The sequence below is a fragment of the Carcharodon carcharias genome, chromosome 10 (assembly GCF_017639515.1).
Source record: "Carcharodon carcharias isolate sCarCar2 chromosome 10, sCarCar2.pri, whole genome shotgun sequence".
Lineage (NCBI taxonomy): Eukaryota > Metazoa > Chordata > Chondrichthyes > Lamniformes > Lamnidae > Carcharodon > Carcharodon carcharias.
This window is the reverse complement of record NC_054476.1, coordinates 57,048,085-57,336,442: the sequence shown is the minus strand read 5'-3', so window position 1 is coordinate 57,336,442 and position 288,358 is coordinate 57,048,085. Positions and strand designations below refer to the sequence as shown.

At 43.5% G+C, this 288,358-nt stretch overlaps 1 protein-coding gene across 1 annotated transcript; it reads right to left on the bottom strand.

The window, feature by feature from the left end:
* Positions 1–160,335: 160,335 nt before the first annotated feature.
* On the bottom strand, positions 160,336–287,995 carry ppp1r32 (protein phosphatase 1, regulatory subunit 32). Its single transcript, XM_041196646.1, has 12 exons — positions 287,739–287,995; positions 274,398–274,519; positions 267,763–267,880; positions 259,842–259,995; positions 249,190–249,318; positions 237,095–237,158; positions 232,688–232,800; positions 206,159–206,344; positions 185,304–185,398; positions 183,091–183,255; positions 179,346–179,378; positions 160,336–160,398 (listed from the first exon to the last, which is right to left on the bottom strand). The coding sequence occupies exons 1-11, from the start codon at positions 287,993–287,995 to the stop codon at positions 179,351–179,353; spliced, it is 1,431 nt and encodes a 476-aa protein (XP_041052580.1). The 3' UTR covers positions 160,336–160,398; positions 179,346–179,350.
* Between the last annotated feature and the right edge of the window lie 363 nt (positions 287,996–288,358).

Sequence of the window (288,358 nt, the reverse complement as noted above, 5' to 3'; positions counted from 1 at the left end):
TGTTTTTTTTCTCTCCACAGATGCTGTTAGACCTGCTGAGTTTTTCCAGCATTTTCTGTTTTTGCTGCAAATCATATTGTAGCTCTTTCTGCATTCATAAATATGGAACTTGAGTTGATTTCTGGTTTCTTGTGCAATCTCGATTTCTTTTGCTCTTCTATTGGAAACTGTCCCTTCAGTTGTCCGTTCCCAAAACTCTGGAATTCCCTTAAACTTCTCTGTCTTTTTTGCCTTTAAATTGCTCCTTAAAACCTACGACTTTGAACAAGCTTCTAGCCAGCTGCCCTCACACCCCCTTATTTGTCAAATTTTAGCTGGTAACACTCCTTTGATGTGTTTTGAGTTGTACACCTACATTAATGGTGCTAAATAAATGCAAATTGTTTTTCTAGTTGGCTCAGTAATACTTCCCTTAGCTGCAAGCTATTGATCCAGACCAAAAAATTCTTAAGCCAGAGCTACTGGAGTAGAAACCTATCCTTATCTCCAGGTGCTCCTGGTCTGCCAGGAACAGGAACATTTGCCATCCCATTAAAATGAACCTTGTTAGGATCAAGACCGGGAAATATTTTAAACTTGAGAAATGCAAACTAACTAACAGCATTTATTTTAATTTTCTTGTCCATGGAACTGTGTTTCAAGCATTTTAAGCACTCATTTAATCAATTGTAGTTTATTTTTGTTTGCACAAAAGTCCCAATCATTTCTTATTATACAGAGCTGTTGTGTTTTCCTGACTCTGTTTTCAAGTTGTTTAGCTTGGTGAGTGATCAGAGGATTAGATATTACATTTGATCATCCACGGTTAGTTTGTATTTCTCATTTTTAAAGCATTTCCTGTCCTTGATCTTAACATTGTTCATTTTAATGGGATGGCATTCTTCCAGACATAGTAAACCGTTTTAACTGTTTTAGCGTTTTCCAAAATATTTTTCTGTAATTACTAAATCCAGGGCTCACTAATTTGAAATGAAGAACTTTAATCCCTTTGCCAGTTTCCTGCCAAATTGCTGGGTCAATCTTTCGTGAACCAGTGAATTCCCAGACAGAAGTCTATGTAACTTTGACGATTTGTACATATGCAGATAGTCCTATTCATGCACATTTTCAGTATCTGTGCAAAAACATTTTGGGATATTCTGAGACAGCCAGAATGGATTTGTGAAAAACAGGCTGTCTCTGACAAATTGATTAAAAGTTCTTTGAGAAAATAATGGATTGTATGGAGTAAAAAATACATATGTGTCTATGGATTTTCAAAGGCATGTAAGATGTCACATAAAAGGCTGGTTAATAAGATTAAGGTACGCAACATTGACAAGAGTGTGGAAACAGGAACTGGAAAGTGGTTAATATACAGAAAACAGATAATTTTTGGACTCAAGGGATAGAGATAGTGTGTTCCCCCAGAGTCAGTGTTTGGCGCCATTGTTCTTCTCTGAATATATAAATGATTTTAAACACAGGAAGCACAATATTACATTTACAAGTGGCACACAGATAAGAAGCATGGTTAACTTGAAGATGGCTGTAAATGGCATGACTTGGAAGAAGCACTGAGGGTAGCAAGGGCACAGAATGTGCTTTGGGTGGGTGAGTTCAATGTATATCACTAAAAGTGGCTCAGTAGCACCACTACTAACCAAGCTGGCGAGTCCTGAAGGATATATCTACCAGGCTGGGCTTTCGGTATGTCGTGAGAGAATCAAAAAGTGGGAAGAACCTTCTTGACCTCGCACTCACTCCTGAAAGTTTCCCTCCAAGCCACACACCATACTGACTTGGAACTACTTCATCATTTCCTCACTGTCGCTGGGTCAAAATCCTGGAACTCCATTCCTTAGAGCATAGTGGACATACCTACACCTCATGGACTAGAGTGGTTCAAGAAGGCAGCTCACCACCATCTTCCCAAAATCAGTTAGGGATGGGGAGTAAATGCTGGTCTTGTTAGTGATGCTCTCATCTCATGAATGAATTTCAAACAGAACAAATGCAGGTTAGTAGATTGAGCAGGTAAATGTCAGGTGAAATTTAATGCAAAGGAATGTAAGGTGATTCTTCTTGTGAAAGTAATAAAGACAAGAACTTTGCATTAAATGGCAAAACTAAAAGAGGTAGAGGAACAGAGAAACTTAGAGGATTGGATATATGAATATTTAAAAGTACAGGAAGAATCTGATAAAATTGCTGGCAAAAAATGTATGGGGGATTCTAGACCAACCAAATAGGCACACAGATCTAAAAGCAAGATGGTTATGCCAAACCTTTATAAATGGGTTAGGCAGCTGTTAGAGTCCTGGGGCAGATAGTCTACTGGCAACTCAGCACCAATGAATTTATGCTGGAGCACTCCATCTGTGGAGTTCAATAAACCCTGAAAACAGGCATGGGGATTGTGATTATGAGGTGCCTGCAAAGAAACATGCATTCAGTCAATGACACCCTGTACTATGTTGAAGCCTGCAGTCCTAGGAAAGCTGTGAGTGCACCCTGCCTACTTCTCTGATGAGAGACAATGAAATACATTTAATTCTCTTTGCACACAGAGCCTCAGTGACCTCCCTTACACAACAGTGGACAGCAAACTGGGAGGTATTGCAAATATCGTGTGCTTCAGCCTGGAAGGAGCCTGACTCATAAGGGCTTATGGCCAAGGTCACTTGTACAATCATGAGTGATGCTGTCCTTGCTCTGCTTTGAGGCTGCAGTTCTGACTGCAAAGTTGAGCAGATTTGATGGTAGTCTCTTAGTAGTAAAGAACTCGATTATTGCTGAAGAAAGTGAAATGTCAAAGCTTTTCAAAAGGACAGATGCAAAAATGCCCATTTTCAAAGGGAAAATCAATTTATACTGCATGAGAAAAGGGGTGCTGACTGGTTCGCAAGTTGAATTTAGTTGGTTGAGACATTGCTATGGCAAATGCACCAGAAAACTATTGTCCCCTATGCTTTTGTTTATTTAAAAAGGTGCAATGTCTGGACATATTCCTTTTGCCTACAGACGGCAGGTACCTGCATATGAATATATGTAGCTCCTAGCAAGCGTAAGTGAGCTATATTGCAAGCCTGACTGATAATCTCAAATTGGTTGCTAACTAATTCTTATCACACTCAGGATTGGACAGCATTTGCTGAATGAATGGAGAATTGTGTTGCTCAGTTCTCTGATTCTGTGGGGTACAAGTTATTCATTTGCTCATGCTCAGTGTGAACTTTGTAAATGTCCTTGTTTGATGGCCAGAAGTCAAAAATACCTTAGCATTCTCCTGTACAGTCATCGTTTATGACTTCCACATGTTTGTTGGATTCTGGTGACTTTTCACTGAAACTTGTTGACATATGAAGCAACCTGAATTTAGGAAAATAGCTGAAAATGATGTTAGATCCTGTGTAAAGAGCTTTTTAAACATATAAAAATAAAACAGGGAAGACTCTGGGATCACAAGCAAAGTACTACAGATGCTGGAAATCTGAAACAAAAACAGAAAATTCCGAAAAACCTCATTAGGTCTGACAGCATCGGTGGAGAGGGAAAAACAAAGTTAATGTTTCGAGTCTGTATGACTCTTCTTCAGAACTGAAGAGAAGTGGAAATGTGATGAAATTTATACTGTTTAAGGGGGATGGGGCAGGTGGATTTGGATAGAAGGTCAGTAATAGGTGGGGACAAAGGAGGGATTGACAAAGCTATCATGAGCTAAAGGACAAAGGGATTGTTAACGATGGTGGCTAGTGCTAAAAAAGGTGCTAATAGTGGCGCAAAGGTAAGAAAGTAGAATGTGATTATAGCAGAACAAGGGAAGCATTGTGTGAAAGAACAACATGGCACAAGTGACAGATGGCCCTGTAAGGGATGGGGTGGTGGGGGTGGGGTGGGGGTTGGAGGGGGGGAGAAGGCAGTGGCGGAGAGAAAAAAGGACAGAAAATGGGATAAAAAGGGGATAAAACTACAGATAAATGAATTAAAATAATAAAAATAAAACAAACAGGTTAAAACATTAAAATGAATGTTGAAGAAAGGGGATGAAAAAAAGGGGGTGATGATGGAGTAGAGTGTTCATAGTCTAAAGTTGTTGAACTCCATGTTAAGTCCAGAAGGCTGCAATGTGCCTAATTAACCATATTATTGCTTTCTGGTGCGATGACATCATCCTAACATCATCACGACGTCTATTATGTTGACGTGGGCGCGGGACAGTACCGTTTTCGAGATGTAATATTTAGCCGCTGGTCCCCATTCTGCCCTCAGCAGGCCCCTACTCCTCATGCACTTTCTGTACCTCCTGCCCTTGACCATCTGGCCTCTGGGATCTCTGGATTTCCAAAGAACTGAACTACCCTTGTATTGCCATTTCAAATGTTTGCTCCTAATTTCCTCTCTGTTGGGGTATATTATTGATGGCCTATAGTAGCCGTCTCAAGAGGCTATTCTTCCTGTGGGAAGCACAGGTCAAGCCTGCCCTACCCAACATTCACACATACACATTTTCCAGTGGAGAATGAGGACCAGATGCTGAATATTATGTCTCGAAAACGGTACTGCCCCGCGCCTGCATCGACGTAATAGCCAGTGTAATGACGTTAGGACGTGTTCCTGATGTCATCACACCAGAAGGCAATAATATGGTTGGGCAGCCCAAGGAATTGGGACTCCACCCACCATATTCAAGCTGTCAATTAATGGGTAGTTGAACTATTAGCAATCCGGTAAACCTCAATAATACATGCTGAATGCAATGTTATGGTCAGAGTGTACGAAAAACACCAGGTGGGTAACTAATTTTTTTTCCATGGTTGCTTGTCAGGGTGGTTTTAAAGGCTGCAGTTGGGCTCAGTGTTTGACTTTAGCAACCCAGCATGCTGCAAGTTGTAGGTGTCATTATTCTTGGAAGATGGGTATTCAATATCATCTATAGGTGTTTCAATCCCTGACACTTGCCTGCAGACTTGTGCTCCTAATGCCTCATCTACACTACAGCCTTTATGCTGTGATCCATGCTTTGTGACATCTTCCAGTGAGGGGGAGAAGGAGGCGGAGAAGATTGAAAAGAAGGAGAAAGTCAGATGGCCAGGGGCAGGAGGTACAGAAAGTGCATAAGGGTGCCCAACCTGCACAGGAGCAAGGGGCTGCTGAGGGCAGGATGCTGCAACCATGGAGGCTTGGAAGGAGGCCTTATACTCACAGCCTTTTATGTCTTGGGCAAATGAATTTGTTGGTCAACCGAACTCTAACTGCATGTCTTCCTATGTTCTCATCAACTGCTATTTGCAATCAATAATGGGGAGAGACTGATGTTAGAACAAACAGTGATGGTTTATTGAGATATAGGGCAGATCATCCGTGGTCACTCGGAAACCTCCAGAACTAAACTTATTGTTCCCAGTTGCTCGCACTGTACAGTGATTTGTAAATGCTGTCATATGATCAGTACTTATATTCTCTTAAAGGGACAGGGTACCACACTTTACCATTTCCCCTCCCTTTACTTAAAAGTATAGCTAACAAGCTTAAAACACAAAAACTTTTTACAGCTCAAGTCTCTCAGGAGGCTTCCTTGGAAGTGTTGAGTGTCTCAGTTCAACAACCTCAGTGGTTTTTCCGAGACCTCCTTTTCAGAGGACAGTTGTCCACTAGGTTCCTCAGTGGAAATTGGCAGGTTTGTCTCCCCGACACCCTCGGGTCCCATAGGCCCCATCGGCGCTTCCTAATCATGCGACCTGTCCTCTACATGTGGCACAAACTCAACTGTAGATGAAGGCTGCATTTCTTCTTGTGGGACTGGTGTTCTTTTGTGGAGATGATCCACGTGTTGTCTAATCATTTGATGGTTTACCAATACATTATAGGTGAGGGGTCCAGTTACTGCACTCACCTCGCCTAACAGCCATTTGGGCCCATCTCCAAAGTTCTTCGCGAGGATTGCATCTCCCACCGTGCAAGTTCTTTCACAACCATGACTATCGTGCCCGGTCTTCTGCACCTCTTGGCTTTTCACCACCCTTCCCACTAAATTCAGCTAGATAACGGTCAGGCATGTGCGGAGATGTCTCTTCATTAGTAGCTCTGCAGGGGCAATGCCAGTCTTCTTGTGTGGCATGGTCTGAAGTGCGAACAAGAACCGGGACAATCTCATGCCGATGGAATACCCTTCCATCTTCTTCATCCTGGATTTAAAGGTTTGGACTGCCGCTCAGCCATGCCGTTCAATGCTGGGTGGAAGCGTGAGAGTTTGATATACGAACATATGAATTAGGGGCAGGAGTAGGCCATTCAGCCCCCCAAGCCTGCTCCACTATCCATTTGATAAGGTCATGGCTATTCTGATTGTGGCTTCTGCTTTCCTGTCTACCCCCTGTACCCTTTTGACTCCCTTTTCAGTGAAGAATGTATCTAACTCAACCTTAAAAATATTCAATGATCCTGCCACCATGGTTTCTGGGGAAGAGAATCTCACAGACCAACAACCCTCAGAGAAAGATTTCTCATCTCCATCTTAAATGGAAGATCCCTTATTTTTAATGTGTCCCCTAGTTCTAGTCTCTCTTGTATTCACCATGTCAAGTCCCTTCAGGATCTTATATGTTTCAATAAGACCTCCTTTTATTCCTCTAAGCTCCAATGGATAGTGGCCCAACCTGTCCAACATTTCCTCATAAGACTACTCTTTCATCCCAGGAATCATTCGCAGCTTGTACATCACATAGTACATGCTGCTACCACTGTGCATTGGTGGTAGAGAGAGTAAGTGTTTAAGTAGGTGGATAGGGTGCTGATCAAAATGGGCTGCTTTGTCCAAGATGGAGTTGAGCTTTCTGAGTCTTGTTGGACCCACATTCATTCAGGCAAATGGAGATTATTCCACCACACTCCTGACTTGTGCCTTGTAGATGATGACAGGCTTTGGCAGTCAGAAGGTGAGTTACTTGCCTCAGAATTCCCAGCCTCTGATCTGTCCTTGTAACCACAGTATATATATATATGGCAGGTCCAGTTCAATTTTAGGCCAATGGTAACACTCCCAGTAAGGGATGCAGTGATGGCAATGCCATTGATTATCAAGGGGAGATGATTAAATTCTCTCAACTTAGGGATGGTCATTGCCCGGGCACTTGTGCAGCATGAATATAACTTGCCACTTATCAGCCCAAGCCTGAATGTTGTCCAAACCTTGCTGCATATGGACATGGACTGCTACAGTATCTGAGGAGTTAAAGTGTACTGCAAATTGTGCAATCATCAGCGAACATCCCCACTTCTGATCTTATGATGGAAGGAAGGTCATCTATTGAAGCAGCTGAAGATGGTTGGGCCTCAGACACTACCCTGAGGAACACCTGCAGTGATGTCCTGGAGCTGAGATGAATGGCCTCTAACAACCACAACAATCTTCCTTTGTGCTAGGTATGACTCCAACCAGCGGAGAGTTTTCCCCCTGATTCCCATTGACTTTAATTTTGCCACTGCTCCTTGATGCTATTCTTGGTCAATGCTGCTATGATGTTAAGGACAGTCACTTTCACCTCCCCTCGAGTCCAGCTCTTTCATCCAAGTTTGGAGCAAGGCTGCAATGAGGTCTGGAGCCGAGTGGCCCAGGCACAATGAATGCCAATATTATTTCACAGCAAAGAAATTTAAAAGAATAAAGTCAGTTTCCAACCAAAGTTCTGTAACCCCAGCAAGATAGTGGCTCATGCATTAGTGTCTTAGTCAAAACTCCAAAATAACATCTCCATGTTTAGAAAATTTAAAATGTTTTGTTATTTCAAGTGTGGAAAAGAAAGCCATACAAACATAGACTGGGTAATGCCATTAAGGGTCGTGAACCTGTCGAATTTCCTGCTGGTAAAAGCGGTCCTGTTGTCAGACACGAGAACCTCCGGGAACCCATACACTGCAAAACTCTGCCGCAAACGGACTATGGTGGCAGCTGATGTGGGCGACCGGACTGCATAGACATCCATCCATTTGGAATGGGAGTCGATCAGTAAAAGGAATATTGTGCACTAGAAGGGTCCCATGTAATCAACATGGAGGCGCACCTATGGATGCCCTGGCCATTCCCATAAGTGCAATAGAGCTGAGGGATGGAGCTTTTGCACCTGCTGGCATTGAGGCTTCTATATCCAAGTCCATGCCTGGCCATCACAAATAGCTATGTGCAAGCATCTTCATTCTACTAATGCCTGGGTGAGATCTATGTAGCTCAGCTAATAACGGCCTTCGCCCCCTCGGGGGCATGATAAACCTTGCTCCCCAGAGTAATATGCCACCCTGGCAGGAGAGTTCATATTTGTGACCAGAATAGGGCTTCATCTCCTCAGATTTAGATCCACCTGACCAACCATTCAAGACTTGCTCCCAGATGTTAGACAATAGTGGGTTCCGGCTTGTCCACTCACAGATTTGTCTGGTCTGAACAGTGGAGGAATCCAGAAAATTAAGCACTAAGACCAGTTCCTGGGGAATCGGAGCATCCCCGTTATTAGCTGGCAGGGGAAGGCAGTTTAGTGCATCGGCATGTGTGATTTGAGTCCCTGAACGATGAACAAAAGTGTATTCATGGGCGGCTAATATTAATGCCCATCTCTGGATGCGAGACGATGCGATAGGTGGTATCGCTTTATCTTCTCCAAATAATCCCAGTAGGGATATGTGGTTGGTTATATTATGGGAATGTTGGCCGTGGAGATATTGATGAAACTTCTAGACACCAAACACACAAATAAGCTCTCTTTTTCAATCTGGGAATATCATTGTTCTGTGAAACTGAGTGTGCAAGGTGTATAACCAATGGGTTGTTTGGAGCCATCCTCCATAAGGGGATGCATCACATGTTAAAATTAATTTCTTCTTGGGGTCAAAGTGGGCCAACTAGGCCGACGATCTTAACAATTGTTTCACTTTCAGGAAGGCATCCTGGTGCGGGGCTTGCCAACTCCATTTCTGGTTCTTCTTAAGCAGCTGTACAATGGGGCCAGCACAGTCGAGTGGATTGGGAGGAATCTGCCGTAGTAGTTTACCATGCCTAAGAGGGCATTAAGCTCTGTGTTATTCCTTGGGGCAGGTGCCTTGCGAATGGTCTGGACTTTTTCTTCCACAGGATGCAGGCCCTGTACATCAAACTTGTGGCCCAAGTAAACTATCTCCTTAGCTTGGAACAGACACTACTCTCATTTTAAACATATCCCCACTTGTACGAAGCAATTGAACACCTCTTCTAGATTTGCTAAGTGTTCATTGTTGGTCAGTCCCGTGACCAATACGTCATCCAAGTAAACAATAACATGGGGCAATCCTTGGAGCAAGTTTTTCCTCATTCTTTGGAAAATAGCACATGCCGAGAAGACCCCAAAGGGTAGACGTGTGTATTGATACAATCATCGGTGTGTATTAATGGTGACGAGTTCCCTAGAGACCTTTTCCAACTCTACCTGTGGGTAGGCATGGCTCATGTCTAATTTTGAATATGTGGTGTCCCCTGCAACTTTGAATATAATTCCTCAATCTTGGGTATCGGGTGTCCATCAGGTTTAGCCACCAATTGACAGTTAGCTTATAGTCACGACATAAACGCTTTGGTCCAGCTTCAGTACAGGTACAAAGGGTGCCGCCCACTCAAAAAATTGCAATGGTTGTAGGATGCCCAATTTTTTCAGTTTGCCCAGTTTGGTTTTAACCTTAAGATAAAAGCAAAAAACTGCGGATGCTGGAAATCCAAACCAAAAATAAAAATACCTGGAAAAACTCAACTTGTCTAGCAGCATCTGTGGAGAGGAACACAGTTAACGTTTTGAGTCTGTATGTCTCTTTAATAGAACGAAGAAAAAATAGAAAAGAGGTGAAATATAAGCTGGTTTGAGGTGGAGGGGGGGGGGGTAGTAGAGGGCCAGTGATAGGTGGAGATAACCAAAAGATGTCACAGACAAAAAGGACAAAGAGGTGTTGAAGGTGGTGATATTATCTAAGGAATGTGCTAATTAGGGGTAGAAAGCAGGACAAGCAAGGTACAGATAGCCTTAGTGGGGGTAGGGTGGGGTGAAGGGAAGGGATCGAATAGGCTAAAAGGTAGAGATAAAACAATGGATGGAAAAACATTTAAAAATATTGGAAATAGGTAGGAAAAGAAAAATCTATATAAATTATTGGAAAAAAAGGGGGGGATCGGAAAGGGGATGGGGATGGAGGAGAGAGTTCATGATCTAAAATTGTTGAACTCAATATTCAGTCCGGAAGGCTGTAAAGTGCCTAGTCAGAAGATGAGGTGCTGTTCCTCCAGTTTGCGTTGAGCTTCACTGGAACAATGCAGCAAAACAAGGATGTGGGCATGAGAGCAGGGTGGAGTGTTGAAATGGCAAGTGTCCGCAAGCATGACCCAGACCTCCCTGCTGCTTGCCATTTCAACACTCCACCCTGCTCTCATGCCTTGGCCTGCTGCAACACCCCTTTGTCCTTTTGTCTATGACATCTTTTGGCTATCTCCACGTATCATTGGCCCTCTATCCAGCTCTACCTCCACACCCCCCCCCCCCCCAATTAAACCAGCTTATATTTCACCTCTTTTCTATTTTTCCTTAGTTCTGTTGAAGAGTCATATGGACTCGAAACGTTAACTGTATTCCTCTTCGCAGATGCTGCAGACCTGCTGAGTTTTTCCAGGTACTTTTATTTTTATTTTGATTTTAACCTTGTCCCATAGAGCATAAGGGACTGGTCTAGCTCTTATAAACCTGGGGATTGTGTTTGGGTCTACTTGGATCTTGGCCTGTAGCCCTCGAATCCTTCTTAACTCATCGTTGAAAATGGAAGTATACTTTTGCAACAATTCCTGTAAGCTTTTTGTTGTAATTTGAAAAATTTTGGCCCATTTCAATTTAATCTTTTCGAGCCTGTTGCCTATTAAGCTGGGGCCCTGTCCAGCTACCACTAACAAAGCCAAGCTTTCAGATTGATCTCCTACATCACCAAGACTTGACATAACCCTTTCAGTCTTATTTCTTCACCTGTGTATGTCCTCAGCTTTGTGTCCTAAACTTCTAACTTCAAAGGATGGGTTCCTTTACTCACATATCTAAATATATGCTCTCCAATGATGGACATCGACGCTCCCGTATCAACTTCCATCTTAATGGGTTGTCCGTTAACCGTAATGACTAATTGGATTGGCTCAGTCCTACCCACTTTGAGGTTATATAACGAATGGATGCCTGATTCTATTTTTTCTGGCTCTTCCATGGGGTAAATTTCACGATTTTTCCTTCTGCCTTTATAGTGTTGTTTTTGCCCTTCTTGAAGCGCTACCTTATGTGGCCATAGTGGTGGTAGAAAAAGCGCTCAACTTGTTTGAGTTGCCGTTCACTCACTGGAGGCCTGGATGTATTTCTCTTATTCGTTTTGTGGGTTTTTACTGCAGTACCGTTGTTTTTCAATGGTCTGGAGCAAGAGAGTGTTTCCCACCTTTCCATGGTGTCCGAAGTTTTCGTGCCTTTTGTTGCCGGAGTGTCCCACTCAACCAGATGGACGGTACCATTTTGTGTATCTTTTATATCTTCGGAAGTTTTTGCAGCACTCTCCTTCGCGGTAGCTAATTTTAATGCCTTATTGAAGTCTAGACTAGGTTCAGCTAGCAAACGCCTTTGGATCATGTCATCTCCAATCCAGCATATCAGCAGGTCTCTCAACATATCAGTGGTGGAGGTTCCGAATTTGCAATGCTCAGCTATTGCCTTTAAAATGGCCACATAGTCAGCTATTGTCTCCTCCGGAAGCCTGTTCCTTAAATTGAACTTGAAGCATTGCATAGTGATTGAGGGCTTTGGTCTCAATTTTTATTAACTCATTGAAAATCTTTGAGTCTGGGACACTAGGTGACGTAAGGCTGTGGATCAGCCCGTACATTTTGCTCCCGCATGAGGACAAAAGAATCACCTCTTCTTCTCCTCCCTCGCGATGTTGTTAGCAGTATAAAGGAACACTAAGCAGTCGACATACTGAGACCAGTCATCTGAAATGGGATTGAATGGATTAACGTGCCCGAACTGCAGCATCGTGAACAACTGCAAGGGGTCTGCACTTCCAATACGCTTTCCAGGTAATGATGAATTTTGGTGTTTGGCGTACCGCGGAATCGCCCTCTCTCTGGGGTCTCATAATTTTCTGTCCATAGCCATTTTTCATGTATTTACCAGTTTAAATGTATTGCCGCTTTAAGAGCAGTCTCCTTTTTTTTTAACTCTGTCTCTGCAGCTGTCGGCTTTTCCCTGCTGTGTTTTGTGCTCTTCTTGAGTTCTGGCGTCTGTGTGATTGCGATTCTACAGGATTTTAAAAAAAATTTTAAACTGCAGCACTGCTTTCTGCTCCAATTGCCAGCTGCGCCTATTTTACAAGGAGAGTACAGGTGCTCTTTCCAATGCTTTGTTCACCCATCTTGAAATGTATTTGCTTTTGTTCTTTATTCCTGTCACCACTTTTATGTCTTGGGTAAATGAGTTCATTGGTCAACTGAACTCTAACTGCACACCTTCCTATGTTCTCCTCAATTGCTGCTTGCAATTAATAACAGGGAAAGACTGATGTAAGAATAAATAGGGTTTATTGAGATATACAGCAGAGCATCAGATCATACATGCTCACTTGGAAACCTCCAGAACTAATTGCCTATATTGTACAGTGATTCGTCAGTGCTGTCACATGATCAGTACACTTGTATTCTCTTAAAGGGACAGGGTACCTCACTTCACCACACAGTTAATTATACAGGCTGAGAATGAGTTACGTTCAAATGACTGAAACACAGTGCCAGACAAGACTCAGACTGTCAGGAGCCATAGTAACCTCTCTATGTGGGGAGATTGCTTCCAGCAATGTCGGAGCTCATTCAATGCCAGTTGCCTAGAGGCCATTGTAGCACTTTTTTTTCTGCAACTGATCATTGCGTGTGGAGACCTCAGTGGAATAATGCAGCCTGCTGCCCACTACTGCATAAAGGTCTTCACCAATGCAATGTCCCAAAGGAAAGGTCAACACATAGCATTCACCATAGACTGCCACAGTCAATTTGAATGAGTCAGAGGTTCCACAGTAATGGCAGGTTTCTCCAGGGTTCAGGGAGTGATAGACTGCATACATGTTGCCAGAAAGGCTCCCTGCACATTTATAAACAGAAAGGGCTAACACTCTCTGAATGTATTATTAATATGTGACAGCCATCAGAAAAACTTGTGGGCCTGTGCTAGGTACCTTGGCAGTAGCATGACTCTTACATTCTCAGGAACTTTCAGGTGCCAGTCATGGTTACTGAACCTGATGCGTTGGGTGGATGGCTGCTGGATGACAAGGGCTACCCTCTGAAGAAATGGCTTTTGATGCCAATGAGGGTTTCTAGGGCAGGTGTAGAGAGGAGGTGCAATGACAGCTGTGGCACAATCAGGGCCATCATAGAGCAGAAAATTGGTCTCCCAAAGATGAGGTTCAGATGCCTGGATGGATCAAGTGGAACACTGCAGTACACTCCAAGAGTGCCACTGATGACTGCTGTGTGCTGCACTCTGCACAACTAAGTGATTCAGAGAGGGGATGCCTTGGAGAAAGAAGAGCCACAAGAAATCAGTCAATCCTCAGATGGTGAGAATGATGAGGTGAACCGCTCAATGGGAACGTGCAAGGGCTTGCACAGGAGCACATGGATGGCCGTGACACAGGTGAGGCTTTAATAATGCAGAGGTTCCAGTAGCTCATACATTCGAAGCCTCTGCACTGCCAATATTCCGGTCACATTCCTTTCATCCCACCTCCACAGAAAACTCATTCCAAAAGTCATTTCAAAACAATCACTGTAGCCATGTACCATCCATCCACCCTGGTTGCAACCTTACACACCTTCACATCATATTCTGTGAGGACCACATCTGCTGTCATTTTCTCAAAAACTGCACCTCTGCATGACGGCTATCAAACACATAGTTTATTTACATACGACCATTGGGCCCTTGTCAAGGAACAAAATCTGAACACACCCATCTGCACCAAAATGTGACTACTGTGGAGTGTTTCTCATTGTCTCCCATGTGTTGCGGTGTGGTGCTCTCCCTCACATTCAACTGTAGCGGAGAGAGGTGCTGATCCGTTTTCCCCTTGGATGACTTTGGCAGGTGTCTTCTTGTGAGTGAGACCTCACTACGGTAGAAGTCTCCTGCAGAGTGGCAACAGGCCCTTCAACTGTGTCAATGGCAGAAGGGCCGAGAAATGGCTGCCCCCAAGAGAAGCACCCTGAGAGGCACTTCCAGCTGGCGGCAGCTGCTGCTCAACCTCCGCCATGAGGACTGATTGGAGTGCCCTGCCTTCCTGAGAGGGAGCAGGAGCTGGCTGAGTGTCCAGGCTCCAAGTTCTCCTGAGTCCAGAGCCAGGGCATAGAGTGCAGGTCAGTGCACATCCCCATAATTCCTTCTGCAATCTGCTGGATCTGCCCCTCCAAGGCAGTCACCAGTCTGTCCATAGAGGAAGCATAGTGCACTGAAGACTGGGTCATCACAGTGCACTTGGCCTGGATGGACACCTCCTGAGCCCATGCCAGAATATGTACCCCTTTGGTATCGCCCCCAAATCTCTACGCACCTTGCGCTAGACATCCAGTATCTGCCGCCTTACAGAAATTCCAGAAGCTCAAAATCTGGCTGGGACTCAGTCTCTGGATCATCTTAAATACTCCTCCGACTGGCAAGGGCCTGCTCCATCACACACTCCAGCAGCACGTGCGATTGTGAAGTGCCCTCACCAGATTCTGCTTCCCCTTTCTCCATGAAACCCCACCCCCCCCCCCCCACCCCGCCCCCCCCACTGAGGTGACAATATCTGCACTGGTGCTTGTACAGAGAGAGGATGTGCTACTGCACCCTCTGAGGCTTCCTCCTCCTCTTCAGAGGTAAGTGTTGGACTCTCAAGGCTTGTGGCAGCAGCAGTCAATGGTTCACCTGTGTAGGAGACAATAAAAAGGGAGAGTTATGGCCATCCTCTACCTTCCTGATGTGTGCAAAGACAAAACCATCCACTGCAGTGGCACTACATGTACAGTGAGACATTGCTACTTATTAGCATTTAACAACTTCCAGAATGCAGACACTGTTTCCTCCTCAATCCATCAGAGCCTTTGAAAGCAGAAACATCGATCAATCGTTCATAACAGCATATCATGCACCCTCCCCTTAGCCCTCTTCACATGTCTCTCTTTCAACTGTAGATAATGCCCCTTTGCGATCTCACCACCCCATAGCCTTCCTCCAATCTTGCCTCTGCCAATGGAACAGTTTCATTCATTTGCTGTGAGCTCCAAAGCCCCCTCCTCCATGGGTGTGAGGTCAGGTCAGCCATGCTGCCTCCTGTCCTGCTCCTCTCCCTGGCATTGTGGGCCCTCTTCTCCTGCAATAAAGTGTGACAGTGTGATGATTTGGATTCTCAGCTACACTCATTCCTTCACACTTATGCTCTGTGAGAACTCCAGAGCCTACATAATGATTAGAAGCCAACAGCCTGTGTCTTTCCAGACCACACGTCCCAGCCCCCCAACTCCCAACACCACCCCTACATAGGTGTCAGGCCCACGTTCAGTGGCATTTGTGCATCATGTTACCTCACACTTCTGAGCAGTACATAAGTCATTACCAAGATAGAGCCTTCCCTTGACCATCCATGTGCACTCATTTCCACAATGGAGACTTTTTCACCCTTCCAGGTCTTACAAGATCATTGAGCCTCTTTCAATTCTGAGTCCAGGTTCTCCGGATGACCCCAACACAACTGACCTCTGCTGCAACCTCTATCATGTTGGGAGGTCATCTCTTTCCATCGGCTGGCATGAGTACCTCCTGCCCGTTACTACCAGCCTGGTGGGAGGCTCGCAGGGTGTCGCTGTTGAACCTCGGGGCAGTCCTGGTCCTTCTTCTCTCCCCATCACCTGGCTCCCTTCTCGCGGCCGTCAATGGAAAGAGAAAGATAGTTAACAGTCAGCTGTTCCGTATGTCCCTCTTTTCATTGTGGTTATGCTTAGAATGCATGCCATGGCTGGGACTTTCCTGCCAAAGGTCCTTAAATCTGCCTGTCTGTGAAACTAGTCAAAACAGATTTAAAAATTCACACTCTCCAGTGTCAATACTTGCAAATATTCATACACAAAGCACCAAAATCTTCTTCCTTCCGGAAAATTCCTACCCCCGGTGCACCTGACACAGTGCCATGCCAAGTGTCCCTTTAAATTAAATGGCCTCCTACCACGTCACAGCCTGCCAGTTCAGTGCCCAGATGTCCCGCCCTCTAAGCCTCATTGGGCAGACAGGCCACCTTCCAGAACTGTCATGGGTCAACAACCCACCCGGCTTCCTGGAACAATGTGGGCAAGAGTCAGTGAGCCACCGCTACGTATTTGTTTCACTGAAGCAGTGGGGTGCCTTTCCATGTCTGGTTCTGAGGCTGTACCCTGCTAGGGGGGATGGAGGGAAACTTGGTATTGTCACTCACTTGCAACCAAAAAGTGGTCATCTGGCAATGTGCCAGAGGGATGCTAGGAACCGTACTGCAGCAAGAGACAAACATTTCAGGCAAGAGAAGAGAAAAGAACTTGGGAAAAAAATGTTAATATCAATGCATGAAGAAAATTAGAAACAACAGCGGGGTTGTAAGGAGGAAATAAAGAAAAGCAGGAGTGACAGAGGTTTCTAGAAATATAGCAAAATAAGTTAGAAAAAATTAATATTATTGGCTGCAAAGCACTTTGAAAGTCATGAAAAATGCAATACAAATGCAAGTCTTTTTTTCTTCTTGTTTGGAATTACTCACATCTATTTGTCAATGTGGAATGGCATAGCTCTGTTTTAATGTCATTGAATTTTTTAACCTGATAAAATCTGACCTTAAACAGACTGTGCTTTTAACATCAGATGAGGTCAATTATATGTAAATTAATTGCAAATAGTTTGATATTTTAAAATTCATCTATAATAGATCATGATGTAACAATTTTTGATAATAAGCAAGATTATGACATAATGCAGTATGAAAATGAATGATCATGTCATCATGTACCATAACAATGGATTGCAATGTAAACAAACCATTACGACTGTCCAATGTAGATACTATATCATAGCCCTACTATATTTATAAAACAACATGACTCATTGCAACATTTTCTGAAATGAGGAACAGCCCAATGTTTGCTAGAGGGGGAGGGCCTCTCACAGCAAAACATTCATGGGGCACATCCTGTTCTTAATGAAAAACATTTAGCCTCAGATCAGAACTGCAGAAATGTCAGATGGTAACTGTCCCCATTAACTGCTAGATAGGCAAAGAGAATGAGCCCATTCAACTGGCAGAAAGGACCCTAACCTTCCTAACCCACTGGACCCAGGAATAAAGGACAAATTGCCTTAATACATAAAACTGCATTACTATCAGCTTATGCATATAACAATGCCAACATGATTAAATGCATCAATGTACTCCACCCACAAGCACTGTAAATTCAAATTGTGCAACAACTTCAGAAATTATAGATGCCTGAATAGAAACTCTTGCAAATACAATAAAAGACAGTTGTGGTTTGTGATAAGTGACTCCTCAGTGTGACACACCACATCCCCGCCATAATATTCCTTCCTCTATAGAAATATTCTATTATAGATATTTCTCTATAACATATCATTCATTATAGCACACCTTACTATATAATGAAATTATATCTGTAACATATCCCTTTCTTTACCCACTATTCTCTACAATACAAATCTCCCTGTTATAATATCCCCTCCCTATATTACCTGCCTCTATAACAAATCCTTTTCTATAACCCACCATTTGCTATAACACGCCCTTCTGTATCCCACACAATCATTTTTGCAACATTCTTTTTACTATGATAAAACACTCTGCATAATATACCCATTTCTAAAACATAATCCCCAAGAGAGGTGATAGATAAACCTGCATACCATCAGGGTACATATAGAAGTCATTCCTGCACCTACGAATGATGGCACCAAGAGCAATATATAAATGAGGAAGAAGCAAGGGTCGAGGATAGATTTTTGCACCAACTAGCAGTGGGCACAAGCTTAGAAGCTCTGCTGATCAGTGTGAATCTGTGGTAGCTGTCCTTAATACTTATTCCTGCTGCTTTTGCCACAGATAACTCCTGGACTGCAACACCCTCCAGGTATTCTACACTGAAGAACAAATCTCCTGCAATGTGTTGTGGAAGCAGATTCATACTGACTAGTGCTGAATGTTTCATCCAGTGAATATCCTTCTCACTGACTACCTCCCCCAGGCTTATATTGGAGCGCAAAGATGCCCTGATGGAGTTGGGCAGGAGTGTACAGGAGTTATGCAATGCCTGGCTATTGCTCTGAAGGTTCTCATCCTCCACTGTCTCAATAGGTGCACTGAGTGTTAGCCTTAACATTTCCAGAGGACTTCTAAGGCTTAATTGGGAGTCTTCAATCTGTTCGCACCAAACAGTATGTTAAAAAAAAACACAGAAGCTTCCTGAGCTGTGTAAACAATCATATGTCCCTTTGAAGAAATTATGGCTGATTCATTGCCATTTAAAGACCTTGTTCTTCCACATGAAACTGAAACTAACTGTACTCTCCCTTGCCGTGTCTTTGACAACCTGTGCTTGGCGCTTAGCCACCTACTTTCTCATCTCCCAGAGCCTCTCCTGTGTATTTCCAATAATTTGCAAAGCTTACATCTCATGCAGACTTAAACCACAGAAAGGGTATATCTTCTTCATTAGTTCTTTATTGTTGATGATTATATAAAATCTTATTCTTTACAATGATACAACACCATGATGAAAAAATCTGTATGGCAATTACATTTTTTCCTAAGCCAGGTCTCAGCATCCATCCCATGATTACTAAACTTACAGCTGCAGGTTCATGTACTTAAACACCTCTTGAAAATTCTGACAATATTGTGGGATAGTTGCCAACACCAGAGGCAAAATGGAACAGTAAAAAAAAATCCCTCAGTGCTTCAATAGTAGGGGGCAGTAAGAAGAGAGATGGAAATAACCAAAGATGCATGATGGAAACAGATATAGCCTAGGCAAAATTAATGATTTTAACAGGAAGACAGGCTAAAAAGGCTCAAAACAAATAAATCCCAAGGGACAAGTAGTAATCATTTCAGAATGCTAAGTGAGACTGGTGATGAGATTTGTGAGACATTGACAACCGTTATCAGGGAGTCACTGGACACTGGCGAGATACCAGTACATTCATTAGCCTTACATCAATTCTGAATAAAATAACAAAACTGAGTATCAGGAGTAAACTTGAAGATTTCCTGTATGAGAATAATCTGGTAAACAGCAGCCAATATAGATTCAGAGGGGGAAAGATTCTGCCTGACCAATCTCTTCAATTTCTTTGAGAAAGTGACAACCCAAATTTACTTAGAAGTACATCTGAGTAGACTACAGGGATCAAGGTAAATCTACACAGTCAAAAGAAACTTGATGAATGGTATAAAACAGTCAGTGTTTGTTAGACGAATTAAGTTCATTGCGGGGTGGGAACACTGTGGTTGGGGAGAGAGATGTTCTGGGTAGGGTGACCTCATGATCGATGTTGTTAAACTTGTTAAATTAGATTGATGGCTTAGGTTCAGAAAATCACTGCAAATTGGTAAAATATGTAGATGATATCAAAGGAAGAGTGGCAGTGAAATAAGAGAAGGCAGCTCAACAATTACTGATGGGTCGGGAAAAGTAATGCATGTGGCAGATAGCAGGTGAAAATTGCAGACATGTACAAAGCTTAGGAAGGAACATAGTTGATGGATGTACTCGATGAATGGGATTGAAAGAAAGTAGGAAGAGAATGAGTAAGGTTTTGGCATGTCTTATTCACATAAGGCCATATATATATATACAGGCAGAATGTGTAGAATTTCCAAGAGCAAGCGAGGAATTCACTATTTATATCTCCTTTGACATAGAGAAAGGAACTGGAAGGCCCACACATGCTCACCCAATGGAATTTAAGGGGCCTGAAATGGGGTGTAATTCCAGCAGAACCATAATCCACCAATATTTCTCTCCCCAATCAAGAGAAAATCTTATTTTCTGCCCTCCCAAAAGTCTTGCATGCCTGCCTGACTTCAATAAGAAAATCAGCTGTCAGGATGGCATTAAGTGGTCTATGCAAACGGCTTTAAACTTTGGCTCATGAGCTTTATATACCATTCTGCCATCCTAAGTAAATGTGAAACAACCAAGCACAGAAATCTAGGTCATTTATCATTGAGCTGTTGAAGCTATGCCATAATCATTTGGCTCTTGCTTGTAGTATAACACACTCTTCAAATTGACGATCCTCAAAAAGTATCCACCTGACATTCCAGAAGCATAGTTCTATGTCCTTGCTATGAAAGATGAAGAATTCTAGTTTCTAGTGCCAGGAAATAATAATCTGGCTAGCCTCATGTTAGCATACTTCAATTAAAGGAATCACTCTTGTTAATGAGAATTCAAACATGCTACTTCACATTTTCAGGCAAATGTGCACCATTTCCGAACAGATGGTGACTTGTACTTATACAGAACATCTATACTCGGCATTTAGACCTGTCTCCATGAGAACAATGAACAATTAACTTAAATAAGAGGTAATTAATCTCATTCCTTTTAGTCAACATGTTTGACCAACCTTTTGTTATTTTGTAATAACAAGTGAAAACTCTACATCAATTTATGTGTAAGATATTTACAAAAGTGGAATGTGTGTCACTTTTTTTTTATATTGTGATTTTACTCTGTGTTGCTCACTAGTTGTTTGTATTTTTCAATCAACATTTTAATAGTTCCAATGGGGTAAATCCATATCTGGCTGAGCCTTTTGAATACTGGGGGGAAAGGAAGTTGAATAGTAGGTCTATGTTGTAAGATACCCTATTCTTATAAACATATATAAGATTAGGAATTGGTTTAATCACAACAATAACTTACATTTATATAATACTTTTAATATAGTAAAATGTCTCAAGGTGCCTCACAGGAACACTCTCATCAACATTTAGCAATGAGTCAATAAGGAGATAATAAGGCTGATGACCAAATGTTTGGTCACAGAAATAGGTTTAAAGGGAGGGTCATAAAGGTGGAAAGAGAAATAGAGAGATTTAGGGAGACAGTTCCAGAGCTTAGGGTTTTGGCAACTAAAGGCACAGTGACTGATCGTGGAACAATTAAAACTGAGGATACTTGAAAAGCCTAATTAAAGGAGAGTTGTGGGGCTGGAGGGTATTACAGAGATAGGGAAGGGTAGGGCTATGAAGTTCTTAGGAAAATACAACAAGGTTCAGCAAGGTTCAGTAAGAAAAGAGAGACATGTTACTGAAGTTTTTCCACTTTGCACTCATCAGGACAAATGCAAGAATACCAAATTTCAAACAATCACAATTTATATGATAGGAGAAAAGGGTGCTGATTGGCTGGCAAGTCAATTCTGATTGGCTGAAGGGTTGCTGTGGATGAAGGATACAGGGAACCAGAGGCTCTTCAATCTCCCAGATAGTTCAAAAAAGGCACAAGATTTGAACGTATTCCTTTTGCTTGCAGAGAACGGGTCTCTGCGTATGAATTTATGAGATTTGTAGTGAGCGTTAATGAGCCACGTTACCAGCTTGACAGATTATCTTAAATTGGTTGATAGCATAACTATTAGCAAACTCAGAATTGTTCAGCAAGTGCTGCCCAATCATGGAATCACAGTAGTCTCCACACAGTTGAGCAACAACAAATATGAATTTCAGTGCTGGTGCGATGCAGGGTATGTAGGCCATACATCCCAGTGATTGGCTGATCACATCAAAAGCATGTCCTTTCAGTTTTTTGTAAAGGGCAGAGTACAGACCATAGTCAAGAAGCTAGCACTTGCAAAAACCAAAATAAAACGTCTACTGTTAGATATGATACAGCAATTAGGTAGCAACATGGAAAATTGTCCAAGTAAGTCCTGTCCACAAAAAGTAGGACAAATCTAATCCAACCAATTACTGCCTCACAGTCTATTCTCAATCAGCAGCAAAGTGACAGAAGGGGTCATCAACAGTGCTAGCAAGCAGCAATTACTCAACAATATCCTACTCACTGATACTCATTTTGGGTTTCTTCAGGGCCAATTGGCTCCAGACCTCATGACGGCCTTGGTAAAAACATGAACAAAACATTTGAATTCCAGGGGTGAGGTGAGAGTGACTGCCCTTGACATCAAGGCAGCATTTGACTTTGTGTGGCAGCAAAGAGCCCTTGCAAAATTAAACTCAATGAGAGTCAGGTGATTCATACACAGTATGAAGGAGCCCTCCACATACCTAGTATGTGGAGTCATACCTAGCACAAAGGAAAATGGGTATGATTGTTAGAGGCCAATTATCTCAGCCTCAAGATGTCATTGCAGGAGATCATCAGGGTGGTGTCTCAAATCCAATCATCTTCAGCTGCATCATCAATGACCTCCACTCTGTCATGAAGTCAGAATGGGGATATTCTCTGATGATTGCACAAAGGCTAGAATTTTCCACTCCCAACAGTGCCAGGGTTCTTGGCAGGCAGGGGCATGGTGGCAGGAAATGATGGCAGGAACTTGCAGTCATAGCAGGATAATGGCGGGTCACAGAGGCCTCTTCCCCAGCCATCCTCTGAGTGCCAGGGACCTTAGCTGTCCCTACCTCCACCTGATGCAGGCACATATCTGTGAGGTGACCACCAGAGTGTGAGGCTCTGCCTAAACTAGATCTATGACCCACTGAGGTGCACGCCTCTGGGCTGGTGGAGGGTGCAGGTGACTGCTGTGATGGCTCTGCAGGTGAGAATTCATCATCATCCTCCTCGGTCCTCTGCAGGCTGGGGGTGAGGGTGGATTCAGAATCGGAGTCTGGCCTCACCCTCTTCCTGCTGGCATCTGTAATGGAAAGAGGAGAGAATGAGTAACTGCATAGGCTGCCCCTCACATTGCAGAGACTTGCCTTAAAGTTTCTATGTGAAGAGATTTAGCTTATTCAATGGATACTTGGGGGAGGCCAACCTCACCGTTGGCACATGAACAGGTTCTCCCCTGCCAGCTCAGCAGCCCACTCTTCATACTGTGCTAGGGGGTGGACATTGGACATGCCCTCACCTGTCTTCTCCCTCTTGAGCCTGTTGTGCATTGTCTTCTCCTGTGTGAAGATAGAAAATGGTTTGTAAGCACTTCTGATCGCATGCTGTCAATTTTCACTACTGATCCATTGGTAATTGTATGCCGTATGAAAGATGCACTGCTGCTAGTTTCCAAGGGTACTTTGGCAGCACCCTCCAGATTCTGCCTCTCTTAACCCATCCATTTTCTCTGATTTGTCATATTGCCTGTCCAACATCCCATATTTGATGAGCAGAAATTTCCTCCAACTAAATTTTGGGAAGACTGAAATCATTGACTTTGGACCCCACCACAATCTCCATTCCCTGAATTCTTTTTCCAGTCCCCTACCTGACAACTGTCTGAGGTTATGTTTGTAACCTTGATATTGTGTTTAACCCCAAGATATGTTTCCGGCTAGATAACCACACCAAGACCTCTTACTTCCATCTCCATAACACTTCACAACTCCAACCTTGCCGCAGCGTATCTGCTGCTGAAACTTAATGCCTTTATCACTTCGAGACTTGTGTATTCCAAAGCCCATCCATCCAGCCTCCCATCTTCCACTCTACATAAACTTGCATTCATTGAAATCTTGGCTTAACTTATGCCATATTTTCTTCCCATTACCCCTGTGCTTACTGACCTACATGAGGTCTTGGTCCTACATCATCTTAATGTTAAAATCCTCAACCTTGTTTTCAAATCCCTCCATGGCCTCACGTGTCCCAATCTCTGCAAACTCCTTCAACCTACAAGACTTCGAGATCTCTATGCTCCTCTAGTTCTATCATTTTGTACATGCCGATTTTAATCGCTCCAAAATTGGCAGTTGTGCCTCTCTAACTCTCTCTCCTCCTTAAGAATGCTCATATGAACCAAGCTGTTATCACTTGCTGTGATATCGCCTTCTGTGACTCAATTTTTATTGATAGCACTCCTGTTAGATGGCTTGGGATGTTTTGCTATGTCAAAGTGTGCTATATAAATGCAAGCTGTTGTTGTCATTGCCTTGGTCTACCACACTAAACTTTATGGGCGGAATTTTACGGCAGCGGGATTTTACGTTCCAGCTGAAGTCAATGGAGCTAAGAATGGCTCGTCACATTTTACAGTCCCAGCCCCGCCCCGACAGGGACGTAAAATTCTGGCCCATGGAATCTTCCTGCAAATTCTCTTCAATTCTCTTGTTTCACAAACATCAACAGTTAAATTTATATTGCACATTTAAAATAGGAAAATGTCCCAAGCTGCTTCACAAATGTATATCCAGACGAAATAGATGATCATCATTAGGTGAGAAAATTTCCATATCTAAGTTCAACATGTAAAAAGCTAACATCAAAAAACTCATATAATGTACTGGATTCACAAAATGCTGCTCCTCAAGTTCATGCCGTTCTAAACTCAGAAACTAAAAATCTCTGCAAATCACAATTGTGGGCCCACTGCCAAAACCCACAAGGAGAAAAGTAAGTAGTTTGTGGCTCCTGAACAAGCTGTGAACAATTGCTTTAGCTAACACCAAAATCACTGATCCTGTTTGCATGGAGATCTGGTCAAAGACCATCCCAATCCATGACGCACAGTCAGCAGGTAAATTGTGGATTTAATGAGTCATTGAATGGAACAGGATTTAGGAAATGGCATCTTATCATTTATTATTTGGCATAATGATAAATTAGATCATATATAGACCAGATGAAAGACAGCATTAGATTATGTTGCAAATTAAATTAGAAGAGGTACACTTTGGCCGGAATTTTCCAGTCCCTCACGCCTTCAGGATCTTCCAGTCCCTTCGATGTGAACGGAAATTTCAATGGCTCGCTAACCTGCCATGGAGGCTGGAAAATTCCGGCCTTTGTGTTTAACAGAGAGATACACTCCAGCATACTTCTTTGTTCATAAAAAAACTTCCTTAATGGCCTTTTGGATGACAGCACAACCCAGTGTAGCATAAGCCAAACAGACCAGCAAATCCTTGTTGTAATTCTAGACTGATTTAGCTGTGGTAATTTAATTGGCTTCAACTTTCCTGTGTTAAGGCACATATATTCCAACTGTTAATGTTTTAAGGTGACACTCAGTATTTCAATTGATGAGTCAGCTTGTCCATTTTTTACATGAAAAATTGACTTTTTAAAAATAAGTTTTAAAAAGATTGGGAGTTGCTAATAAGAAGACTGAGAGACCAGGGTAGGAAGCTCTTAGAAGCAACAAGTCAAGCATATCTTTCTCCCACTGATGTAGCATACCAGCTTATCACACAAGTTGATGGTTTCTGAGAATCACTGCTATGTGTATTTAATATTTGGTCCTTAAGGAGTTATGTAGAATAAATAAGCTGCTAAAATGAAGTTTTTAAAAAGTTTTTATTTTGCTTGAGATGTTTATCTTCTTTATGGGTGCGCACAGATAGATTTATCATTAGTATAAATGTATCAGCTGGTTCTATTTGAAAATTCCATTCACAGTACTTTCAGAATTACGAAGATTTAGAATTAAATTAGTTAATAGAGTTGGAATGATAATCAGTTTTATTTACTTTTAAAAATGAATGACACTGAAATTCCTTTATTTAGGTTTTCACTAATGCAGGCTACTGTACTGCATGGCACTGGATGTAATTTTGTAAGCAGTTTTCCATTTGTTTACATGCTTGTCTTGGCGGCCTTTTGTTACATACATCAACTGCTGAGAGAGCCAGCACCATCCATATTACAACACTCAATATCCAAGGAAAATATGAGAAGTGACATTAATAATTAATAAGAATATAATAGATTGCAAAAGCCAGACTGGCAATATTCAAACGCACATGGAATTACAAAATTGAATCCCCTGTAGCAGTATCTGAAGTGCATGGCTTTTATTTTGAGAATGGAAATCAACCCTGAGCAGGTGAAATTGATATTTATGGTGGGCAAACAAGAAAAGCAAATTGTGACATTGCAAGATGTTTGGGGACGAAAGGAGTTCCAGTAAGGCTTTGAGCTTTTGTTCTCAGCCATGGAAATGCTGGTAGAGTATGTTTGTGAGAGAAGGGAGGTCTTCTTGGTGGTGGATGACATAGTGAGATGAAGAGCAGGCATGGAGAAAGCTAGTACAGCAGGTGAAGTGAGCAGCTTTTATCAAAAAGTTTGGCTGCAGAGCAGAAGAGAATTACATGATTTTACCAGGAACAGCAAGGAAAGGCTCCACATCACACCTCTCATTTGTTCTGCACAGCCTCTCCAGACCTTATTTTCACCTCTGCATATTCAAGTAGAATTTAGGAAATATGATTAAGCATAGGCCATTCAGCACCTCAAGTCTGTTGCACCATTCAATTAGATCATAGCTGATCTCTATCTCAACATCATCTAGCCTCCTTAGTGCCATAACCTTCAATCTATTTGTCTAACAAAATTCTGTCAATCATTTCCTTCCTTGTTTCTCTTTGCTGTCCTAAAATCAGTGAATTAGACTTCACTGCATCTCCTTTGTGCTCACACTAACCCTCACAAGTTGCTATTGACTTCACAAGTACTTCTTCCTCTTTCTCACTCATAAGTTGCTTCTTTTTGTCATAATTAACACTAGAAGGTAGGAAAAAGGAACATGCGTTTATATAGCACCTCTCAGGATGCTCAGGATGTCACAAAGCAGTTCACAGCCAATGAATTACTTTTGAAGTACAAGCAAATATTGCAGCCAATTTTCACCAAGCAGAATCATGCAAATGTCAATGAGACAGATTACCAGATAATGGGCAGAATTTTACAGGGTGACAGGGTTTCCGACCCCCTCCACCCAAAGAGTCAGTGGGTAATGCTTCCCTGCCAATGCAGCTGCCCTACATTTAATGTTTTGAAGAGCATTAATTAGCTGGAGGCAGGATTTCCATCTCTCACTTGGGAGGAAGTCATGCTTCAAAGAGCTGTTGGCCAATCTGATTGACGGGCAAATATGTAGGCCCAGCAGCGCCACCAGGAGTGGTGCGCATGGCTGAGACAACAAGCAGTTCCACGAGGCTAAGTCCTGGAGTCAGGATGTAGGTAAGTGTTGGTCTCTCTCGTGAAGGGGATGGTAGGGGAGGCGCAGGATCAAGAGAGAAGGGTTGGGCATCTTGATGGCAAGGCCAGGTGGGGAGATAGTACTCCGGGAGGGCTGGGGCACAGACCTTAGGCCAGGCACGTGATCTAGAAAGGGGGCCAAAGAGGGAGGGTGACCTGCCGGGCATCCTCCTGTACCCGATCTCCTGCTACCAGCCTCAAAATTATGTTAAAGGCCTCAATTGGGGCAAGGGTGAGTGGCTGCGCTAGGCTTTACCTACCCAACCCCCAACCCCCTCATCCCCCCTTAAAAATGCAGACAATTCAGGGACATAAAAGCCACCCCGGAAATATTAGGGACCACCCCGCCTACAAACATGCTGACAGGAGAACCTTAAAATTCTGCCCAATGAGTTTTCGGTGGCATTAGTTCAGGGATCTTCAAACAATAAATAACACTGAATCTTTTGTGCTCACCCTAGCAAGCATATGTTACCTCAGTTTAAAAGCTTGTGCAAATGGTAGCACCTCCAACAGTGCAGCACCTCCTCAGTACTTCAATGAAGTGTCAGTCTAGATTGTATGAACAAGACCCTGGAGTGGGGTTTGAGCCCATAACCTTTTGACACATATTTGCTTGTCTCCTCTTTTCCTGAAGAAGATTGTACAATGTTCAGTACCATTCAAAACTCTTCAGTACTGAAGTAGTCCATGTCCTTTTGCAGCAAAGCCTGGACAACATTCAGGTTTGGGGTGACAGTGTCAAGTAACATTCCTAGCACACAAGTGCCAGGCAATGACCATTGTCAATGAGATAGAATCTAATCATGGCCCCTCGACATTGAATGCCATTACCATCACGGAATCCCCACTCTCTACACGCCAGGAGTTATCATTGACCAGAAACTGAACTGGACCAGACATGTAAGTTCTGTGGCTACAAGAGCAGGTCAGAGGCTGTGAGCTCTGCAGTGAGTAACTCACCTCCTGATTCCCCAAAGCCTGTTCACAACGCGCAACTCAGAAGTGTGCTGGAATGCTCTCTACTTGCCTGGATGAGTGCAACTCGAACAGCATTCAAGAAACTCAACACCATCTAGGACAAAGCAGCCCTGCTTGATTGGCACCCCAACTACCACCTAAAACATTCACTCCTTCCACCTCATGCACAGTGGCAGAAGTGTGTTAAATATCCACCATGCACTGCAAGAACTGACCAAGCCTCCTTCAACAGCACCTGTTTGGTCAAAATCCTGGAACTCTGTTCCTAACATCAGTGTTTCCTTTTTTATTCATGGGTTGTGGGTATCACTGGCTTAGTCAGCATTTATTACCCATCCTAATTGCCCTTGAAAAGGTGGTGGTAAGCCGCCTTCTTGAACCGCTGCAGTCCATGTGGTGTAGGTACACCCACAGTGCTGTTGCAGAGGGAGTTCCAGGATTTTGACCCAGCAGCAGTGAAGGAACAATTATATATTTCCAAGTCAGGATGGTGTGTGGCTCGGAGTGGAACTTCCAGCTGGAGGTCTTCCCATGCATCTGCTGCCCATATCTTTCTAGAGTGTAGTGGTTGTGGGTTTGGAAATCACTGTCTAAGGAGCCTAGATGAGTACCTGCTGTGCATCTTGTAGATAGCACATTCTGCTGCCACTCTGCATTAGTGGTGGAGGGAGTGAACGTTTATGGATGGGGTGCCAATAATGTCGGCTGCTTTGTCCTGGGTGATGTCAAGCTTCTTGAGTGTTGTTGGAGCTGCACTCATCCAGGCAAGTAGAGAATATTCCATCACACTCCTGACTCGTGCCTTGTAGATGGTGGACAGGCTTTGGGGAGTCAAGAGGTGAGTTACTTGCCACAGGATAATTAGCCTCTGCTCTTGTAGCCATAGTGTTTATATGGCTAGTCCAGTTCAGTTTCTGGTCAATGGTAACCCCCAGGATGTTGATAATGGGGGATTCAGCAATGGTATTGAATGTCAAGCAGCAATGCTTAGATTCTCTTTTGTTGGAAATGTTCATTGCCTGGCATTTGTGAGGCATAAATGTTAATTGCCGGTTGTCAGCCCAAGCCTGGATATTGTCCAGATATTTCTGTATTTGGACATGAACTGCTTTAATATCTGTGGAGTCGCAAATGGTGCTGAACATCGTGCAATCATCAGCAAACATCCTCGCTTCTGAACTTAAGATGGAAGGAAGGTCATTGATTAAGCAGCTGAAGATGGTTAGGCCGAGGACACGACCTTAAGGAACTCCTGCAGTGATGTCCTGGAGCTGAGATGATTGACCTCCAACAACCACGACCAAATACCTTTGCACTCTGTATGACTCCAACCAGTGGAGAGTTTTCCCTCTGATTCCCATTGACTCAAGTTTTGCTTGGGCTCCTTGATGCCACACTTGGTCAAATGCTGCCTTAATGTCAAGGGCAGTCACTCTCACCTCAGCTCCTGAATTCAGCTCTTCTGTCCATGTTTGAACTAATGCTGTAATAAGATCAGGACCTGAGTGATCCTGGCAGAACCCAAATGGAGCATCAGTGAGCAGGTTATTGCTAAGCAAGTTCTGCTCGATAGCACTGTTGATGACCCCTTCCATCACTTTACTAATGGTCGAGAGTAGACTGGGTGGTAATTGGCCGTGTTGGATTTGTCCTGTTTTTTGGCAATTTTCCACTTGGCCAGGTAAATGCCAGTGATGTAGCTGAACTGGAACAGCTTGGCTATGGGCGTGGCAGGTTGTGGAGCACAAGTCTTCAGTACTATTGTTAGAATATTGTAAGGGCTCATAGTCTTTGAGGACTTCCAGAGGAGGCCGAGATGGATCATCCAACTGATACTTCTGGCTGAAGATTGTTGCAAAAGTTTCAAGCCTTGTCTTTTACGCTGATGTACCGGGCTCCCCCATCATTGAGGATGAGGATATTTGTGGAGCCTCTTCCTCCAGTGAGTTGTTTATTGTCTACCACCATTCACGACTGGGTACCAGGACTGCAGACTTTAGATTCAATCCACTGGTAGTGGAACTGCTTAGCTCTGCTTGGCAAGCAAGTAGCCTTGTACCGTGGCTTCACCAGGTTGACACATTTTTAGGCATACCTGGTGCTGCTCCTGGTATGCCCTCCTGCAATTTTGATTGAACCAGGGTCAATCCCTGGGCTTGGTGATGATGGTAGAGGGATATGCCGGACCATGAGATTATAGATTATGGTTGAGTACAATTCTGCTACTGCTCATGGCCCACAGCACCAGTCTGGAGTTGCTAGACCTGTTCGAAATCTATCACATTTTACATGGTGGTAGTGTCTCACAACACAATGGAGGGTATCCTTAATGTGAAGATGGGACCTTGTCTTCAAAAGGACTGTGCAGTGGTCACTCCTACCAATACTGTCAGCCAGATGCATCTGCGGCAGGTTGGTGAGGATGAGGTCAAGTATGTTTGTCCCTTTTGTTTGTTCCCTCACTACCTGCCGCAGACCCATCTAGCAGCTATGTCATTTAGGACTTGGTCAGCTTGATCAGTAGTGGTGCTACCGAGCATTTTTGGTGATGGACATTGAAGTCCCCCACCCAGAGTACATTCTGCACCCTTGTCATTCTCAGTGCTTCCTCCAAGTGGTGTTCAACATGGAGGAGCATTGATTCATCAGCTGAGGGCGGGCAGTACCTGGTAATCAGCAGGAGATTTCCTTGCCCATATTTGACTTGATGCCATGAGACTTCACTAGTTCCAGAGTCAATGTTAAAGACTCCCAGGGCAACTTCCTCCTGACTGTATACCACTGTGCCACCACCTCTGCTGGATCTCTCCTGATGGTGAGAGAGGACAATGCAGGGATGGTGATGGTAGCATCTGGGACATTGTATGTAAGGTATGATTCTGTGAATATGACTGTGTTGCTTGACTAATCTGTGAGGCAGCTCTCCCAATTTTGACACTAGCCCCCAGACGTTAGTAACAAGGAATTTGCAGAGTCAACAGGGCTGAGTTTGCCGTTGTGATTTCTGGTGCCTAAGCCAATGCCAGATGGTCCATCCTTAGAGTCATAGAGTCATAGAGGTCTACAGCACAGAAAAAGGCCCTTCAGCCCATCGAGTCTGCACCGGCCAAACAAGTACCTAGCTATTCTAATCCCATTTTCCAGCACCAGGCCCATAGCCTTTATGCCATGGCATCGCAAGTGCACATCCAAATACTTCTTAAATGTTATGAGGGTTTCTGCCTCTAACACCCTCTCAGGCAGTGAGTTCCAGATTCCCATCACCCTCTGGATGAAAAATTCTTCCTCACATCCCCTCTAAACTTCCTGTCCATTACCTTAATTCTACGCCCCCTGGGTATTGATCCCTCCACCAAGGGGAAAAGTTCCTTCCTGCCTACTCTATCTATGCCCCTCATAATTTTATACACCTCAGTCATGATCCCCCTCAATAACTGCAGTCTATCCAATCTCTCCTCCTAACTAAAACTCTCCAGCCCAGGCAACATCCTGGTAAATCCCCTCTGCAGTCTCTCTAGTGCAATCACGTCCTTCCTATAATGCGGATTCCAGAACTGCACGCAATACTCTAGCCTTGACCTAACCAACGTTTTATAGAGTTCCAGCATAACCTCCTTGCTCCTTTATTCTATGCCTTGTCTAATAAAGGCAAGTATCCCATATGCCTTCTTAACCACCCTATCCAACTGTTCCACCACCAAGGTCCCTCTGATCCTCAGTACTTCCCAGAGTCCTACCATTTATCGTGTATTCCCATGCCTTGTTTGTCCTGCCCAAGTGCGTCACCTCACACTTATCCGGATTAAATTCTATTTGCCACTGATCAGCCCATCTGACCAGCCCATTTATATCCTCCTGTAACCTAAGGCTATCCTCCTCACTATTTACCGCCCCACCAATTTTCGTGTCATCCGCGAACTTACTGATCAAGCCTCCTACATTCAAGTCTAAATCATTTACATATACCACAAACAGCAAGGGACCCAACACCGATCCCTGTGGAACCCCACTGGTCATAGGCATCCAGTCACAAAAACACCCCTTGAACATCACCATCTACTTCCTGCCACTCGGCCAATTATGGATACAATTTGTGAAATTGCCTTGGATCCCATGGGCTCTTACCTTCATTATCAGTCTTCCATGTGGGACCTTATCAAAAGCCTTGCTGAAGTCCAAGTAGACAACGTCAAATGCATTGCCCACATCTACACACCTGGTCACCTCATCGCAAAATTCAATCAAATTGGTCAGACATGACCTCCCCTTAACAAAACCATGCTGTCTTGATTAACCCCTGCCCCTCCAAATGTAGATTAATTCTGTCCCTCAGAATTGCTTCCAATAGTTTCCCCACGACTGCGGTTAGACTGACTGGCCTGTAGTTCCCTGTTTTATCCCTTCCTCCCTTCTTGAATAATGGTACCACATTGATTGTCCTCCAGACCTCTGGCCCCTCTCCTGTGGCCAGAGAGGTATTGAAAATTATTGCCAGCGCCCCTGCTATCTCCTGCCTTGTCTCACTCAACAGCCTGGGATACATTTCATCCGGGCCTGGAGGTTTATCTACTTTTAAGCCTGCCAGAACCTCCTCTCTTTCTATGCTAATTTCTTTAATTACGTCACAGTCCTTCTGCTTGATTTCCATACCCACGTCGTCCCTCTCACTTGTGAACACTGACACAAAGTATTCATTTAGAACCCTACCTACGTCTTCTGGTTCCACACACAAATTACCACTGTGGTCCTTAATGAGCCCTACTCTTTCCATAGTTATCCTCTTACTTTTAATGTACTTATAAAATAACTTTTCATTTTCCTTTATTTTACCTGCCAATGTTTTTTCATGCCCCCTTTTTGCTCTCCTAATTTCCATTTTAAGCTGCCACTATACATTCTATACTCCTCCAGGGCTTCCCCTGTTTTGAGCCCTCGGTAATTGCCATAAGCCTCCCTTTTTCTCTTTATCCAATCCTGTTTATCCCTCAACATCCAGGGTTCCCTGGGTTTGTTGGTCCCACCCTTTGTCTTTACTGGAATGTGTTGGCCCTGTACTCTCCCTATTTCGTTCTTGAATGAGTCCCACTGCTCTGACGCAGATTTACCTAAAAGTAGCTGCTCCCAGTCCACACTGGCCAAATCATATCTGATCTTATTAAAATCGGCCTTCCCTCAATTTAGAACTCTGATTTCTGGCCCATCCTTGTGCTTTTCCATAACAGCCTTGAATCTAATGGAGTTTTATTCCTTATCGGCTTTCTGGCAGTTTGATACCACTGAATGGCTTGCCAGGCCATTTCAAAGTTAACCACATTGCTGTGGGTCTGGAGTCACATGTAGGCAAAACTAGGTAAGGATGGCAGATTTCCTTCCCTAAAGGGCAATAGTGAACCAAATGGGTTTTTAGAACAATGATTTCATTAGACTCTTAATTTTTATTGGTTGAATTAAATTACACCATCTGCCATGATGGGATTCAAACCTGGGATCCCAGAGCATTATCCTGGATTTCTAGATTACTCATCCTGTGACGATACCACTACTCCACCACCTCTCCACAAGCGTGTACCTATATCACATCAGCTGCAGTGGTTCATGAAGGCAGCTCACCACCACCTTCTCAAGAGCAATTAAAGATGGGCAACAAATGCTGGCTTCGCCAGTGACATCCACATCAAATGAACAAATAAAAAAATAAAAAAACTTTCATACAACCAGAGGAAAACAAACATCCAGAGAGAGCTTCTCAACATTAATGCCTTTGGGAGAGGTTGCTATTGTGATAAGGGAAAGAATCATACCAGTTGGCATTGGAGATGGCAAAGCTGGAAACTTGGTCTCCCAGCAGGGTTAATGGGCATCCACTTTACCTCTTTTTCTTTCATTTAACCCTTTCAGTCAAGCACTCATTCACCTCCTGAACATGACAAATGGCTGGGACCCAGCACTGATAGGAATCTGAAATATGCTTTTTCTTGAAACACAAACTAATCCTTGTCCCTCTCCCTTTTCTTTAGATCCATCAGATTGCATCAATACCGTTGCCAGGCAGAGTGAAGTTACAAGTCTTGATAATGATACATCTCTACTTGCACAAGCCATGCCAAGATTCAGAATCCTATGTTAATTAGATTGTGACTTTGAAAGAAAGAAACGTTTGTATTTATATAATGCCTTTCACAACCTAAGGATGGCCCAAAAGCTTTACAACGAATGAAGTACTTTTGCAGTCATTGTTGTAATGTAGGAAAAACAGCACTCAATTTACTAACAGCAAGCTCTTACAAACAGAAACATAATAATGGCCAGATGATCTGTTTTAGTGATTGAGGGATAAATATTGGGCAAGACATTGGGGATAAATCCTCTGCTTTTCTTCAAAATATTATATGATATATTAATATATAATTATAATAATTATAATACAACAAATACATATCAATACATAAAGATAGAGTAATATATCTTTTATATTCATCTGAAAGACCAGATGGATCTGCGGTTTAATGATTCATCCAAAAAACTGATAACAGTGGTACACTGCATGATTAACCAAGCACAAATTAGCAGGAGAGCTGAAGGTAGCAAGGAAGGCAACAGTTGAGCTGAATGGAGGGACAGCTTATGCCCTGGCACTGCTGAAGAGATAGAGATGTTGACTTCAAGGCTGATTTCTGTGCACCAACAATTGCTGCAGATATTTGGCTTCCTGCGAGGGAATGGCAAAGCCATGTCAGCTGACATGGTGCAATCCAGTAGGGTTCTCCTGCTAGACATTGAAACTCTGCCATCCATGGAGTGTATTTCACTGCCTGACCCTTTCACACCATTCCCCACCCCCATTCCATCATCAGAGTCTTCCAGCCAAAACATCCCACTGCCTCCCTTCCTGACCCGTGTCTGTGATACTATTACGAGCTACTCTCTAGGTTGTTATATCGAAGCCCAACAAGCCTTGGGCTCAACCATCTCCCTCTTTCTGGGAGACCAATTCCATTGAAGACTCACTCAGCTAAATACTTGCTTCAAGTCAGATCTCCCACTGCATCCTAGAATCTGGGGGCAATCTTCCAAAAAGCTGCTAGGCTCCTAGACGTCTACAGCACAGAAGGAGTCCATTCAGCCCATTGTGCCTGCACTGGTCAACAAAGATCTGACTATACTAATCCCATTTTCCAGCACTTGGCGCATAGCCCTGGAGGGTATGGCAATGCAAGTGAATATCTAAATTCTTCCTAAATGTTACAAGAGTTTCTGATTCAACCACCCTTTTAGGCAGTGAATTCCAGACTCTGGGTGAAAAAATTTCTCCTCAACTCCTCTCTTAGCCTTCTACCTCTTACCTTAAATCTATGCCCCATGGTTAGTGATCCCTCTACTAATGGAAAAAGTGCCTTCCTATCCGCCCTATCTATGCCCCTGAAAATGTTAAACACCTCTAACAGGTCCCCAGTCTATCCAATCTTTCCTCATAGCTCAGACCGTCCAGCCAGGCAGCATCCTGGTAAATCTTCTCTGCACCCTCTCCAGTGCAATCATATCCTTCCTATAATGTGGTGACCAGAACTGCATGCAGTGCTCCAGTTGCGGCCTAACCAGCATTTTATACCATTCCAGCATAACTTCCCTGCTCTTGTATTCTACACTTCGGCTAATAAAGGCAAGTCTCCCATATGCTTTCTTAACCACCCTATATACCAGCCCTGCTACCTTTAGGGATCTGTTGATATGTAGACCAATTTCCCTCTGAACTTCAATACTTTCCAGGGTCCTACCATTCATAGGGTAATCCCTTGCCTTGTTAGCCCTCCTCAAGTGCATTACCTCATACTTTTCCATGTTGAATTCCATTTGCCACTGCTCTGCCCACCTGACCAGTCCATTGATATCCTCCTGCAGTTTATGGCTATTGTCATCACTAATTAACAGCCAACGAATTTTCATGTCATTCGCAAACTTCTTGATCATACCCCCTACATTTAAGTGCAAATCATTTATGTACATCACAAACAGCAAGGTCCCCAGCCTTGTGGAACCCCACTGGAAACAGACTTCCAGTCACAGAGAAGTCCCTTTAACATCACCCTCTGCTTCCTGCCTTTCAGCCAATTTTGGATCTTTGCCTTGGATCCCATGGGCTCTTACTTTCTTGACCAGTCTGCCATGAGGGACCTTATCAAAAATCTTGCTAAAGTCCATGTAGACCACATCAAATGCATTACCCTCATCAACACTCCTGGTTACCTCCTCAAAAAATTCAATCAAATTGTCAAACACGACTTTCCCTTAACAAATCCATGTTGACTATCCCTGGTTAATCCATGTTTCTCCAAGTGCAGATATATTCTGTTCCTCAGAATTCTTTCTAGTAACTTCTCCACTATCGAGGTTAGACTGACTGGCCTGTAATTCCCTGATCTATCCCTTCCTCCCTTTTTAATAATGGGACAACATTAGCGGTCCTCCAGTCTTCTGGCACCTCACCTGTGGCCAGAGAGGATTTGAAAATTACTGCCAAGGCCCCTGATATCTCTTCCTTTGTCTCCCTCAACAGCCTGGGATACATCTCATCCAGATGTGGATTTATCTACTTGTAAGGCCGCTAAACCCACTAGTACCTCCTCTCTATGTTAATTTCCTCTAATATTTCACAGTCATCCATCCTAATGTCTATACCTGCATTGTGCTTTTCCATTGTGAAGACCAATGCAAAGTATATCATTGATGACTGCAACCATGATTTCCAGGTCCACACACAGATTACCTCAATGGTCTCTAATTGGCCTCACTCTTTCGCTAATTATTCTCATGCTCTTTATATGTTTATAAAACCCCTTTGGGTTTTCCATTATTCTGTGTGTAATGCACCAGCCAAGCACTAATAATCTCCACCTTCTCTCCACGGAACATATGGCACATTGCTCTGAGGCAACCTTGACTCCAACTCCAGTGCCAACAGCACCTCAGATGAGAATGCTGAGGGCAGCACCTTTGAACACGTCATGGCGCTCAATCACACCCTGCGCCAGTGCAGTGACCCACAACTCAGTGGGACCAAGATGTAGAGCAGCATTGGGATCACAATCTGTTGCACAGTAGGCAGGGGCAGGAATTTCCAAGGTCGCTGGCATTAGGAGGACTGCCGGAGACAAGGAATCTGCTAAGTACGAGTCAGAGGATGAGTCTCTGGACTTAGTTCTCAATCAGTTGTTGGAGCTGCAAAGATATCACTTAAACATCAGGAAGGGATGTCTGGCGCACTCCTCAGATTGCAAGGGACAATGAAGGAGCCTGACTGCCTTCAGTTTAAGGTGATAGCACCAACATGCAAATGCACCAAGGTCAACACTGGCAGGATGGCAGCCGCCAAGGAGACCTTGGTTCAGGACATCGGTCTTGCGCTGCTGCGTGGGCTGAACTCCATCGCTAATGCCATAGTAGGCCTCCAACAGAGTCAACGTGACAGGGGTGCAGGACAGCTCAATCTCACCCCAGCTACCCCTTCTGCTCAAGGAGTCAGCCAGCGGCCATCAGGCACCCATAGGGAGGAGGACCAGCAGCTCAACATCCTGGGACCATCCGCCCAGGTGACTCCAGGAATGTCCGGCTGATCTAAGTCTCCTCTTGTGGCCCCATCATCTGCAGCTCCACAGGCCAAGGAGGGTGCACCTGGCCCACGGCAGGATACCCAAAGCAGGCCAGGGTCCTCCAGGTCTCGGCACTTTAGAGGACACTCACCAAAGTCATCACAGACAACAGGGCATAGCAGTCAGCAGGCTGCCTCCACCTCCACTGTGGATGTCGGGGGAGCACCATGACATAGCGGCAGGGTTAGGAAGTTTAAGAAGATGTGATTGTACTGCATGGGCACAGACATTAATCACTTGTACATAATGTTCACTATTGTAAATAAATTCCTAAGAATGTCTCCTTGCCTATGGCTGCTTGTTATGATGAACAGTGTTCATGTCATTCAGATGTGAAACATTGGTTCCTGCACAAGGTAAAAGCAGGTGTCTCTGTTCAAGGCTTCTTCCCTGTGCAGTGTGTACCCTTCAGAGCAAAGTGATGGTCCAACTTCAGACTCACAGGATACACCTTAATGGTGCTTGTCATTGCTGCCACCATGTCGTGGGCAGGATCACAGAGTTCCATCATTCTTTCTGTGTGCTCTCAGCACCTTTGAGGTGGGGCTGGTCCCCCATCTCTTCAGCATCTGTGTTCGGTGACAGTGTGGCTCTGAAGGGATCAGGTGAAGGCTGCCAATGGATCAGGTGCACGTAAAGTTTCATGGCTGTGTCTCCGTGATATGATTCTGATAACAGAGCACAAGGGAGCTGCCCTCGGCCAGACAGGAGTCAGATGTTCACAGAGCATGTTGTCATCATGCTCCTGTGACAATGCGGGCCTCCGCTGCATCTCCATTGACATGAGCCTGAACACTGAGGATATGTCTGCTGCCATCAGCCACACAGGAGTCAAACATTCACAGATCCAAGGTGAGGATGTCAGGACTGTCCTCAATGCATCTCATCATCATCATCCTCCATGAATCATGTGTTTATTAAGGTCTCACAAGCACGCCAGCCTTGTCTGGCCAGTGCAATGACCTTATCGCCAGCATCCTCAACTTCACGGACCTCATCACCCTCATCTCCTTCAATGTCTCCCTCATCAGAGGAGACATGCAGCTCTTCCATCTCCTCCGCAGCCAGTTCCTCTCCCTGTTTTAGCACCAGGTTGTGAAATGTGCGGCAAACTACAATGATGCGCGACACCCTCTGGGGACTGTTTTGCAGTGCTCCAGCAGATCTATCAAGGTACCAGAACCTAATTTTCAAACTGCCTATTGTTTTCTCTACCAAAGTCCGGGTTGTGGCTTGAGCCTCGTTGTACTGTCACTCTGCTGCAGTCTGAGGCCTCCGCACGGGCATCGTCAGCCATGTCCTCTATGGGTAGCCCTTGTCCCTGAGGAGCCAACCTTGCAACCTTTGTGGGCCCTGGAAGATGTCCAGGATCTGGGACTTGCTAAGGATGCAAAAGTCGTGGACGCTCCCTAGGAATCGTGCACAGACCTATAGGATGCATTTGTGGTGGTCACACACCAGTTGAACATTCAGCAAGTGGAAGCCCTTGCAATTAATGGAGTTGACTGCTTGTTGCCAAGGTGATCTGAGTGCAGTGGATGGCACCTTGCACCTGCAAAGACCTGAGATCTGTGCAAATCCCAGCGCTCTTGCTTCCCAGCTTGCTTGATTCCAGTCAAAATGCACAAAATTCTGTGCAGTTGCATAGATGGCGTCCATGATCTCCTGGGTACACTTGTGCATTGAGGCTTGCGAGATCCCGCACAGGTCACCTGCGAAGCCCTGGAAGGAGCCACTGGTGTAAAAACTGTGCCATGGTCACTTTCATCACCATTGCCAGTGGTTACCGTCCATGTCCCTGTTGCGCCAAATCCTGCAGCAGATGGCATATGTGACCGACCAGTTCCCCAGACATGCACAGTCTTCAATGACACTGTTTTACAGTCATCTGCAGGAATTACAAGTGCCATCTATAGACACTGGGTCTAGTAAGGCGCCTAGAAGTGACAGCTCGCAATGGATCTTCAGCTGTGTATGCAGCAGGTCCTGCCACACCTTCATCTTAAGGGAAGTGTTTCTCCCTTTCCCGAGCCAGGTACCTCCACCACTCTCTTCTTCTTCTTCTCTGCTCCCTGTAAGCCATGAGGCAGACTCCTCAATCATCAGGCTCCATGAAACTGATGTTCTCCTCCTGCAGGATCAAAGAGAGAGATGTTTGGGTTAGCATATGTGTCCTAAGAACCTTTCTTGGCTAAGCCTGAAGGCTCCTTCACACAGGCACGGGAGTGCTGGCCATCACTTAGATGGCCAGTGTGTAATCAACTTCATGGCTTTTTGAAACCCCACCCACCTCTGCCACACTCCATGTGACCAATTGGTGGCAGCTTTGCCCACTGGACTGCATGCTTTGCTCTCAACTCAGGCGCAGGCATTCTCCTAACCTGCACTGCAAGGCTGCACTGTTAGCTTGAACCATGAGAGATACTGGTCCAAACCTTAATAAAAACATTGTGTAGGCCTGAGGCCTGAGGCCTGCAGGCTGGCAGCAACTAAATTTTGAATATTGTATTTTTGCATTTTATTTCTGCTTTACTCTTGATTTTATGACTATAGTGAATATTTAAAATTACTTTGCATTAAATCTTATATTGATCTTAACTGAGCTATGGTTGTACTTTGATTAATTAATCAGTAATAATCAGTGGTGACCTGTTTAGCATACTGGCCACACACAGCTGGTATTTAACTACGGGCAGAATTTTGCCCTTGATGGGCAGGCAGGCCCAACCTGCTCGGCAGCCGGCGGGCAGCTGATTGCCGCTGCTGAAGTGGGTCCCGCCGCCATTTTGAGTAGGTGGGCCAATTAATGCCCACCCATTGGGCTGCCTGACGGGAAGCACTATGGGGGGAGGGATTCCCCAACTATCCCCAACTGTCAAAGTTAGGTCTTTCGCAAATGCACACGAAAGAGCGCACATCTCCCTTAGACTAACTGCTGTCTCAGGGAGATCAGTGATAGCTTCACAAACATCAAAAATAGAAAAATAAAAAAATAGTTAAAATGTCACCCTCATGTGACAATGTCACACGAGACGGGACATGTTAATAAATATGACTAAAACTTTATTAAACTTTTTAAAAACAGACATGAAACCTCATCCCGCCAGTGGATGAGGTTTCATGATTTTTCAGAAGCCCGTTGGGGCTCCTGGCCTGCCCACCAACCTTAAGGTTGGCCTTTAATTGAGTTAACTACCCTGTCAATGGCCTCAATTGGCCATTGACAGGTCAGCAGGCGGACAGCGCCTTGCTGAATATTTAAATGGGATGGGATGACGTCAGAGGTTCCCCCCGACATCATCCTGTATCATTTTCGCGTCGGCGCAGGCCGCATCCCCCAACTTGGCGACGGAAAATTTCTGGCCTACATCTTTGTTTGCCATTTTTCAAGCTAGAATACTAAAATAAGTTGCCTTTTCTTTATCATAAGACTTTTCTTTTGCTGCATTCAGTGACTCTTGGACTGCAAGCGATGAATAACCTCATGGTGGTCACCTCGTATGGTCATCAGAAGGTGAAGTTTGATTGATGAACATAAAACTTGAAGGATCTCAGATGAGAAGGCCCCACCAAAAGCCCCAGCAAATTGGATATTGTGGAGTCTGTACAGCCTTGCAGTGTCAGTGAGAAGAATTGATAAGAACTGAAACTTGTTTTGGGAAAGGACTGTGTAGGCCTTGAAAGGCTGGAATGGAGCCAGAAATTTGGCTTAAAAGGAACATTGTTTTGATCACTTGTTGCTGCAGCCGTAGTGGAAAAGTCACCACTGAAGACGTGAGGAAGCGCTAGGAACAGAGTGACTGACCGTGGTGCCCACTCATGGGGTTATTCAGCGACTTGGTGATGCATCTACCTAGGAAGTGATAAGTCTGTACCAATATAGGGTGCTGTCATGGAGCAGATTAAATTGGGAGCATCCATTTTGGGGAGCTGTCGTGAAACCAACCAAATTGGGGTATTTTTTGTGCTTTAGAAAACCCTATCTTCTTGACTTCGAGATATATATAAAGTAAAAAGAAAGATAAAAACAAAAACAAAAACAGAATTACCTGGAAAAACTCAGCAGGTCTGGCAGCATCGGCAGATCAACTCTTTCTTGGACTCGAACTCAAGTTCTTTCGAAGGGTCATGAGGACTCGAAACGTCAACTCTTTTCTTCTCCGCCGATGCTGCCAGACCTGCTGAGTTTTTCCAGGTAATTCTGTTTTTGTTTTTGTTTTGGATTTCCAGCATCCGCAGTTTTTTTGTTTTTAAAAAGAAAGATAACTTTATTGAAAGGAAAAAGCACTTTATATATATATATGATATATATATATATATATATATAAAGTGCTTTTCCTTTCAATAAAGTTATCTTTCTTTTTACTTATTTTTCTTTTATATATAAACATATTATTCATTATAATTGTCATATTATTATAATCATTACTCAATATTCAATAAAATTGTTGTTTTAACATGTTACTTGTCATAGTTGCTCATTCCTGTTATGTGCAGAGTACAGCTCTGAACCTAAGTGAGACTCCAAAAGGGACTCTCAGGTGCCTCCCTATAATTGCAAGGGGCTGTGAACGCCTCCACTGGTGACTATGCCATGGCCACCTTTCGCAAGGGGATTCCACATCTTGCCCAGCCGGCCAATTGCTCTGCTGCCCCCTAAAATGCACATTAATTTGCAGTCTGCACCCAAGGGGTGAAAGGTTTTGGAGCATTTGGGGGCACTTTCATGTTTTTGCATTGCTTGAGTGGGCAGAAAAGCTTTAGAGGCCTGACTCCAAGCATGTCAATGGAGCTGCTGATGAACGGTCTCAGCTGCGGAAGAATGCTCAACATGGACAAGCTTTTTCAAATGCTTGGCCGCTTCACTCACCCCCCAGTCCAACCCCCCGCCCCAACCCCAACCCTGGTATATGTTTGTGTACTTCCTTCAGCCTGTGTTGCCTTGCCCCCAACCCCACCCCAGCCTCACTCACACTGGAGCCCTTGACCCGGCATTGCACTGAAAGCCAGCCAGTAAAAAGCGACTTGCCTATGTCCCCCATCTTCCTTGATGCCCCATGGGCAATCCTTGCTAGTGCTGCACAAGGTTATGTGCACTCACCATAGAACCATAGAAAAGTTACAGCACAGAAGGAGGCCATTCGGCCCAGCTTGTCTATGCCAGCCCGAAGATACCCAGGTACCCTTTCTAATCCTACCTTCCTGAGTCTTTTCCTGTTCCTGATGGTCACCCATTCCCTTTCTGCCTGTGTAATCTTCACCTGTGGTGTGACCACCTCACTAAATGTGCTATCCACAACTTGCTCAGCATCGTGGATGCTCCACAATGAGTCCACCCGCAGCCCCAGCTCCGAATCCGATTAGCTAGAAGCTGCATTTAGGCACAGCTTCTGCACATATGGTCACCAAGAACGCTGCAAGTGTCCCTCATTTCCCACATCCTGCAGGAGGAGCATATCTGAGTTCTGAGTTCCTTCGAGTTCCCCTTGAAGTTCAGCTCTCCAGGTGCACGTCTGACTAGAAAAGAGAGAGGGTGATCTAGGGGGAAAAAGAGGGCGGCTGGGCCTGGACAGAGAGAGAGACAGGGTCTGGAGGAGGAAGAGAGAGGATGGGGGAGGAGGGAGAGCAAGACTGGAGGAAAGTTGGCAGAGACTGGTGGGGGGGATGGGCTTGAGATGGGGAGAAGAGGCCTGAGATTTGAGGGTGGGGTGTGCAGGCCTGAGGCTTAAGGGGGTGTTGAGGTTTGGCCCCAGTACTGTGTTGGGGGCATATTTCCTGCAGGCCTGAGGAATAGGAGAAGGGCCTGGGCCAGCCTGAGAGCTGGGTGTTGGGTGTTGCTGACTTACGGCATGGGAAGTGAGATTAGGGAAGAACTGAAGTGGGGGGTGTGGGTATGCCACAAGATTGTGGTTCTTAGCTATGCATTTGGCGGTATATTTTTTCATTTATTTCTTTTTATTCGCGTTGGGCAGAATCAACCCAGATTTGCACTAAGTGCAGTAGTAGGCACTTGTCCGCCAGCCGTGATGGCGGGTTTTCACGCCATATCATCCCAAACTGGCTGTATCAATTATGCATTCCCAGGATACCTGCCGTTTCCATGGCAGGTGGACTCCGATTTACCTGCCACGCCGTCACCTTGCCGCTTCATCACAACAGGCACCACATTTAAATTACAGCCGTGCTCAGTGCTTCCAGCCCAGGACTGCAGCAAAGAAGATATGGCCCCAAACAGCAGCCCTCAAGTGCCTTTTGTACACCATGGAGGCCCGCTATGATGTCCTCTACTCCCCCGCTCTGACCGCAAGAGGGGCAGCAACATTACCACTCTGGCTTGGTAGGCAATTGCAGTGGTGATCAGTGCCAGTGTTACACAGAAGAGGTTGGCCATCCAATGCAGATAGAGGATGAATGATCTCATCCGTGCAGCCAGGATATGGCAACCATCTCATCACTCTAAACTCACACACTCAAGCCCATCACACATTCATTGGCATCTCACTCACTGCCAGCTCAAGGGACATCACCACCCATTCTCACACACACACCTTTACATGTCCATCTGGCCACATCTCCTCTGGAGACTGTCCCCTCAGCCTTCACCATCTTCAGGGCACTTGCACAGATCAACATGTGCCCCACACGCACCCTGGGATACCCTCCATCACCAGTACAGCTCTCATCCTGCAGCCTCTTCTCTTGCCTGAGGCCAGTTCTCCCTCTTCCCCAAGCAAGACCTTCCACTGCAGCTGTAGAAAAGCCACCCACATATGGCTGATCTGGTAGGTAGAGGCCTGCCTGTGAACCCCCTTAAAAGTGATGTGGTGCTGTCTGTGAAGCCTGGCGCTGATGACTGCGAGCGCTGACTGAAGTAAAGTAGGCAAACAAACCTTGAAGTCCCGAATGAAGAGCAGCCCGCCAAATGCATACCTTATATATGCTGTTCTGAAACACGTCAGCATGTTTTCCCATAGACATTGGCGGACAATCCAGTGGAGGTGGGGGGATGAGTCCAGCGGGCTGGCCTTATAATGACATGCTGATTTATTACAATGAGGTTCCCAATTTTCGATGGTTGGGAATGCAGCCCACCATCAGCGGGCAGAGCGGACGATTGCAAACTGGTTTCATGACGTTGTGAAACTGAATTTTGGCCTTCTCACCATATTGTCCACTCATGCCACCATACTTGCCCGATGGAAAATCCCAGCCGTTATGTTTTTACTTTTTTTCTGGTCATTTCCCTTCCGATATAAACCCTTGGTGGGATGTCTGGTTTTCTTGGGCAGTCTGGATATTGGGTCCACCCTGGACTATGGTATCTCCTCCAGGCAGCTTGTTGAGCTCCTCGTCATTGAGGATGGCGAATTGCATGTGGTAGAGGATGATGCAGGTCTTCTTGTTGTCCCGGACCACACTGTCAGCCAGCTCCTGGATCTCAACAATCAGGTGCTCAAGAACAGCAGCCAAGTAGACACGGTCTGTTAGGAGTTCCAGGATTTTGACCCAGTGACAGTGAAGGAACGGCGATATATTCCCATGTCAGGATGGTGAATGGCTTGGAGGGGAACTTCCAGGTGGTAGTGTTTCCATATGTCTGCTGTCCTTGTCTGTCTAGGTGCTAGAGGTCACAGGTTTCGAAGGTGCTATTGAGGAGCCTTGGTAAGTTGCTAGCTTTCTTATTTCTTTCTTTCTTATTATATACATTTAAATTTAATTCCACTGTTACTTCTCAATGGTGCCATATTTACTTTGCTACTTCAATTGTTGACCATTTCTTTAAATCCCCACCACCACCACCTCTTTGCATGCATTCGCATGACATGCATGCTCATTAAAAGGCCACCTTGCCGAAATTACTTTCCCTGCTGTTTCGGTGTCTTCCGATGTTGTTGCTGAGAATTATTGAGGTTTTACTAATAGCATGCTTTCCTGGCTTACCCAGTCTTGATAAGGCTTAGCTTCCCTTTGACAGACTTGAGATAGTCGGTGTAGTTTAACTTCAAATTTTTTATCAAAAACTAATTACGAAGACCTCAAGGTGAGTACATGGTATTCAGGAGACAGACTGTTCTGCTCCTCGTTCTCTTGGAGCCTCTTGGTTATCTGACTGCTGACATCACAGTTACATCATTAATACCATTATGGTCGCATTCACATATTCATTAACCCATTACTCTACAGTGTGTGTATAATCTCAAACTGTAACATTCTTTTGTTCAACCACTTAAATTACATTTTCCAACATCTGTAAACTTCCTGTACTGTTACAGGTTCTATCCAGCTCCTACCCTTCTCCCCAGCCCCTCCAAATCACTGTCATAAAGGACTTCAATCTCCAACAGTGTTCTTGGCTCTGTTGGAGGATGTTGTGCATATATGCGGTTGCTTGTGTTTTTCCTGAAAGACAAACATGTTAGCGGAGTGGGATAGCAGATTCCTTCAACTGCTGGTAACTGGGCTATGATCTCTACAACAATCTGACTGCAAAGGTTGTGAAACCCTTTCAATGAAAGATTGATTCAAGAGGGAAGACCTCAGGACATGGACAATCGCACTCTCTTGAACAGAAAGAGGACAAACTGACATTCTCCCTGGAATCTTCTGCTCCTTCTTAGCAAACAAGGAGAAGGCCTTAGAAGATGGAGCATCTTCAACTTCGACAAAAAATTTCACAGCTGTATCATTTCCTGCTACCTGGATGACAAAAAAGTATTCAATCTCTGAGAATTGAATAAGTTTGGAAAACACGAAGAATAATGACAAATATCCTGAAGACATTGCAGGATATGAAGAAAATAAAACTTCCCTACTACACTTAGAGTACTACTTGCACTTTTCTGAAGGTAGTGGTAATGTTGCCACACTTGTTTCAGCGTGAGGCTGCTCCATTGTAGGCAATGGGATGTCAGTGTCAGTATAGGTAAGCAAGACTACACCATCTTCAACGACGGAATGCATCAACAGAACTGGATCTAGACAACATTCCTGTATAGGACTCTCCAGCTGCAGAGGCTCTGTAGTTTTGGCCTCTGCTTCTGTACTGAGGAATGACTTAAGTGTAAGGATAACTTGCTGATGAGATTGAAGTGTGGACTGCATTTTACTTTCACACAAATGAATAGGCTCTACATTTCCTCTACTTGGAATCAAGCATTTCTTTCTCTCTGGATAGCCCACTGTTGTCAGCCTACAATTTACAACTATCTCATTGTTGGTTCAGTGGGACAAGTATACAAATTCAGCCCTTCAGCAGCTATTACAGCTGACTCCTCAAAAAGATAACAGAGAATTCATCTGGAGTGGTAGCGGAGTCAAAGAGTGTAATGATTTCTAGGCCCTCATTTTCCAACAGATCACCTCTGTCTGCAACGGCCTCCTCCTCATGACCTTTGTCAGGAATGAGGTCCAGAAGCTCCTCTCGCAGATGGTCATAGTCTTTTCCAATGCCTTCAATTTCTGCGCATTCTAGCAAGTTTGCGAAAAGAATTGAGATCTGAAATCTCCTCTGATGGTCCAGTGGATGGTGCTTCTATAATAAAGAATGAGTCGCTGCGCAATGAATGAGCTTCAGGCATTGCTGCTAAATCAAACTCTGTCAATTCTTCAACCAACTTGGAAATCCCTCCATAAATATTATTTTGCTGTCCTGAACCGAGTCCTTATCAAGCTTCTGTACAAGACCAAGTCTTAAACACTCTGATCTGCTGAACAGAGAAATTGGCTGATTCTGTAAAATATAGAAGGTTTTGCTAATCTTTTTTCCTTCGTAACAAAGGCTGGTTGTGAATTGACGCTTCACTTGGAGGTTTGAGCCTCCAGGCCCTGGTGGCTTTAAATTAGAAGGTTGAATTTTGATCCCTTTAAGCCAATTTGGAAGCTAGTCCAATCTGCCCGATAAGACAGAGGGCAGAATATTACAGGGAGTGGGGTGGACAGGTGTCCATGCTGCCCCCACCCACCACTGCCCAACAACAAAGCCAGCATGGAGCTGACCAGTTCATTGCCAGCCCGCCCTGCAGCCACAACACATGCAGGTAGGCTAAATTGGGGCTGTGAGGTGGGGAGGGGGAGAGGGAGTCCCACCCTCAGGAGCTGCAAGCTAATCCATCAGTCCTGGCAGCGCCAAGAGCACATTAGTGGGCACTGCCAGGACTGCAACCAGGAACAAGAAGAAAGCCTTTCGATCCCAGAGCCAGGTAAGTCTAAGGTCTTGGGCAGGGAAGGTTTGGGCAGTTTGGGGAGGGGCGGGGGATGGGGGTGATATGTTTTAAGGAGCAGGGGGGTAGGAAGAAAGGTGGGGTATTATCTTAGGCGGGCTGCCCCTGATCCACAAAGGGCACCCCGCTGAAGAAAGTGACCCACTTCTTTTCTGTCCTTTGAAAAGCTTTTTTTAAAAAATAACCTGGCCACTGCCACCTGACTGCCCACGTCAACTGCATTATGGTGTGTGCAGAGTATTATCAGGGTCAATTGGCTTGATAACAAGCCCAATTGACCCTTGATTATTTATTAAAATATGGCGGGCAGGCAGCCGGTCAATTTTGGCGCCTGTCCAAACAACCCCCATCCCACCTCCTATTACGGGAATGAACGGGAATGTGGTGGGCTGGGAATTTGCCCTATTTTGCATGCTGCTCCGTTGAAAACACGCCCAGCATGAGCACAAAAAACGCAGCCCAGAGACACTCCTGATGATGAGTTTAAATTCCATTCTGTAGTCTTGAACTTTCAACTCCACAGGCCAGAACTATTTTTTGGTTTCTTTCATATTTCCCAGGAAATCATCATGCTTTCCTGGTTTATCCAGCCTTGATGAGGCTTTGCTTCTTTTTAACAGACTTGAGATAGTTGGTATAATTTAACTTCGAACCTTTTATTTACAAAGACCTCAGGGTAAGCACATGGTATTCAGGAGACAGGATGTTCTGCTCCTCACTCTTTTGGAGCCTCTCAGCCATCTGACTACTGATATCACAGTTACATCATTAATACCATCATGGCCTCATTAATATACTCATTAACCCATTACTCTCTACTCACCGGCGAGGAATTAGAACATTCATTTTCACCATTGCACGTAAGTTGGGGGAGAACCTGGTAAGGAAGACTTCTTCCATGATTGACAGTGAGTTGCCTCTGTATTGTCCCCTTTGAGGAGCATCTGTAAATGCCAGTCTATGCTTGAGACCAGGTGGTTGCAGTGCAAGTTGCGTGAAGGATGTCCAAGGAATGGAGAAAGGGGAAGGGTGGAGCAGTGGCTGGACAAAGATGGAAGGGGCAGTGCAGGCTGTCCGGCTGCCCTTAAAAATGGTGCCCAGACCTTCAACCCCACGAGGTAACGGCAGGAATGGTGACTTCCAGCTTGCACCCGCCACAAGATCTGCCATGGATGCATAAGTGATGAGCTGACCAGCGCAAATCATGCATGGTCAACTGTCCAACACTCTCAGTAGAAATCACTCTTACTTCCACTCATGCTACTGAACTTAGACATCAACAGAAGACTCTGCCCAGTGTCTGTGGAGCTGTAGTCCAGTGAAACTCAGTGTTTGTAGAACCCATATCCCAGTGGGAGTCAGTGCCTGTGGAACTGTAGTCCAGTGAGAGTCAGCACATGTGGGACCCATACCCCAATGAGAGTCAGTGTATGTGGAATCTATATCACAGTAATAAACAGTGTACGTGGGGCCTTTACCACAGTCAAATTCAGTGCCTGTGGGTCTTGTAACGTGTGAGAGTTAGTGTCTGTGAAACCCACAGGCCTATAAGAGGCTGCATGTGTGGAACCTTCATTCTTTCAAGAAACAGTGTCGATCAAACCCGTACCCCAATGAGAGTCAGTGTCTGTGGAACCTGTACTTCAGTGAGAGTCAGTGTCTGTGGGATCTATATCCCAGTGAGATTCAGTGTGTGTGGGACCTCTATCCCAGTAAAAGACAATGCCTGTGCAACCTGTATACCAGTGATAGTTAATGTGTGTAGAACCTGTACCCCAGCGATAGTCATCGTGTGTGGGATCCATACCCTAGTAAGAGACAGTGCCTGTTTAACCTGTACACCAGTGATAATCAGTGTGTGCAGAACCTGTACCCCAATGAGTGTCAGTGTCTGTGGGAGCCGAACCCGAGTGTGTCAGTGTCTGTGAAACCTGTACCTTGGTGACAATCATTGTTTGTAGGAGCTGGACCCCTTTGAGACTCCCTGTTGGTGGAACCCGTACCCTAGTGAGAGTCAGTGTGTGTGCAACCTACACCCCAGTGACAGTCAATGTGTGCTGAACCTGTACCCCAGTGATAGTGTGTGGAACCCATACCCCATTGACAGTCAGTGTGTGTGGAACCTATACCTGACTGATAGTCATAGTGTGTGGAACCTATACCCCAGTGAGAGTCAATGTGTGTGGAATCCATAGTCCAGCGACAGTCAATGTATGTGGAACCGCATCCCATTGACAGTATGTGTGTGGAATTGTACTCCAGTGAGAGTCATTGTGTGGAACCCATACCATAATGAGAGCCAATGTGTGTGGTACCTGTATCCCAGTGACAGTCAGTGTGTGTGGTACCCCATCTCAATGAGAGTCTGTGTGTGTGGAATTATACTCCAGTGAGAGTCAGTCTGCGTGGAACCCATATCCCAATGAGAGTCTGTGTGTGTGGAATTGTACTCCAGTGAGACTCAGTGTGCGTGGAACCCATGTCCCAATGAGAGTCTGTGTGTGTGGAGTTGTACTCCAGTGAGAGTCAGTGTGCGTGGAACCCATATCCCAATGAGAGTCTGTGTGTGTGGAGTTGTACTCCAGTGAGAGTCAGTGTGTGTGGAACCCATATCTCACTGAGAGCGAAACTGCTCTTCTAGCACATCTGGCTGGTTTGAGGTTTGTACTAGAGCTTTTTTCCAGCCCAGGGTGAATCCCAGGCACATTTGGCATGTGAAGCATTCACATATGTGCCACTTCCCATCTGTACAAAGACCTTTGAATCTCCTTTGAGTGTTTTATGCACAGGAGAGCCCAGGTGAGTGGGCTTGCAGCAGTAGATTTCTTCCCTATGCACCCGGGACTGCATTGTCTGCTGTAACAGCCGATTAATATCCAAGGACCAGGCCAATATTGCAAACTCATGTCATGTGATGATAGAAATTGAAAAGGGTGGATCAGACTTCCTCAAGTGCAGGAAGCTGAGAGAGTTGTGCAGAAGGGAGCCCTAACTCTGAGGTGGCCAGAGCAGGAACCACGAATGTACCCATCCACTTCACCACCCTCCCCATCCCACCAGGATTTCGCCACTTTGCCTGGATGTGGGAGGGCTCTCATACTTCTCCCAGCCACTCTCCCCAGGCACCCCCTAATGCCGCCACCTCTGACTCGGATCTACTGCCAGATGCCTGCCACCAAAGCTGGAACCTTTGCTGGACCTTCCCCTGCAGCCCCAACTCAGACCTGCAATGAGGACCAACCCTTAACCCAATCCCAACCTGACCCAAACCTGTCCTGGCTGTTCCTCCTGGTGACTGACTGCTCTGCCTTGTGCATGTGCAGACACCAAGATGCTGAGGCAGAGGCAAGACGACACCCTGAGCAGTCCCCCCAGTTGTGGCCCAGAGGAATATGGGACAAATGGAATCCTGGGAAGCCCATGCATGGGATGCAGGATAGCAGGGCAAATTCAGTAAATCTGGGATGGTTGGTCACCCTTGGGCCTCTCTCACCATCGCTGCACCACTCCTTGGGCCTTGCTTGCCACCACTATCTGCTCCTTGGGCCTCACTCGCTGCTGTTGCTCCACTCCATGGGTCTCGCTCGCCACCATTGCTCTGTTCCACAGGCCTCACTTGCCGCCGCTCCAATCCTTGGGCCTCACTCACTGTGACTGCACCAGTTGTTGGGCCTTGCTTGCCACTGCTGCTCCCATGCTCAGGCCTCATTCACTGCGACTGTACCAGTCCTTGAGCTGCTGCTGCTCCTGCACTCGGCCCTTACTCGCTGCTTCTGCTCTGGCACTTGGGCCTTGCTCACTTCTGCTGCTCCCATTCTTGGGCCTCGTTCACCACCAGTCCAGTCCTTGGGCCTCACCCACTGCTATCGCTGCTCCAGTCTTCACTTGCTGCCATCACTGCCTCAGTCCTCAGGCCTTGCTCACCACAGCCACTAACCTTCACACTGCTCATTGCTTCTCCAATCACAGGCTGTTTCTCTCCACATTGGGTGAGCCTATCAGCAGAAAACATTCAAGGGAAACAGCCTTTGACTGGAGGAGCAGTTCCTTACAGAATTGGTTCTGATGAAGAGTCATACAGACTCGAAACGTTAACTCTGTCTTCCTCTCCACAGATCCTGTCAGTCCTGCTGAGTTTTTCCAGCAATTTTTGTTTTTGTTTCAGATTTCCAGCATCTGCAGTATTTTGCTTTTATTCTTACAGAATCTGTTACTTCCACTTGTGGTGGTGGGGGGGATGACTTTTCTCTGATTGGTCACCCCTGTGATTGCATTTTTCAGGACTTTTTAGGGGCTTTTTTTGAATGCTGAGCCGAATTGCTTGTAGCAAAGAAATTAAGAACATGGAACATGTGCATGTGAATTAACTCCAAGTGCATAGCTATTTTATTTCCAGTGCAGTTTTGACTGTGTGTATTGGAATGAGGTATGAAAAGTTGCATATACATATATGGTCACTAATATACAGGGTTGAGAAAAATGACTGCACAAAATACCATATTTTTACCTCTTAACAGTTGAGGTATTAATTGGCCTGAAATCCACCCCAACATGATAATTTTAAAAAACAATGTGGAATATGTGTCCCCTCCATTCATACTAATTATGCCTATAAAGTTTATGTACATTGGACTCAATGGAACCAATAGGATTCTGAAAAAGATGGGCATAAAATAGTTTTGCCAGGAGTCCAGTGGGCTACTGCCTTGGAAGCATGATTGGGGAAGGCATCTTAGCAGTGTGGAGGAGTCTGACTGGCATGAACAAGATGAGACAAAACTTTCATCACTGGAAACGAAAGGAGGTTCTTAAAGTCACAGGTACAAGGGAAAGGTAGGTGTGTTTGCACTGTGATTTGTGCACTGGCCCCATGTTAAACAATCTACAGCATCAGCTGGGACTTCGAAAAATCCGTGGCAAGATATTGTTGACATCCATGGATGTCTGAAAATTAATCAAATTTTGTTGTGATCACTAGGGCCAGGATTTCCCGATCGGTGAGCAGGGCCCTATTGACTCCATTGACAAAATAATTAACATAATTAATGGACCTGCCCATCCAACCTTTAGGTTGGCGGGCATTGGAAAAAGCATGAAACCTCATCCATGGGCAGGATAGTGAAGTCAAAAAGAAGGCTGAGATTAAAGCCTCTGCTAGAAAAAAGATAAGTGTACGTTCCAAGTGAGGGAGGTAATCTATTTGACTCACTGGGTAGATTCACAGAGCCTCCACCCAGATGAGGAGACAGCAAGAGCCATAAGAGAGGCCCCTGCAACAAAAAACACCTCAGAGCTCAAATCATTCCTGGGCATGGGGGACTATTATGGGTGGTTCTTACCCAATTTGTGTACAGTGTTGGCCCCCCTGCAATCTCTACTCAAAAAGAACCAACGCTGTTCTTGGGAGACCCCTAGAAAGAAGCCTTCATAAAGGTGAAACAATTGTTGCACTTGTACAATCTATTAGTGCATTATGACCAAACGAAAGAATTGGTCTGACATGTGCTACATCTCCCTATGGGGTGGGAGTAGTGCTCTCTCAACGGATGGACAACAGCACAGAATAGCCAATAAGTTACGTATCAAGAACGCTCACCACAGTGGAAAAGGGATACTTGTAGATAGAAAAAATAGGCCTGTCCATCATCTTTGTGTCAAGAAATTTCATCAGTACGTACACGGCCATCATTTTACAATGGTTTCATACCACAAAGCTAAGATTGTGTAGTGAGGACAAGGCTATACCATCCATAATCGCAGCAAGAGTACAATGATGGGCTTTAATGCTGGCAGCATATGACTACACGAATACACTTTTGTGCATCAGCCTGGCAATCAAATCGCAAACGCCAATGCCCTTAGTTGTTTGCCTTTACAGGAAAATGATGAACACATCCCAGTTCCACAGGAACTTGTTTTACTGTTAAATTTCTTAAATTCTTCACTGATATGTGCTCGACAGATCAGAGACTAGATAAGTTGGGACCTAGTCCTATCTCAGGTACGAGGGAAAATGCTACATGCTTAGTCACAGACGCCCATATCTGATTAAATGAAACTGCACTTCAACAGAAGACATGAAATAACCAGCCAGGATGGTATCCTATTGTGGGGAGCACAAGTGCTAGTTCCTCCAAAGAGAAGGGAGCCACTTTTAATTGAATTGGACAGTGTCCATCCAGAAATTTTCCAAATAAAGACCATAGCACACAGCTATCTATGGTGCCCTGGGATGGATGGTAAAATAGAGAGTTTAGTAAAGCACTATGTGCAATGTCAGTAACTGCAAAAGTTGCCAGTGGCACCCAAGGGAGTGGCCAAGTAGACCCTGGGTGCAATTACGCATTGACTACTTTGGACCTGTTCTGGGAGCAATGTTTCCACTAATTGTTGATGCCTATACAAAATGGTTGGATGTATATGAGGTGAAGTCACAAATGTCAGCTACTACAAGTGAGAAACTATGTCAGAGTTTTGCCATTCGCGGACTACCAGAAGTAGTTGTTTCCGATAACGGCACTGTATTTACGGGTGTTGAGTTTCAACAGTTTATCAGCCTCAACGGTATCACTCATGAAAACTGCACTGTATCATCATTCTTCAAATGGACTGGCCTAAAGGGCAGTTCAAACATTCAAGGCAGGCATATAAAAGCTAACTGGCAATTCCTTGGTAACCAAACTAGCATGCTTTCTTTTTCATTACAGGACTACCTTTCACACAACAACAGGTGTCACACCTGTGGAGTTATTGTTGCAATCTCATCTCAGGATGAGATTGAGCTTAATGCCAAATTTAGAGGGGAAGGTGGAAAAGAGTCAGGGAAGACAGAAAGCTGGACACAACTGGCAGAGTCACGAGAGGAAATTTACCACGGGAAGGCCAATATACATGAAGAACTTCGGTGAAGGACCAATGTGGTTACTGGGTGAAATAAGTGCGATGACTGGACCTCTATCTTACCACGTGGAGGTGGAAGGCCGGATCATCCATAAACATATGGACCATTTAAGGAAGACGGAGACAAACCACTAAGATTTGGTTCTACCAGTGATCATGACCAGGTCTGTGTTTCCTGTTGAGGGTACTCAACCCAGGACAAACATGTCTGATGTTCCTGTAAGATTTGAGGATACAGAACTGCAAGTGGCCACCAAAGCACCTGATGTTCAGGCAACTCCAGAGAAGGAGGTTCCTGACAAAGAATTTGAAGTTGTGGACCTGTGACATTCCACACGTACCAGGAAGCTACCCAAAAGACTAACTTGTAGATTCCTTGCTCAGTGTAAATATTATGTTGTCTTGAAAAATATGTACTTGTAAGTATATGTATAGCCTATTAAAGAGGGGGAATGTAGTAATTATGGTTTTATTTAGTGTGCAATGTACCTTTATGGAAGGTACATTGTTACCTCTTATGGAAGATCACATGATCTATAGTAACCAATAGGAGAATAGCGTGGGCTACCTCAAGGGTCAGTATAGAGATAGAGGTGGAGTTGAAAGCACACAGGTAGTGGCTGCTGAGTAAATTGTAAATAAACTTAAAGTTTCCACCCAGGAAGTGTCTGCAGATCAACTCTATTGTTAATAGCACAACTCAGCCACCCTTCAACACACCTGAAAAAAATGAACATAAAATTGATTAAAGTCATAAAATCAATTGGTTCACTAACGCCCTTCTGGGAAGGGAACCTGCTACTCCACCAAGCTTAGTCTATATGTGACTGTATAGTTGGTTCTTAACGTTCTCTGAAATGGCCTAGAAAGCTACTCAGTTGTGCAAACAAAGCCTCATGAAAAAGGCCCTGAAACACTGCAGAAATCTCCTTGCCAGCATCAATACATCCCAAAACTAAAACAAAAATAATAAATTTTAAGAAGTGAGTGGGTGACTTGAACATTACTGAACGAGCTGATGGCTCCGTGGGATGTGAGATGAGCAATAATCAAGTAATGGATCAGTACTGGGTTCAGGCAGGAAAGTTGTCAACAATTTTTACTTTGTAACAATACGTATAAAATGAATTACACTGTCAGAATATCATTAACTTGGTCCAATTTTCACAATTCAGGAAGATATTTGTTTCCAAGCATGAGCTAGAGCCTAGAAATTAGTTTGTGATATGAACATTTACCATATTTGCTTAATTCCCCAGTGCCAGCTATTTAAACAAACATTTTAATGAATTTAAGACAGGTCATTATAACTGACTGAAGAATCCAATATAAACACATGAAGTGTCTATGCACTAATATTACAAGTATTCATTTCAATAGTTAGATTTTTAAAAGATGTACAATTGCCATTATAAACCAAAATTATTTAAAGGGGCTGTATAGCTGGTACACAAAACAGCAAAACTCTAGAAACTATAGCCAGTCATGCATTGAATTGAACCTTTAAATACTAATTCATGGTGGACATAATGTAATTACATAATGCTTAATATTTTGTAACAGTCATTGTCACATCACAAATTTGCTCAGCGTTCTTATGTTAGTGTAATCTTTGACAGTCTATATTAACAAAGCATGTCTGGTAATGAGATGCAGAACATGCTACTTGTCAGTCCTGACGCCAGTTAATGCTGGCAGGGGTTCAATGGAAGTATACAGATTGTTCAAGACGCAATACTGGCTGACAATGTTTGTGTTACCTGCGCACACATGTCTGGCAAATCCTTTCTACTTGATTCTTTTGGTAGATTGTATTTCTAACCCTGAAAGAGAAATTAATTTCACGACAATCGACAGGACTATTAATTATAAATGTCTTGAATGCTTTCAAGAATAATGAAAATTAGTATTTATCCAATGTATACTGCTGTCTCATTGTGCCTGTCTGTTTGCACAGTCTTTTATTAGAGGAACTGATACCGCCTCTTCCTGTATTGTTTCAGGTTTAGTGACAAACAGCAGTAGAAGAACAGTCGGGTAATTGGGGGTAGAGCTGTCACATGTCCAGTGTTGAAACAGAGAGGACATTTTTTGAATGGGATGTGCAGCTGTCTTAAAATGTAAACCGGGCTTCCAAAAGTTATTTGAAAGTGGGAGTAGATTCATTAGCAACTTCAATGAGAGAATTTGATAAATAGTTGAAGGGATGAAAAACTTCAGTTATGTAGAGAAGCTGGGGTTTTCTTTAGAATAGGGAGGTATAAGGAGATTTAATTCAAGATCTTGAACAGTTTTGACAGAGCAAATAAGGAGAAACTGGTTCCAGTGGCAGAAGGAAAAGTAAACAGAGGACACAGATTTTGAATGATAGGTGTTAGAGGCAACATGATGAAAAATATATGCACTTGGTCTTATTGTGATCTGGGGCAGAATCTTCTCTTTGGTTTGCAGGGACGGGCCCCGCATGCTGATGTGTAAAATGACACACGGTGATGTCGGGCGTGCGTCCCGATGTCACTGTGCATCATTCCGATCTTCAGTTCAGCAGGCATGCATCGGAGTCAGCTGTGCGCCCGCCAAACTGTCAAAGGCTTGTTAAGGCCATTAATGAACTAACTGAAGTAATTGTCAGGGCTGCCATCCAACCTTAAGGTTGGTGGGCAGGCAAAGACACCGGGCGGCCTTCGCATTTTTCATTAAATCTCACGCGCGGGCGGGATGAGGTTTCATGAAGGATTTATTAATGAAATAAAATCTTTTATCAAAATTCATAAACATATCCCAGCTCATGTGACACTGGCACATGTGGGGGCATGTCTGAATAATTTTTAAAATTCTTTTTCAATTTTTCATAATGAAATTAATCTCCATACCTCAGGGAGATTTCTGTGCTCTTTTGTGCACATGCACGTGAAAGAGCACAGGTCCCAACTCTCCCTCCCCCAGCCCCGACCAGCACAGGTAACACAGCGCTTCCAGGTGCGCTTCACGCAATTAAGGCCCACCCACGTAAAATGGTAGCGCGCAGCCGATCGTGGGCAGCAATCGGCTCTGCACCCCACCCGACCAGCCCGCCCGACAGGGAGAAACTTCTCCCCCTGGAATACATTGTCTGAAAGGGTGGTGGAAGCAGATTCAATAGTAACTTTCAAAAGGGAATTGGATTAATGGGAAAAAAATTATTGTGCTATGGAGACAGAGCCAGGAAGTGGGACTAATTAAATAACTCTTTCAAAGAATTGGCATAGACACAATGGATTGAATGGTCACCTTCTGTCCAACTTCATTCAATGATAATAAGTTGATTTTTTTTACAATTCTACTTCACCAACAACTTTTCAAGCCATTCTCTCAACAACAAAAATAACACAATCTTATATTTATATAGCACCTTAAAATGTAATGAAAACTCCCAGGGTGCTTTGCAGGAACTGTATAAAGCAAAGCATGACACTGAGCCACATAAGGAGATATCCTATCAGATGACCAAAAGCTTGGTCAAATAGGTAGGTTCTAAGAAGTGTCTTAAAGGAAGAAAAGGAGGTAGAGTGGCATGAGGTGTAGGGAGGGCCCAGGAAGTTAAAGGCACGGCCACCAACAATTGAGCAATTATGATTGGGAATGCAGAAGAGGCCAGAACTAGAGGAGGGCAGATTATTTGGGGTTGGAGGAGATTTTAGAAATTGGGAGGTTCAAGGCCATGGAGGAAATTGAAAACAAGGATGAGAATTTTATAATCAAATTTTTGCTTGACTAGGAACCAACGTAGGTCAGTAGGCAGAGGGCAACAGTTGAATGGGATTTACTGCGAGTTAAGGTATGAGCAGTAGAGTTTTTAAGATGCGCATGATCATAAGATGAACATGGGCATTAATCCTTTCTTAACTCATCCACCTAGAGAGAACTTATGGTTCCCCATCCCATCTGATAATCTCTTGTAAGATCCTATGGTTTTTATTTCCAATATTTCACTCAAAGGTCCATTCGATGCACTAATTGGTCATTGTATGAAAAAGAAATTCCTTATATTACTCCTAAATTTGCCTTTCAACAATTTGAATATGTGCCACCTTGTCCTGCTCTCAAAGTTTATTTGAACTGGTGCTCTAGATTTACCTTTGTTATAACATTTATTATTTATCATTTGTCTCCTTTCAACATTACTGAGCACAAGTTTCTCTAGTCTGTCCTCATCACTCAATCCTCTTATCATGCCTCTTCAATACACTTTCTCCAGTGTTTGAATGTTTTGTATGTGTCGCAATTACTAAAATTGGTCATGGCATTCCAGACCTAGGGGCACAGGAGTGAACTCACACCAAGCCATTGAAAACAAGTCCCACGGTGCTTGATTTAATTCCATCCTTGTCTTCCAACCATCTCTATATAATAAGCATCTACCATAATATTTTTTTTAATGATATGTGTTTTAATTTTATTTGGATTATCTCTATTCTTGCCTTCCCACAGTGCCTGAGGATATTTTTTCATCGTTTATTGTAATGTGGGCGAAATACTTGAACAATAACACATTCACTCTGCTTGCAATTTATGCTAGCTCCCTTTCAAGTCTCTCAAGCCTTTGGCCTGTTGCACTTATTTTAAAAGAAAAATTGTTAGCAAGTGAAAATAATTGGTCTTTAAAAGAGGACATGAACCTGGTTGTAAATGTATGATCCAAAGAATATTGTACCTTTAAGCTGGCACAAGTGAATTTTATTGTTCCTGCTAGTATTATATATTGTTCTTTGTGGACTGTTACTTTTTATTGAATTATTGATTTAAAAATTCAGCTTATCCTAGATTAATGGAAAGTATTAAGAGCACAAAAAGAGGGAAGGTTGAAGTGAGAAAAAGCCAACAAGCTGCTGCCTCAATTTTATTTGACAGCAGGTTTCAAGCAGGAAATGGTGCGAGCAAGTTAATTTCCAGCCCTCTTTGAGACACAACTGATTTTAGCGGCGGCCCTCATTAAATCCCCACCAGTGGGAAACAGTGAAAAGTTGCATGGCATGGAGCCTGCAAGCTGACCGCAGGCAAGTGGCAGGATCATCTGCTGGGCCACCCTGTGAGAGGAGAGCATTGGGGGAGGTTTGTATTGTGGTAAAATAGTGGCTGGGTAGGCCATAGCTTTACATATGTAATCCATGAATATTCCTACTTACCTTCTTTATCAGGAATTATTATGTGGACTGGAGCCTGACTAACGGGACAAGTGGCAGGGCCATTTGAAAACTAAGCAGTCACTAAAGTTACTACCCAAAAAGGAGGTCCTAAAGACACAAACCTTATAGATGTGCATACCATTATCTAGTTTATTTGCTGAACTCAAGTGCTGAGCATAATTTAACAACTTAGCTGGCACATCAAGCAGTGACTCCCAGTCTGCTTGACTTGCCACATCCCCTTGAGCACCACAAACAGGGATGTAAGATGGGAATTTTTGAGGATAATACTTGCTGCTTTAAGTGCACCAGAAATGAATCCTCAATCATTTGTCTTTAGTACTTGGAAATAAAGCATCATCCTTTTTTAGCGCAGAGTGGAACATTGGGTGGGAAGAATGCCACACTCTAATGTAGCCTGTCAAATTTTCCTTCTATATAAAGTAGCTGAAGTCAAATGAGCATCCTTGCTTACCTTTGTTGAATCCTCCCTGCAGGTGCCGAGCCTAGCCTGCTCAGGGTTTTCCAGCAGCCCTTGTGGCCACCAGCAAGAGGTAAGTTTAAAAGAAAATTACACTTCAAAAATACCTTCCTGTAGAGTCAGGAGGAGCAGGGAAATTTGAACTCCACTGCCCACTTCTATCCCTCTACCAGGATTTACTTTTTGGCCATGTCAATAAGGTATGTGGCTCAAGGTTCGTCACCTTCAATATGGGAGTAACTATGGAGCGATGACAGACCATAAAATAAATATTCATAAAATATGAAATGGCTCAAATTGAGGCCAGCATCTGGCCTCTTTGTTGGAACATGTGCTGACTGTGCACCGAGTCTGTGCCCAAAAACAGACTCAGAAGAATTTATATCCATACACGTTTAAGGTGTCAGCTATGCTTTCATTGGTAGCAGTTGCACTTCTGATCAGAAGGTTGTGGGTTCAAGTCTCACTCTGGAGAGTTAAGCACAAAAAATCTAGGCTTACATTTTGGTGTTGCACTGTTGGAAGAACCATCTTTTGGGATAAGATTTTAAACCAAGGCCCAGTCTGCTCTATTAGGTAAACGTCATTATTTCAAAGAAGAGTGGGAGAGTTATCACTGGTTTTCTGGCTACTATTTATCTTTCAATCAACATCACTAAAAACAGATTTTCTGTTCATTAGCAAATTGCTGTTTGTGGGAGCTTGCTGTGCGTGAATTGGCTGACACATTTCTTACATTAAAGTAGTGACTATGCTTGAAAAATACTCCATTTGTTGTAAAGCACTTTGGAACAACCTGAGGTTGTGAAAGGCATTATTTCAGTGCAAGTCTCTCTTTACCTTTTGGCTCTTAACATCAATAGGAAGATCCTAACGATGGCAATAATTAGTTCACCCACATCCCATAAATAAATAAAATTAAGTTTAGGAGTACATGCGTCACACTTTGTTACCAAGGAAACATGGTGGAAGCACTAAGCACTCACATATGACATTTTTGGCTATTAATAATATGTTTGCACTAAAAGTACTTGTGTTCTTGCAAAATATGAATCTTATTTCATCAGTTCACATAGATGGGAAATTTTTGAGGTGTTTGAAAGTTTAAAACAAGGTCAGAGGAGTCATAGTTGTGAAGAGCATGGACAATAAGTGGCCAGAACTAGTAATACAATGGGGATGTTTCCATGCTAAGAGATCTCCTGTATGACCTTTTCCCAAATGGCCCTCAGAGCAAGCAATGTGTTTTTCTCATCAACCACTTCAAGGACCTGCTATTTCCTTTGATGTCCCTTACGTTGACTAGTAGTCTCATCCTTCTATGTTGATGCCACAGTTCTGCTGATAAATGGTAGTATGTGGGCCTTTATAATATTAGTATTGTAGAGGGATTTCCATAGAGAAAACAATTGTTTTACATTCAAAATAACATTTGTAACATGGCTGTGTCTAAACAATTGCTCTAAAGGACCCCAGCTAATCTAAATGGCAATAGAACAAAATTCCAAGACAATAAGAAGAACAGTGCAAAGAAAGCTACCCATGCACCACCAAATTTTTATATGGTCATATCGCTTCTACATAAATAGCCCAAGAAGGTCTTACATTTTACACAAGTGTTATTGATAAATCATAGCTGTGTCAGGATGAATGCCAGCAGCTTGGTTATGATGCTATAAAGGTCATTTTGATCTTATTTGAATTGTTTGGCCCACAGAGTTTCAGATGTTTCCTGTACCTAGCAAATTCTGTGCTGTGAATTTGGATGCTGAATTAAATAGATCAACATCATGGAGTTCCACCCTGATTTAAGATTATTTTTTGCCTGATTTGAGCCCATTTATTGGGGCAAACTAACTGGAAAATGTGGGTTTGTTAGACAAAGCTGTCTGCTTGAACCCCTGCATTACTTTAAACATTTACTCCCTTCACCACTGGTGCACCATGGCAGTAGTGTGTGCTATCTAGAGGATGCACTGCAACAACTCGCCAAGGCTTGTTTGGCTGAAACTCCAAACAATGAAGGACAAGGGCGACAGGTGCATGGGAGAACTATGCACAGTCACAGATATCGTTGTCCTTGGACCCTCTCAATTCCTGCACAAGACAGAGCTTCAGACTTAGACCTAGTGCCCCTTGGCACTGAAAGAGAAGTATTTCAGGTTTTAGTATATTATTCACCCATGAAGCTGAGTTTTTTTAACTCTAATTTCACAGACACTTTGACAAGTGCATTAACTCTATGCATCGAGAGGCCCCAAGTATTTACTCCTGTGCTGGCAGACCTAATTTGGAAAATTAAGTAGAAGGCTAGCAAAGTATAGGACCATAAAGCACCCTGCAATCAACTTGTCCAGTCCAAACGTTTAGCACCTCTCAATTGGCCACTCAAAAAATCAATCTTTTTTTTATTATCCATTCACAGGATGTGGGTTTCTCTGGCTGGGCCAGAATGTATTGCCCATCCACTAATTGCCCTTGAGAAGATGGTGGTAAGCTGCCTTCTTGAACCACTGCAGTCCATGTGGTGTAGGTACACCCACAGTGCTGTTAGCAAGGGAGTTCCAGGGTTTTGACTCAGTGACAGTGAAGGAACTATGATATATTTCCAAGTCAGGATGGTGAGTGACTTGGAGGGGAATTTCCAGGTTTCTTTTTTTACACGGTCTACCTTAATTATCTTGCTGTCCAAACCACTCTGCACTAAACTCCCTATGCAAATTCCCTTCTCCAAGCTTCAGCTTGTGACTCTGGTTCTAGAATTACTGGCACTTACAAGCACACTGTCAGGGCTCAGTTTATCAATGCCTTAAGGATCTTAAATACTTCAAAAAAACAATCTTACCTGAATCTCCTCCTCTACACAGCAAGCAATCCAAACGTTTCAACCTATTCCCATAAACCAGGTTCATTGATTTGGGTCTGTCATGTGCTGTTTGCAACGGCTGGACATCCTTACTGTGATATGATGACCAGAATTGTACTCAGAGCTCTAGATATGGCCATACTAGTGGCCTGTACAGATCCATTAACACTTCCAGGAAATTATATTCTAGCCTTCCCACCTTACTACCCAAGATCCACTTCCTTACTGCTGCAGTGCCCTTCATTATTATCTTCAGTGAGCGATTCACTAATGCCCTCAGAATAGCAACAACTTGAAGTTGTGTTTATATAGCTTTAATGTAAAAAAAAAATCCTGCAGTGCTTCCCAAAAGTTTGGGAAAAGACAAAGGTTAGATTAGCATGCATAGCCAAAAGTATGGTCAAAGAGACAGAGTTTAAGAAAGTCTTAAATGATGAAAAGGAGCTCGAAGGATGGAGAGGTTTAGACGGTGTGGGGTAAAGGCACTGAAGGCATACACATATTATGAAGAAGAGCATGCACAAGTAGGAATAGAATGAAGTTATAAAGCTGAAAGAAGTTCATGAGATAGGGAAGTGCAAGGCCATGGAGTGCTTGGAAGCCAAGGGGAGAGTGGAAGAGGGCATCGTGAGAAATGAGGGCGCAGGCGGGCATTTCCAATAAGCTCCCTGAAGGCTGACAACTGCTGTGAAGCTGCCTCAGAGAGCTGCAGTATTGTTCCAATGAAATTTGCACAAAAAATGCCGCAAACTCTCTCTCTTATGCAAATTCAGGCAACTGACAGCAGAATTCATAACACTTCAACCCTCAAGCAAGTTTTATTTTATTTCATCTCGGACATTTTATCCCACCCTGGATCGAGCATGAAGCGAAAACGTGAAGGCCATCTGGCCGATTGGCCAATCTGCCAACCGCATGAGCCACGTAAATTGTCTAACAACTGCCTCCTTAATCAGGTTAATTGCCAACATAATTCTGCCTCCCACACATGCCTGCTGACCATAATGTTGCACACAAGCAGGAAGATGTCAGGATAGGTGCCCGACATCTTCTTGTGCTATTTCATGCAGTTTCAGGTCAGGCGCGTGCCCGCTTATTTAACGTAAAATTTCGGCCCAGGAGAACTAATATCCCTGTCTGGTAACAATTAACTTGTGGGCTTCCTTTCAATGAATTAATTTACATGTTCAGGTGTAATGAAAGGGTTGGCAACTTTATTAAAACAGCCATCAGAGGAATTTCCCCTGAACAGATTAAGCAATTCATTACATAGAACCCGGAGCAGAATTTCTGTCCCGATAATGAAGCTGAATTGAATGATTTGGAAATAAGATTCTCAGAGTTATTTGATGTACAAAAAGCAAGATAATAGTTTTCATGTCCACAAGATAAGCAACAATATCATTACAATACTTTGTGACCTGCTGTACAGTTGATTGAGTTATAATTATTTCTGCCTTGAAGGTGGAAGGGAGATTACTCAAGAGGTTATCAGAAGGTCAATGATCTCCAAGCATTCATTGAGCTTATCAGGAATGTAAACAGAGGTGCCTTCAACATTAGTTCTTAAAATGTGCAGTTGATACAGAATAATCATGAATAATGTAAAATATTTTGGATAAGTGTCCCTGAAGGAAATGGAATCAAATGTACCTTTAAGTTCTAACGGAATGTACAAGAGGGCCACTTTGACTGCAGCAGGTATTTAAAAACACACTGACTGGAACGCCTGTGTCCCCGGCTTCACAGGTCCCAGCATAACTTTGATTAGACCACATCTGGGGCTGAATTTTGTGATTGGGGTGCAGATCCTGACATCGGGACTGGGAGCATTGATCAGTCGGCCACACACAATTTTACAGCAGCTGGCCAATTAACTCCACTTACACTGCAGAGGCGGAAAGCGAGGCAGCGGCAACTGATGCCAAGGCAGGTGCCAGCACATTTTTAAAGGGCTACATTGACTGTTGCCTTCAATCTATCTGTTCTCTCATGCAGCTCAGGGTCATACTGAAGACAGCTGGAGAGACTGAGGGCTAGCCGGAACCTTGGAGAGGAGGGGATGTCAGAGAATGCACTGCCACATCATTCCTCTGCGCCCTCCACCAGTGCAGATACTCTCACATCAGTGGGTATCCATTTGCACTTGAATTCAGGCAGACAACTTGGTGAGCACATCACAGACTTGCTCAAGCAGCTGACAGAGACTTTGACAGCTGAGGATTGTGGGAGGCCAGGTCCATGCAGTACCTCAGGCTGATGACTTTGGAGGCCTCTGGAGTTCATGGCAGAAAGACAGCAATTGCTGCAGGCAGCAGTCAATGCATTTTGTGGAAACCCCTCCCTCTTCCTGATCCTCACAGCAACAGCAGAGTTAGACAGCATCTGGAGCTGAAATGAACAGTTCTTCCAATTCACCCTCACTCACAGGATGGCATCTGGTTTCTGAACAATCACATTCATACTTTAATAAATGTATATTTACCTGGTTACTTGGATTGTTGACAGTTTATTTGTGAAAGCTCAAAACTTCCTGGGACCTAAGGTTGCCCTTCCTACCCAGCAGATGTGACTACATCATAAGTTATTGATATATCTGTCTGAGAACTTCATGGTGATCAATTTGGAGGGTCTGGTGTGTTCACCATAACCCTTCTCCATGTCTTGCTTTTAAAATAGAATCTCATTTTTCTTTCTTTTCTTCTTACGTATATGTCTCGGTGTGTGAGGACATTATTAAGGTTATCAATGAGCTTTTATTATCAGTGAAGTAAATCTCAGAACTAAAGTCTCGAGCGCACTTGCTACTCCACCCCAATACCATTCCCACTCGCTTTGTGAACTTGGCAGAAGTTGGAAAACCTACCCTTCCTCCAAGTTTGGTGAAGTGTAGGACAAAATTGCAAACAGGAGCAGCTCATTTAAAATTCAGGTGCTTGTTTACAGCAGCTGCCACATGCTGTGCTGCCAACCATTCACATACACAAATACACATGTTGCTGTGCGTAACCTTAACATGATACACACTCAGGCTGTCTGATCAAGTTCAAATACAACCCATGACTGGAGCTTCCTATTCAGACTAGTTTACATGTAGCCTTATACTTAAGCTTCTTTTCACACACATTTTCCATGCTGGCTCAAGATGGAGGAGACTCGCTTAAGTCATATGGTATTTTCTGTTCTAAAGTAATCTTACTGCTTGTCATTTAAAGCTGACTCAACAATAACTTGGCAACAACATCCCAAGTTGCTTTATGGGTGCATTATCAAACAAAATGTTACTGAGCCACTTGAGGTCTAAGGACAGTTGACAGTCAAAGAGGTAAATTTTAAGGGACATCTTTAAGGAGGGAAATGAGGTAAAGACTTATAAAGATTTAAGGAGGTGTTATGACACAACAGATGGTAAATGCTGAGCTGCTCAAATCCCAGAGGGAAACTTGAAATAACTGCCACAACTGTTTTGCAATTTGTATTTTTATTTCAAGATGCATTCCTTGAATTCAGTAGTAATAAGTCCACTGTGTCTTCGAGGTTTTTTTTTACAAAACTAAATTAAACATTTTTAATAAAATAAATAATTTTAAGCACATACGTAGGTCTATAAGTTACTACTATGATAACTCCTAACTCCCCTAATTAATCTGACTCTCAGTTATACCCCTGTTAAGGCCACAGTAAAAACAAAATAGATATTAACAGACCCAGGCAAAGCACACAATACCCTGGACAGGGATATTCATAATGAATTCTCTTAACTTCGGTTCCGATAGGCAGCAGCTTAGTAAATAGAGGCTGGAGAGTTTTCAAACTTGTTTCATCTTAGAATTCCTTCTTCTTACACATAATCTCATCTTCTTTATACATGTTTCTCCTTTTTTAATGTAAATCCTATTGTCCCAATATGTCTTTGCAACTTTACCTTTCTAATAATAAAAACCTTTCATAGTACCAATTTCATCAGTCTGCTTTGGGCAAAATAAACAAACTGTTTGGCTTCTTCTGGCTAAGTATAACATTTCACCATCTCTTTTGAAATTCAAACTACTCTGGTTCATCTAAAAATGCAAATTTTCCATTACACCTCACATTCTAAAACTTCGGCCATGTTTACTTATTTAGCGTTTCAAACCTAACTTCTCTTTTGATATATCAAAGCCTTCAGACCAGCTGTCTTTACTTCAATTCAGTCCCCTCCCACCCACACACACACACACACACACACATGGGCACACACCCAGGCTATTCCTACTTAACAATAAATCCCAATAGCAATATGAAAATTATTATGTTTTCATGACATTCCCCTCCTTATTGAAAAATGAACCATAATAGTTTTAAAAGACGGCTTCATTTTCTTAACCCTTCTTACATTATCTCCTATACTTATTACACTATTACATTACCAGATGCATGCATTACCATTACAATATATATGTACAATTCCTTTGTGTCACCAGAAATCATTCCAGTCCAGTGTCCAGGTTTTAATTGCCCAATTTTCCCTTCAAATTTCAAATTCTTGACAATGCACCTGCAATCAGATTTTCTCGTCCAGCTACACGTATAATCCGTAGATTAAATGGTTGCAGTAATAAACTCCATCTGAATAGCCTTGCACTTATGCCTCCAAACTTGTCCAGAAATTTTAAAGGATTGTGGTCTGAATAAACAATTGTTTCTGATTAATTGTTTGCCACATAAATCTAAAAATGCTGCAATACTAATACCAGACACAAAGTCTCCTTTTCAATCATTGAATATCTTCTCTGTTGTACATTCAACTTCCATGAAAGCTACCCTATCAGTTTATCAATTCCAGTGTCATTTTCTTGTAACAATATGGCCCCATTGCCTACATCACTTGTGTCAATGGCCAATTTAAATTGCTTGGCATAATTGGGTAAAACTGCCAAAACTGCTGTTGTAGTCCATACAGGTTTAAAACTGTCAAATGCCTCTGACACTCCTGTGTCCATTGAAACTTCTTGTTCCTTTTTAATAGTTCAGTCAATGGAGCAACCACACCACTAAAATTTGGTAAAAATTTCCGGTAAAACCCAATTATGCCTAGAAATCTCAAAACTTCTTGTTTTGTTGTAGGCATGGGGAAATTCATGATAACCTTGACTTTCACATCTCTCGGAGCCACCTTACCATGTCCAATAGTATGGTCTAGATATGTAACTTGCGCTTTTGCAAATTCACTCTTAGCCAAGTTCGTCACCAAATTAGCTTCTTGTAATTGACAAAACATTTCTTCCAGATGCTGTAAATGCTCCTCCCACGTTTGACTGAAATCCATCAAGACATCAACATAAACAGCACAATTCCTCAAACCTGCATTACTTTGTCGGTCTTCGAAATGTTACAGGTGCTTTTTTCATACCAAACAGCATGACTTTGAACTGATATAGTCCATCTGGCATCATAAAAGGTGATATCTCCTTTGGTCTCTCCAATAATGGTACTTGCCAATATCCTCTTAGCAAGTCAATCTTTGTGATAAATTTTGATTATCCCACTTTCTCAATGCAATCTTCCACCTGTGGCATACGATAAGAATCCGCTTTTGTCACCGCATTCACCTTTCAATAGTCCACACACAGTCTTTGTGTTGCATCCAGTTTCGGTACCATCACTATAGGCGAACTTCAGTGACTGTAACTAGACTCAATGATATCATTTTGAAACATGAATTCAATTTCTTTTTGTATTTGTGGTAACTTTGCCAGATTTAATCTACAGACTGAATCTTCTGCTCGGCGAGCGGGGGGGCAGGCCCTGCTCGCCAGTGCGTAAAATGAAACACGGTGATGTCGGGCGTGCGCCCCAACGTCACCGTGCATCATTCCGATCTTCAGTTCGGCGGGCATGCAGCAGAGTTGGCTGCACACCTGCCGAACTGTCAAAGGCCTAGTAAGGCCATTTAAAAACTAATTAAAATAATTAACGGCACTGCTCGTTCAACCTTATGGTTGGTGGGCAAATGAAGAGCTTGGGCGGTCTTCACATTTATCATGAAACCTCATCCACAGGGGGGATGAGGTTTTATGAAGGATTTATAAATCAAATAAATGTTTTTATTAAAATTCATTGACATGTCCCAGCTCATGTGACACTGTAACATGAGGGGACATGCCTGATTTTTTTTTTCTCTTTGTTTAACTTGTTCAAAATGAAATTAAACTCCCTGAGGCAGCTCTGTGCCTCAGGGAGATTTTTGCACTCTTTCGCGTACGTGCGCGGAAGAGTGCAGGCCCCGACTCAGCCTCCTCCCCCTGCCCGCACAGGGAGCACTCAGCGCTTCAGGGTGTGCGTCACGCTTGGTGGGCCTTAATTAGCCCACCCCCGTAAAATAGCAGTGCGCAGCTGATTGCAGGCGATTGGCTGAGCGCCCGCTCCTGCTCAGCCCCCCGACGGGGAGAAAATTCTCCCCTCTAATGATGTTGCCTTATTGAAGATGAAACTTCTACACTTACATCACGTATAGCTAAATTTGTCCTTCCCAGCTTATTCCCACAAATAGCATTATGTGACTGCAATACCTTCTCCAAATCTCTTTGACACTTGCCTAGAAGGTAACTCAATATTACATTTCAATTTTCAACTACCCTTCATTAACCAATTTGATTAGAGAAAAATCAATTTCAGGGTCCTTAATTTCTACCTCTTCCTCTTTATCTACCACCCCTAACACCTCCTTTTGGTGCTTTTCCCTGTCAAAGTACTTAAAGTACTTATTAAGCATATTTACATGACATGCTCGCTGCTTCTTTCTTCCGTCTGGAGTATTTATTAAATAATTTACTTCACTCAGTTTCTTTTCAATCCTGTAAAGCCCACTAAAGTTTGCCTTTAACAAATCACTCAGTACTGGTAACAGAACTAGCACTTCTTCCCCAGCAACAAAACTACAAACTGTAGCTTTCCTGTCTGCCATCACTTTCATCACTTGCTGTGATATTTTTAAATGTTCCCTAGCTAACTCACTATCTAGCTAACTATGCTCTGTTCAATCTTTCTCTGAAGTTTGTTACATAATCCAAGAGACTAGTTTCTGAATTTTGACCCACCAATTTCTCATGAATCAATTTCAGTGGTCATCTTACCTCATCACAGAATCACAGAATCACATGCAGAAGAGGCCCTTCGGTCCATTGAGTCTGCACTGACATGTGAGAAACACCTGACCTACCTACCTAATCCCATTTACCAGCACTTGGCCCATAGCCTTGAATGTTATGATGTACCAAGTGCTCATCCAGGTACTAATTAAAGGATGTGAGGCAACCTGCCTCCACCACCCTCCCAGGCAGTGCATTCCAGACCATCACCATCCTCTGGGTAAAAAGGTTTCTCCTCACATTCCCCCTAAACCTCGTGCCCCTCACCTTGAATTTATGTCCCCTTGTGACTGACCCTTCAACTAATGGGAACAGCTGCTCCCTATCCACCCTGTCGATGCCCCTCATAAACTTGTACACCTCAATCAGGCAGCTCCTCAGTCTTCTCTGCTCCAACGAAAACAACCCAAGTCTATCCAACCTCACTTCATAACTTAAATGTTTCATCACAGGCAACATCTTGGTGAATCTCCTCTGCACCCCCTCCAGTGCAATCATATCCTTCCTATAATGTGGCAAACAGAACTGCCCACAGTACTCCAGCTGTGGCCTCACCAAGGTTCTATACAGCTCCAACATGACCTCTCTACTTTTGTAATCTATGCCTCAATTGATAAAGGCAAGTGTCCCATTTGCCTTTTTCACCACCCCGCTCTCATGCCCCTCTGCCTCATGACCATATATTAGTTCAAAAGGACTAAAGCCAGTCGATTAGGAGCATCCCTAATAGCAAATAACAAGAATGGGATTCACCCATCCCAATCCTGTGGATAATCCTGACTATATGCCCTCATCATAGTTTTTAGAGTTTGATGCCATCTTTCCAAAGCCCTTTGTGACTCCGGATGGTAACCTGTTGACTTAAATGGTTTTATCTCCAAACTGTTCATTACTTCCTTAAACAGTTGTGACATTAAATTTAAACTACAATTTGATTGTATTTCTTTATGTAAACACTATCTTGTAAAAAATTTTGTCAACTCTTCTACAATTCTCTTTGTTGTAATGTTTCTCAAAGGTATATCTTTGTAGACATATCCATTATTGTCGCTAAGTACTGATTTCCACTTTTACTCTTTGGGGGGAGCCCTACACAATCAATCAAGACCCTAATAGAAGGTTCTTCAAATGCTGGAACTGGGATTAAAAGTGCAGGATTAATCACTACTTGTGGTGTCCCTATCAACTGACATGTGTGACATGTTTCACAGAATTTGATTACATCTCTATGCAATCCAGGCCAATAAAAAAATGTCTTTTCACCTGTGTCTTTCTAATTCTTAAATGTGCCCCCATTGGAATTTCATAAGCAATCCTCAGAATCTCATTTCTATATCCAAATGGTATAACAATCTGATGCACATCCTCCCAGCTTTCATTTGCTGAAACATGATAAGGCCTCCATTCTCTCATTAAAACATTACCCTTAAGGTAATAACATTTTGGAATACATTCTGCCTCTGTTTCTGAATAAGTTGTCTGAAATAACTGTCTTATTTGCATATCCTTTTTCTGTAACTCCACCAACAACCTAATCACCTCAGCTGCATTCTCCTTTCAGTCTTTCTTCCTGAACAATCTTATCAAACACAGTGTTAGCTAATTAGACTTCCACACCATCTCTCTGCCTTTGAACTTCCTGTTCTCCTTGTTTCAACCCTATGAGCCTATGATCTTGTTATCACACAATCTGGAAACAATCCAGGATGCTCTCTCTGCAATACTTCTATGGAAAACACTTCTACAGGCTGCTCAACTACCATAGGCATCACCCACTGGTGTGACCCAGCTTTACCATTACCTAAAATAAATTGAACCCCTGCAATGGGCATTTTTCCATAAATCCAACAATCACCTCACCTGTTTTCCACTTACTCTTTAAACTTACCTGCCACAATGGAATAGGTTTCACATCTCCATGAACCCCAATTATTATCACCTGTTCCTGCAATACTCCTGCTGAACAACAAATGTCACTATTCCACAAAATTAAGGATTGACTAGTCCCTGTGCCTTTTAAATTTTTAACATCTTTACCTATTCCACTCTGTACACATGGAAAGACTTCCCCTTCACATACAAAATCTTTAAACATTTCTGCAACCTGCTCCTTGGAACTCTCTTGGGTAAATTGTGAACACATTCCCACTTCTTTATCTATCACTGCTTCCTGCTTTACCTCTACATAAACCATTTTTTTCCTGTGCCTGAACCTCAGAAGTGACAGTACTTTTACTTCCAGAACTTTTCTGCACCCTAATAATCCCAATAGATTTTCCCCGTAATTTCCAACAAGCTGACTGACTGCCTGTGTCCAACTTTATTACAATGAAAACACCTCAATTTTCGAGTGTCATCTCTACCCTTACCACCTTCCTTTTTTATTCTGAGAAACAACTTGCTGGTAATTTCTACCTACTCCTTCCCTTCCCTGACTATCCACCTTCCTTTCACATTCCCACTTTCTATCCTTCTCTGAGTTAAAAGGGTGACAAAAAAAGGTTTAGATCTATGAACTAACACATAATCATTAGCTATCTCTGCTGCTTGTCTTACCATTCCAATCTTCTCTTCTTCCATTGAATTGAATCTTTAAATTATTCCAAAAGAATTACTTCCCTAAGAGTTGCATATGTCATCTCTATTTTAATTCCCATATCCACTGCTCAAAATTACATGGTTTTACTCTATCAAACTCAATATAGGTTTGCTTAGGCTATTTTTTCATATTCTTAAATTTCTGCTTGTATGTCTCAGGATCCAACTCGTATGCACTCAAAATAGCCTTTTTTTACCACATCACAGTTCACCAACATTTCTTCTAACAATGAAACATAAACCTCAGATGCTCTACCCACCAACCAGGATTGTAACAATAATGTCCAGTTTTCCTGTGGCCATTTCTTCTGTTTAGCTATCTTCTCAAATGAAGTAAAGAATGCTTCAACATCTCTTTCTTCAAATTTTGGAAGAGCTTGTACAAATTTAAACACCTCCCCACTGGGTTCTAATCTGGAAGTAAATCCTTCCTCACCTGATAACTTTTTTTTTAGCTGCCAGCATTTTAAGCTGGATCTCTTTCTCTCTCTCTCTCTCTCTCTCTTTCTTTCCTCCTTTCCCAACTGCACCATTTTTAATTCCCTTCCTGTTTTCTCTCTCTCTTCTGCCTTTCTGACTGTTCCTTCTGGAATGACATTTATTTTTGTTTTTCTGCTGCCTCCAGTGCCAATTTTTTTCATTTGCAAGTGAAGTTGACTCCATTCCAATGACCCATCCCTTGGAGAACTCAGTCTCTTGGGTATTCCTTCAAATTTCAAATGCCGTGCTATACCTTCAATTATGCCTGATTTCCTTATCCCTGCAGGCAATCCCAATTATAACTTATCTGCCATTTCCATTAACTTACTTTTATTTACCTTTCATAAACCCAACCAAAGTTACAATTTCAACTCCCAGACAAGGCTTAGCAGCTGCCAAAGCCATATTGCAGTCTCACCACTTCAAAACAAAACTCACACCAACTCCTGAACTCGAAGTGCTTCTCATACTTGTAAGCTTAAAATTCACCAACTCCAAACCAATTAAGGAATTTCAAATATATCCACAAAGACCCCCCAATTTTGTTATGGCACAACAGATAGTAAATGCTGAGCTGCTCAAATCCCAGAGGGAAACTTGAAACAACTGCCACAACTGTTTTGCAATTTGTACTTATATTTCAAGACACATGCCCTGAATTCAGTAATAATAAGCCCATCGAGTCTTAGGGATTTTTTCACAAAACTAAATTAAATACTTATTAATAAAATAAATAATTTTAAGCACATACATAGGTTTACAAGTTACTACTATGTTAACTCCTAGCTCACCTAATTAATCTGACTCCCAGTTACAGCCCTGTTAGGGCAACAGTGAAAATAAAATAGGTGTTAACAGAGCTAGGCAAATCACACCATATCCTTGGCTGGGGTATTCACACTGAATTCTCTTAGCTTTGTCTCCTATAGGCAGCAGCCTCTAGAGGCTAGAGGCTTTTCATACTTGTTAGATCTTAGAATCCCTTCTTCTTAACCATAACCCCATCTCCTTTGTACATGTTTCTCCCTTTTTAATGTAAATCCCATTGTCTCAATATGTCTTTACAACTTTACCTTTCTAATAATAAAAGTCTTTCATAGTGCCAATTTTATCAGTCTGCTTTGGGAAAAATAAACACACTGTTTGGCTTCTTCTGGCTAAGTGTAACATTATATCCACTCTTTTGTAATTGAAACTACTCTGGTTTATCTAAAAATGCAAATTTTCCTTTACACCTCGCATTCTAAAACTTCAGCCATGTTTACTTATTTAGCATTTCAAACCTAACTTTTCTTCTGATATAGCAAAGCCTTCGGACCAGCTGTCTTTACTTCAGTTCAGTACCTCCCCCCCGCTGCCCCCACCCCCCCCCCCACCTCAAACCAACACATGCACACACACATACATACACACATACATACCCAGCCTATTCCTACTTTACAATAAATCCCTATAACATTGTGAAAATTATTATATTTTCATGACATAGGGAATTCTAGAGTCCAGGGCCAAGGAAGTTGAATGCATGAACAGTAATGGTGGAACAATTAAAATTGAGATTGCCCAAAATGCCATAATTAGAGAAGCGCAGAGATCTTGGAGGCTTGTGGGATTGGAGGAGGTTACAGGGTTGGGACTCACTCTTTCACACTTCTGTTTGTATTACAACCAGGTACTTAGGTGTCTTACAGTTGCTTTTCATTAAAATGGCACAATACTTAAATATTATATTTGTACTTGTTTTCAAGCACTTTAGAATTATAGGGCTAAACTTTGTTCCAACGATCCAGGTTCCCCACCTGCACCCCTCATGGGACAGGAACCTCGCGTCGCTTCCAAGGGAGAGGCCCAATGCAATTAAATGCCCGTCAGGCACTACACTGGCCTTTGTTGGTCCTCCCACATGATTAAGACCCCTGGAGATGGAAATCCTGTCCCGTTAGCTGCTGGCCAATCAGAGGCTGAGAGCTCTCCATTACAGGTAGCATCCTGGGAGCAGTGGCTGCTCCTGGCAATGAACTGTGGCCCAACCCCAGTATTGTTGCTGGATCCCAGGACAAAGGTAAGTGAGGGTGGGATCATGGAGAGGGATAGCTGATGAGCGGGAGAGGTGGAGTCAGAAAGAAGCACAGGCGGTAATTTATACCAACCATGCCCCAACACCCCCGCTTCATGATGCTGTGTCCATCGGGCACTGAATGCCTGTCAACGAGGGCCACCCCACCCCCAACCCAAACACACATTTTAAGGCTTCAGGCAATCCCAATAAGGTTTGCTGGGCTAACTTTGGGAGGCAGAGGAGAGGCCTGGAAGTTCAGGACAATCCCTGAACCACCATTAAAACCACTAAATTCCAGCAGCTCTGGGATAGTTGGCTTTAAATGGCTCGTTAATGAGTCTAATTGCCTTCCCACCGCCGGCAGGCAGGATTTCCGCCTTGGGGCTTCCCATGCCCAACTTAACTGGGATGATGCAGGTACTTTTGCCTGATAATGCCGGCCACCCACCTGCCCCACCATGATCACTCCGGTGAGCTCCATTAAATTGATCCTATAGTCACTTAATTTATTTGGGCTGACGTTCTGACCCTAGGCCTCAGGCCTCCAAAAGCTGGCTGAAGAATATGTTTTGATCAATTGTAAAGTCAATGAGATTGGTACCCTGACGAGGATATCCATAAAAAGGCAACAGAAAAATCATTAAATCTTTAACTACAAGAGCCTTTATAGCTCATTAAGATTGATGATGTTTATCAACTAGCCCAGGGTCCCCCAAACTGGGGGTCACAACACCCAATATTCTATAGTCATGAGCTCTGCAGCATCAATGGCTGCAGTGGAGCTCTGAATACATGTTAATAGCTGCAAGACCCCTTCAAATCCTCCCTTTTTTTAATGGTGGCTGTGGTCTAACTGGCTGATACTTGAGGCTTGATTCCTGCTCCAAAAAAAACACTTTCAAAAATACATGAAGACTAAAAACTCCGTCTTCACTCCCCCAGCACCCTACTCTCACAGCTCACATTGAAGGGTCAAGGCAAACTCAAAGCCTTGAAATGGGGTGGCAGTGGGAAAAAGTTTGGAAAGCATTGGCCTAGTCTATGCCTAGGAGAGAATGATGCATAAATTTGACTGATTTTTGCATCGATCAGTTCAGATTATATTAGCATTTCCACCACCAACCTCCCATTAGGATACACATAAGTTATAGAGTATGCTTGACTGAGAGCCCAGACATCCATTACTCATGCTGAAACAGCTGTGTCCCTGGCAAATCATTGTTTGATTGACAGCTCAGGCTCTCTGATCTCTGCAGCAGTTTCACAAAATTTAATTACACAAGGTTAAGTGGTTTCAAGTGTTTGTGGTTTCAGTTATTGATAATTTAAAGGGGCTGGCTGATTGACACTTATATTGCCTTGAAGTGACTTGACTTTTGTTTTACATTGTGGAAAATAATGAATGAATTACTCTTTAAAGCTGTTACTTAAATATACTACTGTCACTATATGGTCATTATTTCTATTAAGTGTATAATGTGTCAATGGGCATGTAAGTGCCATTGCTTAGCACAGGGGGCATGAGGGGCCATGGGGGATAGATGGATTGCCATAACTTGGCATAGCGGGAATGAAAGGCATTGGGGGGTGGATTGAAGGGCGTAGTTTGGCATTGGGGTATGAGGGGCCATGGGGGTGGGTAGGTGGTCTTACCTTGGGAAAGGGTGCATGAGGAGGGCCTTTTCAACTCACCTTTTAAAACATCCCCTCGTGCAGACTCTGGTTCACAGCTCCTCTGAGGGGCCACTCCGCCATTTTACGCTGGTGGGCAAAATAAGGCTCGACCAGTGTATTTGCTGACTCCCATGGATAGCAGGAGTGTGCGGGTGGTGGCGGGCATGCCCAGACCACCGGGTCCAATGGCGATTGGGTCCTCGAGGAGGTGGCAGTACAGTGGGAGGTGTTAGTCCCCCCAAATGGGAGGAGGAGGCTCCCCGACATGACCAAACATGCCTGGGAGGAGGTGGCAGAGGTGGTGAGCAACCGCGACGTGGTGCGGCGCACCTGTATCGAGTGCCGTAAGCGCTTCAATGATTTGTTGCACTCTGGCAGGGTGAGTACCATGTTGGCATTGGGCATTTAACCCAGCAGGCAGCCTTATCCTCTGAGGCACCACTACCCCCCCACCCCGCCCCCCCCACCCCCACCACAAAGTCTTAGTGTCGTGACTGCATTGAATCATTTAGGGCATTTTTCCTTTGCTGGGTGTGCCCATGCTGAGGTCAGGTTGAGTGGGTCATGAGGAGATGGGTTTTCCCCCGCACCATGTGTTAGATCTAGGCGCAGACTCAGAACTCCAGGACATGCCCTATTCAGTGTGATGAGATGTTGGAAGGTGAGCTTCAAGGTTGCATGGCAATGAACCATCTGCTGCTGTCGACGCTGCACGTGGTTGCGCCTCCTTGCTATGGGAGGAAATACTGTGTGGTTCCTAATGTGATGAAAGCAGCAAGTGTCCAATGGGGCGTTGGGGAGCTGGCCTAGCATCTTTGTCTGAGCGATTGGGGTGAGGAGGCATTGGAGGCCTGATATGCCCCACTCTGGTTGGGGTGTGGTCTGTGCAAGCAGAGTCCATGTACAATTTGCCCTAATCAATGGTTTTCTCGCTTTTTCAGGAGAAGAATGCGCAGAACGCAGTTAAGCATGTGAGGACTGGAGGCGGCCAGGCACAGCTCTCCATATTAAACCGCTTCGAGCAGGAGGCCCTTGAACCCAGGTCTACTGAAGTCGGTAAGGCTGGGGTGTCACGGCCAGGTATTTAAGGCCAACAGTGAGGTCAGCATTGTCCTCCCAATAGTCATAGCACAGATGATTGTTAAATTAGTTATTGTTGCCACATTGCTGGGCCATTGGTTCTGGAAGGTTGAGCGCATAATGAGCCAGGGGGATAGGGATGAACTTCGTCTTTGTCTCCACGCTAACTGATCCACTGTCCTTGTTCATCCTTTCAGCATCATCAGAGCACGGCCGAGAGGAGGAGCAGCAGATGGCCCCTCTCACAACTGAGGGGCCTGAATTCTCACCAGCATCACACTATCTCTGCCAGGCAGACACCAGCACAGATACTAGCACCTCGGTGAGAACTCGACCATCGGCTAGTGTCCCGGCTCACAGTGGTGAGGGCACTTCACAGTCATTGGAGGAGGTGGCAGAGTCCATGGCGCCAGCAGTTGGAGGACTGCAGGGGACCAGGCACATGCTCAGTCGGTTCCTGAAGATGTGCCTCTGGAGTCCTTAGTTAGTGCTGATGACCTGGCAGATTTTGCACTTAGGTGTCGAATATCGAGGCAGCAGCCCAAGCTCGTCCTGGTGATCCAGTTGTGTTGTGCTAGCTGAAGGTTCATTGGATTAAAGCACTCCTGCCTCCTTGGAGTAGTCCCAGGTCAGCGTCTACCCCCTCAGCATTTCCCTGTGCTTGCTCATCCTCGGAATCACTGCTGGACTCATCATGTGCAGCCACAGACACTGCGTCGACAGACACTTCATCACCCACTGCATCCCCCCTTTCCAGCGCAAGATTGTGGAGAGCGCAGCATGCAACCACTATCACCGAGACACGATCTGGGGGGTACTGGAGTTCGCCCCCTGAACGTTCAAGGCATCAGAAGCGCATCTTGAGAAGACCGATGGCTCTCTCCATCACAGCCCTTGTGGAGGTGTGGCTCCTATTGTAGCGCTGCTCAGCTTCTGTTCTTGGATGGTGGAGAGGCATCATGAGCAACCTTCTGAGGGGATAGCCCTTGTCACCCAGCAGCCATTCATCAAGCCAGGCCAGAGCACTGAAGAGCCCCAGCACCTGGGAGTGTCTGAGAATATAGGTGTAGTGGGAGCTGCTTGGGTACCTTGCACAGACTTGTAGAATCAGCATTCTGTGACCACACACTATCTGCATGTTCATGGAGTGGAAGCCCTTCCTGTTGACGAAGGCACGAGGCTCACCTGCTGGCACCTTGATGGCCATACATGTGCAGTCAATTGTACCCTGGATGTGGGAGGAAGCCAGCAATGGCTCTGGCTCACTGCGTCTGGCTTGCTGGGTCCCAACCGAAGTGGATGAAGGTCAATGCCCATCTGAACAGAGCGTCTGTGACCTGCATGACACAAGTGTGGACAGCTGGAAGGAGCCCTTGACAGTCGGAGCCTCCTTTGGCACTGCACCTCAGTCATATTGGGGTAGCTGCTTCGCTGCCTGTATACCCTGGCAGCAGGATAGTGGCTTCTTCTGTGGCCCCTTCCATCTTGGACTACCTCTTGGCCCTGCGCCCCTTGTGCCTGCGCCTGTCCTCCCAAATGTGGCTCCCCTGGAGGCTGAATGTACACTCCTGGCCTCCTCCTGCTTCTAGCTCTCCCTTCCTCCTCAGAGAAGCTGCCACCAGTGGACAGATCAGCTCCCATACCCAGGCTAAGGGAAGGCTTCCTGAAACCGGTAGGCCTGGAAAAGATTCCTCACTGCAGAGTGCTATCTGAAAGTTAAGAGTCCAAAAAGAGCTGCTGGGATGCATTCTGAAGTACTGCAGATCACACAGGCAAGCTTTTAAAACTTTCTACAATAAATACTTCACAAAGCAGATTCATGACTCCACTGAGCCCTCTTATCCTGCCCATGGATGAGGTTAATACAAATGTCTCCTACCCACCTGCCTGTTGTGCCCGTGCGCTGACCCAAAAATTGCAGAGGCTTCAAAAAATCGGCGTCGATTGAAAACTAAAGGGCCTTAAGTGGCCTGTTAATTAATGGCGGGAACACGACGGACTTCAGCGAGCGCGCAGCCAGTGAAATATCACGATGGCGCGCAGTGACATCGGAATGCTTGCCCGACATCATGGCGTGTCATTTTACCCGTAGACGCGCAGGGCCCACACCCCACATGTCAAATGGAAAATTCTGCCCCATGAAAATTGCGGAGGAGTAGGGTATGCCTATCTGTGTAATGGAGCTGGTTGGGTTGGGAATGCTTGGTACCAGCTTTTGACGGGAACCAGTCTGCACCCTTTAACGATAGCCCTGAAAACCAGACAGCCTAGTAATGGGGTCGGGAATCCCAAAATTGCCCGCCATTTTTAAAGGGCTCCCAAGTCATCCAGACTTGGTGAAAATTCAGCTCAATGTAACTGGAAATCCTCAAAATCCTGGAACTCCCTCCCTAACACCACAGGCACTGCAACGGTTCAAGAAGGCATCTCACCACCACATTCTCAAGGACAATTAGGGATGGCCAGCGACAGCTAGGTCTCATGAAAAGGAAAAAAAAATTGATCCTGAGATGAATTTCTGGTCTCATATTTGTTCCATCTCTAAGGCCACCTATTTCCACCTCCTTAACATCGTTTGACTTCACCCCTGTCTCAGATTCAATGAAGAGTGCAGGAGAGCATGCCAGGAGCAGCACCAGGCATACCTCAAAATGAGGTGTGAACCTGCTGGAGCTACAACACAGGATTACTTGCATTCCAAACAGCATAAGCAGCAAGTGACAGACAGAGATATGCAATCCCACAACCAATGGATCAGATCTAAGCTCTGCAGTCCTGCCACATTCAGTTGTGAATGGTTGTGGACAATTAAACAACTCACTGGAGGAGGGGTCTCCACAGATGTCCCCATCCTCAATGATGGGGGTGCCCAACACATCAGTGCAAAAGAGAAGGCTGAAGCAGTTGCAACAATCTTCAGCCTGAAGGGCCAAGTGGATGATCCATCTCGGCCCCCTCTGGAAGTCGCCAGCATCATAGATGCCAGTCTTCAGCCAATTCAATTCATTCCACATGATATCAAGAAACGACTGAAGGCACTGGATACTGCAAAGACTATGGGCCCTAACAATATTCTGGGAATAGTACTGAAGACTTGTGCTCCAGAACTTGCTGTGCCCCTAGGCAAGCTGTTCAGTACAGCTACAACACTGGCATCTACCTGGTTGTATGGAAAATTGCCCAGGTATGTCCTGTACACAAAAAGTAGGACAAATCCAACCCTGCTAATTACTGCCCCATCAGCCTACTTTTCACCATCAGTAAAGAAATGGAAAGGTTCATTAACAGTGCTATCAAGCGGCACTTGCTTAGTAATAACCTGCTCACTGATGCTCAGTTTGTGTTCCACCAGGTTCATTCAGCTTCTGACCTCATTACAACCTTGGTTCAAACATGGACAAAAGAGCTGAGTTCCAGAGGTGATGTGAGAGTGACTGCCCTTGACATCAAGGCAGCATGACTGAGTGTGGCATCAAGGACCCCCAGCAAAACTGGAGTCAATGGGAATCAGGGGGAAAACTCTCTGCTGTTTGGAGTCACAGATAGCACAAAGGAAGATGGTTGTGGTTGTTGGAGGTCAATTATCTCTGTTTCAGGACATCACAGCAGGAGTTCCTCAGGGTAGTGTCCTCGGCCCAACCATCTTCAGCTGTTGCATTAATGACCTTTCTTCCATCATAAGGTCAGAAGTGGGGATGTTTGCTGATGATTGCACAATGTTCAGCACCATTCGCGACTCCTCAGATACTGAAGCAGTCCATGTCCAAATGCAACAAGACCTGGACAATATTCAGGCTTGGGCTGATAAGTGGCAAGTAACATTTATGCCACACAAGTGCCGGGCAATGACAATCTGCAACAAGAGAGAATCTAACCATTGCCCCTTGCCATTCAATGGCATTACCATCACTGAATCGCCCACTATCAACATCCTAGAGGTTTCTATTGACCAGAAACTGAGCTAGACTAGCCATATAAATACCATGGCTAGAAGAGCAGGTCAGAGGCTAGGAATCGTCTGGCGAGTAACTCACCTCCTTAGTCCCCAAAGCCTATCCATTATCTACTAGGCATAAGTCAGGAGTGTGATGGAATAGTCTCCACTTGCCTAGATGAGTGCAGCTCCAACAACACTCAAGACATTTGACACTCCTTCCACGAAGCTTCACTCCTTCCACCGCCGACGAACAATGGCAGAAGTGTGTTGATATGATATGTGTGTGATGCTGATAGTGTGGCATCTACAAGATGCACTGCATAAACTCACCAAGGCTCCTTAGGCAGCATGACTGCCATCACCTAGAAGGACAAGGGCAGCAGTTACATGGGAACACCATCACCTGAAGGTTCCCTTCCAAGTCACTCACCATCCTGACTTGGAAATATATCATTGTTCCTTCACTGTCGCTCGGTCAAATCCTGGAACTCCCTCCTTGTGAGTGTACCTACACCACATGGACTGCAGAAATTCAAGGAGGCAGCTTATCACCACCTTCTCATGGGCAATTAGCAATGGGCAATAAATGCTGGCCTAGCCAGCGATACCCACATCCCATAAATGAATTAAAAAAGGTTACATGCTTCTGAAGCCTTCGTCCATGCTTTTATTACTTCTAGACTTGACTATTCGAAGGCCTGTCTCCCTTTTTTTCCCTCATAACCTTGATGTCATTCAGAACACTGCTCCCCTTGTCTTATCTCACAGCATGTCCCAATCCCCCAATACTTCTATGCTCGCTGATCTACATTGGTTCCCAGTCAAGTAGTAATTTGATTTTAATATTCTCATCTTTGTTTTCAAATCCTTCCATGGCCTTGCCCCTCCCTATCTCTGTAATCTCCTCCAACCTCACAACCCTCCAAGATATCTGCGCTTCTCTAATTCTGGCCTTTTATTCATTTGCAATTATTGTAGCTCCACCATTGGTGGTCATGCCTTCCATTGCCTAGACCCCAAGCTATGGAATTCCCTCCCTACACCTCTCTACCCACTTTCCTCTTCTCTAAGACATGTCTTAAAATGTATCTCTTTGTCCAAGCTTTTGGTCATCTGACCTAATATATCCTTGTTTATCTTGGTGTCTTGCTTTGTTTTATAATGTTTCTGTGCAGTGCCTTGGGACATGACATTGGGTTAAAGGCACTACATAAACATAAACTGTTGTTCTTGCTTGCAGCTGGAGTGCTGGTGTGATTTTCCAGAATTGATAAATCAGCTTATTTGGAATATTTAAGAATCTTGTGATCTGAGATGGTTGTGTGGAATGAAATTGCTTCATTTCATGTTATCGCAATTAAAATAGGTCACTTGAAAAAGGTATTAAATGTCAGAATTTGTCATTCAGAATCAACAGCAAACATTGATGCATAGCAGAGCCCACTCTGAAAATGAGAAGTGATCATAGGCTATGTATTATTCAATGTGAATGGAAACTCAAGAGTCAGCTTTCAACTCCAGCTTAATCTCATGTTCAGTATTGACATCATTCTCTCTTTAATTAGCAGGCACCCTACTCAGTTCTCAGTTTTACAAGTAAGTGTAATAATCCCACCATAAACCAGGTTTGACTGAAATACAATTCCTGAGCATGCATCACAACACTTACAAATGCAAAAAATAAGTACATGGAGGGTCAACTAGTTATTTCATTATATGCTCATTAAGGAAAATGTTAGATGCAATATAGACTTTGAAATTCAGTTGCCCAGGCACATAGATCAGGGCAGTCTTGTGACTCAGACCAATGTTAATCACAATCTGGTCTACTGCTTCTCAGATTTCTTCCCTTCAGCAATCTAACTGAGACAACTAAATTTTCCCAGTCTCTGCCAATTTTTCCTGTGAAAAACCGTTTCACTTTATCTGATGTCTTGACTCCACCATTCCAATCATCATTGTCACATGTAAGAAAGTATCTGTGTGGGATTTTGATGCATACCTATAGTAATTGAATGTATAGCCTTTTCCTACTGTCTGTCAGGAGTCACATGATTGTTCTTGGCGGTTCCGACCAATGAGTCCTAAGTGCAGGTAATCTGGGAGGTGGGGATTTCTTGATGAGGACCTGGTTCAAGCATGTAACACTCGAAAAGTTGGCTGTAATAAAGTTCTGTTTCAAGTAGAAACCTGTCCAGTACATCAAGTCATTACATTTGGCGATGAGAGTAAAATAGCTCTCATGCTTCATGTCACGTTGTGAACTTGAGTATATCAAATCTTAAGGAAAAAGTAAAGAATACTCACTAATCATGCCACTCTTTGGCAATCAATCCTTACGACGTGACTATGGAAGACTGGAGCCAGTATGTAGAGTGCCTTGGTTTTTATTTCATAGTGAATGAAATTACCATGGAGGAGAAGCAGAAAGCAATCCTTTTAAGTGATTGTGGTGGCAAGACATCTCATCCACAGCCTAACACGCCCAATTCTAAGTCCTTTGATAAATTAGTAGACACATTTCCAGCCGAAGCCATCCATAATGATGCAGAGGTTTAAGTTTAATTCCAGAGTAAGGGCCCCGGGAGAGTCTATCATAACCTATATAGAGAAGTTGAAGCAATTGGCAGAACACCGAGACTTCAGAGACACACTCAATGATGTGCTGTGGGACTAATTAGTTTGTGGACTTCGCGATGATGCCATTCAGCGCCATTCACTTGCTGAAGTTACGTCGATTTGAAGTGTCATGGAAATAGCACTAGCTATGGAAAGTGCTGCGAGCGACATACAACATGGCGCTGTTCCCACAACGGGAACCTACGTGGACATGGTGCGAAAACCAGAGACACAGCAGCAAAGCGAGGGGCAATGTCCACTGTTAGAGAAATGAAAAGGCCCAGTAGAAGCATTTCAGCAGCGACTCCAAAGTTAATCTGTTAAAGATGTGAAGGTGGCCACATACTGGACACTTGTAGATTCAAGAAGGCAGAATGCCATTACGGCTATAAGAAAGTTCATGTGATAAAGCAATGCAGGGCAAAATTGAAACAGTCCATAAGGCAGCAGACCAATATGATTGAATTGAATAATACAACAGAACCTGAAGCTGCCGATACTGACATCTATTCCCTGTAAAATGTCACAGGGTTAAAAACCAAACCGGACACTGTCACAATCCAAGTGAAAGGGAAGCCACTAATAATGGAGGTAGATGTGGGAGCCTCAACCATAGTGGTGGGAGAACACACATTTAAATACCTAAATGAAGGTAACCAGCCACTGAATCTGGAGTGAATAATGGCACAATTGAAGACATACGCTGGAGAATCCATACAGGTAAAGGGCATCACCGCAGTACCTGCGTCTTACAAGCAATTGACAGCTCAGCTTCTAGTGGTAGTAGTGACAGGTGAAGGACCTAGTCTTCTGGGCCATGACTGGTTACAAAAATCAAGCTCAGCTGATCTGAAATATTTCACTTGAGAACAGTAGTTCTTGAACTGCTAAGGAAATACAATAGTGTATTTCAGGATGAGTTAGGAGAATTGAAGGACCTTCACATGCAGCAAGGATCCCTCAGGTGAGAATTAGTTTCTCTGGAAAATCATGAAGGTAAACAAAATGAATTTGCTGTCACTCTGAACAAACTGAAGAAACAGTTGGCAGAGAAGACTCAACAATGTTCAATATTCCAGGAGGAAGCCAAGAGATACAAGAAAGAGACTGAAAAGCTGAAGGATCAACTGAATGAAACAGAAGAGGCATTAGAAGGAAAAGTTGTCGAACTTTCCAAGAAGTGAGTGGATAATGAAGCCACGGGTAGCTGAACTAACCAACTGAACCAAGTTAAAATTTCACAAGAGAAAAAATTGGCCGACTGTGAAATCAAAATGAAAGACAAGATAAAACTCTGCGGCAAACAGAAAAAGAGAAATCAGAAATCAGATCAGAAAGGCCAATTGGCTATGTCTCAAGAACCCTCTCCACAGCCGAGAAGGGTTATTCCCAACTAGAAAGGGAAGATTTATCTGAGATATTCAGAGTGAAGAAATTCCACCAGTATCTGGATGGATGACATTTCAGCATAATGCCAGACTATAAACCATTAATAGGTTTATTCAGTAAGGATAAGGCCATTCCACCAATAGCATCAGCAAGAATTCAACCTTGGGCTTTGGTATTATCTGCACATGAAAATGCAGACACACTCAGTTGTCTCCCATTACCAGATAGCATTGTACATGCTCCAGTGCCACAAGAAGTTGTGTTTATGCTGAATTTCTTGGATTCTTTACCTGTGTGTGCAAAGTAAATTAGAAATTGGATGACCAGAAATCCATTTTTAACAAAAGTCAGAGACCTTGTATTGTAAAGGTGGACAAATTCATCAGTGTCTGAAGAGGTGAGACTATTTCATGACCAAAAAAACAGAGTTGTCAAGATGGAATCTTGTTGTGGGGGTCAAGAGCTTTCATCTCTTCGCAAGGAAGAGAACCACTCTTGACAGAGCTTCACAGTGCGCATCCAGGCATATCAAAGATGTAGATGCTTGTGCAAAGCTATGTCTGGTGGGCAGGCGTAGACAGTGACATTGAAAGCATGGTCAAGCACTGTCTCCATTGTCAGCAACAACAGAAGTTGCCTTTTTCAGCTCCACTGCATCTGTGGGAGTGGCTTGGTCGACCATTAGTTAGACTACATATTGATTACGTAGGACCATTCTTAGGTACTGTGTTTTTATTGATCACAAATGCTCATTCTAAATGGATGGATATGTATGAAATCAGATCACTGACATCGAGTTGAACTATTGAAAAGCTGTTGCAATGTTTGCGTGTACATGGCCTACCGGAAGTCATTGTTTCTGATAACAGCACAGTCTTTACCAGCACAGATTTTCAGAGATTCATGAGTTTAATTTGGAATCAGACATATTAAATCAGCACCATATCATCCCTCATTAAATGGTTTCGCTGAGAAAACTGTGAAAACTTTCAAATCTGGAAGAGATTATCAGAAGATACCCTAGAAACTCGACTCTGCTGTTTTCTTCTCAATTATCAACACTGTCTGAATTATTGATGAAATGACACCCTGTACAAGGTTAAGTCTGGTGTTTCCAAACCAGGGGAAGGAAGAGAAAAATCAGAATGATCAAAAATTGAATCATGATATTCATAGCAATGCTCGAAGATTCACTGTAGGGGACATAGTTTTCATGCGGAATCTTGGAAGTGGACCTTGTCTGGTTCCTGTACAATTGTCTCAGAAACTGATCCCTTGCCCTTCAAGGTGGAAGTGGAAGACTGAATTGTTCGAAAACATGTGGATCATCTTAGGAGTAGAGAGACATTCCAACAACTAGCTAGTCCGCCTGTGATTAACATTGAACCATTAATTCCTGAGGTGACAGATCAACCTAGAATAGACGTGTCTGATATCTCATTAGAGTTGCCAAACCCTGAACTGCCACTTTCTAATGGTGTATCTGGTGCTGCCGTTCTTGATCATGTTGATCCAGTGGAAGAACCTCATGTGGTAGAACTGTGTCATTTTAATCAAATAAGGAAAGCACCTCCAAGACTTAATATTTAATCACCTGAGCTGTATATATGTATGTGTTGTAGGATATTCAAATGTTCTCTGTAAATAGAAACCGTAAAAATAACTAAAGGGGGAGGAAATGTAGTAATTGAAGGTATTGCCTTTCCTACTGTCTTTCAGGGGTCATGTGATTGTTCTTGGAGGCTCCAGCCAATGAGTCCTAAGCATGAGTAATTCGGGGCAATGAAGCTTTCTTGTCGAGGACCTGGTTCAAGCATGTAGCTTCTGAAAAGCTCTCTGTAATAAAGTTATCTGTTTCTAGTTTAAACCTGTCCGGTACGTCAAGACATTACAATACCTAAATGGCAGAAATTGGATAGTTGGGCCATAAAAATTTCTGGATTACCTACCTGCCCTGGAGTGCCACAATCTCACTATCGGTGATATTAGCCTGCTGTATTAGCAGATGGTAAAAATACCCACCCAAAATCAACAGGGCACTTTTTTACAAGTGCATGTTGAGTCTTGATAAGGTTGCAAGGGCACAAATGCAATTTTAATTCGAGCCCGAGTAGTGATGTCACTGCAGCTTTCCCACCAGGTCAATCGGGGGCAGAAGGGGGAATTAGCTTGAGAGAAGTTCAAAAAAAGGTTAGGTACTTTTCTTTCCTTTGTGAGAACGGGAGGAGCAAAGTGGTCCTCTGGGCCCCAGAAATAAAGCTTGTGCTTTTCCTATTCCAAAAAATCTCCACAACCAAGTCCCCTAAGAATCCAATGCTGCCACTTAATATGTCTGTGGGCAGCCTCCGCACCGTGTTTTCTTCTGCCACTTACCTACCACTGAATCCCACTTTGAGAGCAGAAAGTCACGGCCCGGATCTTATTTGCCACAGGCAGGCAGGGAATTAACTCGCTAGCGCAGTTTTCCAATGGAATCTTACTGGAGTTAAGATCCAGATCCATGTGCAGCATAGAACAAACGATGCTCAGAAGTACCAATTAATATTATCAGATGATCCTAATCTGGACCCACAGGAATATTGCTATACTGAACCCTTTTCCTTTTCAGGCTGTATCTTTTCTAAGGTTTGTATCTAAGCAATTATGGCAGGAATACCTTCATTAAATTTGCATATTTATCAATTCTGTGGGCACTTATCAGTTTAATACATCACCGTGCCTCTGTTGAGACAGAATAGGATATACAACACCTAAAATAAATGGGTGGCAGTGATGAACTTCAATGCATAAAGCATTCCTCCTCCAGGTACCATGCCCTAAGAGAGCAATGGCAACCACGGACTTCCATTGGATTGGTCCATGTTTATGCTTGGCAAAATACTATAGCTGTTTGTCATTAATATTTGTAGTATGGCTGACCAGGAAACTTTTGCCACTGCCCCTCCCCCCAACTTTTACCACCTACTATCAGGCATATTAGAAGAATTAAAAGCAAAATACTGCCAATGTTGGAAATCTGAAACAAAAACAAAAATAGCTGGAAAAACTCAACAGGTCTAACAGCGTCTGCGGAGAGGAACACAGTTAACGTTTCGAGTCCGTATGACTCTTCATCAGTTTTGAAGAGTCATACGGACTCGAAACGTTAACTGTTTTCCTCTCCGCAGATGCTGTCAGACTGCTGAGTTTTTCCAGCTATTTTTGTTTTTCTTTTATATTAGAAGGATTTATAGGCTAATAATCAACCTTGATAATCAACCATGTTATGCACACACTTTCCTTGGCCATCAAGTCCTGAAGTGGGATTTTAACCTGGAGCTTCTGGTCCAGAGGTAGCATAGTTACCACTATGTAAAGCATTAGATGAACAAAACACTGTAAGGGTGCAGTGACATATATTACCACAAGAAGGATTTCCATTATTGACTTTTATTAGAGGAAAAGTACTGCATTAATAATTCTTATGTTGCAGCTGACCTCTTGTTCACAATTTGAAATGAATGTTTGCTTTCTGGGGGGAATAACAAGGATTAATGTTGCATGTTTGGGCAGAAAATAATCATTTTGAAGCAAATGATGACAAACCCTCTCCATCCATCTCTTCCATGTTTATTCCTCTCTTTCCAAATCATTTGTGGCTTTGAAGAGTTGCGAGAATTTATTTTACTTTATAATACTTTAAAGAAAGTTTTTCATTACATGCAATTTGTTCTTCTCAGAAGCCAGCCAAAATCAACCAAGTGAGATGATCATGAAAGGTTTTCTGAAATATCTATCAATGCAAAACAAAACAAAAAAATTACATTACATCTTTCAAGCCCACAAGTGCATTACAGCCAATAAAATATTTTGAAATGTATTCATTGTTGTTTTGTTGACAAATGCAGCAGCCAATTTGTGCACAAAAAAGTTCACAAACAGCAACTAGATGAAAGACCTGTTAATCCCTTTTTGGTGGAGGAATAAGTGTTGGTCAAATCACCTCTGCTATTCTTCTTTGAATTGTATTATGGGATATTTTATATCCAAGAGTGCATTCAGTATGACCTACAATATAGTACCCTCTCACAACTATACAGAGGTGTGAACTAAGATTATGGGCAGGTTTTTACGTTCCACAGGAATCTCCAACCTCCCACCATCACACTGCCACCTCCCCCAACTCCACCACCAACCCCCCACCCACCCCCTCCACCCCCACCACCCCCAGTGAAAAAAAGTTGGTGTAGAGACTGTCCCTGCTCCAGTGCTTGCCCTCAGCCATTCAAGGCTCAAAATGGGTATTAATTGGCTCAGGGCGAAACTTCTGCCCACATCTGGGGAGGAAGTCCTGCTTCTGAGAGCTGCTGGACAATCAGATGGCTGGTACCTCTCTGGAGCAGTGGCCACTACTGAGATTGCACCCAGTGCCCAGCAAGGATCATCGCTGGAACCAGATTGGGGGATTTTCAGCCAGGCCTGGCTAGGGCACCCAGGGAAGGGGTGGGGGTGGGGGGTGGGGGGGAGGTGGGTGGGAGGGGATGGGGTGAGATGAGCAGCTGAAATGCACAGGCCAATGGGAAGGGGAAATACAGAGGAGGCCAGAACTTGGTGGGGAGGTGGAGGGGGGGTGCTCAGATAAGCTCAGGTTGTCCAAAAAGGAGGGAACCCCCACCCCCCGAACCATTCCCATCAATAGCCTGAGGAGTGAAATCTGGCAGACTTCAATCATGATTCCCCCCCTCTGCCTGCTGCAGGAAAAGGGAAGAGGCCCTTAAATGGCCATTAATTTGCCATGTAAAGACCTCAATTGGCTCAAGGGCAGGTGAGTGGTCCAACAATTCTGCTGTCCTGTATAAAATTGTGATAGTGTTGGGTGGGCAGATAGGTGCCAGAATAGGCACCCATGGCATTATGCCCAATATGCGCCCTGTCCACCTATTGACCTGCTCCCAGGAGAGCATAAAGTTCCGCCCATGCATTGAAGTCCTAAAGTGAGGCCTGAACTCACATCCTTCTGACATAGAGGCAAGCTAAAGCTAACAAGGTACTATACTTAGTCTGTCAAGCAAGTGTCAGGCTAGCTGCAGGTGGCCAGGAATACATGGCCACAATCTGCTTAGACCTGCAGTAGTACTGGTCAGGTAGGAAGATATGGATTTATTTAAAACAAATTGTTTTTTTAAAAATGGCTTTCTGGATGATTGTTCACTTCTTTCATTGTCCCTTTCATTTGCTTCTCTTAACACTTTCCCCTTGAGGGAGAACTCATTCTGGAGTGCGTTTCTTCAGCTAACCATCTGGCAACTCATCAAAATATCCACTCTTTAGGTACAATACTCGACATGTGTTAACAGCCTATTCAATTGCCCATTGGGAAGCCTGCCTTTTTACCTCCCTTTTCCTTTTTTATGTCAATGATACTGAGGGTAATTGTGGTGTTTCACTGCTTCTTAGGCTAAAATTTTTCTTTACATATAAAGGTCCACATTAATAATGTCATTAAGTCCCATTCTTGCACACGTTGATATGTAACAATGATCAATTTTCAAAATTCATTGATAAAAAAAGCATACAATTGATTAACCAGGCAATGCAGTGGATTGAATCTCATGGGCTGCCTGACGTTCCATCCATATGTTACTAGTTATGCAAGCAGGTACTATAGCACTTCTTTCTTGTCATCCTTGCTGTCAAGACATTAAGAGTGATACACAGTGAACACTGAATGCTTTTATTCTACCAACATTCTGAATTTTTGCCCATCATATTTCATGCTCCAGCCAGGAACAATTGTCTTTTATTATATTATTTTCAGCCAGTTAACTTCTTTTAAATATCAGAGTTCCTGCAGATGTTTCAATCCAAGGCAATCTTTAATGGGATGTAGACTTAGCTTTGTACTGAGGTGGGATCAAACTTGTTGGAGATTTAGGAGATTCTTATGCTCCCAAAACTGTTGCCAGAAAACCTTCATTTGCATTAATACTAAAAAATGTACAAATGGATTTGCTAGTGCACAGAAAATTGCATTCAACAAGTTGTATTTTTATAGCACCTTTCTCAAATTAAAAAATTTCAAGGTGCTTCTCAGAAGCATTATAAAGCAAAATATGACACTAAATCATATCAGAAGATATTAGGGTAGATGATCAAAAGAGGTAGGTGGTTATAAGCTTTTTAAAAGAGGAAAGCAAAGTAGAGAGACAGATAGGTTTAGGAAGGGTATTCCAGAGCTTAGCATCCAGGCAGCTAAGGCATGGCTGCCAATCATGCAGTGATTAAAATCAGATTTACTCAAGATAAGAACTGGAGGAATGCAGGTATCGCATAGGATTGTGGGCTGGAGGAGATTGCAGAAATAGAGAGGAGGTGTAAGAATCCGCCAGGTCTAAATGTCCAAGCCTCTACTCTAGGTATCAACGGCAGACAACTTGGATATCAATCCACTAAATGTGGTACACCTTTATTAAATATCTAAGCAATAGTATATACTCATGATAATACATTGCTTAGTTTCCCTGCGAGTTGGAGTCTGTCTTGGTGGTCAATTCACTGATGAACCCTCCATGCACAACTACTGAGTGACTGACCAGATCACTCTAACCACTGCAGCAAGGATGTGGGCTCTTTACACCTTTTTTGCTTTGTAATTGTGCCATATAAGGTTAAAGCTGTTTTAACCACTTTAATTGGTTTTCAATTACTTCATCTTTTCCCTGCTTTCTCCAGATGTCTCCTGTTTAGGCCACCTTTGAAGGAAGTGCAAGGTTCACGTTTGTGGTACCATAGCCAGCTTGACTCTGCTTTGTTATCTCTAACAGTGTTATCAATCTCCAAAGCTGGGAAAAGGAGGCATGCTTATTATCCCTTAATGAAGAACAGTCTGTTTCTCTTCCCTGGTACGAGAACTCTTGCAGTTTTATTCATTTGTCAACTTGCTAATACTAGCAAGGCTTTGTCTTGGCTAAATTAACCACTCTGCCTTGGGTCTTCAAGCCCACAATCCAGCTCTTTAAATATCTTCAGTCTTGGTTCTCCTTTCGCCTCAATGTTCCATGTTGCCACCATGAGACAGACTCCTCACACCGGGCAACACCACAACCAGTCTACATTTATTAATGTAAAAGAAACAAAAAAACAGTTACATGGTTAAAACTTCTGTATATTAAAATGTGAATAATGCATTGGCTTACAGAGGGGCCATGAAAGGATTTGAAAACAAGTATGAGAATTTTAAATTTGAAGCATTGCTTAACTGACAGCCAAGGTAGTGTTACAGTGCAACTTGTTGATGGTGTACATTGTAGACACAGTGATTCGGTGTTGGAGGAAGTGAATTTTTAAGGTGATGAATGAGGTTTCCATCAAGTGGGCTGTTTTTTCCTGGATGGTGTTGAACTTCTTCAGTGTCTATGACACTACGCTCATCCTGGCAAGTGGAGAGTATTCCATCGCACTCCTGACTGTGCCTTGTAGATGGTGCACAGGCTTTGGGGATTCAGAAGGTGAGTCACTTGTCACAGGATGCCCAATCTTTGACCTGCTCTTGTAATCACAGTATTTATGCAACTTATCCAGTTAAATTTCTGTTCTCAGGTGATGATGGTAATGCTGTCAAGAAGAGGTGGTTGGCCTTTCCTTTGTTGGAGATGGTCATTGCCTGACACTTGTGTATCACGGATGTTAACTTACTGAATGCTATTGATTCAGTAATAACGTCTGTGAGCAGGTAGGGACCTGAATCTATCAAATCTTAAATAAAAACTGAAAATGCTAGAAATACTCAGCAAGTATGGCAGCATCTGTGGAGAGTGAAACAAAATTAACATTTCAGGTCTATAACCTTTCAATAGAAATCATCCAATTCCACCTTGCTATGAAATGAATTGTGGCAGTAAAGGATTCCTGTGTTGTGAAATATCACTTTGAAAGTGTTGTAAGTTTGTATTGCTGGTAGAATACAATAAAATAATAAAGAAAGAAATTAGGCCTTTTCAGACCCTCAGGCCATCCCAAAGCATTCCATTTAAAATTGCTATTTTTGTTGGATGGGGTGATACAGAGATAAGAATAATTTGAAATTTATGGCTTGTCTTTAGTTTTACTTTGGTTGATAGTTTAGCAGGAATCTTAACAGCTTCAATAATTCATATTTTCAAATGATGGGACCTAGAAGATTCACAAGGAATTCTGCACTAGACTGAAATGTCTAGCCTATATTTTGAACTCAACTCTTTGAAGAGAAGACCTAAACCCACAACCTACTGACTTAGAGGTTTGAGCCACACTGGCACCTTCATATTATAGAGCCAGCTTTATATTTTAAAATCTCAAGCCTTTTCTATAATTGGACAGCCAAACCAAAACTATGCACATGGCAATGGTAAACTCATTTCTGTAAGCTGCTGTCACGTTGGGCTGAATTTTCCCACTGTGTTCCAATCCCGACAGTGAGGTCATTTCCAGCTTGCGAGTCCCGACACATAGATGGCAGGACGTCTAGAGGTATTTTACATCATGTGGTCAATGAAAACCAGGTCCATGGGGGGAGCCAACCAATTACCATTGGCAGGCAGGAGTTAGTGCCAGCAGTACTATTGAGGGCATCATATTTAAAAGGCAGACTGCAGCCTTCAAACTGGCCATATACAGAGAAGGCTGAAGAAGGGGTACAACACAAGGTAGTGTGTGGAGGAATGGAAGGAATGTGTGGAAGGGTCCTTCCATGGTTTAATGACACCTCCCTGGAGGTCCTGCTGCAGAGAGAGATGGAAAGGAGGCATGTATTATTCCCAGAGGATGGGAGAAAGAAGCCACATGAAGAAAGCCTGGCTGGAAGTTGCTGAAGAGGTTGGCGGCCATCGTATCATTGCAAGAACATGGGTGTAGTACCAGAAGCATTTCAATGGCCTGGTAAGTCTGTTATTGTGGGTTTGTCTCAGGATTCATTGGCTTCTTATTCTGGAAGAAATATTACTGGAGGCAATGGTCTTTTGTTCAAAACACCTTTACTTATATCATTAACTACTTACAATATTATAGAATATCAGGATAAAACTACTCTCTGGGTGCTTCTCATTCATCTTCTCTCAGTGAGTGACACTATTATATAGCTCCTTATGCACGTGCTCAGTAGTTAGCATTAGTGTTAACCCTTTACTCGACAATTTCCCTTGAGTCTTTAACCTTATATTATTAGATACGTATCCTCCTACGCCTTTCCCCAAAGTCTCTTTACTAAAAATAAAAGTCTCTTTGGTGGTTTCACCAGTCTTTCTGCATGAGTGTGGAACTTCTTCTGAAGTAATTGAGAATCTGTTGGCTCCAAGGTCAGTTCCTGAGGGTTGTCATACCTGGTTGCCCTCATTTGTGATTCTGTAGGTGTGACATTCTCTTGAGTGAGGATCAGGGCATGCAGCCCATCCTGCTAATGTTGTTCTGTCCATGGAAATTAGGGCAGATCTGTTCCTTTGAACAGTGCCTGAATGTGTCTGGACCAGTTACAATCTCAGTTACTGTAGCTTCTCTATTACAGTAGCTTCTCACTGCTGATCTTTGATCCATACCCTCTCTTCCCTTTTGAGAGCTGGAAAGTCATGAGCCCTGTGTCCCTGTTAAAAGTACGAGCTTGACTTGCTCTGTAAGTTTCTTCCCAGTCCAATCATGGTCTTGCACTGCAACATTTGGTATCAACATGTAGGGAAGGAATTGTAGCCCATTATCAGAGATGACAATGTCCAGAATGCCATATTGCTAGGAAATAGAGACAGTTTAAATTGTATTGGTATTTGTAGGTGTTAGGAATGGGTTTTAGCTTTAATGTTTAAGTTTGATTTGTATTTCTATATTTGTGTGTTAAGAAAGGTCAAATTATGTTATAGTTTCACTTTTATAAGGTGTTGCATTTCTAATTAGGTGTTTTATGACTGTTGCAGCTAGGTTAAACAAACAAGAGTAGAAGAATTGGGATGTTGCCTAGCAATAGGGGTCCACAGAGGCAGGTGCCTCCACAGAAACACACAGAAAAACTAAAGAAACAGCAGTTTTAAGTTCAGTTGAAGCCAATACCCCAGAGAGACTGGACCTTGGGAGAGGTAGCTGCAGACTTACCAAAAGAACCAAAAGGTCCCAAGGCCAAAGGAGTGAGACAGAAACAGGGGAAAGTCTAAAGCAGACCTCCTAATCAAAAGAAGGATAAGAACCTGGAAAAGGTCCTGTTAGGTGAAGTTAAGAGTGAGGGGCAGAGAGAAAGGGTCCAACCATCAGGTTTAAAGAGACAAAAGCTGCAGAAAGCAGATTTAAAGTGACAACAGCTTTCAAAAGTCAAGGAAATCCAAAAAGACAACTGAAGGTTTGTACTCTTTGCTATGGGCAGTGAAGCAGTGGTACTGTTGATGACTGAGTAGGTGAGTGAGAGTGCATGGAAGACAGCTTGAATGCATATGGTGACCCAGAGAAGAGGAACATTGGAAGGAGAGTTCAAAACCTTGGAGGTAGACATTGCGGAAGGCATTTGAGAGAAAGCATCGAGTTAGGAGAAGATTCCAAAGCGAGGTCTTGAAGAGTAGAGATTGGAAACCCTCGTGTCAAAGATGAAATGCAGTGAGGCTGTTTGGCTCATGGTGTGTCAAGCATCTGGGGGGAGTTGAGGAGAGATCCATAGCATCTGTCTGAGGTGGCATCTGTCACTTGGTTTCATAGTGTGGTGTGTCTGACTACAGGTTGCCTTTTGGTACATGACTGTATACTTACTGTGGACATTTGAATATAAGATTGCTTTTGTAACGTGTATTATCCTCACAAATCTATATATATCTGTAAAGGTACCATTGTGGGTGAAGGAGTAGTGTAGTATAGTTCATCTTTTCTTCTTTAATAAATGTTTTATTCTTTTGTTAAAAGTTCATCAGCTGACTCCAGTGGCCATTTAGTAGCTACTCTCCACATTCCTAAACAAACAAATAAATGTTAAGATCTATCAAGTTGGGTTCCACTCTGCGATCAGGCTTGTCCAGGGGTAACCTCAGTTGGGATCATAACACAATGTGTAGGAGGTAATAACAGCTTCAGAGGTGAGGCCATGTAACTTTTGCACTTCTATCCAGCAGGAATAATAGTCTCCTACTATGAGAAATACTTTCCCTCTATATTCAAACAGGTCTGTGCCAAGATGTTCCCAAGGCCTGGATGGGAAGGAGGAGGGCTCTTTCTGCTCTGGTCTGTGAATGGTGCAGATGACACAATTGAAGCCACAAGACCACAATTGTCCACCATAAGGACTGTTGGTCCTTGGCTTAACACTCAGTAATACCAAGATGTCCTTGGTGAATATTCTGGAGGGCTGCCAGGCAGAGAACTCATAGTACCACCAATCTTTCATCATACACCAGGAGGTCATCTACGATGCTAATGTGGAGACTTTGTTCAAAGTATTGCCTCAAGATGGAGTTGCTTGGAATGTACTGTGGCCATCCATCCAAGCAGTAAGTGCAAATCAGAATGGACTCTTCATCTTGTCTCCATGCCTCACAAAACTGTTGCAACTTCTAGTCTGTTACCGCAAGTATTGAATAGTGAGGGTTGTGAAGGCCTTGATTTCTTCAGTAAAGTTTTTATCTGGTAATTGGCAGTATCCTTATGAACATATGAATTAGGAGCAGGAGTAGCCCACTCAGCCCCTCAAGCCTGCCATTAACTAAGATCATGGCTGATCTGACTGCAACCTCAACTCTATTGTCCCACCTACCCCCGAGAACCTTTCACCCCTTTGCTTAACAAGAATCTATCTACCTCTGTGTTAAAGATATTCAAAGACTCTGCCTCCACTGTCTTTTGAGGAAGAAAGCTCCAAAGACTCATGACCCTCTGACAGAAAAAATTTCTCCTCATCTCTGGCCGACCCCTTATTTTTAAACAGTGACCCTTAATTCAATATACTCCCACAAGAGGAAACATTCTTTCCACATCCACCTGTCAAGACCGCTCAGGATCTTATATGTTTCAATCAAGTCACCTCTTATTCTTCTAAACTCCAGTGGACAAGCCTAGTCCGGCCAACCTTTCCTTATAAAGCAACATGTTCATTCCAGGTATTAGTCTAGTAAATTTTCTCTGAACTGCTTCCAATGCATTTACATCCTTCCCTAAATAAGGAGACCAATACTGTACAGAGTACTCCAGATGTGGTCTCATCAAAGCCCTATATAACTAAAGCATAACCTCTCTACTTTTGTATTCAGTTCCCCTCACAATAAACAATAACATTCCATTAGCTTTGCTAATGACTTGCTGTACCTGCAAACTAACCTTTTGCAATTTATGCACTAGAACACCCAGATCGCTTTGGATCTCAGAGCTCTGCAATCTCTCACCATTTAGATAAATTGTTTCCTTTCTATTCTTACTGCTAAAATGGGCAATTTCACATTTTCCCACAATATACTCCATTTGCCAGATCTTTGTCCACTCACTTAACCTATTTATATCCCTTTGTAGCCTCCTTATGTCCTCTTCACAATGTACTTTCCTACGTATCTTTGTGTCATCAGCAAATTTGACAACCATCCCATCCATCGCTTCATCCAAGTCACTTAACAGTTGAGGCCCCAGCACTAACCCCTGTGGCACACCATTCATTACATGGAAACATAGAAACTAGGATCAGGAGTAGGCCATTCGGCCTTTCAAACCTGCTCTGCCATTCAGTATGATCATGGCTGATCCTCTGTCTCAATGCCACATTCCCACTTTCTCTCCATACCTCTTGATGCCCCTAATTTCCAAAAATGTATCAATTTCTTTCTTGAATATACTCAGTGACCCAGCCTCCACAGCCTTCTGTGGCAGAGAGTTCCACAGGTTGACCACCCTCTGAGTGAAGAAATTTTTCCTCATCTCAGTCCTAAATGGTCTGTCCTGTATCCTGAGACTGTGGCCCCTGGTTCTAGACTCCCCAACCAGGGGAAACATCCTCCCTGCATCCAGTCTGTCTAGCCCTGTTAGAATTTTATATGTTTTGATCAGACCCTCTCTCATTCTTAAACTCTAGTGAATTTAGAGTTCACAAGAACCCAGTTGAACCAATCTCTCCTCATACAACAGTCCTGGCATCCCCAGTATAAGCCTAGTGAACTTGCGCTGCACTACCTCAATGGCAAGTATATCCTTCCTTAGGGAGGGAGACCAAAACTGCACGCAATACTTCAGGTGTGGTCTCACCAAGGCCCTGTATACTGCAGTAAGACATCCCTACTTCTGAACTCAAATCCTCTTGCAATGAAGGTGAACATACCATTTGCCTTCCTAATTGCTTGCTGCACCTGCCTGTTTACTTTCATTGACTGGTGTACAATGACAGATCCCTTTGTACATCCACATTTCTCAATATATCACCATTTAAATAATACTCTGCCTTTCTGTTTTTCACACCAAAGCGTATAATTGCACATTTATCCCCATTATATTGCATCTGCCATGTGTTGCCCACACACATAATTTGTCTAAGTCGCCCTGAAGCCTCCTTGCATCCTTCTCACAACTCACAACTCCACAAAGTTTTGTGTCATCAGCAAACTTGGAAATATTGCAGTTGATTCCTTCATCCAAGTCATTTATACATATTGTGAATAGCTGGGGTCCAAGCACTGATCCCTGCGATACACCACTGGCCACCCAGAAAAATACCCATTTATTTCCACTCTCTGTTTCTGGTCTGTCAACCAAATCTCAATCCATGCCAGTATATCACCCCCAATCCCACTTGCTTTAATTTTGCCCACCAGCCTCTTATGTGGGACCTTATCAAAAGCCTTCTTGAAATTGAAATACACCACATCCACTGGTTCCCCCTTATCTATTCTACTAGTTACATCCTCAAAAAATTCCAGTAGATTAGTTAAGCATGATTTCCCTTTCATAAACCCATGCTGACTTTGTCTAATCCCGCTAATGCTTTCCAAGTGTTCTGGTACCACATCTTTTATAATAGACTCTAACATTTTCCCCACTACTGATGTTAGGCTAACTTCTCTGTAATTCTCTGTTTTTTCTCTCCCTTTTTTTAAATAGTGGGGTTACATTTGCAACCCTCCAATCTGTAGGAACTACTCCAGATCCTATAGGATTTTGGAAGATGATGTCCTCTGTCTCCCTGCTCAGGTTCCCATCCCCCTGCCATTCTAGTTTAAACCCTCTCAGGTCACACTAGCAAATACCTTCCCTGACCACCTCCGCCCCCACCGAGGACATTGGCCCTGGTCCTGCCCAGATGTAACCTGTCCTGTTTGAACTGCTCCCACCTTCCCCAGAACCGGTCCCAATGTCCCAGGAATCTGAATCCCTCCCCACTACACCATTTCTTCAGCCACATATTCATCTGATAGATCCTGTTATTTCTACTCTTGCTAGCACATGGCACTGGTAGTAATCCTGAGATTACTACCTTTGAGGTCCTACTTTTTAATTTATGTCCTAACTCCCCATATTCAGCTTGTAGGACCTCATCCCTTTTTTTAACCTATGTCATTGGTACCAATATGTACCATGACCACTGGCTGACACCCTTTCCCTTCAGAATGCCCTGCAGCCTCTCCGAGACATCCTTGACCCTGGCACCAGGGAGGCAACATACCATCCTGGAGTCTCTTTTGCAGTCGCAGAAACGCCTATCTGTTCCCCTTACTATTGAATCCCTTATCACGATAGCCATGCCACTCTTCTTCCTCCCCTATTGTGTAGCAGAACTACCCGTGATGCCATGGACTTGGCTCCTCCTGCTTTCCCCTGAGAAGTTGTCTCCCTGAACAGTATCCAAAACGGTGTTTCTGTTAGAGAGAGGGACAGCCACAGGGGACTCCTGCACTACCTACCTTCCTCAACTCTGCCTGGTGGTCACCCGTCCCCTTTCTGTCTGTTCAGTCTTTACCTGCGTGTGACCACCTTACGGAATGTGCTGTCCATGATAATCTCAGTATCGCAGATGCTCCACAGTGAATCCATCCACAGCTCCAGCTCTGAAATGTGGTTAGCCAGTAGCTACAGCTGGAGACACTTCCTGCACACATGGTCGTCAGGGACACTGGACGTGTCCATGAATTCCCACATAGCGCAGGAGGAGCATATCACGGGTGCAAGCTCTACTTCCCTTTATATTAAGCTCATTAGTTACTCCTTTTAAAGAATACTAATGATGCTAGGAGCCTTATTCCAATCCAAACACTCCTACTAAAGTCCAAAGTCCTCACCATATTATGTTTAAGCTATTGGAGTGCAACAATTTAATGTGGAAAATATAGAAGTAGACGTACTCACCTGACCCTACTTACCAATCAGCTGCCTCCCCGTGTTGTGTCACTTTTTGAATCGTGACGTCCTTGCACCGATTTCAGCCCCGAGACTCCCTGGAACTCTCGCTCTGTCCTCGTGCCGCTTTCAGCCCCAAGACTCCCTGGAACTCTCGCTTTGTCCTCGTGCAGCTTTCAGCCCTGAATCCAGCGCCTGCTCTTTTTAAATCTCTGCCCTAACTCTCAGCTCCCGCTCTTTTTAAGTCTTACCAAGGCCGTCTTTCCTCTTGCACTGCCTCCCGGTCCTGCTCTGGTCTCGGGCTTGGTTTTCCCTACACTTTACAATCACCGCTCCTCTCGCACTAACTCCCGTCCCACTCTGGGGGACCACTAGCTGTTTAATCTGCTCCCTCCTCTTGCGCTGTTTTATCTGCTTCGCTGCTCTCATGCTGTTTTATCTGCTTCGCGCTCTCAGGCTGTTTTATCTTGCCAACCAGAAAAAGAACTATTTATGTCTACTCTTTTTTTCCTGTTAGCTAGCCAATCTTCTATTCTTGCCAATGTGTTACCCCCGTACCATGAGCTTTTACTTTCCGCAACAACCTTTGATGTGGCACCTTATCATATATCATGTATATATAAAAATCTGAGTTTTTGAAGTACTCTGTAAAAATATTATCATATGTACTCATGTAGGTTTCAGCCAAGCTCTCCATATTCCCTAGTGATTAAAGATTCAGTGAAGCACCCACCACCCCCCACCCCACTACACACACTGCTTTTAAGCCCCTCATCCATTGCTACCCACACCCCCCCCATTAAGTCTAGTTGCTAGTGCCTGTGAAGCAGAGTGGCCAGCCCAGGGTAAGGAGCCTATACAAGAGGTAGACTGGAGCAAAAACAGTAAAGTTTAAAGCCGCCACTCACCTTTCCAGCTCCTGGCTTTCCCGCACAAAGTCAGTCACTCAGTTATGCTTGCCTGCCTCTGCTTGTACCAGGTCACCACACAAGCCTCTCAGGCCTACTTGGCAGTCACCACTAGAAGTGCTTCTGAAGGTTAAAAGATGATTTGGGTTCACTATCCATCCATTTGCTGCCTGGCGGCATTGGTCCAGGGCTGTCCTGCTGGAATCTCCTTTCCACAGCTGCCTTTGCTGCCTCAGAGGAGGAGGAGCTTGCAGCCCGAAAAGCTGTTTCTGCAATGCAGCCCACAGTTTAAGAAGCACTGCTCTCGGTGGTAGAGGTTGCAGGTTTGGAAGGTGCTGAGCTGTGATGAGTTGCAGCAGTGCATCTTGTAGATGGTACACACTGCTGCTACTGTGCGTCAGTGGTGGAGGGAGTGAATGTTTACAGTGGTGAATGGGGTGCCAATCAATTGAGCTGCTTTGTCCTGAATGGTGTTGAGCTTCTTGGGTGCTGTTGGAGCTGCACTCATCCAGCAAGTGGGAAGTATTCCATCACACTCCTTGTGCCTTGTAGATGGTGGACAGGCTTTGCAGAGTCAAGAGGTGAGTCACTTGCTGACGGCATTGTGGGATTTGAACTCATGTCTCCAAGATCATTAGCCCTCCAGATTACTTATCCAATCACATAATCATTATGATAAAATGCAAATTTGGGCCATAAGATAAAAATAAAATCACTTTTGAATGAAAGTGAAGATAATTTTGATATTCATCATATTACAAAATAAAGTTGGAGAAAAAGTAGTCTTACAACATTAATGACATTTTATTCATTAGACTATATTCACAAAGTTAGCTTCCATGGGGAGGAGAAAATGGGAGTCAAATAATCAAAGAAGTAACCAGCTTCTAACTTTGCCATTTCTACTATTGAGGGAAATGCCATTGCTACCCTTTCTTGCAGTGCACTCGGTGTAGCCTGCTCATGCTCAATAACAGCATTCTTTAGAAAAATTATTGATGAGCTTTGGTAAGCTTTAGTTACAGGTTGCAATTATGGAGGAAAGTTCTGCAGCACAAATTGGGCTGAGTGACATCATCCAATCACAGGCTGCAAAACAACCTTGTCCATTGTAGACGAGAGAAAAAAAAACACAATGCCCCCGAGTTTCCTTTAAATGAATTAAACACCGGTTCCCCTTGAAAAGAAACTTGTGCCCAGGCACACCTGCATCTACAGAGGAAGTTATAGTGGGCTGCATTTGGTGATGCCCTTGAGGTAAAACCGACATAAAATGGGTGTAAGTTGCTGGATTACCTGGAAACTTCTGCATAGCTATTAAAACGATCCTTCAGCCTGCACTGCTCAGCAGCAAGCTGGCAACAGCAGGATAAGGGAGGAACAGTGCTTAGTTCTCACTTTGCTCATGATAACTTCACTGCATGACTGTGCAATGTTTATTATGTATACATTTGACTGAATTACCAGTAGTTTCATGAGTGTATCCCTGATAAAAGAATATCATACCTGTTAATTTTAAATCTGAGATTGATAGATTTTACTTAACCAAGAGATATGATAAAGGCAGGTATATAGATTTAAGTTGCAGATCAGCCATGATCATGACAGAACATGCTCGTGGGGTTAAATGGCCTACTCCTGTTCCCGTGTCCCAAAGCGCAGACTCTGAGATCAGTCTCCAAAAGTGTGTAGTAATGGAAGGTGACACACATGTCCTTTGTGGCAACAGTATGGGGTTTTGTCTTTGTTGCAAACACTAGTAGAGCATCAGTGAGATTTCAATCAACATCTCCAGCTAAGCAACAGCCAGACACCAGTCAATACCTCCACCGTCAGACAATAGCTAGATTCCAAAACAAAAACAGAATTACCTGGAAAAACTCAGCAAGTCTGGCAGCATCGGTGGAGAAGAAAAGAGTTGACGTTTCGAGTCCTCATGGCCCTTCAACAGAACTGTTCTTGAGTAATTCTGAGTAATTGTTTTTGTTTTAGATTTCCAACATCTGCAGTTTTTTGTTTTTATATTTTTATGGCTGGAGTCCACCTGCTGTCTCTCTGGCCAGCACACTGAGAGATCCTGTCAGCCTCAAGCCTGGAAGCTGCGCGTGCCTCATTATGCTGCTCCTCTATTACATTCATGGCATTCTGATTGGGATCATCATCACTGAGAGCAGGCAGTGTGCTTGGTTGCCCAGGAGTTATCTGCTGTGCTGAATTTTCTCCCTGAGGAGGTCAGGGATGACCATTATGATGAAAGGTTAAGGCACCTTTTAGGTAGCTGAGTAGAAATTCTATGGGTGCCTTCAGTGAAACATAGACACCATTGATTGCTGCCTGGCCTGAGAAGAAGCTAGAAACCCCATAACATTTTATGGCCCTTTCTCCTTGCTGTGATGCAAAACATCTCTGCTGCAAAGAGTCTCCATGGCCTGATGAATGCATGTCCCTACTGCTCCCAGGATAATGTTGCAGAAATTCCCCATTGTTGCCTGGATTATTGGAACATTAAGAACAGGAATCGTTCTTTCAGCTTCTTGGGCCTGCTAAGCCATTCAATTAGCTCATTGCTGATGTGTTATCTCAGTTTCATTCTCCTGCCTTTGCTCCCTATCCCTTCATATCCTCAGCTAACAACCCCACCAGGAGAAACAGTTTCTCCATATCTCCCCAAGCAAATCCTCTTAATGTTCTAAATGCCTCTATGGTTACGCAATCTGTCCTTAGTTTTACCCTCCTGACCCCAGTGTCATTCTGGTAAATCCATGCTGCACCCACTTCAGGGCCAATACATTCTTCTTCAGGTGTGCTGTCCAAAGCTGAATGTCTGCGATACAGGTAATTCTGTGTCAGAGAGTATTAGTCAGCCTCGCAGCCACTGAGTAGCAGTGTGGGCAAATGAGTGTGGAAGCAGTTCTTCAGGAAACAATTCAGGATGCCCTATTGTCTTTTTGCTGAACTACATTATTAGGTGTCAACTGTAACTCGGTGTTGGCACTCTCACTTCTGAGTCAGAAGACTGTGCGTTCAAATTCCCAATCCAGGGAATTTTTTTTAAAATTCGTTCATGGGATGTGAACATAATGGCTAGGCCAGCATTTATTGTCCATCTCTAATTGCCCTTGAGAAGATGGCAGTGAGCTACCTTCTTGAACCACTGTAGTCCATGTGAACACAAAATTTAGGCTGACACTCAAATGTAATACTAAGTACCTTACAGATGAGACTTAATCTGAAGACCCATCTGATCTCTCAGGTGGATGTAATAGATCCCATGGCATCATTTTGAAGAAATGTAGGTGAATTCTCCAAGTGTCCTGGTCAATACTTATTTCTCAACCAACATCTCTAAAACAGATTATTTTGCTATTATCAAATTGCAGTTTGTGAGCCCTTGCTAGGTGCACAAATGGACTGCCATGTTACAATTCAAATGTTACAACAGTGATTACACTTCAAAAGTGTTTAATTGATTACTTGAAACTACTTCGGAACACCCCAAGGTCAAAGAAAGGCCCTATAATGTAAGCATAATTTTTTTTTACACGGACCTCTGCTAACAGCTGGTCTGCTTAGATTACCAGGCAGGTGAGAGAAAAGCTAATGTAGTCAGCAAAGGCTGCAGCAGTAGACAGAGGTGGTTTGCTTTGACAATTGCATAATGTGAAACATGGGATATTTACCACACACCCCAGGGATGGAATCTGTGCCTCTTTTGGTACTGTTACATTGATAGTGTGCACCAAAGTGGCTCATATGCTTTACTCTGTCACCAGTGACACATATTAATAAAAAGAAGGCTATTTCCACACTACAGATGACACCCTGGAACTTTACTTGTAGTGGCTCTTAAGAAGCACAACCAGAGGTGAGAAGACATGCATCTTGCTGTTGGCCTTCCACTAGGGACTGATAGAAGGGCAAGTACAATAATAACATTGAGGTTACCAGTGTCTACTTACATGCCACTCTACAAGAACCTTAGCAACAAAATGAAAAATTCCTTTGAGAGAAATCAGATTTTCTTATCTCCCAATGAAGGCCTCCACAAGCAAGACCAGGTCTCTGAACAATGTCTACAACATTACCTTATTAAACTTTGCCAAATGAGATGTTGAAATCAGATGAAGCTTATTTTTCTATATCTGCTGAAGCTGTGCATATATCAGTGTAAAGTCAGCTGTTTCCCATCTGATTTATTTTTAATGAAATAGGATTGATGGCACATTTAAAATTCCAATGGAAGTTAGATCATATCACTAATGATCAACCACATTCCCTAACAACCACTATTCAAAAGGATCAACAAACATTTAGCTAAATATAGAGAAATAAAATCATTCAAAATGATCTTTGTGGGATACTCTTATCTCTGAATGTTGAAGGAATGTGTGTGTGTGTGTGTAGAACAATTACAAATTTCTGAATACTACATTCTTAATGTGAACTTGATTTCAGGAGAAATAATCTTCTTTCTGCTCCTTCTGAAGAAAAGGTCATTGAGGAAAACCACCACTACCTGTGAAGACAAAAGAGTGCTGTGATTGGATCCAGATTGCTAATCTTATCATCTTTCCATTTCAGTGTTTTAGCTGTTACTTTAATGAATCCAGTGTTCCGGATTCTATCGTTCTTTTTGGCAACCTGTTGAAGTTGATAATCACATACCAGATAAAGAACTACTTGTTAGTCTTGCTTCTAGACCTTAAAACTTTCTAACCTGCTGCCCTGCTGTGTCTGAACAACAGCAACAACAACAACATCTTTTAAATAGCAGCTTAATGTAATTAAGCATCTCAAGGCACTTTACATGAGCATTATAAAGCACAATTTGACACTGAATCACATAAGGAGATATCAGAGCAGATGATCAAAGAATTAAGTTTTAATGAACATCTTAAAGGAAGAAAAACAAGTTAGACAGATGGAAGAGTTTAAGGAGGGAATTCCTAAGCCTAGGGCCTTGACAGCTGAAGACATAGCCATCAATAGTGAAGTGATTAAAATTGGGGATGCTGAAGATGTCAGAATTAGAGGAGCATAAATATCTCAAAGGGTTGTGGACTAGAGGAGAGAACAGAGATAGGGAGGGATGAGGCCATGAAAAGATTTGAAACAAGGATGAAAATTTCAAAGTCGATGCATTGCTTAACCAGGAGCTAATGTAGGTCAGTGAGTGAATAGGATTTAATGCGAGTAAGGACACAGGCAGCAGGGTTTTGGATACCATCAATTTTATGGAGGGTAGAATGCGGGAAGCCAGCCAGAGTTGGACTAGTGAAGTCTAGAGGTAACAAAGACAAGGGGCTTAATGACAAGCAAGGCAAGCGCGGAGCCGAGTGATGCTATGGAAGTGGAAGTTAGCAGCCTTAGAAATGGCATAGATATATGGTCTGAAACTCACCTTGGAGTTAAATTTGACACCAAGGTTGCAAACAGTCTGGTTCAGCCTCAGAGTTGTCAGGGAGAGGGATGGAATTAATGGCTAAGAAATGAAGTTTGTAGCGTGGACCAAAGGCAATGGCTTTGGTCTTCCCAGACATGTCTGCTCATCAAGTACTAGATGTTGGACAAGCAGACTGACCGGAGGGGTCGAGAAAGGAAGTGATAAGGCAGAGCTGGATGTCGTCAGTGTACACGTGCAAACTAATGCTTTGTTTTTGGATGAAAAGGCCCAGCATGTGAATGGGAAATAAGAGTGGGATCAAGGATAGATCCTTGGCAGATACCAGAGGTAATGGTGTGGGTGCAGGAGGAGGAGACATTGCAGGGATTGCTGGCTAAGATAAGAATGGAACCAAATGACAGCAGTTCCATTCAGCCAGAGGGGCATTGCAGAAAGTAATGTGGTCAACTGTGTCAAAACTGCAGAGGTTGAGAAGGACAAGGAAAGTTAGTTTACCATTTCCACAGTCACATGGCTTATGATTTGTATCTTTGATAAGAATTCCATTTTTGGTACTGTGGCAGGGTGGAAACCTGATTGAAGGGATTGAAACATGGAACTGTAGAAAAGATAAGCACACATTTGGGATGCAGCAATGTGTTCAAGGATGCTGGAGAGGAAAGAAAGGCTGAAGCAAGGACAAAGATCTAAGATTGGTTTATGAGGAAGGGATAATGATGTACGATGGTGAGAAGGAGAGCACCGGGGGAGAGGTAACTTTTAACAACATCAACTAACATGGAAACCAGGAAGGGAAGTTGGGTAGTTGGTGGTTAGTGGGCATGAGGCAATAGGAGATGGATCTCATGGACAAAATGAGCTCGAGAGAGACCATGAGGAAGATGGGAGAGAAACTAGAGAAAGATGCGAATTCAGACACACAAAAAAAGCATTTTTAAGAAGCCTCCAATGCTTCACCTGATTTTAAATTACTGGAAATGACTGAAAAGACTATACTGAATTGTTTACTTGCTTCATTGGTATACATTGATCAGTTTCTTAATAAATTAAATATCTTTTAATATATAAAACCTTTTAAAACATGCCTAATAGTACATTGGTGCCTAAAAATTAGCTCAATTTGAAATGGAGGCCATTTGGCCTCCTCAAGTGGCCATAATCAGCGAAAACTCATTACCCATGTTATTCTGATACGGGGGCGTGGCCAATTTTATTGCCAGGGACAGTTTCCAGCGCAATGCTTTTGAAACCTGAATTAATGATTGCAGAAACTCAAATTATGCTTGACATAACATGTGTTTAAAATTCTGCAGTCATTTGTGCTGTTTTGGCTCCGTTGGAAAGCAATGATAAAACATTAAGCTTCTATGAATTAATATCGCTAACAATAATTTCTAGCCTCATGGGACCTGTAGCTGTATAAGATTGTGTCAGAGACTGAAAAAGCTGTGTCAGGTATTGGCATTCCAGTCTAATCTTTTAATTCATGACAAGAATGATCTCATTGTGCGACACTGCACAGACAGAGGCTATTCAGCCCCGATGCCTTTGCTGGCTTTTTGAAAGAACAATCTAATTAGCCCTACTCTCTCATCCTTTTCATAGCCTTGGAAATCTTTTTATTTCCTTTTGAATGTTACTAGTGTATTTGCTTCCACCACCCTTTCAGGCAACACCTCCAAGATCATAACAACTTGCCTAGTCTCTCTACATAACAGAAGTTCCATATCCATAGTAACATTCTGGCAAATCTCCTCTGCACCCTCTCTAATATTTTCTAATGTAATTAAATAACCAAACCTATACTCATTACAGAATTTGAACAGACAATCTAGGCTAATACTCAAATACAGTATCAAGGTCTTCAGTGACAAATACAATGAGGGTCTGGAACAATCACTTCGGTACTGCAATTACATGAAGTGGTACGGCTAGGGAATTTGATACTGAGACAGCGTACTCATTGCACCCAGCTATTTTACATCATAACATAAGCACCCTGTCAAAATGAACTGGCTTAATGAATTTATTGACCCAACATACTGCTCCATTGACAGGTTAATAGACGCAAAAGATAGCCTTTGTCACTTTGGAACAAGGTGAATCAGGTCATAAGTGCAATATGATTATTATCAGCAACTCCCTTGTAATAAAGAAGGCTGCAAAATTTGACTCCTTAGTATCTAGTTTCTTAGTGTTATTGTGCTGTTTTGGCTCCAGACTAGCATCCTTGGCGCAAGTACACACTTCTGTTGTGAGCTGAACTGCATGCCTCACGATATCCATGCCAATAGTGGAGAAAGCCGTTTTACATGGGGCTGAGGGCATGCAGCTGCTAGTTAGGTGCTGCTGCCTCCAGTTATGCATCAACTTGTCCTGCAAGAGAGAGGAGTGTATATATCAGTGAGTGTGGTGCAATGCGTTGGAGTGGTGTGGCTATCGCAAATGAATAGTTTGTAATGTGCAAGCTGCAAGATGAGGATGTGAGGCTCACAGCAGTGCTAAGTGTATGCCGGTGAGGTGAAGCAATAAATTTTAGGCATGAGTCGTGATTGATGGAGAGGGTTGATAGGTGAGCGATGGGGTGTGGTGCATTGAACGGTGTCAGAAGTAGTGGTGCACTTAGTGGGATTTGAAGATACATTCACTGACCATGGCCACTCAGGTGCACCCCTGCACTTTTTGTGGCACTGCATCCATGTCCTCAGAGTAGGTAGAGTGGGGGGGTTGGGGGGGGCTACACTCCCAGCATTGACCACAATGGCTATCTGTTCCCATTGCCTTCACAAAGTTTGCCTTGTCTCTCTGTTGATAGCTCACATCTTTCATTCTCTCTAAATCCTGCACCAAGACATTCAATGTTGTGTCAGAGAAGCTTGGAGTATGCTCTCTCCACTGCTGCACCTTAGTCGACTCTTCATCCTTCTAAGGCTCTCTTCCACAAACAGTATCTGGTCCAGCCAGAATGCATCTCCCCTTTAAGAGGTGCACGCTGGCTTTAAGTAAAGCAGACCAGCTTTAAAAGGTGTTAACCTTACATGCACCTAGGCTTCCTCTTGAGGCTTGCAGCTCCTTCAGTGCGCTCTTAACATTGACAGCACACTGCATTCATGCAAATTAGAAGGCAGCATGCAGTTGATGTGCTGCCTGCATCCAAAGCAATGGACACAGGTTAATCCTGCATCACAATTCCTACACCCTTTTTTGGGGCTGTCCAATATAACCCACATCATACCTTAAATTGTTGCAAAAGCATGACAGATTCAGAAACAAGCAATTGCTTCTATCTATAACACACATAGGCCAGAATTTTATGGCCGTCCGGAGACAGGATGGCAGGGAACGATGGTGGCAGGTGGGGGAGGATGAGTGGGGTGGTAGGATGTAAAATTAGGCATCATGCCAGCAGCACTGCTTCTAGTACTGACACAACCCTGCCCTCTCCCTCTGCTACCAGTGGCAGGAGAGGCATTGGATGGCCCACTTGCCCATGAGCCAAATGAGGCCTTTACTTGGCTCCTCCAGCTGCTGCTGGAATTTTACCCATGATGGGGCAGCTGAAATTAAGTGTCTAGCCTGCCTGGTGAAACCTGGAAGGTTGTATTTTTCTTCTCCTCAGTGGCTAGTCAGTCCTATCCGTGACCAGCAGATTCTCCCACAGCTGGTGCAGATGAGGTATAGTCACTGCTGGGGGCAATTGGATCCATCTTTCTCCTCCTTTTCTCTTTCATGCTGGCCCTTTGCTTAGCCTCAAAGCTGTCTGTAGCACTCCCAATGTGGCATCTTCGGGCATCACAATCTATGGCCTGTGCTTCCCACTGTCAATGTCAATGAGAGGAGCTTTTTCAGGGAGTCCTTGAAACATTTGTATAGGGCCCTTTTGTTCTGTTTACTAGTGGTCAGCTCTCCGTATAACATGATCTTGGGCAGGCGACTGCCATCCATCCGGCAACAAAACCCACCCAGCGCTTTTCAGGAGGATGGCCTAAACGCTGGTGACATCGGCTGTTTCCAGGACTTCAATGTTTGTGATGTAGTCCTGTAAGTGGATCTTGAAGGTTCTGCTGAGGCAGTGCTGATATAAGCGCTCTAGAAGAAATGATGGTAGTACAGGACCCATGGCTCAGCGCCATACAGAAGATTGGTGAGGACTACAGCTTTGCACACTTTTGAGTTTGGTCTGCGCGCTAAGGCTGTTATTGCTCCACAGTTGTTTATATGGGAGTAGGACCTAGGAGAAATGGGCCACATTGCTCTTGCACCTTTTTGGACTATGTGGCCCCAATTTCCCACCACACACCCCCACCAGAATAAGTGAAGAAACAAGATAGATCTAGACAAGCTAGAAATGGCAATAACAGAATCATTATCAGCACCAGCTGTCCAAAAGGAAATGGGAACCAGTGGTTCTCATTGGAAATTGGTGAACTTGACATGAGGCTGGAAAGCTGTAAAGTGTCTAATTGAAAGTTGAGTTCCTTGAGTTCCTGTTACGGTTAATTGGAACAGTATGGGAGGCCAAGAGCAGAGAAGTGAAAGTGGACTATTAAGATGGCAAGTGAATTGAGGTTCACAGTAAAATAATCGCCCAACCTGTGTCTGGTATATCCAATGTAGAGGAGATCACATCTTGAGTAGAGATTACAATGTACTAAATTGTTTTCATGTTCCTGTCTGAAGCATTTAGAGTAAATCTTCTGCTTCTTAGAATTAACGGATGAAAAATCACAGGCCAGAATTGTGCAACTGCCTAATGTACACCAGAGGCACTGAAGTAGAAAGCTTACCCTTTTCTGGCCAAAATATCTGCTGTCTCCTCCCTGACTTCTTTTAATAGCTTAGTTTGCATGCTATCCAATTGAGAACTGCATATTTTTCAGAACCAATTACTTTCTACAGCTTTTTTTATCAATTGTTCCATATCATCATCTAGTATACTTAGACTCATAACAATTCATCTATAAAAGAATACGCAAAATATTTATTTAATACTTCTGCCACATCTTTATCTCCCATAGTTAACTTCTCTCCTCCTTCACCCATGGGGACTCCCATCCTTACTTTGGCTATCCTTTTACTGCTAATATGTTTATAATTGTTCCTATTTCCTTGTAAGCTATCTGCTAACTTTTTTCATTTTGCTTTTCTTAGCTTTTCTAAGCTTTCTTTCAACCCCATACGATATATTCTATATTCTCCATAATAAGCTTTAATGTCATACGTTGGACTTTGGCCCAAAGTTTCGCTCCCAGGTCAGGTGCACAGAAGCAGGAGAATTCCTGGCTCCACAGATCTAACCTGTAAAAATGTCTGCCCAAACCTCTGATTTTCAGTCCGGGGGCTGGGCTAGCATAGGAGCTGGAGCGGACGACCCCGAAAGTAGAGAGTGGTCAGAGGCAGGCCCAGCACGGGTGAGGCAACTTGGGCGCAGGTAAAAAACGGGCTGAAAGGCCCACGTGAGGGGTTGGTTGTCCACGGTGAGGTCCCTGTGCCTCGGAGGAGATATCATTGTCTTGTCAGGTGAATGGGAACTCTATAAATGTTGTTCAACTGTTAGCTGGCCCTGGAACGATGGCCCACTATGGGCTTTTCCTAAGAAAAGAACATGAATGTTGCTGCCTATTCGCAGGGTATAGTACTGAAGCACTGACTCTATGGAGTGGATTTATGAGACACAGCCATGGAGATGGATGGCATCGTCTTGCATAGATATTCTACAGTCATGTAGTTAACTGCCAAGACTCAGTGGGTGGATGAATGTTGAACAGTGTCATGCTTCTTATCCCAACCACCTGCCATTTTGCCACCCATCTGTCAGCATGCCAGTCAAGGGTCAACACTGTTGACCCTTGACCAGGTCCCTCACATCTGCACACTTTCACAGCATAACAATGTGACGAAGGGGAAGTAAACCAGTAGGGCTGTCAGTGGTTGCCGGGCACAACATGCTACCTTGGAGTCACAGCTGCAACATATATGGCACCAAGCATTTGTGCAAAGCCAGTTTCTCCACCACACCTTACCAGTAATCATTGATGGTACGGTGAAAATGGTTAGTGTATGTAAGCACACAAAAGTGAATGAGAGCATTGTAATCTGAGTGGCTCACCACCCTTTTAAACTTATAACTTTACTGATAAATGTCACACAGAGGAGACGCAGGGGAAGGGACGGGTCCAGCTGCCCCACATTTTTCTGACCAGGACCTTCAAGGTTTGGTGGAAGAGGTCCAGAAGAGGTGAGCAGCCCTATATCCTGCTGGCCGGCATAATCCACCGGAAACAACCAAGAAGGCCCAGATTCAAATTGCAGCTGCAGTGAGTGCAGCAGGAGACCATCAGTGCTCATGGATTCAATGCAGGAAAAGGTTCAATGACCTGCTGCAATTCAGCAAGGTGGGTAGCGTGACTCAGCCACACAGATCTCCAAGGGAAGGGTCACACTTGGATGCTGCAGCTAAGCTGTGAGGCCTGGCACATATCTCTGCTTCAGCATTGATGCTTGTATCTATAAACTGTTCATGTAGGTGTTTAAGAACACATGTGTATGAGCAGTGTGATGCACAGACACAGTGAAGAGAAATATCTTTCCATGCGCTACGTATCAGACTGACATAAAATCATGTAATTGCACACAAAAAGGGGAGAAAGAAGCAATGGAAATGGCCTGGACTGTGGGTGGGTCAGTCTGGCTGAGAACAATTTGCTCAGTTGAACAGTTGGCCATGGAGATTGCCAGGGTGCCTGAGCAGCTGTCTGTTGGTGATGGTGAATCACGAGTAGCAGGTGATAAAAGCAGTGTTAAAATCACCTTGGAACATGGTGGTAATGGTGGAGCTCATGATGTCAGTTCACTGAGCACAATGGGACATTGGCATGAAAGGGAGTGAAAGGATGAGGTTGCATCATACGGGCAGTGTGAGCATGGTTAAAGGTGGTGGTGTGCATCAGAGAGTGCTTTCAGACTGAGAAGGGCTACACCTGAATAACTCCTTCCTTATCTCACACAGGTCCCAGCTCTGCTCATTCACAACCCATGCTCCTCCACCATCCATACAGCAGACTGCCTTTGGGCATCAAAAGGAGGAAGGGATGTCCAAGGAGGCAGTGTCGCATCTTATTAGCTCAAACTCTGCCAACTTAGATACAAGCACTTCAGACAGATGTAGCGTGTGTGTAGAGTCAGTGGCACAGGGTCAAAGTCACCACACTGACTGAAGGAGGGGGTGGCAGTGTCAGAGATATCTGTGCACAGTTCCCTCAGAGGAGGGAGAGAAGTCACAATGATGCTTCAGTGGGGAGGAATGTGCAGCCTCAGCAGGTACCTTTTGGGGAACAGTATTTAGATAATCAGCAGCAGACATATGGACATTGCCTGAGCTATTGGGAGCTCTCGGACTGCAAATGGAGGAGTCCATCACTGTCATGAGCTTCACATTGTCCCAGGGGATCAACCTCATGGGCTCTGACCTTGAGAGTTTGACCAGTCCAATGGGGAGACGCATGCAGCAACACTCAGCAAGAACAGCGTCGCTACCAGGAAAGGGTGCAAGCCTCCCTCAGTAGGCCTGGATCAATCCACTCAGAGTATGAGTGCTGACATCCATGGAATAAATGAAGAGCTGTCCCTAACAGGACAGTTACAGTGCTAGCACAGCGGCTAAGGGAATGGACGGATGCTGTGCTCCAGCATCCAGCTCCATCAACACCACCTGAAGGCCAACCTGCCAGCATGCAGGTCACTGAGGAGGGTGAAGGTATGGGGAGCTCCTCAGCGCACACATCTTCCTCAACTCCTCCAGACTTTCCATCAGACCCCTTATCTGCTGCACGTGTGCCACTAGCCAAGGACACCCATGCAGAAACACAGAGGCCACAGTCTGAAGGAGGTCCCCAACAGATGCCTGCACTTTAAGGTCAGCCACCATGCTCCTCATTGCTGCTTAGACAGAGAAGTGAGCAGCCTGCCTGCATCTCCTCCCAGGCAATAAGGGAGATATTTGGTAGGAGTGTGCAAGAGAAAAGGGTGCCATCTCACCTAGAGAACTAATGGGTTCACTGTGGTTACACTTTTCACATTATACACAGCACATTTGAGCCTTCTTGAATATATTTACTTACACTTGTACATAACTCAGTGTGTGTTTGTACATGAGAGAGCTCAAAAAGAATGGTAACATTATGAAGGCAGTTCTTACCTGTAATAACGGGGATGGCATGCTGAGCTCCATCTCGACGTGCTGTCAAGGGGATCAAGGCTGTCAACTGATTTGTGATGCTTTGGAGGGCTTCTTCCTTTTCTGCTCTATCACATAACATTTCAGAGTTCAAAGCTCAAGCACTGAGATTCTCCCTGTATCATTCATTGTTCATCCAAGCTTGACTTGAAGATAAGGTCAATGATCAAAATCCACACCAGATGCTGGGCAGCAGCTGCATCTTAAGAATGAGTGTTAGGTGCAAGGTATTCCTCTGCCGTGAGTGTCACACATTGGCCTGGGTGTAGGCATTGCAGCTCAAGAGGCCATGTATCACACAGGTAATATTGGTCGTCTGCTGATCCCACTACTTTAGCTGCATTTGCATTCCAGGTGTCATAGGATGTGCTTTGTGCGGTTAGCAGAGGAAACCTGGAATGTCACATGTGGTGCCCAAGTCAGAAACTTGACCATTGGCTGCAATGAATGGTATGGAGGTTCTTTCAAAGAGCTGTTGTTACACATTTATGGGATCCACATGCATGAGATGCCTTATCTGAATGTATGCTACAATCCTATCAGCACATATAGGGTTTGAATTCTGATGTCATGTCACTCTCAGCATTGTGGTCATGGTTTGATTCTGGACAATTTGGTGGCATAGGCCAGTCATTTGCAGTCATTGGCATTCATGTGAGGGGCCCTGGTTGTGAGATACTTATTACCATGTTTGTTAGGCTGGTGATGATCCCCTCCTGCACTTGTCCTGGCTACATGGCCACACCTCCCAACTGCTTTTTCATTGGCGGACTCCTCATCCCCTTCTATTTTGGAATCTTCCGAATGCATGGGGGCTTCCTCTTCCTCCTCATCTTCCTCATCCTCCTCAGAGGTTGAAGCTCTACCCATGGCGTCATCGTCATTGATTTCTAGGCCCCTCCGGTGCACAATGTTGTGCAGCATGCAGCACACTACTACTATTTTTGATAACCTTGCTGGGACATACTGCAGAGCTCCACTTGTGCAATTGAGGCACTTGAAGCACATTTGAAAATGTTGACTTGATGCTACTCCTGGTGACAAAGTAGCTGCTGCTGTAGTTGCGCTCTGCCACTGTTTGTGGGCTCTTAAAAGGGGTCATTATCCAAGTTCTTAAGGGGTAGCCGTTGTCCCCTATAAGCCAACCACGGGTCTGCATTGGTGGCTGAAATAGCTGAGGAAGTTGGAAACTTCTTAGGTATGAAGGAGTCATGGCAGCTGCCAGAGAACCTTGCACACACATGAAGGAAGACCTTGTTGTGGTCACAAACCACCTGCACACCAATTGCAAGGACTTCTGGTTGACAAAGGTGTCTGCATGTTGAGTTGGGGCCTGTATGGCAACATGGGTGCAATCAATAAGACTCTGCACCTGAGGGAAGCCTGCTAATTGGGCAAAGGCCATGGCTCTCTGCATCCAAGACGCCAAAGCTATAGAGAAATTAATGTGACCACCACACTAGCAAACAGGACATTAGTTATAGTTTTAATGCAACTGTGTGCTGCTAACTGGGATACATCAGACAGATCTCCTGATGATCCTGGGACAGATCCTGAGGCACAGAAATTGAGAGCAATGGTTACCTTCACAGCCACTGACAGGACACGTGGGTTAGGGTTGGATGCATTGTGGCTCGAGTTGCTGCTGGACATGTGAAATATGTCTGTCATCACCTCACGACTTAGTCTCATTCACTTCTGGCACTGGTTCTCTGACATATTGAGTTAGGATGTCCTTTTTCTGTATACCATTCCCTCAGGGTAGTACGTGGTTATCCTGCCTCTCCTCCTACCTTGTGTGCGGGAAGTAGCCTGTCCCTCTTGACCTTCTGCCCTCCCTCTGCCCTCTGGCTGCTCATGGTGACTGGCTTATATGGCCTCTATGTGTGAGGGTACCATGCCCATCTTCTATGTTCCTTTGCACGAAGTGCTATGCGCCTCCCACCCCACCCCCCCACCTCCTCCCCCACCCCACCGCCCCCGTCTCCAGCACAAAGTTCTTTCTGGTACCAGGGTGCATGAGTCAGTCAGGGCAAAAAAAATAATTATCCTGCAAAACCAGGGGCTCCCCCACCCTGCCACTCCCTTTGGGTTCAGGGAAGACAGTTGGAATTTGTTTTGTGCCACTTTTGGGGCTGTGAATAAAATGTAAATTCAACAGGAGCACCCTACCTCACCTAAGGCTATCCAAAGAAATACGCCAAGTTCAGACCTGCTCGTACCAGGTCTACAATGCACACTTCGCGTTCCACACTCCTGGGCTACCAAAATCTGATTAGATTGGAGGCAACCGATGATTTAAATGGCCAGCTGCCTTCATATATTACATGCGCCTGCCCCTGTCCCCACCCCCTTAAAAATAGGGAGTGCCATGTTCGGGGAGGGGCTTACGATTTTCGGGCAATTCTGCTATTTTCACCATGACAGAGAGGATCTCCAACGTGGTGAAAATCTGGGCCTTTATCAGATACCTCCTCTTCAGTTTCACTTTAATTTTAATCTATTTATCTATGGAAATCTAGTCTTTGATATATTCCAATTTTCTCTTATAGGTATGGTTTATTTTGCAGGCTATGGGGTGGAAATTAGTTTCATCCTGCTTACGGGTTTCTGGGAGTGCTCACCAGATGGTGGAACCCTGAGGCTCATCTGAAATTCGGTCTCAGGCCAACAGTTGCACGTCACCGCTGTGCATGCCAATCGGACATCTAGAGGTAGTTCACTGGTTCCAGTGGGATGAAGTTAGGCTGAATGTTTCTCCAGTAACAGGTAAGCCATGAAAAGGGGATGTAATTGGAAGGGAGGGATTGTTTGGGATGGAAGGAGGGATGAGCAATAGGGGAGAGAGGCAATCAGGAGGGGGGTGCCATTGGAAGAGGAGGGGGCACTTGAGTAGGGTGACAATCAGGGGGTGTGAAGGAGGCAATTAGGAGGGTCCTGAAAGGAGACCTGCAGGACTGCTGTGCGGCCAGAGGAAAAGTGAATTTAACTTGAGCTACACTTGTAAACATCTGAACCTTAAAGCAATCACAGCATTTTCCTTTAAACCTCAGCTCCACCTCACTAAAATAATAAACAGCCATTAATTAAAATATATTTTCTTTTGTGGAAATTCATTTCATGGCTAATCAGATGTATAAACCTCCAACACTTGGGAAGGTTATAAAGTTTATTTTCAGTATTTTCTATCCTTTACACAAACAATGTTAATGCAGCATCTGTTTTCTCATCAGCCTCTCAATAATACCAATTACAAACTAATATCCTTGGCGATTGAATAAATTAATGCAAGCCAGTAGGAGGCCTGAAAGCACATTACCGTGCATTAATTTATCAGCGCTCAAAGAATGTTATCAGAGAGGTGACATTAATCAGAGGTTAGCAAGGGGATGTTGTCATAAAGATTCCATAGCTTTTAGAAATGTTGTGTGGGAAAGAGTAACTTGACTTCTAACCAAATATGGCAACCTAGAGTGGCAGCCAAAATGCTTCTGTTTACAGCATTCCTAACACATCTTATTGACATTTCATAATACTGTCTATTTCTTCTAAGTGTGTAGAAGGGATGGGTAACATTATAGGCTGGTTGCTTGGTACAATACAGACCTAACCAGCCAAACCTTTTTAAAGGTGCAGCTGGAACAAGTAAACCCCTAATTTTAATACAATGGGAGAAGGACAAATTTGTTAGCTATAACAAATAATTTCACTATTTTACATGTTTCCTTTCTAGCTATCTATTTTACTAACCATTTATTTTTCTCTATTGAAAATCAGGAGGGAAAACATGCATCCAAGCTCCTGATTTTATGGAAAGGCTCTGTGAAAGTGCAAAACCATAAAATTGGTATCTCTGGTACACAAACTTCCATATGTGCCTGGCCATATGTTGTGGGTCAACTAACATCTTTGGTGAAATGTATTGATGAAAAAGAGCAGCTTGGTACTGATGCTAAGTCCAGAATTTGCTGAAGAAAGCATCTTGGGGAAGTTGGATAAATACATGATAGATAAAGGAATAGAAGGTTATGTTAATAGATGAAGGCCAGGATTTTCTGGCCCTACCTTGATGGGACCTGCCACGGGGGATGCAGCAGGCTAGTCAAAAGGCCATTGACTTTCAGCTTTACTGGAAGATCCTGGCGGCGGGCAAAGCTAGAATATCCTAGCCGAAGTAGGGTAGGAGGAGATTTATGTGGAACATAACCAGTTGGGCCACGTGGTTTGTTTCTGTGCTGTACATTCTGTTTAATCTCATGGGGTGCACCATTAGTTAGAGTTTTCCCCCTTAGGTTTGCCTCACAGATTGCTGGAAATATTAGCTAATAATGTCTTGCAAAGGTCAGTGAGGATCTTGATAAGTAAAGTGACAAACGTGTCATTCAATCAATTAGAGTTAATGGTTGAGAAAGAAACAGGAAAAATGGAAAAGGGAATAAGGTGAATGAGAGTCAAATCAGATACAGAGGGAAAGGAAGATTGAATTACAAGAAAGAAAAAAGAGACAGCAAGGAAAAGAAAGAAAGGAATTAAAACATTTTAAATTCAAAAGATTTCAAAACTCTAACAATAAGTTACTGCCTGCAGGATTGAGACTACACAGTTTCAATTGTTTCCTTTCCGAGAGGTTGGGTGACATTGCAGGCAGATATTCTGGATGTTAACCTTTACCTGGCTACTGCATTACTAATTGAAACCTAGCATGCAGGTAATTTTACATAAAGCAATATTTTAAAAATGGTTCGGTACAAGAGTTAGAGCAGTGATGTCACTAGATTGGTGAGGAATTTCAGTTGAGGAGAATTATATGGCTGCTGAACATGAATTGACTTCAAATCAGTTACCTCGCAATAGATGTGGGAAGGACTTTCTCAATGGGTCACTGAGTAAATGCACCACATGTTGTGGAATCAAAACCCAGACATCAGGAATCTTTTCAAGTCCTTGTCTCAGTTAGCTGCTCTCTGTTAAGTCATTACAAATGCTTCAATGTTGCTGTTATAGAGAAAACAAATGTCAAGGAAGTTATGGTCAAGCTGTATAGAACACTGTTTTGGCCTCAGCTGAAGCATTGCATCTGGTTTCTGGGCACCTCACTTCAGGATGTGAAGACATTAAAAAGGGTGCAGAAAATATTTAGGAGAATGGTTCCAGGGATGAAGAACATCAGTTACGTGGATAGTTGGACAAACTGGGGGTGTTCTCCTTGGAGAAGAGAATGTTGAGACGTGTTGTTCAAAATCATGAGGGGACTAGAGAGAGTATGCAGAGAAAAGTTGTAATCATTGGTTGAAGGATCTAGAACCAGCAGGGCAAGATTTAAGGCAATTGACAAAAGAAGCTATAGCATCATGCAGGTTAGGACCTGGAATGCGTTGACTGTGGAGGCAGATTCAGTTGTGGTTTTCAAGAGCTAAGGAATTGGATCATTATCTGAAAATGAAAATTCGCAGGGAAAAGGCAGGGGGGTGGCACTGGGTTAATTGCTTTTGCAGAGAGCCAACACTGACACGACCAGCTGAATGGTTTCCTTCAGTGCTGTAACCATTCTGTGATTCTATGATGTAGGTCAAAGGCCCTGAGTATCTTCAGAGGATATATTGGTATAAGTGCCAGGATATGCTAGACATGATTGCCACTACTGACCCTATTGAGGTTGGCAGGATTAGATGTGGCCCCCTAATGATAACACCACTGGTGTGGCTGCACACCAGTGTCACATCTAGTGTGCCTGTCTGTGCCCAAGGCAGAGTTCTGATGGAGGAGCAAAGCTGGGTGGATATCCCTGAGAATAAACCTTAAATGTGCCTTTCTTAATTTCCATAATTAGGCAAATCATGGCTGTGATAGAACCCCATGGAATAAAAGCATATTTCATGTTGAATCATCAAAAGACTCTGTAAAAGTGTTCTGAAAAGGGGACTCAGAACTCAACCATATTTGTTACTTTGCTTTCAGAAAACACAAAGATAGCAGTTAAATACTTTCTTGCTCTTTATCTGCTAGTTTACTTTGCTTATGCAAATACACATTTTATGTGACAGTTTAATTTTAGTATGAAATATACGGTCTGTTCATGTGCTGCTTTTCTGCTTGTAAGCAGCCTGTACTACATCCAGCGTGTAGCCAGGTTTTGAAGGCAATGATCCCCCTAAAGTTCCTTTTTTATGCATGGCCTGTTTATTTCAATGTGTGGTATTTTTAATTTTTTTCTTTGAAATAGGATGAATAGGTGCCATCTCCTATCCCATTGGCAAAGCGTCCAGACAGTCACCTAAGTAAGCTGGGTGGAGACAAACCATTATACATGTTCAATTGCACCATGGGATCCTGGCTGAGAGAGGAATTCCCAGTCAAGATCCAATCAAGGTAACTGGAATATGCTAGTCATGAACACATTTGGGTCACTCTAAATTTTTTAAAAGGGGACAGCTTGCAAGCTGCCTGTGCAGTTCCAACATGATTGTTACATGGCCAGCAGCTTAAAAGGAACATTGGTTGCAGCAGGATTCATTCTAAGGCATGCTATCCCAATGACCACTTTAAGGCCGCAATTTGTGCCACAGGTGGGCCTGCCATTGAAACTACCTTGTGTGTTAAGTGTATATAAAGAGAACATAGGACATAAAATTTAGGAGCAGGTGTAGACCATACAACCTGTTGAGACTGCTCTGCCATTCAGCATGATCATGGCTGATTTGGGGCTTTAACTCCACTTTCCCGCTGTCATAATGATGTGACTTGTGCATGTGTGGTATTAATCTTTAATTCCATCGGCTGTTATGTAGAACTGTTTAAAAAGGACTTTTAAAAAGCAAGCAAAGACACTGACTTAAGATGGCTGCCACAAATCACCTAATGTCTGGTATTACAAGTTGACCAGTTTTCTGGAAGGTTACAATGTGGAATACAATTAACATATGCCAAAACATCCTCATGGAATTTCACACCTGCTGATGTCAAGAACTACTTGAAAGGATTTACTGAAACTGTACTGGACATCACATTTGCATTTTTATAAGGTTACCTCAAGCAGAGACAAAAAGTTTACCAGGACAAAAGCTATATGGAAAGATATCCTTCCTATCCCGTCAAGGTTGATAATAGATCATTCAGAAGATAATGGCTGGGACATGACAGAATCAAATCACCGCAGCCATAAAACAATAGCCTTGGTCTGTTCAGACATGAGCTAAGCAAATACCTTCTGAAGTCATTATAGGAAGAGAGGTCATGTGACTGGAGTAACCATTTTTCTGGGTGTCTTTTATTACAGCACACAAGCTGCTAAGCAATAATGCTCTCCCTCTCCTCATGTTCAAAACCCTATCTCTAAGTCAGTTTGAAATCCAGGACGGAGATAGAGAAATTCCATTGAAATGAACCTCACGTGCAAAACTCATCAACTTCTGGAAAAGATGGATTACGTTTGAAAAAGAAATTGTCTCCAGCAATTGCAGTTTTACACGGGCTTCAACTCCTAGAATTTTAAGGCTACCATGGGGAAAAATCTGCCACAAGCCACAGATGCCAGCAAAGGAGTCATAAACAGTGAACTCTCCATTTTTCATTTTTAGCATTTGGCCGAAAAGTGGCTTCCTACTGTATTTCTTGTAATTCTGCATGCGCGTGCGTGTGCGTGTGCATGTGTGTGTGTGTAGTGAAGGTCGAGTATGGATTTACCTTTTTAAATATTTTTACATCTTTACCTGTGTGGGTTTTTCACTCAATAAAAATTATCCCTTTTTTTGTTTTAAACTCAAGAAAGCCTGCTAGACTGGCTTCTTTGCAATTAGCATGTAAATGATAAAGCACAAATATTGGCTGGAATTCTCCAATCCCACTAGCTCTTGGCAGGAGGTGGCACTAAATTTGGCATGATGGGGAAAGTCAGTTTCCCACTGGCAGTAAATTAGATTGGAATTTTGGTATCCTGACTTTCATGGCGCATTAAAAGTGATCTATGTGGGGAACCACATTTGCATATCATGAATGCTCATTAAAAGACCAACTCGTCGGAATTATGTCCCCCTCAAGATGATGTGCCCCACCACTGAATAATTAGAACAGTTTGTTTCCCAACTGTATATAAGCAGCAAGCACCTGGCAAGCTTCAATTCATCAACAGATTTGAGGTCAGTAAATGCTGCTGTCACCTACTTTCCTGAGCGTTGCTACAAGATATCTGGTACCTGTGTCCCAAGCTGCACCAGGGCTTCCCACGGGAGGCAAGGTCAGCAGGGAGGAGGGGGAGACAGTGGCAGGGCTGGAGAGGAGTGGGGTTTGAACACGAGAGGGGATGGGGGAGATGGAGGCAGCACTGGGTGGGGTCATATTTGGAACAAGAGAGTGGAGGAAGCAGACACAGGCATAACTAGGGGATGGGCAAGGAACAGAGTGGAGTATATAAAGACTGTCCTTGGCCAAGAGTTATAAGACTATCCAATGAAGGGTCAGAGACTGTACTGGGGCCGAGGCCATGCTGTTGGGGTCACATTGCAGAAACCATCCTAGGACTGAAGCCAACCTGTTGGAGGCATATTGAGGAGACTATCTTGGGGATGTAGAAACTGAAGGTATAGCCTCTCCTGTGTCTATCAGGGATCACGTGATGTTCTTGGAAGCTCCCACCAATGATCCCAAAGTGTGGGTAATCCGGGTGGGTGTGGGGGGGGTGGTTTCCTGACGAGGGTCCTGATCAAGCATGTAGCATTTGAAAAGCTCTCTGTAAGAAAGGTTCTGTTTCTTGTTGAAACCTGTCCAGTCCATCAAGCCATTAAACTTGGTGACAAGGGTAAAATAATTCTGATGCTGCACCTCGCCTTGTCATGTGAGTACATCAAATCTTAAAATAAAAGAAAAGACTGCTCACCAGTCATGCCACTCTTCGGCAGAATCAACAATGGAGCCAGTATGTTGAGTGTCTTGTTTTTACTTTGTAGCCAAAGAAATTACCACAGAGGAAAAGCAGAAAGCAATCCTTTTGCAGCGTATATAGTAGCAAAACATACAATCTGATCCACAGCCTGATGGCCCAATTCTATGCCCTTTCATGAATTAGTGGACCTCGTTAAAATGCATTTCCAGCCAAAACCATCTGTAATAATGCAGACGTTTAAGTTTAATAACAGAGTTAGGGCCCCAGCAGAGTCCATTGCAACTTATATAGCAAAGTTGAAGTAGTTGACAGAACACTGCAACTTCGGGGACAGGCTCAATGATATGCTGCGGGATCAATTACTTTGTGAAGTTCATGATGATGCCATTCAGCGCCGTTTACTCGCAGAGGTCAACATCAATTTGAAGCACAAACTGGAAATACCCCTCACCATAGAGAGTGCTGCGAGAGACTTGCAGGCTTTTCAACACATACAACATGGTGCTGTTCTTCATGTGTGGCGGGGACTTACCACTGAGCGTGGCACGAAAACCAGAGATACAGCAGCAAAGTGAGAGGCAATGTCCACTGTTAGAAACATGAAAAGGTCCAGTAGAAACACTTCAGCAGCAACTCCAAGGTTTATTTGTTATCGATGTGGAGGTGACCACAGGCTGGACACCTGCAGATTCAAGCAGGCAGAATGCCATTACTGCCAGAAGAAAGGTCGTGTAATAAAGCAATGCAGGGTGAAGTCAAAACAACCTATAAACAGCAAACCAACATGACTGAATTGAATAATACAACAGAACCTGAAGCTGCTAATACTGATATATATTCCCTGTATAATGTCACAGTGTTAAAAATCAAACCAATCACTGTCACAATCCAAGTGAATGGTAAGCCACTAATAATGGAGGTAGATATGGGAGCCTCAACCACAGTGGTGGGAGAGCACGCATTTAAATATCTAAATGAAGGTACCCAGCCACTGAATCTGGAGTGAGCAATGGCTCAATTGAAAACATACACTGGAGAATCCATACAGATAAAGGGCATCGCCACAGTACCTGTGTCCTATAGAGAACAGAAAGCCCAACTTCCAGCATTCATAGTGACAGGTGGAGGACCTGGTCTTCTGAGCTGAGACTGGTTGCAAAAAAATCAAGCTCAACTGGTCTGAAATATTTCACTTGAGAACAGAAGGAGTTCTTGACCTATTAAGGAAATACGACACTGTATTTTGGGATGAATTAGGGAAGTTAAAAAGCTTGCAAGCAAAATATATGTAGATTCTCAGGTGACACCCATTTGTTTAAGGCCTGACCTGTGCCTTATGCCCTAAAGGAGAAAGGTGCATCAGAACTGTGCCAGTTAGCAAAGCTGGCATCATCCAACCAGTCCAGTTTCTGGAACGGGCAGCGCCCTTAATCCCAGTGGTGAAGCCTGATCAAACCATACACATCTGTGGGGACTGTAAGTTGACAGTAAACAAGGCAGCCAAACTAGATAAGTACCCCATTCCAAGGATAGACAACATATATGCAAATCTAGCTGGAGGCAAATTCTATACAAAACTGGATATGAGCCATGCCTACCAACAGTTAGAGCTGGTTAGCACATCTAGAGGACACGTGACTATTAACACACACAAGGGTCTTTATCAATATACTCACCTACCCTTTGGAGTATCGTCTGATGTGCAATCTTCCAAAGGACAATGGAGAATCTTTTGCCAGGATTTCCCCTAATGGTAGTTTACCTAGATGATGTTCTGATGACAGGGTCAGCTGAGACCGAACACTTGGCCAACCTGGAGGTGGTGCTAATAAGGTTCATGGAATCCGGCATACGGTTAAAGGAAGAAAAATATACGTTCCAAGTGCTAGAAGTTACTTACCTGGGTCACAGGGTGGATGCCATGGGTTTGCTTCCAGCAGAAGAAAAAGTTAGGTCAATCAAAGATGCGTCCTCACCATCCAATGTAACCAAACTCAAGTCCTTCCTGGGAATAATCAACTACTATAGCCGCATCTTGCCCAACTTATCAACTGTGTTGGCATCATTACACTTGTTGTTAAAAAAGAATAACCATTGGTCATGGAATTCACAACAGGAAGAAGCCTTTGTGAAAGTAAAGAAACTTGCATTTGTTGTGTTTATTGGTGCACTATGACCCATCAAAAGAGTTGCTATTAACATGTAACACCTCTCCTTATGTAGTGGGAGCTGTATCATCACATAGAATGGAAAAAAAATCAAAAAAACCCATTGGCTATGTCTCAAGAACCCTCTCCACAGCCAAGAAGGGTATTCCCAGCTAGAAAAAGGTTTATCAGTGGCATTTGGAGTGAAGAAATTCCAGTGCCTACATGGATGACATTTCACTATTGTGTCAGACCATAAACCATGAATGGGTTTATTCAGTGAGGATAAGACTGTTCTGCCAATAGCATCAGCAAGAATACAATGTTGGGCTTTGGTATTATCTGCTTGTGAGTATACCCTCGTGTGCCGCCCTGGCTTGCATATTGTAAATGTGGACGCACTCAGTCATCTCCCATTACCAGATAGCATTGTACATGCTCCAGTGGCACAAGAAGTTGTACTTGTGCTGAATTTCTTGGATCTGTTACCTGTGTGCATGAAGGAAATTATAAATTGGCAGAACAGAGATCCAATTTTATCAAAAGTCGGAGACCTTCTTTCTCAAGGGTGGACAAATTCGCCTGCATTTGAAGAGCTGAGACCTTTCCATGCCCAGAAAATAGAATTATGTTGTCAAGATGGAATTTTGTCGTGGGGATCAAGAGTTGTCATCCTTTCACAAGGAAGAGGTCCACTCTTGACAAGCTTCACAGGGCGCATCCAGACATATAAAAAATGAAGCTGCTTGCGCAAAGCTATGTCTGGTGGCCAGGCATTTACAGTGACATTGAAACCATGGCCAAGCACTGTCTCCATTGTCAGCAACAACAGAAGTTGCCTGTTTCAGCTCCACTGCATCCATGGGAGTGGCCCGGTCAACCCTGGGTTAGACTACATATTGCTTATGTAGGACCATTCTTAGGTACCATGTTTTTGTTGATCATAAATGCATATTCTAAACGGATGGATGTATACGAAGTTAGATCGCCAACATCGAGTGCGACTATTGAAAAACTGTGTCATTGTTTTAGTATACATGGCCTACCAGAAATCATTGTTTCTGATAACAGTACAGTCTTTGCCAGTACAGAGTTTCAGAGTTTCAGGAATTTAATTGGAATCAGACATATTAAAACAGCCCCATAACATCCCTCATCAAATGGTTTTGCTGAGAGAGTTGTACAAACTTTCAAATCTGGAATGAAGAGGTTATCAGAAGGTTCCTAGAAACTCAACTTTCCCATTTTCTTCTCAGTTATTGTACAATGCCTCATTCAACTATAGATTCAACATCTTCTGAATTATTGATAAAACGCTGCCTATGTGCAAGATTAAGCCTGGTGTTTCCAAACTTAGAGGGAAGGTAGAAAGGAATCAGAGTAATCAAAATTTGAATCATGATAATAACAAAGCTCACACATTCGCTGTAGGAGACACAGCGATGTGCGGAATTTCGGAAGTGGACCATGTTAGGTTCCTGGAACCATTGTCTCAGAGACTGGTCCCTTATCCTTCCAGGTGGAAGTGGGAGACAGAATTGTTTGAAAACACATGGACCATCTTCAAGATAGAGAGACATTCCAACAAGCAACCATTCTGCCTGTGATTAACGTAAACCATTATTCCCTGGGGTGACAGGTCGACCTAGAATAGACATGCCCGATGTCTCTGCAGAGTTACCAAACCCTGAACGACCACTTTCAAATGATCTATCTCGTGCAGCAGTCCCTGATCATCTTGATCCTGTGGAAGAACCTCAAGTGGTAGAGCTATGCCGCTCTAACAGAGTAAGGAAACCACCTCAGAGACTTAATCTTTAATCATCTGAAGTTGTATATATGTATATGTTGTTGAATATTTAAATGTTATCTGTAAGTAGAAACTGTAAAAAGCTAAATGGGGAGGAAATGTAGTAACTGCAGGTATGGCCTCTTGCTCTCTGTCAGGGGTCACGTGATGTTCTTGGTGGCTCTGACCAATGAGCCCTAAACGCAGGTAATCCAGGGGACAGGGCTTGCTGATGAGAATCCTGATCGAGCATGTAGCATCTGAAAAGCTCTCTGCAATAAAGTTCATCTGTTTCTTGTTGAAACCTATCCGGTCCATCAAGTCATTACAGGGCTTGAGGCCATGTTGCCAAGGACATATCAAAGAGACTGTCCTGGGGCTGAACGTTCCATGTTAGGAGCCTCTGGTCTTGGGCGGGGTGAGGGGGGGGCCTCTTTGGACGGTGATGGTCGTGCACAATATGGCATGCAGGGCATAGTCAGCCACCTAAGGAATTTGGCCCTGGGGGTTTGAGTCATTGGTATTGTGAGGCAGAGCTGAAAAGTCAAGGGGGTGGTATTGAATGGTCTCAAAAGTAAGGGTGCATGTGAAGGGGAGGGGTCAGGTTGACAAAGGGCATGGGAACAACATCACTGAAGGGTTCAGGGCAGAGAATAGGAATGTCCACATGGACAATGATGGAATTAGGAGTAACAGGGGAGGCTGGATAGTGATAGGAGGAAGGAGAATTAGGAGGCGGTGAGTATGAAGGATGATGGGAGGAATTTGGTGGGTGATAGAGGTTGGAAGTTGGACTCCCAGTGAAGGTCAGCAGCACCATTTTCGATCTCAGCTAACAATGGCGCAGTTTGAAAAACAAGCAATAAAAAAAAAAATCACTCGTGAAGGGGGGTTCTATCAGCATGTGGAAGGAAGTCGGTTCAGCAATGTTTAGCTGATTGAAGGGGCACTCAGTAAGTGTTCTGCTCAAAGCATGGAGAGCATAGCTCAGCTGAGTGCTAGACTAAAGGGTCTAATGCGCAATGAATGAGGTTGGCTCATTTACTAATGGTGCACATTCAGTTGAGAATCCATCAAGTTTAGGTGCTGCGGTGCATATGGTCTTAACTGGCATCTGATCCTTACAGAGGTATGTCAGAATGGATGTAGGATTAAAAATACAATGGCCATGTCTTCTGCACATAGCCTCCAGATTCCCAGTTCACTGGTCATGTCATTCAAGGCACCATGCTTGCAACCAGGACATAAGTGCAAGGGTTGGTTATTGATAGTTATTGTCAAGGCCACTGGAAGACAACCAACACAAGGCTGACTGGGTCCTAGAACTTGGGTCTTTTGACCATAATTAAGACCCTCATTGTGAATGTACAGTCACTTCTGAGGGGAATGCTCAGCCTCATGGTGTCCTCCCAGATGATATCAGTGTGTAAGGGGTGGCCTTCATATGTGATGTGCATACTGAGGGAAAATGAAGGACTGAAGGCTGCATCCCTGCCTTGTGTGTGGAGCGAAACTATTGAATCGGAGCTATCATTGATTGCTCAATCGTATCCATTCACTGATGCAAGGACGAGTGGAGAACACAGGCTGCAGGCAACAAAGCTTTCTTGATAACTTTGATTACAGTGAGGAGGAGAAGGACCTCTCGCTGTTTGGCACAGCTCAGGGAAGACCATCGCCCAGAGGAACACGAGCCAGGGCAGCCCCAGGGAATCCCAGATGCTGATGAGGTGGGGCCAAATCCAGAAAGACATTTGGTGTGAGCTAGGGTCTACAGAAGACACAGCTCATACATGGAGATGAGCAGAAGTCAGTGCCACAGACACCTTACTTGTCTAGGGATGTGGTAGCTCACATTTGTCACATTCCCTGTGAGGAACTCAGGCCGCACAGACTTGGGAGGGAATCCAATGCCTGTTGCTTTAAAGGGTACTGCTGCACTGAAATTTTTTGTCAGTGGACCCTTCCAGGGCTCCACTAGGGACCTTTGCGGTATCTCACAATCAGCAACACACAAATGCATAAGGGAGGTGACATGCCCTTTTCAGTAAAGGTCACCATTATGTGCAGTTCCGCATGGATGAAGCAAGACAACCTGCCAGGTGTGTGGGATTCGTTTGACCTCAGGCTCCCCACAAGTGCAGGGCACCATTGACTGCACACATGTGGCCTTAAGAGCTTCCTGGCAGCAGCCTGTGAGATTATCATTAACAGAAAAGGATTTCACTCTCTGAATGCTCAGCTACTTTGTGATCACAGAAAGCAGATCAAGCATGTTTGTCCTAAGTATCCAAGGGTTCACATGACTCGTACATTTTGAGTCACTCTCAGGTGCCAGAGATACTTGAGGGAGCTCGTCGCTTAGAGGGTTGGCTCCTTGGTGATAAGGGGTACGCACAGAAGACATAGTTAATGATTCCCATTTGATGGCCTCAGAGTGCATCTGAGGAGAGATACAATGCTGCATATTTAGCTACAAGGTCTTTAATAAAGAAAACTATTGACCTCTTAAAGATGCAGTCCTGATGTTTGGACCAGTCTGGCGGGGCTCTACAATATTCACTGCAGACAGTGTCCTGCATCATTGTTGTTTGCTCCGCTCTACACAACCTAGCATTGCAAAGGGAGGATGTGTTGCCACAGGGGGACATGGAGGAGCAAGACGTCTCCTCAGACGCAGGGAACTTGGAAGGGAATGAAGCTGAAAAGTGCATTGATTCAGATGAGCCACATGAGGATGCGGTAGACATGCCCATAACAACCTTATAGCTACAAGATTTCAAGAGGAATAAGGTGAAGACAAGTGTTTGCAAGCAAATAATGCAGAGGTTTCATCTTGCTACTGAGGCCCAAAATGCCATTGGACGTCAGGACGCAGCGACCTGTTGCTCGGCAGCATTGACCCAAAGCTGCGAGTTATGTTCGCATTGTCCTCACAGAGTGGTTCAGCAGGACCATTATCTGATTACTGACAAGCACTCATTATGACCATGCATTTGTCAGAAACCTGCTACGACTCCATCCTGCATTGCCTTGGCATTTGGGAGAAATGTGGCCCAGTCAGTTCTAACACAACAGTCAATGATAAATTCTTTCCTGCATAGGTCCTGCTGAGCGCTCAGATGTGCCAGAGCATTGCCTTTCATAGCATTCCAGTTCTCAACACTGTCCATCTCACAAAGGCCAATTCTTTCTATCTATCCTAAGTCAATAAGTGCACAGTCATGCAATGAATTCCATATCAATTTGCGTAATGTGACTTTACAGAAGGATTCTGTAAAGCACTGCTAGGCAGCCATTCAGGAGCAAAGTAATATCCTCACAGGTAAGTGGACAGCTTCATCAGGATGAGCACAGACCTCTGACATCACACACTCATTCCCCTCCAGCGGACATTTCATACGTCACCGAATGGAACCATCTTCCATCGCTCAGCCTCATGCATGGGGAAGGTGGGAACTAAGAAAGGAATAATGTTCAGCCTTAAACACGGAGACAAAAGCATGCTTCAGGGAGGCATGAAAGGCTACGGTTCTCGGCTATGAATACTACTTTTCCCTAAAACTCTCAGTTATAAAATAAGCGCCGTTGCATAGTACAGTTGGGAGAAAAGACTCCAATGTTGATCACGACAAATTTTTGTAACATCCACAAACTACATGCTTCAGTGCAACAGCATCAGGATAATCACTAACCTTAAGATAAAAGCAAAATACTTGTGATGCTGGAAATCTGAAACAAAAACAGAAAATGCTGGAAAAACTGAACAGGTCTAACAGCATCTGTGGAGAGAAAGACAGAGTTAACATTTTGAGTCCATATGATTCTTCTTCAGAGCTAAAGAGAAGTAAAAATGTGATAAAATTTATACTGTTTAAGGGGGGTAGAGCAGGTGAAGCTGGATAGAAGGCCAGTGATAGGTGGAGGCAAAGGAGAGATTGCCAGAGATGTCATGAACAAAAGGACAAAGGGGATGTTAATGGTCGTGGTAAGAGCTAAAGGAGGTGCTGATGGTGGCATTAAGGTCAGAAAGCAGAATGTGATAATAGCAGGACAAGGGTAAGCACTCTGGAAAGAACAACATGAACAAGTGACAGATGGCCCTTGTGGGAGTAGGGTGGGGGAGGGGACTGTGGTGAGGAAAAAGATCAAAAATAAGATAAGAGGTGGGCCTGAAACAATGAATAAAAATGAAAATACATAAAGATAAAAATAAGTGGATAAAAAAATAAAAATAAAAAAGTAAAAATGAATATTGAAAAAAGGGATTAAAAAACAGGTGAGGATGGAGGAGAGTGTTCTGGGTCTGAAGTTGTTGAACTCAGTGTTAAGTCCGGAAGGCTGTAAATTGCCTAATCAGAAGATGAGGTGCTGTTCCTCCAGTTTGCGTTGGGCTTCACTGGAACATCTGAGGGATCAGATGGGAGATAGTTGTGGGGGGGCCTCATTTTACCCTTGAATGAACATGAGATCTTGCATCACACTGATTAGCCATTCAATATCTGAGACTTGGAGAGGGATTAATGTGAAATATATGTCCAATAGTGCAGGTTATATACAGTAAATGAACACTCATGTCACCACTGTGCATTCAAAACTTCTTAATTTTTCTAACTCTACTGCTACATCTAGGTGCGGCCCTGACATCCACAGCAGAGGTGGAGACAGACTACTCACTGCTATGCTCTGTTGTCTGAGATGACATTAGCAGGTGTCCACTGGTGGCCCGAGGCTTGGAGGGCCCGGACTGCTAAGGGTCTTTTTCTCTGTGGCAGGTGCACTCTCCTCGGCCTGACCTGAAGTTGATGGGGTCACTGGCAAAGGGGATTTGGAGTGACAGAACACCCTTGGAATGTTGTGAGTCAATGCTCCCAGGGTATCTGGCTGGCATTCCTCCTCCCTTTGTGTGCCCGAGGTGCCCTGACTCCTTGAGGTGAAGGGCACCTGAAGGGAGATTGAAGTGCTCTATCCCTCTCTTGTCTAGCCACTGATAGAATGTACCGATGGCTAGAGTGATGGTGTGCAGGTCCAAACACAAATCCAGCAGAAGCTGCTGGACCTGGACTCCTCCATCCTTCATTCCAGTCTGGTGACGTCCTCTGACAACTCTGCCTTATGTTCCCCTGCATCTCCAACATTTTTCTCAGGGCTAATTGTAGAGCCTCATCATTGGACTCGGAGTCAGCAAGGGTCCAGCAATCCTCTGAGTGTCAGAGTCTTCCACTGTCATTGCATCCGCCTACTGTGGGCACATGTTGATGAGGCACATGTTGGTAAAGACAGTTGGATTGACTGTGAGCACAATGGGTGAAACAGCATTTCAGAAGCATGAATGCCTGTTATCTGCTGAGCCCTCCCCAGTATGGGATGGAGACACCATTTGTACAGGGTTTTACATGAAATAGTGAGCTTAAAGTGGCTGGCAGAATGCAGTGCTGGTTGTACGTGACATCCCTGTGGACTCCAACATGTAAACTGCTGATGCCATTATCAGAGTGAGAGTTTGGAGCATATAGAAGTTTCACTTACCCTGGTGGAGCACATCAGGTCATTCATTATTTTTGTGAACTGCAGGGCAGCCCTTTTTCATTGATCATGGGTGCTGACCTCCCTGGCAACCTCCTCCCAGGCTGGCATGGTCAGGTGGGAGGACCTCCTGTTCCCATCCCTTGGAAAGAGGACCTTCCACCTTTCCTAGATGACCTAGAGGAGAATCCACAGGGAAGCCTCGCTGAGCCCTGGTGCTGAGGGTTTTGTCCAGTTGGGCACCATGGTAAAGCACAACTTCACACTGCACATGGCCTGCAGTTAATGAATGTCTGTGCGGGTGCCATTTAAATATGGTGCCAGGACCTTCGACCTCATGAGGTAATGGCTGGGCGGACGAATCCCTGCCCGCCCCACCATGAGATTCCATGAGCTCCTCATTGATGCATAATTAATGAGCTGAAAAGCAGAAAGTTGGACAGAAAAACCTGACTTGCCAGCCTGTGGGAATCACGCTGACTTTCCCGCCCACCACCCACTTAATCTCCAGAATGGAAAATTTCACCTATCGAGTGAATTCCTTCATTCTTACAAATTAACAAAAAAAGAACCCTGACTGTTACAATCAGACTTGGAGTGGTAGGACAGGGGAATCATTTTTACCCCTCCTCACATGGGCGAACACTGCCCACTCCCCACATCCATTAATTTCCTGAGAACAAAAATCTGTCTATCTCAGCCTTCATTCAATTATGGCACATCTACAATTGAGGAAGAGAACCCAAAGATTCACCAACTTTTGAATTTCTCCTCATCTCAGTCCTAAATATCAGCTCCTTATCCTGAGACAGTGCCCCTTTGTCCTAGACTCCTCAGCCAGGGGAAACAATCTTTCAGTAGTGTTGTGGAACCATGCTTTATATCAAAAATTGATTTTTTGAATTTTCTGGCTAGAAACCGCTAATTGATTTTTTTAAAAAAGCCAACAGCCACATTCTAGTGGCTTGGGATCCTGTGTCTGTGTGTGTGTGTGTGTGTGTGTGTGTGTGTGTGTGTGTAAGTTAAACTGTGTTTTTATTATTTTACTCAGACTGGGTTAAGTACAATAAAAACCTACCTCTGTTCTTTTTAAAAACTCTAGAAAACCTGACTGATTGTGTCTTTTATGGTCATAGAACATAAACAGTTAAACACTCACCGAAATGCAAGTAGATCCGTTTAAAAAAAAACTTGTTGTGATCACACAAGTAGAGGGAAATGAGGGGAACCATTTGACCCCTCCTCATCTGATTACAATAGCATCTACTCTGTCAAGCCCCTTCATAATCTTGAATGTTTCAATGAGATCACTTCTCATCTAAAGTCCAAAGAGTACAGGCCCAATTTACTCAGTCTCTCATCACAGGACAACACTCTCAACCCAGGGACCAATCTAGTGAATCTTCACTGTGCTGCCTCCGATTCAAGTTTATCCTTCCTTAAATATGGAGACCAAAATTGCACACAGTATTCCAGTGTGGTCTCACCAAAATCCTGTACAATTGTAGCAATACTTTATTCTTATGCTCTAATCCCCTTGCAATAAAGACATGCCATTTGTTTTCCTAATTGCTTGCTGTACCTGCATCCTAACTGTTTGTGTTCCTTGTACGAGTACATGCAAATCTTTCTGAACATCAACTTTTAAAAGTTTGGCACCTTTCAAAAATTATTTTGCTTTTCTGTTCTTACGACCAAAGTGAATAAATTCACAGCTCCCTACATTATACCCCATGTGCCCCACTGTTGCCCAGTCACTTATCCTGCCTATATCTTTTGCAGCCTTTTTGTGTCCTCCTCACAGCTTGCATTCCCAACTAGCTTTGTATCATCAGCAAACTTCTGCTGTACGACCTCCAAAGCAAGTATATCCTTCCTTTAATATGGAGACCAAAATCGTACACAGTGGGCAAAGTGTTTAGCTCGGTGGGCAGGCGCGCCCAACCCGTTCGAGCGTAAAATGACATGCGTTGACATTGGGTGAGCGTCCCGATGTCAACGCACAGTCGCATGATATTTCAGTCGGTGGGCGTGTTCGGCAGCACGCCTGCTGACAATTAAAAGGCCTATTAAGGCCATTAAAAAGGAACTTAAAAGAAAATTTTCGCTGCCCGTCCAACCTTACGGTTGGCGGGCAGGTGAAAAGGCCAGGCAGCCTGCACTTTTGAGGAAACCTCATCTAAGGGCGTGATGAGGTTTCCTAAAGCAAAAAAACAAAATTTAAAAAATTACATTTAATTTATATGTCCCTGCTCATGTGACAGAGTTTTATTACATTTTATTACATTTATTACATTTTTGAAATCTTTATTTTATATTTGTAAAAATTTTCATCTCCCTGAGGCAGCTCTATGCCTCAGGGAGATTCTCAAGTGCTCACTTGCACGCATGTGTGAAGTTCATGCTCGCACTCCCCCACCCGCACAGGCAGCGCTGAGCACTGTCACTCGCGTTTCACACTAGGCGGGCCTTAATTGGCCAGCCAGCACGAAATCGCAGTCCAGCCCCAATTGCGGGCAGCGGTCAGCTTCCTGACCATCCCTGCCCACCCCCACAGAGCCCACCCAACAAAGGTTAAATTCTGCCCAGTATTCCAGGTTTGGTAAAATTGTAGCAAGACTTTTTTATTCTTGTATTCCAACCCCCTTGCAATGAACTGTGTATGTGTTGCTTAACATCTCCTAAACTTTGTCAGCCATTTGCTGCACACTATTCTGATAAAGAATCTGCAATGCAAACTGTCAGAGATTACACTGCAGATTGAATGATTACATTGGCTGAAGTACAAGTACACAAATAGGATGTTTTTAAAAAAATAAGTAGAAGAGTTTATAATCCAAACAGCCTGTAATCTAAACATTCTATTTTTCTTTGCATACATTCATCAGTATTCATCAGAGCAAAATGCAATAATTAAACAGAAGCAGCAGGGAGTTATGTTAAAAATAGTCCATTTTCTCCATTGCAGGCTTTGCTTATGGTTAGTTCCCAGGTGTACAGAGAAAAAAATTGGAGTGAAGACTTCTTCAGTAATTTCTTTCCTCTATGTTATGAAATTTCCAAGGCTTTTCCATGTGGACCAACAATTGCAGGTTTGACAAGCCAATGACACTGAGGTGGGAGGAGAGAATTCACAGGCCATGAGTAGGGCATTCAAAACTAGGGTATCCCAGAATGGCTAGTGGTTGAACTTTCACAAGGCCCCTCAACAGATCATCTCAGCCAGGTATTCAAAAGAAATTAAACTGAGGGTGTTTACAAATGGGGCCTTTATTGCCATGATGGGCAATGATCAAGTTAATTTTTTTTCACTTATTGTCAAGGGCAGTCACTCTCAACTCACCTCGGGAATTCAGCCCTTTTGTCCATGTTTGAAGCAAGGCTGTAATGAAGTCAGGAGCTGAGTGATCCTGGCAGAACTGGGCATCAGTGAGCAGGTTATTGCTAAACAAGTACCACTTGATAGCATTGCTAATGACCCCTTCCATCACTTTACTGATGATCGAGAGTAGACTAATGGGGCAGTAATTGGCCATGTCAGACTTGTTCTGCTTTTTGTAGGCAGGACATACCTGGGCAATTTTCTACATAGACGGGTAGATGGCAGTGTTATAGCTGTACTGGAACAGCTTGGCAAGGGACACAGCAAGTTCTGGGGCACAAGTCTTCAGTACTATTTCTGGAATATTGTCATGGGATGTGGGTGTCGTAGGAAAGGTCAGCACTTAATACCCATTCATAATTACTAAATAGAAAGTGGTGAGCCACCTTCTTGAACCACTACAGTCTGTTCAGTGAATGTATTCCCACAATTAAATCTGAAGCTTGCCTGATGAGAGCAAGCATCTTAAGGCAAGGATGCACTTTTGATGGACTTAAGTGACTCACTTCACCAAAGGCTGCACAGAACATTTTTTTATTCATTCATGAGGTGTGGTCAGCATTTATTGCCCATGCTTAATTGCCTTTGAGAAGGTGATGGTGAACTGCCTTCTTGAACTGTTGCAGTCCCTGTGGTGTAGATATACTCAGTGCTTTTAGAGAGGGAGTTCCATGATTTTTTCCCAGTGACAGTGAAGGAATGGCGATATATTTCCAAGTCAGAATGGTATGAGGCTTGGAGGGGAACTTCCAGATGGTGGTGTTCCCATGTGTTTGTCTTTCTAGATGATAGTGGTTGTGGGTTTGGAAGGTGCTGCCTAGGGAGCTTTGATCAGTTCCGGCAGCGCATCTTGTAGATGTTACACACTGCTGCTGCTGTGTGTCAGTGGTGGAGGGAGTGAATGCTTGTGGATAGGGTACCAATCAAGCAAGCTGCTTTGTCCTGGATAGTGTCAAGCTTCTTGAGTGTTGTTAGAGTTGCACTTATCCAGGCAAATGGAGAGTATTCCATCACTCTCCTGACTTGAGTCTTAAAGATGGTGGACAGGCTTTGGGGAGTCAGGACGTGAGTGACTCGTCACAGGATTCCTAGCCTCTGACCTACTCTTGTAGCCACAGTATTTAGATGGCTAATCCAGTCAATGGTAACCCCCAGGATGGTAATGCAATTAAATGTCAAGGGACCATGGATAGATTCTCTCTGTTGGAGATGGACATTGCCTGACACTTGTATGGCCCTAATGTTACTTGCCACTTGTCAACCCAAGCCTAGATATTGTCCAGGTCTTACTACATTTGGACATGGACTGCTTCAGTATCTGAGGAGTCACGAATGGTGCTGAACATTGTGCAATCATTAGCGAACATCCCCACTTCTGACCTTATGATGGGAGGAAGATCATTGATGAAGCAGCTGAAGATGGTTGGGCCGAGGACACTACCCTAAGAAACTCCTGCAGTGATGTCCTGGAACTGAGATGATTGACCTCCAACAGCCACAACCATCTTCCTTTGTGCTAGGTATGACTCCAAACAGCGGAGAGTTTTACCCCAATTACCCTTGAACCATTCACAACTCTTTGAATCCAGTTTTGCTAGGGCTCCTGGATGCCACACTCGGTCAAATGCTGCCTTGGTGTCAAGGGCAGTCACTCTCACCTCACCTCAGGAATTCAACCCTTTTGTCCATGTTTGAACCGAGGCTGTAATGATGTCAGGAGCTGAGTGATCCTGGCAGAACTGGGCATCAGTGAGCAGGTTATTGCTAAACAAGTACCACTTGATAGCTCTGCTAATGACCCCTTCCATCACTTTACTGATGATCGAGAGTAGACTAATGGGGCAGTAATTGGCCATGCAGACTTGTTCTGCTTTTTGCAGGCAGGACATACCTAGGCAATTTTCTACATAGCCGGGTAGATGGCAGTGTTACAGCTGTACTGGAACAGCTTGGCAAGGGACACAGAGCAAGTTTTGGGGCACAAGTCTTCAGTACTATTTCTGGAATATTGTCCGGGCCCTTAGCCTTTGTGGTATCCAGTGCCTTCAGCCATTTCTTGATATCACGTGGAATGAATTGAATTGGCTGGAGACTGGCATCTGTGATGCTGGGATCCTCTGGAGGAGGCAAAGATAGATCATCCACTTGGCACTTCTGGCTGAAGATTGTTGCAAATGCTTCAGCCTTATCTTTTGCACTGATGTGCTGGGCTCTCCAATCATTGAGGATGGGGATATTTGTGCAGCCTACTTCTCCTATCAGTTGTTTAATTAGCATTCATGACTAGATGTGGCAGGACTGCAGAGCTTAGATCTGATCCATTGGTTGTGGGAGCACTTACTCTGTCTATCACAAGCTGCTTACGCTGTTTGGCACACAAGTAGTCCTTTGTTGTAGCTTCACCAGGTTGATCCCTCAGTTTTAGGTATGCCTGGTGTTGCTCTGGCATACCCTCCTGCACTCTTCATTGATCCAGTGTTGATTCCCTGGCTTGGTGGTAATGGTAGAGTGGGGGATATGCCAGGCTATGAGAATACAGCTTGTTGTTGAGTACAATTCTGCTGCTGCTGATGGCCCACAGGGCCTCATGGATATCCAGTCTTGGGTTATTAGATCTGTTCAAAATCTATTCAATTTAGCATGGTGGTAGTGCCAGACAACATGATGGAAGACACATCTTTGTCTCTACAAGGACTGTGCAGTGGTCACTCCTACCAATACTGTCATGGGTAGGTGCATCTGCGGCAGGCAGATTGGTGAGGAAGAGGTCGAGTATGTTTTTCCCTCTTGTTGATTTCCTCATCACCTGCCGCAGACCCAGTCCATTAGGATTTAGCCAGCTTATTCAGTAGTGGTGCTACCGAGCCATACTTGGTGATGGGCAATGAAGTCCTCCACCCAGAGTACATTCTGCACCCTTGCCACCCTCAGTGCTTCCTCCAAGTGGTGTTCAACATGGAGGAGCACTGATTCATCAACTGAGGGGGCAGGGGTTCCTTGCCCATGTTTGACCTGAGACTTCATGGGGTCTGGACTTGATGATGAGGTCTCCCAGAGCAACTCCCTCCTGGCTGTATACCACTGTGCTGCCACCTTGCTGGCCTTTCTGCCAGTGGGACAGGACATATCCGGCGATGGTGATGGTGGTGTCTGGGACATTTTCTGTAAGGTATGATTCCGTGAGGATGACTGTGTCAGGCTGTTGCTTGACTAGTCTGTGAGATAGCTTTCCCAATTTTGGCACTAGTCCCCAGATGTTAGGAAGGAGGACTTTGCAGGATTAACAGGGCTACATTTGCTGTTGTTGTTAACGGTGCCTAAGGCCAGTTTCATTCCTTATAGGATCTCTAGTGGTTTTATACAACTAAGTAGCTTGCTAGGCCATTTCAGAAGGAATTTAAGACCCATTGCTGTGGGTCTGGAGCCACATGTCAGCCACACTAGGTAAGGACGGCAGATTTCCTTCCCTAAAGGGCATTAATGGACCAGATGGATTTTTATAACAATTGACAATAGTTTCATTGTCATCATTAGACTTTTAATTCCAGATTTTTATTGATCCCACCATCTGCTGTGGTTTTTTTATTCAAACCCAGCATTACACTGGGTCTCTGGATTACTAGTCCAGTGACAATATCACTACGTCACCACTGCCTCCCTTTCTATAAAGATTTAGGGTAGCTGTCACCTTCACAACTCCCGATAAACCTGTGTCCTGATAAAAAGTGGCTGCAGGTTGGGTTCCACCAGCTGGCAAACTTTGCTGACTCTTCCCCTTGCAGAAATTCATCCTCCTTACATACTGCCCAATGGAAAAATCCAGATATGTTTTCCTTGATCTTTAGATCCTCTGGTGTAGATAACTATGGGTGAATTGTGCAGGATGCTGCCTTTCATCCTCTCCCCCTCCACATCCACATCTTTCTCCTCCTCAAAGCACAGTCTTCAATCACAGTGCACCATACCATAGCTCACTGACTGTAACTGATTGCGGAAAACCCTAAAGTGACCCAAGCTGCCTGATGAATGGCTCGATTTAGAATTCATGCTCACATACAAACAGGAAGTGGAATCTTCCCCCTAGCCATTTTGTGGTGAAAGCAGCTTGCACCTTCAAATCCTCCATCGATGTCTCATAGTCAGAGAGCATCCTTTGAAAAACTGGGGCATAAAGGTCCCCATTACTGTTCTATTCAGCAAAGGAAGGACATGAACAAGCCCTCCAATCACCTTGTCCCTTTTCCTCCTTTGCCACTGCCAGCTATATATGTAGCATTATGTCTGCTACATCAATCATTGTATGCCAGTCATTCACATTGTCAAAGACACAAAGGGTGTTTACTTCTGAGCTGGTGCTTGACAGAGTAAGATATGGTGACCTGAAACATTAAATCGTTTCTCATTCCACAGATGCTGCCAGACCTGATGAGCATTTCCAGCATTTTCTGTTTTTATTTAATATTGAGTGATGTTATATCTTCAATACGGTTTTACTCAACTTCATCTGTGAACTGCTAGTTTGAGTCATCTATCTGATGTATGGATAGTGAACAGAGACTAGAGTTAGAGATGGGGTTGCAAGTACATGTTAGGTTTCTTTCAGAGCTTAGTCAGACAAAGTTTGCACAATCATTTGCTGCTGTAGTTTCAGGGGCTCAGGCAGTGAGTGAATCACTGAGGGTAAAACAATGAAATGAGAAAGCAGTCCAGATACTCTACTGGGGTCAGGCCTCCAATTTCCCTATCTCCAGCTTCATTAATATTGGGCTGAATTTATCAAAACAGCTGGAGGTCCTGCTGCAGTGGCCACAAGCAGGGGCCAACCATTTTTAAATTTGTTCATGGAGTGTGGGCAATGCTGGCTAGAGCCAATGTTTATCATCCATCCCCAATTGCCCTTGAGAGGGTGGTGGTGAGCTTCCTTCTTGAACCGCTACAGTCCATGTGGTGTAGGTACACCCACAGTGCTGTTAGGAAGGGAGTTCCAGGATTTTGACCCAGCGACAGTAAAGGAATGGTGAAACAGTTCCAAGTCAGGATGGTGTGTGTCTTGGAGGGGACTTGCTGGTGGTTGTGTTCACATGCATCTGCTGCCCTTGTCCTTCAAGGTGATAGGGGTTGTGTTCTTGGAAGGTGCTGTCGAAGGAACTGTGGTGAGTTGCTGCAGTGCCCCTTGTAGATGGCACACACGGCTGCTACTGTGCATTGGTGGTGGAGGGAGTGAATGTTTATTGTGCTAATCAAGCGGGCTCTTTGTCCTCAATGATGTCGAGCTTCTCAAGTGTTGTTGGAGCTGCACTCATCCAGGCAAATGGAGAGTATTTCATCACATTTCTGACTTGTGCCTTGTAAATGGTGAACAGGCTTTGGGGAGTCATCCCCAGGATATTGATAGGGTGGGGGGTTGGGGGGGGGGGGGCATTATGATGTTAATGCCATGGAATGTCATGGGGGGATGGTTAGATTCTTTCTTGTTGGAGATGGTCAACATGCTCTGTTGGGTATGTGGCAAGAACCTGGAGCAGCATTTTCCCGCCTGCAGCTAATTAACAGCCCACTGCCAGAGCTGCCATCCAATTGAGGATGGCAGTCCGCCCGCATGTGTTGCTAACCTGATTAGAGGGCAGGTAGCTCAGCAGTGTCACTGCTAACAGTGGCCAGTGCTGAGGCTGCATCACAAAGCAGAGGGTGCCTCAATGTTGACCTGTGAAGAGCATGTAAGTTTCTTTGTGGAAAGTCAGGGTCAGGCAGGCAAGCTCCGGCGATGGGGGGGTGGTTGATGTGGGTGTTGTTACGGTGACGGTGCCTTGGGAACTGGGGTGGTCATTGCTGCCAGATAGTCTGTCCATGTGCCATGGAGCATTCATGAAGAGGGAGACCGCCCTACCCAGAAAGCCGATGGGAGGCTGTCAAAGTTTACCTAGCGGTCTCCCCAAGTGGCAGCAGGCCAACCTGATGCTGGCAAAATTCCTGCAATGGTAGGAAGTGGCCTTTAATTGGGCCATTAAGTGGCAGGAAGATGTCAGGCTCTTGATGCCTTTCTGCACCATATTGCCAGCCCTTCCACCTTCCAGCCTGGAAAAATCTGCCCATTATTTCCATGCATTATTTATCATGCTGCCTCGTCAGAAGGAGTAAGAGATTTAAGTTAGGGGACCATCCCTATATGATTTATTTCCTTCATGTTATGTAGTTTTGTCCTTCAAAAAACATTGATGGGAATAAATTACACTGGCAAATGTAATGTGGCCTTTGCCACATTATCAGCCTTCTGACCACCCTCAGTATGATATCAGATAAAAGCAATAGACTGGAAGGAGCTCTTTTAATTGTGAGGAAGAGCAGAAAGGGGATATGTGCACATTAAAGTGTTCCTGCTGCCTAATGGAGAACAATTGGAAACGTGCCAGGAAATGGCAGACTAAGAAGGGATACCGTGGTGATGACAGATGTCAACCCGCCCTGCCACCACCACCCCACCGCCACCACCCCACCGCCACCACCCCACCAACCCCACCCCTGCCCCCACCCCCACCCCCACCTGCCTCCAAAGTGAAAACATTGAAATACAAGTGGGCTCTACCTTGGCACACATTATAAGAAATAAATAGGAGCAGGAGAGGACCATACAGCACATCGAGTCTGCTCCACCATTCAATACAACCATGGCTGATGTTCAGCTTCAACTTCACTTCCCCACTCACTCTCCATATCCCTCAATTCACTAAGACACCAAAGATCTGTCTATCTCAGCCTTAAATACATTGAATGATGCAATATCCACAATCCTCTGGTACAGAATTCCAAAGACTCTCAACCCGCAGCGAAAAAATTTCTCACCTCAGTTCTAAATGATCGTCCCCTTATACTGAGACTATTCCCCCATGTTTTAGATTCCCAGCCATTGAAAATAGCCTCTCAGTGTCTACCCTGCCAAGCCCCTTCAGAATTTTGGGTGAAGTCACTGAGTTTCTTTCTGCACTGCAGCCAGTTCTTGACATATTCACAGAACTGTGAACATCCTGTCACCCCTTCCCATTTGCACCACCAAATTACCCACAACATTGTTCGTTAACAGAGATAATGCTACTCTCTCAACTGGAAAAAGACATCTTTATGTGCTGTTCGCACAGGATGAATACACTGCCTCTTCAAACCTCTGGAGGCCTTTATGACCATTTTCCAGCCCCTCTTGGGTGAGTCGCCTATCACAAGTGTTTTGCAGCATGTTGTAGTATACCTTGAAGTGGGTATGTCAATAATCTGTATACATCAGACAGGATATGATGTCATCTGTGTTACAAGGCTTTATTTTTGAAAATAGGATTTTTCAACTTTCAACTGACTGGAAATTTTGCAATTTGAACTGAGACAGAGCAAACTGCTTAGAAATGCAGGGTCGCATTCCAAGGTGAAGGTGAGAAACCAAAACCACCCTCAGAGGAGTGCGAAAAGACACATTTCCTATAAGCCAAGCATCCATCGAAACTCGTAACTGTTTAAGAAAGACATTAAAAATGCGAAGTACTGGATATTGAAACAATAGGTGCCATTGACAGACCCACCCAAAACCCTCTTGGAAATACACAATGAGTGAAGTATTTCAACACAAGTCTGCCAGCCACTAGAGAGAGATTACAAGTGACACAGGTGGTGTCAAGAATGTCTTCAGCAAAGGAAACAAGCTGAGGGCTCGCGCTCTCCCGCTCTCTCTCTCTTTTGAAATAAGAATGTCACCCGGTTCGAGAAACCAACTCTACTAGAAACCTACCTTTGAACCAAGATCTCGTAATAGTTGCAATATCGTCTACATCTAACTGCACCCAAGAAACCAGCTAACCTAAATTGGCCACAATATTTAAAATCTATGCCTCAAGGACAATCAAAGGACACTTAACTGTAATCCTTTTACCTGTGTTTTATTGGACTCTAACTCCCCTTACTTCTGATATGCATGTGTGTGTGCCCGAATAATTGCATGAGGGTTGAATGCTGGATATCACGTTTTTATTATTTTTCTCTGTTGGATGATTAATAAATTTGCTCTTTGACTCAAGAAAACTTTGTCTTATTGGCCCCTTAATGTTCACAGCTTAAATAGTTAAATACATTCTGATTTGGAAAAGGCGTATCCTTGTAAAAAAATAAGCTTAAACCTTTGTTGTGACCGACTGAGGAGGTTGAATAGAGGGGAGCTAGTTCACCCATTCTCGCCTGGTCAAAACACCTGTCACAACACAACAGTTGGAATGTGTTAGTTGACCAAGCAAGATGTACTAGTAAGAGCCCTCTAGAAACTACTGGAAATTTTGAATAAAGAACTCACAATATAGTTTACCTGTCCTACTTGAGCGAATAGTGAGTTTGTGTTTGAAGGATAGAAGGAAGCACAATGGAGTTCACCTATAACATGCTAAAGAGAGTATAAACTGAAACCTTCTCTTTAAACTGGAATTTTGATAATCCCTCCCCACCCACTTCCTGCTGGGATTTACGCAAAAATAGGCCCCGTTATCTCCACGTATGCATCTGTGGCTATAATTTCAGAATATTTTTGATTAATATCAAAACACATCATTGCAAATCACTCAATTGATGGAAAATACTGGCAGCACACAACTCGAACTTGAAACTAAATATAATTTTACTTCATTCTGGTTTAAAAAAAATAACAGAAAGCCTGAATTTCTGAGAGATAATTATTTACACTATTCATGTTGATTAAAACAACCATATGTTTGAATATTGTTCCAGGGACAGAATCTTCCCATTATATCACTCACCTCACTCTCTCTCAAAAATAATACTTTTAGTTTTTTTTTACTTCCAATTTGTAGTGGCAATTTAGGCTGTTGAAGCCCCTGTTATCGCTCCCAAAATCTTTGTAGTAATTAAACCCATTGCCACATTACCAAATCACCTACACCACCAGGCAAAAAAATTTTGCAGCCACATTGTCTCCAGTCACCATTTTCACACGTTACACCAAGTTATTTATTTATGTAACCAAGGTAACTGAAGGGAATGACTTTACCTACATGTAATGGATAAAGGAAACACATTGGGACTGTGACGTTATTAGGATTCCACTAGTTTCCTGCTGTAACTGATGGGAGACTAGCAGAGTCCTTAATGAAATTGCAAAGATGTGGTTGTGCTGGTTAGCTGTTGTTTCTGGAAATTTGATTTTTAAATAGCAGTGTGCTTATTGGACTCATGTAAAGCAAATGGCCATCAGCAAGAAAAGCCACAGACACATAGTCTTTAAACTGGCAGTTCCTGCTCCCTATCAACAGTTGGGAACTGGTGTTTGTCTGGTTGCTTGTTTGCTCATTTGGATTTGGTGTACTGGTATCCACAGAGGCATTGGTGAGCCCCAATACTGGGATTCAAAGCAAACAAGCAACTTGGATTCATGAAGTTAAAACAATGCCTTTACAAAATAGTCAGACTTGCTCAGGCAGTCAATTGGAGCCAAACCAGAGTGAATGGAGAGTCAAAGGGGCCTAGGTAATGATGATTCACATGAAGTGTTGCTTATGCCTGCAGGGTCAATGCTGCAGAACGTTAGTGGGTGCAATCCCAGTGGAATCACTTGAATAGCTTTGAGGCCATTATTTATTTTTATAGAATCAACCAAAGATTGGAGCCATTATTCAACCTTCGGACTTCTGTGTGGGCAGCAGGGTAGCGTAATCGCACCACAGGCCGACAGCTCTAGTTCATTGTTGTGCCTCATTTGAATTTGTTCAGTGAATAATAAGCACTGATGGGTGGCCCTTGGATTGAAATTATGGATGGGAGAGACAATCCCAAATTATAGGGGTTGGGCGGGAACACTGAACAGATAGTAGAAGGTAGCAAGATTTTTTTGTGGGGTCATAAGGACCAATGGCACTGAGGTTTTTGTTTCCTTTTCAGAATGGCTCATTATGGAAAGTAAACACTGTTGGTTAGGACTCTGTATATCCGGCACCATTTGGCATAGCATGCAAAGCACATTATCTACCCATTGGCAATTGAAAATTGTGCCAGGGTCCTAAAACCAACATAGGGCCATAATTTCTATATTCAAATAAGGCTCCCACATGTCAGGGACAGAAGTGCTGGGCAACAACTTTGAGGCTAAAAGGCCTCAGGTGGCCAGTGGGCTATAGAATTCCAAAACCACTTCTTTATGTCTAGCAACCTGTTTTTCAGGGTGAAACATTAAGTAGACAAAATTGCTCTCACTGTCTAAAGACATTTCTCAGAAATATCGATCCAATTTCTATTAGTGGAATCACACCTTCCCCATCCTTGGCAAATTCTTTCTTTCAGCAATGTAACCTCTGACTCACTGTTAATAAGGTTATTGAGATCAGCTAGTGTAAGAAAAATAGTAAACTATTAGAAAACAGCACAGTTGCTACTCAGAATTCATTGTTTCATTGTAAGTGGGGTCAGGAGGTTGTACAGTGGAGATCTTTATTTTTCTGTATATTGGAATAAAGCAGTTTCAATATGAGGATGTTGTTAATGCCACTGGATTAAGAATCACGTATGCTAAACATAAAAGCTAGCCCCATTGTTGCCAAGGGATATGCATTAATCGGTGAGGACACAATAGCGCTACTATTACAAAAACTTGCAATGCAATAACAATTTTTTCCATAAAATGATTCTGATTTTATTTTGACTTTAATTTCGACTCTAAAATTCCAAAATGCTATGTCTTTTCATTTAACAGTCAACACCCATGTAGAGAGATCTACAGTGACTTTGTCATAATTACACGTATGCACACCCACACATATATAATGATGAATTCTTGCGCAACCGATCTAAATAAAAAGGAATACTAAAGATCCTGTACAATCTATTTTCTCACCTACAATAGCTAAAGTAAGTTCAGCCTTATTACATTGTGGCTGACCATCAGTATGATCCTGCAGTGCCAGGAGGAAAAGAAAAATCAGATAGTGTTCCCACTTCTGATGGCTGTTCAATGACAGCACCACCTTAATATTAAGTGAGGATGGAACTGGCCTTGATTATGATGCTCCCCACCTCCCTCGTACCAGCATGACCAAGTAGCCGAATGTCATCAACACTATTGCCTCAGTTCATGCATGAAGAATAACCATTTGTACCGCTACAAGAGGGGTGCCTGGAAGAGTAACTCTGCACTTTCAGGACAGAAAGGAAAAATAATTCAATACTTTAAAGAGAGAAGGAACAAAATGCAAAACCTAATTCTATTATTGGAAACTGTCTGGGATATTCCATTCCAGTAGGAACGGAAACAATCCCTTATTGCCTGTGTAAGGGCCTGGCTCAAGGCAGCTACAAGAACAAAAGGTTTCTCTTCAGTGACCTGGCTAAAATTTATTTCTCAATCAGCATCATTAATACAGTTTATCTGGTCATTATCAAATCTATTTTTGTATGACCTTGCTGTGTGCAACATAGCTGTTGCAGCTCCTAAATTACAACAATGACTAAACCTCAAAAGTATTACATTGGCTGTAAAGCAATTTGGGATGTTCTGATGATGTAAAAGACACAATGGGCAGAATTTTACTGGGCTATCTAGGGTAAGTTTGGTGGGGGGGGGGGTGGGTGTGTAAAACAGTAGAGGAGGCAAGATGGAGAGATGTTGTCTTCCCGTGGCCATGCCATCCTGCCAGCAGAAGGGAAACAGAATCTGGCGGACAACCATCCCATCCAGAGGCTAAGTGAGCCACTGTGGCCAATTAAGGGCCTCCTCCTGCCAACGCTGACATATTGTCAGTAGTGGAGGGGGGCCTTTGCCACATGGGCAAATAGTCAGGTTAAAAAAAAAATCGCCAGGTAAACTTAGGGGCTTGGGGTGAGGGGCCTTCCTATTTGGGCGTTATTTGCCTCATGGAGGGGGATCCCCTGTCGCTGAGGGTCCCTTTTCAGCAACAGCTCCGCCTGCAGTTACCACCACCCCTAACAATACCCACTCCACTATCACCATCACCCAAGGCTTGCCTGACTGGTCGTGGCACCCCGAAACCACATTTAGCTGGTTGTGAGCTCACTGTCTTACCAATAGCGTCCTCTTCTTCCAGGAGCAGTCCCTACAATACCCACTGTTCCTGGTAGCGCTATTGAGACTGCTGAGCTGCCAGCCCTCTAAATGGTTGGCAGCTCCTGGTGGCATTCCTCACTAGGGACAGTTTCTGGGCCAGTTAATGGAACCCCAACTGTGAAAGCAAAATCCAGCCCTACTTAAATACAAGTCTTTCTTAATGGGATTGGGATTGATCAATTAACGAACAAAAACAAAAAGTAGGAATAAATGGCTAATTTTCAGATTGGCAGGTGGCAGCAACTGGGGTGCTGCATGGATCAGTGCTTGGGCTTCTGCAATTACAATCTATATCAATGGTTTAGATGAGAGGACCAAGTGTAATGTATCCAAGTTTTCTGATGATAGAAAGCTAGCTGAGAAAGTAAGCTGTGAGGAGGACACAGAAAGATTGCAAAGGGCACCAAGCAATTTAAGGATTCTAGGGATAGTGCGAGAGGTGGAGTTGAGGTAGAAGATTAGCCATGATCTTATTGAATGGAAGAGCAGGATTAAAGGAACAAATGGCCTACTCCAGCTTCTATTTATGTTAAGAGAATAGGCAAGATGGTGGGAGATGGAGCATAATGTGTAGAAAAGTGAAATTATCTACTTTGGCAGGAAGAATAAAAAGCAGAATATTTTTTAGAAAATGAGAGATTAATATATGTTGATATTCAGAGGAATTTGGGCATCTTTTACATGAATCATAGAAAATCAACATGCATGTACAAGGAATTAGGAAAGCAAATGTTCAAAGGTTTGGACTATAAGCATAAGGAAGTCTTGCTGAAATTGAATAGGGCTTTGAGACCACACATGTCCAGTTTTGGCTTCTTACCGAAGGAAGGATATAATTGCCATAGGGGAGGTACAATGGAGGTTCACTAGATTCCTGGGATGAGAGTGTTTTCCTGTGAAGAAGGATTGAGTAGAGTGGGCCTTTATTCTCTGGCATTTAGGAGAATGAGAGGTGTTCTCATTGTAATATTTAAAATTCTTAGAGGGCTTGACAGGATAGATGCTGACAAGCTGTTGCCCCTGGCTGAAAAGTCTAGAACTAGGAGCTATTCTCTAAGGATAAGGGGATGGCCATTTAGGACTGAGATGAGGAGATATTTCTTCATTCAGTGGGTTGTGAATCTTTGGGATTCTTTACCACAGAGAGCTGAGGATGATCGGTCATTGAGTATATTCAAGACAGATCAATCGAATGTTTGGACACAAAGGAAAAGGAGGGATATGGGATGTGGTGGGAAAGTGAAGTTCAGCTTTAAGATCGGCTATGATCTTATTGAATAGCAGAGAATGCTCATAGGGCAGTAGGATCTATTCATGCGCCAATTTGTTATGTTCTTATTTCTTTCAATGTGCTGAGGTGAAGCTATATGATAAGCATTGGTTCAGTCCAAAGGGATGAGGCCAAGGCATTTTTATATTGAGTGAACCTGATTCTGACACAGCTTGTCAGAAACTGAGACTGTAGAGACTGTAAGAAAGAAGACATCACATATTCTAAAATGGTTCAAAGAACCTAATACAGTGAAACATCCACTTAACTGATGCGATGACTAATATATAATAATCCCACTCAAAATAATTCCGCTTTGCATGATACATGCTAATTGGTGTAGATTTTCTATGGCAGGTTGCATATAGGAACAAGCGTTACTCAGGATGAACACTGCTGAATTGAACCTTTTGGCAATTTTCTCTTCAATTTCATAAGTGTAACTCTCTTCCTTTTTTCAGATCCCTCCAGAGTTACAGCTGATGGTACATGCAGCTGAACTGCACTTGAGCAGCATGTGTCGTACAAGTAAAGTTGACTTGCATTGGGTTTTTCCCTTTCTCCTGATAGCAAAGTATTTCAGAACATAAGAACAGGAGTAAACCATTTAGCATCTCAAGCCTGTTCCGCCATTCAATGAAATCAAAGCTCCTCCGTGACCCAACTCCATCTACCCACCATTGGCCCATATTCCCTCATACTTTTGGGCAACAAAAATCTATCAATCTCAGATTTAAAATTAACAATTGCTTGAGCATCAATTATTGTTTTTAGAAGAGAGGTCCAAACTTCTTTGTTATAGACCTTTTGCTAAATTCACTCCTGAAAAGTCTGACTCTAAACTTTAGACTATGCCCCCTAGTTCTAAATTCCCCAACTAGCGGAAATAATTTCTCTCTCTCTCTGTTCCTCCTGATATCTTGATAAATTTGATCAAATCACTCCTTATCCTCCTAAGTTATTGTAAATACAATTGTAGTTTGTGGAATCTCTCTTCAAAATTTAACCCCTGGAGTCCAGGCATCATTCAGGTTAATCTTTGCTGCATTCCTTCCAAGGCCAATATTCTAAGATGTGGTGGCTGAAATTCATCATAATACTGCAGATATGATCTAACCAGGACTTTGTGTAGTGATATCTTGAATTCTACCCTCGTGCAGTCCTCTAGATATAAAGACCAGCATTCCATTAGGCTTTTGATTATTTTCTCTACCTGTTTGAATAATCCATGCACCTAGACCGCCAAGACTCTGAGCCTCAACTGTTTCTAGCTTTTCACCAATTAGAAAGTACCCTGTTCTATCCTTTTGAGGTCCAAAGTGGATGACCTCACATTTTCCTCTATTGAAAACCATTTGGCATAGTTTTACCCATTCACTTAATCTTTCAATGTCTCTTTTCAAGGTTATGCTTCCATCTATATAGTTTACAATACCATCTATCTCTGTGAAATTGTCAAATTTGGATATGTGACTTTCAATCGCATTAACAAAGTCATTTGTAAATATTGGGACAGGACTTCTGAGGAGTGGTAATCACAGTCGCATTTTTACTAAACTCAAATTGGGAACTTAACATTTCTCGCCTGACCTTCTGACTCGGGCCTGCTAAGCGACATGCAGCATATGGTCTCCTGGGATCCCTCAGTGCAGGGCAGCAGCATCGGAGCAGGGGCTGGGAGGGGGAATGCGAAAGTGAAGCCATGTTTCCTATTTACAGCACTAGCTGCCATAAAGCAGGTAATTTTAAAAGTCCCAGTCACTTTGAGAAGCCAGAGGGAAGGTAAGAGTGCAAGTTAAGGTGGTTGGGGGCTAGCATGGATCAAGGCGCAAGGCGTGTGGGTAGGATGCATCAGGGGGGCTATAGGGACATGGTGGGGTAGTTGGAAGTGTATGGTGGTAGCTGGGGGCGTTTCGGGGATTGGGATGGATAGTCAGGGGGATGGGGGCTAGTCAGTGGGGGGTGGTGGGGTGGGGTCGGGAGGTGGGCGGGGGTCAGGAGCACTGTCAGAGGAAGGGAGGGTAGTCTGGGGGTTAGGGGGAGATGTTGAGAGGTAATCAGAGGAGTAGGGAATAGTTGAGGTTGGGGAGGATTGTCAGGGAGTCGGGGGAGTCAAGGAGGGTGGTCAGAGGGGGTAGTCAGAGGCAGTGGTTGGGGGGTCCAGTAAGGGGGGGGGCGGGGGGGCGGGTGGTTCACTAGCATAGCTAGAAGTAGTTTTAATCCTTCCAGCTTTTCTTGGGTAACTATTCTGCTAAGAGAGTCAGAACCATACAAAGTCTCCTATTTTAATGAGTATCGATGGTTCCCGATACAGAGCAATTGCCCATCGGAAGTTTAAACTCTCCGTGCAGTCCTTGCATGGGTACTTCTTGGGTGGGTCCCCAACGCATCTTCTGGGATACCTCTGGGCCACTGAATTCTGGGCCTTGGAAATAATTGAGGCCTGAGTACAGTCCTTGCACAATGCCACTCATCACATCCTGCCAATTAGAATGGCTGCCCATCTGCCTCCCCTTGAAATCTAGTTTTTGTTTCATCCCTCAGCACACTTGTCCTATGGTGGGAGCTTTTACATTTTATTTAATATCTTGCCTGCATAACTGTTATATGATACGTTTACCAGATGAGCAAGTGGCAGAGTTGGAAAACCATCTTCTTGACAGTGCATAATGCTATAAGCTAAACTCAGGTGTGAGGTTGAAAACTTTCCATGTCTTAGACCTTAGGTTAGAACCCGAACCATCTGTGGAGCAGCATAATAGCAGACAAATAATTTACTGCAATGTAACATTCTATAACAAATCCCATGTGTTTCTGTACTTACTGCATGCAGTGTGATCTGTAGCCTGAGGGCTGCAATTTTGCATAGAGTATTTCCAACTCAGTGAAAATATTCACTTCTAAGCAGATGTAAGCTGCAACAAAGCACTTGCCATAAAAAATCATAGCGATACTACCACGCATTTTAATCAACTTCTTTGTGTATCCTGATTTTGGTGTTTTTATTTACTAGTCAGCAGAGGTAACAAAACACATTTGAAATCATAATTATGCTGTTTGGATATATACATATGGTATGGAATTGGGCAGCAGATCCTCCACTGATTGACATGGTGAGCCATATAGAGTCAATTTTTGTTTTATTTTCCTGCTACTGTTTCGGTCCACATGCTTCTTTGTGTCATTATTTTTATTGCTTTGCCTTGCTTCATTTACTGGTACCACTGATTCCCAAAGAAGATGATGTTTTTGAAAGAAAAGTAGGATCTCTGGAGGAATGCCAACCAGTTGCTCAGGAGGTATTTTGTGCTCTCCTGCTAGTAACCACATACCTACAAACACAGGCAGAGGTGAAAGTGCATCACTTTGGCAGATGTGGTACCACAGGAGACTCCTGTGGCTAATGAAATCTGCCCTCCTTCTGTGGCATCACTGAATATATAAATGCCTGACTGAGCGTAGAGTTGGAAAGCTCTGCAGAAGCACCCTATTCACAGTGTGCAATTCTTAAGCTGCATCTACTAAGAAGACACTAGCCAGATCTGTAAGACCTGCTACATTACCTGGCAAAGACGGGGTGAATCTGTCATCTCAGGGTCAGCAAAGAAGCATGTGCAGAGCTGTGCCATCTGCTCCAAGGATAATATACAACATTCAGTATAGAGATTACATATTGAAGAACAATCAGGTCAACTTGGCATGACTTGCATGTCTTGTGTAATGTTGACTTAAGAAGAAGGCACCATGGAGTGTCAGAGAGGGTATTCAGCCCCACAATTACAATCAGGCATACAACTGAAAGTCTGTTGCTGGGCCATTTCCTTAACTTACGTGCAGGTTCACACCCATACCTTGAATTTCCTTTCCTTTCATTTTTGCTTGCCATTCATAATCTCCTGTCCCTTCTGACTAAGCAAAGGCTGCTAATGGGTTGATATGTCATTTGAAGCCCCCTAAAGACTTCCTATACGTTTGTTCCCCCCAAATTGGTCCTAACTCTTTAAATATATCTTGTAGCTGTACTCACGCATCACTAATGTTCTATGTAAGCCTGTTTGACTCTGCATCTGGTGTTACAAAGAACTATACAAATGAGAAGTGAATGCTATTAGCAAAACCTTCCAGGCAAGATTTGTACCCATTCTTAACCACTCTGAGATGACTTACACCAGTCCTGAATGAAAGTACCTTTCGATGGACTTTAGTGCAGATCTATTTAAGCTACAGCAAATATAATGTAAGGTTACTGGGGCATGAATTCTCTGTAAATCAAGAAACATTAGCAAATCAGATGAAACAGCATGTCCCAAACACTGTTCACAATGGGCAAGCTATAGGCCATACCCAACCAGCCCATGCTTGCAAAACTCAAAACAGTGTTCAACATTAGATGTGATTCCACGATTGGAAATCATTTGCTAAATAATCCCCAGTGTCCTAAGAATATGCTGACAACCAATTTAAGATTGTCAGGCAGGCTCGCAGTGTGGTGCACCTGGGTAAACTACATATATACAATACACAGGGCCTTGTTCTTTGCAGACAGAAAGAACATGTACACACATTATGCCTGTTTCAGCTAAACAAAATAAGTGACAGCCATTTGCTGATTCATTCCTTAGGGCAATGCCTTGACCAATCAGGGTTAAGCTGCCTGGTTTAAATTTCAAACAATGCTTGGCATCCTCTACCGTCAGTCACCATCCCTGGTGCATTCTCCATGGCAACACCTGTACCAATCAACGCTCTCTTCTCATACAGTATAAATTGTTGATTTCCACTTGTATTGGTTTTCTTGCGAAGTATCCTGCTGAATGCAAGATGAAAAGCTTTGACATGTCTCTTTCTTCAGCAATATAGAAACAATATTTTGCATAACCAGAAGTTGGCAGCAATTTTGTGCAAAGTTAATTCTGTTGAGAAACATTTATAGTAAGTGCGGTAAATTTAAATTTCTGGTTAATTTAGAAGTGTGAACGTGGTGAAATTTGACAGAAAAAATTCCCAATTTACAATCCAATAAAGAATTCAAGGGTCAGCATTTATGAATTGGAGAACAGAAGAATAACAACAATAAAATGTCAGGCAGAAATTACAGAGTACTTGCTGGATGTAAATTATTTCTAAATTGGATATAAAACTTTGGACAAGAAAAAGAAAACTTCCTGGAAGATTGACTTAAAAGGAAGGATAAATCAAAGAATGGATAGCAAGTTTATTTTGAATAGCAGAAAATAAGGAATGGAGCTTGCAATACACCAGAACAATGTCTTCCTTTATTCACAATGGAGGGTCCCCCTCTTCTATAACTGATAGTGCCTTTAAATGTGTCAATCCTATTGCTCGTACTTTGGCAATCATATCCTTCCCTCTCTCCCAGAACCATGACAAGGATTCCCCTGTCCTCAACTTTCACCTCACCAGCATCAACATTCAATGAAACATCCTCTACCATTCTGTCACCTCCAGCATGATGTCACCACCAAACACATCATGCCCTCCCTTCCCAGCATTCTGAAGGGGCTGGTCTCTGTGGCAGCCTGAGCTACATTCCATCCCCAACAATCTCCTCCACTGAGGATGGCCTAGTAGAATTAAATGCCATCAGGAACTTAACTGACTAGCATCAGGCCCTCCCCAGGATTGAGGGCTACCTTTCTGAGAGCCACCGCACCCCACCACCACCCCCCCACCCCCCCACCCAAATCAGAAGCCGGCAGATCTCCATTGCCAGTCAGTAATGACTGCTGCCGGTAATGCACTCACCAGAGGCTTAGGATTGGCAAGGGACCCAGGTCACGGGTGAGTGAGGGCGGGATGGGTTTTGGGGCAAGGGGTCACTGACTAGGAGAGGGAGGATTTGGAAGAAAGGGCAAAAGGGTGGCTGTTGCTGGCACTTCCTGCCTGAAACCGGGTCCCGTGATCAGGTACCGAGTGTCATTGATCAAGGCCCCTACGTGACCATCACCCCCAACCCCACTGCACCCCCATCCCCCCCATAGAAGCCCACAAGCAAACCCAACAGAGTTTCTTCTCAGGCTTCCTGTGTGGTGACTCTCCCACCCACTGGGCAGAATGAGCCTCTTAAATGGGCCACTTCAGGCCTCAAATAGCGTCTGGGCAGTAAGGCTGCCAACGAGCTTTCCCGCTCTGGACTCAATCTGGTGGCATCAAGGAGGCAGCGGGGTTCCCAGCCCACACCCTCCCACCTGATTAAATGCCCCTCACCTCCAAACCTACCCTTGAAGGGGCATTCGTGTGTTTCTTTCTTTCTCCTATTATCACCTCTTTTTTGGCCTTGCAGTTTTTGTCATTTAATCACTTTTTCCTTCACCATCACAGCCTTTCCTCTTTGTTCATTCTTCCTCCCCCTTTGTCTTCCTTTACTCTTTTAAAATCTATGACACCTCTAACTTTCACAATTCTGATGAAAGATCATTGCCCCAAGATGTTAATCCTGTTTCTCTCTCCACAGATGCTGCCAGACTGATTGAATATTTCCAGTTTTTTCTGTTTCCATTTCAGATTTCCAACATCTCCAGTATTTTGATTTTTTTTGTGTTACAGCAGAGCAATTATCTCCTCTGATAACAATGGAGAAAGTTTGCTCTTCCCCTATTTGTGCTATTTATTATTTATTCTACAGAAATCTGAAATGTGTTCTTCATACTTACATCTAAGATTATAAATAACAAGCAGGGGCAATCTTGCCTCAACGGAACTTCACAACCCGATTAATTTACATGACTTATGAAAAAATTTGATTTTGATATGTCCTAGATTTGACTAAAACGGGTGATGTAATGGTCACTTAACTGATCATTGTAGTGTAAGATTGAAAGATGAAATGGTAGAAAGATCGGCAAGATTATGTTCAACTGGCTGCAAGCATACATTCTTCTCTAGGCGCATCTCAATGTAATCCTAATATTGGCCATGAGTGCGTTGGTTCCTTTAACCTTTAATATACCTCCAAGTATTTTAACTCTGTTTGAACTCATTATTAGCACAGACACAGGCGCAGGCACAGGAATAGAGCTTTTGTCCAAATATTGAAAGAAAAATACAGTCCTAACAGTTCTCCAGATTGCTGCAAAGCATTTTACCACAATTGAAGCAACTAAGTTGCTAAATCAGTTTCTTTCAAAGAGCAATGCAATTGTATAAGATCTGCTGTAACATTGTTGATTGCCATTTTAATTATATAAATCAAAGCAACCTTCTGAATATGTAGAAGGACGATCATCAGTTTTAAAGACGAATAAAAACAGCACGCATGCATGCACATGCACACACAACAGAACCCAGTTATTCCTTAAATGATTCCAGGGTCCATTTCCAAAACCCAGCCCAGAAGTCCATTCTACCAGATCACGTTCCATGTAATTAGTAACTTCCTGACATCAGTTCGAAAATTGCCTTTGCCAGCTTGAACTTTCATCCCCTGTCACTGTTTACCGTTTTTCCCTCAGCTGCCTTCTTTAAGGGCTGAAAGGCCCTTGCATGTAAATGTGCCATCCCCTGATCACGCAATCCCATTCCCACTGAAATAGTCAACATTCAACTTCCTTTTGTTATCCTCATGATAGCTGCCATTCTCTATCCTCATGCACCGATTCCCTCCTCCCTTTCAAAGCTGCTGTCATCACTCCTTCAAACCTCATTCTTGACCCTCTGGACTTGCTAACTATGTTCCCATCTCCAACCACCTTTTCTCTCCAAAATCCTCGAAAGTGGTGTTGGCTCCCAGATCTTTGCAAACCCCTCTCTCAACTGTTTCAATCCTTCCAATCAGTTTTCCAGTCCTCTTCACAGTACTGAAATGGCCAAAGTCATGAGTGACATTATCTGTGATTGTGGTGCATTATCACTCTGCATACTCTTCGACCTCTCTGCAGTCTTCAAAACTACTGATCACAATGTCCTTCTGCAACACATCTTCTCCACTATCCACCTTTCTTTTCCAAGTCCATGAGATTGCCTTCACTTAAATCCACTCATACCTATGCAATTATAACTCGAGCATCTCTGCCAATGGTTTCTCTTCCCACCCCTGCACTTGCACCTTGGAAAGATTCATCCTCCCTCTTCCACACCCACATCTTCCCCTTGGCAAAATTATCTGCAAACATAGGGTCAACTTGTACATGTATGCTGATAACATCCAGCTCTACCTGTCCATCACTTCTCACATTGTGCTATCAGATTGTTTGGCTGTTAGCCAATCTTGGATGAACTATAATTTCCTCCAGCTAACATTAGGAAGGCTGAAGCAATTATCTTTGGTCCATAGCACAAACTCTATTACCTGGGCAGCACCTCCATCACCCACCTTAGCCGTTTTCTAAATCTAAATCAGATTGCTCACAACCTTAATATTTAGCCATAGCTGTTTAAAAAATTCATACACAAAGAGAAAAATTCCAAATTGTTTTCATATGCTCATCCCTGTAAAGGTGTTTGACCATAAGACAATGTATATTCTTCTATATTTAAAACATATGAACATCTTGAGTACATTCCAGCCTGTTGCTCACTCCCAGGAATCTATTATTCTATGTGTATAAACAACCTAAACCCCTCAGTTAGGAGTGGACCTGTAGCTACTTCTTAGGTATCTAATATGCTATATATTAACTTTCTGGATCATTCAATTATGTTCCAGCCTGTAACTGCCTTCAGTAATCAATTATGCCCTATTTACTTTCCAAAGAAAATTCTGAGCTACTGTGGAACCAAGAAAATCAACTCTGTATATTGACCAGCATATGTGGTGATCAGAATTTGTTCCATGGTACCCATCGTTTCCAATTTAGTTAATTTAAAGGAAACTGATTCATATCTGGCAACTTTGTGATGTTTAGAGAAATGTGTTTCAAGGTTACAGACACCCACTGGAAACTTTCAGCTGCAGCAGAGAACATCACTTACCCTCAGAGGGTCAGCCCAGGTGGACGCAGTTTGTGGTCATAAGTGTGATCATCATAGAATTCGTCAACAGACTTTAATGTCCTATGTGAATAAAAGGGCTGTAGTTTATTATGTAATCATTACAGTTTGAAAGAGTGCCTTTTCTAAATCCAATTGTTTTACAAAATTGTCTTACAATGAACAATGTTATAATTTGATGGTTAAAATTAATATTTCACAAAATGGGCTGCAGTTGAGTGACCTAAAATGTAGGTTATCTATCATTACTGTACACCAAAAGTTATTCATTGTTTGAAAGGCCCCTATAAACAATAACTATGGTATTTTATTCAGGAACATGTTCACAGCCCAAAGGCTAAATTGCAGTGTGACTTGCATTGAAAAATTCATATATAGACTAAGCAATCAGGTTAAAAATGTGCAAATGTAACAATCACGTAGTCACAAAAATAGACAGACAAATTCACAGGCAACAGGGAAGTGGTGGATGAGATATTAAAGGAAAAGGAATGTTGAATTAAAATGAAACTAAAATTACAAAACCAGTGCACCATTCCTACATTACAGGCACTGAAGTACATATAAATACTTCAATGAGAACCCGAACTGAATAGGGATATATTGGTACCTTTCCATCCTGCATCTCACAGGGTGGAATTGAACTTCTGAATTGCCTTGATTGCTTTGGGTGTGATGGGGGTTCCCAGTTTTGAAACTGGGCAGATTGCATAAGGGGGTTTTCTGAATTTGGCACAAATATTAACTCTTCTTGCTTGTAGGGTTTTGAGCTTTGTGACTTGATGGGTGTTGCCATATGACTGATGCTGAGGCCTATGGTCAATACCCACTTCTTAATTCAAGCCAATGATACAAATATAGGTGAGTGTTTTACAACTGCAGTGGCCTAGTCTCTGCCTGTATACATAAGCAAAGAGAATGCAAACACAATGAGCTGAGAGGGCTGTCACTGATTTTTTGTCAATAACATGAAAAGCTGCTATCTGACCCAGGTTATTAAATTAAGGTCCTTGTAACTCCCAAGCGTATCATGCAATATATAAGTTTATGCTTGCATTGTTAAAAAAAAATACATTTTGAATCAGAATTGCTTTGTGTGGGATTGTTTGAGTGGGGCCCAGAATCTTACTGCTTATTAGGTTACTATGGCAGAGCACTGTAAGATATGAGCACTGTGCGATATGAGCACTGTGCAGTAGCTTGGTTTTTTTTTGCACCAGTTTTCCCAGTACAGTTTTAGTTCATGTATAATTGTTCACGCTTCTAATAAGATTCTGTTGTACAACATAGCACATCTCGTGTTAATGAAGAAGATTATTTTGCACAGGAGGCACTACAAAGAATCTCCTGTTACCTTCAGGGAATAAATATCTGGACAGTATTGACATTTTTATCTAACATTCCTTTTATTCTACCCTCAGGTAGTGACTCATTCTTATTCTAAGAATATTGGCAGCACTTTGTGAGCTGCGAACAAGTGTCCAATCTTTAATGAGGCATTAGTCCTGAGAAAAGGGCCACATGCCCTATTCTGATCTTACCAGGAGTTCACTTGTACTTTCCACTATGGTTCAATGGACCAAAATAAGAACCTTGGTTAACTTTCCCCCTTCCTAGTCTGTGGAACATTGAATAGGTACATAGGATTTCATAGAATATACAGCACAGACACAGGTCATTCAGCTCAACCCTGTGTTTATGCTCCATAATTGCAGCATCTCAATGTCAAATTCAGCTATGACTGGCTAACCTGGCATACATTGTGGATCTTTCTTTGATTCAGCATCATAACATATATTTGATTTATCAACAAAACCACTGCAGGAGTCCAAAATTTGTTGTCGGTGTTTTGGAGATTTATGATGGATATCCAGGATTGCAAGTGTCCCTTCAAGAACTAGTCTAACAAACATGGCACATATCCATTGCAGTTAGATATGTGATGGATCTCCGGTAAGCTCTTGATTAAGTCAGTGTAGAACACCAGGACAAATTTTTGCTTTTAAACAATTTGCATTATTATAGCACCTTTAGCAAAATGTACCATTGCACTTTATGGAGCATTATCAAACAAAATTTGACACTGAGCCACACAAGGAGACAGAAACACAGATAACCAAAAGTTTGTCAAAGAGGTATATTTTAAGGACGGTCTTAAAGGAGGAAAAGGAGGTGGAAAGGCCATGCACTGAAGTTATTTGAGATTGAAGTGAAAGAGCAAGCATTGTCCCTCTTCTCTGCTGCTGCAAAGCACAAGTTGGAGTTTCTTTTTAAAGGGTGCACAGGAGTTTGTGTGTACTTCAATTGCTCAAACCCATTTTACATTAGCCCTATACCAATAATTGCATCTCTGCAGGCAATCAATGGGCATAAGTCTTTTTTAAAGGTTCCACAGTGATGCAATTAAGTTCAAGAAAATTCTAGACCATTGAGCCTAGTTGCAGCATCAGCTATGATGAGTTGATTATCCTGCTGCACTCCCATTGTAAATAGCTCTTTCCCATACATCATGCATGTGGCTCTTGGTTACAATTTTCACAGAAAACCAACTTGAATTACATTATATGATGCACTAAAGCATAAAAGCCTGAAATCCAATCTAATAACAAGGAATTTAGCTAATCCAACTGCATTGAGGCTACAATCTTGACAATGGAATTAGGGAGATGTTGAAGAGGAATTTTTTCACCAAGAGGATGGTGGAGGTTGTAAAGGGTTAACATTAGGAGCATCTGATACTGATGTAACTAGTGATGTAGTTATGATGCAATGTCACATGATGAAGGCTGAGATCTGGTAGGAAGCAGAAGTACAACCTTGGGCAGAATTTTCCCATCACCCCACATGACTGCATGTAAAATGATGCGTGGTGATGTGGGGCAACGTCATCACGCCCTATTGCGATATTTGGCTGGGCAGGCGCGCGAAGATGACCGACGCGCGCCCGCCATTAATTAACGGGCCACTTAAGGCCCTAAAGTGTTCAATCAACGCTGATTTTTCGGTGCCCGTGTGATCTTCGGGTTGGCGCATGGGCGCAATGGGCAGACGGGTAGGACATATTTGTATAAGTCTCATCCACGGGCAGGATAAAGAGGGCTCAGTGGGGTTGCGAGTAAGAACAGTCAAGTATTTATTTGTGAATGTTTTAAAAACTTGCTTGTGGGATCTACAGTACTTCAGAATGCATACCAGCTGCTTTTCCTGGACTCTTAACCTTCAGGTCAGCACTCCATAGTGAAGAACCTTTTCTGAGGGTTTCAGGAAGCCATCCATTAGCCTGGGAATGGGAGCTGAATTCTCCACTGAAGGCACCTCCTCTGAGGAGGGAGGGCTAGAAGGGGGCTAGGAGTGTACATTCAGCCTCCAGGGGAGCCACCTTTGGGAGTACAGGCATAGGCACATGGGGTGCAGCACCAACAGGAAGTCCAAGGTGGAAGGGGCCGCAGAAGATGCCACTATCCTGCTGCCAGGGTTTACAGGCAGCAAAGCAGTTACCTCAATATGTCAGCTGCAGTGCCGAAGGAGGGTCCGACTGTCAAGGGAGACAAATCAACTATATCTGTCAGATGATTGGGCCTGAGATATCCCCTAACTATGTGGGTGGACGACCCATGCCAGTGGTTGTAAAGGTCACAGCTGCCCTCAACTTCTGTATCTCTGGCTTCTTCCAGGGCTCGGTGGGTGATCTTTGCGGTGTCTCCCAATCATCTGTCCACACTTATGTCAAGCAGGTTACAGATGCTCTGTACAGGCGTGCATTGACCTTCATCCACTTCCGCTGTGACCAGGCAAGTCAGACACAGTGAGCCAGAGGCTTCATGGCCATTGCTGGCTTCCCCCGCATTCGGGGTGCAATAGACTGCACACATGTGGCCATCAAGGCACCAGCAGGTGAGCCCGGTGCCTTCATCAACAGGAAGGGCTTCCACTCCATGAACATGCAGATAGTGCGTGATCACAAGATGAAGATTTTACAAGTGTGTGTGATCTGCAGTACTTCAGAATGCATACCAGCTGCTTTTTCTGGACTCTTAATATTCAGGTCAGCACTCCGTAGTGAAGTGCTACTTCCCAGGCAGCTCCCACGATGCCTACATCCTCAGACACTCCCAGGTGCTGGGGCTCTTCAGTGGTCCGGCCTGGCTTGATGGATGGCTGTGGGTGACAAGGGCTATCCCTTCAGAAGGTGACTCATGATGCCTCTCTGCCATCCAAGAACAGAAGCTGAGCAGCAGTACAATAGAAGCCACGCCTCCACAAGGGCTGTGGTGGAGAGAACCATCAGTCTTCTCAAGATGTGCTTCCGCTGCCTGGGCCGCTCAGAGGGTGCACTCCAATATCCCCCAGATCATATGTCGCTGATAGTGGTTACATGCTGCGCTCTCCACAATCTTGTGCTGGAAAGGGGGGGACGCAGTGGACAATGATGATGTCGACATAGTGGCTGCTGCTGAACATGACGAGTCCAGTAGTGAGTCCAAGGATGAGCATGCACAGGGAAATGCTGAGGAGGTAGGTGCTGATCCGGGCATACTGCAGGGAGGCAGGAACACCAGGGAGGCTTTAATCCCAAAAACCTTCAGTTAGCACACCACAGATAGTCCACCAGGACAAGCCTGGGCTGTCGGCTCGACACTCGACACCTTACTGAAAAATCTGCCAGTTTAGCAACAGTTACTAAGGGCTTTGTTCATAAAGCTGAATATCCAAAAAAATCACTCATTACAGTTTTGGAAACCATACACATGCAGAATAAAAGTGGCACACTCAGCCATGGTGACATATCTGATTTTAATGTGTCAAACAAAGCGGCTTATTACAAAAAAAAAGGCAAGAGTTACAATTCAAATAAAATCATAAGGGCCTCATCTCGGGCCAACTAAATACCACCAGTGAGAAGCCCATGGTGTGCCCAATGTGCCCTATGCTTTCGTTTCCGGGTGCTACGTCTTGGTGCTGCCCTATCACTGGGACTGGCATCTGAGACAGCCTGTTCATTCCGCTGTCCTATTGGCCTTGATGACCTTGGCGGTCGTCCTCTGGCCCATAGGGCCTGTGCTGGCCCCGCCTGGGAGGGAGCTGCCAGTTCCACATCTGGCATCTCCCCAGTCATCGCAGCCTCACTGGATGATAAATGGGAGAGGGGTGGAGGAGATGCCGCCCTCATCCGGAGCGTCCTGAGAGGAGCCCACAGAGACGGCAGGCCGCTGCTGCACTGACGCGAGGTCACTTCGGACCTCCCTGCTCACTGTGGATGGATGGGCACCGAGCTGGGAATCTTGGTGCTCACACCATCTCCCACACTGGCACTGACCAGCTGAGGTTAATGCCGATGTGAGGGCTTGCTAATCAGAGTGCATCCCCTGGAAGCCCTGACGGGTCTCCTGGAGTAGACTTTCCATGAGAGTCACCACTGTCTCCATGGAGGACGCATGGCGCTTGGACATGTGGCTCATTGCTTCGATGAGCGTCAACGTAGGCTCCTCCACCGCAGAGACCAAGCCAAGCATAGCCTCATGTATCTCCCCCAGATGCTCCCCCACACCTAGCCGCACTCCAGAGGCACATCATCAGGCACCAACTGAGCATATGCCTGGTCCCCTGCAGTCCTCTGACTGCTGGCACCATGGACACTGTGTCTGTCAGCTCCTCCAGCGACTGTGAAGTTCCCTCACTGCTGTGCCCCAGGACACCAGCCATTGTTCGAGTTCCTACTGAGGTGCTAGTATCTGCACTGGTGCCTGCCTCAAAGAAATGTTGTGAAGCTCGTGAGACTTCAGGGCCCTCAAGTGTGAGAGGGAGCCTCTGCTGCTCCTCCTCCCGGCCCTGCTCCACTGATGCTGAAAGGAAGAACAAGGACAATGGATCAGTTAACGTGGAGACAATGACAAAGTGCATCCCTGTCCCCCGGATCATTATGTGCTCATCCTTCCATAGCCAGTGGTCAAGACATGTTGCAAAATTAAATCATTTAACATTCAGCACTGCTATGGCTGTTGGGAGGACAATGCTGACCTCACTGTTGGGCATAAATATCTGGCCATGGCACCCCAGCCTCATCGTCACCAGTGGACCTGGGCACATGGCGCCTCTCCAGATCCAGGGCCTTCTGCGCAAAGTGGCTAAGAATGGCTAACTGTGCCTGGCCGCACATGCTCTGCAGCATTATGTGGATTCTTCTCCTGAAAATGAGAGAAGAACATTAATTTGTGCAAATTGCACAGCTTCTCGCACGGCTCACCCCAACCAGAGTGGGACATATCAGGGCTCCAGTGCATCCTCACCCCGCTGCTGCTGAACACTCACACAAAGACGCTAGGCCTGCTCCCCACCCCACCTCCTTGGACATATACTGCCTACATCACATTAGGCACCACACGGTATATTCTTCCATAGCAAGGAGGCAAAAGCACGTACAGCGCAGAGCACAGCAGATGGTTCATTGCCCCCTTGATTCTCCCCTTCCAGCAGCTCATCACCCTGACTAGGACATATCCTGGAGTTCAAACACAGCACCTAGGTGCAGCTCCTGCAGGTTGCCACCACACCAGTCATGTGGGACTCAGTGTAACACATGCTGCGGGGGGGAAAGCACATCTCTTCACCAACCTTTCAGACTGACCTCAGCATGGGCAATATCCGCTGGCCCACCCAGCAAAGGACAAATGCCGTCAATGAGTCAATGCAGTCACTACATTCGGACTTGGAGGTGTGGGGGTTGGGGTGGTGGGGGGGGGGGGGGGGGGGGGGGGGGTGGGGGGTGCAGCTGGGGGGGATAAGCCAACCTGCTGAGATAAATGCCCAATGCCAACATGGTACTCACTCTGCCAGAGCGCAACAAGTCGTTGAAGCGCTTGTGACACTGGATCCAGGTGCACCGCACCACGTCGCGGGAGATCACCACCTCCGCCACCTTCTCCCAGGCACGTTTTGTCATGTGGGGGGGGCCTCCTCCTCCCATCCTGAGGGACCAGCATCTCCCGCCGTGCTGTCACCTCCTCGAGGAGGGCAGGAAGGCAATCATCCGAGAAACGAGGGGCACACTGGCCCCCCGCCCTCCCCTCTGGCGTGGCATGTCCCACTGGCCTACCCTCTGGACTGGCCTGCTTACCAGAAGCTCTTTGCTATGGCCTGGCACTGGCCATTGTGAGCAGCCTACAGGAGGCTGTCAGGCCTTCTTTTAAACAGGCTGCTGGGTCGCCATTGGACCCGGTGGTCTGTGCACACCCACCGCAGCCCGTACACTCCCGCTATCCTTGGGAATCGAGAAATATGCTGGACGGGCTTTAATTGGCCCACCCACATATAATGGCAGCGCAGACCCGATTGCAGGTGGCGATCGAGTCCACGCCCACTCCTGCTCCACCCTCCCCCGCCAAACGTAAAATTCAGGCTCTTGTGTGTGGCACAGATATACATATAGATCCGTAAATAAACAAGGAAGGTTTTTTTTATGAATAACATTCTATGGTAGCATTCTTAGGTCAACAGGCAAACCCTAAAGAAACCCCTTTAAACCCAAGTCTAAACACAGATTAGGTCCTCACTGCCTGAAAGGGTCATAAAGGCAGGAACTCTCATCACAAGCACTTGGAAATGATCCTGAGTGCCATAAACTACAGCGCTATGGATTAAGAGCTGGGAAATGGGATGAGGCTGGATAGATCTTTTTCAGTTGGCATGGATGTGTTGAGCTAAATGGCCTCCTTCTGTGCCATAAATGTTTCTATGTTTTAAGCACTACTTTTGAATTGTACGTTGTCGTTTTTGAGTTAGTAGTTCTTCTGGGGTGGTGTCAGCTTTTCTTTTGCTATGAAACAGTCAACAGAATTGCTAATGTTCCATTTTCCACCCACTCTAGTTCTGATTCTCTAGATGATACATCATCAGAAGCAATGCTGTCATACATCTCCCTCAGTTCATTCCATATTTTTTTTTGTGGGATGGGGGGAAGAAGGAAAGGAAGGGGAGCAAGAGAAACAGACAAAGAAATAATATGAGAGAAATTTCAATCAATTAATTGAAAAGGAGCAATATTTAAGATTAACCGAAATCTATTCTTTTTATTAGGATTGAGAATGAGTTGTTCCCACTCTGGTTCGATGGGTTCTGAGATGGCTGATAAGTCTAATTCACAATCTGCAGACTCTGGCGCATTCAGGCTGATGGTTCCTTAAGAGTTAATCAGATGAAGTGTTGGAGGTTTGTGTGCTTCCTCTGATCCCTGAACTTCACCTCTGTCTGCTCCTGGATGAAATCTCTCAATGTATTTGGTCCCTTCCCAGTAAACTCTCCAGTCTCCAGTTTGGTTGGTTACAAACCAAGGACTCCCATGAGTGGGCAGGGATGTTTGACCTCTTCAGGGAAACTTTGGGAACATCCCTGTAGAGATCTATTACCATTACTGTTGATTATCAGAAATGTAAAGTTAGAATAATTGGCAATCTAATCTCCCTCTACTCATGCCTTGTCAACATATTGATAGTTTGCTATTTTCTGCCAAAAGTATCATTAGATCAATTTCTTTTAACTTCACTTACAACTTAGTCATCTTTTGCTTGGGATTTGCAGTCACTGAGCTCAGATCTGCTGAAGTGACACAATCTGGACAATGTTGACACGGGGCACTCAGCACAGGCAGCAGAGAAATGAGAGGTCACAGCACAGGCTCCAGGGGCACAAGAGTGTCACAACAGTCACAATACAGACTGTGACCATTTCAGGGTCATTGTTAAGGCAAAGTTCCATCTTAACATGATAAGTGACATCCTCTGTATGATGTGGCACACTCACTGCGCTAAATGGGATAGAATTGGAACAGACCTAGCAGTTCAATACTGGGAATCTCTGAGGCTCTGTGGGCCATCAGGAGCAACAGATTTGTATTTCACCACAATTGTAAACTCATTGTCCGGTATATCTCTACCATTCCCATCAAGTCAGAGGATCAATGAGGAATGTAGGAGCGGATACCAGGAGCAGTCCCATGTGTACCTAAAAATGAGGCACCAATGAGAGGAGGAGGTTCCACAAACATCCCTGCCCACAATGATGGCACAGCCTAGCACATCAGTGAAAAAGACAAAGCTAAAGCTTTTGCAACCATCTTCAGAGAGAAATACCAAGTGGATGATCCATCTTGGCCTTCTGCAGAGATTCCCAGAATCAAAATGCCAGTCTTCAGCCAATTTGATTCACTCCACATGATCTTGGTATTTCTCTCTGAAGATGGTTGCAAAAGCTTCAGCTTTGTCTTTTGCACTGATGTGCTAGGCTGTGCCATCATTGTGGGCAGGGATGTTTGTGGAACCTCCTCCTCTCATTGGTGCCTCATTTTTAGGTACATGGGACTGTTCCTGGAATTCGCTCCTACATTCCTCATTGATCCCCTGACTTGATGGGAATGGTAGAGATATACCAGACAATGAGTTTACAATTGTGGTGAAATACAAATCTGTTGCTCCTGATGGCCCACAGAGCCTCAGAGATTCCCAGTATTGAACGGCTAGGTCTGTTCCAATTCTATCCCATTTAGCGCAGTGAGTGTGCCACATCATACGGAGGATGTCACTTATCGTGTTAAGATGGAACTTTGCCTTAACAATGACCCTGAAATGGTCACAGTCTGTACTGTGACTGTTGTGACACTCTTGTGCCCCTGGAGCCTGTGCTATGACCTCTCATTTCTCTGTTGCCTATGCTGAGTGCCCCTGTGTCAACATTGTCCAGATTGTGTCACTTCAGCAGATCTGAGCTCAGTAACTGGATCACTGCACTGGATATAGCAAATGTTATGGGCCCCAACAGTAATGCCAAAGACTTGTGCTACAGAACTAGCCCTGCTCAGAGCAAAGCTATTCTAGTACAGCTACAAAATTGGCATCTACTCAACAAGCATGGCCTGTCCACAAAACACAGGACAAATCCAATTTGGCTAATTACCACCCCATCAGTACTCTCAATCATCAGAAAAGTCCTGGAAGGTGCCATCAACAGTGCAATCAAGCAGCACTTACTCAGCAACAACATCACCGATACAAAGTTTGGGGTCATCCAGGGCCACTCAGTCCCTGACCTCATTTAAACCTTGGTCCTAACATGGACAAAGGAGTTGAATTCCAAAGGTGAGGCAAGAGTGACTGCCCTTAACATCAAGGCAGAATTTGACCGAGTGTGGCATCAAGGAGCCCTAGCAAAACTGAAGACAATGGGAATCAGGGGCTGGGGTGGGGTTTGGGGGGGGATGGGGGGGGCTCTCTCTCTCCACTAGCTGGAGTGGTACCTCGCACAAAGGAAGATGTGATTGTTAGAAGTCAATCATCTCAGTCCCGGGACGTTGCCGCAACAATTCCTCAGGGTAGTGTCCTAGGCCCAAATATCATCTGCTTCATCAATGACCTTCACATCTTAAGGTCAGAAGTGGGGACATTCACGGCTGAGTGCACAGCATTCAGTTCATTCAGAACTCTTCAGTTAACAAAGTAGTCCATGCTGTATAGAGCAAGACCTAAACAACGTTCAGGCTTGGGCTGATAATGGCAAATAACATTCAAGCCACAGAAGTGCCAGGCAATGACCAATTCCAACAGACAGGATCTACCCATCTCCCCATGGCATTCAACAGCATTACCATTGCTAAATCTCCCACCATTAACATCTTGGGGGTTATTATTGACCAGTTGGTCAGAGGCTGTGAATTCTGTGGCAGGTAACTCACCTCCTAACTCCCCAGATGATGTCTACCATCTACAGGCACAAGTCAGGAGTTTGATGGAATACTATCCACTTTCCTAAATGAGTGCAGTTCCAACAATACTCAAGAAGCTCAACTACATCCAGAACAGAGCTGCCTGTTTGATCGGCACCCCATCCGTCAATTTAAATATTCACTCCCTCCATCACTGGCACACAGTGGCAGCTGTGTGTACCATCTATAAGATGAACTGCAGGAACATGTCAAGGCTCCTTCGACAGCTCCTTCCAAACCCATAGCCTCCACAGGGACAAGAGCAGCAGATGCAGGTTCCCCTCCAGCCACTCACTCTCTTGACTTGGAAATATATTGCTGTTCCTTCACTGGTTCAAAATCCTGGAACTCCCTTTCTGACAGCATTGTGGATGTCCATATGCCAGATGAACTGCTGTAGTTTAAAAATACAGCTCACCACCTTCTCAAGGGAAATTAGGAATGGACAGTAAATGCTGGCCTAGCCAGTGACACTCCATAATCCAAGAATTAAAAAAAATACAGCAGCTGACATGGGCTTCCAAAAGGTATGTGATAAAATGCCACATGACCAGCTTGTCAGCATAGTTAGGGTCCATGAAATAAAAGGGATAGTAACAGCATAGATAAGAAATTGACTGAGTGGCAGGAAACAGATGTGGTGAACACTAAGATAAAAGCAAAAAACTGCTGATGCTGGAAATCCAAAATAAAAACAAAAATACCTGGAAAAACTCAGCAGGTCTGACAGCATCTGCGGAGAGGAACACAGTTAATGTTTCGAGTCCATATGACTCTTCAACAGAACTAAGGAAAAATAGAAAAGAGGTGAAATATAAGCTGGATTAAGAGGGAGTGGGACAGGTAGAGCTGGATAGAGGGCCAGTGATAGGTGGAGATAATTAAAAGATGTCATAGACAAAAGGACAAAGAGATGTTGAATGTGGTGATATTATCTAATGAATGTGATAATAGGTGACATTAAGGGTAGAAAGCAGGACAAACAAGGTACAGATAGCCCTAGTGGGGGTGGGGGGGGGGGGGGGCGGAAGGGATCGAAATAGGCTAAAAGGTAGGGATAAAACAATGGATGAAAATACATTTAAAAATAATGGAAATAGGTGGGAAAAGAAAAATCTATATAAATTATTGGAAAAAAGGAGGATCGGAAAGGGGGTGGGGATGGAGAAGAGAGTTCATGATCTAAAATTGTTGAACTCAATATTCAGTCCAGAAGGCTGTAAAGTGCCTAGTCAGAAGATGAGGGGTTGTTCCTCCAGTTTGTGTTGAACTTCACTGGAACAATGCAGCAGGCCAAGGAGATGTGTTGAACAGTTGTTTTTTGGACTGCAGGAAGATATACAGTGGGCTTCCCCAGGGGGTTATTGTTAGGACTCCTGTTTTTCTTGATATACAGCAAGTCCTCATTTAGAGTTGTGGTTGCATTCCTGAAAATTGGAACTTTTAAGTGAAACAACCTTAAATCAATCCTTAGGAATCAATGTTAAATCCAGAGTTAGATTCCTTCGGACATTTCTTGCCTGGAAAAACCAATGTACAAGTTGGAAAACCATACCAAACCGTACATGTGAGTACTGTGCATTCCTAGCTGAAATAACTTGCAAAATAAAATACAAAACTAAATATAAAAGAAATACACTGTTCAATTAAATTCTTTAAAAGAATTACAGTACCCACCTCAGTACACAGTTCTTTTAGATTGGCTAGACTCCATCTAATGGTAGAGGTTGGTCAGTGCAGGTAGCAGCTGAAGCCTACATGAACCAACTTCTGCCACTAGATAGAGCCCAGGACTTCAGTGCAAGTTCAGAAGTGAAGCCAGAAATGATGCCAGCAACAGGAGCCAGAAATCGGGAGCCACTGAGGACTAAGATCAGACCCTGAAGACTACATTAAGAACAGAGGCCAGGAGGCAAGGCCAGGAGTTGGCAAAGGCGGGAAAAGCAAAACTGGGAGTCAGCAAGGGTGGGAGAGGCAAGGCCAGGAGCAGGAGGAAGGATAACTAAGGGAGAGGGTGAAGCACTGTGGGAAAAGTCATGTGAATAGACAGGCCGTCTGCAGCAAATAATATTAAAGTGAAACTGGCAACGTTAAACAGATATACTGACGCTACTTCATTAAGGACGTTAATGTGAAACACCATTAAGTGAGTTGACGTTAAGCGAGGCCTTACTGTATCTTTTAATGACCTACAATTGAGTGCACAGGGCACAATTTCACAATTTGCAGATGACACAAAACTTGGAATTATTGTAAACTGGTGTTGCAGAATAGTGATATACTTCAAAAAGACATAGGTTGGTGGAATGGGCAGACAGGTGGCAAATGGAGTTTAATGCAGAATGAAGCATATGAAGTGATTCATTTTGGTGAATGAGGAAAGACAATATAAATTAAAGGGTACAATTCTAAAGGGGATGCAGGAGCAGAGGGACCCGGGGATATATTTACACAAATTGTTAAAAGGTGTTAGGGTAGATTGTTAATAAAGCATACAGGATCCTGGAATTTATAAATAGGAGCATAGAGTACAAACCTGTATAAAACAGGTTGGCTTTTGAAACTAAAAATGCTGGCTTGGCCTCAACTGGAGTATTATGTTCAGTTCTGGGCACCACACTTTAGGAAGTATTTGTCAGTATAAGAGAGGGTACAGAAAAACTTTATGGGAATGGGTCCAGGGATGAGGAACTTCAGGTACATGGATAGATTGGAGAAGTTGGGACTGTTCTTCTTGGAGAAGGGAAGATTAAGAGGAGATTTGATAGAGGTGTTCGAAATCATGAGGGATCTGGCCAGTGTTGATGGAGAGAGAGAGATAATTATCTGAAAGGAAAAAAAACAGGGCTAGGGGGAAATGGCAGGGGAGGAGGTTTAGCTGAGTTGCACATGTAGAGGGCTGGCATGGACACAACAGCTCAAATGGCCGCCTTCTGTGCTGTAACCAGTCTATGATTCAAAGGCATGAGAGATCACAGCACAGGCTTCAGCGCCAATGAGGATTCACAACACAGACTCCAGTATCCTGAGAGGCCACTACACATGCGCCTGTGAGGTCACAGCACAGATTCCAAGCAGGTAGCACACAGCAAGAGTCTACAGTGCCACTTCTTACTAGCAGGATTTCTCTGGGTTGATTTTAAAAATCACTGAAACTGGCAAGGGGGTGATGAACAAGGCAGTAAAGATCTCAAAATAAAGGTGACAAATTTACCTCATCAGACTCAGGCTGCTGTCATATTTTGAACTTGTGTTGAGTGGGCTATATAGCAGTCCTTAAAGGAATTACTCAAAAAACAGTCACAAATAATTTTATACTTGCATATTTGTGCAGCTATAAGGAGCAGGAACAATCTTTTTGGCTCCTCAAAATTACTGGAGACATGCCAGGAGAACTCCATTGCTTTTCTTTAATAGTACAATGCTCTATGGATGTTTTATGCCTACCTGAGACGAGGTCTTAAGTTTAATAAATAATTTGAAAAACATCAGCTGGGATTTTCTGGTCCAGCCAGTGGGTGGGGGGCACTATTGCAGGTGGGATGGGAAAATTTGGAGAGTGGCCAAAACTCCATTCCTTTATCCACTCGCCAAGTTTTCCCACCCCACCCACGATGATGCGTGTTGCTGGCGGGTCCTAAAAATCCCACCCAGCATCTCTGTCCGTGTAACATTCCCCATTCCCTCATAATGTGCTGACTTTTACAACTCCTCCCTCCAGCCACCATCTACACCCACCTCCCCCTCCCACCCCTCCCCCACCACACCCACTCAACTCCTTCACCCTTGCCAACTCCCAAATTCCAGGTCTCAGCTGCAATTGCCACTGGAAAACCCACCAACTGATACCCATTTGGTAATTACAGCTTCTTACTGTTGGATTTAAATATGACCTGGGCATCAAAAGCATAATGACCTCTTCACTGCAAGAAAGGGGAACCATCTGGTGCATTCTGCTGATTGGCTGCCCAAGTGATAAAATGTATCAACATGGATCTCGGTCTCTTTAGTGTATCTGAGCTCTCTCAGTCTCCCACTCCTTAATGCTGAGTCATAGTATAGTTCAAAGGGCTAGAAAATGCTTCAAAAATAATTTCCTAGGGTGCCATGCCCCAGAACCTTGTCAGGTATTAATGTTTCATACTTACCCCTTCAAAAATCTCTAAATCTACCACTTGTATACACTTTAGTTTCCCCCATAATACAACTGGATGCTTATTCAGTATAGCTGAATGTGTTCTGATGAAGAGTCATAAGGACTCAAAATGTTAACTGTATCCCTCTCCACAGATGCTGCTGAGTTTTTCCAGCTTTTTTTGTTTTTGTTTCAGATTTCCAGCATCCGCAGTATTTTACGTTTATGTTGTTGTAACTGAATTCAACTTTGATTAAGCTGTTTTTCACCTTTCCTGAGTCCAAATTAGTTTCATGACTGCTCTAATAAATGTTGATATGATGCAAGTTGTGCAGTAATACCAAAATCATTCTGAGCAAGACCTCATAACAATGGTATATCAGCACTTCATGGTGGCAGCTCTTGCCTTTGAGTTTGAATGTTATGGATTCATGCCCCACTCCAGGGACTAGAGCATATTATCTAAGCTGACATTTCAGGGCAGTGCTGAGGAACTGCAACACTGGGAAGCACAGCGAGCAATTAAAAATGCAAATGGAATGTTAGCCTTTATTTCAAGGAGGATGAAGTACAAAGTAGGGAAATCTTGCTATAATTGTACAGGGTATTGGTGAGACCTCACCTAGAGAATTGCGTCCAGCTTTGGTCTCCTTACTTAAGGAAGGATGTACATGGATTGGAAGCAGTTTAGTGTAGGTTCACGAGGTTGATTTCTGGGACAAGGGTGGTTTGTGGTTTGGTTTCCACGATTAATTATATTTGGATCTCTCTTAAAACTATAGAGCCATAGAAAAGTTACAGTGCAGAAAGCGGCCATTCAGCCCTACATGTCTACACTAGCCAAAAAGAGGAAAAAGAAAACTAGCCACTCATTTTAATCCCACTTTCCAGCACCTGGTCTGTAGCCTTGCAGGTTACAGCACTTCAGATGCACATCCAGGAACCTTTTAAATGAGTTGAATATTTCAGCCTCAACCACCAACTTAGGCAGTGAATTCCAGACACCCACCCCCTTCTGGGTGAAAAAGTTTTTCCTCTTGTCCTGTCTAATTCTTCTACCAATCACCTTAAACCTATGCCCCCTGGTAATTGACACCTCAGCTAGGGGAAACAAGTCTTTTCTATCTACTCTGTCTAGGCCCTTCAATTTTGTACACCTCAATTGGGTCACCTCTTAGCCCCCTCAGTTCTAAGGAAAACAACACTAGCCTATCCAATCTCTTCTCATAGCTGCAATTTTCAAGCCCTGGCAACATTTTTGTAAATCTCCTCTGCACTCTCTCCAGAGCAATTATGTCCTTCCTGTAATGTGGTGACCAGAACTGTACACAAGATTCCAACTGTGGCCTAACCAGCATTTTATACAGTTCCACCATTACATCCCTGCTTTTGTATTCAATACCTCACCCAATAAAGAGGAGCATTCCATATGCGTTCTTGACCACCTTGTCTACCTGTCCTGCCACCTTCAAGAACCTGTGGACATGCACTCCAATGTCTCTCATTTCTTCAACCCCTCTCAATAACTTCACGAGTATATCCTTGCTTTGTTTGCCCTCCCCAAATGCATTACCTCACACTTTTCCGTACTGAATTCCATATGCCACTTCTCCGTCCATTCGACCAAACCATTGATATCATTCTGGAGTTGACAGCTATCCTCTTCACTGTGAACTACACGGCCAGTTTTTGTGTCATCTGCCAATTTCCCAATCACGCCTCCCATATTTAAGTCTAAATCATTAATATGTACAACAAACAGCAAGGGCCCCAACACTGATCCCTGTGGAACACCATTGGAAATTGTTCCATTCTTCGGTTAACTTGCGGCCTAATGAGTATTAGGAAGGTTTCCTTCGACTCATGAGTGACTTAGGTCTGACTCAAGTAGGTTTCTTCAAAAAGGACTTTAGTTACACTCTATACATATATAGTAATTGAAGGTATAGCCTCTCTATTGCCTACCTGGGGTCATACAATTGCTCTTGGAGGCTCCGGTCAATGAGCCCTAAGCGTGGGTAATCTGGTGAGGGGCGTGGAGCTTCTTGTCAAGGACCTGGTTCAAGTATGTAGCATCTGAAAAGCTTTCTGTAATAAAGTTATGTTTCCGACTGAAACCTGTCCAGTAAGACAAGTCACTATATTTGGCGATGAGGGTAAAAAGATGCTGCAACTCACCTTGTGACCGTGAGTACATCAAAAGCTTAAGAAATGAGAAAAGATTACTCACCATTCATGCCACTCTTCAGCAGAATCGATCTTTATGATGCGACTATGGAAGACTGGAGCCAGTATGTACAGCACCTCCAATTTTATTTCGTAGTAAATGAAATTACCAAAGAGGAAAACCAGGAAGCAATCCTCTTGACTGTATGCGGTAGCAAGACATACAATCTGATCCACAGCATGATGGCCCTGAACGTAGCTAATTCTAAGTCCTTTAATGAATTAACAGACCTCAAAAACACATTACTAGCTGAAGCCATCTGTAATAATGCAAAGTTTTAAGTTTAATTCCAGAGTTAGGGCCCCAGAAGAATTCATCGCAACCTACGTAGTGAAGTAGAAGCAATTGACAGAACACTGCGACTTCAGTGGGGCATTAATGAGATGTTGTGGGACCGATTTGTGGAGTTCACGATGATGCCAATCAGTGTCACTTACTCAGACATTGATTTGAAATGTGCCCTGGAAATGTCCCTCACCATAGAAAGTGCTGCAAGAGACCCGCAGGCTTTACAACATGGCGCTATTCTTCATGTGGGGTAGGAACCTACCACCAACCGTGGCGCAAAAACCAGAGCCACAGCAGCAAAGCAAGAGGCAATGTCCACTGTTAGAAACATGTAAAGGTCTAGGAGAAACACTTCAGCAGCAACTACCAGGTTAGTTTGTTATAGATGTGAGGGTGACCAGGCACTGAACACCTGCAAATTCGTGCAGATGGAATGCCATTAATGCCACGTAAGGTCACGTAATAAAGCAATGCAGGACAAAATCAAAACAGCCTATAAAGTAGCAAGCTGGCATGACTGAATTGAATAATACAACAGAGCTGAAACTGCTGATATCGACATATATTCCCTGTACAATGTTACAGGGGTAAAAACCGAACCAATCACTGTCACAATCCAAGTGAATGGGAAGCCACTAATAATGGATGTGGTTACAGGAGACTGAACTACAGTGGTGGGAGAGAACACATTTAAATATCTAAACGAAGATACCCAGCCACTGAATCTGGAGCAAACAATGGCTCAATTGAAGACATACACTGGAGAGTCCATACAGGTAAAGGGCATCACCACAGTACCTGTGTCCTATACCCAGCCTCCAGCAATCATAGTGACAGGTGAAGGGCCTGGTCTTCTGGGCCAAGATGGTTAAACAAAAAAAATCAAGCACAACTGCTCTGAAATACTTCACTTGAGAACAGTAGGAATTCCCAAACATCTAAGGAAATGTGACAGTGTATTTTGGGATGAATTAAGAAAGTTAAAATGTTAGCATGCAAAATATATGGGGATTCACAGGCAGCACCCCGGTTATTTAAGGCCAGACCTGTGCCTTGTGCCCTAAAGGAGAAGGTGGATGCAGAATTGTGCTGCTTAGAGAAGCTAGGCTTCATCCAGCCAGTCCGATTTTCAGAATTAGCAATGCCCATAGCCCCAGTGATGAAGCCTTACCAAACTATACGCATTTGTGGGGACTACAAATTAACCGTGAACAAGGCTGCTAAATTAGATAAATATCCTATCCCGAGGATAGATGACTTGTACGCAAAGCTAACTGAAGGCAAATATTATACAAAACTGGACATGCTTATCAACAGTTAGAGCTGGATAGCACGTCTACAGGGTATGCAACCATCAACATGCACAAGGGCCTGTATCAATATATTCGCCTACCCTTTGGAGTATCGTCTGCATGTGCAATCTTCCAAAGGGCAATGCAGAGTCTTTTGCAATGACTCCCAAGTAGTAGTATGCCTAGATGATGTTCTAATCACAGGGTCAACTGAAACCAAACACTTCGCCAGCCTGAAAGAGGTGCTAAAAATATTCTTGGAAGCCAGTGTATGATTAAAGAGAGAAGTGTACATTCCAAGTGCCAGAAGTTACTTACCTGGGTCACAGGGTGGGTGCCATGGGTTTGCATCTGGTAGAAGAGAAAGTTAGGACAATCAAAGAAGGTCCTCTCCATCCAGTGTAATTGAACTGAATTCTTTTCTGGGCATGGTCAACTATTATAGCCACTTCTTGCCAAACTTGTCAACAGTGTTGGCACCATTACACATATTACTGAAAAAGAATCATTGTTGGTTGTGGAATTCACAACAGGAAGAAGCCTTTGTAAAAGTTAAGAAGCTATTACATTCATGATGTTTACTGGCACACTATGACCCATCGAAAGAATTGGTATTAACATATGATGCGCCTCCTTATGGTGCGGGAACTGTGTTATCACCTAGGATAGAAGATGGATCAGAAAGGCCAATTAGCTATGTCTCCAGAGATCTCTCTGCAGCCAAGAAGGGTTATTCTCAAATGGAAAAGAAAGGTTTATTGGTGATATGGAGTGAAGAAATTTCATCAGGATCTGCATGGACGACATTTCATTATTGCGCTGGCCCATAAACCATTAATGGTTTATTCAGTGAGGAAAAAGCCATTCTGCCAATGGTATCAGCAAGAATTCAATGTTGGGCTTTGATATTATCTGCGTGGGAGTATACCTTTATAAGACCATAAGACATAGGAGCAGAAATTAAGCCATTCGGCCCATCGGGTCTGCTCCGCCATTCAAACATGGCTGATAAGTTTCTCAACCCCATTCTCCCGCCTTCTCCCCATAACCTTTGATCCCCTTATCAATCAAGAACCTACCTATCTCCATCTTAAATACACTCAATGACCTGGCCTCCACAGCCTTCTGTGGCAATGAATTCCATAGATTCACCACTCTCTGGCTAAAGAAGTTTCTCCTCATCTCTGTTCTAAAGGCTCTTCCCTTTACTCTGAGGCTGTGCCCTCGGGTCCTAGTCTCTCCTACTAATGGAAACATCTTCCCCACGTCCACTCTATCCAGGCTTTTCAGTATTCTGTAAGTTTCAATCAGATCCCCCTTCATCCTTCTAAACTCCATCGAGTATAAACCCAGAGTCCTCAAACGTTCCTGCACCGTTTATGCACCGTCCTGGCTTATATATTGCAAATGTAGACATACTCAGTCGTTTCCCATTACCAGATAGCATTGTACATGCTCCAGTGTCATGAGAAGTTGCGCTTGTATTGAATTTCTTGGATTCTTCACTTGTGTGTGCAAAGAAAATTAGAAATTAGAAATCCAATTCTGTCAAAAATCTTAGACCTTGAATTGCAAGGGTGGTCAACTTCACCTGTATCTGAAGATAGGAGACCATTTCATACTCGAAAAACAGAGCTAAGTTGTCAAGATGGAATCTTGTTGTGGGGATCAAACATCATCTTCCCTTTGCAAAGAAGAGATCCACTCCTGACAGAGCTTCACAGTGCACATACAGGCATATCAAAAATGAAAATGCTTGCGCGAAGCCAGGTCTGGTGGGCAGGCATTGACAGTGACATTGAAAACATGGTCAAGAACTGTCTTCATTGTCAGCAACAACAGAATTTGCCTGTTTCAGCTCTACAGCATCCATGGGAGTTGCCTGGTCGACCCTGGGTTAGACTACAGATTGATTATGTAGGGCCATCCTTAGGTACCATGTTTTTGTTGATCGTAGATGCACATTCTAAATGGATGGATGTGTACGAAGTCAGATCACCGACATCACGCACAACTATCAAAAAGCCACATCATTGTTTTAGCATACATGGCCTTCCAGAAATCATTGTTTCTGGTAATGATACAGTCTTTACCAATACATAGTTTCAGAGATTCATGATTTAAATGAAATCAGACATATTAAAACAGCACCATATCATCCCTCAAATGGTTTAGCTGAGAGAGCTGTGCAAACTTTCAAATCTGGAATGAAGAGGTTATCTAGAAACTCAACTTTCCCGCTTCCTTCTCAATTATCGTATGATGCCTCATTCAACTCTGGGCTCAATGCTGTCTCAGTTATTGATGAAACATCGCCTTTGTACAAAATTAAGTCTGGTGTTTCCAAACTTAGAGGGGAAGGCAAAGAAGAATCAGGGTACTCAAAAATTGAATCACGATATTCATTGCAAAGCTTGAGGATTCACTGTAGGAGCCACAGTTTTTGTACTGCATTTTAGAAGTGGACCTTGTTGGGTTTCTGGAACAATTGTCTCAGAAACTAGTCCCTTGTCCTTCCAGGTGGAATTGGAAGACCAAAATGTTTGAAAAATTGAGGACCATCTTAGGAATAGAGACACATTCCAACAACCAGCTATTCTGCCTGTGATTAATGTCAAACCATCAATCCCTGGTGTGATAGATCGACCTAAAATACACATGACCAATGTCTCTGTAGAATTGCCAAACCCTGACCTGCAACTTTCCAATGGTGTATCTGGTGCTGCAGTTCCTGATCACGTTGATCCAGTAGAAGAACTTTGAGTGGTAGAGCTACTCCGCTCTAACCAAATAAGAAAACCACCTCAGAGACTTAATCATTAATCACCTGAGTTTTATATATGTATATGTTGTAGGATATTCAAATGTTCATTGTAAATAGAAACTATATAAAAAAAAGGGGGAGTAAATGTAGTAATTGAAGGTATAGCCTTTCCTGCTACCCATCACGGGGTCAGATGATTGTTCTTGGAGGCTCTGACCAATGAGCCCTAAGTGCGGTAATCCAGGGGGTGGGGCTTCTTATTGATGACCTGGTTCAAGCATGTAACATCTGAAAAGCTCTCTGTAATAAAGTTATCTGTTTTTGGTTGAAACCTGTCTGGTACGTACAACATAATAAGGTTATAGGTAAGTGCAAGTCTCTCATGTACAGACTACTTAATCTTTCCACAGACTCTCTTGACACGACTGCTGATGTCACTGTTACATCATGATATGCATCACTATCTCACTACCATAACTATTATCCCATGATTATACAGAAGGGGTTTTCATATGAGGGAAGATTGAGCAGGTTGATCACTCAGATCAGCCATGGATCTTACTGAATGACAGAAAAGGCTCCTGGTCCTATTTCTTATGATCTTATTATGATCTTACTATCAGAATGAGTCTATCAGAATGAGATATTATATTCAGATCCTGTCTACCTGTGCAGTTCCATGTAAAACATCCTATTGTACAATTTGAAGAAAAACAGTGAAACACTCCCAGCATCTGGCCAATATTTAATACTCTACCAATATGGCTCTAAAGCTAGAAGATCATTAAAGATTCCAAATAAATTCAAGGTATATATTTCTCTATATTGTTTTGGTGTTGTCTTTTGTTAGAAATCATTGCCGTCCTTTACAGCAACTTGCATTTATACAGCACATTTAACATAGTAAGAAGATATTGGAGCTGATGACCAAAAATGTAGTCAAGGAGATAGGTTTTAAGGAGCATATTAAAGGAATAGATAAAGGTGGAAATGTTTACAGAGGGAATTCCAGAACTTAAGCCTTGGTAGCTGAAGGAATGGCTGCTAATGGTGGAGCAATTACATTTAAGGATATGCAAGAGGCCAGAATTGGATACGTGCAGTGATCTTGAAGCATTGCATGATTGGGAAAGGTTACAGAGAGAGGGAAGGGTGAGGCCATGGAGGGATTTGAAAACAAGAATGAAAATTTTAAAATTGAGGCATTGTTTAACTGGGAGCCAATGTAGGTCAGCAGACACAGGTGATGCAAATTGGGATACAGGCAGTCTATTGCTAAATTTGGAACTTGGTTCCTACCTGGCCACATGAGGGTGAATCCGGCGTAAACTTTCAGTTATGTTATAGTCAGGGCCATGCTGATGGATCTTGGAGCTAACAGCATAACTGTGAGGAAACTGTTTCTGGATTCCTCCCCTTGTCCAGCCCTCTCTGTCCTCTCCTTTCAGAGTTTTGTCATTGTACCTGAATTTGTGAAAAATTGAAAAAATCAGAACATGATTTTTAAAGTGGCAGCCGCTTAGGTTGAGCATGCCTTCTCCTTTTCCTTAAATCGCATCATTTCACTTTCTCATTATATCCTTCAATCACTTCTTCCTCCAAAACACTTCTAATTGCCACATGTTCACATTTATATTGTCTATTGCAATGGCCTTCTCTGGTAAATTATTCCATTATACTTTAGGTGAGAAAATTTCCTTACTCCTTCCTACTCTTCTAATGTCAGAGTCCTGTTCATTGCCATGGTCTCTGCCTCATCTTGATGGTTATTGTTTTATCGACTAATTCACTGTCCTCCATAGGTTCTGTCTCAAAATCTCTCAGTTTCATCCATGCCTTCAAAACCTCCTAAAAACTCTCCCAACATAAAATCATATTTGTTTTCCTGTACAATGTCCACCTACCATTACCTTTTACCACTTTGTTCACAGTGAAGATATTTCTATTTACTTGAAAAAAGCCATAGCAATTTAAGGTATGCCATACCTAAAATCCTCATTTCAACTAGTGTCCTTTGACACTTGAACCATTTAAGAATACAGGAAAGATTGAAACAAGGAAATGTATTCAGTACATATTTCATACATTACTATTTCAAATAGGGAAACCCCTTTCCAACCAAGGTCTCTAGTCTCTTCATAGCCTTCAATCCCTTTTCTTAATCAGAGCTGTGCCCCTTTTAAACACATCATCTGACTCAGAATGAATAAATCTTTCTACCAATCTGTTTCACATGGATAATATCATAAGGGACAAAGTATGGGCAGAATTTTATGAGTCGGCGAGCCGGGGCAGGGCCCACTCACCGAAGCGTAAAATGACGTGCGGTGACATCAGGGGGAAATCCCGACGTCACCGCGCCCAATTTAAAGTTTCAAGAAGGCGGGAGCGCAGCAAAATCAGCAGCAGAACAACCAACCTGTCAATAGCCAATTGAGGCGATTGACAGGATCATTTAAACAATTTAAAGGACCTGCCCGTCCAACCTCATGGGCGGGATGAGATTTCATGTAGGCTTTAAAAAAATTTAATAAAGATTTTGTAAAAATTATGGACATGTCTCAACTCATGTTTCAATTTTTGTCTTTTTTATATGTGCAGCCGATCTCCCTGAGGCTGCAGTTAGCCTCAGGGAGATGAGTGCACTCTTTCGTGCGCTTGCACGGAAGAGCGCATTCTCGATTTTGGGATTACCCCCGCCCGCAAAGGGAGCACATAGCGCTTCTGTGCGGACGTCACGCTGGGCGGGCCTTAATTGGCTCGCCCATATAAAATGGCACCGCGCCTCCGATCGGGGGCGCCGATCGGAAGCGCGTCCGTACGTGCCCGCCCATCAACGTTCCCCCCCCACCAATGGAGGGAAAATTTAGTCCCATGTTTCTAATATGTAATCCTGCTTAGTACTAGTGAATTATGTAATTGAGACCAATTGAGTCTCGCGTTCATGTCCAAGTTAAAAAGCCATCTTACCATTATATATGCTTTTTATTGTTTTATCATTTCTCTTAATCTTATGTTCTTGAATGAAAAGATAGAGTCACCTCTATCTTACTTCATAATCTAGTGCCCTAAAGCTGGATCAATTGTTTCTGTTCCCTATAAATTGCTAAACTTTGTCATTTTAGAAATAGATCCAAAATAAGTTGATAGCAATATTGGTGCTATAACCCCATGGTTCTGGCGCCTGAATCAGAAGTGTGGTAAGTATTTCCAGCTCCCACAACATTGTGCACATTACCATTCACTTCTTTTTATGGGCTAATTTTCTGAGATTGTACATTCCTCAAGGAGTTTGCTTGCTTGCTGCACACATGCTGCCTGCTACTTTCTGCTCATAAAAATGGGAAGCAAGACCAAGTACAGTACATCCTCCGTTTCACCATATACACTGCCAATGAGTGATGCTTCTCACTGGCAGCACAAACTAGGAAAATTGACATCCTGTTACTGTGCTGCATTATAAAATATCACCTGATTTCACTTTTCTTTATTGGGTTTCCACTGTAACTCACCGAAGTTTATAATTTGTCAAGAATCTATCAGCATCGGTTGCAGTCTTGGCTGGGTATATATAGCCCTTCTCATTGCTACTAAATCCAGTAGGCTCCTGAAACCAAGGCGAAGGTTAGAAAATTCCTTACAGCAGGTGTTCTGAAGCATAACATCATTCAATGGCAGTTTATAACAAAGACCAAGAATTGGTACTAAATCTCATCGGTGGCCCTTACCAGGCCCGTTGCCTTTAAATCTCTCCAAAATCAGAAGTGAGATGTTGCTGAGTAGGAGGGAGGGATGGAAAGAAAGGGGAAGGGATGTGGCAGTGTGTTTTTTTTAAAACGCTCCAGTTGCCTAGCATAAAACCACGCCAACTCAGAGTAGGTCTAAGGTTTATATATGCTGTTAACCCAATTCAACTGGACAACTATAATTAACTTTAGTTCACTGTAGACCACTGAGGGTGGAGTTCCTCATTGCACTGATTTGCATGGTAAACTGTAGACATGGGTGATAAGTGAGACCAGGATTGCACTTGACTTCACAGCTCAATAGCCTGTTGAACTTACTGTCTGCAGGCTCATACATAAAGAACACATGAGGTACTGGTACAAAAACAGAATTACCTGGAAAAACTCAGCAGGTCTGGCAGCATCGGCGGAGAAGAAAAGAGTTGACCTTTCGAGTCCTCATGACCCTTCGACCGAACTGAGTGAATCCAAGAAAGGGGTGAAATATAAGCTGGTTTAAGGTGTGTGTGTGTGGTGGGGGGGGGGGGGGGGGGGGGGGGGGGGGGGGTTGGGTGGGGGGAGAGAAGTGGAGGGGGTTGGTGTGGTTGTAGGGACAAACAAGCAGTGATAGAAGCAGATCATCAAAGGATGTCACAGACAACAGAACAAAACAACACATAGGTGTTAAAGTTGGTGATATTATCTAAACGAAAGTGCTAATTAAGAATGGGTGGTAGGGCACTCAAGGTATAGCTCTAGTGGGGGTAAGGGGAGCATAAAAGATTTTAAAATATTTAAAAATAATGGAAATAGGTGGGGAAAGAAAAATCTATATAATTTATTGGAAAAAACAAAAGGAAGGGGGAAGAAACAGAAAGGGGGTGGGGATGGAGGAGGGAGCTCAAGACCTAAAGTTGTTGAATTCAATATTCAGTCCGGAAGGCTGTAAAGTGCCGAGTCGGAAGATGAGGTGTTGTTCCTCCAGTTTGCGTTGGGCTTCACTGGAACAATGCAGCAAGCCAAGGACAGACATGTGGGCAAGAGAGCAGGGTGGAGTGTTAAAATGGCAAGCGACAGGGAGGTTTAGGTCATTCTTGCGGACAGACCGCAGGTGTTCTGCAAAGCGGTCGCCCAGTTTACGTTTGGTCTCTCCAATGTACAGGAGACCACATTGGGAGCAATGAATGCAGTAGACTAAGTTGGGGGAAATGCAAGTGAAATGCTGCTTCACTTGAAAGGAGTGTTTGGGCCCTTGGACGGTGAGGAGAGAGGAAGTGAAGGGGCAGGTGTTGCATCTTCTGCGTGGGCATGGGGTGGTGCCATAGGAGGGGGTTGAGGAGTAGGGGGTGATGGAGGAGTGGACCAGGGTGTCCCAGAGGGAGCGATCCCTATGGAATGCCGATAGGGGGGGTGAAGGGAAGATGTGTTTGATGGTGGCATCATGCTGGAGTTGGCGGAAATGGCGGAGGATGATCCTTTGAATGCGGAGGCTGGTGGGGTGATAAGTGAGGACAAGGGGGACCCTATCATGTTTCTGGGAGGGAGGAGAAGGTGTGAGGGCGGATGCGCGGGAGATGGGCCGGACACGGTTGAGGGCCCTGACAACGACCGTGGGTGGAAAACCTCGGTTAAGGAAGAAGGAGGACATGTCAGAGGAACTGTTTTTGAAGGTAGCATCATCGGAACAGATGCGACGGAGGCGAAGGAACTGAGAGAATGGGATGGAGTCCTTACAGGAAGCGGGGTGTGAGGAGCTGTAGTCGAGATAGCTGTGGGAGTCGGTGGGTTTGTAATGGATATTGGTGGACAGTCTATCACCAGAGATTGAGACAGAGAGGTCAAGGAAGGGAAGGGAAGTGTCAGAGATGGACCACGTGAAAATGATGGAGGGGTGGAGATTGGAAGCAAAATTAATAAATTTTTCCAAGTCCCGACGAGAGCATGAAGCAGCACCGAAGTACTCATCGATGTACCAGAGAAAGAGTTGTGGAAGGGGGCCGGAGTAGGACTGGAACAAGGAATGTTCCACATACCCCATAAAGAGACAGGCATAGCTGGGGCCCATGTGGGTACCCATAGCCACACCTTTTATTTGGAGGAAGTGAGAGGAGTTGAAGGAGGAGTTGTTCAGTGTGAGAACAAGTTCAGCCAGACGGAGGAGAGTAGTGGTGGATGGGGATTGTTCGGGCCTCTGTTCGAGGAAGAAGCTAAGGGCCCTCAGACCATCCTGGTGGGGGATGGAGGTGTAGAGGGATTGGACGTCCATGGTGAAGAGGAAGTGGTTGGGGCCAGGGAACTGGAAATTGTTGATGTGACGTAAGGTGTCAGAGGAACCACGGATGTAGGTGGGAAGGGACTGGACAAGGGGAGAGAGAAGGGAGTCAAGATAACGAGAAATGAGTTCTGTGGGGCAGGAGCAAGCTGACACGATTGGTCTACCAGAACAGTTCTGTTTGTGGATTTTGGGTAGGAGGTAGAAGCGGGCCGTCCGAGATTGGGTGACTATCAGGTTGGAAGCTGTGGGAGGAAGATCCCCAGAGGAGATGAGGTCAGTGACAGTCCTGGAAACAATGGCTTGATGTTCAGTGGTGGGGTCATGGTCCAGGGAGAGGTAGGAGGAAGTGTCTGCGAGTTGACGCTCAGCCTCCGCGAGGTAGAGGTCAGTGCGCCAGACCACAACAACATCCCCTTGTCAGCGGGTTTGATGACAATGTCAGGGTTGGACCTGAGAGAATGGAGTGCAGTAAGTTCAGAGAGAGAGAGATTAGAATGGGTGAGAGGAGCAGAGAAATTGAGACGACTAATGTCGCGCTGACAGTTCTCAATGAAAAGATCAAGAGAAGGTAAGAATCCAGAGGGAGGGGTCCAGGTGGAGGGAGAATATTGGAGGTGGGTGAAAGGATCCATTGAACGGGGAGATGACTCCTGCCCAAAGAAGTGAGCCCGGAGACGAAGACAGCAGAAGAAGAGTTCAGCATCATGCCGAGCCCGAAATTCATTGAGGTGAGGGCGTAAGGGTATGAAACTAAGTCCTTTGCTGAGCACTGAACGTTCAGCATCAGAGAGGGGAAGGTCAGGGGGTATAGTGAATACACGGCTGAGGCTGGGATTGGAGGATGGTGTGGGGATGGAGGGACAGGCAGGGGTAGAGGGTCCTAGATGGGTGTTGGTGTCGATGAGTTGTTGGAGCTTGCGTTCCTTAGCACTTGAGAGAAAGAGAAAAAGTTTCTTGTTGAGGCGTCAGATGAGACGAAGAATAAAATGAAACTAGGAGCACGCGCATCTTTGAAAAAGGGTACAGCGGTGCTGCTGGAGGGAGAGGTCGAGTGTGTTCATATGGCGGTGCACGGAACTGATACTGATAGACTGCCAGTATTCATGAAACTATAGCCCAAGAAAACAATGCTTTCAGGAGAGAAGAAGAGATAAAATTTTCAAAGGGACAATCTAAGGGTTTTACAAAAAAGATAATTCAAAGGGAATGGCCATTAAACTGTTCAGGACTATGGCTCTTGAGAAAATGGTGGTGAATACGATGCCAAAAAGTTGTAACCATACTCAATAAGCTCCTGATGAGATACAACTGCATATAGGTTCATGCTACTGGTGGTGGAGCACACTTGATAATACAAAAGATGAGTGACAAAAGAATACAAAATAATTAATGGCATTCAGAGTGACTTCTGTTTTACAATTTTCAAAGCACACACTTCAAATAATTCTCTCATTGTGGCTATTCAAATCCATCACAATTTTACTGTCAATGTTTTCTTTGATCCACCATTTCAGCAATAAGGAACACTGGCAGTAGTGTTCTATCAAATTATAGCATGTTACAGCACACAAAGAGGCAAATCTACCCATTGCTGGCTCTCTGAATGAGCTGTCCACTTAGTCTTAACCCTCTTTTCTGCCCCGTATGCTTTCAGATTTTTATTCTTTAAATATTTATATGCTTCCTTCTCAAAAGCTGTTATGCATTTTGTGTTCACTACTACCATAACCATAACCTGCATAAAAAAGAACCTCTTCAACATTTCCTTTGCTCTTTCAGTGGTAATCTTAATTTTTCTACCCTTATTACTGATGCACAACCAGTTGGAAACAGTTTCCTCCAACCTACCTGATCAATGGCCCTCATAATTTCAAACATCTTTATCAGTTATTTTCTTGATTATCTTTGTTTTAATGAAAAGAGCATCAGTTTATTACATCTTTTGTCATAACTAAAGCCTGGCTGGAAAATTTTGGGATATTTCTGGTGCATAATTGGGATCAATAGTTTGGCCAGAAAATCTGGCAGATGTTGTTTCCATTGGTTCTCAGCCATAAAATTGCTCCCCTGAGTATATACTCAGCCTCCCCTGCCACACCCTATCCACAGTGAAGACTTCTCAGGAGTAGGCCATTTTCATGGAGGAGCAGAAAAAGCAGCACAGGATGGAAGAGAGTCAGGCAGCATTTAAGGATAAAATGGTCAGCTAGATATTAGTTTTGTCCCATAGAATATAGAGGCAGCACAAATCATATGAGGGCCTTACTGAGGAGATGTGTACAAGAAGAGTATGATTCCCCAAAAAGACAATGGAATAGCTCTGCTACCTATTGCGCATGGACCTGCAGCATAATGCAACTACTCTCTTTTTGGCTTTGGAGGTGAACATCATGCTCAGCTTTTATGTTGCAGGCTCATTTTTTGCATCTATAGGCAATGTCTATGTTATCAGCCAAGTTACAATACATTCATGCACTAATAAAATGACTAAAAGCACAGTACATCTGGGCAATTTGTCATCTTTGGCAACACAACAAGGCTGCAAAGAAAACAAGTCATCCAGTTTTACAAGGTTATTCGCATTTCCAAGGTCCAGGCACAATCGATGACATCTACATTACTTTGTGTGAGCTTCCACAGAGCATCCCCTCAACTACCTCAACATGAAGGCCTTCCAAACACTCAATGAACAGGTTACCTGGGGCAAAGGATTCTACATGTCAACATCAGATAAGCTGGATGTTATCTTGATCCCCAAAATTTTAACCTCCCTGATTTTTCAAGGAAATAAATAAGGTCAACAGATAGCTCCAGTAACAAAACTTGCTTTGTGCTGCCATGGATAATGACTTCCATTAAGAATGACTCAAAGAGCAGCAGAGAAACATTTCAGCAACACACTAGATTGACAATTAAGAGGAGCACCAAGGCACGCATGAATGAGCTTATTGAGTGGGGTAGTGATAAAGGCCCAGACTAATGATTTGGGGACATGGGTTCCAATCCCACTCCAGCAGCTGGTGGAAGTTAAATTGAATTAACAAATCTGGAATATAAAAGCTAGTCTCAGTAATGGTGACCATGACAACTATCATTGATTGTTGTAAAAACCCTTCTTGTTCGCTAATGTCGTGTAGCGAAGGAAATCTGCCATCCTTACCCATCTGGCTTACATGCGGCTCCACCACAATGTGGCTGAAGCTTAATTACTCTCTGAAATGGCCTAACAAGCCACACAGTTTAAGGGGAATAAGGAATAGGCAACAAATACTGGCCTTGCCAGCGATGGCCACATCCCATGAAATTTTTTTTTTAAAGTCTCTCTGAATTTCCTTCCATCTTTCTTCATCACCATCTCCTCCTCTTTCTCCTCATTATCATAGTGCACAGGAAGGTAGTTTTGTCTCTGTTCTTCCTCATCCTCATCATCATCAGGTGATGCAAGTGCCATTTTTGGCAGGTTTGCTGCCATGGATACCCAGCAGTTGGTGTCGCTTGTTGCCTATTTCCTTGAGAATGGCTGAAGGTCTGAGTTGGTGAAATTATGGCATTTATTCTGTGCTAGTGTGCCACACCCTTCTGCCTTGTTTGACTACATCTGCTAGCTCTGTGTGCCAAATGCACTTGTGGTAGACATTCCTGAGAAATATCAGAAAAAAAATTGATGATACATACAGTAAAGTTGGATGCAAGTCAAGTTAGTGAGCCAAGCATTAGTCCATACTTACTGCTTGTCCCTTGTCTGTTACCACATTGTTCAGCCAGAACTCTCTTTTTAAAGGCTGCATTCAAGTTTCAAAAAAAGCTACTCTTCTCACAGGTTATGTGTGGAATTATTCATTTAACAAAACTTATTTTTCTGAAAAGAATCTAATTTCCATTTGAATGAGTGATCTTCTGAGTATTGAAGTAGCTTAGTGCATCCTGAATATTATTGCCTTCAACACTAACTGCTGGGGTATAGATGGAAAGTATGAATCACAGAAAAAAAAAACTGCCAAGACAAATAAAAAGAATTAAAGGTCTCTAAGAACAATTCACAATCTACTGGAATGAGACTGTACAGCCTTATTGATCCTTTATGAGCCAGTAAGGTTATGTAAGGACCATAAATCATGGCATTAAACAGGGTCCATAACAAAATTAATTACCAGCCCTAAATGACTACAGCTGGAATGATTCATAATCTCATAAATCCAGCAATTTCATGATTGCCATTCATTTCAATTATGATCCTCATGGTGAGAAAGGATTTTTATTGGCTTTGGTGAGGTTAGCAATGGAACAGCATGACTAGTCCGGTAATTTACAAAGGATCAGAACTCATGGGGAGAATCTTTGCTCCATCGGGGGGTTGTGCGGGGGCAGGTGTAGGTGGGATCCACAATTTTACGTGGGCGGGCCAATTAAGGTCCGCACGGCACGAAAGAGCGCAGTATCTCCCTGAGGCACTTTCGCTTATAAAATATTGAATAGAGGTAAAACAAAACTTTAAGGGCATGTCCCCTCATGTGAAACTGTCACAAGAGCTGGGACATGTCCTTTCATTTTATTTAAAATTTTTCAAACACTTTAAAGACGTTCATCCCGCCTGTGGATGAGGTTCCATGAAAAATGCAAAGGCCGCCTGGGCTCTTTGCCTGCCCGCCAACCTTAAGGTTGGACAGGCAGCTCAGCTAATTGCATTATTGGTTTTTTAAATGGCCTTAAATCTAAATACATCACCGCATATCACTTTACACCTCAGTGCGGGCCCCGTCCCCGCTTGCTGAGCCGAAGATTCTACCCCATGACATCTTTTTTACTCTATAGATAGTTGAATTTTGTACAAATTAATAATGGAGAGCATTATTAAAGGAGCCATTCTAATGGTGCAACTTCCTAGCAACTTCTGGAACATTGGCACAGATCTTTCGAGACCAATGTATGACTCAAGATGCGCATCGAGGCCCCATGGAAGTCCCAACGCACTGACTCAGTGGGAATTGTCTAGGATGTTTGAACTTCCAATGAGCAATTCTCCTGCTACCCTGGACCCTCCGCAAATGTCTCTGATTACTTATCTGGATAGTAACCTGAGGAATGTTAGACAGAAAAATCCGAGTTTAACTCCTGGTTATCTGCCCACCTCCAATCACTCACACTGACACCTTACAACCACCCCCCCCACCCCCCCGCAGCCTTGACCTCCCTGACTAATACCCTAATACCCCATCAGCCCGTGACTTAAACAATCCCTCTCCCAACCTGACCTAACTGGCCCCCGACCTGACAACCCTTCCCGACCCGACTACCTACACACTCACCTACCCACCTCACCCACCTGCCACAGCACCCACCTAACACCTCACCCACCTGTCCCCTACGCATCTGCCATCTCACCCACCTGCCTCCCTACCAGCCTATCTACCTGCCACCCTAACCACTTACTGCACCCATTCTACCCATTCACTCATTCACCCATTCATTAACATTCATCCATCAGCCACTCATTAACATTGAAACTGGAGTTTTAAACTTACCTTACATCAGCCAGCGCCATAAAATGGTGCTGTGTCTTTTGCACTGAACCTCTTCACTGCTCTCTGCATGGATCCCGCACTGAGGGAGTTCTTTTGTATCATGGATTGGAAGTCTGGCCTTTTTAAATGTATCCAGGTAAACGGGTAGTTTTCAGTCTGATCAGCATCGGACAAAGCGGTTCCAATGCTAATCAGACAATTTGGGCCGTTATCTCCCCATTCTTAACCCCTCTTGCTTCTTCTCCACCCCTCAACCTATACACTCTGTACAAGCCCCACACATATCACCTTTTCACTGACTCTCACATTCTCTTTCTGCAGGGCAAAACAGTGCATAAAGCAAGTGAGAGGACAAAGACCAGGGAAGGAATAGCCACCATCACAGGTCTCAAACAAGCAGAACAAGAAGCCCTGGAGACTGGTGGCCCAAGTAGAACTGTGGGCAACAAGAAAGGCGAGACTGATGACTTTGCCATCAACAAATTTGGCACGCTTATACTTCAGTTCAATATTCAGTTCACCAACTGCAGGTTAAAAACAAAGAATCTGCACTGAAATCTCAAACAGGACATTCAGCTCCAGGGGACTGCTCTATCAGCAATTTAACACTTTGTCATTACTGCAATACAGTGTCATCTTAGAATATGCACACAAGGCATAAAGTAGCCCCCAAACCCACAGTGGATAAAGAATGGTCAAAAATAGGAGCAATAAACTGGGAAGTAGAAAAGGTTAGCTCAATCAAGAAGAGATCCAGTGCAAATTAAGCAAGCACAAAAGTTAGCAAACTGGATTGATAAATCAACTGTGACAAACCTTCAAAGATGAGATGCATAGAGTGCAAAATAAATACATTTTTAGAAGGAAAAACGGGAACATTTCAAAAACTAGAGTTCCTTTGATAAATACAGAAATTACAACTCAATGAAAACTAAAAAAGGATGAGCATGATAAAGTTAGGCTAAAAATAGTAAAGATAATTATGAGAATATAGAAAATCTAGTGGTGAAGTGAAAAAAAGAAATTAGAAAGGTGAAAAGGGAATATGAAATAGGTTAGCAAGTAATCTAAATGGGAACAGTAAAGAGGGTTTTATAAACTTGAGGGTGAGCAATTTAGCTCACTTTCCATCATTTTGACCTGAAAAGCAGGGGGCCCGCAGTAGACAATAAGCCCACCTGATGTGATATTCAAGAAGGTCTGTAAATTGGCAAGCAGTTTGCCTGCCTGAAACTGGCATATGACTATTTAAATATGCAAATCGGGGTCATAATACAGGCACATTGCAGGCACTGGGCAGTCTAACTAGCAGTCTGTAAAAAATAGGCCCTGGAAATTTTGAACTTTTACTTTTGTGGGCCCAGGATCTGTAAGAGTGCTCCTCCTGGACCCACAAATAGTATTGCCGATCAGCTTCCCTGGCCACCAAAATAAAAGCCCATCCAAGGCAAAGCAGCAAGTTGGATCCAAAATTGGCTCAAAGGCAAAGGGTAATGACCAATTAGTGTTTTTGTGATTTGAAGGTCATTTACAATGAGGTTCTGCAGGGCACAGTACTAGCCCTTTGCCTTTTTTGGTACATATCAATGTTTTGGACTTGAATGTAATGGCAATTCAAAAGTCGGCCGTGTGGTTAATAATGAAGAAGAAAGCTGTAGACTGCAGGAAGGTATCAATGGACTTGCCAGGAGCAAATGGAGTTCAGTCCGGAGAAGCATGAGGTAATATTTTTGGGGAAGGCTAATAAGACCATGGAATATATAATAAATGGTAGGATACTGAGAAGTATAGAAGATCAGGGGGATTTTGGAGTGCATGTCCACAGATCCTGGAAGTGGCTGGACAAGTAGATCTCTATTCGTCGAGGCATAAATATAAGAGCTGGGAGATTATGCTGGAACTGTATAAATGGCTAGTTCAGTCATAGCCGGAGTGCTGCATGCAGTTCTGGTCACTACACTATAGGAAAGATGTGATTGCTAAGGGTAATTTCTAGGATATTGCCTGGACAGGCAAATTTTAATTATGAGAGAAGACTGCACAAGCTAGGGTTGTTTTCTTTGGAACAGGGGAGGCTGAGGGGAGACCTTATTGAATGTAAAATAAGGGGTCTAGATAGAGTGGATAGGCTCTATTCCCCTTGGTTGAGGCATCCATTGCCAGGTGGCAGAGAGTTAGGGTAAGAGGTAGGAAGATTAGAGGGAATTCAAGGGGAATTCATTTCAGCTAGACAGTGGTGGGGAACTGGCTGAAAGGGTGGGAGATACTGAAACTCTCATAACATTTAAAAAATACTTGGAAATGTGCTTGAAATACAATAACCTTTCCTGCTACAGACCGAGTTGGAAAGTGGGATTAGGCTGGATGGCTGCTTGTCCTTGGACACAATGGGCCGAATAGACTCCTTCTGTGCTGGAAGTTTCTATGATTCTGCGTTAACTTTGACTCCCTCTTGACCAAACTTGCTTGTGAGTCATTCAAGTTCTCACTCTTACACAACCATAGTACATAGTTTGCCAATGGCATTTCAATCAGGTCCAACCTGTTTCAGGCAGAAATCAAATTTCTTGGTCATAAGGAGTAAAGGAGTAGTCAGAGAGACCATAGCACCCCTCAGGACTAAAGGGAGGAGGGAGTCAATTTGTGAAGGATGAAATTGTGTCAGATATTAATTAAACGTGCTGCAACAATTCCTACAAATGAAATTTTACCAGTGGAAGTAAGAAGGAGTTGATCAATTAATAAAACTAATGGTAGAAATGGCAGTAGTAGCAGAATTCAAAATGGTAAATCATCAAGCTCTTATTGTAAGTATTAATTGTATAATAAAGTTAATTCTATGCTGGTAATAGGCACTAACCCCCCCCCCCCCCCCCCCCCCCCCCCAAAATAGGCTAAAACTATGGTTGTTGGGTTAAGTACATAGGAAATAGCAGGAGTAGATGACCATATGGTGTTAAGGAGTGGCAGGTGATGTGTGCCAGGCACACCAGGGACCAGTTTCTACAAGGGAAACTTGGCCACGCTATCACAATGGTTTTGCAATTTGTATTTATTACGAGAAGGTTTGTGCATTGAAATCAGAAGTAATGAGTTCACTAACGCCTTTAGAAATTTTAAAAAATAAATTAAAACATTTATTAACAAAAGAAAAAAATTCATGCACATATATAAGATTACAATTATTTAATACTATAACAAACCCCCTACTTACCCTCTTTAAGGCAACAGTCCCAAAATAGATTTTCAATTTAAATAGGCAAGCCAGCAAGTTTACCACAGCACCCAGCCTGGCACCTTATCACATATCTTTTGGAAATCCTTACATCCACTGGTTCTTCTTTATCTACCTTTCAATTTACATCCCCAAACCACTTTAATAAATTGGTCAAAAACAATTTCCCTTCAGTAAAAATCATATAGGCTTTGATCATACTATGATTTTCTAAGTACATTGATAATACTTCCTTAGTAATAGTTTCCAACATTTTCCAGGTGACTGATGTCAGGCTAACATAGCCTGTGGCTCCCTGTTTTCTCTCCCCATCCTTTCGTGCCTAATGGTGATACAGTTGCTAACACACAATCCACTTAGATTATTGTAGAATCTAGGGAATTTTGGAAAATCATAACCACCACGTTCACTATCTCTGCTGTTATGTAGGCTATCAGGTCCTGGGGATTTGTCAGATTTTAACCCCTTAGGTTTCTCCAGCACTTTTCTCCACTGATATTAATTACCATAAGTTTCTCACACTTATTAGTCCCTTAGTTACCCTTTGCTTCTGGTGTGTTAATGTTGTCTTCCACTGTGAAGACTGACAAAATATTTGTTCAACGTCTCTGCCATTTTCTCACTTCCCATGATAATTTCTCCTGTCTCTACCTCTAACAGACCAATGTTTACTTTTGCTATTCTATTAAATTAAATATAATTTTAAACAACATTTTGAATGTGTTTTAATATTCCTAGTGAGTTTTCTCTAATATTCTATTTTTCCCCCTTTTTATCAACCTTTTGGTGGCCCTCTGCTGGTTTCTAAAACAATTCCAATCCTCTTTGCCAAATGTTAAGCGTCTTCTTTTAATCTGATACTATACTTAACATCCTTAGTAAGCCACAGATGGATCTTTCTTGCTAAGTTTTTAAATGGAATGTATTTTTAGTCACTTGTTAATATACAACTTGAGTATTGCTCAAAAAAGAGACATGCTGCTGAATATCAGAGCATATTCATAAGAATAACAAATCTCAAAGAGAGCAACAATTTATACTGCATAAGGAAAGGGTCTTATTGGTTGGCAAGTGGGCTCTGATTGGTAGCGGTTTTATCATGGAGAATGCATCAGGGAACAGGTAACTGCCAAGCTTTTGTTAAAATTCAAACCAGGCAGCTTGACTCTGATTGGTCAAGGCATTGCCATGGGGAATGAACCAGGGAATGGCCCAAACTTTTGTTTAGTTGAAAAAGGAGTAATGCATGGACATGTCCTGTTTGCAAAGGATAGGACTCTATTTGTGAATATATGTATGTATTTTTGTTGAACATTTTTAATTGTTTCTTTAAATGTTTCCCACTGTTTATTTATTACCATACCTTTTAGTCTATTTACCCAATCAACGTTAGCCAAATGTCCCATCATTGCTATGTAATTGACTTTGTTTAAGTTTAAGATTTTGGGACTGAAGTATGTCACTTTCAAATTTAACATGTGTTAGGAGGAGCAATGTGTAATTCTGTAAATGAATACATTAGTGTGTAAAGAATGGCTTCAGTTCTATCCTTCACCAACAGGTTTTCTAGAACAGAATATGGTTACCTAAAGATGAAGGTTGGAACGCAGGGGAAAACAAAAATCAGAAGCCACAATCTTAGCAACCATTGTGAAAAATGGCAGAAAGCAAGTGTAAATTGTTGGCATATGATTGCTGTCCAATGTTCTTGAAGTCTGAACCATATGAACAGTGGAAGAATGAAGTCATACAACCATGCCAGCTCTCTGTAGAGAAATCTAATTAATCCCATTCCCCTGTTCTATCCCTGCAGCACTGTAAGTTCATTTCCCGCAAGTGCCCATCCAATTTCCTTTCAAAATTATTCATCGTCTCCACTTCCATCACCCTCACAGGCAGCGAACTCCAGGTCACTACATAATAAAGTTCTTTCTCATATGTATCATCCTTGTATCTCTTGCGCAAAACATCAAAACTTGTCTTCCCTTGTCCTTGTACCATCAGCAAATGGAAACAGATTTTCTTTGTCTACCTTATCGAAACCTGTCACAATCCTGTAGACCTTTATCAAATCTCCTCTGCTCTAAGCAACACAGCCCCAGTTTCTCAAATGTAACCTCATCTCTGGAACCATTCTGGTAAATCTCCTTGCCAACCTTTCAAGGACCCTCCCATCCTTCCCAAAGTGTGCTGAATGCAATATTCTGATCGAGGCCCAAGCAAAGCTGTATACAGGTTCAGCATAACTTCTGTGCTTTTGTAATCAAAGCCTCTATTTATGAAGCCCAAGGCCCCATATGCTTTATGAATTAATATCTCAATATATTTGAATTATTGAAATTTACAAGAAAGGTTATCTGAAAAATGCCTGAGGCATGGTCAGATTTTAACAGGTTTTGAAATAAAAATGGTCATTTCATGGGGGAATAGATCGTGGACCTTAATATACTATGAACTGTACATAAGATTGACTAAATTAAATTTGGGGATTCCTGGATCAGCATTAGCATTTAAATTTCTGGATTGTGCCGGATTTTTTATGGATAGGCTCATGGTTCTAACTAGTGTTTGGTTCTCAGGGAGGGAAAGTCCGTTGGATCAGATGTCTGCTCCCGTGAAAAAAATCCTGGGAAAACAAAGTTATTTATTCCAGCCATCATGAAACATATGGGACATTCTGTGGTGTCACAATAATAAAGGACTCAATGATTTCCAGTTTTTGAAATGTCCCAGACCCTGGAGGCTGGCAACAATATAATAGAAGGGTTAAAGACAGGCAAAATGAAAGATGAAAGCACTTTTAGCAGATCTGGCTATTACAACAGAAGACAGAATTGGAACCATAATAACAGGCAAATGAATTCCAGTAATTCCAAAAAACCACTTAATAGATGCTTCAGGTATGACTCCAAATATCATTATGCGATGAATTGCCCAAAGTGGAGAAGCAGGGTCCTTGATATGACAGATGGCACAGAATTCTGAGAAAGAGGATGAACATAATGATAAATCTGAACAAAATGTACTGATCACAAGGAATTATAGTTCTGTGTGGTATGTGTTACTCAGAGTCATTTAACTGTACAGTGCTAAATAATTATTGTACTTCGATATGATGTAGAACATAATGGTTAAAATGTTACCTTGATTTACTCAGTAGTGAGGATTGATGCAAGGTTAAGGAAAATTGATTTAAGTCTTGTGATGACGACACAGAGAGGTCACTAAAGAGAGTTGTATTCCATGTGAAATAGCTGGAGGAAACCATTTTATAACTACTAATGTAGTTTCTAGTAAGATACCTATGTTGCTGAGTAAACCCTCTTTGATAAAGGCATAAATGCAACTTGACATAGATAATGAGGCAATTAATTTTGGATAATCAATGGACCTGCAGTTTACCTAATCAGAATATTATTGTATCCCCTTAACAAAGCCTAATGTTTCTCTTCAGTGTTATAGGCAAGTACTAATGGCATGGGGTGACAAAAATCAGAGAAAGAAAAAATATTGTCTTGAAGTTACATAGATGATTTGCCAACCCTACTTGTCAAAGGTTAAAATTCTTACAAAAAGATATAGATGCAGTTGATGAAGGGCATACAAAGCGAATCGAAGAGATTAATGAGAAGTGAGAAATCTGTAAAAAGTATTTGAAGCTGCCACCACAACCTATTCTAAGCCTTCCATTGGCTCATGACTTTAATAAGGTAGTAGCCATGCAGCTAAGGGTATGGGGCAAAAATGGAAATACTTTCATCCTCTGTTTTCTAGACCTGGCGACCAGATTTAATCTTTTTACAATCATGCCTAGTGAGGACTAAAGGGTAAAACTTTTCAAAATCATGACAAATGGATATGGACCAGTGTTTCTGACTGATAATAAAGGGGAATTTTCCAATGAAAAGTTCAGAGACACATGTGAAAATATGAACATCATGGTCACGAATACCGCAACTCTGCACTGTCCAAGGGCCCAAACACTCCTTTCAAGTGAAGCAGTATTTCACTTGCACTTCCCCCAACTTAGTCTACTGCATTCGTTGCTCCCAATGCAGTCTCCTCTATATTGGAGAGACCAAACGCAGACTGGGTGACCACTTTGCAGAACACCTTCGGTCTGTCCGCAAGAACGACCCAGACCTCCCTGTCGCTTGCCTTTTAACACTCCACCCTGCTTTCTTGCCCACATGTCTGTCCTTGGCTTGCTGCATTGTTCCAGTGAAGCTCAACGCAAACTGGAGGAACAGCATCTCATCTTCCGACTAGGCACTTTACAGCCTTCTGGACTGAATATTGAATTCAACAACTTTAGATCTTGAACTCCCTCCTCCATCCCTACCACCTTTCTGTTTCTTCCCCCTCCCTTTTTTTCCCAATAATTTATATAGCTTTTTCTTTTCTCACCTATTTCCATTATTTTAAAGCTATACCTTTTATGCCCTTTTAGTCTTATTTCACTCCACCCCCGCTAGAGCTGTACCTTGCATGTCCTGCCATCCATTCTTAATTAGCACATTCTTTTAGAAATTATCACCACCTTCAACACCTCTTTGTTCTTTTGTCTGTGACATCTTTTGATTATCTGCTCCTATCACTGCTTGCTTGTCCCTACAACCACACCCCCCCCACTTCTCTCCCCTCCCCCCCCCCCCCCCCCCCCCCCCAACCTTAAACCAGCTTATATTTCACCCCTCTCCTATTTTTACTTAGTTCTGTTGAAGGGTCATGAGGACTCGAAACGTCAACTTTGTTCTTCTCTGCCGATACTGCCAGACCTGCTGAGTTTTTCCAGGTAATGCTTTTTTTGTACCGCAACTCAAAGTCCTTTTTGTAATGAAATAAAATTTTAGATGATCAACCAGGCTGTAACTTGACAACTGTCCTGGTAAGGGTCGTTCATGCATTTAGTTCCTATCAATTGGTCTGCAGGTGGAATCGCAAGTTGCCGTTGTGTTATGTGATAGTCCTTCTACGCTAGAAGTACTTCAGTTAGGTCAATTGTTTGCTGCACATTGGGAGTCCTAGTCCAGGATTCTCTTAAGGTTAACTTGCAGGTTGAGTCAGTAGTTAGGAAGGCAAATGCAATATTGGCATTTATTTCGAGAGGACTAGAATATAAAAGCAGGGATGTGCTGCTGAGGCTTTACAAGGCTTTGGTCAGACCACATTTAGAATATTGTGAGCAATTTTGGGTCCCGTATCTCAGGAAAGATGTGCTGGCTCTGGAGATGGTCCAGAGGAGGTTCACGAGAACAATCCCAGGAATGAAAGGCTTAACATATGAGGAACGTTTGAGGATTCTGGGTCTATACTCAATTGAGTTTAGAAGGATGATGGGGGATCTGATTGAAACTTACAGAATACTAAAGGCCTGAATAGAGTGGACATGGGGAAGATGTTTCCATTAGTAGGAGAGACTAGGACCTGAGGGCACAGCCTCAGAGTAAAAGGAACACCTTTTAGAACAGAGATGAGGAGAAACTTCTTTAGCCAGAGAGTGGTGAATCTATGGAATTCATTGCTACAGAGGGCTGTGCAGGCCAGGTCATTGAGTGTATTTAAGACCGAGATAGATAGGTTCTTGATTGTTAAGGGGATCAAAGGATACGGGGAGAATGTGGGAGAATGGGGTTGAGAAACTTATCAGCCATGATTGAATGGTGGAGCAGACTCGATGGGCCGAATGGCTTAATTTCTGCTCCTATGTCTTATAGTCTTATGGTCTTATTTGAATGCTTTACATGCAGAGAGATGGGCTTTCATCAATGCAAAGGTACATTATAAAAGAGAGAGTTATAATGAATGGAAAGACCTGGTAAGGTAATAGGTTGTGATGACAAGACAGTACTTAGCTGTTATGACCAAGCAGTTGGTACGGCTGAGTTTTTAAAATATCCCAGAGGGAACCTTTAAAACTATAGGTTATGACATTTGTTTAAGTGTTATGTTTGAGATGCAACTCTAAATTCAAGAATCAGCCCACCAGTTCTCTTTACATCAAACTAAATGAAACATTTTATTAATTTACATAGGTTAAAATATATATAAACATGGCTACAAATTACTACTATCATAACTTTTAACAAATTCCCAAACTAATCTCCAGTAAGGCAACAGCAACTCATAGACTTAACCAAACAAAAGGCAAAGCATTTTCACCTTACAAATTCAAAATGAGGTTCCTCTCACTTTGGTTCCTGTGGAGACAGTTGGAGGCTTACAGCTGCTTTTGATCTCACATTACCCCTACCCTGCACACACAAAATTGCTGAAGTTATACCAAGCACCGCTCATTCACTTTTCACTTTGGACTGGGTTTGGAGCTTCAGGAACTGTTGTATTCTTTACTCAAGCAGTTGTTGATTCTTCTTGTGTTCCTGCTCCGCTCTGCCCCCACACTCCACCCTGCGCCCCCCAACCTCCAAACAAAACCAGCCTACCAGCTTCTAAAACAGTTTTCCAGGCATGATTTTTTCCAAAGCCATAAACCACCATGTGACCCTTTTGTAAACAGTCCACCAGGATCAAGATGTTTCCAGCTTCTTTAAAGCTGCTTAATTACCTTTTCTTGTATAATGTGGTCTTGTCCAAATACAGCAGCAACCAGAGTCCTTGCACTAATCCTTTAAGGGAATGTCTTTTAAAAACACAAATTCTCCCAGCATGCTCTTTGTCCTCGAAGATGAACCATTTTCCGTGATTAAAGCTTTTATGACAACTGGTAAGGGGAACCAGAAATAATCCAGCGAGTTAGCACCTTTGAGGTCCTGCTTTTTAATCTCTCTCCTAACTCCCTAAATTCTGCCTTCTTTTTGCTGATGTCATTGGTGCTGAAGTGAGCATAGCCTCTGACTGTTCATCCTCACCCTTCCGAGTGCCCGGTAGCCACTCAGTGATATCCTTGATCCTGCCTTCAGGAGGCAACAAATCATCCTGAAGTCACATCTGAAGCCCCTGAAATACCTGCCCAATTCCCTTACGATTGCAACCCCAACCACAATGACTCATCCATTCTTCCTACTCCCCATCCAAGGGCTTGGCTCTGCCTGCACTCCTGAGGAACCATCACTCTCGCATATTCAGAGCTGAACACTAGTTAGATTAATGAGATGCACTCATGGGATCCCTGCCCGGCCTGCCGTTGTTCTTCTGGCAGCCACCGATTCCCTCTCTGCTGGCACATCTTTAATCTGCAGGGTGGCCACCTCCATGAATCTTTCGGCCTGACGATGCATTGTACTGATTCCAGCCACTGCTCAAGCTCTGGAATCCAGAACTTGAACTGCACAAATTAGAAGCAGAGATATAGCAGCACGAGTAGAAAGTTGGTTGAAATATTGGAAATAAAATGCATTCCCTGAAAGTGAAAAGGACCCCATGGAAAACAGTATTAAGAGAGACTTGAAGTAGAAGGCTAAGGGGAAATTCAGTTGAGGTTTTAAAATGATGAAGAAATTTGATGAAGTCAGTAACTAGAGGTTATTAATTAAAAATTGCCACATGATGGTGAGGAGAGTGGAAAAATTTTAAGAATTTTTGGAGCGTGTAATATAATATGATAGTACAAAGTGTACACATAACAAACTTGAATATCTAGTTCAGGTCGCAACCCATTGTCATATCTTGGGTTGTGTTATTATATAGTTAAATATTGAGCACTGTGAGTAACGCCTCGAAACAGAGCACCCAAACCATTTAAGCCATCGACCTGAGAAAACATGTCTGGCAAAACGCTAAACTTGTAACAGGCTAGAATGCTACCAAATGATCCAGATATGCAGACCTGTAAATTAGTACCAATATTGAAATCTCCAGTTTTGTTTTAAGATTTTTCATTTTGCAGAGAATGGAACACTAATATCGATGCTTTAAGAATAGGGAAATAAAATACAACCAACAATCAGAGGTAATGCAGGAAAGCTCTAGATGCAATAGGCCGTATTTAAAAAAACATTCAAGTCAGTGGCAGCGCAATAAGAATTTTGCTTTAACAGATGTGTATTCTGGGCAGCCGGCCACATCACTGAACTTGGGGCTGATAAAATGATAGAAGAGTGTGTTTCATGTGTTTTAATGCTTTCCATCTACTTTAATGAGATGTGGTAATGGGCTTTCCAGATATATAGATCATTCCAATGGCCTCTAAAAATATTAAATAATGCAATGGATTTCTTGGAGTATGTACACAGTAAAGGCGATGTTTTGGTCATGTGACCAATTTTGCAGCATAAAATATATCCACATCTTAGCGCTGTTTCTTTAATAGAATTCAGTATTGACTGTATGGTCCAATGTGCTTCAGGGTCCCGGTGCAAGGACCAAATGGGCACTCCAAGCCCACACTTGCCTGCAGCAAGACCAGTGATGCAATCTTCTGGGAGGCAGCCTCCTAATTGGCACCAGAAAATTGGCACCGCTACCAGAAAAATGTCTGTGAGGTTGCAAAATCACCCCAATTGGAGCCTTAACCATCTTAATTGGCTGCCTGCAGCCATGGAGCAGACAGCCAATCTCATTCCCAGCATGCCCCTTGGGGCAGCAGGATTGCATCAGGCAGCTGTTCTGATATGGCTCTCCTCCTATTTTTCAAGCCCACACACCCGCCCCTTCATGCCCCACCTCCTAGCCCAACCACAGGGCCAGTAAACTCCAGCCTTACATGCTTTTGTGCAGTGCAGCAGCATTTCTTAAACCTAATAAAAGGATGAAAAAATGTATTCTTCCGGGAGGTAAAAAATGTTCAAGGAAAGAATCTATTAACACAAGAGACAGTACAAGGGGCCTTAATCTCAACATGGTGAGGGTGAAGGCAGGAAGAAAAGCATGTCGGATAGTATGTTCTGTGCAGCACATTTTTGGCCTCTTTCAATGGCTGCTTGTTGTGTTACAAAGAATATTTCTATGTATGGAATTGGAGAGGCTGCAAAATTCTGAATCGAGAACACCGGCTGTTGAGGTGCAGGACTGGGAAGTTCCAAATTGGGGACTAGAGTATGAAGAACTAGGGAGAGCTTTTATTCTAGGAGGAAAAATATACTGTACCACTGGTATTTTATGACAAGCCATTAACTCACACATTGCTTTTAATAGATAGGGTTCAGGAAGGCACACTTTTCTAGTTTACCCAACTGTATGAAAAAGCCATCTTTGTTTTAAATAGAGCCTCTTCCATCAGTTAAGAGTGAATTCCCAAGCATTAAGAATGTCAGCTTGGCTCGAATGCACTCACGGTTGAATGAGAAGGTTGTGGCTTCAACCTGACCTCAGAACTGGAAAGTGTAATTTCTGTTGACATGGCAATGCAGTACTGACAAAATACTCCCTTTGCCAGCCAGACATCCTTTCAAAGGGACATTCAGTTCAGGTGAACATTAAACAAACTGTGCAATTATTTGAAGGAACTATCTGCTGTCCTGGCCAAATATGTTCCTCTTTCAACCACCACTATCAAAAATAAATAAATTGGGCATTCCTTTTCATTACTATTTCTGGGATCTTTCTGTGTGAATGATGACATGAACAACTGTTACTAATTCTAGAACACAGAACAAGATGCTATAGCACATAAATTCAAACCTGGAACAAAAGAGAAAACTGCTTTCCTTACCTTAGCACCAACATTAACATTCCCCAGCAGTTCTGTTTTTAATGGTCTATGTTCTGGTTTTGTGTAGGTCAGGGTGTTGATACTTCTAGGTTCATCAAGATGGCTTCTGTTAAGGTACTCAACTGGGTCTTCCTTCTTTAGCTTCTCTATCTTATCAGTGGGTAGGTTCTCTAGCCCGCTTGGTAGCTACGATAATGAGGTGAACAATATTAGCATGACTCCTGGGTACACTTTCAGTCCAAATATTTAATTAGCTGTAGCAATTGTGTCATATTCTACTGAACCTGGTTTCATATGGTGTTTATCTCCTAGCCGAAAACAGGCAGCATGCAAACATTTGTGATTACCAAGCAATTTATAAATGAAATAAAAATTTTACACTGCTAACTTAGTACGCAGTTAGGAAACTGCACTTTGGGAATTATTTGAACGCGTGTGTTTTGATTCCCAGAGATCCCAAAGTCGTCTGTCATCTTAATTATGTACTTATTTTATTTTCTCCTCCCCTGGAACAATATTGTTCCTGTATGAGTGCTGACAATGAGTGCATGCAGGGTATTTGACTGCTGCAGATGTGTAACTGGATCCTGTACTCACCTGACATTCACACAAAAGTATTATCTACAAGGAGTCGCAGTAGCAATCATGGCTTTGGCTGCTTCTTCTCCCTCTCTAGCCCTGAGATAGCAAGGCAAGTATAACATCATTGCCTGGCTGAGATCAGTTAGAGCAAACCACAAGTTGAACCTGCTTATCCCTATTTAAAGTGCCACAATTAGATTCTGAAAGAAACTTAAGTTTTGCGATATATAAATTAGAGCGCAAAGAAAATAAACATGTGAGCACTGGTTAAAAAGATAAACTTAGGAATTCTGTCAGGGTTCTTCACACAAGGAATAAATTTCTGGGCGGAGGCAAAAATACTTGGATCCATTAAAGAAATTTGTAGGTTTTTGTTTTTTTTAAATCACAGTGTAGATGAGCTTAAGCTCAGACTTTCTAAGCTTTTTGGTCAAATGTGCTAAGGCAATGGTTTCGGTCAATGTGGAATGGTTAAACAGAGTCTAGAAAAAATAGGTGAAGATTCATGTTTCTGCTGCACACCAACTCAAGTCATGCATCTTTGAGTTGTCAGTCTGACTAAAGTGCTGTCAAATATTCTGTTTCATTCTAATCTTACAACATGTGAAATTTGTATTGATGCAGGCACAATTTCCTAATGTTCTCATAGGAAAGTACTATGCACACAGATTCCATTTAAAATTACATGCTCAGGGCTGTTCATTTCTCTTTGCTGTATGGTAAATTCCTAAAATAAGCAGTAGATTATGTTTGATCTTTTGGAGGATGCTAGAGAGTCATTTGCACCAGAGATGACTGATGGCCTGCGCCTACCCTTATATGCAACCCTATGTCCACATTCAGGCACAAATAGCTGGGAATGTCTGAGGACAATTGTCTTTCCTTCATCAATGAGACAGCAATGGATTAGCTTAAGATGATTAACGAATTCAATACAGTAGATACAGAGAAACTATTCCTTCTGAAACAAAAACAAAAATAGCTGGAAAAATTCAGCAGGTTTGACAGCATGTGCGGAGAGGAATACAGTTAACGTTTCAAGTCCGTATGACTCATACATCATGAGTCATATGGACTCGAAACGTTAATTGTATTCCTCTCCGCAGATGCTGTCAGAGCTGCTGAATTTTTCCAGGTATTTTTGCTTTTGTTTCAGATTTCCAACATCCACAGTATTTTGCTCTTAACCTATTCCTTTTGGTGGGAGAGTCCAGAACAAGGGGCATACCTTAAAATTAAAGGTAGGCTGTGATATTAGGAAGCAACTCTTTGCACAAATGATGGCATAGTGATGGCACTGTCACTGGACCAGTAATCCAAAGGCTCAAGCTAGTTCCCTAGGGACATGGGTTCAAATCCCACCATGGCAGCTGGTGGAATTTAAATTCAATTAATAAAATCTGGAATTGACAACTAGTTTCAGCAATAGTGACCATGAAACTAACATTGATTGTCATAAAACCCATTTAGTTCACTAATATCCTTTAGGGAAGGAAATCTGCCATCTTCACCTGGTCTGGCCTACATGTAGTTGATTCTTAACTGTCCTCTGACAAGATTAGCTAGCCATTTAGTTCAACTGGAATTAGGAATAGGAAACTTCATGAAGATGTGCTTATGTCAAATAATGATTGTTAAAACATTGGCTGGAAACATGAATTGAACTTCTAAAAAAACAGATTTTATAAAACACAGACTAAAGGTGACTTAACAGCACATTTAATGGTGGCTACCCAAATTTACATCACTATACATTCCAATTTATTTGGATCCCCCAGCCAATTGGAGAAGGAAGGTTACATGACAAGCCAACTCTTTGCGTGTTTCAAGTACATGTTTTCTCAGTAGAACTGAGGACAAGCAACTGAGAAGCTGAGAGAGAATACCCAAGTGGAGTCCCTCCTGCTTCCCTTTCTTTCCAACCTACCTGGGAAGCTTTGAGCCCTGTTTTCTGACTTGCTAAACCAGAGATGCCCTGCTGCACACAGAGACTTCTTGAAAGAACTCAACCAAGCATTACCATCCCCAGAAGAACAAGAACCAATTCAATTCACTACATCTTTAAATTCGAAACATCAAAACCATCAAATTCAGCCTGAAGCCAGCCAAGTCACCAAACTACAGATTGTATATTCTTTTTATGGACTCTAATTTGGTCAACCTATGCTTCCCCACTCTGTAGTCTACATGTGTTCATGAAATTTGGAGCATGTTTTAATTATTATTTTACTTAGATTGGTTTCCAGTATAATAAAGCTAACCTTTTACTTTGCAAAACTCTAGAAAACATGTCAGATTGGTTCTTTAAGATCACAGCTTAAGATCACAGCATATAAACAGTTGAGTACACACTTAGATGGCAAGTATATCATTTTCCAAAATAAAAGAAACTGTAGCAGTCAAACAACAAGGAGGAAAGATGGGCCGAATGGCCTCCTTCTACACTGTAAAGATACTGTGATACTGTGAAATTCAACTCCTCCTCATCTAGTTGTAACACAACAAATGCTGGCCTTGCCAGCGACGCTCACATCCCATGAAAAGATTGAAAAAAAACACAAAAGCTAGTAGAAATCTGGAACTCTCTCACCCCAAGAAGCTCTTGAGGCCAGATCAATTGAGAATTTCATAGCTGAGATTGATAGTTTCATCTCATTTCTATATGTCTTAGTTCTGATGAAGGGTCATACGGACTCGAAACATCAACTGTAGCCCTCTGTGCAGATGCTGTCAGACCTGCTGAGTTTTTCCTGGTATTTTTGTTTATGTTCTAGATTTCTAGCATCCACAGTATTTTGCTTTTATTTTGATAGTTTATCGTTAGATAAGGGTATTATGTGATATAGAACCAAGGCAGGTAAATGAAGTTGAGGTACAGATCAGCCATGATCAAGTACAGTATCGTGGGCGTGCTGCAAGGAGGTGCACTTGAGGCATTCAACTGCTTTGAGAGTGTAAAGTGCTCTGAGATAGCCAATAGTCATGAAAAGCAATGTATAAATGAAAGTTTTTTTAATCAGATGAATGGAGGAATGGATTGAGGAGCTGAATGGTCAGCTGTTCCAAGGCAACTGCTGTCTGCTGCATTTGCACAAACTAATTTGAGCACAAGAATGGCACCTCCAGGATCATCGTTGCCCAGAACTTATATAACTCGTCCATTTCTTCTTCATATCTTTTTGTGGCACAAATTGGGACCTGATTGAATTTTGTCATGCATGAAAGTCCTTTAATAGGTTTCATTTCCTTTTGAAGGATGTTGAATTGAGCTTGAACCCTGTCCTGGTGTAACACTTCCACGGGCTTCTCCTGTTAGGTCTTTGCGGACTAATTTTTTCTGGCAGCAATACTTCTAGTTCGAATTGGGAGCTTAGCGCACCCTCAAGATTTATCTCTCCCAGCCAGTTCCTTCCGAGAAGACTCAGTCCCCTGCCTAACATTACAAATAGGGGTAATTTTGCAGACTGTTCCTCATACTGCACCTTGACGTGACATACTCCCTTCACATTTATTTCTTCACCCGTGTATGTCCTCAGCTTTCTGTACGAAACTTCTAACTTCAAAGGATGGGTTCCTTTACTCACATATCTAAATATATGCTCTCCAATGATGGACATTAACACTCCCGTATCAACTTCCATCTTAATGGGTTGTGCGTTAACTGTAATGACTACTTGGATTGGCTCAGTTCTACCCACTTTGAAGTTATGTAATGAATGGATGTCTGATTCTATTTCTTCTGGCTCTTCCATGAGGCATATTTCACGATTTTTCCTTGTGCCTTTATAGTGTTCTTTTAGTCTTTCTCTGCAGTGCCGCATTAAGTGGCCTTGGCAGTGGCAGAAAAAGCACTCGACTTGTTTGAATTGTCTTTCTCTCACAGGAGGCCTGGATGTATTCCTCTCATTCATTTTATGGATCTTTATCTGCAGTACCATTGTGTTTCAATGGATTGGAGCTAGAGAGCATTTCCTGCCTTTCCGTGGAGTACAAAGTTTTTGCGCCTTTTGTTGGCGGATTGTCCTGCTCGACCAGATGGCCAGCGCCATTTTGTGTATCCCTTATCACTTCAGAATTTCTAATGGCACGCTTCATTGTGGTAGCTAATTCTAACGCCTTATTGAAGTCTAGACTAGGTTCAGCTAGCAAATGCCTTTGGATAGTATCATGTCCAGTCCAGCATATCAGCAGGTCTCTCAACATATCACTAATGGATGTTCCGAATTTGCAATGCTCAGTTAATACCTTTAAAACGGCCACATACTCAGATATTGTCTCTTCCGGAAGCCTGTTCCTTGAATTGAACTTGAAGCGCTGCATAGTGACTGAGGGCTTTGGTCTCAGGTGACTCTGTACAGTTTTTATTAGCTCCTCAAAAGTCTTCGAGTCCGAGGCTCTAGGTGATGTAAGGCTGCAGATCAGCCCATATATTTTGCTTCCGAATGAGGACAAAAGAATCGCCCACTTCTTTTCCTCCCCACAATGTCGTTATCAGTAAAAAAGAATATTAGGCGGTCAACATACTGAGAGCAGTCATCTGCAATGGAGTCAAATGGATCGACATACCCGAACTACGGCAACATGAATAACTGCAAGGGGACTGCACTTCCGATAGGCTTTCCAGGTAACGACGGATTTCGATGCTTGGCTTACCGCAGGGTCACCCTCTGGGGTCTCATAATTTTCTGCACATAGCAATTTTTCATGTGTTTACCCTTTAAATACATTGCCACTTTAAGAGCAGTCACCGCTTTTTTTAACTCTGTTTCTGCAGCTGTCGGCTTTTCTGTGTTGGGTTTTGCGCTCTTTGAGTTTTGGTGGGGTCCGCACCATCGCGATTCTACAGGGTTTTTAATTAATTTTAAACTGCAGTGCTGTTTTCTGCTCTGATTGCCAGCTATCATGTATTTTATAAGGTAAGGACAGATGCTCTTTCCAGTGCTTTGCTCACCCGTCTTGAAATTTATTTTCTTTTGTTCTTTATCCTTGTCACCACTTTTATGTCTTGGGTAAATGAGTTCATTGGCCAACTGAGCTCTAACTGCACGCCTTCCTATGTTCTCATCAATTGCTGCTTGCAATCAATAACAGGGAGAGGCTGATGTAAGAATAAACAGTGATGGTTTATTGAGACATAGGGCAGAGCACCAGATCATACGTATGCGCTCACGCAGAAACCTCCAGAACTAGACTTATAGTTCCCAGTTGCCCGCGTTTTACAGTGATTCATTGTTACTGCCACATGATCAGCGCACTTGCATTCTCTTAAAGGGACAGGGTACCTCACTTTACCACCCTTTCCATACAGTGAAGAAAAGAAGCCCATGATTTATTTGATCTGCAGAATGATCCTGGAGTAATAGATAACTTTGGAAGAGGAGACTGCAGCCCAATTGTGCTTCATGTGGTCCAGTTAAATATGGTGGAGGGCTAAACAAGCTGACCATCAGTACAATATTTGAGGTAGCAGCGTTGATGGCAACAACCATGATGGAAGAGAAAAAACATTTTACAGGGAGGAAATCAGCAGTTGCAGACTGTCATGGCTGTTCCTAATTGATTTGCGAACAAAGCTTTCAGTGTGTGAATCCCACAACTTCAGCACTGGGATCAAAACATCTATCTTGTGTTCTGCTTCTAAAAATCCTATACATGTTCAACTTTTAAAATAAGATCCAGACAAAAATAGCACAATACACACACAAAAATCCTTGGCATGGGCAGAAATAAAAACAGTGACCTGCGTTTGTCTTGAGTACCTTCTTTGGGGGCTATATAAAAGCTGAAATGTAGACATGCAAATACTGCTTTATATGGTTTCTGTACTAGAGGGAGACATAAACAATTTTGATGTAATCAGAATTTGAAAGGAACACGCTGCATGTTTTTCTCTGGAAAGATGATTGGGGTTGGATTAAAATTTCCCAAATACTTAAAAAGTGCCTTTTGATGCGTCATTGAATAGGATGATTGTTTACTATAAATCCTGAAAGTTGCTGGTCCAGCTGAGTTTCACGACAGTTGCACAGTTTCACTGCACAGTATCTCCTGATACTTGTGTCTACAGGAACTCTGATTCTAAAATAGGTGCATTGGCATTGCCAGTTCTGATCAATGGAGGGGCACTATCAGTTCTGGAGAAGTTACACCTATGCACAAGATGTAATTCCTGCCAGGGCAAAAGGTGTCGTCTTTTCTCAGTCCACCTGCATTTGCTGGGAGCCTGGCTATCTCACTCCAACCTCCGATCATGGTGAAATCTCATGCCCATCAGCCAATTATTGACAGGCAATGGGGTTGCTGACCACTCAACTTCCACAGGCTGGCCTTGAGGTGTAGGCCGCATCATCACAAAAAGTGCTGACGACATGCTTATACGTTCATCAGCACCCCGAGCTCTGATTTAAATGGAGGCTTTCAAGAATCCAGCAGCCCATGACCACCCCTCCCCCAACACCCAGCAGCCCATAGCCACTCCTTCTCCAACACCCAGCAGCCCATGACCACTCCCCACCCCCAACATCCAGCAGCCCATGACCACCTCTCCCCAACACCCAGCAGCCCACGACCACCCCTTCTCCAACACCCAGCAGCCCATGACCACCCCCCACCCCCAACAATCAGCAGCCCATGACCACCACTCACCCCCAACACCCAGCAGCCCATGACCACCACTCACCCCCAACACCCAGCAGCCCATGACCACCACTCACCCCCAACACCCAGCAGTCCATGACCACCCCTCACCCCCAATACCCAGCAGTCCATGACCACCCCTCACCCCCAACACCCAGCAGTCCATGACCAGCCCACACCCCCAACACCCAGCAGCCTGTGACAATACACCCCCAACACCCAGCAGCCTGTGACAACACACCCCTAACACCCAGCAGCCCATGACAACACACCTCCAACACCCAGCAGCCCATGACAACACACCTCCAACACCCAGCAGCGCATGACCACCCCTCCCCCAACACCCAGCAGCTCACGACCACCCCTCCCCCAACACCCAGCAGCCCATGACCACCCTCACCCCCAACACCCAGCAGCCCATGACCACCCCTCCCCAACACCCAGCAGCCCATGACCACCCCTCACCCCCAACACCCAGCAGCTCACGACCACCCCTCCCCCAACACCCAGCAGCCTACGACCACCCCTTCTCCAACACCCACCAGCCCACGACCACCCCTCCCCCAACACGCAGCAGCCCATGATCACCCCTCATCAACACCCAACAACCCATGACCACCCCTCACCCCCAACACCCAGCAGCCCACGACCACGCCTCCCCCAACACCCAGCAGCCCACCACCACCCATCCCCCAATACCCAGCAGCCCATGACCACCCCTCCCCCAACACTCAGCAGCCCATGACCAACCCTCCCCCAACACCCAGCAGCCTGTAACCACCTCACCCTAAACACCCAGCAGCCCATGACCACCCCTCCCCCAATACCCAGCAGCCCATGACCACCCCACCCCAACACCCAGAAGTCCGTGACTACCCCTCCCCCAACATCCAGCACCCCATGACTACCCCACCCCCAACACCCCGCAGCTCACGACCACCCCATTCTAACACCCAGCAGCCCATGACCACCCGTCCCCCAACACCCAGCAGCCCACGACCACCCCTCCCCCAACACCTAGCAGCCCATGACAACACACAGCTCATGGCCACAATCCATCCCCCTTAAAACCCAGCAGCCCATGACCACAAAACCCCTCCCCCCAGCACCCAGCAGCTTGTGACCAACTTCCCAAGAACCAGCGGCCGGGGGTGGTGTTCATGTGACCCTAATCTGTAAACACCTACATGAGATGCAGCCGATTCTGTGGGCTACTTTCTGGAGGGTTGAGTGGGCCTGATCATTCTGTTTTCTTTCACACATCAATCACAGGAACAGCCAATTGCTGTCTCTGAGACACATTTGTTCATCGCAGAGGGAACCTAACTGGTAAACTCCTTCACTGCCAGCTGTGGTGAAGGCAGATTGCTGATCTTGCTGCCTCATGGCCTGGGATGGCCTTGCTGGCACAGGTGCAGAAGCCTCACTATTATCGCAGCAATGGCGCCACAGGCAGTGGCGACACATCATTCCCCCACACCCACCACCAGCACAGATACTTTCACCTCAGCGGGTATGTGCCTATGAGTAGATTTGGGGTCACAACCTGGTACGAGAACCACACCAGCACCTGACCAGCTGTCTGAGGCTTTGGCACCTGAGGCCACTCACAGTTCAGAGGTGTGGAGGCCAGGCCCATGCTGAGCCCCAGGCCAAGGATGTGCCTCTAGAGTTGAGGTGGCAGATGCTGGAAGTCCAGCATGAGGTGCTGCAATTTCCTCTCATTTGCACACAACGGTGATTGTCCTAGAGAACCACATCCAGCAGACCAGTCAGTGACTGCCAGAGATGAGTGCAGACCTGCATGCCATCGCTTTGTCCATGAGTTCAAGGAGGCAGTGACAAGGTGAGAGGGGTACAAGAAGCATGGAGTCTTCACAAAAACCTTGTCCTTCTCATGATAGCAGGGAGTCAAAGGTGCGTTTTATAATGGAGGAGGAGTGGCAGCCTTCTGCATTTGGGTGCTCCTCTCAGGATTCTCCAAGTTTGGTCAGAGGCTCCTCAGCCCCCACTGCCTGTGGCACCAATGCTGTGATAATAGTGAGGCTTCTGCTCCTGTGCAGAGGCCTGCCAGGCCTCAGGCAGCCAGAGGATGGCTACCAAAGCCATCCCAGGCCATGAGGCAGCAAGATCAGCAGTCTGCCTTCACCACAGCTGGCAGTGAAGGAGTTTACCAATTAGAAGCACACGTGAAAGAATTAAGGAGGCACATTCAATGTACTTGGCCTCATGGGTAATTAGATGGATAATGATTCACAGCTTGTGTGTTCTGAGCAATGCAATAAATGCCTGATTTAATTTATGAAAATTTCCATTCAGTGTTGGTTGCCCTCCGGCACTGCAAAGGTGGAATGTTTTGACCCAAAACAGCTTGGCGGTGACCATGGCATGTGTGCTCATTATTTGTGCATTGCAAAGGCAACAGTTGTGAGGATGAGAGGCTCTCAGCTTATAGTAGAGGTGATTAGCTTTTATGTGCTTGGAAAGTGAATCTTTATTTAGGTGAATGACTGAAGTAGTGAGGGTCAGAAGAAACAAGAGAGTGTATAAAAGTCTCACTGGCACCTAGATTTTGGTGTCCACCAAGCAGCTCTGCATGAGTGTCAGAATGCTGTAGCTGCTCTTCAGCTCCCTCATCTTCCTCCTTGTCTGAGGATACCTCACACTCCACTATATCTTCAGCAGCCAGCGTTCTACCTTCTGGAGCACCAAGTTGTATTTGGCATAGCAACCCACCCACTATCCAGGAGACTGAGACATAGTGAAAAGCACCACCTGAGCAATCCAAGTGCTTGCATCTCATTTTGAGGAGCCCACGGTCTGCTTGATAGTCACTCTGATCATAGCATGGCTCATATTATAGTGTTCCTCTGTCTACCTTAGTTCTTGGACTCCGCACTGGTGTCAGCAGCCATCTCTTCAATGCGTATCCCTTGTCAGCAAGTATCCATCTGTGCAGGTGGGCAGGGGAGAGGTTTATGACTGCATGAAAAGCTGTGGCACTTCGGAATGCCGGAAAATATACACACTGTGACTGCTTCGAGAATGACAAGCACACATCTACAGGATCTGCTGGTAATGTGCACAGACAAGTTGGACTTTGAGGGAATGAAATACCTTCTGATTTAAATGGAGGCCTGCAAGAAACCAGCAGCCTGTGACCACCCCTCCCCCAACACCCAGCTGGACACTGGCTGGCCTGTGGTAGTCTTAATGGCCACATGCTTGCTGTCTATGAGGCCTTGCACCTGGGGGAATATAACCATGGTCCTGAAGCTGCTGGGTCTCTCGGCTCTGCTGTCTATATCAGTTCTGAACTTGATGTATTGGTTGGCCCTCTTGAAGGGGGCATCTGTCACTACCTTGATACAGTGATGTGGGGCATATGTCTCCTGTGCCTGTGTAATAAAGTTCAGAGCCACTTACGGCAAGCATTATATACTGGCGTACCCTGCACCAATAAAATATAAAGTGAAGCATACTCAGGTCATGGCAACAAAATCAAAATTTATCTCATTTTGACAACTCCATACTGTTTACATAAACTTCTCTGGTCTTCATTCCCAGACCAGTATAGAAAAAGTAAATAAAAATGAACAAAAAATCACCTGTGACCTATCCCTCTTGCACTCATAGTGCCTTTAACTTTCACTTGTGAGTCCTACGTCTAGGTGCTCCTGCCTCACTGGCAGGGGAATTGCGGACAGCCTGCTGACTCTGCTGTCTTGTTAACCTCGATGACCTTGGCGGTTGTCCTCTGGCCAGTGGTGCCTGTGCTGGCCCCGCCTGGGAGGGAGTGGCCAGTGCCAAAGCTGGCATCTCCCCAATCATCACAGCTTCATCAGAAGCCATGGTCACTGGCAGAGGGGCTGAGGAACTGCCGCCATCATCCAGAGCACCTTGAGAAGAGCCCGTAGAGATGACAAGCAGCTCATGCGCCAACATGAGGTTGCTCTGGGCTTCCCTGCTCACCATTGATGGACGGGCATCTAGCTGGGATACTGGGTGCCTCATCCATCTCCCACACTGGCACTGACCACCTGAGGGCAGTGCCAGTGTGAGGGCTTGCAGATCTGAGCTCAACTCCAGGAACCCCCGATTCTGTTCCTGGAGCTGCTTCACCTTGAGAGTTGCCACTTTCTCAATGGAGGAGGCAGTGCGCTCAGCCAAGAGGCTCAACGCAGCGCTGATGCTCCGCATGGACTCCTCCATAATAGAGACCATGGTATGCATTCCCTCATGGATCGCCGCCAGATCCTCCCGCACATCTCACTGGACATCCAGCATCTGCCACCTAATGGACGGTTCCAGAGGTTCATCATCTGCCTTCGACTCAGCATCATCCTGGTCCCCAGGAGTCCTCTGACTGCCAGCGCCCTGGGCACTCTCTGTCTCTACCTTCACCTCCAGTGACTGTGAATTGCCTTCACCAATGTGCACTAAGATACTAGCCGCCAATCTAATGCCCACCGAGGTGCTGGTATTTGTGCTAGTGCCTGCTTCAAAGAGCAATATGACGCAGGTGCAACAGAAGCTTGGTGGTCCTCTGTTGTCAGGGGTGGCCTTTTGGAGTCCAGAGAGCGAACGCTTGCTGACAAACCTAAGAGGGAAAACAAGGTCATGTCATTAATTAGAGTCATCACATTGTCACTATGTATGCCAGGCACCCTGGTGAGACCATGGAGATCTGCATCACGGTGCCATCATCTTTCGATGATCAGTGAGGACTCCAAGTGCGAGGCTCACATCAATGAAGAGACTACAATAGAATGGTTGCACGAGCTAAAAGTCTCACCTCTGTGCACTGCACTCTTACTTTCCTCTCCACACATGGTTGCGCGGGAAGCTCTCGAGCTCCAGGGTGTCTTGCTCCAAACGCTAAGCAGCAGGAAGTTGGGCCACCCTCTGCCTGCACATGCGTGTCTTCTCCTGAAAGGACAGAGGTGCATGGATAAGTCCATTCTCTACCTACAGCGCCTTGGAGCCTGCCCAGTCCCATCTGAGGAACACCTTGCAGGGCACATCCAAGTCATGGCCCTCAGGCCACAAGGCACTCAGTCCAGGGCTCACCCCCTTGGCCAGCTCCAGCATCATTGACAGTTGGCACTCAGACTCTAGCACCCCTGAGGTCCATGGGGGGATGGCCAGACCTTAACATTTCTGCACACTGACCCATGCCAATATGGTACTCACCTTTCCTGAGTGCAGCAGGTCAATGAAGTGCTTCCGACACTGCACCCATATGCGCCACACCACATCATGGCTGTTCATCATTGCTGCCACCTCCCCCCATGCCGTCTTGGTGAGGTGCAGTGGCCTCCTCCTTCCATCTCTGGGGACAAGGGCATCCCGCCTGGCAGCCACCCCCTCCAGGAGGATGGCGAGGCACTAATTGGAAAAGCAGGGGGGCCAAGTGCCCAACCGACCTGCCCTTTCGCTTGCCGTGTCCAGCTGCACTCAACTCCATTGGGAACTCTGAACACACGTCCTTCCATGACAGCCTTCCAGATGCTGCCTGGGCCGCTTTTAAACCGGCCACGGGACTGCCATTGGATCCGGCAGCCGACAGGCACCCGCACCCCTCCCTTAGCCCTTCCCAGGCAGTGCGGAGCAGCGTTTCACGCTGGCAGGTCTTAATTGGCGCACCAGCGTGAAATCACGGTCAGGCCCAATTGCGGGTGGCTGCTCCAGGGCCCGCCTGCCAGATGACCTCAAAATCCTGGCCATGACCTCCTTATTGGTGGCTTACTCCATTATTAATGAAAAGAGTACAGTATTTATGACTGTTGCATTAAGTAATGATAATTGGGAGGATAGTAAGGCTGCAGACAGGTAGATATAAGTGCTGTAATTCAAACACTCAGTGCTGTTTATGTTATTAACAACATCAGAATAGCCTCAGCTGAATTACATCCTTAAGTACGATGTTCTTTGCAAAATTATGTTCTGGTTTCTCTTTGCATTTTACAGTGGGCAGGCATGATATAAGGATTTGACGTAAGTAAAAAGGAGATGATGCTGAAAGCTTATCAAAAGCTAGAATGTATTCGGCATCACATAGCCAGTGTGATAGTATTACAGCTTTATTTTCAGCTCTGTACAGTGCATTCAACACCAAAGTATTATTTATTTATTCCACATGACATAATTAAACAGCGTAAATCAGCTGAATAACTCAAAGGGCTCGACTGGGTAGGTGCTCGCAAGCAAACCTTGTCCTACTCAACTTTGCATTGCTCATCTCAAACACTTGTGTAGCAAAGGATGTTGTTGTGCTTTCTTTTGCTTTTCCTTCATTTTCTGAAGGCAGTCGCAGTTGTTAGGTGTCCTCTGGGACATTGTCTGGGGTCTTGTCAAAATTGTTCATTCTTCAAGTCGAGTCCAGACAATGGTCGTAACAAGATATATTACCCAAGAGAAGCATGCCAAACTTGAACCCGTCCTCAACTGACCTACATGCATCTTCCAACAGGAGAGCACTAAATAGCAATTATGAGTAGAGGAATCTGGCAAATTTAACAGTGTAAATAAACACAGTCAGGAATTTGACTTGAATGCATTAACCTTTACACAGAGAAAGTGAAACCCCCTGGGTAACTATTACACTCCAGGAAAAATGATTGCTGTAGGCTAGCCTACCAGTTTGTGAAATGTAGTTTGTATTAGTTGATGGAAGCAAGTACTTACAGTTGTGTTCAGTGATAATCCAGCTCTGTGAGTGAAACCAGTGCTTCTGTGAAACTTATTTGCTACTGCAGGCAAAAATTCATCTCCCTGTGTATCAATCACAATTTTTATAAAATTTCAATTTGATATTTAAGGGATCTATTTCTCAGTGAAAGATTCAACAGTGCTGCCGACTAGGATTGCAAATGCAACAATAGGAGGTGCAACTTCACTGATGACCCATAATTTATAAAGTCCAGATATGGAAGTGTATAGGTTACAATATCTGACTAGCAAACTCCATTATTGCTGGAAAAAGCAGGTATTTTTGTTTCATCCTGCACTCATGAATACAATTCATAAGAAAATGCCAATGTCAGGGGAAACAAGCAATTTATACTGTATAAGAGGGTGCTGATTGGTTGGCAAGTGGCCTCTGATTGGTAGAGATATTGTCATGGAGAATGGACCAGTTGATGGTAACTGACAGTTAACTGCCAACCATTGTTTGAAAATTGAACCAGGCAGCTTATCTCTAATTTGTCAAGACATTGCCCTGGGGAATGAACCAGCAAATGGCTGTCACTTATTTTGTTTAGTTGAAACACGGAGTGTGTGTACATATTATTTCTGTCTGCAAAGAACAGGGGCCTGTGTATTAAGATATGTTGCTTCTAGTAGATGCAAATGTGTCGCACTGCGAGCTTGACTGAAACTTAAATTGGCTGTCAGCATAATTCTTAGGATGCTGAGGGTTATTTAGCAAATGGTGTCCAATTGCAGAATCACATCTAATATTGAACACTATGTTTCCAGTTTTGCTAGCTCGGGCTGGTTCATAATCATCATGAACCATGACTCTTCAAAAGCCTAGCATGTCCCCCTGAAAAATTTGGAGGAGTGGGACATGCCTATCTCCACAGTGGAGCTGCCAGAAAATTAGGGTTCGGAAATCCCAGAATCGGGACCTGCCCACCATTTTTAAAGGGCTCCTGATTCAATGAAAATCCAGGGAGGAATGCATGTCGCATCATTGCAAAAACAGTTGATTTTTAATTACATTTTTTTCAATTCAAACATTTTCCTTGTGCATGGAGTTACTTACATGTAAAGTTCCAGATGGTAGATAGTCCGATTTTGTTATGGAAATTCCCGTTGGTCGGTCTGTGCAATATCCCTAAAGGAAACCATAAATTCCATTGAAATGGAACTGGAGCTGACTATAACACTCTTAATTAATAACTGGAGATTGGTGTTTTAATTATAAACAACTTCTTGCCATTATATTGATGTGTCAGAAGTGCACATTGCTTCTATCTTAGATACATTGTATTTGAAAGTGTTCAGACTACAATGACACAATTCTGATTTCCTTTTGACAGAAATACAACCCATAGTCTTGAATATTGCTCCTCACGGAATGGTGCTTTTGGTGTTTATTGTCATTGTGGTCAGTGCTGAGAGACAGAATCATCATCCATTGCTGAAAACTAATGTCACCATCAAGTACTTTCAAAATCAAGGTCAACTTGATTCAATAAATTGTGATTATTTTTTTGTTAATGTACAAAATGTGTTATTTCAGACCAGAGAGGAACAGAATGTGAATATTTATGACCAGAGCACACAAGAAATGACTGACTGTAAAGGCTGTCATTATCTAACAATGGGCACTGATTCAAGGGTCATCAAGCACCCTCTTTGTTTTATGTTAAGAAGTTATCATTTTTTTGTAGGGTTATGGATGACATTTCACCATAGTGTTGGATCATAAATCACAATGTATTGATTGTTAGGTATGACCTTTCCTACTGCTTTTAGGGGTCACATGATTGTACTGACCAATGAGCCCTAAACACAGGTAACTGAAGGGGCGGAGCTTTCTAGTCATGGACTTGGTTCAAGCATGTAGCTTCAAAAAGAGCTCTGTAATAAAACTAATAAAAAAAGAAAATGCTGGAAAAACATAGCAGGTCTGACAGCATCTGTGAAGAGAGAGAGAGTTAACGTTTCGAGTCCGTATGGCTGAAGAGTCATACAGGCTTGAAAAGTTAACTGTTTCTCTCTCCACAGATGCTGTCAGATCTGCTGAGTTTTTCCAGCATTTTCTATTTTTATTTCAGATTTCCAGCATCTGCAGTATTTTATTTTTATCTGTAATAAAATTATCCATTTCAAGTAAGAAACCTGTTTGGTGCATCAAGTTCATTACATTGTTGACGAGGATAAGTAGCTCTGACACTGCACCTCACCTCGTGAGTGTGAGTACATCAATTCTTAAGGAAAGAAAGAAAAATATACTCACCTGTCATGCCACTTTTTGGCAGAATCAACACTTATGACTCATCCATGAAAGACTGGAGCCAGTACATAGTGTGCCCAGGTTTTTATTATTTTATGGCGAATGAAATAACAGCAGAGGAGAAGCAGAAAACAACTCTTTTAAATGTCTGTGGCAGCAAGACATATAACGTCATCCGCAGTCTGACTGCCCCGAGCGAGCTGGTAGACCTCATGAAAACACATTTTCAGCCAAAGCCATCGATAATTCTGCAGAAGTTTAAGTGCAACGCCAGAGTAAGGACCCGGGAGCATCCATCGCAACTTATATAGTGAAATTGAAGCAGTTGACTGAGCACTGTGACTTCAGAGATACAATCAATGACATGCTGCGGGACCAGTTGTGGCATGCACAACGACACCATTCAGCACTGTTTACTTGCAGAAGTTAACATTGACTTGAAGCGGGCCATGGAAATAGCACTAGCAATGGAGAGTGCCGAGAGGGACTTGCAGGCTTTGTGGAGTGTGCTACATGGTGCCATTCTTCAGTTGGGATGGGGACCTACTACTGGATATGGCATGAAAACCAGAGAGACAGTCGTGAAGTGGGAGACAGTCTCTGTTGGTCAAAATTGAAAGGACATAGTGGAAGCATCTGACAAATGATTCAGAAATTAATCTGCTACCAACATGGGGTTAATTATAAACCAGATACCTGCAGATTTAAAGAGGCAGAGTGCCATTACTGTCACAAAAATAGGCACATAATAAAGCAATGTAGGAAGAAATCGAGGCAGCCAATCAGACAGCAGACCGAGATGATCGAAGTGTACAATATAACAGAACTAGAAGCTGCAGATACTGATAGCTATTCCTATACAATGTCAAAGCAATAAAAACTGAACCAACAACCATCGCCCTTCAAGTGAATGGGAAGCCTCTAGGCATGGAGGTAGATACGAGAGACTCAACCAAATGGGTGGGAGAACATATATGTAAATACCTAAATGGAGGTACCCAGCCACTGAACCTGGAACAAACCACGGTTCAGCTGAAGACGTACACTGGAGAAGCAATACAGGTAAAGGGCATCATCACAGTACGTCTGTCCTATAGGCAACAGACAGCCCAGCTTCCAGCAATCATAGTGCCAGGTGAAGGACCTAGTCTTCTGAGCCACAACTGGTTACAAAAAATTAAGCTCAACTGGTCTGAAATATCTCGAGTGAGAACAGGAGGAATTCTTGAGCTGTTAAGGAAATACAACACTGTATTTCATGATGAATTGTGGAAAAAAAAGGCCTACAAGCAAAAATATATGTAGATTCACAGGCGACACCCCAGTTCTTTAATGCCAGACCTGTGCCTTATGCCCTAAAGGAGAGGGTGGATGCAGAATTGTGTCGCTTAGAGAAGCTAGGCAGCATCCAGTCAGTCCAATTTTCAGAATGGCCAGCGCCCATAGTCCCTGTGATGAAACCAGATCAAACTATTTACATTTGCAGAGACTACAAATTAACTGTGAACAAGGCTGCTCAATTAAATAAATATCCTATCCTGAGGATGGAAGATTTGTACGCTAAGCTAGCTGAAGGAATTAGCCATACAAACCAACAGATAGAGCTGAAGAGCACGTCCAGGCTGTATGTAACCATCAACACGCATTAGGTGTATCAATATACACGCCGACCCTTTGGTGTATCATCTGCATGTGCAATCTTCAAAAGGACCATGGAAAGCCTACTGCAAGCACTTCTGAATAGTAGTGTACATGAATGATGTCCTGATCACAGGATCAATGGAAGCCAAACATTTGGCCAACCTAAAAGAGATTTTAAGATGATTTTTGGAAGCTTGTGTATGATTGAAGAAAGAGAAATGCACATTCGTAGCAACAGAAGTCACTTACTTGGGTCACCGACTGGATGCCAAAGGGTTGCATCCAGTAGAGGAGAGAGTAGGACAATCAAAGAGGTGCCCTCTCCTACCAGTGTTACTGAACTCAAGTCTTTTTTGGGCATGATAAATTATTATAGTCATTTCTTGCCAAACTTGTCAACAGTGTTAGTCCCTTTACACTTATTATTGAAAAAGAACCATTGTTGGTCATGGAATGCACATCAAGAAGAAGCCTTCGTAGAAGTCAAGAAACTATTACACTCATCATGTCTACTAGTACATTATGACCCATCAAAGAATTAACATTAACCTGTGACACATCTCCTTATGGTGTGGGAGCTCTGTTGTCGCACAGGATGGAAGATGGTTCCAAAAGGTCAATAGGCTATGTCTCCAGAAGCCTCTCTGCAGCCGAGAAGGGTTATTCAAAATTAAAAAGGAAGGTTTATCAGTAATATTCGGAGTGAAGAAATTCCAGCAGTATCTCCATGGACAACATGTCACCATAGTGTCAGATGGGTTTATTTAGTGAGGATAAAGTGATTCCGGCAACAGCCTCAGCAAGAAACCAATGTTGGGCTTTGCTTTTATCAGCATATGAGTATACCTTTATGCGCCATCCTGGCTTGCATGTTGCAAATGCAGATGCACTCAGTCATCTTCTGTTAACGGACAGCATTGTACATGCTCCAGTCCCACAAGAAGTTGTACTTTTGTTGAATTTCTTGGACTCTTTGCCATTCTGTGCAAAGCAAATAAGGAATTAGATGCAATTCTGTCAAAGATCCAAGACCAGGCATTGCAAGGATTGGTCGAATTCAACAGTGTCTGAAGAGATAACACCATTCCATGCCCATAAAACAGAGTTAAGTTGTCAAGACGGAATCTTATTGTGGGGATCAAGAGTCGCTTTGCAAGGAGGAGAACCACTCTTGACAGAGCTTCACAGTGCACATTTTGAAGATGAAGATGGTTGCGCAAAGCTATGTCTGCTGGGCAGGCATAGACAATGACATTGAAAGCATGGTCAAGCACTGTCTCCAGTGTCAGCAATAACAGAAGTTGCCCTTTTCAACTCCACTGCATCCGTGGGAGTGGCCTGGTTGCCCCTGGGTTAGACTACATATAGACTATGTAGGTCCATTTATAGGTGCCATGTTTTTATTGAGCATCAATGCACATTCTAAGCGGACGGTTGTGTATGAAGTTAGATCACGACATTGTGTACAACTATTGAAAAGCTGTGCCAATGTTTTAGTGTACATGGCCTACCAGAAGTCATAATTTTGGATAACGGTACTGCCTTCACTCATGCGGAATTTCAGAGATTCATGAGCTGAGATGGAATTAAACATATTAAAACAGCACCATATCATCCCTCAGCCAATGGGTTAGCTGAAAGAGCAGTGCAAACTTTCAAATCAAGAATGAAGGAGTTATCCAAAGGCACTTTACATACTCAACTTTCACGTTTTCTTCTCAATATCGTACGACTCCTCATACAACTACAGGTTCAACGCTATCTGAATTAATGATGAAACGCCATCTTCGTACAAGGTTAAGTCTGGTGTTTCCAAAGTTAGAGGGGAAGGTAGAGAAGAACCTGAGTAGTCAAAAAGTGAATCGTGATATTCATTGCAAAATTTGAAGATTTACTGTGGGAGATACAGTTTTTGTTTGGAATTTTGGAAATGGACTTAGTTGGGTCCCTGGTATAATTGTCGCTGGAACTGGACCCTTGTCCTCCCAAGAGTGGAAGTGGAAAACTGGATTGCTTGAAAACATGTGGATCATCTAAAGAATAGAGAGACATTCCAACAATCAGTTATTCCATCTGTATTTGATGCCGAACCTTTAACCCTGAGGTGACAGATCGACATAGAACAGATATTTCTGATGTCTCTGTTGAATTAACTAATCCTGAACTGCACTATCTAAAGATCTCCCTGATGCTGCAGTTCCTGATCATTTCAATCCAGTGGGAGAATCTCAAATGTTAGAGCTACGCTGCTCTAAGTGAATTAGAAAACCACCTCAGAGACTTAATCTTTAATCACGTCATATGAAACAACATTATATGTTGTGGATTAATATATTCTTTGTAAATCGGAAATGTAAAAAAAATTAAAGGGGTAAGAAATGTAGAGATTGTCAGTATAACCTTTCCTACTGCCTTTAGAGGTCATGTGTTGTACTAACCAATGAGCTCTAAGCATGGGAAAACTTAGGGGCGGAGCTTTCTAGCCATGGACCTGTTTGAAGCGTGTAGCTTCTGAAAGAGCTCTGTAATAAAGTTATCTGTTTCAAGTAAGAAACCTGTCTGGTGCATCAAGTTCATTACAGTTAGGAAATCTGTTAGAAAGATTTGGAACATTGTCGGGTGAGTAATGGCTTTTTAAAATTCTAACTTAGAGAATAGACAGTAGCACATGTGGTGCCCACAAGGTTTATGCCTGCTCTTCAATCATAGGCAGGCTGGGCCATTGATGGGGAAGCAATAACAAATCAGCTGATAGTTGGAATTTTGAAGATTTCCACACATATACATGTCCATACACTTCGGGTCTGGTGATGAATGTTTGTTTCAAGAGATCACTGCATTTCAATGTAGCCTGAGAACTGAAAGGACTTTCCCAAGGATGGAGGGAAGTGCAGATCTGTTAAAGCCATGTTGTTGAAGTGAGAGGGGACATTCCAGATCTCTCACTTCATATTCTAAACTGAGAGGACACTGTGAGCTCCAGTGCATGAGTGCAGATAAAATATGGTACTGTGATTTGCTTTCAAATCTTTGTCACCCCAAGATCCACAGGGTCCTGGCAGCAGGACAAGGAAGTATTTTCAAAGTTAAATCCCACCCACTTCACCAAACCCCCTCCTCAGATATTCTCTAGCTGTAGCAAGAAGGTTCTGATCTCCATGGCACGGCTAGCAGCTGCCTGATCCATTCATGCTAGGGCAATCTGGGGGTAGGTCTGCAAAAGGGGTAACCTTATAACATATAAATAGCCCGGGACAATGAATCCTGGAACACCTGTGAAGTGCCATGATGGGGGAGGACAGGTAAATCTGACCTCTTATGTGGCCAATATGGTTGTGCAACTAGAACTGGCCTGATAAGTATTGTTGAGGGGTACCCAGAACAATGTGTCTAAGTGATCAGTGCCATTCCATGTGATCTGGGTTAAAGGTTGTTGATAGAACCATAGAAATTTACAGGAAAAGTGAGGCTATTTGGCTCATTGTGGCCATGCTGTTGACTAGGAGCAGTTCCTGCTCATGGTCTGTAGCCTTGTAGGCACTTCAACTTCATATCCATTATACATAGGTTCCTGCCTCTACCACCATTTCAGGCAGTGAATTCCAGATGCCCTCGAATCTCCTCTAAGTCTCCTACCTTTTACCCTCAGTCTATGGCCCTTGCTTACATTTCCCTCAACTAAGGGCAAAAGGGCTTTCCTATACCTCTATCTAGACCCCTCAGCATCTACACTTCAATTATATCCCCCCCATCAGCCTTTCTATTCCAAAAAGACAACAACCCTAGCCTATCCAATCTTTTCTCTTAACTAAAATTCTCCAGTGCATGCAACAAATTCGTAAATCTCTCTCCAGTGAATCACATCCTTCCTATTGTGCGGTGACCAGAATTGCATCAGGACTCCAGCTGTAGGTTGACCAGTGTTTTACACAGGTACAGCATGACTTCCCTGCTCATATTCTATGTCTTGGCTAATAAAGGCAAGTATCCCATTTAGCTTCTTGATCATCTTATCTACCTGTCCAGCCACCTTCAGGGAACTGTAGACATATGTGCCAAGATCGCTCTGTTCCTCTATACTTCTTGTTGTGTATTCCCTTGCCATGTTAGCCTTCTCCAATTGCATTACCTCATACTTCTCTAGATTGAACTCCATTTGCCACTGCTCCACTTGCCCAATTAGTCCACTGACATCTTACCAGTCAACAGTCTTCTTTGTCAACCACACGGTCAATTTTTGTATCAACTGCAAAATTAAATCATTTAAGCCCAAATCACTGATATATATCAGAAAAAGCAAGGGACCTCCTACTGAGCCTTGCGAAACCACACTAGAAACAGCTTCCAGTCACAAAAACCCACATTGACTATAACCCTTTGCTTCTGCCTCTGAGCCAATTTTGGATCAAATTTGCCAGTTTATCTTTTATCCCAAGGGCTTTTACTTTTGTGACCAGTCTGCCAACTGGGACTTTATCCAAAGTCTCACTAAAATCCAGATGGACTACATCAAATGCATCACCCTCACTGACCATCCTGGTTAACTCCTCAAAAATTCTCTTCAGTCTCAACTAATTTTTGTCTGCATTAAGCTGTGTCCTGCACTTTATCCATATTTTCTAAATAAAGGGAAAGGGCTGTCTGAAACTTTTTATTTAAGGCACTGCCACTCTAAAGCACTGATTAGAATCAAAATAAAGCTCTCTCTTGCCTGCACCAAAAGTGTGCCATAACTCTAACTTCTTATTATCATACCAGTTCAGAGTGATTTATTTCCCCCTCATTTCTCATATTACCTGCTCGCGTGGCCTCAGCAAAATTATTAATTTGTGTCAAACGTTGATACCTGTGACCCCCATATGTACCTAGCTTGCCAATTTTTGGCACATCACTATATTATTCTTCACTGTTTTATTTGTCCGATTATTACTTCTCCCTTCCTCTCCGAAAGGAGGAGGAAGAGGTTGCTTTTCTGCAGCATCTTTCACATCCTCAGGGCATCTGAAAGTGTTTTGTAGGTACTAAAGGCATTACCTTCTTGTTGGTTCTTAACCCATAGCCATCTAACATGTGCTAGCCATGAAATGTCAGTCTTGATTGACTTTACCTTATCGCTTTGTAATTCCAATGAGAGAGCAAAATAGATTAGGAATTCAGTTTATAGAATAATGCGTATGAACTTATCTGAATGCTATTGGTACCAATGTGCTGTATCAGAGAAGTGTCACTCGATGTCATCATTGGTATTATTAGGAGGGCTCTATGCTTCAGTGTTATGCAGTATGCTTCTTCTCTGATACTCTTATCTCAACTTCTCTCATCACTAGCACCCCAATGTCAAGAGTAGTCAGCATTAGAAAATCTTAGAGTGAAAATTTCAGGCATGTCACTAAATTGGCACAACAAACCACCAAGTTTCAACAACAGTAATTTGCATTTGTATAATAGCAATAAGGTAAAAAGAATTCCAAGACCCTTCATAAAGGCATGTTCAGGAAAATGGATACCAAGCCAAACAAGGGAATATTGGAATTGGGAGACATTAGGAGCATTGAGTTTTAAGGAGGATCTTAAATTGAAAGTGTGAGATGCAGAAACCAAAGAGTGTTGGAAGGGAATTCCAGAGTGTAGGACCTAGGCGACTGAAGGGTTATCTGGCAATGGTGTTCAAAAGAGAGGGATGCACATGAGGTTAGAGCCAAAGAAAAGACAGTTCAGAAGGTGGGTATTGTTTACAGGGGTAGGAAATGCAGGGTCATGGAAGAATTTAGAAACAAGATATTAATTTTAAATTCGAGAAATTAGAAAACTGGATGGCAACATGGCTCAGTGAAGACAGGGCTTTTAGCAAAGCAGGACTTGGTGCAGAATACAATAAGGATGGCAGAAGTTTAGATGAGCTGAAGTTTAGCTTAAGCTAAAGCTCCTATCTCCCTTGACTACTGAGTTTCCCCAACACCCAGTAAAGCAACAGGATAGCCATTAAATTTAAATCTAAATCCCAATTGCACTGTGGAAGCCCGCTTTGAATATTTGGTGCAACGCTCGCACGACTCAAAAGCTGCCACCACAAAACAGCAATCCATGTGCACATGGAGCATTGGAGATGTAATCCCCGACTTTTATTTTTTGTCCCCATAGCCACCCCCTCACAACCCTCTCTTATCTATCACAGGGACAGTTGATATCAAGGCCCATGTCTTTGGTTCTTGTCACCAAGGTGTAGATGAGGAAGCAATGGTAGCTAAGGAAAGATCCTTGAGGAACTCTAGAGGTAAAGTTTTAGTGATGGGAAGGGAAGTTACAGCTGATGATGTTATGGCTACAGTTGAATATTTAAGAGTGGACCATGTGAGGAAGAATGGAAGAATGGCTATGGAGGAGGGGGATGAAACTAATCATTTCAAAAGCTGAAAAGATGTGAAGAAGGTCAAGTCGAGTTAGTGGATGATGATCACAGTAACAGAGAATGTCAGTTGTAACTTTCATCTTCTTTTAGTTTCAATATTGATTAACCATGGAATTTGAGTTGTATGTCTTGTAATTGTGACATTCCAGTCTCAATAATGGCAGTGAAAGGCTCCTATTAAATTTATTGGCCCTATAGTTTCAAAGTAGGTCTTTATTATCACTGTGAATGTTGCAATCCCTTGCCTCCATTTTTTTCTCTGATACTCCAGCGAAGGAAATAAAGGGAAATGCCTGGTAGTATTGAAATAGTCCAAAAGAGGGAATGACTAGTTCAACATGCCCTCAACAGTTATAACTGTCAGGCACAAGTCAGGAATGTGATTGAATACTGTCACAACAGTTGATTTCAGCCTCAAATTATTTACGGGCATGTTGAACTTTTTAAGAAATACAGGTGTTTTTTTTTGAAAAGACATACATGCAAAGACACCAAGTAAAAGATGGCTGAGAATGTAAAGTGACCGTTTACTGGAAAATTCCTATTGGATGATACTTGACTGGCTAATCCCAGAATAACATGGAATGTCACACATAAAAAGGTATCAAGGCCTACTTCAGACAGAGACACTTGAAAGGAAAAAATGAAATGCAAAAGACTGAACTTTAATCCCCTGTGGTTGCGGAGACAATGGAGACTGATTGCCACATCTCAGCAAATATCCAGAACCATCTCTTGTTGAGTTATATTTCAGAATGTGGAAATGACCTGAGTTGAAAGAAAATGGACTCTGGGTGAAAGACATGTTTGTTTTTTCCATTTCTGGAATATGCAAGGAACGGGGTTAAAAAGCTAGCTGCTGACATGATCTGTCTGTGCTAGTGTGTGCTGTGTAAGTCACAGCAGAAGATGATCAACTAGGCATCCCTGCAGCTTGCAGGCAAGAGGGCTCTCTTTCTATTGCTGGAGACAAGTCAGCATAGCCATAATTGAAATAGGAGAGCTTCTTCAGCTAACCTGCAGAACCAAGTATCTCCAGACCAACTGCTAAACTGCCAAAGTCAGCTCTACCGGAATCACCCAACTTAACAATCACAACGTTTTGTCATCTACTTCTCATGGTCAAGCCAAAGACTGATTTATATATCTTCTTTCAACTTTTATTTGGACTCAATTTCTCATTTCTGATCTGTATGTGTGTGTGTTGTATTTATATTTTTCTACCCATCGGTTTTTTAATGACTAATAAACATACTCTTTCTTTGACTCAAGAAAGCCTGGTTAAATTGTCTCCTTCTCAGACAAAAACATATTTGGACTGGGAAAAGGTATCCATAGATTGTGGGGGGGGGGAGGTGGTAGTGGAGTGGGGAAGCAATTCCTTTTAAATTCACCTTGTTACGACCAATTGAGGGGGGTTGAATAAAGTTGGGGAGCCAGGTCATTCCTCCTCACCCAGGAGCATAACAAAATTGGGGTCCCATTCAGGAAGTTAACAAATTGGGGGACCTCACCCAGGGACCAGTCGTAACAACATTCCCCACTTGCCTGGATGAGTGCACCTTCAACACCCAAGCAGCTTGATACCATCCAGGACAAAGCAGCCCACTTGATTGGCACCCCATCCACAAACATTCATTTCCTCCACCACTGATGCACAGTAGCAGCAGTGTGTACCATCTACAAGATGCACTGCAGAAACTCATCAACGTTCCTCAGACAACACCTTCCAAACCCATGACCAATACCATCTAGAAGGACAAGGACAGTAGACACAAGGGAACACCACCATCTGGAAGCTCCCCTACAAGCCACTTACCATCCTGACTTGGAAATATATCTTCATTCCTTCACTGTTACTGGGTCAAAATTCTGGAACTACCTCCGTAACAGCATTGTGGATGTACCTACACCACATGGACTGCAGCTGTTCAAGAAGGCAACTCATCACCAGCTTCTCAAAGGCAATTAGGGATGGGCAATAAATGCCGGTCTAGCCACCGATGCCCACATCCCGGGAATGATTTTTTTAAAAACTGAAGGACAGAATTTTTAGTTGCACTGTTGGATGTTGTTCACAGTTCAGGTGAACATTAAACAGTTCATTCACAATTTGCCTAACATCTCACTGAAATCTTTATGTCAACTATGGCATGCTAATGTCTTGGAGCCCCTGGGGCACTCTGAATTGCTTACCTTTTAGAAGAGATTTAAACAAAGACTGCGAAGCTGTGCATGTGCTTAATTTCCTAAAAGCATTGGTTACAGTGCATTGTTTCAATGCCTAACTCACCGGCAAGTCTCCTCGGTATGCTAATGGGTGATGGTAAGTGATAGGCTTCAGAGGGGAGCCTTCTGTGAACCCACTGTTCTCCTTTCTCCCCACTGTTTTGTGTTGGGAAAAAACTGTTGATATATAAAGTAATCAGTGAAAACATGTCAGTACGTAATAAAATATAAATGTTTAAAATATAATGCTGCTTCATTCCATGTATATGTTCAGACCACAAGATAAGTATAAATAATAAAGGCCATTCTATCATTCATGACATTTCTATCAAGAACACCTACAATCCCTTTAGGAAAGAATGAATTATTCATCTTTTCTCTTGCACTTCTTGACTTCAACTGCAGTATTCTGAAATGCAAAGAAGATAGCTTCATAATTTCATATTTCCCTGGAGAGCTCAGTTGATAATGGAATTCCCAGTATGAAGCTGAGCAATACAAAGTAGGAATACCACAGAATTGATTCCCAATTTGGGTGAATCAGTTGGTGCAGTTGGCTGGCTACTGCAAGGTCTCTGACAAGTGATCGATCTTATGCAGATTTGTGGCATAATTAAGAGATCAAAATAAGCTAATCCAAGTTACCAATTTAAATTAAATTATAAGCATAGGAGAATGGGCAGAGGTTCAAACTAGTGAAAGATAACTTTAGTGTTAGAATATCAGATTTTTTTTTAACATTGAGTGATCAAGATATGAAATAGAATTACAGGAAGTGCAGTTGAAACAAAAGCTCTGGAATATTTGAAAAAACAATTGAATGATGAAATGAGACTTTAGGATCTTTCAAGATGGATTAATGAAGCTATGGAGTGTGACTGAGTGGTCTAAGACACTGGATTCAGATGCCAGTCTCTACAGGTGTGTGGGTTTGAATCCCACCACCGCCAGAGTTTCAGCTGGTTTACTTTACACTTCAGAAAATATTTTTGGCTAAACAAGTCCTAGCTCAAATTTAATCTGGCTATTATTTTCCCAATTCTTACTGGATACAGGTGTGGTGCTGGAGAGTTGGAGGACTGCTAACGTTATACCTTTGTTTAAAAAGGGAGAGAGGGATAGACTGAATAATGGGAGGCCAGTCAGTCTAAATTCAGTAATGGGCAAATTATTGGAATCAATTCTGAGACAGGATAAAATGTTACTTAGAAAGGCATGGACAAGGATAGCCAGCATGGATTTGTTAAGGGGAGATTGTGTCTGACTTGATTGAAGTAACAAGTAGAATTGATATGAGGGTAGTGCAGTTGATGTGGTCTACATGGATTTTAGCAAGGCTTTTGAAAAGGTCCCGCATGGCAGACTGGGTAAAAAAATAAAAGTCCATGGGATTCAGGGGAATGTAACAAACTGGATACAAAATTTGCCCAGTGGCAGGAAGCAAAGTGTATTGATGCAACTGGACATGCACCTCAAGTGCTGTAACTTGCCAAGCTACGGACCAAATGCTGCAAAGTGGGGTAAGACTGAGTGGCTCTTTTTTCTGTCAGCACAGACGCGTGGGGCCAAGTGGCCTCTTTCTGTGCTGTAAGCTCTCTGTGATTCTATGATGTTAAGTTGAGACAAAAGGCCATTTTTGCTGGAACTATCTTGTGACTTACAATTCTTTAGCTATTGAGGAGAAAGCAGTGGGAAGAATTTGCGGGTCGGCGAGCGGAAGCGTCCGCCAAACTGTCAAAGGCCTACTAAGGCAATTTAAATAGTCATTAAAACAATTAACAGTGCTGCCCGTCCAACCTTAAAGTGAGCGGGCAGGCGAAGAGCCCAGGCAGCCTTTGCATTTTTCATGGAACCTCATCCACAGGCGGGATGAGGTTTCATGAATGTTTCATTAATTAAATTTTTTTATCAAAATTCATGAACATGTCCCAGTTCATGTGACACTGTCACATGAGGGGACATATCTTAAAATATTTCTTTTTCTTTATTTAAATTTTTAAACATTAAACTAATCTCCCTGAGGCACCTCTGTGCCTTAGGGAGATTTCTGCGTTCTTTCGCGCGCATGCACCAAAGTGTGCAGGCACTGACTCAAGGAATCCTCCCCACCCCCCCAACACAGGGAACGCTCACATAAAATGGCAGGACGGCCCCGATTTGGGGCACCAATCTGGTTCACGTCTGCCCCTGCACAACCCCCCCGATGGGGGCAAATTTCTGCCCAGTGTTGTTTCTATTCTATCCATTGCCCTCCTTAAGTATTTGAGCAGCTGTAGAGCTTCAGAACCTGCCTGTCACCCACTAGCCTATTGACACTCACTGCTTGTCTAACACATTAAGAAGGGTTAACAAGTGGAGGTCAGGCTGCTCCCTATTAAGTAGGAGCTCTGGCCAATTATACAACACCTAAGCTAGGGGGTTCCATGTCCAACTGCATTGCCCCAACAGCCATCTGTATTAAGGTCAATTAATTCAGCCAGGACCAGGGGCTGAACCTGGGATAACCTTCATCAAAGAAACTCAGCCTTTCACTGCCTTAACCATTTGCACCTCTGGAGGAATCTAAAGAGACTTTATTCAACTTGAATTTGCAAATGGGAGTTGAATTATGCATGTATTCAGCTCCAGTTTATTACTATAAATAGAGAGTGGCCAAATATAATTTCATACTTGGATCACAAGCTGTCAAAATATAAACATATTTTACATTGACCTTCAGCAACACATGGTGAGATTGAATATTCATCTCTGAAAGTTTTAATATTGAAATGACGTATTGCCTCTACTGTGAAGTTTGGCTAAGTAATTGATCTTATGATGCAAGAACAATATTTGCACATACTTCAATGTGTCTCAGAGAAATTAATATTTTTTTCAAATTATTAAAGTCCATTATAGCTCTTTGCCTTGTTTGCATTTTATAACATGACCTCTGGAAACAACTACTATGGCCACAAATGTAGTAAAGTCATATATAAGTTCATAAACATTTATTTCATTCAGTCAGCAACTTGATTACATTTACTAAGAAACAAAAGTCTTGTATGCCAATAACGATCACTCAACCAATTTATAGTTGAACTTGGAGATAATCCCATTGAGTAGTCCTGCAACCAACCCTCAACTCCACCGCTATTGTAAACTACCATTTCCAGTTTTCTTTTCCTCTTCAAAGTTATTGAATGTATTGATGCCTTCTAAACCCATGCCCCATCTTTCCTGGTATTCCAGCAATCAGGTTTCTGCTCCAAAACAGTACTGAAAGGGTTCTAATAAAGTCACGAATGGTATCCTATGTGACTGTGAGAAAGGTAAATTCACTCCTTCCACCTCCATCTCAACCTGTCTGCATTCTTTAACATGGTTAACCACACCACCCACTTCCAACACTGCTCCACTGCCATCCAGTTGGTTCGTACTACATTCACCTGGTTCCATTCTTATCTATCTGAAAATCCAGAGTATCACCTGCAATAGTTTCTCTTCCTCCTCCTGTGCTATTAGCTCTGGTGTCCCCCAAGGATCCATCCTTCACCCCCTCCTATTTCTTATCTACATGCTGCCCCTCAGCGCCAAGGCCCAAAAACACAGCATCAGATTTCACATGCGGGCTGATGACACAAGTCTTTACTTCACCGCCACCTTCCTCGACTCTTCCAGTGTTGCTAAATTATCAGACTGTTTATCCAACATCAGTACTCGATGAGCAGAAAGTTTTTCCCATTAAATATTGGGAAGCCAAAGCCATCCCTCGAGAGATAAAGATCCCCTCTACATGCCCCATTCTCTAGCTATCAACTCCATCGGCCTGACCTGGGCCACAGCCATTGCTCAAAATTCCTGAGAAAATCAGCCCTAGCAATTGCTTTACTTAATCCAAACCAGTTTCTAAAGGGGGTCGAAAACAGGTGCTAGACCCCTGATATCTGCAAAAAAGAGGTCTCCAAAAGGAAAACCAGTAAAACTGGGGAAATGACTAGTACTGGTCCAAATTGGTCTGTATACCTTATAATAGAACTTCAACTGTTTTAAGTGACTGCCCATGGTCTGCCATGACTTTTACTGCTATGATAGTGCTTCTCTGCTCAAGTACAGATTGGATGTGGGACATTATACTGGAGATCGGTTCTATTTGCTCCTGTCCAGAAAATGGGCAGGACAATGAGGATCAATTTCAACCCCAAGAAATGCATTACTTGCCTTACATAATACCTTTTGAAATTTTTAAAGAAACACTCCTCAAAGTTTATTTTGAAACAGCTTTTAACTGAGCAATTGAAAACAATGAAATGATAATCTAGCAGGTGATCCAGGTTGCTGGCCAGGCAACAAAATTGACAATTACTCCCAAAGGGTCACTTTAGACCATGTTTTCTCTCTATTCACTAGACTAGTTCACACTAGTTTTTGCACTTGCTACAAGGATAAATGATATACCTTTGGGTTTTAAAAGCACTTTAAGATAACATACCTGGCAAATCCTGTGGTTTCAGTTTATATTTAGTATTGTATTCTGTGGACATGTAGCTTGGTCCCTGGAACAACGAAAAGTGGAAAATGTCATTACATTTCAAGAACCAAAGGTCCTTCAACACCTTAATGAGATAATGAAGGTTAAGTACCTAGCTTTACGGAGCAGAAAGATTCCAGGTTTAATCTTTGATTTGTGTTATTAGCAGATTTCAGCTGTTGGGGCAATGCAGTTGGACATGGAATGGGGTAGATATCATCATCACCAGGAGAGGAAGGGAGATGAGGGGCAAACTGCCTAAAGTTTTCAATCCTTATCACTAGCCAGCAACCTTAAATGGAAGGAGAAGCATATGAATATTACCATTGGATTAGATATGGTCAAACAGCCTGCCAAGGATAGCTAATAGCAGGTTCTTGGCTGTAACAGCCATGGAACCACACCACAGCACGAGAAAATCAGAGAGGAAGTTGGAGAAGGAAGAAATGCTAATTATTAATTAGTCTTGAGATTCACCTTAAAGGGTTGATATTTCATACTGCTCCCTTTGTTCCATATCTCTTCTCTTAGTAAACTAAAATCAATATCCATTGCTTTGGAAGATTGAAACTGAGGTGATGATTTGTGGCAGTCCCAGTAAAGCGATCCAAGTAAGGCAGTCCCTTAGTACTCCAGTTTGCACCAATGATTGACCAGCCAGCCTGATTTGTTAATGGGATTTGGAGATACTGCAAGTTTATTATCCAATCAAAGGGTACTTTTAATAATTATTATTAGTAGTAGTAGTATTCATTCTCTGGATTGAGACATTACTGGAGCATTTATTACTTATTCCTTTAAGCAGTTGATGGCAGGATGTCTTCTTGCAACTGAGTGGCTTGCTAGGCAACTTTGGAGGCCTTAAGTCAACCGTATTACTGTGAGGCTGGTGTTATGTTTAAGTCAGGTTGGGTGATGGTAACAGGTTTTCTTTTCCATAAGACATTATTAATATTAATAACAAGGCGTGTGTCCCGACATCATCGCGCACTTGTGCGATATATCATTTGGCGGCATGCACCGGAGTCGGCTGCATGCCCGCCGATAATTGAAAGGCTTAATAAGGCCATTAACAAGGTAATTAACTAGAAATTTATGCGAAAAGGCCAAGCGGCCTTTACATTTTTTAGGAAAACTCATCCCGCTTGTGGATGAGGTTTCCTAAAGCTAATACGATTTAAATAAAACTTTATTTTGAATTTAAAAACATGTCCCATTTCGAGTGATACAGTCACATGAGGGGACACGTTTCATTTAACTTTTATTGTCTTCAATAATTTTTTCAAAAAGCACTTCAATCTTCCTGAGGCAGCTCCATGCCTCAGGGAGATTGAAGTGCTTTTTCGCATGCATGCGCTAACTGCGTGCCAGGCCTGCTATCTCTTCTCCCCCCCACCCGCACAGGCAACGCTCAGCGCTACCACTCGTGATCCACGCAGGGCAGGCCTTAATTGGCCTGCCCGCAAGAAATTACGGTGCAGAGCCAATCGCAGGCAGCGATCGGCTCCCCAACTGCCCCCGCCCACTCCTGCCAAGCCCACCTGACACGGGAAAAATTCAGGCCATGGTCATTTTTTTTTACTGTTTACCAACTTTATTTATTTCCAGATTTTTTTAAACTGAAATTCTTACAGTCTTGTGCATCAACGTTTTAACATTTGGAAAGATGCAATATAAATGTAGATGAATTGTGTAAAGATCACTATTGAAGATTGTTATAAACAGAAGTAATGCCAGTCTACATCTATTCTACAATTTGGTGTGAGATACATTATCACACAGAACCAAATTAAATAGAAAGACCATAATATGATAGAATTCTTCATCAAGATGAAGAGTGACGTAGTTGATTCTGAGACTTGGGTCCTGAATCTTAATAAAGGAAACTACGATGGTGTGAGGCGCGAGTTGGCTATGATGGATTGGGAAACGTTACTTAAGGGATGGCAGTGGATAGGCAATGGCAAACATTCAAAGAGTGCATGGGTGAGCTGCAACAATTGTTTATTCCTGTCAGGCGCAAAAGTAAAACAGGAATGGTGGCCAAACCATGGCTTACAAGGGAAATTAGGGATAGTATTAGATGCAAGGAAGAGGCATACAAACTGCCCAGAGAAAACAACAGACCTGAGGATTGGAAGCACTTTAGAATTCAGCAAAGTAGAACAGAGGGATTCATTAAGAAGGGGAAAATAGAATACAAGAGTAAGCTTGCAGGGAACATAAAAACTGATATAAAAGTTCCTATAGGTATGTGAAGAGAAAAAGATTGAAGACAAATGTAGGTCTATTACAGTCAGAAACAGGGTAATTTATAATGGGGAACAAAGAAAAGGCTGACCAACTAAATACATGCTTTGGTTCTGTCTTCACAAAGGAGAACACTAATAACATACCAGAAATGCTGGGGAACAAAGGGTTTAGTGAGAGGGAGGAACTGAAAGAAATTAGTATTAGTAGGGAAATGGTGTTGGGGAAACTGATGGGATTGAAGGCTGATAAATCCCCAGGGCCTGATAATCTACATCCCAGAGTATTTAAGGAAGTGGCCCTAGAAACAGTGGATGCATTGGTGGTCATCATCTGAGATTCTATTGACTCTGGAACAGTTCCTACAGATTGGAGGGTAGCTAATGTAACCCTACTATTTAAAAAGGGAGGCAGAGAGAAAACAGGGAATTATAGACCAGTCAGCCTGATGTCGGTAGTGGGGAAAATTCTGATGAGTCCATTATAAAAGATTTAATAGCTGAGCACGTGGAAAACAGTGGCAGAATCAGACAGAGTCAGCATGGATTTACGAAAGGGAAATCATGCTTGACAAATCTACTGGAATTTTTTGAGGACATAACCAGTAGAGTTGATGAGGGGGAGCCAGTGGATGTGGTTTATTTGGACTTTCAGAAGGCTTTTGACAAAGTCCCACATAAGAGATTGGCATGTAAAATTAAAGCGCATGGGATTGGGGGTAGTGTATTGAAATGGATAGAAAACTGGTTGGCAGACAGGAAACAAAGAGTAGGGAAAAAACGTGTCTTTTTCTGAATGGCAGGCAGTGACTAATGGGGTACTGCAGGGATCTGTGCTGGGACCCCAGTTATTCACAGTATATATTAATGATTTAGATGAGGGAATTAAATGTAATATCTCCAAATTTGTAGATGACACAGAGCTAGGTGGGAGGGTGAGCTGTGAGGAGGATGCAGAGATGCTTCAGTGTGATTTGGACAAGCTGAGTGAGTGAGCAAATGCATGGCAGATGCAGTGTGATGTGGATAAATGTGAGGTTATCCATTTTGGTAGCGAAAACAGGAAGGCAGATTATTATCTGAATGGCTATAAATTGAGAGAAGGGAATGTGCAACGGGACCTGGGTGTCCTTGTACACCAGTCGTTGAAGGTAAGCATGCAGGTGCAGCAGGTGGTAAAGAAGGCAAATGGTATGTTGGCCTTCATAGCCAGAGGATTCGAGTACATGAACTGGGATGTCTTACTGCAATTACACAGGGCCTTGGTGAAACCACACCTGGAATATTGTGTGCAGTTTTGGTCTCCTTATCTGAGGAAGGATGTTCTTGCTATAGAGGGAGTGCAGCGAAGGTTAACCCAACTGATTCCTGGGATGGCTGGACTGACATATGAGGAGAGATTGAGTCGATTAGGATTATATTCACTGGAGTTCAGAAGAATGAGGGGGATCTCATAAAAACCTATAAAATTCTAACAAGATTAGACAGGGTAAATGCTGGAAGGATGTTCCCGATGGTGGGGGAGTCCAGAACCAGGGGTCACAGTCTGAGGATATGGGGTAGACCATTTAGGACTGAGATGAGGAGAAATTTCTTCACCCAGAGAGTGGTGAGCCTGTGGAATTCGTTACCACAGAAAGTAGTTGAGACCAAAACATGCTTTCAAGAAGGAGTTAGATATAGCTCTTGGGGCGAAAGGGATCAAAGAATATGGGGAAAAAGCGGAAGCAGGCTATTGAGTTGGATGAGCAGCCATGATCATAATGAATGATGCAGCAGGCTCAAAGGGCCAAATGGCCTACTCCTGTTCCTAGTTTCTATGTTTCTACATTGTAGCACTCGCCAACCAAGTAACTGGCATTCACCATACTCGAATGATAAACAGACAAAAATATAATTTGACACAAATTTAATGGATGTCTAGTTACCTGATGGATCCAATGGTATATGCATCATGTAGTGTGGAACTATGTCATTCAGAAATGTTCAAAAAAGATTCCAGTTTCAGTCCCTGGTTTGTGGTGAGTTTACTGATCTCAGCAAGGAATGAGAGTGCTACAATCAGGCTGTGTTCCAGAATTAGGGAGGGGAAAATAAATCATCCAGGATCTTCTCTCTTCATCAGTAATCAGTGACCTTTGTTGGAAACTAAGTGTGGATGTGGGAAGAAGCCAACATATGGGAAAAATGGGTTTCTGTTCATGGGGCACTGGCACCAGGACTGGGGAAAGTGGAAGCTGTACCGTTGGAGTGGTCTGCACCTGAACCATGCTGGGCCCAGTGTTCTGGTGAGTTGCATAACTAGGGCAGTAGAGAGGGCTTTAAACTAAGTAGTGGTGGTGGGGCTGGGGGACCGGGAGGGATGGAAATCATGTGAGGGAAGATGTGGTAAAATAAAAGCAAATGACAAGACAAGTGAGCAATGTAGCAATAAAGGTAATGATAATTAGATTGTGGTAGTAAGGAACAAAACGTACAAACTTAAGAGTGTGTCAGCAAATAAGGACAGAGTTTACAAAAATTGTAAAAAGACAGAACTAATGCTCCATATCTGAATGTGTGTAGCATTTGTAACAAAATGGATGAATTTTCAGCTCAAATAGAAACAAATATAGTGTGACCTGATAGCCATTACAGAGACAAGGTTGCAGGGTGACCCAGGGCTGGGACTTGAATATTCAAGGGTACTTGATATTTCAGAAGGACAGGAAGCTGGGAAATGGTGATGAGGTAGGTCTGTTAATTAAGGATGACAAAAGCACAATAAGGAGAAATGACCTTGATTTCATAGAGTGTTTTGGGGACAATTTCTTAGGAGAGAACATTTGGATCCAAACAGAGAGCAAGCTGTTCTAGACCATGCAATGAGACAGGATTAATGAATGACCTCATAGTAAAGGAGGCTCTAGGTAGCAATGATCATAACACAATTGATTTTCACATTCAGTTTGAAGGGAGATTGCGGGCCTAAAACTTGTGTTTTAGACTTAAATAAAGGGAATAACAAGCCTATGAAGACAGCTGACTAAAGTGAACTGGAAATTAGCTTAAATGGTAGGACACCAGAGATGCAGTGGCAGACATTTAAGGAGATGTTTCATAACACTCAGCAAAGACATATTCCAGTAAGAAAGAAAGACTCTAGAAGAAGGATATACCACCTGTAGCTAACTAAGGAAGTCAAGAATAATATGAAATTGAAAGAAAAAGCATACAATTCTGTGAAGATTAGTGATAGATCAGATGATTGGACAGAATGTTAAAACCAGGAAATAATGACTTAAAAAAAGGAATGAGAAATTAGAGTATGAGAGAAAGCTATCTCAAAATATTAAAAAACAGATAGTAAAAGTTTCTACAAGTATTTAAAAAGGAAAAGAGTAACTAAAGTGAGCATTGGTCCTCTAGAGAGTGAACCTGGGGAATTCATAATGGAAAATAAGGAAATACCAGAAGTGTTAAACAAATTTTTTTTTTTAATTCATTCAAGGGTTGTGGGTTTTGCTGGCCAGACCAGCATTTATTGCCCATTCCTAATTGCCCTTGAGAAGACAATGGTGAGTTGCCTTTTTGAGCCGCCATAGACCATGTGGTGTAGATACACCTACGGTGCTGCTAGGAAGGGAGTTCCAGGATTTTGAACCAGCGCCAGTGAAGGAATGGCGATATACTTCCAAGTCAGGATGGTGAGTGACTTGGAGGGGAACTTCCAGATGGTGGTGTTCCCATCTATCTGCTGCCCTTGTCCTTCTAGATGGTAGTGGTCGTGGGTTTGGATGACACTGTCTAAGGAGCCTTGATGAGTTCTTGCAGTGCATCTTGTAGATGGTACACACTGCTGCTAATGTGCATCGGTCGTGGAGGGAGTAAACATTTGTGGATGGGATGCAAATCAAGCAGGCTGCTTTGTCCTGGATGGTATCAAGCTCCTTGATTGTTGTGGGAGCTGCACTCATCCAGGCGAGTGCGAGTATTCCATCACACTCCTGACTTGTGCCTTGTAGATGATGTTCAGGCTTTGGGGAGTCAGGAGGTGGGTTACTCATCGCTGGATTCCCAGCCTCTGACTTGCTCTTGTAGCCACAGTATTTATATGGCTAGTCCAGTTCAGTTTCTGGTCAATGGTAATCCCCAGGATGTTGATAGTGGGGGATTCAGTGATGGTAATGCCATTGGACGTCAAGGGGCGATGGTTAGATTGTCTCTTGTTGGAAATGGTCACTGCCCGGCACTTGTGTTGTATAAATATTACTTGCCACTTCCCAGCCCAAGCCTGAGTATTGTCCAGGTCTTGCTGCATTTGGACATGAACTGCTTCAGTATATGAGGAGCCACGAATGGTGCTGAACATTGTGCAATCATCAGCGAATATCCCCACTTCTGACCTTATGACGGAAGGAAGGTCATTGATGAAGCAGCTGAGGATGGTTGTCCATGGACACTTCCCAGATGAACTCATGCAGTGATGTCTTGGAGCTTAGATGACTGACCTCCAACAACCACAACCATCTTCCTTTGTACTATGACTCAAACCAGTGGAGAGTTTCCCCCGATTCCCATTGACTCCAGTTTTGCTAGGGCACCTTGATGCCACACTCAGTCAAATGCGGCCTTGATGTCAAGGGCAGTCACTCTCACCTCACCTCTGGAATTCAGCTCTTTTGTCCATGTTTGAACCAAGACTGCAATGATATTTTGTGGTTGCCTTCACTGTAGAAAACACAGATAACATCCCAGAAATACTTGTAAATCAAGAAGTGAAAGGAACGGAAGAACTTAAAACAACTAGAAACACCAGGGAAAGGGAACTGAGAAATCTATTCAACTAAAGATTGACAAAGCCCCTGGACTTAATGGTCTGCATACTAATGTCTTAAAAGAAGTGGCTGCTGTGATGCATTGGTCATAATTCCCAAGATTCTGGAAAAGTCCCAGATTGAAAAATAGCAAATGAAATTCCTCTATTCAAGAAAGGAGGGAGACAGAAAGCAGGAAACTACAGGCCAGTTAGCCTAACAGCTGTCATAGGGAAAATGCTAGAATTTTTTAAAAATTCAGTCATTGGATGTGGGCGTCACTGGCTAGGCCAGCATTTATTGTCCATCCATAATTGTCCTTGAGAAGGTTGTGGTGGGCTACCTTCTTGAACCGCTGCAGTCCATGTGGTGTAGGTGCACCCACAGTGCTGTTAGGGAGGGAGTTCCAGGATTTTGACTCAGAATCTATTATTAAGTAGCTTATAGCAGGGAACTTAGAAAATCTTAATACAATCAGGCAAAGTCAATGTGGTTTTGTGAATGGGAAATCATGTTTGCCTAACTTATTAGAGTTCTTTGAGGAATTGGCAGATAAGGTGGATAAAGGGGAACCTGTAGATGTGGTATACTTGGATTTTGAAAAGGCTTTTGATAAGGTCCCACAACAAAGGTTAATACACAAGCTAAGAGCTCGTAACATATTAGCATGGATAGACAATTGTTAGCTAACAGGAAGCAGAGAGTAGGGATAAATGGTGATTTTTGGGTTAGCAAGATGTGATGAGCGGAGCACCACTGGGATCAGTGCTGGGGCCGCAACTGCTTATAATCAATATCAATTTGGATGAAGGTACTGAGTGTATGGTTGCAAAATTTGCTGATGACACAAAGTTAGGGAAGACAATAAATTGTGAAGAGGACATGGCCTAGGCCCAACCATCTTCAGCTGCTTCATCAATGACCTTCCTTCCATCATAATGTCAGAAATGGAAATGTTCGCTGATGATTGCACAATGCTCAGCATCATTCGTGACTCTTCAGATGCTGGAGCAGTCCATATACAAATCATCAAGACATGGACAATATCCAGACTTGGGCTGACAACTGGAAAGTAACATTTGCGACATACAAGTGCCAGGCAATGACCATCCCCTACAAGAGATAATCTAACCATTACCCCTTGATATTCAATGGCATTACCATCACTGAATCACCCACTATCGAACTCCTGGGGGTTACCATTGACCAGAAACTGAATTGAACTAGCCATATAAATTCTGTGGCTACAAGAGCAGGTCAGAGACTAGGAATGCTGTGGTGAGTACTCACCTTCTGACTCCCCAAAGCTTGTCCACCATCTACAAGGCACAAGTCAGGAGTTGATGGAATACTCTCAACTTGCCTGGATGAGTGCAGCTCCTACAACACTCAAGAAGCTTGACACCATCTAGGATGAAGCAACCCGCTTGTTTGGCACTCTATCCACAAACATGCACTCTCTCCATCACCGACACACAGTACCACAAGATGCACTGTCTTTTTCGGTTGGCAAGAAGTAATGAGTGACATGCCACAGGGATTAGTGCTGGGACCTCAACTGTTTACAATTTATATAAATGACTTGGATGAAGGAATGGATGGGATGGTTGCCAAATTTGCTGATGACATAAAGATAGGTAGGAAAGTAAATTGTGAAGAGGACGTAAGGAGGCTGTGAGAAAGATATAGATAGGTTAAGGATGAGTGGGCAAAGATCTGGCAAATGGAGTATAATGCAGGAAAATGTGAAATTGTCTATTTTGGCAAGAAGAGTAAAACAGAAGCATAAATGGTGAGAGATTGCAGAGCTCTGAGGTGCAAAGGAATCTGGGAGTCCAAGTGCATGAATCACAAAAGGCTAGTATGCAGGTACAGCAAGTAATAAGGAAAGCGAATAGCATGTTATAATTTATTGCGAGGTGAATTGAATACAAAAGTGGGGAGGTTATGCTTCAGTTGTACATGGCACTAGTGTGACCACATTTTGAGTACTGTGTACAGCATTGGTCACATTATTTAAGGAAGGATGTAAATGCGTTGGAAGCAGTGCAGAGAAGGTTTCCCAGACTAATACCTGGAACGGGTGGATTGTCTTATGAGGACAGGTTGGACAGACTAGGCTTGTATCTGCTGGAGTGTAGAAAAGTAAGAGACAACTTGACTGAAACATGTAATATCCTGAGGGGTATGGAGAGGATGTTTCATCTTGTGGGAGAATCTAGAACTAGGGGTCACTGTTTAAAAATAAGGGGTCACCCATTTAAAACAGATGAGGCAAATTTCACTCAGAGGGTCATGAGTCTTTGGAACTTTCTTCCTGAAAAGGTGGTGGAAGGAGAGTCTTTTAAGGCAGAGGTGGATAGGTTCTTGGTAAGCAAGGGGGTGATAGGTTATCAGGGGTAGGTTGGATGCAGATTTCAGGTTACAATCAGATCAGCCATCATCTTATTAAATGGTGGAGCAGGCTCAAGAAGATGAATGGTCTACTCCTGCTCCTTGTTCGTATGTTTGTAGTGTAACAGGGCATTGGTCAGACCACGTCTGAAGTTCTGTGTAAAGTTTTGGTCTCCCAAATTAAGAAAAGATATAATTGCATTAGAAACAGTTTAGAGAAGGTTCCCTCGACTGGTTCCTGGAATGAAGGAGTTATCTTATGAAGAAAGGTTTGACAGGTTGGTACTGGATCCATTGGAGTGTAGAAGAATGAGAGGTGATCTTATTGATACAGATAATATCCCGAAGGAACTTGACAGGGTGGATGTGGAGAGGGCATTTCCCCTTATGGGAGAGACTGGTCCTAGGGGACACAGTTTAAAAATAAGAGGTCTCCCATTTAAGATAAAAATGAGGAGATTTTTTTTCTCTGAGGGTCATTAGTCAGTGGAGTACTGTTCCCCAGAGAACATTGGAGGCAGGGTCATTGAATGTTTTTAAGGCAGAGTTAGACAGATTCTTGACTGACAAGGGAATCAAAGGTTATAGGGGGTAGACAGGAAAGTGGAGGCCACAATCAGATCAGCCATGTCTTATCAAATGGCAGCCAGGCTTGGGGGGGCCGAAAGTCCTACTCCTGCTCCTAATTCATTTGTTCATATGTTTGTATGTGTGGTAGGTCTTAGCTATAACGTTTCCATCAGTGGCTAGGTTGCCAATGCTCCAGGTTTGCATAGCGAAATACAACCATTGAGATATGGTACTGGAGAATTGATGGTACCCATGGAGCTGGGCTGTTATTATGTGACATATTATTATGTGAGTCACTGTCTTCAGGAAAGAAAAGAGATCATTGGAATTGATGGAGAATTTCATGGATGTCAAAGTTGAGTTTCTAGCCTCAGCCTGTCTGTTGCAGACAGCAGAAGTTAAACACCCCATGCAGCAAGGAAGGAACATTTGGATTGCTAATATTCACTTGAGATGCTCTTATGCATCTTGTGGTTTCTGGTTGAGTAGTGGAAGACATTAGACCTTTCACTGAACTTTTGATACTGCTTTAACAGAAGACAAAATAATAGACTTGAAATCTTTGACTTCTTGGTAAAATAACACAGAACTGTTAGCTTGACTCTTGACCAAAATTAGGATGCAAGATAGTTTTGTTTATTGTCCAGGATATTTGGTGGAGAGGCATATGTGTCAGCAAGACTGAAGGGAGCCTTTATAATCTACAAAACCTGAGCAACTGATAAGAATAAACAATGCTAACAGTTGCAAAGATAGGAAAGCAATGCTTGTAAATTGATCAGACATTCTTTGCTGCTTAAGTCAATCCATGTAATGGATGATGATCAAACAACAGACTTGAAAGAAAACCATTTAAAAGTGTACAAGGTTTTCAGGAGAACCACGTGTGATGTCTGGACAAGACAGCATAGGACAGTAACTCTCTTTACCTCCTAAGACAAAGAATATGGTTAATTATTTGTCATGACTTGTACTCATTAGAAAGATTATATGAAAAGTTGTTACTTTCCTTTTGTTGCATTGTATGTAAAATTAAATTCTGGACAAAGTTAGAAACTAATTGTCGTGTTTTACTTGCTCCTCGATCTTTGGAATTCTGAACAGAAGTGAAAATATAGCTCACTTTAGCCTCCTTAATGCAGATAGGGATCTGGCATGAAGGTGATTGATGAAGGTTAAGAAGTAGGGAATTGTTTTTCATAGCCAGTTATCTAACACATGCAGAAACTCACTACCCTGTTTAAGAATCTGCAAATTAAACTATGGCTCCATTAGCCCTGCGCTTTTCCCTCTCCACCACTTCCTCTCAACCCCCTTCACCACATCCTTTCCTTACTATTGCCTGTTTTTTGTCTCCGTAAAGTTACAATGTTAAAAGTCTGTGAATTGAAGTTATTGTTGGCATGCCTCCCCATAGCCCCAGAAGTTAATTTTATACTTGCCAGCCATTAATTACAAATTAACAAGGGGGCTTTATTTCAAATAGCAAAAAGCATGGCTTTTGCTAGTTGAGAAGTTACTGGAGGAGAAATTAATTTGTGTAGCATCACATCTCGCACTTCTACACCAGACTTACCTTAATTCCCCGGAGGTAGGCAGCGCCATGGACTGCTACCTGTGTGGCCTACGGAACATGCATCATTGATGTCAATGAAGAATGTCATGCGGGTCTTGCAGATAGCAGCCCACAGTGCTGTGTGCCTCCAAGGAATTGAGATAAGTCCACGTAGAAGTGCTAGGAGTGATGCTACCCAAATGAATTTCTCCTTCAATCGTTTTTAAGCCACAGGATGAGGAGCAAATAGACATGGCAGTTACTCTGAAATTTATGGTCTTGTGAAATGGACAAACAAATGGACCAGAACCACATGACATGGCCAGTGCAGATTTCAGTATACATAATTTAAAAATTAACATTTGTGATTTGACAACAAATGATTATTTGCCCAGATCTAGAGACATCATTTTGAGAATAGTTGGTAAAGAAATCATTAAAATTCAATAAATGGTACGTGTGCATCCACCAATATTGAAAAACTTTACTTACATAACCTCCATTCTCTTGCATCACTGGGTCTTGTGGTTGAATTTGATGGAGCAAAGGGGTGTGCTTGGGTTCAATCCCTGTGATGGAAGATGGTCCTTGATCTCTTGTGTCAATATGGACTTCTTTCATCTGCATGATGGAAGTGACAAGAAAGACTAACTCAACAGTTAAAAATGCGACACACATTCTTTAATTTATTCACAAAAATTTAACATTTCTGTCAACTCGACTGATCAGTAAAAGCTAATATAAATGATTGTCAATTATAAATTTTTTCCTTAATATGTTTAAATAGAAACCACACTGACAAATCCTGCTTCAGCCAAAAGCACAACAAATCTTTTATGTGTTAATTCTGCATTATTTGATCAGGTACATAAGATCACAGGAATGTTCAGGGCCAGAAAAAGAAATACTCTAACTGGCCAGCCCCAAAAGCAAAATACTGCAGAAAGTTAAAATCAGATATAAAAGCAACAAATGTTGTAAATGTTCAGCAGGTCTGGCAGCATTTGTCGAGAGAGAAATGGAGGCTTGAATTTTTGCTGAGTCAGAAGGGCTCCACGCCTTAGCCAAAATGGCACTGGAGCCCCAAAGCCAGCACCCACCCTTTTCACCTGGTTCGGGTGGTGGGGGGTGCAAGGTGAAGGATGGGGAATGGAGGCCCACACTCCCCTGGCACCAGTGCAGAGGCAGCCACAAGGGTTGCCAGGTGCAACAGCCAGCTTCGGTGCTCTGGGACTTCATCGCAGTAAAACAAAAGTCAGGGCTCTAGCCCTCACTCCCCACACGCTCCCTATGCTCCATCCATGCCACCTCATGGCCCCCGTCCACCCTTTGTGGCTACTCATACCATCCAGGCCAACCAGTGCCCCTCTACCCACTCCCACAGCCCTTTATAGCCCCTATGCCAACTAAGTGTCAACACATACCAACCCATGCCCCTACACCCACCACCCTTACATCCTCCATACCAAGTCACCCAATATCCACAATGGGGAGACCTTGGGAGCTATGCTGAGATTAAATAAAATAAAGTTCTAAGCATCCTTTATAGACATCACTACATTTACAAAATACACACCCATTGTTAAAACCCCATCCATAGATCACAGAAGCAGCTGCACATTTAAAAGTGTGATTGCCTTCACTCAGAAGCAATTTTGGTCGCCCAGGTTTCTGAAACTCAACCTGTGGGTGTTATGATATGGCAGATGGTAATTGTCAGACTGACCAAATTGCAAAGGGAAACTTGGTCAAGCTATCACAACGATTTTGTAATTTGTATTTATTACGAGGAGGTATGTACATTGAAGTCAGAAGTAAGGAGTCCACTACCACCTTTGGAGATTTTAAAGATTAAATTAAAACATGTATTAACAAAAGAAATGAAAACTTAAATTCACATTAACGACGCAGTTGTCTGTCTTTTTACATAGCCCTTTCCAACCTTATGGTTGGCAGATGAGTGAATCGGCCAGGTGGCCTTTACATTTTTCAGCAAACCTCATCCAAGGATGGGATGAGGTTTCTGTTATTAAATAACATAAAAATAGAAATCTGTGGACACCATTTTTTATCATTTATATGTTCAGGTGCCTGATTGTGATGCTTGGACATTTCTTTCCTGATTTTAAAATCTTTATTTCCTGGGTTTCAGGTCTTCAGCTCCCTAAGGCAGCTCTCTACCTTCAGGGAGCTTTCTGTCAGCACTCGCGCACGTCCTTGTCGGCGTCATCGCCAGCCCTCTCCTCCTGCCCCCACCCCAGCAGCGCTAAGTTTTTCAGTGTGTGCTTCATGCTGACTGGCCATTAATTGACCAGCCAGCCTGAAATCGCAGTCGAGGGCCGATCATGGTTGAACGTCCGTTTCCCAATAGCTCCCAGGCCCGCCTGCCAAGCTGAAAATTCAGGCCAAGATTATAGTTACCCAGTTACATTTAGTCTTATAACAGTTTCCACAAGATTTCTACTCAACTAGGCTCCCAACTACACATCCTTTTCAGGCAACAGTCCAGATAGATTCTTACTCTATAAAACATCGAGCAATGTTACCACAAGCACCTACTGTTGTAATGAGGGAGGCATTTCACCGCTTCTTTCTCCCTCTCATGCAACAATAGAATTCCAAGGCTTCTATCAAAATCTTGCACTCTGGAACAAGAAACTTCTCCAGAGTGGCTACAGGCTGTTTTTCATAGGTCTGTTTCACACAGCACACCATTCAAGATCTCAACATGGTTACTCCCCATATAGCTTTCCATCTTTCTTTAAATATATTTCCTCCCTTCTGATCTGTAAATCCCATTGTTGCAACCTTTTGTTGGAAGTTACTTTTCCCAGAATATAAAAATCTTTCATGTTGTCATTATGGCCAGCGCTTTAAACTTAATAATAAACTTAATAACTTTGAATTATTTATCTTGTCAGTTGTAAACATCTTATCATGTCCCTTTGAAAAGCCAACCACCTCTCAACTTATCTAAAAATGCAAATTCCATTCACAAAGTATCTGCTGGGGCCTCATCTTAACTTGCCACATCTCCATTAGGGGAGACAGTGGTGTAGTGATAATATAACTGGACTAAGCAACCTAGAGGCTCAGGTTAATGTTCTGGGCACCATGGCAGCCAGTGGAATTTAAATTCAATTAACAACAATCTGGAATATAAAGCTAGTCTCAGTAAAGGTGACCATGAAACTATCATCAATTGTAAAGATCCATCTGGTTCACTGATGTTCTTTAAGGAAGGAAATCTGCCATCCTTACCTGGTCTGGCTGACATGTGACTCCAGACCCAAAGCAACGTGGTTGACTCTTAACTGCCCTCTGAAATGGCTGAGCAAGCCATTCAATTCAAGGGTGATTAAGAATGAGCACCAAAAGCTGGCTTTGCCAGTGATGCCTACATCTCATGAAAGAATAAAGGATTTCAAAAATGCCTGTTTACATATAACCCTTTTGATGATTCAAACCTTGCAGTTTAATTAAACGGGGCATAGACACACACAGAGTCCTATAAGCCTGCTTCAGTATCCCATATTAATATTGGGAAACAAAATGATCTTTCCTTTACAGTGGGCTTTAGACATTTGAGCAAAAGGTCTAAAGCTGCCAGAGTTCTTTGGAGAGGTCAGGTACTTTTTGGAATTGTTAGCAGTAGACATGACAATGCGTAAAAAGTTGATAAGGTTTGCGGAACTATCAAGTCGTTTAAATACCCTGCTCTTTAATTTAAAAGAACAACAGTCTGCCATTGAAAGAAAAAGGTGCTTGCAATTTCACTATATGTTTGTTGCCATAAACCAGAGGGTTATCATTATAGAACTAGTGTTCCTTAAATGTTTCCACAACCTATCATTATCACAGCAGGGGAGCTATATGTTCATATTTTGATTGACAACTCCAAGTGGTTATAAATAGGTTATTTATCTTTGATGTAGGGCTATGAATATAAATGTCTGTTTTTATATGGGATTATGTACTTGAAGGGTAGAAAAGTATTGACTGGGATTTTAACAATGGGCATGTATTTTGTTAATATGGTGATGTCTGTAAAGGATGCATATAGCTTTATTTAATTTATTCCCAGCATGGCTCCCAAAGTCCCCCTCTGCGGATACTGGGTGAATTGGCATGGATGGTGTAAGGGCAAAGGGAGGTGTGTGCAGGGGCATAAGTTGGCATAGGGACTATAAAGGGCCATGGGAGTGGGTAGAGGGGCATAGGTTGGCATGTAGGGTATGAGTGGCCATGAGGTGTGGGTGGGGCCATGAGGTGGCATGGAACCAGCATGGGGAGTGTTTGGGGAATGAGGGCTAGAAAGCTGTCTTTTATTTTACTCTTTTTATTACAACTGCAATGAAGTCCCAGAACACCAAGGTGGGCTTGTTGCATTCTGGAAGCCCCTATGGCTGCCTCCACACTGTTGCCAGGGGTGGTGGGCCCAACTCCAGTTAGTACTGCCCCCCCTCCACGCTGCCCCACCCCTGGAACAAAAATCCAGTGGTTTGGGCAGTTTCTCCTGAGTTGGGTTTGCAGAGTTGGGAAATTGTTACATTAGTTCCATTCTTCTGCCTTCTCCCAATAACCCTGCACATTCTTCCTTTTCAGATAACAGTCTCATTCCCTTTAGAATGCTTCAACTGAACCCGCTTCCAGCATGATAGGAATCAACTGGATTAACATAGCATCCAAGGTTTATACATCATAAATTGCCTGTCATTGTATTTTATATTTACATACTTTATGGCCTGGATTTTTCCGATGGCGGGCAGGGCTGGGCTGGAGCAAACAGGGACGCGTGTGGAGCCGATCGCCATCCGCGATCAGCTGTGTGCCGCCAGTTTACGCAGGTGGGCCAATTAAGGCCCGCCCAGCATAACACATAGCCAGTGGCGCTCAGTACTACCTATGCGGGCACAGGTAGGAGAAAGAGTCAGGGCCAGCGCTAGCGCAGCAATCTCCCTAAGGCGCGGAGCTGCCTCACTCATAGACAATAAAAAACTTTAATAAACAATGTTAACATTTATTTAAACATGTCCCCTCATGTGACAGGGTCACATGAGTTGGGACATGTTTGTAAAGGTGGGAAAAATAATTTATTGATTTTATAAAAGGTTCAGAAAACCTCATCCCGCCCATGGACGAGGTTTCCTGAAAAACATAAAGGCCGCTTGGTCTTTTCAGCTGCCCGCCAACCTTAAGGTTGGACAGGCAGCGTTCTTAACTAGTTTAATTACTTTCTTAATGGCCTTAATAGACCGTTGACATTTCAGCAGGTGCGCAGCCGCCTCCAGCATGCACCCATTGAACGAAATATCAAGGACACCCGATGACGTCGGGGCGCACGCCCAATGTCATCGCGCATCATTTTACACATCAGTGTGTCTGGCCCATCCATGCACACTGACCGGAAGATTCAGCCCTATATTTTATATAAACATCATAAATTGCCTATCACTGTATTTTTCTGTCATTCTGAGATTGATTCGCCGATTAGAAAATGAAAGTTCAGCTAAAAATTAAACTATTTCCAACTTTACTCACTTTCCAGCAAGGATCACTAGTTACTGATGAAAAGCAAAAACCCTGGATGTTTTATTTTCCCACAACTAAACTCTTATATTCTTCTTCCTATTGATTACAGTTATATGATGGGCATTTTTGGTGATTACGAGAAAGGCTGAACTTAAGCTGAAGAACTTGTGTTAGTTTTTTCCATCTAACATAGAGGTAATAGATTAAAAGGAACAATTTGAATTTTCTTGAATGTTGTTATTTTTCTTATAAGATTAATAAATTCTACTTATGGAGATTAATTCAGTAAGCTGCAGCAGGCTTATATCAGGATGTTGTATCAAAGAGTTTAGAGCCTTTTGGTATCTTTATGCTGGGGTGAACTGATTCCCCTCTATTCAACCTCAGTGGTTGGAAACAACAAAGGTTTAAGTTTATTTTTCACAAGGATATGCCGTTTCCGGATCAGAATGTATTTAACTATTTAAGCTGTAAGCAATAAGGTGCCAATCAAACAAGGTTTTCTTGAATCAAAGAAAGCAAATTTATTAACCATCAAACCCAATAAAAACACAGTGTCAAGCATTCAGCCCACATGCAGTCATTCGGGTCCACAAACGCATGTGCACACATATGCATACATGAGAATAAAGCAATAGAGAGTTAGAGTCCAATAAAAAAAGGTAGAATATGTGGTTAAATGTTCTTTGATTATCCTTGAGGTGTAGATTTTAAATGTTGCGGCCGATTTGAGTTAGCTGGTTTCTTAGATGCGGTCAGATGTAGAAGACGTTGCAATCATTATAAGATCTTGGTTCACTGATAGGTTCCTGGTAGAGTTGACTTCTCAAACAAGGAGACATGCTTATTCCAAAAGAGAGAGAGGGAGCAGCGTTCAGCCTGTTTCATCTGCTAAAGACTTTCTTGACAATGCCAGTGTCACTTGCAATCTCTCTCAAGTGGCTGGGCAGCCTTGTCTTGAAATGCTTCACCCATTGTGTATTTCCAAGAGGTTTTGAATGTGTCATTTGTGACAGCCATTGTTTCAATATCCAGAGCTTTGCATTTTAATGTATCTTCCTAACACAGTTACGATGATGTCCGGATTATAGGAAATGTCTCTCTTCACACTCCCCTGAGGGTGATTTGTTTCTCACTTTCAGCTTGGAATGCAGCCCTGCATTTTAAGCACTTTGCTGTGTCTCAGTTAAAATTGCAAAATTTCCAGTCAGTTGGAAGTTGAAAAATCATATTTTCAAAAATAAAGGGGCATAGCCTTGTGACACCAGTCATAAAGTCAGAATGCTTTGGTAGGCGGGAAATGCAAGGATCATAAGCCTACATTCCAGACAACCACACAAACATCACAGTTGGTAGTGAGTTTTATTGGAAAGCATTGCTTAGAACAAGCATTCCAACATTTGTTCCCTTTCTGTTATTAGCTACATTTAGTGTCCTTTGAGCATGTAAAAAGCAGGATGGATAAAGGAGAACAAGTAGATTTATGCATTTGAATTTCCAAAAGGCATTCAATAAAATGCTACATAAAAGGTACTACACAAACTAAGAGCCCATGGTGTTAGGAATAACATATTAGCACAGATAGAGGATTGGCTAACTGACAGGAAACAGAAAGTCATTTTCAGGATGGCAAACTGTAACTAGTGGTGTACCACAGGAATCAACGCTAGGGCCTCAACTATTTACAATCATACTTATAATTTGGATGAAGGCACAAAGAATATGGTAGCCAAATTTGTTAATGACATAAATATAGGTGGGAAAGCAAGTTGTGAGGAGGGCACAAAGAAGGCAGAATTTAATGCAATCCCTTGAGATGAGGAGGAATTTCTTCGCTCAGAGGTTGTTAAATTTTGAAATTCTCTTCCCCAGTGATCTATTATGCTGGATCAATTAATATTTTCAAGGCTGAGTGAGACAGATTTTTGATCTACAAGGGAATCAAGGGTTATTGTGGGCTGGCAGAAAAGTGGTGTTAAGACTATAATCAAATCAGCCATGATCTTACGGAATGGCATAACAGCTTGAAGGGCCAAATAGTCTTCTCCTGTTGTGTTATGATCATTTCTTTTTAACACTTGCATTGCATCACACTGAATCTACATGCCAGCATCATGCTCTAGAGGTCAATGAATCTTGCAAAAAGAAGCACTTCTGAATATCTAATCTAGTTCTACCTTTATGTAACTTATACTTATATTCTTATATCCTTTCTAACCTATTGTAGCAATTATAGTTTTGAGAAGCATAGGACTGTAGCTTTAAGAATAATCTTTTGTTGTAAGATCTCATGATCTGTGTAAACCAATGTGTTAGCAGAGCAGAGAACCTCTAGTAGAGAGTTCTTCTTTAGTTATGGAGTTGATGCACATGTGTAGTTGCTGCTGCTGTGTTGTATATAAGTTAAATGTTTCCACTAAGAAAAGTTGTCTGAAGATCAACTCTATAACAAACTGGTGATGAGGATAAATCAGTTTCAGTGCTGTACCTTGCTCAGCAATTTTTAGTATCTAAATTCATTAGAAAGAAAAGAAGGTATACTGATCCAAAATGCCAGAGGTTGGCAGAATTGATCCCTTTGAGCCAGTCACAGACAATCAGTCTCAGTATATAGAATATCTTGAGTTCTACTTTCAAGCCAATAAAATCACGGGGGAGGAAGAGAGGAGAGCGATTCTCCTGAGTATTTGTGGAGCAAGACTGACAGTTTAATTTGAAGCTTGATCGCCCCAATGCCCCAGATTCAAAGACTTTCAGTGAATTAGTAGACATCGTTAAGGGACATTTTCAACCCAAGCCCTCAGTCATAACATAGAGGTTCAGGTTCAATTCACGGAATAGAGCCCCAGGGAAGACCATTGTTACCCACATGGCAAAGTTAAAACAACTAACGGAATATTGTGATTTTGGTGAAACCCTGAATGACATGCTCAGAGATCATTTAGTATGTGGCATGCAGGAAGAAGCTATTCAGCGAAGATTGCTGGCTAAAGTGAATCTTGATTTTAAGAAAGTGTTAGAAATAGTGCTTGCGATGGAAAGCGCTGAAAGGGATTCATAAGCAATTCAAGGGGCGCAAAATGGTGCCATTCTCCTAGGGAATAAGCAGTCGAAAGGGTTACGAAAAGCTGGGTCTCTGTCACAAAGTGGGAAACAGCACCCACTAACCGAAATATGAGGAGAGATCTTAGCAACAAATCAAAAACTAATTTTCATCAATATGGAAACAATCATTCTTCTAATGATTAGCAATTTAAAAAAGTAGAACATTATTTTTGTCACATTAGTGGACACATAATGAGACAATGCAAAGCGAGATTTAAACAGGATCCAAACAGCAAATGAAGTCCAATGAAGTCTATAGTGTAAAGGAGCTAGAAACAACCAATTCTGTCATTTATTCATTATTCAGCATGAAGTTTGGGAAGACAGAGCCAATTATTGTCACAGTGCAAGTGAATGTTAAATCCTTAGAAATGGAAGTAAACACAAGTGCTTCTACCACTGTACTGGAGAACACACTTTCAGATATTGAAATAAAGGTGATCAACAATTAAATTTGGAACAAACATCTGCCAAGTTGAAAACATACACAGGCGAAGAAATCCAGGTAAAAGATATCACCGCAGTAACAGTTCATCATACACACCAATTGGCACAGCTACCAGTGATGGTATTAAAAGGTAGAGGACCAAGCCTTCTAGGTCAAAATTGGTTGAAGAAAATTAACCTTGATTGGCCAGTGAGATTTCAAAAGGAAGCGGGAAGAGTTCCTGAGTTGGAAAAGGAACAAGGTGCTTCAGAAAGAGCCTGGAGAGCCCAAGGATTGCAACAGGATGAAAAAGGAGTGTGTAACCTGAAGAAATGAAAACTGTCTTAAACAGTGAAATAGAAGAACAGCAGAAGAAACGTAACGAGACTCTGCTGAATGACAGAGTTCAAGATGAAGTGAGTGAGCTTTGCAAAGAAAAAGAAACCCTGTTGAAAGACCTTCACACACTCCAAGAATCCCTCAGGTCAAAGTTTGTACCTCTGAAAAATTACGAAGAGAAACAGGAAGAATTTAACATCTCTCTGAACAAACTGAAGAACCAGTTGGCAGAGAAGGGGCAGCAATGTTCAAGTTTCTAGGAGAAAGCCAACAGATACAAAAAGGAGACAGAAGAGCTGAAGAATCAGCTGAATGAAGCTAAAGAGGCTTTTAAAGCAAAGTTCATCGAGATTTCTAAGGTACAATTAGATAATTAAGTCATGGGTAGCTCCACTATTGAACTAAGACAAGTTGAGATTGCACCTGAGACGAGTCTGACTGATAGTGAAGTCAAAAAGAAGGCCAAAACTAAATTCTGTGCTAAAAAGGAAACATGTAGAAAGAGGATGCAGAATTACTGATGAGGTACCATCTTTGGACAAGACTACACCTAATATTTCCCAATTTGGAAAAAAGTCAAGGGAACCAAAAAGCAACGCATGATTTGCATAGTCATGAGTGACAATTTACTGTTGGTGAAGCAGTATATGTAAAGAATTTCTGTGGAGGACCGAAGTGATTACCAGGTAAAGTAAGCTCTGTGACTGGACCATTGTCATACCACATGGGAGTGGAGGGCCAGATCACCCATAAGCATATGGATCATTTAAGAACAAGGGAGATGCCCCAACAAAATAATGTTCTACCCATAACCATTATTGAACCAGTGATTCCTGTTGACATTGTTCAGCCAAGGACAGACATGCCCGATGTCTCTGTCGGAGTGGAAGACACTGAACCGCATGTGCCTGGTGAGGTACCTGATGTTAATGCGGTTCCAGAGAATGTGTTTCCTACAAAAGAACTGAAGTCGTAGAGATATGACATTCCACACAGATCAGGAAACCACCTGAAAGACTGAACTTGTAATTTCATGACCTTTGTAAATATTGTAATGTCATGAGATAAATATCCATGTAAATACAAAATGTACAGCTAAGTTAAAGGGGAAGGAATGTAGTAATTATAGTTTTGGGAAAGTAGGACTGTAGCTTTAAGAATAACTCAGTGTTGTCAGATTACATGATCTGTGTAAACCAGTGTATTAGCAGTGCAGGGAACCTCTAGTAAAGAGTTCTTCTTTAGTTATGGAGTTTGATGCACATGTGTATGCTGCTGCTGTCTTGTGAGTAAAGTTAAAGGTGCCCACTAAGAAAAGTAGTCTGGAAGATCAACTCTATAACACCTATCCAGCTCAATAATTAGACTTGGGGTCCATGTAGACAAGCTCAGTATTAATACCAACCACCTCTAGCACAGGTATAGCATACAAAGAAACAGAGTAAAACTTCTTCTACACTGTAGCATTGTACTTCAGCCCCAACGTGCTACCCTAATGTGACATTTTTTTTCCCACAATGGCCATTTTCAGTTTGGCAAAAAAAATCCTGAATTGACAACAACTTTACGCTGGATTAAGATTATTTAATGTAAAGCTCTTCAACAGAGAAATAATGACTGTTATGTATGAACTTAGTCTACATTTGAACTTGGGTCTCACAAATAATAGGCCAAAGTCTAACCCATTACATAATCAGGCCCCATAGCTTAGTAATTTTTGGTCTATTGAGCATTTTCTTACATCTTTGAGGAATGGGAAGTTCAGTGCCTTTTTCCTCATGAATCCACTGCCCACAGAATGTAATTTGTGAGGAAAATCTTCTTTACCATCCGGGCGTCCATAGGGCACAAAGTCCTTCTTGGTTATTGACCGATAGTTATCTCTTAAAAGTTGCCTAAAGACAAAAGTGTGAAAAGTTAAGTTAAATATTTCAAGTTTTTTTCTCCACCTACCCAATTTCCTTTCATACTCCTCTTCTGAAGGTGGTTGGTCATGCTGAGGTTCCATAATTATTTTCAGCCAGCCACTACTGCAACCCAATCTTATCCTCATCCAGTTCCTGCAGAAATGTATTTTGAACAACATGGGAATTTAGAGGCAGGGAATGGAGTGGGAATTCTGGCTGATATGTCCCCACAATGCCCCCTTCCCTGACTACTGGGGCACTAGGGGCAAATGTACTGCCCCCAGCGTCATTCTAAAGACTCAACCACAACATAAATCAGGGATACAATCTAAGACTTTTCTCACTTTTATGGCTCAGCACTGGATTAGATTTGTTTTCTAGTAGGAAGACAGTTAATTTTTAAGACATAAAGACTGATTTTCAGTCTCTGAGCACACATCCCATCGTAAAACCCACCCCCACAGCAACAGCATTCTGAAGACCTTCTTCCCTGATGCTTGGATGGAACATCAGCCTGTGGAACAATATATACCCACCTTCTTTTGACTTCTAGAACTTTACTGAAGTCCGTTTCACCTGATGGGGGCTAAGTGAAATCAATTGGGTCTACTACCTGTTGGTACGCACATTTAGGCCTCTGCCAAGTGGATATCCTGGGAAAATGAGCCACACCATACCATATCTTATTCTCCTTTTGCACTATTTGTAGGCTCCTTGGGGATTCCAATTCCAATTAGGGATAGGCAGAAAATGCTGGCCTTGCCAGTGATGCTCCTATCCCATGAAATAATTTTTTAAATTGCCTGCACTTGGGCAATTCAGGGAAACCCCAAGAGGTAATGCAATGGGAGCATAACATCAGCATCATAGACAATGTTCTCTTTAATTTCTCTTTGCTGTGTGACCCATTTGTTGCATTTTGCAGTCTCTTTCAGATTTACACATGGCCTCACATCTTAAAGTGGCCACCTCTTGTTAGCAGCCTGTTTGTCCTTTGCATGGCAAATTCTGGACTGTTGCGCTCCCATGCAGCTTAGAAGGAACATTGATCACTGGGTATCTATCCCTTTTTTCTGTTTTGCACATAAGAAATTAGTAATCTCCAGGCAAAAAGCAACTAAACATTTTCTCCATTATTTGGTTAATCTTTTGACATTTTGTAAAGGAGGAAAAGTCAAACAAGGCCAGAGCAAGGTGTAAATGTTGATCAAGACACTATTACTAGAAATGTTTGAAAAGTCATATGACTACTAAATCACATAAGAGACATTCAACTTACTGCTCGAGTTATCCTTTAATTAACACTTCTTTTGAATTATAAGGTGGCCTTGTATCTAGTGTCACCATGTCTGTCACTTTCTGACAAATGTACGATTAGTTAAGTAGGGCAGCTGGACAAGTCAGATACGGCAACACCCTGACAGAAAGAAGCCTGAGGTTAGCGAAGCCATGCATCTTGGTTGTCTCTATTTGATCCCCAGAAAAGTGAAACATACTAGGGAGCCTCTTGTACAACTGTGCCAAAGACCTGCGTAGCAATAGTATGGACATTCACATGGATACTCTTACTGTGTTCTAAGATGCACTGCTGCAGATTCGATGTGACTGTGTGATGGACTGCATATCAAATGATTTTGACCACTTGCATTTCCACCTTTAGAGATATGTGTATTTGCGCTCTTGAATCTCTTCACTCTTTTAAGAATATTACCACTGACGACAAATTTTGTGTCATTCATTTTTCCTAAACTGACTACAACATTTCTCTGCACTGAGCTTCATCTACCGACAATGTGTTTACTCCACTGTTTATATCCTCCTGCACTCTCTTTTGCATTCTTCCTTACAATTGGCTATACCTCCTAATTCAGTGTGATTAGAAAACGATGGTACAGTTTCTCTTCAGCTGATGTCCAAGTTATAAAAGTGATCAGCCACTGGAAACCAACACCATATCCTTCCAATTGAGAAATATTTATTTACCTCTACCCTTTCTGTTCCTACAATGTCTATCCATGCAGCTACATTCCCTTTAGTTTTCCTAACAAGTATTTATGCGGCACCTTATACAATGTCTTCTGAAAATCTGGATAAACACTGGGGCATATTTTCCTTTGGAATTACACCAACTCTACAGTATAACAAAGACAGAAATTCAGGCAACAAATTAAATATAGTGAGGTTCCCCAGCAGTCCACATTTGGACCACTGCTTTTCTTAACTAGACCTGGGCACAACTTCAACAAAACCTGCAGGTGACACAAAACTTGGAAGTATTGTGAACTGTAAGGAGGATAGTGATAGACTTCAAGAGGACATAGACAGACAGATGGAATGGGTGGACAGTGACAGATGGAACTTCCTGCAGAGAAATCTGAAGTGATACATTTTGATAGCAAGAATGAGGAGAAGTAATACACAGCGAGTAGTTAGGATCTGGAATAAATGGCCCAAGAGTGTGGTGCAGGCAGATTCAATTGTGGCTTTCAAAAAGAAATTGGATAAGCTCCTAAAAAGAAACATTTGCAGAGTTATGGGAAGATGCCAGGAAGGGTGGTGTGGGACCAGTTGAGAGAGTTGCTCTTGCAGAGTGCCAGCATGGACAAGATGGGTCAAATAGCTTCCTTCTATGTTGTAACTATTCTATGGACAGAACGATTGAGAGGTGGATGTCTGTCACTCCCAATCGAATGTTAAATTAAGCGTGATGGCTTCGAGTCAGATCCCTGATGTCAGTACGACTAATTCCAAGATTGCGGAAGGTGGGCGGGCCCAAAAGCCAGAAGCCCACTCACCTTCCGTTTAAGGTGAACTAACGATTACTTGAGGCAATTAACTAATCAATTGACTGAGATTTACAGCAGACTGTGTGATATAACGGTAGTCACGTGGGTTGCACTGGCAGACAGAAATTGCAGCTGGGATCTCCAAAGGGCTCAGGGTGGGATAAAAGCAAGCACAAGAGAGGAAGACACTGAGGAGTACAAGGCTGCAGCTGACTCTGCAGGAGAGCTCAGTGAATTTGTCCAGTTTTTAACATGTAGTCTATTTTGCTGCTGAGGAATAAAGGGGCCATCTGTGAGGCACTCACTTGGAAGAGGTGCATGAACCAAGGAGGGACAATTACAGAGCAGTCTGCAGCAACAGAAGCTGTGGGAATAGTCCACTCTGATGGAGGCTCCTCCAGTGAGGAACAGGAAAGAAGGTGGCGGGGAGGGGGAAAAGAGGAGGCCTGCTGTCTAGGGGCAGCAAAAGCCAACACACCAGTGTCAGGAGTGTCATAAGGGCCCAGAAGGCCAGCAAAGGGAGTGTTGGCAGGTACGCCCAGGAGAAGACACTATCCTGAGGGAAGGGTTTAGAGGCAGCGCACTAATTAGCTACAGATGAGTGAGCAGCAGTGTTGCAGTAAGCTCTGTCTATCCAGGGAAGCAGTGACTTTCATATGCAACATGATCGATGGGCAGATTAGTTCCAACTGCATGGGTGGCTATCCAACCCCTGTGACACTAAAGGTAATGGTGGCCCTCAACTTCAACATGTAAGGATCCATTCAGGCAACTGCAGATGATCTGTGTGGTGTTTTGCAATCGGCAAGCCATCATTGTATTAAAGTTGTAACAGGATGGACACATTGTTCAGGATGAACGTTCATCCATTCCACCACTTATGAGGAGAGCCAGGCTGAGAGAGTAAAAGGCTTCAGTGTGATAGCTTTGCTTTCTAAGACATAAGGGGCCATCAATGGTACATGCATGGTCATTAAGGCAAAACCACAAGCCAGCCAGGGACTTATTTTAATAAGAAAGGTTTTCACTCTCTGAACGTGCAGATTGTCTGTGATCACTGTCAATGCATCCTGCAGATGTTTGCACAGTACCCTGGGAGTAGTCATGATGCCTAAACTATCAGGCATTCCCAGGTGCCATGATTCTTTGTGCCCCTTGCTAAGTTGGGTGGCTGGTTGTTGGGTGACGAGGTATACCTGTTAAAGAGGTGCCTTACAACACCCAACGCTCCTTCAGGCGGAAAAGAGGTATAATGGCAGCCATGCCTCCACAAAGGTAGCCAGAGAGAGAATCTGAGGAGTGCTCAAGGTGTGGTTCCATTGCCTCGACTGCTCTGCTGGCGCCTTACAGCACATCCCAGATTGTGTTTCCCTGATCATTTTTGTGTGCTGCACAACCCTGCATTGCAAAGAGGTGAAGAACTTGTGGATGACAACATGGAGGACTGCCCTGCTTCCTCAGATGATGAGTCCAGCACTGACTCAGAGGAGGAACAAGACCATGGCAATTCACATGGTGGCAGCAGAGACTGGGTGCTAGGGGCACAAGAGAGGCTTTTAATATCAGTCATTTCAACTAAAGCATTGCAGGCCTTTCCCAAACAGCAGTGCGGAGGACTTCTCCTCATACATATGAAGCACAGACTGAAGATATCCCAAAGGTACAACTCTGCAAAGGTTTCTTAGAAGGACCTATGATTTTCATCAGAAGGCATAATGGCTCTGCAGCCCTTGGTCCTCAGTCCATGCTTTAGCAATCAAACACCATATTATAACTGATCAATTTAATAAAGAGCAGGTGAACAACACTCAGTCTTACACATGCAGCAAAGAGCAGTCATTACTTCATACATTTACAGGTGTTGCCATCGCCTCGGGGAAAATGGTGCTCCCCCATTGCTACCAGCTGAGCTACAGGCAGGCTGCTGCTCCAGAGGCGCCTTTGGCCTGGATAACCTTGATGGGGGTCCCCTGGTCACCTGAGGCCCTGGCATTGTGAGGGATGCCCGCCCAGTGGCAGAAACCTTCTCTGTCACCATAGAATCCTACTGCACTGATGTCATTGGCAGAGGGGCAGAGCTACTGTCACCATCAGGAGTGCACTGAGAGAAGTGCCTAGATGCAGACAAGTGCTGCTTATCTGCCAAATGACCCTTAGTGTTTACTGGAGATGCACGAGGATCTAATGGGGATTCCACGTCCACCTCTCGCACTGGTGATACTTACCTGACATCAATGATGATGCAAGTGTTTACAGGTCCAAATCTATAGCTGAAAAATCCCTGAATGAGTTGCTGGGTTTGGCTCTTCATGAGTTTCCAATCTCTTGATGGAGGAAGCCATGCTTCCAGAGCTGAGGGTGATCACAACACTCATGACCCAGATGGACTGCTCCACTGTCTTTGCCAGGGCACAGATACCCTCCAGAAGCTCTGCTAGATCTTCACACACATCCAGTCGGACAGCCAACGTTTTCCGCCTCACAGACTACTCCAGAGGCTCGTCATCTGCCTAGGAAGCTGCATCTTCCTGGTCTCCCACACTCTCCCAAGAGTCAAAGGCTCGGGCTGTCAGAGCTTCCAACAGCTGGACTGGTGATCGTGCAGTGTTCTACCCAGTTTGTGCTACCGTTTTGGCCAACATGTGCAAATCCACCAAGGAGCTAGACTCTGAGTTGGTGAGTGGTGTGGAGCAAGGATGGAATGATGCATCACCTGAGGCCCCTACCTCCTCCTCAGAGGCTCATGGTGGACCTTCAGGGTTGATGTCTGCTCAAACCAACGAATGACCAGCTGAAGAAATAAGATGGGTGAGTGCACATCAACACTGAGGAGGAACACTGAGCAAAAGTAGCTTCATCTGGGACACAGACATGACACATGGCTCAGATCTGGTGATCTTGAACCATTGGACCACACACACACTCATCCATTCCCAATTCCATTTCAATTCTTATCATCTATTGCCGAGAGGATGATCTCTAGGATACTCAAGGACCCCAATGCTAACTCCAGCTTCTCTTCAGCCCATTGATCTGACCCCCTGTTGACTGGTGAGGTCCAGGGTGTCCTCCTCCAATGTGGTTAGCATTGCCAGACTGGCCACTCCACCTCATGGGCAGAATCTTTGGCTTGGCGAGGGGGGAGCAGGGCACGTCTCAGGCAAACCGCACCCCCTCCCCTCCCCCCCACCATTGCCTGCACAGAGCCCGCTCACGTAGAATGGCAGTGCCCAGCCGATCAAGCGCTATGATCGGCTGTGCGCACGCCCATGCCCGCTCCCGCCGAACCACCCCCCCACCCCACAGGGAGAAAATGGTAGATGAAGAAGTCCCATATGTGGATGTATCGGACAATTGGATAGGTCTCCATCATCTCTTTACTGTGCTGCTTCTGCACTGTTCATCGCAGCACTGCTCGCACTGTAGCTGAGCTTCCCTGTCAACACACCCCAGCCCCCAAGAGTCTTGCAGGGTGCCAAGACATCCCTGGGCATTGTGGGTGTGCAGGAACCATACATCCACATCTCTAACAGACACTTCCCCAGCATGCCACATGCATACCCTCCCATAGTTGTGCTGTCACATTGAAAGTTAGCTTCCTTACTCAGCCTTGCAGTACACCCCCTTTTCCTAAACTGTAGCCAGGTCCTGCGCATGACTCCGTGGCTATTAACCACCTCTGCCACCCTCCATCTAGGTTTTCTTGGTCAGCTGGGCAGTTCTCCTCTAGTCATTGTGTAGCAGGAAAACCTGCCAGTGTTTGCTGACAGCCTGAAAAGGAGGATTAATTATTAGACTGTGGGACCATCTGTGCACAATTCTCTGCCATTGCTGATGGAGCATGGTTGAAATTGACTCTCTGCAATCCATTGAGCTCCTCTCCTCAGCCTCCAGTGACTCAGACTCACTCAGGAGCAATGGGGTGGGCAGGAGAACAGCAGCCCCATTGACTGCAACTTGCCTTCAGTTGCTTACTTTTCTGCTCTCTCTGGCCTTCTCCTCCAGGTCTCCAGTGTGTGCAGACTGACTGCTGATGTCCCTTTAAGCTTCCTGTCGGCAGCATCTTCTGCCCTTGAGCCCACCCACATCGCCGTCTCCAAGCTCACTCTGGACCGTTATTCTGACTGGCTGTTAATTGGCGAACAGTGCGTGATTGCACTTTGAATTCGGGAGTGGGCAGGAACGCAAGTTATGCTGGCTTCTGCCCATGGGACTCACGTGCTCAGCGCTAAATTCTGTCCTGGGATTCTATGATTTATTAAGCTTTCCATCAGCTCCCTAACATCGACCAAAATTGCCAGAATTGCCCACCCATAAGTGATTTAATCATTCAATTCACCTCTCCAAGTATGGGTGGATGTATTGTAAAGGAATGCAAAGTATCATCCAAAATCAAATGCTGGGCAACAGGAACACTCTGTACGTTCCTCCTAAATCGCACTAGTATGCCATGCAGAGCTGGAAATAAAACTTAAATACCTCCAAGGGTGTGGAATCAATCACTGGGCAATTTAACTGCATTACTTCTGGCCTTTGTTTTCTAATTTTATTCAGATGCCACAGAAGCAGTGGAGCGGGCTATTCTGATACAACCTCCTGAGTCCTCCAAAGGTGATTTTCTTTCCTCCCCTCAGAAGAGCTCCCAGATGTAGTGAGGAAACCAGCCGCAAATCTGCTGAAGATATTACATCAACCTGACTCAGGGAAATTGGCAACAGTCAGAGGCATTGGGTGGGTGGGAATCCTACCCCATTAAAGTTGCACTGCTGTATGAAGTTATACCAGAAAAATCATCTGCCTCACAACACCCTGCCCATTTCTTTAATCTACAAACCCTGTAATTGAGAAAACAAAGTGGAGAGAAAACAGAAATTGTACTGTCTTCTCTGTGTCTTTCCTCTCAGATTGATGCACACTTCAGTGCTCTGACAGCTTTCCCAATCAACCATTCTTGTAAATTCTCTCTTACCCGAGGATTGGGTTGTCTAGTCTGTCTAAAGATGATGTGTAGTAGAAAACAGGTCTTTGATTGGTCACATATCCAGCCCCGGATCGAAAACCTCTCCTGGGTATGAATCCTTCATGCCCTAGAATACAAATACATTGTGTTTTAAGTTAGAAAATTGATCCTTGATATTTCCCTCTCTTTTCAGCTTCATTAGGTAAGAGACCACTTGACACAGCCAAATAGACTTTCCATGGCTGGGATTGGTGTCAACCAGTAGACTTGCAGATAACCAACATAATTACAGAAGGATATCTAATTTCTGCATCCCTTCCAAAAAATAGTGAAAATGAGAGATGCATTTGGCTGAGATACTGAGATACAGTTCAAGCATACAAAATGTTTTCATCAACTTTCAGCTATTTTGTCTAATGGGCTAAAATAATGTGCAATATTAATAACAAATTCATTAAAGTCGTGCCTATCTGGAAATTGTGCTCATGAAACTAATGACCCACAACTTTAATGGACAGAAATATGTGGCCGATAGGTACAATGTCCAGGTATGCACTAATGGCAAACAAGTTAAAAAAAGGTCTTGTTGTCTCTGATGAGATGGCATTGGAGATAACATGAAAGTATCTGTAACACATTTTCTTCAAATAACAGAGGTTAAGCACAACACAGGCTAATCAGAAAGCTCTTAAAAGTGCTATAGGTGAAAAATAATTGAATCCAAAGATATATATGACTGTTTACTTTGCTCTCTCTTTGTAATGTAACAGATGCTATAACAACAGCAGTGTGGATGGTGAAGGCGAGCTGCTTCCACCAACTTTATCCCCAGCACATTCAGTAGATCTGATCCTTTCTGCTGTTATGATTCCATAGTAACTGCCGACTGCTTCAATATCTTACCCACGCTGCCATTCTTCATGTAAAAGCCTAGACAGTGAGTATCAGTAAGCTGTTTTAACATTACTGGGTATCACAGTCAAGCTCAATCCTGATGGCCATGTGTGTGTGGAATTTTCCACATAGTTGCTGGATAGCAAATCAGCAGTGGAAACTTGGGTGAATCTTGCTCTCCACCTCATTGAAAGCCAGGGATGATGAAGCCAGTAGTAACTTATTCAGTGCTGTCCTAGTTAACTCAACAACAATTTATATATATATACAATGCCTTTCATGTAGAAATAATACTCCATGTGCTTCAGAGGCATAATCAGACGTAAACAGACACCAAAGCAAAGGAGGAGAGATTAGGAAGTGATGATTAAAACTTGATAAAAGAGATGGATTAAAACCAAAGTCCAGAAAACTCTGATTGGGGAGGAGTGGGAGTGGTATGGCGGAGGGTGGGTGGGGGAGTGGGGTTAAAGGGGTTGTTGTGTACCTAGAAGGGCTTACAGAAATAACAAGGGGTAAATTCCATGAAAGGGGTATTATTAGATGAACATGTTACATTAGAGAAATTGGGTGAGAGGGTTCTGGTGCAGGATTGGATGTGAGGAGCAGACCTTTGGATGAGCTGAAGTTTACAGAGGGTGGAAGATAGGAGACCAGCCAGGGCGTTGGATGGGTTGATTCTGAAATTGTCAAAGAAATGGATGAGAGTTTGACCAACGGGTGGGCTGGAAGAGGGTGAGCATGTTTTGGAGATCGAAAGAGGCAGTCCTGGCGATGGAAAGCTTAAGAGTAAAAGGCTTAACTCAATCAAATTTGTCACCAAGGTTGCAAACAATTTGGTTCAATCTGAAGCAGTAGTCAGGGAAGGGTAAGGGTATAGATGAGGGTGATGAGGATCAAAGATGATGACATTAGTCTTCCTAATGTTTTAACTGGAGGATAATGTGGCTTGACCCAGGCGGCAGTCAGAATGCACAAAGGCAGTACAGAGTGCAAGAGAGTTGGTGGAGAGATGGGTATCAACAGCATTTGTTTGCAAATTGACCCCATGCCTTCAGATGATGTCCCTAAGGGGCAGCATGTGATGAAGAAGATGAGTGGTGAAAGATAGATTTTTGCAAGGTTTCAGAAGTAATAGTATGGGGGGAGAGAGGGATGGTGGTAGGAGGAAAAGCTATTTCTGGAAATATTCTGACCATGATTGGATAGGTAATGGAATCAAGCAAAGATAATGAAGAAAAAGCGTCAGAAGAGATTAGTGTGTTTGACAATGTCAACGGTTACTGAAAGATTAAGAAAAGTGAGAAGGAAAAATTGCACTAAGGTCATGACAGACAATGTTATTTGTAATAACAACAAAAAAACTGCGGATGCTGGAAATCCAAAACAAAAACAAGAACAGAATTACCTGGAAAAACTCAGCAGGTCTGGCAGCATCGGCGGAGAAGAAAAGAGTTGACGTTTCGAGTCCTCATGACCCTTCGACAGAACTTGAGTTCGAGTCCAAGAAAGAGTTGAAATATAAGCTGGTTTAAGGTGTGTGTGTGGGGGGCGGAGATAGAGAGAGAGAGAGAGGTGGAGGGGGGGGGGGTGTGGTTGTAGGGACAAACAAGCAGTGATAGAAGCAGATCATCAAAAGATATCTTTTGATGATCTGCTTCTATCACTGCTTGTTTGTCCCTACAACCACACCGCCCCCCCCTCCACCTCTCTCTCTCTCTCCCTCTCCGCCCCCCACACACACACCTTAAACCAGCTTATATTTCAACTCTTTCTTGGACTCGAACTCAAGTTCTGTCGAAGGGTCATGAGGACTCGAAACGTCAACTCTTTTCTTCTCCGCTGCCAGACCTGCTGAGTTTTTCCAATGTTATTTGTAACTTTGATTGGAGCCATTTCAGTGCATTATTGCCAAAGCTCAGGACAGGGCAGGGCAGAAACTGAATATGGATCCCGCCTCCCCCATCCCATTCCACCCCACCCCCAAGGTCTGTATGCTTCAATACAAGACCAGATACTTAGCAGCTTAACAATAGGGGCTACAATCCTTACAGATTTTCTTAGATGAATAGACAGTCAATTTATGAAATACTCATCATTTAACGTTACAGTCGCCATTAAAAAGATGACCTCTTTAAAAAGAGCTGACTTGGTATGACAGGGCATTAAACATTTGCCAATTGTCAACGTAGAGGCCAGGAGCTTACCATCTGGAGCCTAAGGTCTGCAGTATTTAAAAAAAGGCTTAAGGAGTTTATTTTTAAAGTGGGAGCCAGCTGCTCTTCGCAGAGGTTCTGAAGCTGACTCAAGTCCCAAGAGTGATATTTGTTTCTTCAGTCTAATCCTGAGCAATTTCTCCCTCCACTCAGTACAAACTCACTCAATGGTTTTCAAAATTTCTGTAAGAGGGACCCTTTGTAAATATTGACACATTTCTGGGAGTTATCTGCAAATATTGACATGCTTCTTGGGCCCCCTATTCTAGCTTCAAAAGATTTACCTGGCATTTCCACAGAGGTTCTCTGGATGGAGATCAGTGAAATTATAGAGAAACGTCTTAATAGTGTTCCAATCCCAACTGATGTTACTACCAGACAAGTCAGATCCCAGAGTGAAACATAGCTTTATAGATTCTAACTTTATTTTTAGAAACTGCGGAGGAAAGATAAATTCACAGGAGTCTGCTGCTAAACTTTTAACACAAAAAAACTATTAAACAAGAAAAATTAAAGATATTATATCAGACAAAAATGTTAGAAAGATCTCTATATAAACACAAGAAAATGATTCAAATATTCACTATTCCTTCAGCTCAGCAATATCTTTACAGACACACACAAATTCAGGGAGATAAAACAATTTACACTATCTATCTTATACTGTAAAAGTCAGGGTAAGTACGAGGCACATGTGAACTAATAAGCGAACTGTGGTCAGACACACCACACAACAAAGTAAATGACAGGTGCAACCAAAGCAGATTCCATGGATTTTTCAACAGCCCCCCCAGATGCTTGTCACACCATAAGCCAGCCAGTCCCACTGAAACTTTGTCTTTCTCATGAGGGTTTCCAATCTCCATGTTTAAAGAATTTGTCTTGGAATTCTCTTCAAACGTCACTCCCACACAGATGGCTTGAACAAGGATCTGCCTCCAGGGTTTCAATCTCATCTTCTGAGACTCCTTTCCCCTGGTTTTCTGAGCACACTGAAGCTTCACCTTCCAGGCACATTTTCAGATCTTCGGCTGTGCCAAGCAGAACACCACCACCCCAAAGGGGTACCTTTGCCCTTACGGCCCACAACTTGGAGTCACCAGCCTTCAGCTGGCTTTTTGGATTTGCTGGGCTTCTCTTGAGCCCACTTTGCTTCAAGTCTGCTCCCTGCAGCTCTTTCTTTAACGTGGAGCCTTTTTCTCTGCTCCTGTCATTATCTTGACTCAATGGAATCTATCTCTGATCCCTCTCTTTGTCCCTGCCTGAGATTTTCTTCCGGGACCTTTTTCTGTCCTTCTCCCTGGTTTGGGACCTTCTTCCTGTCCCCCTCCCCATGTTCTGCTCCCTGGGGCACCTTTTCTCGAATGACACTCCGGTTCAGGTCACCTGACTTGCAATTTTGCACCATTTCATTTCTGTTCCCTTTTCTAGCTTCCGGCCGAGAAAACATCAAAAAGACTAACTGCGCACGTGTGGCCCGTTCCCGGCCGGCACATGCGCAGAAATCTTGAGGCCCAGTGGGAATTGTAATTCCTAAACTGTGACTGCCGATTCAAAACCAAAGTAAGTATTGGATTTCATTACAATAGCTACAACTGGTCTTTCATTAAGCTACAGCATGAGATCAGGAAAGGCCTACAAAAATTGTCCCATCAATGGTTGCTATCTTAAAAAAAAGTGATAACTGCAGCAAATAGCAACAACTTTCAGTTAAATATACTTTGAAGGTGATAAAATATCCCAAGGTATTTCACAAGAACATAGCCAGATAAAGACTGACACTGAACCAAAGAAGGAAACATTAGGGCAAGTGACCAAAAAGCTGCTCAAAGAGGTAGGCTTCAAGAAGCTCCTTGAAGGAGGAAAGAGAGTTAGAGAGGTTGAGAGGTTTAGTGAGGGAATTCCAGAGCTTAGGCCCTAAACAGCTGAAGGTCTGGCCACGATGGCGGGGCAAAGAAAGTCAGGATTGCACAAATAGCAGAAGTAAAAAACATAGAGTTCTTAGAGTTGTAGGGCTGGAGGAGGTTTCAGAGATGTGGAGGGGCAAGACCATGAAGGGCACAAGGGTGAGAAGTTAAAATTTGAGGTATTGGTAGACCAATATTAGCGACCAAAAGGTTGATGGGTGAATGGGGCTTGATACAAGGTACAGTTAAGATGAGTGAGTTAAGATACAGGCAGCAGACATTTGGATGAGCTCACGTTTATCAAGGGTGGAAGATGCAAGACTGGCCAGGAACACATTGAAATACTCAGTCTGGAAGTAACAAATGCGTGTACGCAAGATTCAGTAGCAGATGGGCTGAGGCAAGGGCACAGGCAGACAATAGTAGGAAGGTTGAAGTAGTCAGTCTGGTAATGGAAAGGATTTGAGTCAGAAGCTCAGTTTAGAGTCAAATAAGACAATGATATTTTGCGGATTCCAGTTCAGTCTGAGACAGTAGCCAGTGAGCAGGATGGAATTGGTGGCTGTGGAGTGGGGTTTGTCACTTCAACCTCTAAGGAAGACTACCAATTTAGCACCAATTTATGTGTCACAATAGTGCCAGTGTGTGTGGTATACACAATACTAGCTTGACATTGTACAACACCATTTCTCATAGAAACCTCACAACCAAGGGCAACATTTTCCAGTCAACAAGCAGGGGCGGGACCCGCTCACCGACACATAAAATGACATGGGGTGACATCGGGCATGTGTCCCAAAGTCACCCCGTGTCATGTAGATTTTCAGTTCGGCTGGCATGCAGCCAAGTCGGCTACACGCCCGCCGAACTGTCAACAGCCTATTATGGCCATTAAAAAACTAATTAATGAACTTAATGGGCCATGGGCAAGATGAGGTTTCATGTAAGGCTTAAAGTTTCACGATAGCTTTTGAATAAAAGTAATGGACATGTCCCATCTCATGTGACAGTTTCACATGAGGGGACATGTCCTTAAATTTTTTCCGTCTTTAATTAGGTTTTTAAAAGTAACACTGATCTCCCTGAGGGAGCACTTTGCCTCAGGGCGATCTGTGCACTCTTGCGCGCGCATGCGCAAAAGAGCGCACTCCTGGCTCAGGGAATACCCCCTCCCGGGAGTGCACAGCGCCTCCGGGCGGACGTCACGCTGGGCGGGCCTTAATTAGCCACCCACCCACTCGTGCCCGTTCCTGCACAAGCCCCCCCCGACAGGGGGAAAATGCTGCCCCAAGTGACAGAAAAGAGATAGTTCCCATCAATCTGGGCTGGATTTGAAATGGGCCTGGAAGCGAGTGCCTACCTGATTACTCCATCCAGTCCCAGTACCTGTGACCCCTATTACTTGTAGACCATCTGCAATTCTTTGGGATATGATTTAAAGCAGTGCCAGCCATAGATGTCTTTGTATCTGGCATGGCAGTGCTTGTGAAGTTATTCAGCTTAGCAATTTTCTCAGAGAATGCCAAATTTATGGGGTGATGGGCCAATATCAGACTTGTTGCATTGTACTCTCATTTCTTCCAAAAGAAGCCTCAGCAGCATGACAGACTACTTTGCACTCTCTTACCGTACGATGTAGAATATGTTGTGGAGTAGAATTTCAGAGGGTCAGCATCTGCTCCAAAGCTTGTTTTCGTATAGTGTGGTGTGCTGTCCACTGAAATCAAAGCCATTCTCAACAAATATATTCTAAAACAAAAGATTTGAAAAAATAAATGTTAGTACATAGACTTAAGGCTAGATTTTTTGAAAATGCGTGGAGATCAATTATATTGAATTCCCATTCATTTGGAGCCCAATCCAATTTTCTGGTTGGGTGTGTATTTGGCAACAGAAATGCTCGCCAATTTCCAATCATTAAAATTAAACTATGATGTAATTTAGATACATACAATATTTTCACTTAAACTGTGTAAATAAACCTGGGTACTAGATTTTAGTGTAACCCAATCATTTTTAGATTCATTTCATTCATTGTAATAAGCTAACAAGATCAAAATGTCATTTTGTGTTAACATTGAGATAAGAAGCCATTTTGATGTTGTTAGCCTTTTACAACAAACAAACCCAAAACAGTATTACAAAGCAGTTACTGACTAGCAACAATTAAGCCATGACGCTAATTTAGATACACATACAATATTTTCACTTACACTGGGAGAGCACTTGGCCATCTCTACCCATATGAAAAGTGCTGCCAGTATGTACTACAAAGGAAATGCATTTCAAAGACCCTATAGCAGAACTTCTGAGTTTTAGTTTTCATTTTTTTTCCCTTTCCTGTTTCCATACAGTTAGTCAGGCAGTTTTATGTAAAATGTTCTGATGTTGATATTGTTTTGGTATAGCGCAATAATGATCCATAGAGGAAAGGACAGGTCCCAGATTCAATTCCAGTTTAAGGCTTAATAAATTAATCTCAATTTAGGAAGATTATTGGTGTTCTACAATATACCTCAGTGCCCAATATAGTGGAGGGAAAAGAGATTTTAATATTCTATTTCAAAATTACTTTGCCTTACTAACTGGCTTCACCATTCACAAACATCAAAAAGCAATGCCTTTTTGATCATGTTTTTGATCCACTGTGCCTGCCAAAATTACATTTTCCATTTTCCACACTTGTCATTCTGAATGCCAATTGCCAATTAACACCAAATTGGAAGCAGTTTCATACTGTGACCCCACTGGTAAAGTCCGAAGATGGTGGCACCAATCCCGGGAATGACACTTCAATTTAAGTTGGTAAGTTTTCTTTAAAGTTTTTGTTTTTGCTACAGTGGAGTAATAGTGCTCCTATAAAATGGAGTGCTTAATTGGTAAGGGGCTGTTTCTTTGTTTTTGGGTTCCAAGAGAGGTATTTTGTATCGCCCAGCCAACTATGAGCTGAACGAAGGCTGTTGAAACTAATTTCATATCGGACCCTTATAGCCAACGGTCTGAGGAGGCTTTATCATCTTAGTCTGCACCACCTTTGATCCTAGGCCCTAGTAATACGTGGTCAGAGTTACCAATAGATCAAGTTATCATGAGCACTAGGGAATCAGATGAACCCAGAATTACTAAACCATTGTGGGTGTGATGGAAGGACAGAACACAAGCTTCTCTCGAATGAGTTAACACTATACAACTAGGAATGGAGAATGAAGATTAATGTTGATTTAGGTTATGAGGTTTCATAGTATTGACTAGCAGAGCATGACAGTGTGTGATTTATCAGGAATTGTCACATGGCTGGTCCAGGGTAGACAAAGTACTTCCAAAAGAAAAGCAAAGAACTGAAAATATTGATAAATGAGATACAGAGAATTTTAGTAGTCATCCTCATGAATTAACTCTTGAACCTTTCCCATTGCAAAACTCTGTACTTATTAATGCTTATAAGAAATCCAAAATAAGAAAGCAAAGAAACATTCATTTTCAAACAATGGAATCTAAGTAATTAGAAACATTGGGGGAGGAATTTTAAATCCAGAAAGTGAGTGGATTTGCAAATGGGCAGATGGTTGAAAGGGCTGCAAGTACCAGTGCATCGGAAAGTGGGCAGCAACCGACTTGCTTCTGATTATAACCTAAGCATAATCTGCTGTACACGGGAAACCTTAGTGGAACAGGTGTGTTGACAATTATATGTAAAGTGCTCATTAAGAGCACTTGCATGTCCAACAGGTTGATTCAATGTGCCGAGTGTGTGGGTGAAGAGAGTTAGCGTGCTTTCTGCTTTTGTGTTAGTTTGCTTCTCATTGTCAGCCCACACAACTGAATAGCAGCAATGTGGAAACAATGTGTGAGTCTCTCCCTGTCAGCCTTTCCATTGGCAAGTCCTCAGCAGTGCCTCCTCATGGTGACACACACAAACAATTACGAACTACCAAAGAAGCATACTGTTTGGTATGATCAGCCAATCATAAGACTATAAGACATAGGAGCAGAAATTAGGCCATTCGGCCCATCGAGTCTGCTCCGCCATTCAAACATGGCCGATAAGTTTCTCAACCGCATTCTCCCGCCTTCTCCCCGTAACCTTTGATCCCCTTACCAATCAAGAACCTATCTATCTCGATCTTAAATACACTCAATGACCTGGCCTCCACAGCCCTCTGTGGCAATGAATTCCATAGATTCACCACTCTCTGGCTAAAGAAGTTTCTCCTCATCTCTGTTCTAAAAGTTCTTCCCTTTACTCTGAGGCTGTGTCCTCGGGTCCTAGTCACTCCTACTAATGGAAACATCTTCCCCACTTCCATTCTATCCAGGCCTTTCAGTATTCTGTAAGTTTCAATCAGATCCCCCCTCATCCTTCTAAACTCCATCGAGTATAGACCCAGTGTCCTCAAACGTTCCTCATATGTTAAGCCTTTCATTCCTGAGATCGTTCTCGTGAACCTCCTCTGGACCCTCTCCAGGGCCAGCACATCCTTCCTGAGATATGGGGCCCAAAATTGCTCACAATATTCTAAATGTGATCTGACCAGAGCCTTATAAAGCCTCAGCAGCATATCCCTGCTTTTATATTCTAGTCAATCGCTGGGATGTAAGGCCTATCTATATACCCGGTGTTACACCAGCACAGAAATTCATATCCAACATTGCTCCATTGCGTGGTAGCAAAATATCTTATTGGACTGAGGGTAGCATCCTGTCAGTGGAAAATATCACCAGCGTAGCCACTGCATCGTTGCAGCTTGAAATGGCTAGCTTCACCTGTTGTTCAAATTTTTGAGATACTTTGCCTTTCCATTGTAACTTAAGGTAGACCAGGCACTTTTCAGCACCGAAAAGTCGCAGCCTTTGGCCCATTTGCTATTTGCATGATGCACAGCAAACAATGAGCTGATCAGGATAACCATTGTCCCATAGGATAGCTTTGATGCGCTCTATTTCTGTGTCAAGCTTGCAAGGTAAGCAAATGGCTAGGGCCCTATTTATAAGATTTCTGATAAGATCTACTTCAAAATGTCTACTGTGAGAATGTGATTCCACAACTGGGCAGCACTTACTGAACAATCCTAAGTGTGCTACATGCTACATTAAGAACCAATTTAAGATCATCAGTCAAGCTCGGAGTGTGGCGCATTTATGCTTGCTAGAAGCTACATGGATTCATAAGGAGGGGAGGAGCTCTGTCCAGACAAAAGGCAGATAGTCAAGCACCTTTTTTGAATTACCCAGGATCTTGGAGAGTTGTGGATACTTCAAGAGAGTTGAAGGCTAAGGCAGTAAACACTGACAAAAAATCTGGAGTGGAGCCCAAAGTCAGAATGATGTCTAAATATGTCATCTTTCATGCTATTCCTGCGACCCAGCTAGTAACAAATGTGGTGCTTTGCATTCGGTTGCAACAAGAGGGACCCTTGCTTCTGATCAGCCCAGGTGTCCATAAATTTTGCCCAGGCTTGGGCCCTGGAGAGAACACTCCTGTTTTGCTGCAAAGCATTAACACAAACACGAGTGAGTAGTTACAATTGATAAGCCCAACTCGCCTGGCGTAGAGAACAGGTGCTACAGGCTGTCTCCAATGGTGGGAAGGACCATTATGTCCCTTTGGTCAGTCACTGCCCATCTCAAGTTGGGCAGCCTCAAATAACTGAGGTGCTGACCTGCCATGGTCCATCTCCTTCAATGAGTGCTTGGAGCTTGTCTCTGCTCAACAAATGGTCGGAATCCATTGCACCAGACCAACAAACAAAACAAACAAAAACAAAGACGATGCCAACTGTCCGACTGGCAAGCTGGAATATCAGGACCATGCACACAGGATTGACAGATGACTTTCAACTGACTGATAACACATGCAAGGCAGCTGTGATCAAACAGAACTTAATAAGCTAAACACCGACATAGCATCGCTACAAGAGACCAGACTTGCCAAAAGTGAATCACTGAAAGAAAAACATTACACGTTCATCTGACAGGGGAAGAGTTCAGAAGAAAGGCCTGAGCAAGGTGTAGGCTTTGCTGTAAGGAACTCGCTAATCTCGATGGTAGAACTCCTTACAAATGGTTCAAAAAGTGTTCTCTCCATCCCCCTCTCAACTCAAAAAGGGCCAGTTAAAGATTATATGCTCCAATTCTCCACTCTATGAGGAACTTGACACTGCTATCAGCAGAATCCCTAAGTCAGAGCATCTTTACCTACTCAGGGATTTCAATGTAAGTATGGGTGTGGACCATGAGGCACAGCACTCCTGCCTCAGACATCATAGCCTGGGACAGATAAGTGAGAATGGACAGAGGCTACCTGAGCTTTACTGCTACCTTGAGCTTTGTGTAACTAATACCTTCTTTCAGAACAAACCATGCCACAAGGATCAGGGCATTGGCTCTCTGAACAGCATTAACATGCAGCTACCATGGTGCTGACTGTGGTACAGGTCAGTCCTGATGTGAACTAGGGTGTTGGTGCAACACTTGAAGCTGTTTCATTCAAAGCAGAAATGCAGTCCTCAGCCATACTGCCTACCCAGATAAAAACCAACAGCTTCACAAATCAATTGACCAAGATTTCTCTGGCAAAAATACACAGAGTGCAGAAGCGAAATAGAACATCCTTCAGGACATCAACTACAACACCGCACACTCAACATATGGGAAGCAAGAGTGGATAAATGCTGCCTGCTTCAAGGCTAACATCACAATGATGGAACCTGTCATTGAAGCCAAACAGTCTGCTCTCATTGATTACACAGAGATCTGAGTGAGAAAATCCTGAAAACACTAAGAGCCGCTTGAAGTAAATTCCAACAAAATGCTAGGAGGTGCGCCAATGGTTACATTACAACTCTGCCAGAATATTCAGGTGTCCTTCAACACAGGGAATGTCAGGGGCATGTATGAAAAGATCAAAAAGGCAACAGATCCATCAGCAAAGAAAATGGCTCCATGGAAAACAAAGGCAAGGGAGGTCATCATTGACTACAATAAATAGTTGGAGAGATGGGTGGAGCACTACCTTGAGTTGTACTCTAGGAAGAAGACTGTCACCAAGGAAACTCTAGACACCACAGAAAGCCTGCCTGTCATGGAAGAGCTAGATATCGAACACACGGTGCAGAAACTATTGATTCATTTGCCTTGGGTAAAGCTCCTGGTGCTGATACCATACTGCCTGAACTCGTCAAGCAAGGGAAACCAGCACTCCTGTAGCATCTGCATGAACTTCTCTGTCTCTGCTGGAGAGAGGGGACAGTGCCCCAGGATATGCAGGATGCAGAGACTGTGACCCTGTACAAGAACAAAGGTGACTGCGATAATTATAACAACTATCGAGGCATCTCATGGCTGAACATCGTGGGAAATGTATTTGGCCTTGTCAGATTGCAGATCCTGGCTGAACCCAACTATCCAAAATCCCAGTGTGGTTTTAGAATTGGAAGATCTACAATTGACATGACCTTCCCAGTCTGGCATCTGTAAGAGAAGTTCCGTGGACAAAGGTGACCACAATATATTGCCTTCATCGATCTCACCAATGCATTTAACCATGTGAGCAGAGGCAGTCTATTTAAGTTGCTGTAGAAAATTGGCTGCCCACTGAAGCTGCTCAATGTGTTTTCCTCTTTCCATGAGAACATGATGGGTAAGGTCAGCTATGACGGGCTAACATCAGAACTCATTGAAATCCACAGTGGGGTCAAACAGGGTTGTGTTCTGGCACCGACGCTCTTTGGCACATACTCCTCTTTGCTGCTGTTATATGCCTTCCCAGAGGATGTCTACTTACATCCCAGAACTAATGGAAAGTGGTTCAGCCTCGCTTATCTGAGATCCAAGACAAAGGCGTACCAAATCATCATCAGAGAGTTGTTATACACTGACAATCACCTTCAGCAGCAAATGGACAGACTCTTTCACATCTGTAAAGAGTTTGGTCTGACCATCAGCATTAGGAAGGCAATTATCATGGTCCAGGATGTTGCCACGCTGCCATCTATCAGCATTGAAAATGTGATACTGAAAGTTGTTAATAGCTTCACATATCTAGGCTCTGCAATCGCCAATGATCTGTCACTTAATGTTGAAATCAACACAAACATTGCAAAAGCTGCAGCTGTTCTGTCCACGCTGAGTAAGAGAGTGTGGAACAACAGCAACCTGACTGAGAACACCAAACTGCAAGTCTGTCAAGCCTGATTCGTCAGCGCACTCCCCTACATTGGTGAGACCTAGACAACATATGTTAGGCAGGAGGAAAGGCTGAACAGTTTCCACCTTTGCTGTCTTAGATTTATCCTTGGCATCTCTTGGCAGGACATGGTCACCAAATCAGAGGTCCTGGACCATGCTAATTCCAGCAATATACACTCAACGTCTTCGCTGACTCAACCATGTTCATTGGGTGGATGACTGCTATATACCCAAAGACCTTCAGTACAGTGAATTGGCCAACCTCTTGGGCATCCATACCTCTGCTACAATGACACCTGCAAAGGGATATAAAGATAGCAGACACTAACACTAACAACTGGGAGACAGTAGCTGACAGCTGTGACCTCTGGAGGTTGACTGCTAGGAAGGACATTGGAAGAGGCGAGCAGAAACAAAAAACTTGGTCGGCCAAGAAGAGGTCCCAGGGAAATCAGAGGCCAGCAAATCGTGCACCTTCTCAGCCCACTGTCTTTCTCTGCAGCAAAAGTGGCAGAGACTGCCATGCCAGATTGGGAGCTTCTGAGTCACACCAGGCAATGCTCAACAAAGAGTTGACCATCACCAGCAAAACTATCATCTTACGAGACAGAAGGCTGCCACCACCAAGAGCAGTTTTAAGTCAGGATTTGAGATTTAACTGTGGGTGCACAGGTTTCCCAGACTTTGTGGAACTTGTCAGGGAAATCAAGGTGAGAGAATAGTGGGATTTGAGGGGCCTGAACAAATGATAAGCAGGTTATCCTTCAAATACAGAAACCATACACCTGCTTCCTTGCTTGGGTGAAAGGCTTTGCTCACTGGACTTGTCCTCAGAGTAGGTTTTCACTACTTTGAAGGTCATCTCCACTACTTTGGCATTTTCTGCCTTTGATCTACACTTCCCAGTTGCCAACCTTTAATTCAGCAAATTTAATGAAGAATAAAGTGAGCAGCCGCTGTGGCAGAGGCAGTATCAGAGCACAGAGATGCAATCCACTGAAGGCGATATCCCCATGGTTTGCATCCGGAGGATGAGTTTCTTGGACATGACTGAGCAGCAGTGCCTCGGGACACTCAAGCTTTCATGTCAGATGATCGCAAACCTTTGCAACCTCTGAGAAGAAGACTTTGTACTGTTGGGCTCCTCTGCTGTCAGGAAGCCCAAAAGTAAAAATGCAGCCTATTTTAACTAAAAATTCCCCTGGTGATCTAATGGGTAGCAGCCCCACTCAGTGTTGCACTGAAAATATTTCACGTTTAATTGCAGGTTGGGGAGATTAGTTGATTTTAGGCAGTTAGGGCAATACAATTGGCCTCAGTACCCCAAATTGCAGTGGGGAAATTCAGCCAAGAGTTCCTGCTTTTAGTACATACTGGAAGGTGTGTGTGTGTGTGTGTGTGTGTGTGTGTGTGTGTGTGTGTGTGTGTGTGTGTGTGTGTGTGTGTTTAAAAGTGATTTACGCATATTGGCATTTTTCCAAGGACAGTTCATTCTGCATAAATTTCTATTGAAGTCCCTTCCATAAGAACACAAGAACATTATAAATAGAGGCAGGAGTCCACCACACAGCCTGTCAAGCCTGCTCTGTCATTCAATACAATCATGGCTGATCTTGGGCTCCAACTTCATTTACTCACCCAATCTCCATATCCCTTAATTCCCTGAGAGACCAAAACATCTGGCTATCCCAGCTTTAAATTTAATGATGCAGCATCCACAATTCCAAGAATAAAGAATTGCAAAGAATTCCAAGATTTATAATCCTTTGAGTGACATAATTTCTCCTCATCTCAATCTTAAATGATTAGCCCCTTAACCTGACACTGTGCCCTGTGTTTTAGATTCCTTGACCAGGGGAAACCAAACTCTCAGCATCTACCCTATCAAGTCCCTTCAGAATCTTGTATGTTTCAATGAGATCACCTCTTATTCTTTTAACCTCTAGAGAATATAGGCTCAGTTTACTCATTCTGTCACAGAGGACAAACCCCTCATAGCAGGGACCAATTTAATGATCATTTGCTGTACCGTCTTCAATGCAAGTATATACTTCTTTCAATGTGGAAACCAAAACTGCACATACAACTCCAGATAGGTCCTCACCAAAACCCTGTACAAGGCTTCTTTATTCTTGTAACTCTTTCGATTACAAACACATTTCCATCTGTTCCTATTCAGATAAAGTTACATTGTTTCATAGTTCGCCATTGTGAGATTTGAACTCTTGATAATCTTTTAAATGAAAACCAAATCAACAAAATTGGGATAAATCAGGCACAGCCCCTAATTCAGGTCAGCTGTAAAACCAAGGACAAAGTTTAAAGGAACCTTACAAACTTTAAATCAAAATGTGATTAAAGGGGTCAACAAAACACCCCAGTCCCCGCGGTGCCCACCGAGCACGGAAGGCCTCGAGAGTGTCAGCAGACACCGCGTGCTCCCTCTCCAGGGATATCCGGCAGCGAACGTAGCCGCAGAAGAGGGACAAACAATCGGGCGGGACTCCCCCATCGATCGCCCACTGCCTGGACCTGTTAATGGCCAACTTGGCCAGGCCCAGGAGCAGGTTCATGAGGAGGTCCTCCTCCTTCCCGACCCCCTTCCACACCCATAGATCAGGAGCGTGGGGCTGAAGTGCAAACAAAACATCAATAAAAGGTTTTTCAAGTAACTAAAAAGGGAGTGCAACCTACAACACCCTAGGTATACATGGTCCACGGACTCCACAAGACCGCAAAAAGGGCACGTGTCCTGAGAGTCCGTGAACCTATGCATCCTCTTATTATAGGGGACTGCTGCATGCAACACCCTCCAACCCAGGTCCCCGATAGAAAGGGGGAGGACACCTCCTTAGAGGGCCTCCCATCGGGGGCCTCCGCCGCCGGACAGCAACAAGGCACGCCAGGGCGTGTCTGGGCGACGGACAAGGGCGAGAAAATGGAAGGTGTGCAGCAGCAGTCCATACAAAAAGCCCCTCAAAAGATGTAACTCTTTTGAGTACAAACACATTTCCATCTGTTCCTATTCAGATAAAGTTACATTGTTTCATAGTTCGCCATTGTGAGATTTGAACTCTTGATACTCTTTCGAGTACAAACCTGTTTCCATCTGTTTCAGATGAAGTTACATGTTTCACAGTTTGCCATTGTGAGATTTGAACTCTTGATGTTGTAACTCTTTCGAGTACAAACCTGTTTCCATCTGTTTCAGATGAAGTTACATTGTTTCATAGTTTGCCATTGTGAGATTTGAACACTTGATACTCTTTTGAGTAAACCTGTTTCCATCTGTTTCAGATGAAGTTACATTGTTTCATAGTTTGCCATTGTGAGATTTGAACTCTTGATGTTGTAACTCTTTCGAGTACAAACCTGTTTCCATCTGTTTCAGATGAAGTTACATTGTTTCATAGTTTGCCATTGTGAGATTTGAACACTTGATCTTGGGGTTGCAAACCCAGTACCATAACCACTTGGCTATTTAGGCCAAGCCTCTTTATTCTTGTATTCCAATCCCCTTGCAATAAAAGTCAACATGCCATTTACCTTTCTAATTGCTTGCTGCACCTGCATGCTAACTTTCTGCATTCCTTGTACAAGCACACCTGAGTCTCTTTAAACATCAACATGGCGGGGGGGGTGTATCCTAAAGATGCATTGGGGAACTCCCCCCCTTTCCCTGCAAGTTCACAGATAAGGTTTACTTGGCAATTGCCTGAAAGTGAAAACTTCCCCTGGGCAATTGCCCTGCACGGGGAACCATCTGAAAATTTTGGATGGTTCCAACTGTGTTACAGCAATAGTTACCCGGATAACTTCTGAGTAACTGTTGCACAGACCCACACCGACCACCCCACCCCCCACCCCCCAACACCCCCAATCCCCGACACAGGATACCTCTCACACTCGTGAACTCCCAACAGCCTCCCCCCCCAACCCCCGCCTCCCCACTGCACCCCTCCTTCCCCGACAACTCTCCCCCACAGGTCTCTCCTCAAAACCAACCTCCCTCCCACCTGGCCTGACCCCCCCAGGGGTCTCCCATCATCCCCCCTGAATATGTTCCACCACAGGACTCCCCCACCCCTTCCCCAACCTCCCAGGCATCTCTTCCCACCCAACAAACACCCCAGGGGTCTGCCCCCACCCCAAAGGCACTATACCCCATGATAGCAACTCTCCAACCCACGGGATTCCCTTCCGCACCCACAGGACTCTTTGCCCCTCCCCCAAGGCCAGATCTGACCCCCTTCCCCCGAGATCCGATCCAACACCCCCCCCCAACCAAACTTGAACAGGCCTGACCCATTTTTCCCAACCCTCAAGACTTGACTGAACCCCCCCTACTCCCCCGAGGTCATATCCAACACCCAGCCCCTGGACAGACCTGCACTCCATCAAGGTAGCCATAAGTGGGTTCCTGCAGAGGCAATGCAAGAGGGATACAGAGCACCTCGATGTCCCCCCAGGTGCTCCTTCCCCTCGAGGAGTCAGGCCGGGGCCCTCCAGCATCCGAAGGGATGGGGAGCAGCTGATGGACATCCAGAATCATCCATCAGGAATCCCAGAGGCTGTCTGCTTCCTCCAAGTCCCTTCTGCCTGTGGCTCCCTCAACCTCATCCTCTGTCACTGCAGAGGGAGCAGCTGGCCCACAGGATGACAGCCAAAGCAAACCGGCGACTTCAAATCTCAGCTCTCCAAAGTCATCAGAGACAACAGGACCAACCAGTGCACAGGCTGTCTCCATCCCTGCTATGGATGTCAGGGCAGCACCTAGAAGTGTTAGGCCTAGAAAAGTTAAGACATTCTGATCACAAATGGTTGCACAGGTCAACATATCTTGTCCCTTTATAATCTGAAAATATATTCACTTTCACTGAATAATGTGTAATGGTGTCTTTCAGCTTCACGAGTCCTCCCACTGCATTCCCACCCCCACTAGTAGTTCAGCTGCACGCAGCTGGCCCACGAGTGATTCTGGAGGGAGAAGTTTGTGTGTAGCAGGGTCTTCAGGAGCCTCGTGCAAATACTTTCCCACACACATGGATCTTTCCTCCATCATGCTCATCTCAATGTTTTCAATGCTGCCTGCTGGAGTTCCCTTGTCCATCTGAGCTGACCTACCTCTCCGCCCACCCACTGATCACATTCCCACGCAGCACCTATTCTTGCCTACCACGAGTCTCCTTTCATTTTGGATTTAGAAGCATGGCGTGTGTAAAATTCTTCATCCTTTCCCCTCCCAAGCCACCCATGTCCTTTCCCCCATCGCAGTTGGCACAGTTGGCCCATCCGGCATCACCTACCAGCCACAACCCTTTTCTTTCAGGGATGTCCAGGTGGACATGCACGTTCCCTACTTTCCTGAAAATCCCACCCCCATCTACATTAACCTCCTCAGCCTCCTCCTTCCCTCCCCAAGGATCCATGTCTGCCTCCAAACAACCACCAACCACCTTCACCATCCCTTCTACTGATACTGTTGCACTCTCACTGTCCCACCATACTGGCTCACTCTGCCCTCTCATTCTCACCATTCCCTCCTACCATGCCCACCCTCATTTTGTTCCCCAGGAGGCAGTTATCTACTCCAATGCACATACCCCTCCCTTGCACATTCACCTGGACACCCAACACCCTATTACTCCTTCCTCCTTCGGTACTCCTTCCCCCCTTTAAATTCCTTCCCCCATCGGAACTTTTCCCCCCTCAAAAATCCTTCCCCACCCCAGATTCCTTCTCCCACCCAGGACTCCTTCCCCCGCCCCCGCCACTTCCTTAGTCCTTCCCCAGCCCTTACTCCTTCCCTTTTCCTGACTCCCTCCTCCCCCTGGACTCCTTCCTCCCCATGGAGTCCTGACCCCCTTGGAAATCCTTCCTCCCCCTCAAGTCATACCCCACTCTGAACTCCTTCCCCCATCTTAACTCCTTCTCTTACACCTTCCTCCCTCCTTACTCCTACCTCCCTAGCTACCATATTCTTCCCCATTACCCCCTCCTCACCTGTACTCCCTCCTCCTCCCAAACTCAACCCAACAACTTCATTCTTCCCCAACCCTCATCTCCTCAACACATACCTTCATTCCCCACCCCCAACCTCAATACCCACTCCCCCCCCAACCCTCTCCTTGCCCGCCCCCCCCCCCCAACCCCCAAAACACCCACCCCCCTCCTTCCTCTCCCAGTAAGCCCAAGATCTTGCTCTCCCATCCCTCCGGTACTACTTCCCTCTCCCACTCACAGCTGGACCTTCCTCTCCACCCCCTCGACGATCATCTGTAGCAGACCATGGCCACAACACTGAATTCCTGAAGCAGACCCTCAACGGAGACTATCCATCTTCCGTAAGCTGTTTCACAGTAGAGCCATGTCCATGAAAATCCACCCAGCATGTGATGGACGTTCCTCCAGAGTCCCAATGTTGTTGGGGTCCAGCATCTTCTGCTCCTTGGATGCCCGCGACGTGAGCAAGGCCCTAATGGTAAGTCCGTACTTCTGCACATCACACTTGCCAAGACTTGTTCTGCACCAGCATGACTTCCTGCCAACATGGGTGGTAAATTTGACTTGAGGATTGATTCTGGCGAGCTGGGCTTATAATAATATGCAGATGTATTACAATGAAGTTCCCGGTTTATGGTGATGGGAAACACAGCCCATTATTGACGGGTAGAGCAGACAATTGCAAACGTGTTTCACGATGGCGTGAAACCGATTTTGGCCTTCCCGCCATATTGTCCGTTCACGCCTGCCATGATGCCCAATGTACAGAGAATTCTACCCTAGGAGCAGAGTGCCAATCTGGCTCTGACTCCCACTCCGCAGAAGCTCAGACCCATTAATTTCACCAATTGCCTCACTCATTTTAGCAGTTAGGTTTTCATCTAATTCTGGTATGAATTTTGTGTCTTCTACTATGAAAATAGACACAAAAAATTTGTTCAATGCCTCTGCCATTTTATCATTCTCTGTGATAATTTCTTCTGTCTCTACTTCTAAGGGGCCAACATTTACTTTAGCTACTCTCTTCCTTTTCATATACTTAAAAAAACTCTCTCAATCTGTTTTTATATTTCTGGCCAGTTTACTCTTATTCTATTTTTTCCTTTTTTTAATCAACTTTCTGGTCACCCTTTCCTGGTTTCCGAAACACTCCTAATCCTTAGACTTGCTACTATTTTTTGCAACATTGTAAACCTCTTCCTTTAATCTAATACTATCCTTAGCTTCCTGAATGAGCAATGGATGGATCCTTCTTGCTGAGTTTTTTTTTCCAATGGAATGGATTTTTGTTGAACATTTTGAAATGTTTCTTTAAATATTTCCCAGTGTTCATATTTACCCAATTAACTTAGCCTGTTCCCCATTCCTACCTATGCAATTGACTTTGTTTAAGTCTAA

Excerpts from the sequence above, each read along its gene's own strand:
- ppp1r32 (XM_041196646.1), bottom strand. The coding sequence starts at position 287,995 with ATGAAAAGGAAGAGAGTAGCTAAAGTAAATGTTGGCCCCTTAGAAGTA. Across the intron at positions 267,881-274,397 it reads AACATATTCTACATCGTACG|GGCATGAAGGATTCATACCC; the intron begins GTAAGAGAGTGC and ends TTTGTATTCTAG. Across the intron at positions 179,379-183,090 it reads ATTCACCCTCATGTGGCCAG|ATGCAAACCCATGGCACCCA; the intron begins GTAGGAACCAAG and ends CTCTTCTACCAG.